Consider the following 286,237-nt stretch of genomic DNA (forward strand, 5'->3'; position numbering starts at 1 on the left):
TTTTTTTTTTTTTTTTTTTTTTTTTAGTCTGTATCTTCACTGTGTCCATGTTCCTCTGGCTAGGTCCTGGTTTTAGTGCTGGTACCACTGTTGTCTTCTGTCCTTGTCTGCCATCCTAAACTCTTCTGGTATAATCTTACATTCTTTCTTGGCATTTGTACATACATCCAAACATAAGACAAAGTTCTCTTCTCCCAGTGATTCCTCATAAAAGTCATTTTTTAATTACAATTTTTATGTTTTTATTACACAGCACAAAAATGGATATGTGAGAGACACACACAGAGACAGAGGCAGCGAGAGCTTTTTCGCATGCTGGCTCACTACCCACCGCCTGTGATAGGGTCTGGCCAAAGCTGGAAGCTGCAGACTCAACACAGGCTTCCCACTGGAGTGGAAGAAGCTTGGTTATCTAAGCCATCACTACTGCCTCGCAGGATCCACATTAGCAGGAAGTCAGAAGCCAGAGCTGGTAATCAAACCCAGGTACTCCGATGTGAGCTAAGGGATATCTTGACCACTAGACTAAGTACTTGCCCCACATCTTACATTTTGAAGCATAAACTGCCCTTCAAATGATTGGAGACTCTCAAATACTTTGAAGAAAAAAATGCTTTCTGTGAGAATATATGATTTTCCACTAAGAGGAAATGATCTAATTCAATGTTCATATAGAAGCTACTTGATAAAACTGGTAAGAAAGGGAACAAACCTAACATGGATTTAGAAAGTATTTTTAGGCAAATACTTTTACTTGCAAGTGTTGGATGGCCCTGGGGAAAAAACCTTCAAAACTCACTAAAAAAAGCAATATGGAACATGAATTTGGTTATAGGATGAATGCTGTGGTATGATTAGGTAATGTGTCTTGCAGTAAAATTCCCAGAATCAGCATCATATATACCAAAAACATAGGGGAAAATGAAGACGGTATGTCCTAGGAAATTGTGTAAGACTCAAAATGTGATGATACTGATAACAAAGACATGAAGAGCCTGAACAGAATGATTTAAAAAATTGCACTCATTATGTAAATTGCATAAGCATAAGTAACTCAATCCAATAATAGTACAAGTAGAGTTCTCATTATTTCACTATTACCTCTAAAAGTTTACAAAATTCAAATTGATCACAAAGTTTTATGGAGGGGGTTGATTGGAAAAACAAAGGCTCACTTTATATTCTAGGCACCTGATACTCACGCATAAACGGCAGACGCATAGGACTTTTCAAACCCCCATCGTCCTGCACAACTACCAACAGCTGAACAATTCTCTGCTATTTCTACCCCGATGTCTCAAAAATGTTTTAGATTCATCTTGCCCACTCCTATGGTCTCCCATCTGCTCCTCCTCATCCCCCTCTAGTGAGTGACATCATCTTCAGCAGCCCAAGCTGAAACCTGAGTCCCCCACATTCCCCTCTCCCACACACTCCTGCAGTTTCTATCTCCTGAATCTCTTATCTCTTCACTTCTCTTAATCCCTCTGCTTTATCCCAGGCCACCATCATGTTCTCTTCATCTACTGTAACCAAATTTGAGCTGTTTTTCTTGCCCTTGTCTCCTCCACATCTTCATGGCCCTAATGACTAGAATGCAAATCTGTAGTTTATTTCCCACTGTAGGTGCGGCTAGGCTAACCCCTATCTGTCTTCCAGTCTCAGCATAGATCAGTGGTTCTTTAATTCCCTGTCACCGCCCCCACTCCCCACCTCCACACACAATTTACTCAGGTTAGATGCTCTTACCTTGTTTTCCCACACTCCTTATCTTTCTTTACCATGGCAGTCTTCACACAGCTTTGTTGTTATATTCGTGTCTCTTCTCAGCTACACTGGGAAATTTGTCTGGCTCACTGGTTGCCTTCTCTTTAACATAGGGCAGAAATTGAGACACAGGAAGTGCTTTATAAATATCAAATGAATAAACTAAAAAGTTTGTTATACCAGCACCCAGCAAATAGCTGATAAAAAAGTTTCTCAATATTTGTTGAATGAGTACATTGCTATTGAACTAAACATATCTGACTAAGCAACACGTAACAAGCAAAATTAATATATGCAGGCTTTGTCCTTGAGGAGGGCACATCCTTCTTAATTAGGCTAATCAGAGATGGCTCTGCTGAACAGGTGTAGCTTTTGAACAGAAAGGGAGAAAAGTGTTACCTGGCTGAACCTAAGAGGCCGATGTAGAAATGATATCTTTGTAGAAAAAAACCCAGGTTCTTAAAACATGGACAAGTGCTGGTGGAAAGCTGCTATACTTAAAGAAACACTCTCTACTCTGGGACAGGGTTGATGGGGAGCTTTCTTTTTCCAGCCTTAGATACTGGGATTCAGCCAGGCCAACACTGCAGAATCCAATTACTGGCAGCAATTAAACACTGAACTACACCGCCTAATGCTGAGCAACAATCCTTTTACTACGGGGGATAAGAGCCCTACCAAGTTTTATATTTGTAGGCTTGAATTTTCATTTTATTTTTTATTATCAAAACACACTTAGAATGAATTTTACATGCATTTTTGGCCTAGTTATTTCTGGCTTGCACTGTGATTCTAACATACAATGGCTGCTCTGTTTTCTTTTCTCTAAAGTTTCTTTGTGTACTATGCCTTCAACATGGGTTTCATGTTCTAATTTTACTTAAGATGAAAAAAGTGTAAATTTCACCCAAGGTTTAGTATCTCTTCCTAGATAAATAGTGGAGACAGCATCAGTGTATGTTGCTCAGCTGTATGTGTGTGGACTGCAGTATTCATTGATCAACAAGACGCTTGAAAAGTACCTTCCTATGCCTTACTGGACAAAGCAGGGGTTAATAACTCCAAATGAATTTTAAAAGGCAACTCTGTAGCATTAGCAACATTGAAGCAAAGGATCTGAATTCAAGGGTATACCTGTTATTTTCCTCTTTAGAACTGTTACAATCTAACTTGTATCTGAAACTTCATCTGTTAGTGGTTTAGTGGAGAGGCTTTGATTAAAATTGTGGTTTAGTCACAAGCCAGAAATATATGATTTAGTCACCCTATTTTATAGAAAGCATTCTAACTGTTTTGATATAAACCTGACATACACAGTGGGCCGATTAATTCATGAGAATTCTCAGGGGTCATATATGAAAATCGATCTGATAATTACCCACAAAAATTTTTCAAAGCTTGGGATAAATACGAGCTTCACTGTCGACCTCATATTGCATATTACACAATTTAAATACAATGAAAATTTTCCAGACTTAGGAAAGATATCCGAAATCAACATTTGCATGGCAATTTAGTTTCCAAACAGCTTTTCTCACTAATTAACTCAGAAAACTGAATAATGATGTGATTATTAAAGGTTAATTAAGCAAATTCTTGGGAAGTAATTGGGATGTAATCTATTTCTAATTTAACAGGTCAATCAGGGGTATTTAGAAAATATTTTTGCTGGTTAACTACTCTAAGAAAAACAAAGATATTTAAATAGTTTCCTTAATGGAAAACAATAAGCGCCTTTGCTCTTCTATAGGAATTGTTTCAAAGATAAGGAATGAGGGTTCCTAATTTCACTGTTTTGATCATTCAAGAGATTTTGGGGAGGATTCAGAGCGCTTTCTTCTCAACGTTTATCTATGCCTCAGATGGTTAATTCTGGAATTTCGTAAAGAAATTGCTCAAGAAAATGGCCAGAAGGCCTGGAAGGACTGTCAAATGGCCATTTTCTTCTGGGAAGCAATCCTGCTTCCGACTACAGGGAAGAGGGAGTAAACCCTTTCTGAGGCCCCACACGGCTCTCGGCGCGCGACCCACAAAGGATCGGTCTCCAAAAATTTTCCACGGCCGCGGGTCATTCGACCGAGGGCCGGGCGGCTTCATCACACCCCGACCGCTCCCGGTATTGCAGGCGTTTCTCGGCGGGAGTCCGGAGCGCGCCAAGTGCCGGCGCCCTCAGGGCACAGGGCAACGCCGAGATTCCCGCCAGGAGCCGAGCCCCGGGCAGCCGCGGGCCCGCACGCCGGGGCCGTGACCGCGGACACCTTTGTCTCGGCGCTGCCCGCCCAGCGCGACCGGCCTCCCTTCCCGTGGGAGCCGTGCCAGATCGCAGCCGGGGCCGGGCGGGATCGCTATTGTTTTTGGCGACTACATAAATCCCCGCGCCGACCCTGTGCCTACCCAGGCTTCCTCCCGGAGGCCATTCGCTTTCCTCTCAGGCCCTATATAGGGACGCGCGGGCTCAGGTTGGGAGCAGAGGTGCGCGCTCGCGCTGCCGCCTCGCACGGACCAGCCCCGGCTGCGCTCGCCCTCAGGTCTCCGTCGCCTCAGGCGTGAGGAGCCGAAGGACAACGGGGTGGTGGTGGGGGAAGCCCTCCGACCCCGGGCCACAAGCCGGAGGCGGAGGCGCGGGACTGCGGCGGACAGGAGGAGGATCTGCATCCGCTTCTCCGGGGTTTCCCTGACGCCAGCAAGCGGCGGCGCCCGTCCGCGGCTCCGGCGAGGAGGAGGAGGAGAAGGCGGGGGAGAGGGAAGCGCGCCCGCCGCCCGAGAGGCGCAAGCCGGATTGGAGAGGGCCGACGAGTGCGCGCGGCGCGCGTGCGTGCCCAGAGTCCCGCCCCCGTTGGGCCGCCACGGTCTCCGCCCCCCTCGCACGGGTGTGTATGCGTGTGTGTGTGTGTGCGTGTGTGCGTGTGTGTGGTGTGGTGTGGTGTGGGGAGCTGGAGTCGGCGGCGGGTGGCGGCGCCTGGAACCTGGAGGCCGGCCCGCCCCCGGCCCGGAATGCACTGACGCCCCCTCTCTCCGCTCTCCTGCAGGAGGGAGGCGCCCCCGAGTCTCTCTCCTTGGCCGCGAGAAGGCCGGAGAGCAGCGGCGGCGGCCGTCGCCGCGGAGCCCGACTGCGGCGAGGAACCGGCTGCGCGGGAGCGAGGAGGCGAGGGCCCGGCGCTGTCGCTGCTGCCGCGGCCGCCGCCGCCGTCGCCGCCGCCGCCAGGGCGCGGGGAGAGATGGCGGCGGGGTGCGGAGCGCGGCGGCCCCGCGGCCCGCTGCTGCTGCTGCTGCTGCTGCTGCTGCTCGGACGCCCGGCCACCGCCGCGGGAGGCGGCCCCGCGCCGCAGTCCCCAGGTGAGCAGCTCTCGGGCCGGGGAGGCGGGAGGACGTTTTATTTTTTTGTTGTTGTTGTTGTTCGGGATCCGGGAGCCCTAGCGCCGCAACTTCTCGGCCGCGGCGGCCGAGGAGAAAAGGGTCGTGCGGGGCGAGCGCGCGGGTCCGGCTCGGCTTTGTACGGCCTCTCCCCACCCCCGCCGGCGCTGCCCACTTGTACGAGTGGGACATTCCTGTGCGCGCGCGAACACCGGCAGAGGCCACTGCACACCTCGCCCGACCGGCCGCCGATTGTGCCTTCTCCACGAACCGAGCACGGGGTGGCCGCGCTGCCCACACGCGAGCCAGGGAATGCCCGGCCTCCGAAGGCCCCGGCACGCGCGGGTTGTCCCGGGGGAGCCCTGACGCGCGCGGACGCCGGGGGTCCGAGCTATTCGTTTGACCCTGGCCGAGCCGGTGGGCCGCACCCCTGGGGCACTTGCTTTGGAGTTCCCGAGGCCAGAGCCGCTCCTGGCTGGGGTGGCAGTGGCCTTTACAGCCTGTTGGGCCACTCCAGCTAGGGAATTGGCCGAGCATTGGATTTTTCGAGTGACAGTGTTCAAAATTTAATGAACCTTGAGAAACCCTGTTTAGTGTTTTTGGTTATATTAATTTATTTTGCATATCTGAGCTGTCTGAAATCACTGCATTCCTGATTAATTTTAGGGGCCGCTTGGCACAAGTGGCAAGCGTACAAGTAGGGTTCTTAGTTAAGACACGGTTACTGCTGGCTCTTGAAGGTCCAGTTAGTGAGTATCAGTTAAAATTGTTTGACCGATATGATATTTCATACGACTTGACGAAACAGCTCGCTTTCTTGGGTGGCTTAAGTTTCTAGGTTTGAAAGTCATCTGCTGGTAGGCATGGGCAGACCAGTGCTTGCTTTGCCCCCCAGCTTGTGTGATAAAATAGTGCTGCGGTGTAACTTGGCTGATCAACTCCTAATTTTCTTGCAAGCTGTGCATATACATACATACGCCTATCCGTTTGACTCTTGGCTCCTGCCAGTGGCCAGCCTCTAACAGCTACATCAATTAAGTGTAAGTGTCCAATTAGCAGCACTTATGTCCGGGTGTGCTGTTGCATATTCAACCTGGAAGTGGTTTGCATCCCATATTTTGGTTCTGAAATGTAGGTTAACTGTGGCAGCTCCTCCTGGGGAAGGGCGAGCGAAATGTGACAGCCCTTGGCAAGCAGGTTCCTCTTACTTTTGTTCTGTTTTCTGTGTAGATGTATGTGCAGCTCATCACAGTATGTGCATTTGAGGTCATGTGTGGAGTTTAGATTTTGGTCGTTCATTCTGTAAGCAAGGGCTGGTGAGTCTTTAGGTTGCCCTGAGCATCTGTTTGAACATGAATTCTGTTCATGAGATTTTTGTTTGCTCCGGCGAGGTGCAAGGTGTGGGCTGTGTGCCTCCATGGAGTTTACACTCTGGTCTGTGGGTGGCCAGAGACAGCAGTTCTTGACTGCTCAAGACTTTATTGTGTGACACTGATGCACTGCAGAGGAGAAAGCTGTGGGCCTTGGGGTGCAGGGAGAAGGGAGACCCAAGGAGAGAAACAGGAGGGGCCCTCGGCTGAGAGGTGCAGGTGGGTGCAGAGCACCCGTCTTGGGATGCTGCACCCAAGTGCTCTCTGCACCCTGCCCCACCTCACTGCAGCAAGGAGAGAGAGGTCAGTTCTGTTGGAAGCCCAGGGTGAGAGGGAGAGACTGGAGCCCTAGGAGAGCAGCCGTTGGAACAGGCTGTTGGTCAGGGGGTCTGATTTTTGTTTCGGTTCTGTGTAGGCTCAGCCTCTTCCTCTGGGGGTGGTGAGAGGGGAGATGTAACAGGTGGAGACAGACAGAGGAGTGGCACTGAGGGTCATGCATGCTTTTGTCAGAGTGGACAGACTGGGGTCCACGCATGTTGAGGTGGAGGGCTGGTGACACAGCAGGTGGCCAGCACTGCTGGAGTGCTGGCACAAGGAGGCACACGTCTGCTCGTCTGCTCGAAGGAAGGGAGAGGCCAGCAGGGGCCTTGGGAGGATGATATGTCAGCAGCCCGTGCAGGGCAAGTCCCTCTTCAGTGACATCTGTCATCCAGGGCTCCGTAGCCACAGCCTCAGCAGTCAGTAAGCCAGCTTGCGATTTATTACCTCGAAGGCATTGGTTCTGATCTTGAGTAACTTGTCAGAAAACTGTGCTGTGTATTGTAAATATTACTATATATATATATAGTATATACTATATATATAGTATATACTATATATGTATATAAATATATATATATATATTTACCTTCTCCATCCTTCTTGAACTTTCCCCCTCATCCTTTATTTAAAAATGTTGTAAGCAGCAGAGATAGAGAGGGTTCCAGCCCCTGGTTCACTCCCCATATGCTTCCAACAGCTGAGGCTGGGCCAGGAGCAAGCCAACAACCAACAGCTCAGCCTGGGATTCCCATATGGGTGGCAGGGAGCTAATTACTTGGGCTGTTGCCTGCTGCCTCCCAGGGTCTGCACAAACAGGACACTGGAGTCAGGAGCCACAGCAAGAAATCACCCTCAGATACTCCCATGTGGCCTGTGGCCATCCCAACCGGAGTCTCAGTTGCTGGGCTAGACCCTTGCTGCTTTCTTCCTCCCCTCCTCCCTTCCTTGGTGCGGCGTTGCCTTGACTCCTGGCGCTTCTCTGATTCTTTTGTTTCTCAGGTTTTTCTTTCACGGGCTGTTGGTATCTGAAGTGTCTTGTTCTGTAGGCTCGGTTCCTGTTCACTTTCTCCCTGTGAGCAGTGTCTGCTCCCCACACTCTGCCTCACTCTGTAGCTTCACTGAATAGCAGCATCGCATTGCACAAGTGCAGAGGTCATCTGTTCTTTCCTCCCGCTTCCTTCAAGTAATAACAAGCCAATTCCTGGACTTGCTCTTCCTTCATCTGTGATTGTTCCTTCTGTGACTGTGGCTGTTGATCCACTTGTCCAGGTCAACCTTCAGAACACCCTTCTGCCCCTCGTCCCCAGAGCCCGTGGTTCTGTCTCACGATGACCTCCCAGATATCTCCTGAACCTGAATCTGTGTCTTCATCCTCAGCTGGACTAATGGGAGAGCTCCTTCATCTAATTAGCCTTTTTGTCGCCATGTTACTGTCCAGTCTCTCCTGCTACAATGAACATTCTAGAACATTTTTCTAAGCATCACCACTTTCCTACCTGAAGCCTCTTGTTAGGGTTCCTTGGCTTGCATGTTGCAGTCTGGCCTGTGAGGTCCTTCCTGCTGCTCCCCAGCTGCGGTTTAAAGTCACCTGCAGGATGTGTGCCTCACCTTCCACCGCTGCCAGCTGATTCACTGCAGAGCTTCTGTGCTGTTAGAGCCACTTCCCACCTTGTTCCCTTCTTTTTCAAAACATTGCTTCCTGTTTGAAAGGCAAAGAAGGTGTGAGCTGTCCTTTCTGCTGGTTTGCCCCCAGGGTGCTGACAGCTGCTTCGCAGGGTCTACACCAGTAGGCGAGAGCAAGGCAGAGTCAAGAGTCGAGCCAGAACCCAAAGCAGGTCACTGTGACGTGAGATGCTGCTGTCCCCAACAGTGTCTCAGCCGGATACCAGACGCCACCCTCCTGCTCGCCTGCCCTGAAACTTCTCAGGGCGTGTGGTTTCCCTCTGTGTTCCTAGAGCTTTCTCAGTGCCTGTGTTACTTTCCTGTCGCTGTCAGTGTTGGACTTCTCAGGGTTCATCCATTGTGCCTCCCCTCTGTATCCCTAGGGTGACAGCAGTTTCTGGCACAGAATAGATAATAACCAGTCAGTGTTTGTTGAATGCATGTTGAAATGCATTTGTTTAACTCTCAGCGTCACGCCACCCAGCACTCATCTGCTTCCGTTATGGCGTGTCTGACAGCAGAATTTGGGCGTGTATATAGCACGTGTAAGCTGCCTCCCACCTTCGCTGCCTTCGAAGTCAGCCATCCTGAGTCCCTTCACCCATTCTTCCCACGACTTAGTTTTCTGACCCTTTGGGAGCGTGCATGTCTGCCTGGACATGCTGCAGTTTTACTGTGTGTTGGTTTTGTTGCCTCTGGGAAGACCTGTCTTCCTAAATCGTCTGTTAAAAAAGGACTGATGCGCTCCTCTGTGTGTCAGAACGAGGTACAAAACAGCGTAGATTTCCCGGGTGAAAGTTCAGAGGAGATAAGAAATGGCAACAGCTTTCAGTGAGTTGTATGAAATGAATATGTGATGTAAGCAGTGAAAAAACTTAGACCTGGAGGTGTGGAGATCTCCAGACTCAGATACCTGCAGGTGGCGTACATACCTGTAGGCGAGCAAGAATCACACCATGTCTACCCAACTGACTTGCAAGTTGATTATGAACTATAAAGCACTGTACATGTGTTAGTGGTTTCCTTTTTTTAGTTGATGAACTGTAAAAAGTATGACATTATTTGAAATTGTGTCTGTTTCTTTTGGCTGAACTGCTCATTGCTGGCTTCTTGTTTATCAGCTTTTTCTCCGTCAGTGGAAGTCCTGGGGTAACGTTAGTGAATCTCACAATGTGCAGGCTGTGTTTAGTAATCTTTCCAAACCGTTATTTGTGGCTTCCATGTATTGGGAGGTAGTGACCATGGCCAGTGTTTGGGGTTCTGGATAAAATTTTATCACGAACTGGAGGGGCTGGAGAGGGGTTTGGTCATTGGCCTAGGGGTTAACGATGCTGCGTGCATCCCACATTGAGAGTACCTGGGTCAGATTCTCAGCTTCGGCTCCTGAGTCCAACTTCCTGCTCGTGCTCCCCCCTGCAGGCAGCAGGTGTGGCTCAAGTCCTGAGTGCCTGCGGCACACAGGACTCCTGGATTGAGATCCTGGCTCCTGCTTCAGCCTGTCCCCTCCAACCCAGCTGATGCAGATATTTGAGGAATGAACCAGCAAAACGGAAGCTCAAACTCCCCTGTCTCTCCATCTCTCAGATGAATAATCTTTTAAAAAGATTTACTTAATTGTTTTTTTTTTTTTTAATTTTGAAAGGCAGATTTACAGAAAGAGGAGAGACAGGGAGGACAAAATCTTCCATCGCTGCTTCACTCTTCAGATGGCCCCAACTGGGCTGCTTTTCCCAGGCCATTATCAGAGAGGTGAGTGACAAGTGGGGCAGCTGGGACACAAACCTGTTCCAGTGTAAGGTGCCAGCAGTGTGTTAGGTGGGGCCCTGGAGCTGGGCTGCTCTGACGCCACGAGCCTGGAGTTTTTTCCAGGTCTCCCACATAGATCTAAGGGGCCCTTGGGCTTGGGCCATCTTCTGCTGCTTTCCCAGGCACATTAGCAGGGAGCTGGATAGTATTCCTGGGAATAATGCTGTAGGAGTGAACAGGAAGTAGCATTTGGAGTGCAGCACCGAGTTTTTGGTGTTGTGCCGAACTTTATACCTGTGTTTAGTCTTTTCTTCAGCCGTGTGAAGAAGGTTGATATCCCTCTATTCTACAGATGAGAAGTCTGAGTTTGAATCAGTGCCTTGTCTCGGACATGCAGGCGTCATGTGACTCCAGGCTTCCCTCTGGAGCTTGTGTTTGTGATTCCGTATCCTGTATGTTGTTGACGTGTTTCTCACCATCTTGCTGTGATGGAGAAAGCTGTGATGAACATCTTCCTGCATGTGACCTTTCTCCTTTATGTATCCTGTAAAAACAGAAAATTTCAAAATCACTGTCTTTTTACTTATTTGAAAGGCAGATGGGTAACAGAGACCGACAAGCCAAGACAGATCTTCCCCTTTACTGGGTCACTTCCCAGATGCCTTCCACAGCTGGGATCAGGCCAGCCTGAGGCTAGGAGTCCCAGAGACTGCGTGCTTGACAGGATCCATTGCCTCCCAGGTTGCCCTTGAGCAGGCAGCTGAACTGGACCCACGTCCAGCTGGGACTTGGACCCAGGCGCCATGGTACGGGCTGTGGGTGATGGAAGAAGCTTCCGAATCACTGCCTGCCTCCTTGGTATTTTGGATTCCCTTGTATGGTATTGTAGGTGAGAAGATAATTTTTGTGGGTGTATGAGGGTCAAAGTTACTTTTTTTTTTTTGTAGAAGAGTAGAGATACTGTTAGGATGGATGCTGTACACTAATACCTGCATAATTTTTCAAGATATTTTCATACTTGGTTGTAAACTGCAACTTCTTTTTTTTTTTTTTTTTAAAGATTTATTCATTTTATTACAGCCAGACACACACAGAGGAGGAGAGACAGAGAGGAAGATCTTCCGTCCGATGATTCACTCCCCAAGTGAGCCGCAACGGGCTGATGCGCGCCGATCCGACGCCGGGAACCTGGAACCTCCTCCGGGTCTCCCACGCGGGCGCAGTGTCCCAAAGCATTGGGCCGCCCTCAACTGCTTTCCCAGGCCACAAGCAGGGAGCTGGATGGGAAGTGGAGCTGCCGGGACCAGAACCGGCGCCCATATGGGATTCTGGGGCTTTCAAGGCGAGGACTTTAGCCGCTAGACCACGCCGCCGGGCCCAAACTGCAACTTCTTAAGGCCATGATTAAATTTTAAAGATTTATTTATTTTGAAGGTCAGATTTACAGAGAGAGAGAAAGAGATGTTCTATCCTCTAATCACTCTGCAGGTGGTTCCCACAACCAGTCCTGGGTCAGGCGAAAGCCAGGAGCTCCATCTGAGTTTCCTATGAGTGGTAAGGGCCTAAACACTCAGGCCACCTTCACTGCTTTTCACAGGCCATTCACAGGGAGCCGCATCAGAAGTGGGAGCATCCAGGACATGAACTGGTGCCCATATGAGATGATGGCGTCATGAGCAGCTGCCTAAGCCACCACACCACAGTCCCAGCCCCCTGAAGCATGGGTAGCATGAATGCATGTATGCATTTAACAGGCAGAGTGATAGGGTGGGCATGGGGAATGGAGGAAGGACAGGGTCTTCTGTGTGCTGCTTCACTCCCCAGAGGACCGCAGTGACCTGGCCTGGGCAAGAGCAAAACCAGTAACTGGGAGCTCCGTCTTGGTCCTGCAAGTGCCTGGACACTTGGGTCATCTTCTGCTGCTTTTCCCAGGCCGTTATCAGAGAGATGAATGACAAGTGGGGCAACTGGGACACAAACCTGTGCCAGCATAGGGGTGCCAGCAGTGTGTTAGGTGACTGCTCTCTATGGTACAGTACTAGCGCCATTATTTTCAAATTTAGATTTCTTAGTTTCTGTGTCTAATCTGTCTACTGGATCGTCAAGCTGATAATTAGATAACCTCAAAGATGTTAGCGACTCCCTGAAATCATTAAAATTTAGTGGAAGGTGTGTCTCAGGTAAACAACCTGGAGTAAGTTCTTGTGTTTGAACATGGACCCTTTCAGTGTTTGGCTATAGGGCTTGTGTTATGTCATTCTTTAAAAAAAAAAAAGATTTATTTTCATTATAAAGTCAGATATACAGAGAGGAGAAGAGACAGAGAGGAAGAACTTCTGTCCGATGATTCACTCCCCAAGTGGCCAGAACAGCCAGAGCTGAGCCAATCCGGGGCCAGCAGCCAGGAATATCCTCCAGGTTTCCCACGCAGGTGCAGGGTCCCAAGGCTTTGGGCTGTCCTCGACTGCTTTCCCAGGCCACAAGCAGGGAGCTGGATGGGAAGCAGGGCTGCTGGGATTAAAACTGGGGCCCATATGGGATCCCAGCGCATGCAAGGTGAGGACTTTAGCCACTATGCCATGGTCCCGGGCCCGTATTATATCATTCTGTAAAGCTCAATTGATTTTTGCTTCCAAAAAGTAAGTTTGAGGGGAAAAATGGAACTGAAAGATATGTTTATTTCGATTCTCTTGAATTTTGAAACCTGTACGTATTTTTTTGTTATGATGTGCATTCTCCATGAACCTTGCGAAGACTCATTGTAAGTATGGATTCTGAATTTTTTTTTTTGCACCAAATTAAACATCTTTTAATCCTGGTTTCCAAGAACCTTTGAAGTACCCTTGTATATCCTTTTTTTTTTCTTCATGTAAAGTAGTATATGATTAGAAAGTGTTTTATGGTGCCTGTAAATGAGTGTGTATGATTTTATTTTATGTTTGTGAAAATAGCTTTAGGGCTGAGTTCATAGAATGTGGGGTCATTGTTGAAGCAATTGTGCGATATTTCCAAGTTGCAGATAACCAGGTTATAGTGCTGGCTGAAATGAGCAGGGTTTAACTTTCTTTTTTACTCCCTATGTAAAAGAGAGGCGGATAGACATGGTGATGGAGAAAGGGAGAAAGAGAAAGAGAAATATATAGAGAGAATGTGTGTGTACACTCACGCATGCATTTAACTGAAATCAGCACTGAATTCTTCTTTTTTTTTTTTCTTTTGTTTTTCCATTGTTTCCAAATTCTCTGTTTCTTCTTGGCTCAAAGGGAAGGAGGGAGAGATAAAGGAGGAAGCCACACCCAGTCTCCCAAATGTCCCAGTGCCCAGGGATGGGAACCACTCCCCATTATCAACCCAGGTTCTGCTGTGGTGCATGTGCTGAGGGTTCTGACCAAGTTGTTTGGATATTTCTGAAATGCTGTCAGTTTTGCTGATCCAAGGGTGAGGCAGCCCTCCCAGTGTCCATTGGCTGACATAGTCAACCTCAAGTCTCCATTCACTCAGATTTTTGCTGTCGTTGTTTCCTGGGGTAGTTGTCCAATTTGCTCTGTTCTTTCTCCTCTGCTATGGTACCCAGTGGGCTGTATGTGCTCCATATTCTATATGTGCTCCACCTTTTTTCGCTCGCCGGCAAGTCCAAGGACCTGGGCCAGGTGACCCGAGCCCTGCCAAGTTGCTTGCCTCTGGAACTTTTGAAACTGGCACCCACCTTATAGATTGGCATAGGGCTCAGGGCCAGGTGACCCAAGTCCTACTGTATCCTTCATGCCCAGGGCTTACAAACCTGGCACTCACCTCACAGGTGGGTCCCAGGACCTGAGCCAGGTGACCTGAGCCCTGCCAGATCCCCTGTCCCTGGTGCTCACGGAGCTGGTACCCAATCTCACAGGCAGGCCCTAGGACCTGGGCCAGACAACCTGAGTCTCACAGGCTCCCCAACGCTCGGGGCTCACAAACCTGGCACCCACCTCGTGGGCAGGCCACAGGATCTGGGCCAGGTGACCCAATTCTTTCCTGATTCCCTGCCCCAAGGACTCATGAACCTGGCACCCACTGACTTCAGGCTGGCATGGGCTCACCTCATCTCAGCATCCAGCATTGTATTGCACAGCCTGGCTCAATCCAGCTCCTGCTGGTATGTGCTGCAGTCTATCCCAGTACAGCCAGAAACCTGTCTTATCCCCAGTGTGAACTGGCTGGTGTTGTGGCCTAACCTGGCCCCTCCTGCACCCTCTCCTGGTTCTTAGATCTGCCAAGTGTATGTTATGAACTGGCCCAGCATGGTCTGACCCTAGACCTGAACCCACATATATGCTGGCGGGTGCTGTAACCTGGCAGGTTAGCACTGCTGCTTGACTCGGCTCTTGCGTTCACCTGCATGGACTGCATCCCTACAAAGGAATTCCCCAAGCTCTTCTGTCAGGTCTCCTCCAAGTGACAGATCTTGAGCACATCAGTGAGTTCTTGGCCCAGGTTGGCTTTGTCCACCTCCTGTCCTGGCAGGAACAGTGACCTTGCTCAACCAGCCCATACCCATTCTGGTTCTTACTGTTGGGTGTTGCAGCCCAGACACAGCTTTTGCGTGGTTCAGTGGAGTCAAGACCTGGCCCAGCCCAATCGACACCCACCCTGGTGCTCACAAGCACTGTGGGAAGCACTGGAATTCTTGATCAGGAGTTAGCAGTTGAGTAGTCTGTAAAGTTCAGTTTATACAGCTTTTCCTTTTTAATAGAACTACTGGAAGTAGCTTTCCTTAATTCTTTGATAGCAAGAATTACATTTTTAAAAAATGTATAAATTGAGAGGCAGAAAGTGTGTGTGTGTGTGTGTGTAAGAGAGGAATACACAAGCAGTCCTCTAATACTCGCAACAGCAGGACTGGGAGAGTTGAAGAAAGAGGCCAGAGGGGCCAGCTCTGAATGCTGGCTCAGCTGGCCAGTCCTCTCCCTCCAGGTGCTGGAATCCCATATGGGCTCTAAGTCGTGTCTTGGTGGCTCCACTTCCCGTCCAGCTCCCTGCTTGTGGCCTGAGAAAGCAGCGGAGGGTGGCCCAAAGCCTTGGGACCCTGAACCTGTTTGGAAGACCTGGAAGAGGCTCCTGGCTCCTGGCTTTGGATCACCTTAGCTCCAGTAGATGCAGCCAGTTGGGGATTGAACCTGTGGACAGAAGATCTTTCTCTTTGTTTCTTTTTCTCTCTGAAAATCTGCCTTTCCAATTAAAAGAAATAAATAGGTCTGGTATCTCAATCCAGGTCTCTCTTATGTGTATCAGGAAGGCCAGTTACTTGAATCATCATCTGCCTCCCTGGGTCCGCATTGGTGGGAATTGAGTCACAGGCCGGAACTGGTAATCAGTAGCACTCAGATGTGGGACACGAGTGTCTTACCTAGCAACTTAAATTCTCAATTAAATGCCTGCCCCTCAAGCCAGAAGTTTTAAATGTTTCAGTAAATCAGGTGGTTCTTCCGTGAAGGCTAAATACTTGGTGTGCACACTGCTATGCACCGTGGAGACACTGAGATAGCCTGAAGTGACTCCTGAAATGTGTGGTTGTCAGAATGCCCACAGTGGGACATTCTAGGGGCAGGTTACTCCCAAGTCATCTGGAAGTCTGGAGACCGAGTATGCTGGATGTGTTATTGATCACAAATAGTCAATAAAACTCCCTGGGGAGACTAGATCAGAGTGAATTTTAAAAATGATAATACCTAGAAATTGAGTCCAAATTGTTTGTTTTTTCAGTGGCTAGATAATGATTTTTTTAGATCAAGATGAATCTTTATAGATGAGGTCTAGTAAATAGTGTAGTTTCCATATTTGAGGATGGAACAGCCTGCAAGTGTCACTTATTTATTTTTTATTCATAAGATAGCATTTTAAAAAGATTTATTATTTTAAAAGATTTATTTTTATTAGAAAGACAGATTTATAGAGAAGGAGAGACACAAAGACCTTCCATCCGCTGGGTCACTTTCCAAGTGGCCACCACAGGAGAATCAAGATGGCGGAATAGGATAAGGACACATTTAAATGGATGGAGAAACATTCAGTCAGGATGAAGCAGAGGGGACACATTCCAGGAAATAGGAGAGGACAGAACAACAGCAGTGGGGTTCCTGGAGACTGACAGACACAGGAAAGCATCAGGCACAGCAGTGTGGTGTTGCAGTGACTGATACCCCAGTGGCATTCAGCTAATAGTGATCTGAACTCCACCAGCAGCCAGAACTCCACCAGCAACCAGGCGGGAAGGGACTTTCACTGGGAGCTTGGGAGGTGAACCCAGACAAAGAACTGTCCATCCTGCTTGTCCATTTGATTTGACCAGGAGCAGAGACAGAGCAGCAGATCCCACAGGGACAGTGCGAGAACTGGGTGGATTTCATAACCCAGTCTGTCCCCTAGAGCTGAATTGGGCACCATTTTGCTTAAGGAGGCAAAGGCAAGGGAAAGGACTGAGCATATGCTGAGCTGGGAGTGAACTCATTTCTGACTAGTGAACTGCATCAACGTGGCATTCTACAGGTTCCACCCAAGACAGGTCAGGGTAGCCCTCAGACCTGACGGCCAGCAGATCAAGAACTCTAGTAGTGATACATCAGGCGCCATTTTGTACAGTGTGGCAAAAGCTTTAGGACTGCAGGGGACAACAGTGAACTGCACATGTGCTGAGCTCACGAGAACTCACTGGACTCCATGGATTGCACTGGTCCTGCAGGAAAGTAATACCAACTGTGGCATCATATGGATCAAAATCGGTCTGTGTGGCACCCAGACCTAACATCCAACAGGTTCTGGCAAGATCAGCACCATCAACAACCTAGCTATATAGGACACCTGGTGTCTCTCTAATCCTGGGACCTGCTCCAACCAGAAGTGGGAGAAAGTTTGTACAGACAACAGTGCAGCCTCAACACAGTATCCCAAGTGGCCACAACAGCCAGAGTTGAACTGATGCAAAGCCAGGAGCCAGGAGCTTCTTGTGGGTCTCCCATACAGAAGCAGAGTCCCAAGGCTTTGAGCTGTCCTCTACAGCTTTCCCAGGCCACGATTAGGGAACTGGATAGGAAATGGAGCAGTCAGGACATGAACCAGTGGGCATATAGGATCCTGGAATATACAAGACAAGGATTTAGCCATTGGGCCAGCACACTGGGCTTGATTGATTTATTTTTATTGGAAAGGCAGATTTTCAGAGAGAAGGAGAGACAGAAAAATTTTCCATCTCCTGATTCACTCTCCAAATGGCTGCAGCAACTGGAGCCTCGCTGATCCAAAGCCAGGAGCCTCTTCTGGTTGTCCCATGTGGGTGCAGGGCCCTAAGGCCTTGGTCTATCCTCCACTGCTTTTCAGGCCATAAGCAGGGAGCTGGATTGGAAATGGAGCTGCCAGAGCATAAACTCATGCCCATATGAGATTCCTGCACTTGAAGGTAGACAATTAGCCTCTAAAGCCACTGTACTTGTCCCCATAATACAGCATTAAATATAGCAACTGAAATTTGAGAATATTTTTGGTTAATTTTTGAAGGTTTTGGCAGTTTGAGGTGAGGTTGTAAGCTATTTTAAGCATATTTAGTGTCCCCTGTGCAAGGGACTGAGTGCAGCAACTCTGAGTGCTTCTTGGGCCCAGTGTGGTAGCCTAGTGGCTAAAGTCCTCACCTTGTACACTCCAGGATCCCATATGGGCACTGGTTTTAATCCCAGCAGCGCTGTTTCCCATCCAGCTCCCTGCTTGTGGCCTGGGAAAACAGTCGAGGATGGCCCAAAGCCTTGGGACCCTGCACCCGCGTGGGAGACCTGAAAGAGGCTCCTGACTTCGAATCAGCTCAGCTCTGGCCGTTGCGGTCACTTGGGGAGTGAATTATCAGATGGAAGATCTTCCTCTCTGTCTCTCCTCCTCTCTGTATATCAGCCTTTTCAATAAAAATAAATAAATCTTAAAAAACAAAAAGGAGTGCTTCATTAACCCCTGTGGTATTCGTGCCTCCCCTGCATGGAGCTGCAGGGCAGAATTAAGGACTAGGGAATAGTTTTCCATTGTTGTACCAAAGTGAGTGGGTTTTTCAGAGACCCAGAGGCTCTTGTTCAGAGCACATCTCTGACTGAGGTGTGGTTCCAGCAGTTGGTAGGATCTGGTTTTTAAGTTCCCAGCTGATTGGGAGTGAGCGGGAAGACTGCCTTGGAATGCCCTCTGACCATGGGCTTGTGATACTTGGAAGGAAGGGGTCTTAAAGTAGCCAAAACACGGAGGTACTGCATGTACAGAACTCACTGGCTGGTTGAGGACAATTCTTTTCCCCTTCTTGTCACTGCTAAAGGATTTTGTCTTGCTTCGCACTGCACTGTGGGGCTCACTACTGTCTGGGAGCTGTGTCTTTCGCAGGGATCTCTGGAGTGTTCTATTGCCTCCTCTGGTTGATGCTGAGGTGTGAGGAGATAGAATGGGGATAGGAGGCGAGGAATGCAGGATAGGGCTGCTTGGGTACTGGTCCCCACTACCGCTCTGTCATCACATATGATGAGTGTATTATAATTTATGTAACCAACTCCCTTTGAGGTTCCCAGATTTCTTATGGCAAAGAAGTGATGCAGTGAAGTTAACTTCCACAGGGTCTTCATGCAGTTACTTCAAGGGGTACTGTTGAGTAAGTCTGTAGATTTGGGGTTGTTAGGCAAGAAGATGTGTGTATTAAAATTCTCGAAAGTTATTTCTAAAGTGTTCGTCAGACCGATTTACACTCCTGTTAGCCACAATTGAGAGTGCCTTTTTCCCCCATACCCTCGTCAGCATAGAAGCTATGGTCAGACTTGTTAGTTTTTACTGATTTGAAAATTCTCTCTTCAAACTTTTTATGAAGAATTTATGAATTATTTCATAGGGAGAAAAAGGGTGTGTTGTTTTCCATCTGCTCATTCATTCTCCAAGTGTCTGCAACAACCAGGGAACACCAACCAGTTCTCCCACACAGGTGGCAGGGGCCCCGGAGCGTGAGCCATCACCTGCTGCCTTCCCACGGGCATTAGCAGGAGGCAGTATCTGAAGCAGTATCTGAAGCCGGGATTCGAACCAGCAGTCCAATGTGGCGTGTGAGTATGTGTGAGTGTTGCAAGTTGTGTCTTAACATGCTGTGCCGTAACACTAGCCCCTCTTGAAATTTTGTATTTGAAAATCACTGGTGGAGTTGAACATCATTTCATTTAAAAAACAAAATAAAGAACCAGTGAAACAAACTCAGAAGATTTCCACCCAAACTCCTGTGGCTTCTCATGGCTTCCAGCTTGATAAGCACCCTGGCAAATCGAGGGATTCTGGTGGTCTGACTTCTGCTAAGTGCAGCTCATGTGCTGCTACGTGATATGGGTGGTGCTTGCTTTTTCATTACTACGTGAAGTACCTGAAACAAGCTGCTTACAAAAGGGGGAGGTTTGCTTTGGCTCAAGATGGGGGCCCCATTGTCTTGGCCTTTCGTGAGGCTGGAGGATGGCAGTGGAGGCTCACGTGAGCAGGAAGTGCAGGGAGAGTGGCGGGGCCCTGGTGACCTGAGGGCTCCCACTTTGACTCACCTCCTGGACACCATAATCAGATTCAGCTTCTGCCCCTGAGTACCATCTGTTTATGACTTTGGAATTTAACCAACTTCAAGAATTCAGGAAGCATAACTTGTCATCTCCAGTAGTTCCAAAGTCTTCCTTGGCCTGGCATCTAATTCAGAAGTCCAAAGTCTCATCTGAGTTTGCCTAGAGAGGCAAACTCCTTAACTTAAAAAAAAAAAGTTTGCAGGACAGATACAGGGTATAGCAGGCAAGTAAAAGATGAAATGGACCAAAGCAAGACTAAAAGCCACAGGACAAATATTCAATCCTAAAACCCCAAGCGTGGCATCCTGGGATACTGTAGTGGGCGAGCAGCCCCTAGGGGCTTAGACAGCCCCACTACTACAAATCTGCCGTGGCAGCCCATGCTTCAGCTGTTCACTCACTGGAGACTCGGCTCCGCATCTCCACCAGGTGTTGTTCTGGCAAAGACAGCGAGGCAGCTCTGACATCACATTTCCTGCTGGGCTTGTGCTACTAGAGGGGCTCCCTGCAGTGGCTGCACCCCTGTGCCAAGTGTCTGCTTGGGTGCTCAGGTTGTCCAGGCTTTCATAGAACTCTCTGAGGCTGTGTGCCCATGTCTATGGCTTTCCAAGACCTGCATAACAACCTTGTTGCTGCTTTCCCTGACAGGCGTTTTAGCTTGTCTGGGGTCCCCACATCAGTGTTTCTTGGCATTGTCCCATCAGGGACTCTACCTTCTAACCCTGTAATACGACTCTGCCTGATCTCATGGGTCTCCTGCTGAAATATTAATGGAAGCACAGTGACCCCACAACTGCATTCTGCACTGCTGCAGGACTTGTGTCACATGCATGCTGCCATTGTGAGACACTCCTGGGTCTGCTTGCACTACCGCTGTCATGGCCTCCGAGCACTTCACTAGCCACCTAGACTCTGGAGCTGGACTTGGTGAGCAGGGCAGCCCAGGGGGACTCTATTGAAAAGATCCGATCTCAGAAATTCCTTGAACATATCTGCACGTTGAGGTCCTTTGGGAAGGGCTGCCTCTAGACGGTGGAGTCTGTCTCCCGTTGGGCGTGTTAGTGTCTATGTGAGTTCCCTTTTACCTGTGCTGTATCTTTCTTCACTGCACACTCCACTCCTGAACACTTTTTCTTTGCCTCTCCTCTGACTAGGCAGTGAATTTTCCAACAGCTTTCCAGTCTCCTGGTTCTCACTGTAACATTCCCAAGCAGCAAATAGTCCGCTCATTTAAGTTCAGCCTCCCAGAAAGTCTCAGGACGTGAACACAATGAAGCCAGGCTCATTGCCACTTTGTAACAAGGGAGGCCTAGGTTCCAACCTCCCAGTAGTGAACCCTCATTTCCAACTGAAGCTGTTACCAGCATGGCTTGCGCTCCACGTTTGTTTCTGCAGCGCTCACCAGAATCCCACTGTGTTTACAGCATTGTTGGCTTTGAGCCTGTCCCTCCAGACTCTTCAGCCGGTTCCAAGGCTCCGGTACATCTTCAGATGCAGTTTCAATCACAATTCCAAGTCCTCTGTACCAGGTTTCTAGGTTAGAGTTGTGTTAGTGTAGCAAATCCTGGCAGAAGCTGCTCATGAACACAGAAGGGTTTATTTTGATTCTTGGTTTTGGGGGTCACAGTCTGGGACTGTGGATCTTGAGGTTCGATTTCCTGGTGAGGCTGGAGGATGGCAGTGGTGGAGGGTGTACAGATTATACAGAGAGCCAAGATGCAGAGGTGAGGTCCAACTTGGCTTTACAAGTAGCCCTCTCCCAAGAACTACCCTCTGAGGGCATGCCCCCAGTGGTGCCACCACCTCGACTTGGCACATCTCCTGGATGCTGTGATTGAATTAAGCCTCCATGCACTTAACAGCATCAGTTTATGGCTTTGAGATTTGCCATCTGTGTGTGAATTTGGAAGCCATGTCTTGTTTAGGCCATAGTTATGTGGATTCATAAGCTTTAGAACTGTGCTAGTTTGGAAGACTAGAACTTAAATATTTTATCCACTGACTTTAGTACCAAGTAGAAGAAACATGCTGTTGCGACCTTTTTTTTTTTTTTCTTTTTTTTTAAGGAAGGTTGAACAGTTTTTGGTTTAGAGTGGTTGAGTTCATCTTAATAGTGGAGTGTCAGTTTGGCTCATGCAATGGTTTGTGGTTGAAAATGAGTTAGGAGTGAAGCCGGAGGGGCCAGCGTTGTGACATAACATGTTAAGCTGCTGCCTGCAACCCTAGAATCCCTTATGGGTGTCATTTCAAGACCTGGTCACTTTACTTCCAATCCAACTCCTTGCTGATGTGCCCGGGATAGCAGCAGAAGATGGTCAAAGTCCTTGGGCACCTTCAACCCACATGGGAGACCCAGATGAGGCTCCCGGTTCCTTGCTTCAACTTGGCACACTTCTGGCTGTTGAGGCTATTTGGGGAGTGAACGAGTGAATTGCCTCTGTCTCTCTGTCTCTCAATCTACCTTTTGAATAAATAAAATAGATTTTATTTAAAAATGAATTAAGAGAAACATATTTGAGGGACCAGTTTTCCTCAGATTTCAGATTTGAGGGTTTCCATCTGGGATGCTTTGAACTTGAGGTGCTCCAGATGTTTCTGTAAAGGGGTTTAAGAACTGTTTTGGATAAGCAGTCTAGACTAGATGTGTAGATTCAGAATTCTGGGAGAGGTGCTAGTTCAAGCCACAAGAATTAGTGGTGCCACCTGAGGAAGGAGAAAGTAAGCCTGTGCTAAAATTAGGCGTTGCCCCATTGTGGGCTTTCCAAAGGAAGTGCTGCTTTGTTGGCAGGAGAGGATCCCTTTATTAAAGTTAGATAAGTGCCCAGAGTGAGAATTAGGCAAAGCAGATCATTTTGCCGACGATGAATTGTTAGGAAACTCTTCTGTGTCAGTCAGCGGGTTGAAGCTGACGTCATTTTTTTTTTTTTTTTTTTGCCTTTATCCTCACAGGCGTAGCATGGTCCCGAGTGAGAGAGCTGCCTTGGAGAGAAAAACTTAGACACTTCTGAACAATGCTCAGCTTCACCTGGCGTATATAGTAACTTAGCGCCCACTCTGCCAGGGAGAAACAGTGACTGGGTTCACTTGAGTCAGTGCTCAGAACAGAGCCTGGCTTGAGCTTCGTCATTAAGCATAAGCTGTTATTGTTGTTTTGGTTATTACCGTGTACTGGATAGAGAAACGTGCTCAGAAGCCACGAAAATTAGATAATGTATATGCAATTTGGTTTCTGGCTGCATACAATTAGATTGTTAAAAGACTGGACTTGGGGTTGAGGGGCCATACGGATTTGTTTAGTTTGAGAGATCTGGCTTAGTTTCTTAGAGCCTGAGCTGGTTTTGAAGCCAAGCGTTGGATTTTTAGTTGGGCATGGTTTTCTTGGCCAGGAGGGTAAAGGAAAAAGCTGTGTGAAGCCGAGAAAGGCAACAGCAGCAGAAATGTTCCTAATCAGACAGCTAGTTCTTAGAAAGTTTTTTTTTTTTTTGATTCTGAAGTTTATTAGTGGTTGTGTAATGGAGAGGTTTTAAGATGATGAAATCATAACCAGATATTCTTTAAAGACTGAAATCTAATGATGCTTGGAGGAAACTGGAGAGGGTGCATATTGCAGTTAAAACAAAACAAAAAATATTTCTGTGAGAGGCAGAGAGAGAGACATGCAGAGATCTGTGAGCTTTCCCAGTTATCGAGTCCCCAGATGCCCACATGGCTGAGGCTGGGCCAGGCCACGGCTGAGAGCCGGGAATTCACTCTGGGTATTCCAGGTGGCTGCTGGGGACCCTGTTACTTGCACCGTCATTCCTGCCTCCCAGGGTCTGCATTAGCAGGAAGCTGGAACCAGGGAACTGAGCTGGAATGGCGTGTAGTGCCTGCAGATTCGCTTTATCATTCTTTGTTTTGTTTTGAAGATTTCCTTTCCTTCCTTGAGGTGATATAGGCATCTTTAATGAAGTACTCATTTCTCAAATTAAGCCATAGTTTAACTCGTTGTGCCACAATGCCTGTCCCAACTTTTTTTCTTTTCAGAATAATCTGTTTCATTTGTCAGTCACAGCATTTGTAAGTAAAAATACTGTGTGTGCCATTGTGGTACTAACTTGATAGCTTCTCTTTGCTCCCACTTGGGTCTTTGGAATTGCCTTTTACGTTAGTCTTTCCTTTTTAGAATTCACTAGTCATTGTCTGCTAGGTACTTGATACCCACATTTACTTGTAGATTTGTTGTATGTGTGACTTGGGACTAGAAATTTCACCAGAATATGACTAAAATGTAAGTTTTATTTATTGATTTTTTTTTTAAGTGGAACAGAAGAGTTGTACTTTAGGGAAGCAGTAGCTTCCAATTCAGCAAGTTATGTGAAAATCATGCATTGTTGCAGTTCTATTAAAGGAGAAAAACTTAGGAGAACTTAAAGCTGCAAGCTGGTATTTTATCTCAGTAAGTTTGGCAGTTTCCCCTCCAGTGTTGGAACGGTTTGTTTCGTTGACTATCAGATGAAGGACAACTTAGCTGCGGTGTATTGAGATGTTCATCTGGTTAGCGGCTCCTGGAGCTGAGCTGAGCCGGGATAACAGGTTCACCTCTCAGGTTGCTCGCTCACACTGAATGGCAGCTGGGAGGCTTGTTGTGTGGACGTTACTTAACTCATGCTCCTCCATGTGAGTGAGTTGGTCTAACTTACAGTGGTTGTGTGATGTGACTTCTCTGTACTCAGGTACTTTTGTTCTGGATGTACACGTCTGTTACAAGGTGAGATAAGGCCCTTGTTTCTTTACTGTCTCTCCTCTTCCTCTGGAATACCAGCGTTCAGTTGAGTCTATTTGCTTTCTTGTCTTTGCCCTCCTTGGTCTTCTGTGTGCCAGTTTCTGTCTTTTATTTGGAGTCTGTATTACTCGATGCATGTAAATTTAGATAAGCTAACTTTTTTTTTTTTTTTAAGATTTATTTATTATTGGAATGCCGGATATACAGAGAGGAGGAGAGACAGAGAGGAAGATCTTCCATCCAATGATTCACTACCCAAGTGAGCCACAACGGGCCGGTGCTGTGCCAATCCGAAGCCGGGAACCAGGAACCTCTTCCAGGTCTCCCACACGGGTGCAGTGGCCCAAAGCCCTGGGCCGTCCTCAACTGCTCTCCCAGGCCACAAGCAGGGAGCTGGATGGGAAGTGGAGCTGCTGGGATTAGAACCGGCAGCCCATATGGGATCCTGGGGCATTCAAGGCGAGGACGTTAGCCGCTAGGCCACGCCGCCGGGTCCCCAAGCTAACCTTTTTGAGAAGGTTAGCTATTCTTCTGTCATTATCTACAGTAATGTTGCTTACCTGAAAGTCCAGTTTTTTGACATTGATATAGCTGTGTCAGCTAAATTTTCATTATTCTGTAAATTTGTTTTTGTTTTTATTTTTTATTTTTTTACTTTTTCTAGTTTTCTATAGTTTATATAATGTGGCTAAATTTTTTTGGTTTTGATCTAATAGTTTGTGTCTTTCCTGGAGCTTGTCTTTAAGTATGACAAGTGTGGATTTGGTTTTATATCTTCCATTTTTTGGTTCACCCGTTTGTCTCTTATTATGCTCCCCTTTGTCTTTGATTGTTTTCAGTTGCCTACCTCACCTTTTCCTACCATTGTCAGTGACCATTTTCTTTCACTGATCATTTAGTGGATCCTGAATGCATCTTTAATAAATACTTGAATCATTTTGGGGGGACAGCGCAAAGACTTGATAGTAGCTTAATTCCATGTGCCCCTCCCTTTAGTTGTATGTTACCATTGTATGTTTTAGTTCTTTTTATATTTCAGACTTACTGGACATTATGATTTTGACAGTTTTCAGTTAAGTTTTTTGCATGCATACTTTCTCCATTTCTTTTTGCTTGCTTCTCTGTCTCTGAGCTCCCATTTCTATAATTTCCATCTGCCTGGACAGTATCCATTATTATTTAGGTTAGGTCTGCTGGATACATGTGCTTTCAGCTCTTCTCTGTCTGAAAGCATTTGGACTAAATGCTCAGCTTGGGGAGGGAGGAATACTGGATGGACCTTCCTCCCTCTCCCTCCCAGACTCCGTGTAAATATATCTTTGTGTGGTTTTGCTGAATTCCTTCTTGTTTGGTGAGAAATCATCTGTTCATCTTAACTTTCACACTTTGATGGCAAGCGTGCTTCCTCTCTTTAGGATTTGCCATTTGCTGTGGTCGTCAGGGATCTGATTGTGATGTGTCACTTGTGGTTCTCTTTGTCTTGATCCAGTTTGTTGAGGGCTTGCATCAGTGGCGTAGTCACTTCTACCAATTTTGGTAAGTTCCTAGCTGTTACTTTCAGTGTCTCTGTCTTGGAATTTAGTTTACTTAGGGTTCTTGTGTCTTCCTGTCTCATGAATCCAGGGAAACTCTAGTATTGTGGCTTCTCTGTCCAGTTTTGGCTAGTTGGTTGTGTTAAGGCAACTGCAACAGGCTGTTGTGACTATGCCTCACTGGAGGCAGCACTTTCATGTAGTGAATTCTTAGTCTCACGTATTGAATTTTTCGATTTTAGAATTTCCATTCTGTTTCCCTTTATAGTTTTCACCTATCTGGTGCATTTCTCCATCTTGTAGTTCTTTTTACATTTGTTTAATATGCAGAGAGAGAGCAAACACATGAGAGAAAGAGAGACATGGAGGGAAAAAGAACTTCCGTCTGCTGGCTTACTGTATGTGGGCCCCTGGAGCTTCAGCCTGGAGCCTGGAACTCTGTTTAGGTCTCCCATGTGGGTGACAGTGACAATCATTGGAGCCATCACCGGGCCTCCTAGAGTATGCATTGGCCAAAAATTGCAGTCAGAAGCTGGAGCCAAGAGCTAAATTCAGGTCCTCTGATGTGGAATGTGGGTGTCTTAACTCTTGGCTCATATACCCACTCCTTCATATTATATTTTTATTCCTTGAACTCACTGCATTGTGTGCGTTCCCATGGGCATTTGCTTTGTGTCTATTTATCTAGATATTTGTTTTTTGTTTACTGTGCTTGTTTATGGTTGAAGGTCCTGTTTGGTATATGAAAAATCAGTCTACCTGGAAGATGGTGTGCTTGCCCAAAGAGGACTTGCCATTGGTTCTGGCCAGTAGGCTTGTTAGAGGTACTGAGAGCCTAGATCAGTCTGGTACATTGAGGGATGGAGATGATTGAAGCTTGGGCTAAGTGTCTGTAAGCTGAACAGTAACTGTTTTCAGGGTTTCCTTTGCTTCTGGAATGTGGCACAGTGAGGTCCTGACCCACACAGCCTGTGGGGTTTACCCTTGCTTCTCTTTGGCCCTCAGGGCTGGCTTCTTGCTCACTCCAGTCTCTTCAGCTGTAGCCTTTAAAGTCTGTTGATCCATTTAGGAGTTCCAACCAGCAGATGAGTCTCTGGATTTTGGAGCCTGGGTTGCCGTCACAGGAGTGTGTGTGGTGTCTTTGAAGATAAGCTCTACAGTAGAGCTTGCTTGCCGCAGCATTGACTGCAAGCCTCAATGAATGCCACATTCCATCTGCCTTCTGTTGCTTGCCATGGAGCAGTTGCACTTAGCAGTCGCCTCTGTTATTTCTGGAAGGTGAATTTTCTTACTGTCCTTTCATCCTCCTCTGTGTTCTAGAGGGAAAAATAAATTCAAGCTTTGTCTTTGGTTTTCATTATGTTCATTTGGCTTCTTTTTGCTTCCATTGTATTTCTTTGTAAAACCTTTCAGTTTTGTGGCTGAAAGCAATGCTTTCTGATTTGGTTGTTCTGTTATGTATACAGTGTGCTGTAAGGTTCCAGGTGGGATTTCTGCAGTTGAGAATTCTAAAGATACTCTAAAATGTGCTCTGTAAATTTTTCAGAAAGCTTTGATTCATAGAACAATCACTCCCTTAGCTTCTGAAGGCATCTGTTTAGAGGTGATCATGATGGATCATGTGGTTTCTGTATGTGCGTGGCATGGCCGATTGGGACAAACTTCTTTGAAGCTTGTGCATGTTTCCGGTCCATTATTTCAGGTGCAGAGAAAAATTCAGGTTTAAAACAGGGTTCCATTGTGTGATCACTGGTGTGGTGGCTTGCAGGGAGTAGGGGCAGGGTATATTGGAAAGAGCTGTGACACAGATGGTACTGCAAAACTATGCGTCTTCAGTTCTGAGCTCCAGAAATGGGAACTCCAGGGCCGGGGCTTGGTTATGGACATGGTGGTACAGCCTCTGTTCCTGTCCCATCCCTGTCCCGGTCTCTGTCCCTGTGTGGCCCTGTCCACAGCTGGCTGCTCTCCCAGCCATTTCGTCAGAGCAGCCCAGGTCCACACATGCTCCTCACGTTTCTGTGATTGGTTTCCTAGGTTTTTTTTTTTTTTTTTTTTTTTTTATTGATTTGAGTTGGTATTTTTGGTTTGGTTGTTCCTGTGGATATTGGATGGGAATTACTGGTTAAATGTAAAAGCGCTCCGTTTTGCCATCTTGAACTAATAATCCAGTGTTTTCTTCACTTGGTTTAGTGTGGTATTTGACGTAATTTGAAGGTCTGGTTTTATTGTTTTTACTTTTATGTACATATAGGTTGTAATTATGCAGTTGCTGAGGGACTCTGCCAGGCTGATTAACTCTTGCCTGATAGGAGCCCTTTGATGGAGGGCGGTGTTCTCTCTCAGCAGACATTTCTCCGAATGCAGGCTGTTTTCAGAGCTGGGCCCAGTTCTGGAATTACAGATGTTGGCAGGCACCTTCGCCTTAGTTCTTGGAGTCAGAGATACCATTCTTGGAGGCTTTTCTTTGGCAGAACTAGAGTACCAATGTTCATTTTAAAATGTTGGTTTTTAGGGCTGGATTGCTGAATATAAGTAAACATAAAGATGTTGATAGTGGTTTTTATGTGAATAATGTGTTCCAGTTAAAATCTTACTGACAGTTTTGGTTGAGTTACTCACTTGTTCTAACTAGCCATTTCCAGCCTATCCTCACACTAGGTGATCATTATCAATTAATAAGGGTTTATGTAATGTGTACAGTTGAGTTTGCTCATGTGCTGTGCAAACAGGGAAAGGCAGATAGCAAGGTTTTTATGGCCTTCCTAGTTTAAATTTTTTTTCAATGAGAGATTCAGAGTTTAGTAAAAAGGTGATAGGTAGCATTTGAAAATAGCAGTTATATGTTCATTTTACAACTTTTTTTCCCTGAAGAAGAATTAGGAATCTACTTCTGCCCTAGATCTGGAGTTTTCTAATTGGAAATAATGCTTTGGCAGTGGCTTGACAGATGGGATATAAGAGGAGGAATTAAGAAAATCAAGCGTCTGGTGCCAACTTGGATTGGAAGAGAACGGCTACTCTTGTGATGTTGTCATGGAAGAACAGGTTGTGTCTTTTAAAGACACAAAATGCTCTGTAAGGAAAGTTGACTGTCTTAATTTTGCATTCAGAATAGGCAAAGCTGTTAGAATGAATCTTCCAGGGGCCAGTGTTGTGTCTCAGTGGGTTAAGCTGTCACTTGGAACTCCTGCATCCTCTGTTGGCCTTTCAGTTTGTTCTGTTTTGTCTTAAAACTTTATTTTTGGTGGAAAGGCAGATCAGATTTACAGAGAGAAGGAGAGACAGAGAGAAAGATCTTTCATCTGCTGGTTCACTCCCCAAGGGGCTGTGACAGCCAGAGCCTGTCTGAGCCTATCTGAAGCCAGGAGCTAGAAGCTGCTTCTGGGTCTTCCACCTGGGTGTAGAGTTCGAAGACTTTGGGCCATCCTCTACTGCTTTCCCAGGTGCATTATGAGGGAGTTGTACCTAAAGTGGAGCAGCTGAGACTTGAACCAGTACTCATGTGTTATGCAGGCATTGCTTGTGCAAGCTTAACTCACTGTACTGTAGCATTGGTTCAGTAAGTAATCTTTTTTTAAAAAAGTCTTCCAAATGCACATTTTGTCATAATGTAATTTATTTTTCTTCGTATGTTGCTCATTCTAGGTTAAATATGTATTTTGTCTATATGAGGTGTAACTTGACTAGGTACTCTGATGCCAGGTTCATGGTGCACAACTTCACAAATGTGTTCAGGTGTTATCACATCTGGAAGTGGCATCATGCTTTATGGGACATTGTGTACTATGTCATCGATTGCGTTAAACAAATAAAATGCATGTTTTATGTGTAATATTTTCATCCACTTGAAAGAGAAGGGGTGGATGGGGAAGAAAGATACCTTCCATCTGCTGCTGTATTGCCCACAACACCAAGGACTGGGCCGGGCCAAAAGCAGGCGCCCAGAACTCAATGTAGGTATCCTGCAGGTGTGGCAGGGGCTCAGCACTTACGCCATCCTCTGCTGCCTGCCACAATGTGGCAGGACAGCCGGGACTTGAGCCAGCCTTCCAGCCAGCACTCCAGAGTGGAATATGGTGTTGACCATTGTGGTGACGCTGCCCCAAAATACAATTTCACTTAGTTGAGTGTGGTTCAGTTCAGTAGTTCAAGAATATTTAATGAACATTTGTTGTATATCATAAAAATAGAAAATTTTAAGGGAAAAGTGCATCAGAAGAGCTAGAAGAAGACAAAAATTAAGTTTCCTGATTTTCTGATATGTAAGTGGTGCATCTAATATCTGTGTGTTTAGATCTTTAATAGAGCTGGGTTGCTGTAGCCTATGATTGTATTCCTAAATGAGCTTTTTTCCCCTTTTTTTCATATTTATTTGCTTGAAAGACAGAGTTATGGGGGCATGGAGGAGGAGACACACAGAGACTCACACACAGCATGGGGAGAAAGGAAAGAAGAGGGAGGAGACAGACAGGGAGGGTGCAACCTCCACTGGTTCACTCTCCAAATGACTGTCACGGCTGAAGCTGGGCCAGCCCGAAGCCATGAGCCAGAAGCCTCTTCCAGGTTTCTTACTCCGGTGCAGGGGTCCAAGCACTTGGGCTATCCTCTGCTATGTTTCCAGGCCATAAGCAGGAAGCTGGATCAGAAAAGGAGTAGCCCAGACTTAAATTGGGATATAATATTTGTAGTGCAAGTCCCTGTCTCAGTGAACTGCTTTGGTTCTGAGATTTTGGAATCTATGCCTTCAAAAAAAAATGCTTATTGTTATTTGTTTGAAAGAGCAATTGAGAAAAAGAGAAAAGATCTGTTTCCACTCACTGGGTTCACTTTCCAAATGCCAGGGATGGCTGGGGATGGCCCAGGGTGAAGCCAGGAGCTCCTCCATGGGGGGACAGGTACCCAACTACCTGAGCCGTCTTCTACTACCTCCCAGGGTGCACATGAACAGGAATTAGGTTGGCTATCCAGTAGCCAGGACTTGACCCACTCTGATAAGGGATGTGGGACACAGGTGTCGTGAAGTGACAGTTTAACCAGTTGTGCCATAACACCCAACCCGAAAGTCTGTTTTGAAGGGTTGTTTATTCATCAAGGTTGAGAAACTTATTTTGATTGCTGACTGGAAAGAATAGACTGTTGCTTTTGAATTTAAAAGCGATGGTCCTTCAGAAAACAAATGCCCCATCCAAGGGCAAATACCCTTTACATGTGAAGGGACCATTGCTTTAACATTGGAAATATTGAACGAGTCATCATTTCTCTGAAAGTTTTTGCTTGTTTTTCCCTTGGAAATGCTGCTATTATGTGATGACTTTTAATGTGTTCCAGCATTAGCATTTGGGCTGTATTTCCTTTATGTAAAATCTGGAAATGAAAAGTTATTTTTTAAAGCTTTAGTTTTTCTGTATATGCTGCTTTGCTTTTTTGGAATCAGTCATATAAGTGAGAAATTAAACTGAAAATGTTAAGAATATAAACAGTGTTTGATTCTCTAAATCAAAGAGTGAGTTGAGATAATTAATTCTTTTTCTTTTTTGAAGAATTATTTATTTTTATTGTGAAGGCAGATCTGCAGAGAGAGGAGGAGAGACAGACAGGAAAATCTTCCATCCGATGATTCACTCCACAAGTGGCCGCAACGGATGTAGCTGAGCCAATCTGAAGCCAGGAGCCAGGAGTTTCTTCTGGGTCTCCCATGTGGGTGCAGTGTCCTAAAGCATTGGGCCGTCCTCAACTGCCTTCTCAGGCTACAAGCAGGGAACTGGATGGGAAGCAGGGCTGCCGGGACTAGAACTGGCTCCCATATGGGATTCCTGTGCTTTCAAGGAGAGTACTTTAACCGCTACGCTATTGCGCCGGGCCCAAGTTAATTCTTTAAATGTTTTTTGGGGATATGCTGCGTGTTAAGCTCTGCATTTGGGGCCATGAGAATGATCGAACTTCAACCTTCAGGTGGTTGTTTGGCCTGGTGGTTAAGTTGCCTACATCCCATATTGATAGTACCTGGGTTTGATACTTGGCTCCATTCCTGGACCAGCATCTTGCTAATACACTGTAGGAAGCACAAGCAATGGGCTCCTGCCAACCCATGTAGGAGACCTGAGCTGCGTTGGCCTAGGGAGTGGTCAAGTGACTGGAATTTCCCTCTCTGTCTTCCTTTGCTTCTCAAGTAATGTAAAAAGGAAATTTTTAAGATAATGGGGGGGGGGGCACCTTTCAATTTTGTGTTAGTAATGCATGTACTCTCTGGAAAAGAGATGAGGAAGGATATCCACAAAGGAACTTCAGATAATTCATGGAAAAGAAAATTTTAAGTTTAGATTTTGTGCCCAGAATTTTTGAAATCTGTACATAAAGTGATCTTCAAAGAGTTCTTGAAGAAAAAAGTATCATGCAAAAACTGTTACATAGATTTCAGAATTGTTTTTTTTAAAAGATTCATTTTTATTATTTTTATTGGAAAGTCAGATATACAGAGAAGAAGAAAGAGAGGAAGATCTTCCATTCATTGATTCACTCCCCAAGTGGCTGCAATGGCTGGAGCTGCGCCGATCCAAAGCCAGCAGCCAGGAGCTTCTTCTGGGTCTCCTACGCAGATGCAGGGTCCCATGGCTTTTGGCTGTCCTCGACTACCTTCCCAGGCCACAAGAAGGGAGCTGGATGGGAAGCGGGGCTGTTGGGATTAGAACTGGTGCCCTTATGGTATCCTAGTGTGTGCCTAGGCTAAAGTCCTGAATTGTTGTATTTTTTGTTTTTGGTAAAGAAAATATACCTCTTTTAATTCCCTTTTCTCCTTGAAATTTTTGTAGTATTGACATACACATGATTTGTGCTTTTACTATGTTGAAAAAACCTGAAACTCCAATGAGATGTGATTTAATCACTGGCCTGTGGGAGCCCCTGTCTTAAAGTGCACGTGGTTGTGAGATGGGATGGCAGGACTTGTGAGGGTGACATCTTCTACACTTTGACCATGGCAGTGACCCAAGCATCTGGAGTGATAGTCTGGTTTAGGAGGGTGAAATGAAGGTTACAAGAGAATGGAAGTATTTAGGTGAGAGAAGAATTTGTTTAGAGCATGTCGTGTGGTGATCACAGAGAAGTACCTGTGAAAGATTTTGCCAGCAGTTAGCTGAGTAGTTTCCGGTGTCTTTTATTAAGAAAGACCTGGGTTTGGGTGGCTGGCAGCGCATGAGTTTAGTTTTGGATGTCACGAAGTTGATCCACTTTGAGTCACCCCAGGGACAGTTGGTTGCAGTCTGGGATGTGGTGTGGATGTATAATGCAGCCTGGTGAGCCATCTGCTTGTCGGATGTTTGAGTTGGAAAGGACTGGCTCTACACAGACAAGTAGAGAGTGGAAGAGGAAGAACACCAGGAGAACTGGGAATCAGAGGAGCTAGTGAGGCAGAGAGCGTTTGTGCTGGCAGCTCAGTGGGGTGAGAAGTGGAGAATGTCTTTTGTATTGAGCCAGTATTGCCCTTATTGACAGTTGTAGGTGGCGTTTGGAAGCAGACTGAGGGACAAGTGGGAAAGGAGAAAAATGAAGATGAGAACATTGCAAAGATTCATCTCAGTTGTCAGGTCTCAGTGGTGTGGTTGCAGACTCCTGAGTATGATCCATGGGTGTACTTGTCTGATAGCCCAGACCCTTGCCTGTCCTTGATTTACGTTCTGTTGGAGCAGAGAGAATTCCACACTTGCACCACGAGAGAAAGAGCAGAGGACAGGCAAATAATTGTTTTTAAAAATACACTTCTCATTTATTTATCCGAGCGAGAGAGAGAGAATCGAAAAAGTTTCCATTCTCTGATTCACTGTGTAAATTCCTGTAACAGACAGTGCTGCTCCAAGCCAAAACCAGGAGTCTGGAACTCCATCCAGATCTCCCGTGTACTTGAGCCCACTTCTCACTGCCAGCCTGTGGGTTAGTAGGAAGCTGGAGCTGGAAGCAGAGCCAGGACTGGAAGCAAGCCCTCTGATGTGGGATGTGGTTGTCCCAGATGGCAGCTTAACTGCCTGTCTGCCTCCTTCACAACCCCTGGTCTCTAGTGAATATCCTTCATCAGGCAGTCAGCTCTTGTGCCGTGTGTAGTAAGCCACATAGAGTTTTCAAGGGAATTTGGGAGTTAGCTAGTAGGATTATTGGTGCCAGTGCCAATATGAGAGTACGCTATAGTAGGAGATTTTGCAAACTCATACATTCCACGGGCATAATGTTGCGATCTGTGTTTCTTTCCCTCTCGCTGGCCACAGGTCAATGAGCACATTGGAGATTGTAGATTCCCAGTAAATATTTACCTAAACTAGCATCTTGACTGAAAATTACATCAGCAGTTCCTACTCTTGGCTGACTTGAATGTGGTAGACTAATGGCAGAATTGGGGAGGGAGGGAGGCCTCCTGCAACAGTGCTTAATTCACCATCTCGACTAATCTCTCCCTGCAGCCTACTAAGCTTTTCGTTAATTAAGTACCTGATTTACACAGCAGATTTTTACTCATTTGAGGACCCAATCCGTGCCTAAGCAGATGAAAATAATGAAAAGCTAGGCATAGTTAAGAGACCACAGAATTTTATCTCAGGGCAATTCATTTCCTCTTAAAAATGTATAAGATTATTTATTTTTAAAGATTTACTTATTTATTTTACTTGAAATTCAGGGCTACGGAGAAAGAAAGGAGAGACAGATCTTGCATCCTCTGGTTGCACTCTTCAGATGGCTGTAATGGTCAGAACTGGGCCAGGCTGAAGCCGGGAGCCAGTAGCCTCCTCTGGGTCTCCCATGTGGGTGTGGGCCATCCTCTGCTGTTGTCCCAGCAGGGAGCTGAATGGGAAGTGGAACAGCCAGGACTCGAAGCTGTGCCTGTATGGGATGCCTCCACCACAGGTGGAAGCTTACCCTCCTATGCTATGGTGCTGCTTCCGAGGTAATTCATTTTTAGAATCCGCCTCTATAAACTTACAGTTTCTAAGAGCAGGGCCTTCTATAACCAGTTCCCCCTAATTCAGGAGCTACTTACATGAAGCAAGCTTTGTTTTTCACTCGCTTTAATCTTATCTCTCTTTGGCCCTTTTGTGGCTGTAGAAGTCTGAGTTAGATAAAGGGAAGAAAAACAGAGAAATCAATGGTTAAACTGAGGTGCTCCTCTGCATGTTGGTTTCCTTTACCGATGCTTTGATTCCGTGGCTCCTGGGGAGCTGTCAGAAGGGACAGCATCAGTGTGACACAGCAGGTCTGCATGTGTGAGGCCACCCTCGTGCTCTGCAGGTGATGGCAACAGTGTGCAGTTCCAGGCAGGGAGACTGCTTTCCTGTGTTTGAGGACGCATGGACTCATGGCTGCTCTATGTCCACCTTGATAACTCCCTTTTCGTGTCCACCCCTTTCTCATCAGTCCTGCCCGGACACCGGCCTCCGCATCTCAGCCCACACTGCCCCTGATGGCCACGGGGGCTGCAGCCTGGATCAAAAGATGCAGAGGAGACGTTGGGATTTACAGTCGATAGACTGTTGTCCTCTTGGCAGTAGCAGTGACCTTTATCTTTGTATCCTTGGGACCTAATTGTGCCTGACACATAGTGTGTTCCCAGAAATATTTTGTTTTTAAAGGAAAGACTATTTGAAAATTACAGTCATAGGAGGAAGCATGTATCTTTTGTGCCTGTAGATGAGAAAAGTGAGGTTTAGATTGGGTGGCAGGTATTTGAGTTCCTGTGATATGGCCTTTATTGTGCTTTGAACCATACAGAGGGGTAAGCAAACAGAACAGACAATCCCAGCCTTCTAGGATTCCCAAAGTAAATAGAGTCAGGCAGCCATTTATCCCGCAGGAATACATGGGAGGAGGAGGGAAGGTGTGGTGGCAGACTTTGTTTTTGCTTTTTGTTGCCTGTTTGCTGAATTGCCCTTGAGTAGACAGCATGTTTCAAAACAGTGTATGATTAAATGCCAGGTGAATGGCACTGATTTTTATTTTTTTAATATGCCCACTTTGTAAGGAGAAAACACAGCAGGTCTGCCTTCAGGAAGAAGTGCATTTTGGTTGCTGCCCTGGCTGGGGACAGGGTGAGGTTGGGGGAACCCTGTGTGGGAGCTATTGACTGATGATGCTTGTCCATTGAAAAAGACCGAAGAAGGTGTTTCTCCATGTGGACTGGTGTCCGTGTGGGGCTGGTATCCTGGTGTCCCATGATACTGTCCATGTTCTATGCTTAGGGATCTCCTCGTGAGGAGGTTATGGGGTACTGACCTCTGGCAAGATAATGTTCTCCGTGCGCTTGTGTGAGTTAGAATTTGTGAGTTCTCGAGGTGTTGTGAAGTGCAAGCGAGCCATGGGATCCCCTCTGTCAGCCCCTTCCTTTCCCTGGTCCAGAGAGGCTGCTGTTAAACTGGCCTGGGTCCGGCACCATGCTATGTTGCAATCCCACCCCCACTCCCACTTCTTTTCCTTTTTGCAAACTCTAGCACATCGTTCACTAGGTATTTGCACTAGTTGGGGAAATAGTTGAGTGCACAAGGAGAGGGTGAGAGTGCTGAGTGGTTTCATGGGGTTGTATAGAGTGGGGCTGCAGTTGCCGTATGGTATAGAAGCAGCAGAGTTCCTGCTTGGAGTGTCTGGAGAATCTGCTTTCAGAAGGCTTGCAGTCTGAGTGGCAGTTAGAGGCCCTAAAGCAGTTCGATAACAAAACCGTTTATCATTGTCCGAATGAATACTCCTGGCTCTTTCCTCCACTGCCCGTAGCAGTGCAAGGCATGGGTTGCTTCTGACCAAGCATGGATTGGAGTCCCGACAGCAGGTGTGGAAGGGCCTGGGAGGGCTGTGCCAGCTGGAGGCCTGGGAGCTCACCACCCAGTGCCAAGCTTTCATTTTGTCTGGTTTCAGATTTCCAGCTGCCCTGACTGCAGCATGGTCCCCACCGTGTCCCCGCCACATCCCCACCATGTCCCCAGCACGTCCTCAGACCCTGTAGCAGCCTTTAAGAGAACCGATCAGTTCCTCAGGGGCAAAGCTTGCTCTTGGGTTTGTCTGGTCTCTGCTTCTGCCCCTCCTTTTCTCTACCTTTGCTGTCTCCCTCTAGCATTTCTGCTTGTCTCCTAGGGCTCAGAGGGATCATGTTTTCATTTATAAGGCAACTAGTTTCTTGTTCCATGTTCAGGCAGTGTCATAAGATGTGAGCCGCTCTCTGGGAAAGAGCCGAGTTACCAGGCAAAGTTCAGGAACATCTTCCCTGGTTATCACAAGGAAACTGTAGGTTAAAGTGAAGTCATACAATAAAAGGGATTTTTAAGCTTCAGTTTTAGGTTGTCACAAGCACATTTTAATTGGTTGTGTGTTTTTTTTTTAGACACAAACTCAAGTAGTAGTTGTGCCCCCCTTGGGTGTTGGCAGCATAAAGGGCTGTTTCAGAGAGGAACATGTAAACAGGTAGGTACAAGGGGACCTGTGTGAGCGCCACTCTGCTCGGAGCCCAGTGGCTTTCTCAGATTTAAGATGGAGCTCTTGGCAAATTGAAGTAGCATGGGAAAAGTCTAGTCTGTTTAAGCGTATGTAGTAAAGAATTCAAAATGCTGCTTCAGTGGGAATAGCCTCTTGGATTTATTCATTCATTCAGGGAGCATTTGTTGGACTGCTACCATGTGCAAGGCATTGTGCATAGCAGTAGGAGACTGGAGACATAGGGGTTATTCTCATAAAGGGCTTATCATATATAAAAATAGTCACGATGCTGGACAGTAAACAATGTGTGACATGTAGTGTTACAGAGGAGGTTGTTTCAAACGGAGAGGTTAATTCCAGGCCAGGTAGCTGGTGCAAGCTTTGGGGATGACAGGGTTTGAGATGGATCCCGAGGCTGAAAATACGGTCTCATCAGTGAGGGGAAGGTGTGGAGACTGAATGATGGAGAAATCATTGAGGGTGAGCATCTCTAAGTAAGCTTGCTGCAGTGGTGTTGTGGGCCACATGCAAAGAGCAGTTTTCTCTGAGGTTTTAGTGGTGATGTGAAGTGGCACAAGGTCGAGGCTGGACAAGAAGGTACCTAGGACCCAGTGTGGTAGCCTAGCGGCTAAAGTCTGCACCTTGCACACAGCAGGATCCCATATGGTTGCTGGTTCTAAACCCAGCAGCCCCACTTCCCATCCAGCTCCCTGCTTGTGGCCTGGGAAAGCAGTCGGGAACGGCCCAAAGCCTTGGGACCCTGCATCCGCGTGGGAGACCTGGAAGAGGCTCCTGACTCCTGGCTTCAGCTGTTGCAACCACTTGGGGAGTGAATCATCAGACGGAAGATCTTCCTCTCTGTTTTTCATCTGCCTTTCCAATAAAAACAAATGAATCTTTAAAAAAAAAAAAAGGTGCCTAATCTGACCCTGGAGGAGGAGGTTGAGGCTGGGGGTTTTGTATCAAATTGATATTTCATGGACCATTGTTCTAGTGTTGAAGGAGTTAATATTCATAACATGGAAAAAATGTATTCTGTGCTCAAATAAATGAGACTCTTATGGGAGAAGGGGGGTGGGAATGACACGGAGATTTTACAGTGATTTCTATGACACATTGTATCGAGTTGTGTTAGATTAACCACAGTGATGTTTTGAGTGTTCTTTAGATGTTATCAGTTGAAACTTGTGGTTTTTCAAGGGGCTGTCTTGGCTGGCGACTGAAGAATGTGGAGTAGTTGATTGGTCACAGAAGACTCTGTGCAGTTCATGGGAGTACTTCTGGCCTTCTGAGATGCCCAGTGCAGTGCAAAGGGCTCTCAGAGGCTGAAGGGCCACTGGTGTGGGGTGTGACGGCCACGGGACAGCTGTGATGATGTGAGGATCCAGTGGCTGTTTTCTTTCTGTCCTGATGTGCTTCCTCTTGGCCTGCTCAGTGGCTGTGCCGGAACCTTCAGCCAATTGGTTAGTCTCTCTGTGCTGTAGTGTTCCGGCTGGAGAAGCACCTTGTGCCAGCTTTCCACCCTAAGTCTCTTTTTCTGTGACTGTAAACCTCCCAAGGAGCAAGTTGAGGCTGCCGCATCACAGCGTGGAAAACAGCGTGGGTCTGCCTTCCCGCAGGCACGCCCCACTCTACAGCACAGAAACTTCCGTCCCCTGTGCAGCAGGCAGACCTGCTTCTCTCCAAAGAGAAAGAAAGCTCCCTCCTTTGTGTTCAGGGGTGTCTGTGGCAGAGCACGCCCCAACAAGCCTTGTTTTGGAAACTCAGTTACTGATTGTTTACTGCCCTTAGTCCTAAGCTGAGATTTTACTGGAAAATGTTAACGTGTATTGTGGGTATAGTTGGCCCGAAACTGTGACCTGAGGAGTACAAACTGCATACTTTTAAAACCTTGGAGTTAAAATATACAAGGTATTTTCTATAAATCTTTTTGCTGAAAAGAGTACCCTTTTTTCTTATTAGCAGGTAAATCACACAGTCTTTACTCTTGAGTTTTAACTGTACTAATGCATTGGTAGTTAGATGAATGCCTTTGTTCTTTTTGAATTTTATTAGAGTTGGGAAATACTTTAAATAAACCTGCCCCTTTGTTTTCTGTATTTGTTCTGAGTGCCACGTGTGTATTTTCGGCTCATGTCTTCCCTCAGCTAGTGGTGGAGGGGAGCTTTCCTGTGATCCTCTGCTGGGCCTGAGTTGTTTCCTCTCAGCGGTGGACTGTTGGTGTTGGAGCCACACAGACTGAAGAGATTTCCTGGGCGGAAACGATAATAAAATATTCAGGAAGTTATTAGGAAATGAGAACTTGCACTCGCATTGAGGCAGATAAGTGGCTGAGCCCTTTGTGTATTTCAGATCATTTATGTCTGGGGGCCAGTGAGTGAGTGTGTGTCGGGAGTGGGTGAGTGCCTGGGTCTCCGCCTACCCCTTACCCCCATCCCCCATGCAGTTCTACCCACCGTCCCTCTCTATGTCTGCATGAGTCACCTGGGCTCTAGCTGTAGGCACCTTGATCTGAAGTTGACTGTGAATGCCGTATGTGTAAGCAGCTACTCAGAAACGGGAATTGACATTTTGTCTAGTAGAATGCCCTGAAGTTCAGAGGCTTGACTTCCCTCAACACGCGCCTGTAGCAGAGGCAGTTCACCCTAGCATAATGAGCTGTGGATCTTGTCACCAGCCAGGACCTTCTAGGACCTGGGAAACTAGTAATGTGGTCAGTAGTTACATATTTTATAAAATGTGCAAGATAGACATTTGCTTTCCTATTTTTTTTACTTCTTTATTATTAATATTATTATCATTTTATGATACAGTTCCACAGGTCCTGGGATTTCCCTTGCCCCCTTCCCAAATCCTCTCCTGCCTCCCCAGCCCACTGAGTTCCCCTATATTATTACTTTAGTATAGTTCTTCATAAACAATCACATGTCCATCACTGAAGGCATGGACAGTGGCAGAGAGTCCAGCATCCTATTGTCAAGGTATAGTTAATAGTTTTATTGAGAGCCCATCTTTGATCTGGAAGTAGAGATGCATACTGCATTGTATCCTCACATCTGGAGATGATAGTCTACATTACACAGTTACTATACATCCTCTTAAATGAAAAACCACAATACAAAATCAACAGCAGGAAGAAAAACAGAAATTTACAATGCCATGAAGTTAAATAACATGCTACTGGATGTGATAGTCTCTATTATATGGTTACTATACATCCCCATGAGTGAAAAGCCATATAACAAAATCAACAATAGAAAGAAAAAAGAAATTAAAAATGCCGTGAATTAAGCAACATGCTACTGAATGACTAATGTGTCGCTGAAGGAATGAATAAGAAAATCAAGAACCTTCTTGAAAATGATGCTGCTGTATGATCAGTGAAGAATTTAATCAGAGAGTGTTTTGAAAAGATGAAACTAAAAAAAAAATCAAAAACCATGAGATATAGTTTTCACTGATCTTTATTGATGAGATATGTCTCCTATAGGCAACAAATAGATGGGTTTTGTTTTTTGAAATCCAGTTTACTAATCTATGACATTTGAATAATGAGTTTAAGCCGTTTACATTCAGGGTTAATATGAATGGGTGGTAATTTGGTTGTCTTTTTGGCAATGGGTTGTTAGTTGATTTAGTCTTCTGTTATTTTACTGGGATGTTCTTGACATTTGCCTTTGGTTTTGGTGGGCACTATTTTTCTCTGTAAAGAGAACACCTTTAAGTATCATTTGTAGGGCAGGTTAGGAACAGGCATATTCTATTAACTTTTGTTTATTGTGGAAGAATTTTATTTCACTTTCAAAGACAAAAGAAAGCTTAGCTGGGTACGTTATCCTGGGCTGAAATTTTTTTCTGTTTGGAATCTGGAATATATCGCTCCATTCTCTTCTGGCCTGTAGAGTTTCCTGTGAGAGATCTCCTGTGAGTTTAATTGGCATTCCTTTATATGTCAGTTGATTTTTTTTTTTTTCACGAGCACATTTAAGGATCTTTTCCTTATGTTTGATTGAAGAGAGCTTAATGATCATGTGTTGTGGTGAAGATCGCTTTTGGTCAAGCCTGTTGGGAGTTCTGTGCCCCTCCTGGATGATGTTTCTCAATTCTTTATCTAGATTAGGGAAATTTTCCCTTATTATTTCATTAAATATATTTTTACTTTAAAGATTTACTTATTTTTATTACAAAGCCAGATATATATAGAGGAGGGATAGAGAGAAAGATCTCCCATCCGATGATTCACTCCCCGAGTGAACACAGTGGCCAGAGCTGAGCCGATCCAAAGCCAGCAACCAGGAACCTCCTCCAGGTTTCCCACACGGTTGCAGCATTCCAAAGCATTGGGCCGTCCTCGACTGCTTTCCCAGGCCACAAGCAAGGAGCTGGATGGGAAGTGGAGGTGCCGGGACTAGAACCGACATCCGTGTGGGATCCCGGCGTGCCCAAGGCAAGGACTTTAGCTGCTAGGCCACGGCGCTGGGCCCTTAATAGTGTCTTTAAAATCTTGAATACTTTTTTTTAGCTTGATCCAGCTTTGCTTCCAGCTTTTTGTTTGTTCCCCCTGGTGACAGAAAATATCTTCTAATTTTGAGATTCCTTCTTCTGCCTGCTTCATTCTCTTTTGGAGACTCTCCACTGTACTTTTAATTGCTCTACTGTATTCCTCATTTCTGATATATCAGCTTTCATTTGATTCATTTCCAGTGTGACATATTCCTTAAATTCCTTGAATGCCTGTTTTACGTGCTTTTTGTTGTTGACAAGAAGTTTTATAACAAGTGTTTTGAATTCTGTATCACTCATTTTCTCGATGTTTTCCTTAGTTAGCTCTGAGGTTGGCAAAGGGTTTTGCTCCTTTGGAGGGGAGTTTTCAGTAATATTCATTGTGCTTTTGTCTCTTCTTTTGCTCTTGGTCATTGTACTCTGGTTATTAGATTCTTCTCCTTGGGACAGGTTTCTAAGCTCTGTCACCCACAGGTCTACAGTTCCATTTAACTTGTTGCAGTTGGTACATGGCTATTTGTTTGCAGTCAGCTGTGCCACTTCTTCCAGCGAGTTCCAGGTCTCGGTTCTTATGTTCGACTTCCACCATGGTGTCCATAGCCCTAATTCCTGGCTCACCAGTTTCCACCTCATGTGACACTGTGCTGAGGCTGTACCGTTGTCTGTACAACCTTTCTCCCACTTCCGGTTGGAGCAGTTACCAGGATTAGGGAGGCACCAGGTGTCCTATATAGCTAGGTTATTGTTGGTGGTAATCTTGCAGGAACCTGTTGGCTGTTAGGTCTGAGGGCCACACAGACCTCTTTTGATTCGTACAGTGCGAAAGTCAGTATTATTTTTGATGTGGGGCCAGTGCAATGCACTGAGCTCAGTGAGTTCTCACTGAACTCAGCACATGCACTGCTCACTATTGTCCCTGCAGTCCTAAAACCCTGCCACACTATACAAAATGGCACCTGATGTGCCACTATTAGAGTTCTTGATCTATTGGCAATCAGGTCTGGGGCTACCGGGACCTATATTAGGAGGAATATGTATGATGCCACATTGGTGCAATTCAATAAGCCAAAAATGAGTTCACTCCCAGCTCAGTGCATGCTCAGTCCTATCCCATAGCCTTTGCCTTACTTCACAAAATGGCGCCCGATTTGGCTCTGGTGGGTGGACTGGGCTGTGAAATCCACCCTGTTCCTGCACTGTCAGTCTGGGACCTGCCATTCTGTCTCTACTCTTGGTCCAATCAAACAGACCAGCAGGATGGACAGTTCTTTGTTTTTTTTTTAAATAAATAATACATATTTCTTAAAAATTCAAATGCAGAAATAAAAGCACAATATCCCACCCAGTATACAGCCAGCCACATAAATCCCCTTCCCTCTAATCCCATTCCCCAGAGGTTATCACTGTGAGCAAGTTAAAGTATATCCTTTGAAACATTTTCCTTTGTATATACAAGTATATATAAACACACATAAATGCACTTTTGCCTTTTACAAAAATGAAATCATGTAAATGTACATATTAATCTTCAATTTCTATCTTCATTCATTCAATATACAGAAAATTCACAACAAATCTGATTATCAGTCCTCTTGGGTTCGTTTTCCATTATATAAAATTCATATTGAAGCATCAGTTACAAAACTCTTGATAATATACTTCCTGCCATCTTTGAGTCTCATCTCTAACCACTCCAGTATGAAAAGACTGGAACATAAATTACCTTAATTTCTTCCTGAAACAAAGGCAGTACAATCAAACAAACAAACAAACTAGGAACACACTCTGTCATTCCTAGATTTTGGCCTTTTCATTTTGTGTTACATTCTGCCTGGACTTTTCCATCTGGCAAGTCCCTAATTCTTCCAATAATCAGCTTAAAAATGATCTCTAGAAGACAAGACTTCCCAACTTTTTTCAAGACATAATCACTTCTCTATTTACTCCTATACTTTATAGCTAGCTTCTTAATTGTACTTATCTCACAGTACTGCAGTAATTCATTTACATGTTTTGAGTTACCTTTCCATCCAAAGGATCTGATGGAGTGTTTATCTTGGAGCAGGTACTCAGTAATTTAACTGTTGAGGAACCAATGCTTTAGGAACATTTGCTGAGTACCTACTATGCACAGAACCATATCCCAAGCATGAAAAGAAACTTACCATTTTGTCCTAAAGAACTTACCATTTTCCTATTATTTCCCCTGGGTGGATGGGGGAGGGACAGAACACATTTATTATAAGACCACATATTGCTTCTGACATATAGTTGGTTTCAAAAATCTGTAGTCATTTGCCTCAAATTTATTTAGGAACAAGGCATTGCATAATCAAATAAATCACAAAATAACGGGTAGTTTGTCCAGCAGGTCTGTTAAATGTGGCACAGAGCCTCCCAGATCCCAATTCTCTGTCCCAAACCATAGGAAGCCCATGGGAAACCATGGGAAAATGAAGAAAGCATGATGTCCTATGAGGGAGACGGTGGGGAGGCTTCCCATGGTTTGGGACAGTTCTTTGGGTTCACCTCCTGAGCTCTTGGTGAACACCCCTTCCCACCTTGTTGCTGGTGGAGTTCCAGCCACCAGTGCAGTTTAGATTGACACTCACTAAATGCCACTTATTGGTCACTGCAACACCACACCATTGTCTCTGTTGCTTTTCTGTGTCCATCAGTCTTCAGGTGCCCCTCTGCCTTTGGTCTGTCCTCTCCTATTTCCTGGAATGTGCCCTCTCTGTTTCACACTGGCCAATGCTTCTCCGTTTGTTTAAACGTGTCCTTACCCTATCCTGCTATCTTGATTCTCTTTACTATTTTTTCTGTAGGCAAATCTCCCAAATTATATATGCTTGAAGTTCTGTAAAACTCGAGTCAGCCCTGGCTCGTGATGAGGAAACTGGAGGATGGCTGGGGAAGCATTAGTTAGGAGTCTGTTGCACCAGGTTAAAAGATACACATGCGGTGTTCCCAGCGGCAGTTAACAGTGACTTGAGTCATCCCAGAACAGTGTTCTTGCACTTGAAGTTTAATAATACATTTTTAGAATTTCAGAATAATTTATTGAAAATTGTTTTTTAATTTGCTTGAGTTTAAAGTCTTCATCTTATTGCTTTAAAACATTATGGTAACTACAAGTTAAGCACACAGAAAAGAAAGTTCTTTTGTATTGCTGAAACTTTTAAAAATTTAATTGTTTGATAGGCCTGGGGAAGAGGGAGAGAAAGAGATGCCCCTTCTACTAGTTTACTCCCCCAGTGCCCACAGTGGCTGGTGCCAGGTGGGGTGAAAGCAGGAAGCTGAGAACTCAGTGTGGGCTCCCCAACTGCTTGAGCTATCGCTTGTGACCTCCTAGGTTCTGTGTTAGCAGAAGGAACCAGGGTCAGTTACCCAGCTTGGGAGCCCCAGAATGGGTGCCTTGACCGCTGGGGTGAATGTGCCTCCTCCCTCCTCCCCCCAGCTTAGGCTTTGCTAGCTTCCGGGCCTGGACGGTCCTTTCTACTGCTATCAGCTCTTGTCCTTTGTCTGTCTTTTCTTTTTTATCTTTTGTTCTCTCTGCCTTTGGATTTAAAGCTCTCACATACCTCTGAGGATTTAGAATGGCTGGACTATGGACAATCACATGTTAAGATTATATTTTAATGTGTTGTTCTCTTTAAAGATAATCAGGTGCTCTTGTGGCTCTGAGTCAGATTTATGGTGACATGAAAGTGTGATGTTCTGAGAATCAGTTTATCTAACCTGTGGTTATCTAGCTGACATTCAAAAATGCTTACTTCCTAACTTGTCCTAAAATTTCTTCTGATTGGACTAACTTCTCAGGGCTGCGTTTCTAGAAGGTTGTGTGGATCTGCCCCCTGGTGGTGAGATGTCCGCCATTGCCGACTTAGAATTCTAGCACGTGGAGGCATCTTAGATTTACAGTCCGCTCAGGCTTTTCAGGTACTCAGTATTTTCCTGCCCTAACTTACATTTATATGTATTTATTTTGGTTGCTGCTTAGAAGTAAGTAGATGAAGAAAATGTTACTTAGTTGTGGTAGAATAGGGGAATTTTGGCGCAGGAGTTTCTGCCTACTGCACTGTCAGGATTCTTCCTGGCTTACGGCATTTGTGAATTATCCAGCTAAAGTACATTGTGAGGACATTGAGAATGCACTCAAAATCTATAGGGCAGGGCCTGGCATAATAGCCTAGTGGCTAAATCCTCACCTTGTTTCTGCCAGGATCTCATATGGGTTCCAGTTCGTGGCCGGTACCCATCCACCTCCCTACCTGTGGCCTGGGAAAGCAGTAGAAGGTGGCACAAAACCTTGGGATCCTGCACCCCTATGGGAGACCTGAAAGAAGCTCCTTGCTTTAGAGCTCAGCTCTGGCTGTGGCAGCCACTTAAGGAGTGAACCAGCAGATGAAAGATCTTTCCCTGTATCTCCGCCTTCCCAATGAAACAATTTTTTAAAAAATAAACCTTTGAAAAATCTATAGGAGAGGGTCCAGCGTGATGGCTCAGTAGCTAAATCTTCCGCTTGCACCTGTCAGGATCAGTATGAGGGCTGGTTCATGTCTTGACTATTCTACTTCCTATCTAGCTCCCTGCTTGTGGCCTGGGAATTGAGGATGACTCTAGGCCTTGGGACCTTGCACCCGCATGGGAGACCCAGATCCTGGCTCCTGGCTTCAGCTAGACTCAACTCCAGGTGTTGGCACCACTTGGACTGATGGAAGGTCTTTCTCTGTAGATCTGCCTTTCTAATAAAAATAAATTTAAAAAAAATCTGTAGGACAAATTAAAAAAAAAAGAAACAAAATGTTTTTGTTTAAAGAAACAGCAATATACAGAAAAAAGGTTTTTGTTAAAAATATACTGACAATACTTTAAGGTCTTTCTAAATATATATAGGTGTTTGTTATATATACATATTACATTAGTTATAGCAGATAAAACATGGAGTCACAGAAACATTTTTTTATTGCTGTGGAATTTATAATCTAACTGGAGAAGCATGTGATAAGGTTCATCCAGGCTAGTGCTATGGAAACTTCCCTAAAGAAGCAACGTTCAGCAGAGAACTGACTGATCTTGGCTCAGTGTGAGTCTGAATGCCTCTGCAGTGGAGAGCAGAGGCGGCTGGCAGGTGGGAGGAAGGGAAGATGATCAGGTTCCTGGAGTGTGGGAAGGGAGAGGACTCCCAGTGTGAATGAGAGTAGAACAGGGGAGATGAGGCAGGAGTCAGTCCTTCCGGCCCTTGTGAAGTATTGTCCAGGACTTTGGAGCTCCCCAGGACTTTGCAGTGTATAGTGAGTGTGAACGTGAACTCAAAGCAGGGAAGAGCAGGAGAAGTTGGTTAGAGAGCCTCAGACTGCAGCGCACAGAAGAGCAAATGATGTTTTTGAGGTGGAACAGGCAAGACCTGGTGACCAGATGTGACGGAAGGGTTGAAGCAAAGGGGAATAGCCAGGATCGATCCAGATTTCATTCAGTCAATGTTAGAAATGTGTGTGTGTGTGTGTGTCATAATTTGGTCCCCAAGTGTGCAGAGCCATGGTGTCCCAGCCACAGCCCACTGTCCCTGGGAAGTTCCAGGTGTCTACCTTGCGGTCTTTCCTTCACTTTGATGTGCCACTGTCACTGTCCTGTCCTGTTTCTGCTGAGGCTGCTGCTAGAATGTGTGTGTTCCTGAGTGTGGGTCATGTACACCAATGGGAAATGCTGTTGGCCTTTGCCGTGTCATGCTGTCATGCTCACCTTTGGTTCCTGATTCATCAGCGACTAGCTGTATTACCACCGATGAGGTATTGCAACAGCCTCTCTCTTTCCTTATCTATGAAATGAGGATTATAGTACTTAGATGATGGAGTTCGTTTTTTGTAACATTTTTTTTTTTGCTCTTTGCTTTCTTTTAAATTTTTATTTATTTATTGTTGATTGAAAGAGGCACATGCAGGAACAAAGAGATAGTGGTCCGTCTGCCGCTTCACTTCCCAGATGCTCACGACAGCTGGGCTGGGCCAGGCTGAAGCTGAGAGCCTGGAGCTGGAATCGGGGGCAAAGCTGGGACTTGAATCCAAGCACTCTGCTGCTGATTTACCAATTGGGGCTTAACCTCTGTGCCAAATGCCCACCTGTGCTCTGGCCCCTCCTTTCGTTGTGGAGCTTCAAGGATGTATCCACACTGTTAGGCATGTGTCTGGCTAGTTGCCTCAATTATAGTATAACATTTCCTAGTATGCGTCCGTTACGTCTGACTTACGCACTTCCCACGTCGTGCACACATGGGTTTACTCTGGCTACACTAGCAGCAGCACAGCTGCAGTGGAAGTCCTTTGCCGTGACTGCCCATACTGACCTTTGTGTAAATTTACCTGCGACGTGAATCCCTGTAGTGGTATTGCTAGATCACAGGGCGAACATACAATTTCACTGGATGTGACCCAATGGCTGCGGTTTGTTTTAACTAGTGTAGGTATCCACCAGAAATCCATGCGAGTTACCAGCCTTCTGTATCCTTTTCAGGCTTTGCTGGACCATATCCTTCTATGTTTTTCTGCTTTAACACTGTCGTGACAAATTATTTCTGGTGACTGATGAGCCCTGCAGTGGCTGCAGCCATTTACCTGTCTGGGTTCTGTGTTCACCTTGGCACCAGGGTTTAGTCTGTCCTTTGGATTTGTGGCCCTTTGTGCATTCCTGACACCACTTGTGTGACTTTTAGATGTGGCACATCATATTTCTCTGTCATTTGTTTGCCTATGGTGTCCTTTGGACAGATATCCTTAATATTGTTGTGGTCAGATCCACTGATTTTTCTTTTTATTACTGAAAAATAAAAATTACATTTTATTTACCATATATATGGAAATATGTGTGCTTTATAGATTGGTTAAAGTGAATTCATTCACCTATATGCTACCTCACATGATTATTTTTTGTGAGAAGAATTTAAAGTTTCTCACGGATTTTCCAGAATGTAGTGCATTATTAACCCACCGGTGCCATGTTGTACAGCACATGACTTGACCCTGTTCTTCATGTCTAAATAAATTCCATGTCTGATCAACATCACCCAGATGGCTATAGCCTTTGGTCATCACTGTTCTGTTCTCTGCTTCTGTGAATTTCCCTTTTTTTAGGGCGTACACACACGTGAAATCATGAGGTGTTTGCCTTTCCATGCCTGGTTTACCTCCCTTAGTATAATGTCCTTTAAGTTCAGCCATGTTGTTGCAAGTGACAGGATTTCCTCCTTTTGAAAAAATGAATAGTATACCGCTGTGTGCCTGCACTAAATCTTTATCTGGTTATCTGGAACTGGACCCTGTAGTTGATTCTGACTCTAGCTGCAGTGGTCGTATGAGCCTGAGTGTCCCTTTGGCATACTGATTGCATTTCCCTTGGGATTGTTAGATCACGTGCTAGCTTTATTCTGAATTTTGTTGAAGAACCTCTGTATGGTTTTGACAATGATTGTTTTACCCATTATCTTTTTTTAAAAGGTTTATTTATTTTTATTGTAAAGGCAGATTCACAGAGAGAAGGAGAGACAGAAAAAGATCTTTCATCTGCTGGTTCACTGCCTAAATGGCCGTAATGGCTGGAACTGAGCTGATCTGAAGCCAGGAGCCAGAAGCCTCCTTTAGGACTCCTGTGAGTGTGCAGGGTCCCAAGGCTTTGATCCATCCTGTGCTGCTTTTCCTAGTCCATAAGCAGGGAGCTGGATCGAGTGGGGCAGCCAGAACACAAACCAGCACCTATATGGGATCCCCGTGCTTGTAGGGTGAGAATTAGCCAATTGAGTCGTCGTACTGACACCCCTTCTCATTATTTTCCCCCGACCATTACTTTTTAAATTTTTTCTTTGTGCTTTCTTTTTAAAACAATTAAAAATATATATTTATTTATTTCAAAGATTGTTATACACACAAAAAGAGAACAGAGGCTGTGGGTAGAGAAAGAAATCTTTCATCCACTGGCTATTTTCAGGTTGCTGCTGTGACCAGGGCTAGGTCAGGCTGAGGCCAGAGTTCCATCCGAGTGTTCCAGGTGGATGGCAGGGGACCCAGGACTTGGGCCATCCTCCAGTGCTCTCCAGGTACGTTTTCAGGGTGCTGGATTGGAACTATAATAGCTGGGTCTCCACCCAGTGCTCATGTGGGTACCGGAGTCTGATGGTGGCTTAACTTACTGTGCCACAATGCTTTCTGCTTCTCTGTGTGCTTTCTTGTGTACAGAGGCCCTAGGTCTCTTGTATTTTCTTCTCTTACGATTGTTTTAAGTTCATGTTAATTGTACCCATTATATCCTGGGCATTGGAGATAAAAGCAGATGGAGTCCTTAGCTGACCTGTGGAGCAGCAGAGTGACTGGATGGAGCTAGCTAATGTGGGTGATGAGCAGGTTTAGAGAGTAAAGATCATTCGTTCATGAAAAACTCTGGTGGTGAGTTCATTATACAGTTGACTATGTTGATAGTTCTGCAGAGTTTCATCTGTGTTGGTGGATTCTCTACATCAGCACCCTAAAACAGAACTGTTTGTGTCATGCTCCTCAATTCCCCACGCTGGTTCTTCGTGGCTACATCTTTCCTTCATCCCTAGCCCCAGCCACTGAGCTGTTTGCCATCCCTGCTGTTTCACACGAAGAGTCACACAGGTAGAATCACATAACACATAACCTTTTGAGGCTGGCTTCTTTCCCCAAGTGTAAAGTCTTTGAGGTCCAGGTGTGTTGCAGGTATGTGCAGGTATCCCCTCACCTAGTGTGGGATGCCTGGGTTTTCATCAGCTTGTGCAGCTCATGATGAAGCTGTTTTCAACATGTTATATGCTTTCATTTCTGTAGGTCAGATACCTCGGGGTGAGATTATCAGGTCACATGATGAGTATTTCACCTCATAAGAATCTACCAGACCATTCTCCAGAGTGGCTGCTTTTTGGAGCCCCTGGCAGCAGCATTTGGAGTTACTTGGTATCTTCACCAGTACTGTCGGTTTTGTTTTTGCTATGGCCAACCTGATATCTGTGTGGAAGTGCCTCATGGTGTTTTTAACTTGTGTTTGCGTGACAGATGATGATGCTGAACATCTTTTTCTGCCCTTTGCGATGTCATGTCTGTTCACATCTTTTTTCTCTGCTTACAAAACTAGTTGGGTGGTAATTTTCTTATTGTTGTTGAGCTTTGGCTTCTTTCTGTATTATCTATATGACTTCGCTTGTTAATTATTTGTGGATGGTTTCTTTGTCTCCTTTGTCTTTTCGTACTTTAAAGATTTTGCGGAACAGAAGTTTTAAATTTGGGGGTGACTTTCTTCTGCTTTTTCTTCTCAGAGCCAGAGCTGCCAGTGGTCCCGCTGTCCTCTATGAGCTCAGGGTCTGGGGACTCGCTCTGGGGATTGTCAGAGCAGGCCTGAGATCGTGCTCATGTTTTGGTCCCAAGGGTGATGGAGAGGGGGAGGGAAAAGCCCCAGCTAGCATGGTGTGTCCGTGGGCCATACCTGGGGCCTTGCACATACACTTGTGTGCCAGGTGAGTGGAGAGGAAGGTCCCACACCTGCACATGTGCTGGAGGACAGGGTCTGGGAAGCAGTCTATGATCTTGGGTCTCTGGTGGGCAGGCAGAACTCCCAACTAGTATGCTACCTCACCAGAAGGTTGGGCTTGGGAAGACTGACCTGGGGTGTCCAAATGTTCCTGTGCACAAGGATTGTGGATTACTCTGGGGAAGGGGTATGGGAATGTGAGGAACAGAGGACCGCTGAGGGAGTATGTTTCAGGTGAGGAATGACTTCTGGGGGATTTCTGCCAAGAAGGCCACTGTACTTACACGTAAACAAGGGGGCTGAGACTGAGCAATTTGGAGGGCAGAAGCCAGATGACCTTTCTGGGTCAGACTGATGCATCCGCCGAAGTGGGAATACTGAGTTAGGCTAGTTAGCATCTATTGCTGCCAACCACTAGCCATTGGGTAGCTAGGGCTGGGGGCGTGCCTGGCAAGGCTAGATCATAGTACCCACAATGAGTGTTGTAACAGGATATGGGGTCATGTTAGACAGGGTCATGTTAGACTGAGCCATGACACTAACCAGCATATGAGAGAACCAGATCTGGGGGCAGATTCTGTGGGGGCGATATGTGGGCCCACCCCTGTAGAACTGCAGTTACCACTGGTTTGCTTAAGAGCTGGGGGTAGGGATGGGCCGAGCTGGGCATGACAAGGGAAACCTCTAATACTCATGGGTACTGGGGTTGGGAACTGGCTGGGCTGGTCCAGGCTGTAGCACCCGCAGGCACAACCAAAAATAGGGTGTGGGGCGGGCCAGACTCATACAATGGCCGGGTCAGAGGGGACAGACTGTGTCAGGCAAAGTCCGTCAACACATGAGATCTGGGTCTGGGAGTGGGCCTGGTGGGGGAGCTTGAGAAACTCCCCTGGTGGGCCATAGTTTCTGCTGCTGAGCATGCGATTCAGGCCTGTCAGTTTGGTAGGCTGGGCAAGGTAGCTCCACCCATTATCAACTGTGTGGGTTAGTTCTGGAGGCTGTGGGCTGGGCAGGCAGGGCTGGGCTAACCCAGCCCATCCTACACCCTCCCTGGCTCCCATGAGCACCCGCGGGTGCTGGAGTCTAGCCCAGTCTAGCCCAGTCTGACACATCCCAGACACAGTCCACACCCTTGCCAAGGAACACTGCAGTCATGTCCAACCTAGATCGCAACCCCTATTCCAGCTCTTGCACTCACTAATGGGAACCACAACCCAGATGGAACCAGGATGGAATGTGGGTCATGCTGGACTAGACTATCACGCCTACCTGTTTGTATGAGCTAGGGATGGGGGCAGACTGGGCAGGGGTAGGCTGCAGTACCCACCAGTGAGAGTTGGGACTATGGGCAGGCTGGAACAAGTCAGGTTGCAGCATCTGGTGGGAAAGGCCAAGATGGGGGCTAGGCTATGCCAGTTTGGGTCAGAGCAACCACTGGCATGTGTGGGATCTGTGGCTGGGAACAGGCCTGGGCAGGGAGCTTAAGGTGATGCTCCACCTGGGTTGTGGTTCCCACTGGTGGGTGCAGGAGCTGGAATGGGGTGGCGATCTAGGCTGGACATGACTACAGTGTTCCTCAACATGGGTGTAGATTGTGTCTGGGATGTGCCAGACTGGACTAGACTCCAACACCTGCTGGTGCTCATGGGAGCCAGGGAGGGTGTAGGATGGACTGGGTTAGGTCTTTGCACCAGCTGAACCATGCTAGAGCTATGTCTGGGCATAGACCAGGTGTGGGCTGGTTGGATAAGGCCACTGTTCCTGCCAGGACAGGAAGTCAGCCTGGGTCAAGGACCCACTGGTGTGCACAAGATCTGCCATTGGGAGGAGACCTGATAAGAGGAGCTTGGGAACTCCTCTGTCAGAATGCTGTCCCTGCAGGTGAGCACAAAAACCAAGGCTGGGAGAAGCCCAGACCAGGCCATGTTGTGGCACCTGCTGGCATACATGTGGGTGAAGTTCATGGACCAGCCAGACTGGGCCAGTTTATAACATCCACTGGCACATCTGAGAACCAGGACAGGGTACAGGACAGTCTGGGTCAGGCCGCAAAACCAGCCAGTTCATATTAGGGCTGGGACTGGGAGCTGGCTGGGCTGTACTAATCTGTAGCACTTAACCAACATGAACTGGAACTGGGGGCAGACTGGCCGGGCCAGGCTGCAGTACCTGCAGGCAAATGCCAAGGTGTGGCAGGCCATGCCAGACTGAGCTGCAGCACCTGCCAGCACATGTGAGAACTGTGGAGAGGGGGTGAGCCCGGTAGGAGTGCTGCACTGAGCTACCCTGCTGGGCTCTGCTCCCACTGGCTAGTGTGATCAAGGGCAGTCGAGGCCAGTCAGGGCTGTAACATCAGAGTAAGAGCATATTGTCTGGGTTTTGCCACAACATCAGCTGGCCAGTGCTGGGGCTGCAGGCAAATCCTGTCAAACTAAACTGCAGAACCACCTGGAGAGTATGAGATCCACTACTGGGAGTGGGCCCAGTAGGGAAACTGGGCACCTCTCTGATGGGCTGCAGTTCCCACTAGAGAGCATGAGAACGAGGACTTGGGGCAAGCCTGGCTAGACAGATGGTGGCACTCACTGGCATGAGTGAACTGGATAGTGGGATCAGTTGGGATGAGCTAGGCTTCAATGCCCATTGATATGTATGAGAGTTGAATGGGATGTGGAACAAACTAGACCAGTCTGCTGCAGATACTGGGAAGCACAGGAACCAGGGGTTGGAGTGGGCCTGGTGGGGGCTTTTGGGAGTTGCTCTGACTAGGCAGCATCTCCTACTGTTGTTTGGGGGGGCCAAGCATGTGGTGGGCCAGGTTGGACTTGGCCACAACATTCTTTGGTTGATATTAGAGACCGGGCTGGAGTCAGAATTGACCCAGCAATTGCAATTGACCCAGTCCATGGGCTGATATGGGTGATAGACTGAGCCAGACCCCTCGTACTGGCAAGCACACACGAGTCAGGTCTGGGATCACTTTAGATGAGTTTTCTTCGGGGTTTCCCCTAACTGAACCACTGGACGAAGAACTCCAAACATGGGGAGAATTGCAGGATTTGTGGTCTGTCTGTGGAGTGCATGTATCAGAACTGAGCTTCCTCAGTGACTTAGACAGAGCAGTGGGCGGCACATGGAGGATATGGCAGTCTATTGGAGCTGGCACCATAGCAGAGGAAGAAGGGCAGAACAAATTGGTTAACTATGCCAGCCAAGTGTTGACAGTGAATAGCAGGGTGCATGGAGACTCTCAGGTGGAATATGTCAGCCAGTGGACCTTGGAAGGATTTCCTCATCCTCAGATTGGCAAGATCAACAGCATTTCAGTACTATTGAAACCACTTGAGCAGAACCCTCGAAACACGCTTCACATTGGGGACCCTAGAATGGCATTGGGAGGCTGAGTGTGCCTTCTCCCCTTATCTTCTCCTCTTTCCCCAGATACAGGAAGAAGGGAAAAAAGTTGGAAACCATGGCCTCACCCACTTTTCCCTAATCCTAAACCCTCCCACACTAATTAACTATGTAAACATCATCAAAAGTAAAACAAAAAAAGGTTGTTGTTTTTTTAAATTATTTTTCTTGGAAAGTCAGATTTACAGAGAGAAGCAAAGACAGAAAAATCTTCTGTCCACTGGTTCACTCCCCAAGTGGCCGCAGTGGCTGAAGCTGAGCTGACCCGAAATCAGGAGCCAGGAGCTTCTTCTGTGTCCCCTGTGTGGGTGCAGGGTCCCAAGGCTTTGGGCCATCTTCAACTGCTTTCCTCAGCCATGGGTGGGAGCTGGATAGGAAGTGTAACAGCTGGGATACGAACTGGTGCCCACGTGGGTTCCTGGCGCAAGCAAGGTGAGGACTTCAGCCACTAAGATTTCGTGCTGGTCCACAAAATAAAAAGTTTTTAATTTTGATTGCTTTACCAGTTTTTGTTGTTGTTGAACTTTCAATGTCCAAAGACTGCATTACCTCCTCCAGTATTTTTAAAATAAGATTTATTAGTTTATTTGAAAGTGTTACAGAGAACACTTTCATTCTCATATTGTCTCATATTGTCAGGGCTGGGCTTGGAACTCTGAGTCTCCAGTGTGAGTGCCAGGGACCCAGGCACTTGGGTCGTCTTTTGTTTCCTCGCTAGGGAGCTGGATCACGGTGGAGCTGCAGCTCCAAGCAGCTGCTCCCATGGGATACCAGCACTGCTGGCAGTGGTTCAGCCTGATGTGCTGCAGCCGTGGCCTCGTCCAACTCCCAAGTTTACAAAATTTGTCTTCTCTGATTACTTCTAGGAATTTTTTAGTCTTGTATCTGGAGTTTAGATTTGTCATCCATTTCGAGAGAGATTTTATGCATTTTTGTTTGTTTGTTTAGTTCTGTTTGCCTGTGGATGCCCAGATGTTCTGCCCTGTCTGTTGCACTCTGTTCTCCATTCACTTGCTGTTGAGCCTAAGTCAGAAAGGAGTTGACCATCACTCTCTGGGTCTATTTCTCGGGCTTATTGATCTGTGGAACTACCTTTTTTTTTTTTTTTTTTTTTTTTGCCAATCCCACATTGTCTCAATTACTGTAGTTTTAAAATTGGATAGTTTGAACCATTCAACTTTGTTTCTTATTTTCAGTTGTTTAGCTGTTCTGCTTTCTATGGCTTTTTGTGTCAGTTTTAGCCAGCCTGTCTTTATCCACAGTGATTCTGGTTTGGATTATGATTGGAACTTCATTAAATTCATAGACTGCATGAGAGTCTTGACTGTGTTGCACCTTCCAGTTCCTGCAGGCAGTATGTCTTTTTCTTTGTTTAAGTCATCTTTGATTTCTTTGATCAGTATTTTGTAATTTCCGGACGCCTGAGTATTTTGTGCTAGGGTAGCTGTTCTAAATGATTTTGTTTTTTCAATTTTGCTTTCCAGTTGTTGATTACTAACATACTGAAGTATGGCTGATTTCATGGTTTGTTGGCCTACAGCCCTGTTAGCGTTCTCATTTATAGAGGTTGTTTGTGACTCTTCAAAGTTGACAAACATCCTGACTATGAACAGCAAGGTTTTTTCCCTCCCTTTGTGATGAGTATGCGTTTTACTAATTTTCCCTGCTTGATGACCCTAGCCAGGAAGTCCAGGGCAGTACTGGACAGCGGCAGCAACTGTTGGCCTCTTTGCCTTGCTCCTGTTGTTAGCAAGGAAGTATCTGTCTCTTGCTGTTACATGTGGTCTTAGCTGTGCTTTTTTTAAAAATGCCCTTTATCAAGATAAAAAAGTTCCTTTTCATTCCTAGTTTTCTGAGTTTTCGTTATAAATGAGAATTGCCACGTTCTGCATTTTTCAATTAGGCTGCATTCTTTTGCTTTTTTTTCAGTCTATCTTTATAATGGTGGATCTTATTGATGGGTTGTGAGTGTTGACCAACCTTGAATTCCTGGGATAACTCCTCAGCTTGACCAGTATTTTTGGTATTCTTTCTATGTTACCAGATTTTATTTGCTAATAATGTATTGAAGCTGATCCCATCTGTGGTCTGTGGTTTTCCTGGATTGTCTCAGGTTTGAGTATCAGAGTGGTGTACAATCAGAGTGAGCTGTGACATTTTGTACTTTTTTCTTTCTGGAAGAGATTGTATAGAATGTTTCTTAAATATTTAGTAGAATTCAGTATTGAAGCAAAATAGATTTCTAGCAAGAAAACATTTTTATGATCAGGATAATAATATGGGAAACTTTCGGAAATATTGTTAAAAACTTAAAATTATAGAAATTAATAATAATCAGTATATTTATTTTCCAGCTCACATAATCATTCACTTGGGGATATTTTTCATTTTTCTTCTGCATATATACGTGTGTGTGTGTATGTTTTAGTTTTGTACTATATATACACATGTGCATTTTTGTAGTTGTTTTTGCTTACACATTTCGTTTGGATCTTAGGTTTAAATTCAAGTGGAAGTCCATAATTAATAGTAGCACCTTGCCTTACCAATAGCAGATTTATAAAATGCTGCGTTGGAAATCCAGTTACGGAGAAGCTTTGTCCTGGATCTGCAGACTCGAGTGAGTCTGGATACACAAAGCAGTGCATTCGTTGTTTCCCCTGTGGAGGGTTTAGGTGGCATTTGGGAGTGCACACACAGTTGTCATGGTTTAGAACCCTACTAAACTTGGACTCAATTGGACTGAATTGAAGCTGTCCTGTTCAGTACAGAATTCACTAATCACAGCTGAATCTGGTTCAGTCTGAGATTTCTTGTGAGTATGAAATATGCACTAGATTTCAAAGACTTAATATAAAAATGCAAAAATTATTGATCATATATTTAAATGAGATTTTAGATATTCTGGGTTAAGTGTAGTAACAGATATATTTGATTTCACCTGGGTTTGTTGGTATTTTTAAAATTTTCTTCTTTAGTGACTGCTGAAACATCTCAAAGTATGTGTGTGACCCCCGTTATGTTTCTCTTGAACGGCACTGACCTGAAAACTCTCCAGGATCTCGGAATTCTTCAGAAAGTGAAGTTTTGGACCTAGGCTCCCATTTTATATTGCCTATCACAAACTCTTAAGGCAGGAAGTGTAGTAAGGATTCATATCAGATTGAAATCGGAACTTTGAAACCATGAGAATATAAATTTACATTTTAAAAATTTAAGTTTATTTGGATGTAATTTTGTTGTGTGTAATTGGAAATGCCTTTAACCAAGTCACATGAATTTGAGTCACATTTTCTCAGTGAGTTTGTAAGCCTGGAGGCAGAGATCACAGTCTGCTTTTTTTTATTTTTAATTTATTTTGTAAGACAGAGTTACAGAGAAGGAGAGGCAGAGAGAGAGAAATCTTCCCACTGATTCAGTGCCCAAATAGCCACAATGTGCTGCAACAGCCAAGCCTGGGCCAAGCTGCAACCAGAAGCTTCATACGGGTCTCCCATGTGGCTGAGGAGCCCAGGCATGTAGGCCATCCTCTGCTACCTCATCAGGTGCATTAGTAGGCAGCTGGGCGGAAACTGGGGTAGCCAGGACTGGAACCAGTACTCATGTGGGTTGCCAGCATTGCAGGTGATTGCTGCACATACTAGGCCCCAGCACAAGACCCTGTGGTCTGCTTCTTGCAAGTTCCTGCTGGGTTTTCAACAAGAGAGCCCTAGTTGAAGTGAGGAAGTAAGGTCTCCCCCCCGCCCCCGCCACAGCAGGAATTTCTGGGCAGGACACTTATGACTACGCGGCTTGGCTAACATGTTGAAAAAATTTTGTCTTAGAAAAAGAGTTCATGTTGGTATGATGTATTTCAGCTTCTCTGGAGAGGCAGAGCCAGTAGGGGAACAGTAGAGCCGTGAGAAGGGATTTACTAGGGAAATTAGCTCATTTGATGATTATGGAGGCCGAGGGGCAGGCTGGAATTTGGGATGCTCCTAGTGTGGCTCAGAGTTCAGAAGCCTCAGAACCAGGGAAGCCTGTAGTGTGTGTCTCAGTTGGCTTGGGTGTCCCTGGTACAGGTCTCAGAGTCCAGGAGGTAGAAAATGTTGACCTCCAATGTCCAGGGGGCAGAAGAAGGGCATCCCATCCATGGAAAAGAGCAAGAATCCCTCCGCACAGCCCCCTTTCACTGCTCTGCCATTTTGTTCCACCCAGTCCCCCATCCGATTGGATGCTGCCTGCCCATATTGAGGGCAGATCTTCTGCACTCCGTTCATTGACTCACGGGCATTTTACCTCTGGAGACCCTCACAGACACAGCTGGGGCAGGCCAGTGATTTAACTCAAGCAAAATGTCCTGGATTTTCCCCTTTGAAGCTGCAGAGTGACAGGCTTGGTGCCCACTGGAGCGGTGAGACTAAATAACGCTTTACCAGCCATCTGAGCAGCCTAATCCAGCCATGTTGATCTCCAAGTCAGACATCATGCAAGATTGAAGTTCTCTGAATATCACCAAAGGTTTTAATCATAGTACTAAAGAAAAGAGCAATTCAGGAGATGGGGAAAAGTTCAGGCAGTGCAAGGCATAGGAAATGTTAGAAGTAAGTTAAGGCTTGAGCCTTGAGTCAGTCAGAGTCCAAAACTGACACCAATCGCACAAATGCAGAAGTTTCCATGAAAAGAATTGCAATTCAGGTAAAAGGTAGTTAACAACTGACAGCAATAAAAGGGAACTCTGAGATGGTCAGTCTTGGCAGAACCTTGACATTAAGCTAGACAACAAAGGAATCATGTAGTCTGATGATAGAGTTCAAGAGAAAAACACAGGGCAGGGAAGGGTGGGTTTACAGGGAGAGATAATAAATTATCCGCTGGATTTTCAGACATTGAGCATGGCGCTTTGGGAGTGTGGCTGGAATGTGAGGATGGTGCTGAAGCTGGTCTGTGTTCTTGGCTCCTCAGGACGTGGAGAATGAGCAGGAGGGCCCAGGAGAACCTGGTTTCAGTTAAGACAGGAGCAAGATTGGGCTGATCCACCGTGGAAGAAAGACCAGTACTGTCCAAAGTGGACAGTTGAATCATGCAAGTTTCTTCCATATCCAAGGAGCAGGGAGCAGGGGAAGAGAAGCAGGTTCGGGTGTGAGATGATTTTAATTTTGCATTTTATTTCTTGACCTTTGTTTTTAGGGAGGAGCTCAGAAATCATCCTCAGAGGTGATCATGATGATAGAAACCAGTAAATATATACAGTCAGAATAAAGAATAAGCCAAGAACTGATCCTGTGGAACAGTTGTATTTAAATGGCCATAGGAAAGTGTCCAGGTCATAGAAAGGGGGACAATAGCACATCAAGTGGCTGGCAGGATTAAAGGAGAGATGAAGGTTTTTCTTCTTTCTTTTTTCTTGACAAGTGGGGCATTTTGTAGGTCATGGCACAGATTGAGTGCAAAGGAAGAGAATGAACACCAGTGCTCGGGGCAAGAGAGCTGTTTGAGATGCTGAAATAAGTTCTGGATGAAACAGTAAGAAAAAAAGGATATCAAGGAAAGAAATAAGAGAAACAAAGGAACTGTGCTGCCTTTAGGTTCAACCTTATGAAATTGCTGTTTTACCTTTTAAAAAATGCACGTTAACAGAGTTTAACCATATCTTGTGGTAAAGAGGAGAGATGAAAAAGAAATTCGGACATGCGCAGGGGCCTAGGTTACAGCTGAGGGAGTGTGGTTTCTCAAGTAGGGCTCTTTTACTGGGATGAGGTGAGTGCAACACAGTGGAAAAGTTTGGGATGTGCAGACGTGTATGTGGAAGGTGAGGCTGGGGTCAGGTGGAGGTGTGTTGGAAGGTGTGGTTTGCTGGATCAGGCAGAGAAGGCGTGAGAGGCCTGGGCTGCAGGGGGGTTAGGAAAGAGAGGCCCGAGGCCTAGGGAAGGTGGGCGTGAGTCTCTTCTGGTAAGTAAGTCAGCTTTGGGCCTGAGACGGAGTGGTGATGGAGGAGGAAGTCTCCTGTTGGGAAGCCCGCCTCTGTCCGGGAGAAGGTGAATGGGTCCTGAGGAGGTTCAGAGAATAGGAGGGAGAAGTGATCCTTTGAGTTTGGGTGGTCCCAGGGTAAGCGGTTCTTTTTTAGTGTACCGTCTGTTAGAGTTCAGAGCGACAGCCCTAAGAAACAAATAAAAGCAAAAGGGCATTTAATTTTTATTGGTGAGTAATTTAACAGTGTCTCATTCTTTCAAACCACTTCTCTTTTTATGTCTGTTTCTTGATTATAATGATGAGTGGACGCTAGATTTAATCTCTGATTCAGACCAGTTCTTTTTTTCTCCCCCCCCCCCCTTATCTGAAGTAGTTTTTACCACGTTTGTAAGACTGGGCATAATTATGTCTGTCAAAGGAATGGGAATGGGAGGACAGTTTAAAATTAATTAGCTCAATGATTTGAAAATCTGTCATAAATTATTGTTATTTTCAGTATCTTAGAAAAAAAATCTGCTATTCAAGACAAGACTTTTTTTCTGCCTATAAATGAAAATGTTTGGAAATATGACATAGCACTGACTAGAGGGTATGGTGGGTACCTCTTCCTCTGTAGGAAGCAAAGACTGGAGAGCAAGAGCGATCACACTGTACACACACTTAGGACGTGAGGAGGAGTCTTATTAGCCCAGCTCCCTCTATGCTCCAGGAGCCACTGCCCCGTGTGGCTGAAGTCAGGTTTTTAAGCAAGCGCCTATCCAATCAACTCAGGTGGTACATTACAGATCATCCAATGAACTAGCAGGCGTATTTAAAGAAGCATATGACTGTAGTTAGCTGTGCTCAAAACTTAGTTAAGAAACTAAAATAGAGACACATCTGCCCACTGCTATTGGGGGGCTATCACCTGGTCACGCCTTGTCACATGGCAAGCAATCAAAAGTACACAGTGTGTGGAAACTAACATGTGTTAAGAAGGTACTCAACTTTTTGTGTTGAGGGATGTGCGCACTCCAACAATTTGGTACAATTTTTTGTTTGTTTACTTAATAAACATCTAAAAGCTGAGTGTTAACAAGGGTAAATGAAAAATCTCACACTATTGACAACTATACATTGAAATGTGGGTGTGTTTCTTAACACTTAAATTATGTGTTATTTTTGACTCAGTAATTCTTTTGGAAATCCATTATACCAGATAGATTATGGGTTCAGGTGTCAGACACAAAGATGCATACTAATCATTGTCTGTAATGGTAAAAATTGAAAAAGGCTTAAAAATGCTGTGAGGTCCAGTCCTGACAAGCAGAGTAATCAGATCTTCCAGTCCCCTTGGAGTGGGCCCAGTGTATACCTGGCTGCCCTTTCGGAAGTGTCCTGGTTTGAATGACACTTTATTTATAAATGGTTTATCTGTGTTGTGTATTTTAATCTCTCCTGAGGCGGTTTGTGCTCTCCACGCACAGGGAGCTGTGGACATCAGCACGCTTGCATATAGTTAATGGTCTAGTACTGTTGATCTTGCTGTTTGCAACATACGTTTCTGAAAAACGGTATGTATGGGATGCACAATCTTAGTTTCTTTTTTCCAGTTGCTTTATTTTTTAACAGATGTGTTCCTGTAGAAAACCAAATGCTTTTATTATTTAACAAAAATGAGCACCAAATCTCAGCACTGGATCTGGTGCCTTCAAAGCTTCTGCTTTTGTACGTCAGGAGCAGCATCCTTTCATGTGCCACCTGCGAGAAAAATTTTAAATGAACACTTAGCTTGCTTGTGATTTCTGAGTTAAAACATGCAGTGTTGAGCTTATCTGTTCAGGAGAGATTAGGTGGATAACACGCAAATCATTTGTTTATCTTTAGAGTGTGTAATTGGGCGTCTATTGAAACAGGATAAAATAGCAACTTCTGAGTCCATATAGAGAGGTCACATGTGTGATTCTGGGGGTTTTAGGTTGCTTTCCAACTTCTGTTCGCTGGATCAGGGATGGTCACTGCTTTCTTTTTTTAATCCCTGGGAGTATCCATTTGATAGAGGAATTTAAGTGCTAGACAAACCTCAGCTGCTGTAGTTAAGGCAGATAATTGGGAGCTGTGTTGTAAAGCTTGTTCATGGGTTTTTAGGTAGCTGTTAAAATGAGAGCAAATTGTGGTACGTAACAGGTGACTTTGAACACCCTTGCTTAATTATGACTACTTTTTGGTGGCACTTTTACGGATCTACTAATTTTGTGGTAAGTATAGCATTAGTTGGTGACAGGTTCATTGGAGATGTTAGTTATTTTATTTGTCATTAGTTACATAATGTGACTCCTGCACTTGATCCTTTTTAGCGTACATATTGTGTAAGCATCATAAAATCAGTCATGAAAATTTTCACACATAAAAGAAATGAAAAGTGAAAATAATGACCATGTCCTAAAATACCCTGATAGTATCCATATTTCCAATTAAATAAATGCCATAATTACTACTTTGATTTTTTTTTTTTAATCTGTGTATTCTTCATCTGTTGGTTCACTCCCCAAATACCTGCAACAGCCGGCGCTAGATCAGACTGAAGCCGGGAGCTTTCCCAGGTTCATTAGCAGGGAAACTAGCGTGGAAGTGGAGCAGCTGGGACTCAAACCGATGCACACGGGGATCCTGGTGTCACTGGTAGCGGCCTTACCTACTATGTCGCCACACGGGCCCCACCATGTTGGTATTCTAGAACTGTAGTTTGGGATAGGGTTGCGGGCACAGACTATGAGGGTAAATGCAGGTATCCTTCCGCTGGGTGGTGCGCCTCTTCCTTTTGAGTGCATGCCCTTCAGCCTGTTTTCTTATACTTTGCATACAGAATATGTTAAACATTTGGAACTTTGCCAATTTGATCCATGAGAAATAGTTATCTGAATGTGTTTTTCATTTGAATTTCTCTTTATTATGAGACTGAGCATCCTTTAAAAGCATTAAGGATCGTTTGCATTTCATTTTAGTAATTCTGCCTCTGGGTGCAAATGTTGTGCAGCAGTGTGGAGAGTCTTATTTTCCTACCAGAAAGGCATTTTTGATTGCCTGTGATTCTTCCAGAATCTGGTTGCATTGTGGATGCCTTAGGATTGGTGGCCTACCCTTCTGATAATGTGAGGATTAGCTTTTTTCCTAGAATTTAGAGTTTACCCATCTTTTCTCCTTTCCCCCAAGGTTGTATCACCTCCAAAGTGTGTTAAGAGATTAAGAACGCAGTGAATGAATGAATGAATTCGATGACTTAATATGAAACCTTCCCAATGTGAGATGAGCAGCTTTTGAATTCACTTTACTTGCATCTGTAAATATACGGTTGTATAGAAAAATTCTAGAATCTGATCTATAGTCCTGGCAAGAATGGCAGGATTTTTATGAAGCGTCTGTTCATTTTGTATGGAGAGCTTGTGCACACACAGCATTCTTTGCAGAAAGTCATGCAGGTATTACTAGGAGTGTTTGTGTTATTCTCTTTTGCATGCATTTAAGTTGCTAGATTACCTTTGTGATTTCATAAATAGTACTTCTGTTAGCAAGATTGCTGACAACAAACACTTTGAAGTAATTATCCATGTACTGTTTGTTTTCCATGCTCGAGAGTTATTGCATCTTTACTCAGAATTCTTTTTAGCTGAATGTGGTAACAATTTCTAGACCTGTGGTGGAGTACTGGGATAACAATTTGCTTGTTTTCTATTTGTGGGAAGTAATTTATTAGTGATAGAATAACATGAGCTCTGTAGAACATAGTTGATCACTGAAGGATAATGAAAAAGGAACTTTGAAATAGGCTGGATGATGACTGTTATAAAGCCTGCTGTTCTTTTAAGATGTGGGTCCCTGAGTGTTATCATTCTCTACTTCTCATATTTACTATCTGTTAGATTCGCCGCTTGCCAAATGTTAGATTCGCCATTGGCCAAAATGTTAGATTCGTCGCTCGCCAGGGAAAGAATAACTCAGCTGAATATATGGAAAGATTTTAGATGGCCTTTATTTCAGGGCGCCACAGTCACTGGCTTCCCTTCGCCGTGCAGCAGAAAGGACAGATGTGAAGGAGTGGGCTGCAGAGGGAGAAGAGCGGAAGAGACCGGGAAGGGGCTGTTTAAACTCTCCTTGACACGGAAGCCTAAGTGGGGGGGGGGTCGCGTCAGCCATTATTGGTGGGGGGATATGGATCTGTGCCCCTCATTGGTGCAACGGTGGTCTCACTGCCAGAGGGACCTGCCAGAATTCTGCCATCTGTTCCGGGTTTGGTTGGAGGCAATATCCGCCCTTCTCCGGTTACCGTGGCAGCCGTCACTATCGTCTGTGTGTTTTTTGCTGAGTTCTGTCGGGGTTCTCAGCTTATACCTGCACCATTTTTACTCATCCCAATTCACTTTGTTTCCTTCCCTATTTGCTTAGATCCCATAGACAACTCTTTCTTGCTGGTATTTCCAACTCTGTCACTTGTGTCAGTGGTAACACAGTGCCTAGGAAAATGTGGTTTGAAAAATTATTTGAGACTCAGGGACACACATCAGAGAGAGAACGAATTTCCATCCTTTGCTTCACTCCTCCAAATGCCCCCACTTGGTTTGTCCTGTAGGGCTAAGCAGGTGGGGATCCTGAGAATGCAAGTTAAGTCTTCCACATAAGTGGCAGATGCCCAGTTATCTGAGACAGCCCCACTACCTCTCAGGGTGTGCATTAGCAGGTAGCTGAAGTTGGGAGCCAGAGATTGAGCCTGAATACTCTGATGTTGTGTCCTCACCACCAGACCCAAATGCCTGCCCCCCAAAATTCAAGGTTAATACTCTATTTTTCCTTCCTTTCTGCTTTATAACGCTATGTCCTTGCATTCAGATACCTTGAAATACAGTCACCAGCCTCAGCTGGGCTCTCTGTGCAGCCTAGTAATCCTAATTTTTTTTGTAGTGTTCTCTGGTTCCTGCCATGCCTGTTTCAGGTGTTTGGCCCTTTGCACACACTGCCCCACTGCCCCTGTTGGCAACAGGTGGGCTTGTGTCACACTTCAGAGGCTTGTCTCTGCATGCCAGGGGCCATGGTTCCCATAACGAGCCCCAGCCTGCCCCTGATCATCTCTTTCCTTCCTTCAGTCCAGGTTAATCCTGCCTGTCTGCTGTTCTAAGCATTTTATGCTCAACACCCCACCTGTAAACATGACTTTAGTTGCATCATACACATTTTTCGAAATGCTGTGTTTTCTTTGTTATTAAGCTCAAATTACTTCCCGATTTTTCCTTGAATCTCTTTGTGGGTCATTGATGCATAGGTTGTTCAATGTTTTCCCACCTACCTGTTGCTGGTTTCCAGTTTAATTCCACTGTATTAGGAATTTCAGCCCTCTCACGTACACACAGGTGGTCACCCAGAGGCTTAAGGGTGACAAACTCTGGCACTCTGCTGGCAGCCCCTCCTCACCAGCGCCTGCCCTGTGAACAGTAGCCTCCATGGCGTCCTTGGCTGTCAACTCTCTGAGAGTTAGGAGCCTTCTCTAGTTTCCCCTTGGTTTTTCTGGGGCCTAGAAGTGATTGACAGGCTACTAGTGGAAGAACTTTAGGGCTTGCTTCATTTCTTTCCTTTCCCTTGAGAGGTGACAGTCCTGTCTGCCTGTGTGACTGACAAGCATTGTCCTGTCATTTTGTCCGGTTTTATGGTTGCCTAAGGCCAGCACACCTGCCATTCCTTTGGATGTATCCTGCTCATTGCTGGTGCTGCCCCCCTCACTTTCAGGTTTCACAGCATGCTGCAGGCCTGTCCTCCTTGACTGGCCAATCGGCCTCTGTCTGCACCTGGAACACAGACTGCCTTGAGTTTCTCCACTGTTCCATGATTGTGTGTGTGCGTGCATACATGCACACTGGGATTGCGTTGATGTGTCTCTTCCACCCCAAGTGCTCTCAGGGCAGCTTCTCAGTATCTTGTGGTCTTAAGTACTCTCTCTCTACCTAGCACCCCTGTGTGCCAGGCAAGATTCTGGCTGAAAGTGTATTGTGGGAATAGGGGTGGGTCAGAATAGAGCAAGAAACAGTAAGCAATGAGATACAAATATTTTCTTATACATAGTAGATTGCTGGTACTTTTTTGGAAAAAGTTTAATACATAAATTATTTTAAAGTTCCCTTCAAGTCTAGAGATCATTGTCATTGCTGTTACTGACTTTAACTCTTGAAACTCAGTTCTCTGGAAAACCAGTGTAGACTCTTTGATGTCGTGGCAAGGGTTATTGTTCGTAGCCTTTTCATCTGCTTAACCCTCAGTTTACCTTAGCTCAGCACAACTGTGTATTCAAGGGCTGTTAGCAGTAACAGTAGGAAGTGATCATTCATTTCAGAAATAGGAAAATAAAACTGTAGAATTGAATCACAGTGTGGTAGAATATTGTTCTTACTGAAGAAGAGTGTGTTGTATTCATTGGTTTTCATCAAGATTAAGACTTCAATCCTAAAATTTTAAGAATTTCTCTTCACAGTAGAATATTTAGTAGACTGTTTCAAATGCTTTTCTTAGAATGCTGTCACTCTATTAATTTTTAATCTGATATGAAAATGTGATGCTAGATTTGTTTTACAACTTCCGGGAACTCCAAAAAGGTTAAGAAAATGGCCCACGTGCCGAGACTTCTGCTCGCAGGAGAGATGCGGGTGGAGTTCCTGGTTTCAGCTTGACTCCATCCTGGCTGGCTGTCAGCAAGCATTTGGAGAGTGAACCAATGGACAGGCGATCTCGCTTTCCCTCCCTCTCCGTTAGTTTTTCAGTACTATTCATGACTAAGTGTGCTCAAACTCTGAAGTCACTGTGATATTCCCCAAGGTTGCCTGTAGCCAAGGCGCCAGAAAAGGTTTATTCATTGCATTTGCATGTGTGACATTAGTTTCTTTTCATCTAGACTAGTTGTCTTACTTTTGATTGTTTTTATCACATGGAATTTTTTAAAGTTTGGAGTGGTTGTCTTATAAAATGTTTAACTTTCTGAAAAAGTGTCATTTTTCCATGCTTATACTGCAGTTACACATGCTGGGAAGGAATATCACACACTGCTTAGGGTGCCCCATTGGGACAGAAAGTTATCTCCCGCTCTGTAGTCCCTCTGCCACGATGCTGGGCTGGATCTCTTAAACTAAGTTGGTGACTCCCACATCAGCCCATGGTGAACATGTAGTTCTCTGCAGTCCTGGTTAAGGAAGGAATTTGTGGCTGACACTTGGATTGTGTGGCCATTCTTTCTCCCTGAGTATCCAGGGGTACTGCAGCTCCTAATTACACACTTCTGAAAACCTAACTTCCGAGTGGGTAGGTGTTGCGTGCTGTGGGTGCTTCAGGTGCTTGGATTTTTACTGTCCATGTGGTAGACCAATGTTTTATATTTGACAGACAGGAGAGAGCTTTGTTTTGATCCCACACACATCTGTCACAATTCATATTGATCTTTTACTTCCTACAGCATTAATGTAACCAAATTTTCCTTTGGAGAACTTCATTGTGAAGGATAACACGATGCGGTACAGTGCTGTCCAACAGAAATAAAGGACAAGCCAAACAAGTAACTTTAAAGTTTCCAGATACCACACTGGGAAGAAGCAGATAGAATTAGCTTTAGTACTGTATTTTATATAAATAATTATATTCAAAACATTTCAGTAAGTATTCAGTGTAAAAATTATCCCTGAGATTCTATGGATGTGAAATCCTCTTAAGTCTGCTGTATGTCTTATACTACATCTGTATAAGTTCTGCTTCACATTCCTGGTAGCCATGTGTCACATGGTAAGCGCACTGGGTGGTGTGGACCCAGCAGCTACATTTGGTTGTGAGCACAGGAACCGAGATTCACGGGCCTCAGATCGGCCTTTGCCGCCAGTTTTGTGACTCTGGGAAAATTACTGTTTGGGGTTTAAGTTTCTCGTTAGCAAATGGAGATAGCAGTTTTTACCACTAGCTTTGGATAACTGAAAGAGTTCATCTAGTTGGAGCGCCTAAACAGTGTGTGGCACACAGTAAGTTCCTGGTAAGAGGTTTTACGTCTTGACCTCTAATTCCTATTCCAGCCTGGAAGTGTCCTTGTATTGGGTTAGGGCAATTGGCACTACATCTTTGTTTCCTTGGCTTTGTTTTTAGGTATTTCTTTATGTATTTGAGAGGCAGTAGTAAAAAAGAGAGCTGCTTTATGACCCACTGGCTTGCTGTCTGGGAGCTTACACGGACTAGGGATGGACCAGACAGACATCAGTGGCTCCCTCCAGGCTCCTGTATATGAGCCATTAGCTCCTGCCTCCTAGGGCAGTAGGAGAAAACTGGAGTTGATGGTGGAGCTCTACTTGAAGAGATGTGGACTTCCCAGCCTGGGCCTTAGCCACCAGACTAAATGCCTGCCCAGGCTCCTGCTTTGAATCGTGCTGTTGTTGCCCTCAGTTCCATTTAAAACTCTTCTATAGCAACTTCATAAACCAGTAAGATGTGAACTGTCTGTTCTAGGACAGTTTGAAGTTCAGATGTTCCCTCATTTACCATAATTCATTTAGATGTATGGGAAACCCAACACTTCTGCAAATGGTAGTGAGCTAATGGAGCAACTGATACAATTTAGGAAAAGAGCCTACAAATGAGCTCAGAAGGTGGAAAGTTGTTGCAGTGTACTGGTTTGTGGCTTCTCCCTTCCATGCAAGGCTGTGTCCCTGCAGCAGGAGGTTAAGACCAATAATGATGGAGTAGAAGTGACTCAGTTCAGAGTTATTTAGAGTGCGCTCCAAATCAGCCTGACTTTCCATTTTTATATTAGGTCAGAATTACTCCAGATGATTGGAAGAGTTTAAATGAAGGAGATGTCCTACTTAAAGCTGACTTGGCAGTTTGCTATGTTAAAACATTTGGCGCCCAGAATACTAGTACAGAACCATTGCTCACACTAGAAAAGCACAGTCCTGTTTAACAATCAGAAGAAGTGTTGCTTGAACCTGTTTATCATCTACTGAGTCAGGCGAGAATTTCCTAAGATGATGTTGCCGGAATGAGACTGTGGCTAAGTGAATATTATAGCGTTGAGCAGGATCATGATCCAGGTGACTAATTTGCATCTCCAAGTTAATTTTCACATTGCACTGTTCCTGTGACCATACCTTTATTAGCGTAGCCAAGGTGAAACTAAAGATGCTTTTTTAGAAGCTACACAGACTACACCTCAGGCATGCCTGAGTTTGCATCTGACCACTCATGGTAGAAAATGCTTAGGAGATGTTTGCAGGAATCATATGAAATACTAACTTTATGACATTTTAAAAAGTGATATGAAAACATTTTTACAAAAGATTTCAGACTATCAAAGATTTTTTGTTGTTACAGAATAGTAAGAACCCCTAATACTTAATTCTTTTATTAAACAATTCTATAGATTAGTCATTTTTTAAAGACTTAGTTATTTTTATTGGAAAGTCAGATACACAGAGAGGAGAGACAGAGAGAATTCCATCTGTTGATTCACTCCCCAAGTGGCCACAAAGGCTGGAGCTGAGCTGATCTGAAGCCAGGAGCCTCTTCTGGGTCTCCCGCACAGGTGCAGGGTCCCAAGGCTTTAACTACTTTCCCAGGCTGTAGACAGGGAGCTGGATGGGAAGCAGGGCTGGAAAAATACCAACTGGCACCCGTGTGGGATCCTGGCACAATTACACCATGCCCCCTTAAGTTAATTCTAACTTAGCCCAGGCACCTTTCCTACCTGTAAGGTCCAGGGGAAGGCAGTGGATGGGGGAACAAACAAACAAGCAAGCAAGCAACCAACCAAGAACAAATAGCAAGCCAGGGAGACACTGTAATACTCTTGAATTCTAGCCTCAAAAACAAACAGGCATTCTCATAGGCCGAGAACCTGAGGTCATCCATTTCCCTATCAACCCCCCTTCCCCCCCACGGGATGGAAGAAGCCCAGATCCTGCCTCACAGGATCTAATGTCATCGGAACAACAGCCCGGAGCCCTGAGCAGTCCTCAGAAACAGAACAGTAAACTTCCTATGGGACTCAGGAGAGGAGCTTTTTCTGATCCTTACTTAGTTCCAACTTTTGCTCCCCACCCTCTCTCTTTTTTTTTTTTAATTTTTTTTAACAGTGCTAATATTTATTGGTCTTAACAAGAACAGATATGGGGCCCGGCAAGGTGGCCTAGCGGCTAAAGTCCTCACCTTGAACGCGCTGGGATCCCATATGGGCGCCGGTTCTAATCCCGGCAGCTCCACTTCCCATCCAGCTCCCTGCTTGTGGCCTGGGAAAGCAGTCGAGGACGGCCCAAGACTTTGGGACCCTGCACCTGTGTGGGAGACCCTGAAGAGGTTCCAGGTTCCTGGCTTCGGATCGGCGCAGAACCGGCCATTGCAGCTCACTTGGGGAGTGAAACATCGGATGGAAGATCTTCCTCTCTGTCTCTTCTCCTGTCTGTATATCTGACTTTGTAATAAAAATAAATAAATCTTAAAAAAAAAAAAAGAAAGAACAGATATGGGGAATAGTTCACAAGAGCTCAAAAGTAGCCCAGGAGAGGGCTGAGGTCGATAAACAGTGTTGGGAGGAGGACCAAGCAGAAAGCAGAATGAAAATAAAACCCACAAGCAATCAGAAGACACTGCTAGCCTAAGGGACCCGTTAGCTCCTGAAAGTCAGTATGGAAATCCTAGAAGCTGATTACTCTTGCCTTCCTGAAAGTGTTCCTGGTGGGACCCTGGTGGGATCTGGGCCACCAGAGGGAAGAACTTTCCCATTGCATTGCATGGAGGATTCTTCTGTCTCGATGGCCGCAGTCGGAGCCCGGGCTTTGGACGCTGTGTCTCAGTATGTGCCTACCCTCTCTTGCAATAACCATCAGGGTTGCTCCAGAGGCTCCCCCCCCCCAAATTAGATCAGATAGAGACCTGTAAGGAAAGCTTAGGTCAGACAGGAAACCATCAGCTTGGACTCCCACATACCTTACTAGGTAGGACACAAAGATTAGTTATTCCTCACTAAGATATTGAAGATTTCTCTGCACACCCCTCCTAAAACTGTTCTGCGCCTCAATTGTTAACATATGGCATGTTTGAGTTACAAGCCTGTTTGGACTACCCTAAAATTCACCAAGTTCAGTAAAAATCATGCTTCAATACTATAAGCTGCTAAATATAAAAATGAAAATAGACACAAGACGGCTGAATAGTACCCTATAACCATTTTAAGGTGTATAGCAGCCGGTTGTGTATAAACTAAAATTGAAGTGTCAATGAAGTAGTCACAGGATGTGGTTAAGAACTTGCATTTTGTAACATATTGGTCACTCAGTACCATGTCAGTTAATTCCATAAGGTTGTAAACAATTGTTGAAGTTGTGTTGTGGTTTTTCATTGGAGGGGATGATATTCAGCCAGCTCTACTATCAGACCAGGGTTGGTCTCCCAATGAAACTATTGAATTTATCTGGACAATAAGATGCTGGACTCTCTGCATGGTCCATGCCCGCAATGAAGGAATCATGACTGGGCACGAACTGTACTACTGTAACAATATTTATAGCACCTATATTCCCAGCCATCCCTCCAACAGGTAAATATCTGAATTCATTGAGCAAACACTCTTCATAATAGAATCGTTTCCCTTTTCTTTAGTTTCATTCTTTCTCCTCACCCTGACGAAAAGTCACAGTGGAAAACAACTACAGGAAAGTTAATACAGAAATAATATTAATTTTGAACATATCTCTGCTATGCTGTTTAATTTTTTATGTCTAAAATTTACTCCCTCATCAGCTGTCCCTCCTGTGTAGATGGCAGGGACTCACAGTCTGTCCCTTGCATGCACTGAACATTCCTAAACAAAATGCTGGCATCTAGGCCTTTTTTTCACTGACCACATTTTAGAAGCTGCTACTCATAATATGGAGACCTTACGTTTAACTGTTAATCCCATTTTGACAACTGTTATGTATAACATAAAATCACCTTGAAACCCACATGTGTCCATCTCTATGGAAGTTGAATGTTCCTGTAGAAATCTCCCTGAACAAAAATTTTAGACCTGAGACCCATGTTGTGTCTCAGCAGGGTAGGCTGTTGCCTGCTGCACCATCGCATGTAAGCGTTGGTTCGTGCCCCAGCCTCTTCATTTCTGATCCAGTTCCCTGTTGATGTGCCTAGGACAACACTCAAAGACGATGCAGATGCTTGGGCCCCTGCCATCCAATGGGAGACCCAGATGGAGGTCTTGGCTTCTGGCTTTGACCTGTCCTATCCCTGGCCATTGCAGCTATTTGGGGAGTGAGCCAGCAGAGTGAAGATCCATCCTTTCCTCCCTTCCCCCCTCTCTCTCTTTGTAAGTCTTGCTTTCAAATAAATAAATAACCTGGACCCAGTTTTGATTACAGGTCAGTATACTATAAAGGTTTTCAAAATTGTGTATCAGACAATTAAAATAGGCGTTGTTAATTAATTACTTATTCTGTAGGAAAGGGGTTCTGCAAGGTTGGAGAACAGGGTAGATACTGGGTGGGAAGTGGACGCAGTCTTTGGACAGCCTGTGGAGCAAGGAAGCTGAGCTCTGGAGCCCGGAGCACGGATGGTTGTGCAGCCGAGCAAAGAGGGAAATAGCTCTGAAATGTTGCCTGCTCCTAACTGATAACAGAAATGTTTGTAGTTAAACTTCTTGAATGTTTGATTATTGTAACTTTCTAATATCTTATCATGTTAATTATAAATTGAGGACTTGAAGTGCGGAGATCCTGAACACAGAAGGAATCGGGAAGGATGGCATGTGAGCTTTAGAGACTGGATCCTGCATGGGAGAGCTGGATTCTTTCACCAGTGGTCCCAGCTTCTAGAATAGTCTTCACAGGGTGAAGAACATCTGTAGGTGGCTAAAGTGCTTACATATGTAGATGTCTCAAACACTCACAGATGTTGAACCTCTTAGTGCACAAAACAGATTCCATTTGATTGGTTTTCAGATACTGTGTGTTACTCCGTATGCAGTGGGTGCTTGTGGTTTGTCAGTAGTAATGGGGGGAAGGGAGCTAAAACTGAAAGAGGCTCCCTGTGGATATTTTCCTTTCATAGGACGCAATGCTATCACGAGGTGTGAAGTATTCTATCAAAAAGCGAGGAACACTCTATCAAGAAGTGAGAGCTATTCTATTAAGAAGTGAGAAATTTGCAGAGACTTGGAAACGAAGAAGACACCAGAAAGCATCATTAAGCCTGTTTCAAATTAATTTGTCCAGTGACTCTGGTCACAGTCAGCTAAAATTAAGCAAACAAGCACACAGGGACTAGGGATCCTGGTGGAAGATGGTTTCCACGCAAAGGCAGCAAAGCAGTGTGTGTCTGATAATGCATCCGCTGGAGCGAGCCAAAGTAGTCAAGGAGAATTGCCACAATATTAATAAAGGGCTCCCCATTCCCAGTAAACAGTTTTGTACCACCAAGCTGATTTTTTTTTGGTGAAATTATTTATGTACCTTTGATAGTGTCACCCCTCCTACAACCTGCACTCAGCCCTGCTCCCTGTAATCAATGGCTGTCATGTGGTATGCACTTGGCTGCCATCCTCCTTCTCAGATAATGCCTACAGTACACCTATACATTTGCACTCATCTGTGATGTTGTTTTCCCCAGACCTCCTTGAGAGAAGCCAAAATAATGCTCACTTGTGTTTGACTGGCTGGTATTCCACTGCAGACAGCAAAGAGCAGAGTCAGTAGATCCAGTTCATCTTGCCACTTGTCTTTATAAATGAAGTTCTGTTGAAACACAGGCTTTTCTTTGTGCGGACTGGTTTCACCTTCTGCATTTTTTAGCCTATTATTTGTGACACAATTTTCCATTCAATCCATTTTTTGTCTCTTACTTTTTTATTTTTCAATTTTTTATTTTAGATGATGCTCATAATTGACCAGGGTGAGAAGGACTGAGGGTGAGGGAAGGATGGTGTGATCATTGTTTCTAAGGTTTTCATTTCTTCTTCCTGCATCTGGGAGAAAGGAGGAGATCAGGGGAGAAGCCACACCTAGTGTCCAAACAGCCCTAGCACCTGGGAAACAGCCACCCAGTATCGACCCAGGGTCCTGGTGTGTACACACTGAGGGTTCTGCCCAGATGGTTTTAATACTTTTGAAATGTTTTTTTTTTTTTAAAAGATTTTATTATTATTGGAAAGCCGGATATACAGAGAGGAGGAGAGACAGAGAGGAAGATCTTCCATCCGATGATTCACTCCCCAAGTGAGCTGCAATGGCCGGTGCACGCTGATACAAAGCCGGGAACCCGGAACCTCTTCCGGGTCTCCCACATGGGTGCAGGATCCCAAAGCTTTGGGCCGTCCTCGACTGCTTTCCCAGGCCACAAGCAGGGAGCTGGATGGGAAGTGGAGCTGCCGGGATTAGAACCGGCGCCCATATGGGATCCTGGCGTGTTCAAGGCAAGGACTTTAGCCGCTAGGCCAACTTGCCGGGCCCTACTTTTGAAATGTTGTCAATTTCACCAATCCAAAGATGAAGGAACATTTTAATGTCCGTTGGCTGACAGTCTACCTTAGGGTCTCCTTTCATCCAGGTACATATTTGAGCTGGGATAGTTGTCCAATCTGGTCTGTTCTCCTTCTTCTGCTATGGTAACAGATGTCTTCTGGAGGCCCCACTGGGCTGCCATATCCTCCATGTATATCTGGACCAGCCGTCCACTACTCTGTCTTTTCCATGAGGATGACCAGTTATCACAGGTGAGTCCAAGGACCTGAGGCTGGCAATTATAATTTTTTTAAGACTTTTTTTATTGGAAAGGCAGATTTACAGAGAGAAGGAGAGACAAAAAGAGGAAGATCTTCCATCTGTTGGTTCACTCCCCAATATCTGCAATGGCTGGGGCTGAGCCAATCCAAAGCCAGATTCTAGGAGCTTCTTCTAGGTCTCCCATGCAGGTACAAGGTCCCAAGACTTTGGTCCATCTGCTGTTGCTTTCCCAGGCCATAGTCAGGAAGCTGGATTGGAAGTGAAGTAGCTAAGACAGAAACCAGCACCCATATGGGATCTTGGTGCTTGCAAAAGGAGGATTAGCTAATAGAGCCATTGTACCAAACCACTCCCCCTTCTAGGTAACTTTTCAATATTAAGTTTATTTATTGTAGCATTTTATTACACAGTTCCAAAAGCTCTGGGATTTTCCTTTCCCCACTCCCCAAGTTCCCATACCCCACTGATTTCCCTTTTGTCATTTTAGTAGCATAGTCCAATGTAACTTTTTAAAATCTTTTTAGAATTTTAAAAACTTGTTTGTCTTTAATTCCTGGTATATAAAATGAAACTAATTGGGCTGGTGCTGGACTGGAACTTGCAATCTCGTGGAAAATGGAAAGATGCTTATTGTGTGAAAAAATTTGAAATAGATGCGTAGGTTTTTCATAACATGTATTTTCCGTAAACTTAAAACAGTTATTTGTGTGAAAGTCAGAGATACAGACAGATGTATCCAGTAATGGTTTCCTTCCTTTGTGACTCCAGTGTCCAGGATGGACCAGGCCAAAGCCAAAAGCTGAACACTCAGTGTGGGGAACCCATGTACGTGGCTTCCCGGAAAGTGCATTGGCAGGAGCCTGGACTTAGGAGTGGAGCCAGGACCAAAACCCAGTCATTTCTCAGTGGGACGTGGGCCACTTCAGTCAGTGTGCCCTGACATGAACATTTTGAAGACCCTGTACCTGCCTGTATTTAAAATTGTTTGACTAAAATGAGTATCTTAATCCCATTCTCATGAACTTTGAAAAAGACTCATTTGTCTACTTTTGTGAAAGAGTGACAGGAAGAGATCTTACATCTGCTGGTTCACTCTCCAGATACCCACCGTACAACCAAGGCTCGCCTCGGCTAAGCTGAACCTGGATTTGTGCATTGCATCCTGGTCTCCCAAATACTTGGCAGCAACCCAAGTATTTTATACCATCACCTGATGTCTGCCAGATACATCGGCAGGAAAATGGGTTGGAAGCCACGGTGGGGTTCACAAGCGGTGGCTCAACCCACAGTGCCATAACACCCTCCTTGCCCTCATGTTTGTCATTCTTGCTCATTACAGAGCAAGATACCCCTGCCTGGGCAAGAGGCACAGACAGCACTTCTGAACTGGGAGGAAGACAGGGAGCAGCTGTGCCACTTGGTGATGCGACAAGGCAGAGCTGTGGGGACTGAGACGAAGGGAGGGGCTGCAACGGGTAGAGACCAAGTCCCACCGTGACTGACAAACAAGTCCACTTGAGAACTGCTTTGATTTTTATACAAAAGACGTTGGAGGGGTTTTCAGTACAGAATGTCTCGAGTTGCAGCCCTCGTACTAGTGTAGCAAATCACAAAGATGACAGGAAGTAGGTATTTTCGCAAAATTTTGAAGTACCTTCATTTCAACAGCATTTATGAATTTGCCAGTGAAAATTTTGTTCTCAATTTTTTGCATCCACATATGTGGGGAGCGGCCGACCCCACGTGTATGTTAGGGGCCGCAACATGGCGGCTGGCCGAGGGCCAGGAGGCAGAATTTGTGCCACCAGTAGGCAGGCAGGAAGTCACAAGGATAGTCTAATGTTCCCCTGCTGCGAATGCTGGCCTATCAGATAGCGCCCCGTGGACCCACGGGGAGAAGTGATTGGTGGAAAACTATGTAAGCAGCCCGCTTTCAGCAATAAACCTTTTCATTTGTCTCTCTCCTTCTCCTTCGGCTCATTCCCTTGCCTCTCTGTTTTCATTCATTCGTGTGCGTGTTTGTTCAGTATGTGTGTGCCGGTTGTGATGGCAGTTCCTGTTTTTTCCAGGCCCTTGAAATTCCTCGTCATTTTAGTGTCGCTGCAGGGTGGCGACACACATACATTTTCATTCAACTTGGTTGATATAGATGAGTCATTTTAAAGTGAAATAAAAACAAAAGCAAGGTAGAATGTTAAATGGTAAAGCATTTAAATTGGTGTAACTTTTTAATATTTTTTTAAACAACAAGAATTTCTTAGGTTGTAAATGTAATTGTTTATTTATACAATATATAATACAGTATCTTCAGTTGTTATTTTGCATGTTTGGACTACCAGTCTAACTCATTTGGTCTCTGTTAAGTTTCCAAGTTGCTTAAATTCAGGTTGTGTAATAGAGATTTCAGAGCGACACTGGAAGAGTAGAAGCATTTCTCTTTAGCTATCATTCTCGACCTCCCATTTGCTTACATTTTAATCTGCCTCACTACAGCACCATTAATCAGTACAGCATGACATTCTTGTAATAATAAAAATCCACTGCACATTATATTTAGTAATATCTAAAACTCATTTTTAACAGTTTTATGATTTGGAAGTGAGTTTCATGTTTATCAAATGGGACTAAGTTATGGAACTCTTTTCTGAGGTTTCCTCCTCCACAAAGAGTGCGTAGTTGGATTTAATCTGTTTATTGTCATCATTATTGGAAAACATTTTAAACAATTGAATATCACCATCTTCGCTCTAGCAGAGTGTTTCATATATATCTAGAACAGTCCAGTAGCTTATTTTATAATCTAGAAGAATATCATCCTTAAGTTCACAATATGAACAAATTATAATATATGGGTACATTTGAAGCACAGGTTTGGTTTGTGTGTTGAGCAGTCAGGTTCCCTGACTATTGACATGGAATAAATTGGAAAGGAAGGAAGGAGGGAGGGAAGGAAGAAAAAGAGAGAGAGAGAGAGAGAGAGACGAAGGAAGGAAGGAAGGAAGGAGGGAGGGAGGGAAGGAAGAAAGAGAAAGAAAGAAAAAAGAAAAGAAAAGAAAAGAAAAGAAAAGAAAAGAAAAGAAAGAAAGAAAGAAAGAAAGAAAGAAAGAAAGAAAGAAAAAGAAAGAAAAGCTCTGAGTTGGGAATCTTTCTGTGGCTGAGAATATAAAGTTTAGAGCAGATGTTTTCTCTCGGTTTTGTTCTTCCCGTGTTCAAAGCACTGACCAAGTGACTTAGAAAAACTAAGTGAGTCTCTCCTCTGTCCATGTCAGAATGAAGATGAAATGTAAACCGTGCAACCATAAAGGCGCCAGGGTGGAACAAAGTGAAGTCTTTTGAAATTGGGATAAAGAAGATTGTTCTAAAGAAAATGAAAATTAATTTTAGCATAGTTTAAATTTTGTTGTAACAGACATTACAAAGCCTCATGGTTGTGGCCAAAGATCGCCTGGGTATCAGTAGGATGAAGAATCCGCGGCAAGTGCACTGTGAACTCGTAGAGGGAGTAGACCGCCAGTAGACGTCGAAGCATGGTTAGCAGAGGCATTTCCACACCCTCTCTACTGTAGCAAATTTCACTTTACAGTAATTTTAGGTACTCACAAATCTCATTTTGTAAGGTTTGAAACAAAACTTCTCTTAGCTACTGCCGTCATGTATTATCTTGCTTCTCAGTAGAGGGCTTTTTCTTGGGTCAGGTTTTGATTTCCTGCTAACAGCTGGGCACGCGTAGTGAGAGGACTGGTGTTAAGCATCTTTGCCTTAGAATGAGACCATGTAGAGGTAATTTTTGCATCCATCCTCCGCATGTCTTGCGGAAGTGGTAGAGGAAAGCATCGCTCAGTGCCTTGGTCTTGTCTCCGTAGGAGCCGGCGTGCGGATGTTCACCCCATTTCATTTTCTCGTGGAGCCAGAGGACACGCTCTCTGTCAGAGGCTCTTCTGTCACACTGAACTGCTCAGCATATTCTGAACCGCCTCCAAAAATCGAATGGAAAAAAGACGGAACGTTTTTGAACTTAGTGTCTGATGACCGACGCCAGCTTCTCCCGGATGGATCTTTATTTATCAGCAACGTGGTGCATTCCAAGCACAACAAACCCGATGAAGGTTATTACCAGTGTGTGGCCACTGTCGAGAGCCTGGGAACCATTGTTAGCAGGACAGCCAAGCTCACGGTAGCAGGTAAGTTTTGTGAAGTGATTGGTTTGCATTTTCAGGTTTTTATAATGGGTAAATCTTTAAGAAAGCAGTATTTTCCTGAAATTTTCATTTAATTGTTAACAACAAACACACTCATGAATAAATGTCAGTTAGACATTTACTATGCAAATAGGACAATGCCAGAGCCTATTCAGTGCTTTATGGAATAAAACTGACACTTTTCCACTTGCTTGAAGCTTTAAGTTTTGTTCTTTTCTTTTGTTTGTTGTTTGTTTTTTTTCCCCCCATTTCTTTTCTACTTGGAAATGGCAGAGAAAATCATATAGGAAAACCGAATCACTTCCATGGTGAACTTTTACTCTCCCTAGCCTGTTTAATATTTCTGTGTCAAACTTGGAGTAAAGCCAGAATCCTAGTTATTTTGTGCCCTAACCCTAGGAAATGACATTTAATTAGCTTTTTTTTTTCTTACATGCAGAGAATATTTATTAAGATGGAGAGCAGGAAGTTATTAAGAGAGAAAGAGACTCGCTGTCAGAGTTTTCTTACTTGAATAATGATTGGGAGTAGAAGAGGAGTGGGAGGTGGTTGGGTTCCTCAGTGAGCCGTGTCTGTTTTGAAGCAGGCATCAGCACTTCTCAAGTGATCTCGGTCTCTCTGCTCTTTGTCAAGAGTTGTGTTACACAGAACTGTCATTTCCTTACGTCCTGTATTGGTGCTTACAGTGGTAAAATGCAGACGGAGTCAACAAAATGCGGACAGAATCAATGTAAACTGTTGTCTCTTCTCTTTCCTACTCCAGGGTTTGGTTTTGTTTCTTGCTCATTCCGTGGGATTATTTGTTCATTCATTCAGAATGAGGGCTCTTTTTCATCTTGGAACTGAATGTTCAAGGTTGAATTAGGTTAGGATGTAAACCCTCTATAATCACAGATCAAGGGTGGAATAACAAGAGGAGAACCCTGCATTTTAGCCATTTCCCTTTTCTCCCTTCCCCCCGTCCCCTCCTTCCCTGCTCTTTTGTTGTGGCCAGGCTTTCTTGCAACATGTTTCATAAACATATTAGCATCCTGATATGCTCTGCAATGTCATTTTGGCCAGCTTCTTTTTACCATGCATGTTCTCCTGCTGTCTCTTGTCTGGGGTTCATTTGTGACTCCTTCCTCTCAGCTGCCTCCTGCACCCTGTTGTTGGGTCCAGGGAGCTGGACTTCCTAATTTGTTTATACCTGATCCACTGCCATCTTGCCACATTGGCTTTGTGCCTGTTTTTGCCCCTGATTCTTTCCTTCCTGCAGTGCAGTCTTTGCAGGTTGGTCCCAGGGCTTCAAGTCAGTCTCTGAACTCTTAAGTAGCAAGAATGCTTGTTGTGTGTGCACATCTCCAGCCTTATTCCTCCCCCTCCCCCCGCTTTTTAAAGACAAGTTGCTTGTTGTTTGTTTGACAAAAATGAAAAGAGAGATCTCTCATGCACCAGTTTATTTCCTCAGTACCCACGCTGACCATGGCTGGACTGCACTCATGCACAACCAGGAATTCAATTCAGTTCTCCCATGAGGGGAGCAGAATTACAATTATTCAATCCACCCTTGTCCCTCCCAGGCCCTGCATTAGCAGGAAGCTTACATCAGGAGCTGAAGCCTGGCATCATACCCAGTTCCTCTAATGTGGGGCATGGGGGTCTGAACCAGCATCGTAACCACAAAGCCAAGTGCTGGCGCTGCCAGTTTCATATCTGAATGTTGCCCCTTTCCCGGCCCCATACCCTCGTCATGACTCCAGCACTGACAGTACTGAGTGATTTGAGTTCCCTCTTTGCTTTTCCCAATCCACTGACCCTGGCTCATGGCTCCTCCATTGTTAACTCTGTCCTCCTCTACGTATGTCTCGATCTTTTTCCTTAGCTCTCATGTTCCTTTAGGAAACACTTTTTGGGGTTCATCTAAATGCTGGTAGTTTCAGTACCAGGAGGAATGCTGTATGCTTACTGCAGACACAGTTCTGTTCACTCTTGGCCCAAGATATCGGGAGCAAATAGTATCTGAGCTGAGGGATATGTGAAAGTGCTTCTTAGTAGTTGCTTATTAACTATTGTGTACATATTCTCTTTAAGAACCCCCTTTGGATGAATAATTTCATGATTAAAATTACATGCATGCTACAAGCAATTCTGTAATAAACTGCTTTTTGCAAATTGTCACTCTAGAAAACATTACTAGAAGTAGGGTTGCTGGATCACAGGGTACCTTTTATTGTTGGTTTGTAGTGGGTTATCATCTCAAAAGGTTAACCATAAGGTTACCATATCACCCATCAGTTCAGTCCAGGTGTCTTCCCCAAGGGAAGTAAGAAGATTTATGTGTAAGTCTTCACACCCATATTATTCCTGAGAGTTAGGAAATGGAGAGAACTTGGTTTCCATCAAGGGTGAAGTGGACAATTAAAATGTAATTTATTCTTACAATGGAATATTTTCAGCAATTAAATTAGGAAATAAAACACTAATGCACAAATGTGCTGCAATGAAGGTGAATTGCAAAAACATTAACCTAAGTTAAAGAACCAGACACTAAAAACCACTAGAAACTACATGTCATATGGTCTTATTTTTAGGAGTGTCCAGTGTAGGCAAATCTATAGGGAAAGAAGGTAGATGGGTGGTTTTCTAGAACTAAGGACTGGGGGCTGAGGAGCTGAGGGTGCAGGGTTGTGGGGTTAGAGAGCAGGGAATAGGAGTGACTGCAAGCGAGTACAGGGTTTCTGTGGGTGTGACTAAAAGGTTCTGAAATTAGGTTCTAGCAGTGATAGTTGCACAGCTCTCTTCCTACACTAAGAAGCCCATTGTATGCTTACTGTCTTTTAGTCTCTCTGTCATTTACTGGGGATTTGGATGGTTGATTGGTTGGTTTGAGAGACTTCCCATCTTCTGGTTCACCTCCCCAGATACCTGCAACGGGCACAGGCTGGGCCATGGGCCATGCTGAAGCCAAGAGCTAGGAATTCAATCCTGGTCTCCCATGAGGGTGGCAAGGACCCAAGTCCTTGAGCCATCACATGCTGCCTGTCATTAGTAGAAAGCTTTAGTTGAGAACAGAGCTGGAACCTGAACCCAAGCACTCTGACATGCAACACAGTTGTCCCAAGCCAGCAGGTTCACTTACCATGCTAAATACCAGCCTCAAACTATGCAACTTTCACGGTGAACTTCATGGTACATGAATTATGTTAAAAGCTTCTGCAAAGCTTTTCCGATTGTAAGCAGTAGACACTTGGTTCTAGCCAGCTCAGACAAGCAAAGAGAATGTTGAAAGAATGCTAAGTGGAAAGCTCCTAGGATTAAACGTGAAGGATCTTTTTTTTTTTTTTTTTCATTTCTCCACAGCAGGTGTTTTTTTGTTTTTTTTTTGTTTTTTTTTTTTTAACCTGCTGGTGGAAGAATGAGGAAGCTTCAGGACAAACCTCAGGAGTCTCCTCATGTCAGCTCTGTGTCTCGCTGGTACTTGCTTCTACCTAGCCCTTCTCCAAAAGCTGTGGGCAACTGGCACTGTCCTGTGAGCCTGGGAGGCCTTGAGATGCCAGCTGTCTGCTCCTCCAACTGCTACCCCTGCTCAGAAACCTCTTGCCTGCCAGTTTCCCACATGCTGTTGTGGGCTTACATGTTTAAGAATTACTCAGAGTCATGAGACCTCAGCAGGGGAAATTTTTTTTACTTTTTAAAAATAGGAGTAGTTCTTGGTTTGTTTTATTAACATTCCCTCTGTTCCCCCCACTTCATCAGTGTTTGTCTTCGCTCGTTCCTTCTAATTTTCTGGTTTCTTAAAAAGAGGTATGTGGTTAATTGCGATATTTATTTCTTTGCTTCAGAAGTCTCTTTGAAATTAAAAAAAAAAAGCAAAAGTTTTGTAGCAAGACTGGAAAACCTGTGTGTTAATTATATTTGTAATTATTTCTCAGTAATTGTTTGCTAGTCTTTAAAGAAGCATGCTGTCCCTTTTTAAATTCTTTTATTTTCTTTTTAATAGTTTTTACATAGTTGAGAGGGATGCATGGCTACGTGGGTCTCTGATTAGGGTAGGGAGGGTGAGATATGGAGAAAGCTGGGTGAGGGACACAAATGTTTCAGGGGCTTTTTGTTATTGTTGTTCACAGTGGGGAAAGGGGAGGGACTGTGCCTTGCTGTCAGCACCCAGACAGGGGGATGGTCATTTGGTAACACCTTAGAGACCCAGATGTGGGGAAGAGTGTTCCAAGCATGTTACTTGAGTGGTTTTGATAGTTCTGAGATGTCATCCGCTTCATGATGCCAGGGTCCACAGTTGAAAAAAATCTTTCCAAGGTTTGTTGGTTGACAAAGTCCACATTAGCGCATCCACAGACTCAGGAACATGCTGCAAAGCTTGGCCAAGACAACTGTCCAACCTGCTTTGTTTTCCATCCTGTCACAAGGCAGTCCATATCTCTTGCTGGCCTGGAGGAGCTGGCTGTCACCTCCCTCATGTGCATCTGCCTCCGTTCTGCACTGCACAGACATCAGCATCCGAGGAGCCCACTCCTGATACATGCGCTCCAAGGTCAGACCACATCCTGTGATTTTTCCCTGTGGCTGGGGCCTGAGTCTAGCAGGCTAGTTGGAGAGTCCCCCAAGAAACCTCGCCTGGGTTTCTTGTGTGCACCAGCCAGCAGGTGCAGGATCAGGATTGATCTGTTATCACTCCCCAGCCAACACACATACTGATTGGTAAAGCTGCCCTAGTCAATTCTGCCCCAGCCTCATATCTCACATGAGCCAGTATGTGCTTCAGCCCACCACAGACCCAGTCTTCATGCATACCAGCAAGTGCTGTAGCCTAATTGGAACAATCCCCTGATAATCCCCACCAGGCCTGCTCCAAGCCCCAATTTTTATGTTTTCCAGCCTTTGCTGTGGCCTAGCTCAGCCCAGCCTGTGTCTCATCCAGCTCTCATGCATATCCATGGGTTCGGCAGTTTACCTCAGACTGACCCACCTCCAGACATACCAATAGGTGCTGCAGCCTTGAACAACCCAGCCTGTCCCCACCCCTGGTTCTTGTGCTCACCAACAATAAGTATGTCTGGGCCCGTCATGGTGGCCTAGAGGCTAGAGTCCCCACCTTGAACGCACAGGGGTCTCATATGGGCGCCAGTTCTAATCCTGGCAGCCCTGCTTCCCATCCAACTCCCTGCTTGTGGCCTGGGAAAGCAGTGGAGGACGGCCCAAAGTTTTGGAACCCTGCACCTGCGTGGGAGACGTGGAGGAAGTTCCTGGGTCCTGGCTGCAGATCGGCACAGCACCAACCATTGCTGTCACTTGGGGAGTGAATCATCGGACAGAAGGTCTTCTTCTCTGTCTCTCTCCTCTCTGTATATCTGACTTTGCAATAAAAATAAATATATAAAAACAATTGGTACATCCTAGCAGAGGAATGCCCACAGTTTCCCTGCCAAGCATGTCCCCGGTACCAGATCTTACAGCTATCAGGGAATACGACAGTCCAGACTGACATGGCTCACACCCAGTCATGGCACCCACAAGCTGGTGCTTTGGTCTAGCCCAGCTGGCCCACATTATTCTGGCTTTCATGCCAGCAGGTGCAACAGCCTATGCCATTCTGGCCCACCCTGAGACTGGCCCATCCCCAGTCTCAGCTGTCATGCCTACCAGTATAGAAGCAGCAGCCCAGCAAGAGGGTTCCCGGAGTTCCCCTCCAGGCCCTTTCTAGTAAAGGTTTGGCATGTGCCAGCTGGTATCTAGAGCCCAGTCAGAGATAGCCAACTCCCAGTCTTGGTAGCACACAGGTACTACGGCCTGGCTAAGGCCTGCCTGCTCTCAGTCCCAGTTATAGCTAGCAGATACAGGAGCCTAGCCCAGCCTGGCTGACCCCCAGCCTGAATTGGCAGGTGTTGTGGTCCAGCTAAGCCTAACCTTCACCCTCTCCTGGCTCTCACTAGTGCCAGTGTGTGCTGTGGATTGAACCTGCCAGGTCCACCCCCAGACCCGGCTCACACTTATGTCAAAGGTACTACGGCCCAGCCTAGACTAGTCTGCTCTGCTTTCAGCCCCAGCTCTATTTTTTTTTCCAACAGCCCTGGTTCTCACACTCACCAGCCAGAGCTGTGCCTAACAGGGGAATTCCTCAAGTTTCCCTACCAGGCCTACTCTCAGCAACTGATCTCACATGTGCTGGTGAATATTAGTCTGCTGCTACCCAGACTAACATGGCCAGCTCCTAGCCCTGGCACTCACCAGCAAGTATTACAGCCTAACCCAACTGACCTACACCCGTTCCAGCTCTCACTGACGGTGCTACAGCTGGACCTGGCTCTCATGGGACCTGGCAGGTTCCACCACCTAGCCTGGCCTGTCCCACACCCATTCTGGCTCTCATGATTGACGGTGAGTGCTGGATCCGCCCCCAGGCCAACCCACATGCATGTTAAATGTGCTGCAGCCTTGCCCAGACTGGTTTGCCCTCAACCCTCGTGCTCACATTCACCATTGGGAACTGCAGCCTAGCAGGGGTTGTCCCCAGAGTTCCCCATTCCCAGCCCTGGGTCTTGTATGTGCCGATGGGTGCTTCAGCCCAGCCTGGCATGGTCCACCCACAATCTCAGCTCTTACTGGCAGATGTTGCAACCTAGCTCAGTGAGGCTCAGTGGGGCTCAGTGGGGCATGGCCCATACTCTGATCTGGCTCTCGTGTTTGCCAGTGAGTGATGAAGTCTGACCCAGCCTGAACATTAAGAGTAAGAATAAGCGTGGCCTGTCCTCACTTCTGACCCACACAAACATTGATAAATGCTGCAGAATTGCCTGATCTGGCCCACCTCCAGCCCTGGCTCTTTTGCTCCCCAGCAGGAGCCATCGGATTTTCACTGGCTAGTGTTAGCATCCATAGCAAATTCTTTTTAGATTTACTTCTTTTCAAACTCGATTACAGAAACAGAGGGAGGGACAGGGAGAGGTCTTCCATCCATTGATTCACTCCCTAAATGGCCACAACTGTTAGTGCTAGGGCAGGCTGAAGCCAGGAGCTTTGTCTAGGTCTCCTACCTTCTGCTGCTTGTGCCAGACCATTAGCAACGGCTGGATCTGAAGTGGAATGGCTGGTCAGCGAACTAATACCCATGGGGACTTTACTTGACACACCACTGCCCCAACTTGAGCCACCAAGTAGAGCTTTTCCTTCTCCTGCAGGCTTTTGTTTCATTCACTCCATGGTTTATACTGCATGAACACCATCACCCCTCAGCCAAAGGAACCTCCCTTAGTCTGACTTCCATGTCCTTTGTGCACACAGTGCTTTTCTATGTCATGAAGTACTCCAGGTTCATGTACTACTCTACTTCACTGCTACAGTCAGCATTCCTCAAAGAAGCCCCAGTTCCTTGTAGTGGGATGACGTTTAGAAGTCAGTTACTCATGGATGCTGCAGTGAGTCTTCTGTGTGGGCAGGGCCAGGCAGACCAACCGTGTGCATGTGTAGATGGTGTGTTACTTAATGTGCACTCAAAGGCTGCTGGGCGTATACACATCTCACACACATACTGTTTAATCTACATGTGTTTACGTATCTTTAGTTAAAGAAGACAGACGACTGTGCTGACATCCTCATTCTGGACCCATGCTGTGGGATCTGTTTTGCCCTTCTCCTTTCCATGCATTCCCCCCTTTGAGGATTCTGACTACAGTTACCCTTGAGAAACTCAGTCACTAGCCAGTTTCCCACCACCCTCTCTCTTCTGCCACACTTTGTGACTGCGTAGGCTGACCTGCTCTTGACCCGTGTGATGTCGCTGTAAAATAATGTCTAGTTGCATTTAATTTCTTCTCCTTTACTGTCCAGGTCTTCCAAGATTTACCAGTCAACCAGAGCCCTCTTCTGTTTATGCTGGAAACAATGCGGTGCTGAATTGCGAAGTGAATGCAGATTTGGCCCCATTTGTGAGGTGGGAACAGAACAGACAGCCCCTTCTTCTGGATGACAGAGTCGTCAAGCTTCCGAGTGGGGCACTGGTCCTCAGCAACGTGACCGAGGGAGACGGAGGCCTTTACCGCTGCGTGATTGACAGTGGCGGGCCACCCAAGTACAGTGACGAGGCAGAACTGAAAGTTCTCCCAGGTATCAACTCAGCATCAGAACTGATCGGCTTGTCTGTTTATGGGTGACATTGTTCTGGGAGGACTGTTTTAATGAACATGTGTGGTGTGACACGTTACTACCTGCATAAGGGGTTTCTGTTTTTCATAGGAATAGAATGAGAATATTACAGAACCATCCATTCTGTATTGAACTTATTATTAAAAATTTCTCAAGTAAAGTATATGCAAAACCTAAGAATGTTCTTCACAAAGCGGTATTAACTTTGTCTTCTGTCCAGCCTCTTTCTGCTGTTCCCCACTTTAGTATGTTGTATAGTGAATGGTTTTTGCCTGTAGGCATTGGAAGCTCGCAGAAGCTCCTCCCCGAGGGGGTAGCGGTGGGAACTTGATATGGCAGCTTTAGAGAGTTCTTGCATCTTGGCAGTGCTCCACTTTTTTGTCACTGCGAAGCAGTCTCCTCCTTTCAGTGGTTGCTTTTGTCTTCTCATTCTGTCTGCTCCTGCTGGCCTTTGCTGTAATTGGTTTTGTATGTGAGAATACTTGGACACGTTCATAGAAAATGATGGAATTAAAATAAGGTACGGGGGGGTGGAAAGGCAGTGTCCCCCGGCTCGATCCTGACTGCTTCGTACATGGCACAGGCTTTGTTTGTTCTCTACACCGTGGGTACTGTTCAAGTGCGACTTCAGAATCTGATCCAGAAAAACAGGATTGACTGTTGTGACGGGGGCTGAGATCACTCCAGAAACGGAAGCAGAAACCAGCACCGTCTGTTTTGCTACCGCAGTAAGGCAGAGGCAGGCCTGTCAGTCACCTCAAAGATCTGTTTGTGTTAAGAGGCAGAGTGGATCACTATCATTTATAGTTTTGTGATTGGCTACAGAGATGAGACAGGTTAATGTCGGTCTTAGAAGCAAGTGACCATGCCATTGATGGGTTAGCTTTTAGCCTGAGCTGGTCACTTTTTGGTTTTCACACTCACTAACCTGTTAGATAGTGTCCACTTGTTGCCACAACTACAGAACTGTCATTAATTGATTAGGCAAGCTTATGGCATTTCTGGTGGTGACTGTCATTAGTGATTTTTTTTTTTTTAAGACTTGTTTCATTTTTTTTTGAAAGGCAAAGTTAGAGAAAGAGAAGCAGGAAGAGAGAGGTCTTCATCCACTGATGCGTTCCCTAGTTGGCCACAATAGCCAGGGCTGGGCCAAGCTGAAGCAAGGGAGCTTCATCCACTTCTTGAGTGAGCGTAGGGAGCTAAGCACTTGGGCCATCCTCTCCGGCCTTCCTAGGTGCATAAGCGGGGAACTGAATCCAAAGTGGAGCAGCAGAGCAGCATCCATATGGAGCATCGTCACTGCAGGCGGCAGCTTAACACATTATGCCATGGGGCCAGCCCCTGCTGCAACTTTTCCTGAGGGTATGGGGACAACAGTCACATTCTGCCTGAGAATTTTTTCTCTCAAAATTCAACATTAAGTTAATATCAACCTGTTAAGTGGACTCTGCTGCCCATGAGAGGCTAACCTTGTCCTGCGTCCGCAGGAGGACAGCTGTGTCCAGTGAGCGGCAGCCATTCATGTCTGAGTGAGACACACAGCTGTAGCAGCCATTGACAGTTGTTCCATTCAGTGGGTTACACTCTGTAAGCACACGAGCTGTGTGAAACTCAGAAAGATTCTCAGAAATGCCTGAGAAGCACAGGCCTTCCTTGTGCGAGAGGAGGGTGCCCAGGACCGTGAGCTTGCTCAGTCTCTTCCACCATTTTGTGCGGAATGATCTTTTTAAGTGATGAGGATTCTTGTCAGATCTCATACAGCTGTCCAGAAAGTGTGCTGAAGGCAGGCGTGTCACGCATCCATCCATCCAACCTCCAAAGAGCACAGCGCTCTGCGCGTGGAAATGTTGGCTGATGTAAACTGGAATTTTCTTGTGACTTTTGCGTAAAGTATTTTGTTATGTGAAACCAAAGTGAGTATGATCAGCATTTCCTCCCAGAGTGGTGACTTGTGTTACCTTTCTCTGTATCAATCATTTTCTCTTATTAATTTTAATTTGTAGAGCCTGAGGTGCCGTCAGACTTGGTATTCCTGAAGCAGCCCTCCTCCTTGGTCAAAGCTGTGGGTCAGAGCGTGGTGCTGCCTTGTGTTGCTTCAGGACTTCCTGCTCCCGTCATCAGATGGGTGAAGAATGAGGAGACACTCGACACAGACAGGTAATGCCACCTGCTGGAGAGCAGCCTTGGCACCGGGGCCTTAGTCGAATCATGCTTGGAACTGATGATGAATGACACTGGGTTGTCTACTTAATTTAAACACGTAATGTTCATATGTCATCCTGGAGATATATGCTATCTATGACCAGCTTGTTTATAAAAAAAAAGAGAAAAAGTGCTTTCAAAGCATTATGGGATACTTCCTTTGTTTCTTCTCCCTGGATCTACAGTGTGCTGGACCTGAGGCTTGACCTGAGGCTTCGGAATCTCCTTCCCTAAATTGTCGCAAGACCGTCTGAATCTTCTTTTTCACCCTTTTATGCATTTTGATGTTTTTTTTCCTCCTATATTCCTTATCTTCTTTTTGACTTGTAAAATCATACCAGCTTTCCACCAGGCTCAAAATCTTTCTCTTCCATGAAAGCCTCCTCTGTTTACAGCAAGCGCCCTACAGTCCCTCCCTAATGGGTGCTTTGCTCAGCCGTGCTGTCATACTGGGTAGCGGTGTGGTGTGTGTTGTTTCCAAAAGCAGGCCATCTTGTGTGTCTTGGGTTGTTCCTGGCCTCCCCAACCTCCACCCACCCGGGACATGCCGAGAGTGCTTCCAAGCTGTGACTGCCGACAGTGCTTCTTGTTCCGTGTTGCAGGCTAGCCCACGGGGCCACATCAGCCCCAACTGAGGACTACTGTTCCAAAGCAGTGTTGTCCAGTAGGCATAGATCATAAGCCGCATGTGCAGTTTAAATGTTTCAGGAGCAGTATGTGTGCACTACTGAGTGAAGTAGTGTGTCGTCATGTAATGAGGTATTAGCTAACAGGAAATCAGTTCTGTTAAAACAGTAGCAAAACAATAGCATATGTGGAAACTTCTGCATCCTGCACGTACATTTAAAATTGAGAGTTAAATAAAAGAGACTTTACTTCCTAACAGTAAAACTCAGTTTCTTAGTCATCCTAATCCCACTTCAACATTAATAGCCACACATGGCTAATGGCTGCTGATTTGAACAAACTGTCTGTAGAGCAGAGAATCTTGATGTGTGCCGTTCAATAGCCACGGAATGGAAAGAGACACCTGTGGAGTTGGCTGGGTGACAATTTCATTGACAGTAGGATGATGCCACACACCAGCCCATTTCCTCACGTGTCCCTTAAAAAGACAGGATCAGGGCCCATGCAGTTTCATGGCAGGCTAATTCTACTTTTGCAAGTGCTGGCATCCCATAGGGATGCTGGTTCATGTCCTGCTGCTCCACTTTTACTACAGCTCCCTGCTTATGGCCTGGGAAAGCTGCAGAGGATGGCTCAAGGCCTTGGAGTCCTATACCCATGTGGGAGACACAAAAGAAGCTTGTGACTCCTGGCTTTGGATTGGTTCTGCTCCAGCTCTTGTGGTCATTTGTGAAGTAAGCCAATAGATAAAAGATCTCTATCTCTTCTTCTCTCTAAATCTGCCTTTCAAATAAAAGTAAAATAAATATATTTTTTAAAAAGCTAGGTAACCACTCACAGGATAACCTGATTTCTTCCTTAACACCCCTTCATTTGCTAGATTCCTTTACCCATGTTTTGCTTCCTTCTTCCTACTCTTCCCAGTTCTGTATTGTGCAAACAATTTATAAGACTTGGGCCCGGGCGCAGTGACTCAGTGGCTAAATCCTCACCTTGTACACACCAGGATTCCACATGGGTGCCAGTTCATGTCCCGGCTCCTCCACTTTGCTGCTTGTAGCCTGGGAAAGCAGTAGAAGGTAGCCCAAAGCCTTTGGACCCTGCACCTGTGTGGGAGACCCAGAAAAAGCTCCTGGCTTCAGATTGTCTCAGCTACAGCCATTGTGGCCATTTGGGGAGTGAGCCAGCAGATGGAAGATCTTTCTGTATCTCCTTTTCTATGTAAATCTGCCTTTCCAAAATAAAGAAAAACATCTTAAAAAATTATAAGACTTAAAAACTATATATTTTTTTGCTTTTAATTTTTACTTCCAGATTTTACTGGAAAGGCAGAGTGGTGAACAGAGAGAGAGGTCTCCCAACCACTGCTTCACTCCCCAAATGCCTGCAGCAGCTGGAGCAGAGTCAGGCTGAAGCCAGGAGGCAGGCACTCAGTGCGGATCTCCCACGTGGGTAGCAGAAGTCAAAATACTTGAACAGTCACCTGCTGTTGCCCAGGTGCACCATAGCGAGAAGCTGGATTGTTAGTGGAAGATCCAAGACTATCATCAGGCCCTCTGATGTTGGATGTGGGTGTCCCAAGCAGCAACTTAAGTGCTGTACCAAAGGCACCCCACTTTCCACCCCTCTTCTGTGAACACACAGGGAATTTTTAAATGGAGGTTCAAGATCTCAAGCTCTTTGAGCAGATATTTTAACTGGCTCAATGTTGGAACAAGATCTTTATCAGATTTGCTGATGGTATGTTGGAGCTTTCAATTGACTGGGATGATACTCTGCTGGCTCTGTCATCAGACCAGAGAGGGTATACCTAAGAAGCCGTTGAACTTGACTGACAATAAGATGCTGGACTCTATGTTTGGTATACGCTTGCAATGGGGAAATCTCAACTGAACTTGAGCTGTGGTTATGCAACAAGGTGGAGGAATCCACCATGGTGGGAGGGTTTGGGGAGGGGTGGGGAGAACCCAAGTATCTATGTAATTGTGTCACATAATACAATGTAATTACTGAAGTTAAACAATAAATAATTAAAAAAAAAAGATCTTTATCAGAAGTGGAAAGTAGAAACAGATTAAGAATTTGCATATTTGATCATAAAACATTCTGGAGACACATCTATAAAAACACAAAGAATGACTTGATTTGTTCAGTAATTGCTCGAGGATTTCTTCAGCATTGTTAGCCACCATTGTGGGTCCTGGGGATAGAGCAGTGAGCCCGGCAGGTCTTCCTACAGAGCTTCCGTTCTAGAGGAAAGAATGAGAGAACAGTCAGGCACTACATGAGGCAGAAGGACAGTGTGCAGGCCCTGCAAAGGGGCTTAGTTCATACAGAGCACCAGAGGCTGCCTGGGAGAGCCATTCTTTGAGGGCTGAGTGCCTGTTGGTTCTGAGCTCGTGGGAGAGGCGGAACCTGTCTTCCTGGAGCAGGGAGTTACTCAGAGATACTTGTAGTTAAGTCAAATGTGGACATATGCTTGTTAATAATGATAGTCCTCTGAATGTTAACGATGTCTCAGGAGAAACTGAAGTTGAGTAACCACTCTAGTCTACCTGCAGTGCTCTGGTGCTTGCAGTTCAGTGTTGCTGTCTCCGTCTCAGGATGCCTTAGCAAGGTGCTCAAGCAGGATGGCGTTGGTGCCATCCCACTTGTCCCCTTCTGGACCTGGCACAGGGAAAGGAGTAGAAATGCTGGGGGGAGGGGTAAAGAATACTGACAATACAAAAAAAAAAAAAACAAAAACAAAACCAGAAAAATTTCTCCTGTCAATCTAGATACTCAAATCCTTAACAAACTTTTCAGTAGAACTCAGCACACTCTGAAAAGATTTGCATACCATGACCAAGAGTGGGGTTGATTCCAGGGATGCAAGATTAAGCGCCCCAAACTCAGTGGCTAAAATTCACAGTGTTGATAAAGGAAGAAAACATAGTAAAGGTATCATTCTCTTCACACTGATACTGGGTGAACTTGGTTCCTGTGAAAAGTCCAGTCAGACGTGTATGGCCTGCTCTGTCCTCATCTTTATTTTTGCTTATTTTCCTTTTTGTACCTTGCCACTGTGATCCTTTCCCCCTGGTGCCTTCGCAAGTGCCAGTCCTTTCTGAAATACCTTTGTCCACATTCGTTAGCTAACCAGCTCCCATTCCTTCACAGATCTCAACTTAAGAGTTAACTGACAGGAAAAGGACTTGCCTGGTTCCTGATCCTCTGGAAGCTTCCTTGGGTGCCCCGCTCTGTGGGATTGCCATCTCTGTGTCCGTCTTTCCAACTGAGTCCTGCCACACAGTAGTCGTGTTTTCTCTCCCTGCTCTGTCCGTTGCTGCTTTGGCCATAGGATGATGTCAGTAACTGGTTCTTCAATGAACCAATCTCTGTCCTCCACATTCCAACTTTTTAAGAAGAATAAGAATTGGTACTTCTTATTCTGCTTTTACCTTGCTTACTACCATGGTTATTCTTTTTTATTCTGGATCGTTTCAGTAACTCTGAACCACACTTTTACCTCAGGACTTGTTTTACCTCAGCCTTTACCTTTGGAAAAATAAAACAAAATCAAATCAAAGCTGAGTAGGTCCCCTTGGCACTCCAAGTTCTTGCACACCGACCCCCAAGCTTAGTAATAGTCACCTCTTACGTTCATCAAGCAACACTGAACTGAGTCGGGTCCCTCACTCACACGTACTTTTTCATATTGCTCCTGTTACCTGCATTTCTGAATTTTGGAGGACTTGAAAGGTTTGATTGTTGTCACTGCTAGCCGTGAACAGATTAATGTGAGTTCTGCCAAGCCAATGGACAGTCCCACTCCAGGCTGCTTTTAAAGAATGAAATCAACACCACGGTGAAAAATCGACTACTGGCATACTACTCATGGTATTCCCAAACACTATACATGGACGGATTATGAATACTGTCAGTGTGATTACTAGGCATAAATGACCATTATTCCATTATTTCACTTAAAAGATGATATAGCAAGCAACTAGTGTTTCAAATTAGACTCATCTGCTGGGTGTGGTAAGACTCCATTCCTGATTTCTCATTCATGGGCTGTTTTTCAGTCGCAAGACTTAGTAGCAGTTCTGTGCCAGTGTCAAGTGTAGGATTTTAATTTTTATGAATTTCTCGCATTTTGTAAGGCACCAAACAAAACTGTTTCCTGTATTGATTTTTCTCCCAGTCGTTTGTGCCTCGTAATCACATGGAGGTGGGATTTGGGACTGTAATTGAGATGTGTCAGACAGGAAGGCCACTTGATAGAGTTGACCTTCTAGGGCACTATTTCCCAGAGACATCACCAAGCCTGGTTCTGGTGTTCAGTTTTTTGTGTCCGGAAACTTAATCTTACTTGTCAGTCTCAGGAAGCTCAATTAGCCAGGCTTGCAGTGTGCTGAAATTTAAGCCAGAATAGCACTTTATTTACTTAGAGACTGGGTAGTTATTTCCTCTATGTTTTCTTCCACAAAAATTATATATGAAAAGCCACATGTTAACCAGAACTTTTTTTTTTGTTGAGCTTCAATATGGAATGCAAATGTTAGCAATATTAAGATTCGACAGACAAACCTAGCCTGTGAAATACAGTTTTAGACATAGAACTTCAAAAATAATTATCTGCACTTGTACATTTATTCTTGTGTCTGATGCTGTGTTTTGTGTGCAGGTCATCAATGGAAGTGGCTTTAGTGTCAGATTTAGTTTCCCTGAATTCATTGTATCCCTTGTCAGATTCAACTAACTTTGTGTGTTTGATTTAGTTTGTAATTCTTATTAAAAAGTTTGGTTGGCATGTTATTTGCTCCTCGTTCCTCAGTGTTAGGGCATTAATTGTTTCCCTGTAAATAGACGTAGATCACCGTATAGGGCTGACCAGGGTTCCCCAGCATCCCTGTTGGCAGTAGAGTGACTCACGCTGCGTCCTGGCCCAGGAAGCTGCTCTCTGGTGATTGCCCGCCTCCCCTTCCCTTTCCTAGCCAGTCCACCACAGGAGACTGGGCCGGCCCCATGACCCCGTGCCAGATCTGATGGTTTGCCCTCTTTGTTCTTCCCTCTGTTAGTCATCTCAGTGTGACATAGCAGTGTTGAAGTGACTCTCAGCTTAATGCAGACCTCAGAAATACGCAATCTGTGAAGACAAACCTGGACAGATTAGGGGACGGCCTGGGAGATAACTAGCAGCGTCAGAGATAACTCATTGAGATGTTTGATTTGTTTGTGACATTTGTGGATGCAAAATAGGAGTGAAGCAAATTGAACTAAATTGAACTCTGATAATTTTATGTTAGTCTATCTATAGCCATAAAGATAATAATACTGCTGAAGTCTTTTTGGTGTGAGTTTCTTGTGTATTTTCTTACTACTGTAATGTATCCATATGTATGTGTGTGTGTATATGTATGTGTATATATATATATTTTTTTTTTTTTTTAACAGCTCCGAAAGACTTGTCCTCCTGGCAGGGGGTAGCCTGGAGATCAGTGCTGTCACTGAGAATGATGCTGGGACGTATTCCTGTGTTGCTGACAGTGGCAATGAGACAATTGAGGCCCAAGCAGAGCTCACCGTGCAAGGTATGTGGATGATTTCCTGTGCACCATCTGGGTTAGCTGTGGTTGAACCTGGATGGGCAGCACAGTGTCAGACGAGACGGCTTAGGTTCCCATTCTGAATCTTGAATTTCCTACCCATGTGACTGTCAGGAAATTTGCCTAGCTTCTCAGAATCTCATTTTGTTCCTCCATGAAATAGAGTGCCTACCTCTTTGGGAGCATTTTGAGGATTAAAAAGAACTAATACTTGTAAAATTCCTGCATAGTGACCCTAATCCTTAGCATTGACCCTGACCTTAGCATTGTTGCCCCCTAATGTGGGTTGCACAGGTCACCCACAAGCAGCGGTGGGGGGCACCATGGCTCTCACTAAAGCTCAGGTCAGGGACTTGCTGTTTTAATTCTCCCAGGTCAGCCAATGCTGTAGTTGCTGTGGGGGTAACCGTTCCTCCTTTTTCTCCTCAGGTAGATCCAATAGAATTCTGCATTACAAAGAGGAGTGGGAAATAATCACTTCATGGGTTGGTGTGCTTGGAAGGCAGCAGTCAGTCCCCTTCTCCCCTGCAGGTGCTCTGACTTGGAAGTCACACAACACACACTGTCTCTTCCTTTTTCCCACACCCACCCCCGCCACTTGTTTGCTGAAAATACCCACAGAGACGTAGTTGCTGTTTTTCCTTGTTTTGCTTCACTCCCATTTCTCTGCTTTAGTTAAAACCCCTTAGGGTCTTCTGTCATTTCACAGAAATCCCCACACTGCTTGGATACCCAGTTGTCTACTGCCTTGGGATGGTCACTGTGCTCCACAGTGCACTGTATTTGGTGAAAAACTTAAGCGTCTGTGCTTTGGAGTTGTTGGGACCATTGAGTTTTCTTTGTGCATGAAAGCTTATTCTCTGGGTGCCCATTTTGGGTTTCAGAGTGGAAAGTTGAATGGCCACATTCTTTTCTCCAGAGGAAACAAAAGAGCAAGACTGTTGGGGATTCCATCTTGGTGAGCACAAAGAATGCCATACTTCCTGCAGTGTCACTGGGTAGACCATACACTCTGTCACAGAGTTCATGTAACCCATGATGTCTGTTGACCTTGGGAGTATGGGGACTCCCATTTCATTTGGCACCTGTGCCTGCCTCTGTCTTTCGTTTTAATCCAAGTCTTGCCTTCCTCCCTCTATGCCTCCATCTCCTCTGCCTGTGTCATGTGGTGATTGCTGGGGTCCTTATGAGTCACAGAGACCATCATGCTTGCTTGGTGACTGTTGCCCTCCCCTGTGTTCATTCCCAAGCTTGTCTGTCCATGAAGTGATTATTTCTCACACCTCTCTGTAGTGCTTCTACTGGATCTACTTGAGGTTCAAACTAAAATACTCAGAGGACAGCAAAACCAGAAGGTGGTTTTTTTATGAAGACAATGATGTTGACAACAGTGGTATCTTAAGCAGAGCCTGCCAAAATACACTTTGCAGGCTGAAACTTGCTTATTGCTTGTTTGTGCACAGCCTGTTAGTTAAAAATTATGTATATATCATTTTGTCATACAGTATTCTGTGATTCATTAGACTGATGAGATTCACTTGAAGTTTTATTGGCGCACAGCTACAGCCATTCGTTGCTGTAGCAGCCATGGCTACTTTCCTGCCACCACAAGCGAGTTGGGTGGTGACAGAGACCACATGGCATGAAATACTTATGTCTGATCCTTCACAAAGAAACTTTGCCAGCTCCCGTGTGACTCTGTAAAGACTTGCACAGATCACTTAGGTAAATAAAGCTAAAAACAGGAGACAATGGCAAATGATGATTACCAAATATTAGAAAGAAAGCCGTCAGTTGCAGTTTTAAGTACAGATTAAAAACAGTGAAGTCCCACTGCACTCCAGAATGGATATGGTTACAAAAGCTAACAGTACTAGTGTTGGTAGGATGAGGAAGACTGGCGACTCTGGTAGGAAGATAGAAATCACTTTAGAATAATGTTTGGTAGAATCTGTTAAAAGTACACAGAAGAAACACCCCAAGATGTAGTATTGTATTTCCAGGAATGTGTTAACCACAAACGCATAGATGCATACATCAAAAACCTGTGGAGTAGTAGTACTTGCCACCTGTGTTCATAGTAGATCAGAGCTGGGGATAATCGAGATGTCCGTCAAAATTCCAGCGTAGACTGAGTAAATAGTGTTCCAGTCATACAAAGTTACGTTATCAGCCATTAAAAGTATCTGACCACAGCTATATTGAGGCATGTAACCCTGACAAGTGGCTTTGGATGAAGGAGCCAGCCACAAAACAACAGGTAAGATGGATGCACATTGTTGGAAGCCCCCACAGCAGTCACTCTGGGGGAAGAACAGAGCAGAACGGGGACTGAATGTTGGGTAGCAGGCTTCCGTTGTATTCATGCTGTTATTAGCCTGGTGGAAGTTAGCACAGTCCAAGCCATACTATTCCTGTGTGCCACGTGGCGTTTTTATTATGTGCAGACAAGAGGCCATTGTGCGTGAAAACATATTTGGAAAATTTTGTTTTGAGCCTGATCCCAAATGAAAAACGATATTCGCAGGAGTGTGTGTGGGGGTAGTTCATGAGAACTAGCTGGAGATGTGTTTGAGTGCAGTTGTACCTGTCTGAGTTCTGTTGTTTTTAAAGAAATTATAGCTAAGGGAAATGCCATAGTGAGTGTTAATGTAGAAAAGGTCGTAAGTTCATTCTTCATCTGTTAAATATATCAAATTTATTGTCTTATTATATTAACTCATGGGATTCCTACAGCATGCTGTGACGTGAATTGGCCCATCATGAATTTCCTGTCATCTCAGGTTGTTGATAACACTTAAAATGGGTCATGAGTTTTTTTTTTTTTAAGGGGGATTTTTCCTTTTCTCTTAAAAAGTCACAGTAGTCTGCAACACACATTTCCCCTCCCCCCAAAAAAGAAATTTTTCCATCTGTGCTTTTTGGAAGCACACTGATGAGTTTTAAACTGGCCACACACACCACTACTTGTATTATCTGTTCCTGTACGGGTCTGCTGCTGAGATGTTGCACTCCCGCTCTCTCCTGAAGTTGCACCACTGTCCTGCGGGTCTTACTCTTGTACTCCTTTCTCCTCTCTAGCTACATGGAGACACTGGTCTCCCTTTTTTCCTCCTCACTGTCAGTACTGATTTAATTTAATTTTTAATATTGTTTATGTAGTTGAGAGGGATGCACCCATGTGGCCTCTGATTAGGGTAGGGAGAGTTAAGGCATGGAGGAATGAGAGTGAAACAAGTGTTTCAGTTCTTTTTATTCTCCTGGTCTGCTCAGGGGGTTGGGGAGAAGAGAACTGCCCCTTGCTGTCAAACTACATCCTCATCCAGGGATGGGGGACGGTCATTTGATAATGCCTGAGAGACCCCAGTGTGGGGAAGAGTGTTCCAAGGGTATTTCTTAAGTGGTTTTGATAGTTCTGAGTTGTTGTAGCTTTGTTGCAGCCGGGTCGAGAAAATATTTCCAAGGTCTATTGGCTGAGCAGGTGGACCTCAGTGTGTAGCCACAGACCCAGACATTTGCTGTAAAGCTTGACCCAGAGAGTTGTGTAACCATCCTCTGCTTTCCTTCCTCTGATAAGGCACTCAACATTCTCTGCTGGCCTAAATGAGGTGGCTGTCATGTCCCCCATGTGCATCTGGGCATGCTGTCCACTGCACAGGCATCAGTAACTGAAGAGGCCCAGTCCCAATACTCACTTTCCAAGGTTGAACCACATATTTTGATATTCCCTGTGGCCAAGATTTGAGTCCAGTGTTCTCGCTGAGGAGTCCTCAAGAAAATTCGCCTGAGATGACCCCAGACACCCAACTTCTCATGAGGGCCAGCCAGTGTAGCATTAGGTTTGGTTCATTTCCTGCATTAGCCAGTGCACATACTGGTGGATGCAGTTGCTTGGTTAGTTCTGCCCACAACCCCATCTCATGCAAACTGACTGGTGCTGTGGCCCAACCCAGTCCAGCCCAGCCCAGCCCACCTTACCTTAGGCCCAGTCTTCACACACACCAGCAGAGTGCCACAGCCTAGTTGGGTCAACCCCCAGTAGTCCTCACCATACCCAACCCAGCACTGTTTTTTTTTCCTGTGTTGGCTTATGCTACAATCTAGCCCTGTCCTTCTGGCACCCATCAGGCTTTCATTCATACCTATGGGTGCTGCGGATTAGCTTAACCCGCCTCACCACCATACCCAGCCCACACATTTGTCAATGGGTGCTGCTGCCTTGACCAACTTGTCCCATCCCCAGTCCTGGCACTAATGCTCACCAGAAGAAGCTACAACCCAGCAGGGGAGTGCCCACAGTTCTTCTACCAGGCCCATTCCCAGCAGATTTGGTGCATGCTGACAGGTGCTTTGATCCAGCCTGACATGGCCTGCCCACATAGACAGATATAGTCAGAGATCTTACACCTTCTGGTACATTCCCCAAATGTCTGCAACGTGTTGGACTGGGCCATGCTGAAGCCAGAAGCCAGAAGCTATCCATGTTTTGCATTTGAACGGCAGGAACCCAAGTACTTGAGCCACCTCCTGCTGCCTCCCTGGGTGTACATTAGCGGGAAACTGGAATGGGAAATTGACCTGGGACTTCAGTCCAAGCACCTGATACAGGGTGCCTGTATTACAAGTGGCATCTTCATGGTTGCACCACATGCCAGTCCCCTGGTTATATTCTTATGGTATAATATCAGTATTAACAGTATTCCAAAATTTCACTTTGCAACTTCGCATTTTTTACTTTCCTTTGTTGTAAACAAGCAAATTCTTCACAATTGTCTCTTAATCCTATTTTGGGACCTGAATCATTTTGAATTAGGTTTGCAGTTGTTAGATTTTTATTGCATCAGTGGTCATATTAAGCAGCTTTCAAATAAATTCCCACATTTTACAAGCTTGGAATAATTGCCTACTACTTGTGTAAATTTATTCTGAACCACAACCTTCATTCCCATGGTAACTAACCACGTTCAGGTATTCTAGAAAAGACGGATGTCCATGTGAGATAACATGAAGTATGATATAAAATTAAGCTCGGATCTGTGTGAGATATAGATGCAGGATTCCTGACCATAAACATGCTGCAGGACACCTAAAGACGTTGCCTGTTGTGGTGCTTGTGCGTCAGGTGGAACACAGCTAACAACTCGGCTCTCCCCTGATTCTTGTCACCAAGATGATCCTCATCAGGAAGAGGGGAGTCTGTTACAGACAGCAGCTCTAGCTGATGGGTCGAGTACTGGAAATTCTGCCAACCTCCACGGAGGGCTGCATGTGTGCCAGGTTTTGGCATAGTGCAGTCCTGGCTGTTCTAGGTGAACCAGTATATGGAATCTCTTTGTCCCTCTGCCTTTCAAAGAAAATGAAAAGAAGTGCTAAAAGATGAGGAAAAGAATGCAGTTGATGGAAAGATGTGGTTTCTGGAGGTATGACCCCGTTGCCTTAGTTAGTCTCTGGCTGTGTGATCCTGGCAAATGAAAGTCACTTGAGTTTCATTCTTATTTTTGAAATGGGGACGGAAGTCCCCTTGCAGTGGTGGTGTTGTGGGAAGGACAGATGGTACAGGGCCTGCGGGTTGTAGGCCTCAGCTGCTGTCCCTGAGGTGCAGTGTCTACTAACCGCTCTAAACTTGGTTCTGCTTTCTTTGTTTTCTTTTTTTGCCTATCTGGATTCTGCTTTATGCTTGACTCATTTGAGTTGACATCATAGATGATTTTATTGATTTTGTACCATGCCTCTAGCCATCACATGACCCTGGGCTCCATGTTTTGTAGTCTAAGCCAGGCCAGCCTCGCCCCGTTCCTCAGGCCATTCCGGCTTCTTAAATGACCCCCCTAGGTCAGGGTGTGCTGGACTCCTGCTTGTCTGAGACATACATCAAACAGAACAGTAGCAAATATACTTTGTGACTTAAAAAATCATAAACTTTGCCACAGGGGAGCAAGGTCAGGCCTCCTCTTTCCAGAAATGGTGAGAAGAGAAGGCTTGGACTATCATCCTTGTTGATGTTGCTTCTCAGATTGTCCGTCTTGACCTCGGAATTTGAAGCCTTCCTTAATCAGCCTTTTCTGGGCCCTCTGAGTCTTTAATGTAGCTCAAGTCTGTTACCTCTTTCAGCTTTATTGAGGTCATAGCTTCCAAACAGTATCTGCTGTCTTTCTGTTATTGAACAGTTTTTACTGTACTTCCTGGGCTGCTTTCAGATTCACTGGCTTTGATCAAGAGAGAGAGGCCAGGAAGAATTTCAGTGATTTTAATTACACTGTAAGTTTCTTGTATTAAATATACCAGGTCTCCTAAACTTCCCCTTCTCATCCTTTAGTTCCTTCCCTTGTTATTCAGTAAATATACATGAGATCAGGAAGAGGTTGGCAAGACAGCCTGGTGAAAAAAAAATCGTCCAGAATGAGGTTTTTTTTTTTTTAATATTTCTTCCCCACCCCCTACTGTTGAGTGTTCGTTGAGGGCAGTTTCAAGTACACACAGTTTACTGTCAGAGTGGGGTCTTCCCTGTCAGTTGTCAGTAGGGGTACTCTCCCCTTACACCAAATAGAGACCTGCATTCTGACGCTCACTGTTGAAACGCCACAGGAATCCTTGTAAAGATAACCGAAGGTGGCTGATTGTCCAGAGGAATCGCTTAAGCTGTTTCATGTCAGTGGTTTCCAGATTTTTAGGGTGCTTGAGACGGTCAAGGAAATATGAGCGAGGTCACACTTGGAAGCCAGATATTTAAAAGGGACAAGCGTGAAACTGCTTGGACAACATCTGGACAAGATGGTAGTTGCCACATCCTTGTCCCTTTGTTCCTTGTTTTGATATTTTTTTTTCCTCAGGGATTACAGTTTCACTGATTACCTTAAGAATGATAGCAAAGGCGTTTCTCAGATTGTATTTATTTGGTGCCTGCTGCAGTAGGCGGGAGAGAAAAAGACAGCAGCGCCAGAGAGAATGATGACAAATAGGCCCAGCCCTCATCTCCAAGGATGAGGTGGTGGTTGATGAGAGAAGTGACTCAGCACTTCCCACCCAGGTAGAAAGCTGCACTGTTCGATGTCAGCTCTGCCCTAAAGACACCAGTCCCACCAGCCTCCAGCGTGTGGAGAAGGCTGAAGGGACAAAATGACACTTGATCTTTTAAGCAGATAACATTATTCTCCAAGTTGACTGTCATAGTCTGAACATTTAAAAAATATTCAGGACAGGAATTTCGGTCCGTACGATGTAATTCAGTAGCGATCAGAAGCCTGCATTGTTTCCGTCTCCTGTGCAGATGGAGTCTGACTGCTGTGAAGTTGGCTGGGTCTCCTCTGCTGTCTCCAGCCCCCACCCTTGGTCAAGAGCCTGACCTCTTCCTTCCATTTCTGTTCTGTCTCATTGCTGGGTTTTTTTTGTAGTAGTGTTTTCCAAGTTGTGTTTAAAAGTCTTTATCCTAGTGATTTTCTGGTATTAGTAATGCAAAGGTAGTAAAGAATATTTTTCCCAAGTAAAAGACCTTTTCTAATTGTTGTCAGCAGTTTGGAATGTTAGAAGGTTTCCATCTAGAAAGATGAAAGAACGTTGCAGTAAACACTCATCACCTTGAGTCTTTAACTGATATTTCGCTATGATTGCTATATCAGATATCCACTCAAATTTTTCTAAATCTATCACTTAATTTTTATTTTAATTTCAAAGTAAGTTACAGATGTACCCAGACACATAATCCATTTGTATTGTCAGCTAAGATTTGATGCTTTGTTTGTAGGTTTTTTTTCTTTTGAGAAATTCATATATATAGTAAAATGCACCAGTCTTAATTGTGCTGTTTCAATGTTTCAACAGTTGTGCGTCCCTCTACAATCGAACCCTCCATAAAACAGTATTGATACTGTTGTGCCGGATTTTTTAGATCCCCAGAAAATCAGCGAGTCTGAAGTCTTGCTAAGGCATAAAGGACAGTTTATTCAGGTTAACCTTGGTCTCCCAGCCACCCCCTCCAGCAGGGCTGGAGGGGTAGGGGTCACTGCAGCCCAGGCTGCTGCAGGAACAGCAGGGCAGAAGAAGAGCCAGAGAGAGCCCAGGTTGAACAGCACAGGGTTCTTATATTTCAGGCTATTAATTATATAGTCATGGTTTAGCAGGCTTCTATTTTTGGGTTTGAAGCAAGCAACTTTCAAAAAGTACAAATCGATGAGCTATAGGGCAGTGAATCTTATCAAGCACCAGGGACCTCCTTCCTGAGGAGTGGTCTGCCTATGGGACCTGCCAGGTGTCCTGCCTGTCAGGCCTGGAGTTCACACAGCCCCAGCCAAGCAATTAAGGCAGAAATCACAAAGGCAGAGAACACTTAGGTTCTTCAGTACCATTGACAGATGCTCCCATTAAGCCCCCACTCAGGGAAAGTGTTCTACTTTCAGACACACAGAATACTGTGTTACCAGGTATCTGGGCACCCTGTGGTCCAACCAGGATGGATCCACTCAGCTGGATCTGATTACAGTGACTTGGAAAATCTGATAATGAAGTTTTTCCCTGCATTGACAAAATACCCTAACACCTGAAGAATTTTTATTTTCCATACTTGTGAGGTAAATTATTTGTGAACCTTTTTTCCTTCCTACAATTCAGCACCAGGAGAATACCACATGTAGGGTGTTTTCACACCAGGGCATGAAAGTGAGAAAATAATATATAAGCAAATTGTTGCTTTGGTTCCAGTCGTTGCCACCAACCTTTTTCACTGGGATCGTACAGGTTGATTTACAGAGATAATATAATGGAATTGTACTTCACATGGAAATATACTTTGTATTTTTGAAGCTTTGAAGAGATTTCTTAGATAAAATGCATGTTGCAGTACCTGATTTACTGCTAATAGTGGTTGTGATTAGTCATCAAGTGGTATAGGTACTGAAGGTGCCTGAATTACATTTTCCCCTTAAATTCTTTTCTTGGGTTGCTTGCCAAAAATAGTTGCTGCTGCTGCATTTTGGAAAATTGGAGCAGTTAGAATAGTAGAATTCTGAGCCGTTTTGACTTGCCAAGAAATGTTCATTACAGTAGAAATAGTATCATCTAATTTTTATTTTATTCTCAAGGTTTTACATTGTCACATTTTACATTATGTGAATGTACCTGCCAAGTTTTTTAAAGAATTTTTGTGTTAACAAAGTATTTTCACATATTACATCCTTTTAATGAAAATTGATTTCCCCAAGAACACAAAGCATACTTGAAAGCAAAGTCTAAATGAAAACCCCAGAACACCCAATTCCTAGTTTTATTCTCTTCTTACAGTGTCATGTCAACTGGTTAGTATCTTCAGCTCTTAGAAACAAATTAACTTGTACGATAAATAAAAAGTGCATGTTTATACTGTGTAATTCTGCCTGTCACTGAAGCAAGTCTCACAAAGCAAGGGCTACCTGTATTGGGAAGAGGGTTGGTTTGCCCTGTAAAACATCCGTATTTCAGCCTAGACCAAGTGCCAAGAGTCTATTTGCAGGAATATTTTATCACAGCCATTGTTTAGAATGCGGACACATTTTGAGAGTAAGAAGTAGACCCACTTTAAGTCAGTTTGGTTATTTTTCTTTTTTTTTTTTTTTTTTTTTTTTTAAATATTCATTTATTCATTAATTACATTGCATTACATGACACAATTTCATAGGTACTGGGATTCCCCCCCCCTTCACCCCAAACCCTTCCCCCATCATGAATTCCTTCACCTTGATGCATAACCACAGCTCAAGTTCCGTTGAGATTCCCTAATTAAAAGTTTACACCATACAGAGTCCAGCATCCCACTTGTCCAGTTCAAGTTCAACGGCCTCTTAGGGAGGCCCTCTCAGGTTTGTAGGCAGAGCCAGCAGAGCGTCACCTCGATCAATTAGAAGCACCAACATATCATCAGCAACAGTCCAGGTATGATGAGGCTGGTGCAGAGTCCACTGATTGACATAGTCCGTCTTAGGGTTTCCCCTTGTCCAGTTTTCCGCTGCAAGCATAAAGCTGAGGTGGTTGATTCATCTACTCCATTTTCCATCTTTTTTTGATTAATGCTTTGATTCCTCCATTTTGTTCAGGGGAATCCCCTTAAAAAAAACTTTGAGGCATTCCTAGTCCAGGCTCCTACATGTATTACTAGTAAGCACAGTGCCCGCCACAGTCCATCACTCCGATCAGCTGATGGTTTTAACCCCTGGGTTGGTTCTCTTCTGAGCCCCGACCTCTATTGGAACCAATGAGTATCGCATCTCTCCCCGGCTCTGCCCATCACACTCTTGTCCCTCACCTAAACCAGTGGGAGGAGTGCTGGTCGGGTGTTGCATTCCCTGCTAGCACAGGCCATTTCGCCTTGGCATTTTGTGTTTTGTACTGTTTTTTTTTTGTTTTTTTTTTTTTCGCAACCAAACACGGCCAGGCCCCCACACAGTTTCAGCACTTGGGCTTGCCAGTGGATGACGTGAACTGACTCAGCCTGGTCTGCCCCAACCCGAGCCAAGTGTATTCCAGTGGGTCACATTCCAAAGCCTCTTCTGGGTTATTTACCTCCATGCTTCTTGCGTTTATTTGTAGAGTCAGTGTCCTGTCAGAGGATCTGTTCAGGTTCCTCCCTCCGACTCCTTCATGGTGTCGGGCTTCACGCATTCCAGCAGGTCCTTCGGCCAGCTCCGCTCTTCAATCCATTCTGGTTCCTGCTGTTGAGAGTTTCAGCCCAGCCACGGCTCGTCCATACCCACGCATATCTCATATATGGCTCAGATGGGGTTGAGGCCTAGCCGAGCCCGTCCAACGTCTATCCTGGTCCTCCAGAGCACCAAACTGTGCTGTGGTCTAATCCGGCATGGTGCGTCAAAGCCGAATTGATATTTGTGCCAAGGGATTACAACTGTGACCCGACCAGAACTCAGCCTCCCTCCAGTTCCTGTGCCCCTTAGTAGTAGGCTCCACGCAGCCAAGGCCTCCACCGCGCTCTCCAACCAGGCCTGTTGCCAGCCAGTGTTAACTATGCCAGAGGTTGCTCTGGTCAGCCCAGAGCGTCCTATAGACTGTCATGCCTCCTGCATAGACTCCACCGGCCCTTCTAAACCGTCCGATGGGGTCAGAGTGTCAGGGCATTGTTCCACGTATGCCTTACACATTCTAGCCCCGAGTATGGTTCTTGAATGCCAGTCAGTGTCACAGTAATGCCTTCTGTGACCCCTCTGCTGATCCCTCATCCTATCAGGTAATGGGGCATCCTGCTGGAAAAGCCCGGAATTTTGCCTTTTAAGTGAGCTGATGTTGGCGATCGGCACTATAAAGTGACCACAGGTTCTTCAGAGGAAGATTAAATGCCTTTGAAAAGCTTAAGGACTAATACATATTCTCAGAGTACTGTGGGTTCAGCACGGAGCGTCTCATGCAGCATATCAGAGAAACCAAATTCCAGAACTTCCTGGCCGGGCGGCCAGCAGGCGAAGCCTGGCGCCAAATGGCGCACTGGCCGCCCGAGAGCCTCGCACCCCATGTACCTGCGCAGGTGGTGGAAAGCTTGGCTGTGTTAGGCTGGAATCGTGGCAGGGACCCTCGCACCCGGGCCGCATGGCGGCCCGGGGCCAAGCTGCTTGGGCCCCCGCCTGGATCGTGCTAGCTAGCTCCTCCCACACTCCAGCCCCTGGCATGGCGGCTCAGAGGCGTTCCCAACCCGCTTCTCAGGGTCCTGGGACAACCTTCCCGCCCAGAAGGAGGCCATCAGACCAGGACCCCGGCAAATCGGAAAGCTGCCCGAGAGCCTCGCACCCCATGTACCTGCGCAGGTGGTGGAAAGCTTGGCTGTGTTAGGCTGGAATCGTGGCAGGGACCCTCGCACCCGGGCCGCATGGCGGCCCGGGGCCAAGCTGCTTGGGCCCCCGCCTGGATCGTGCTAGCTAGCTCCTCCCACACTCCAGCCCCTGGCATGGCGGCTCAGAGGCGTTCCCAACCCGCTTCTCAGGGTCCTGGGACAACCTTCCCGCCCAGAAGGAGGCCATCAGACCAGGACCCCGGCAAATCGGAAAGCTGCCCGAGAGCCTCGCACCCCATGTACCTGCGCAGGTGGTGGAAAGCTTGGCTGTGTTAGGCTGGAATCGTGGCAGGGACCCTCGCACCCGGGCCGCATGGCGGCCCGGGGCCAAGCTGCTTGGGCCCCCGCCTGGATCGTGCTAGCTAGCTCCTCCCACACTCCAGCCCCTGGCATGGCGGCTCAGAGGCGTTCCCAACCCGCTTCTCAGGGTCCTGGGACAACCTTCCCGCCCAGAAGGAGGCCATCAGACCAGGACCCCGGCAAATCGGAAAGCTGCCCGAGAGCTGCTTAGTTTGGTTATTTTTCAAACCCTACAGATAACATGTATCTGTAATGTGACAGATAATGTCACCTTTCAGAATTGGGCACACTTACTGGGCTGCCCTTGGTATGTTTGGTATGCTGCTTGGTCATCCATCTGAAAAACATAAAAACTCTGTCTTTTGATAAGCTGAAATCTGATGATGTGCTGAACATCCCAGAATGAAATGTTCATTTTTAGCTACTATGTGGAATTTTCAAAAGTACACACTTCAGTTTGCATTTGGAAAATGTATACAAAGATTTTTCTTTGCAGGGCCAACTTGGAGAATTTTCCTGAGTGTTAAGGAGTGAAAAATAGATATGCCAGTGGCAGTTTGAGAAACAGAGCATGTGTAAGATTAAGCTTTTCATCTTTGGAGAGGAGAAGTTAGTTCAAAAGCAGCTTAATGATGATCTACTAATTTGATCAGATTATTGTTAAAGAATTACATTGTGCAGCCATTCAAGGGTTTCTAATGAGATTATGAAACTGCTCCTCTAGACTATAATACAAAAATAACCATTTTGTTGCCTTTTGTGATCATTGGTTAAATATTTAGCCCCACAAAAGCAAACAGAAAAGTATAAAGTTATGTCATTTATAAGATCACCACACAGAGATAATATCAGTAATTTATCCTTTTCAGACTATTGTGTAAACAAGTGTTTTTTGTTATTTGTCATGGTTGCCTCTTTATGTTACAGCTACAGATTTATTTTACATATAGTGGCCTTATGGCACAGTCAGCAAACTTTCTTTTCTTCCAACTTTGTTTTAAAACAGACAGTACATTTTTCAGTCTCCACAGCCAGCTACTCAGTTCCTCCCTATGGCAGAAAAGCAGTTGTAGACCATCTTAAACCAATGCACATAGCTGCATTCCAGGCAAGTTTTCTTTGTGGAAATGTATCGTGATTTGCTGGCGCCTGCTGCATACTGTTCCAATGTTTGTGATTTCTAGTGTTCCGTGTGTACATACACATTTGTGCACCTGTTTCACTACCTTTTTGTGATCATTCCAAGGACTGCTGCTTCTAAAAATAGAAGGTGTCCAGGGCTAGTGACTGACATGTCTTGCTGAGTTCTGCTTCAGAAAGGTGGTAATACTTTGTGTACCCAGCATCCCCACTCTTAGGATCAAGATCAAGATTATAGTCTGTAAATGCAATGGGAAATGATTGGTTTTATTTTGCTTTTTAGTTCACATTTGATGGAGAGGTATTAGTTAACATCTTTTCAAGTTTTTATATACTTAAAAAAATGTTTTTAAGATTTATTTATTTATTTGAAATTTAGAAAGAGAGGTAGCGAAAAAGAGAAAATCTTCCATAAGCTGATTTACTCAGATGGCTGCAGCAGCCCAGTCTGGCCAGGTTGAAGCCAGGAGCCTGGAGCTGCTTCTGCATCTTTTCACCAGGCCCTGAGCAGGGAAGTGCATTACAGCTGGAGCACAGTGGGACACCATCAGGCGAGCCCGTTTGGGTTGCTGGCAGCCCAGGCAGCACCTTTACCCGCTATGCCACAGCACTGCTTCCTGTTCTTTTTGCTTTAGTTTTAACTCTTCTTACTTGATGATTTTTGAGTTGTCTTTTATCACCTTGTAGAGTTTTGTTTTTGATGTTTTCTGAATGTATCGGTTCTTAGGCACAGGAATTGCACGGAATTTATGGAGCTGCTTGGCACAACTTTTTTAGCAGCTTTTTTTGAGGTATAATAAAGATACATACAATTGGTATTATATACTGATATTTACAGTGTACCATTTAATAGGTTTTATATATGAATATACCCGTGATTCACAATTAAGATAATTAACATGTATTTTTACTTCTAAAAGTTTTCTAAATTCCTCTGACCAATCCTCCCATCTACCTGTCGCCCTCCCTGCCTTGGGGTAGCCACTACATCTGCTTCCTGTCACTGATTAGTGTGCACTTTCTGGTATTTTATGTACTTGGAATTTCACAGTGTGTTCTCACCCAGAGTCTCTTGAGGGAGGGAGCCTGACTTCTGTCAGACTGTGTATGTGTTTTGGAGATTTATTGAGTTAAAAGGTGGAGACAGAAAGAGAATCTTCACTCCTGAAATAGACTCATTGGCTGAGGCTCCCTGTGGGTCTCCCACGTGTGTGACAGTTACCCAAGGACTTGAGCTATCATACATTACTTTCCCAGGCACATTAGCAGAAAGCTGGTGAAAATGGAGCAGCCAGGACTCAAACCAGCATACCAATATGGGATGCCATCAGATATAGATGCCCATGTCACATTAGCTCCCAGGTAGAAGCAACCCTGGTATCTGATGAGATGATAAATAAGCAAAATATGGCGTACACATATGCTGTCAGGACATCGGACAAAGATTAATTTTATCTTAAGAAGGCTCGAATTTATTAAAGGTTTTGATGAATTTTTCAAAATCAGAAATAATGCATAGAGTTCAGTTCTTCAAATTTAAGAGCTTTAGCCCCTGTAACTTTGAGGAACACTACTTAAGAAAAAATAAGTTCTGTGATCACAGAGTGAATTTGCTGAGATTACAGTTTTAAGATTTTACATGATCACTAGCCGTTAAGACTGGGAACAGCTGTGAGTAGCCTTATCCAGTCATGGTGGCATAAAGCACTGACTTCTTGAACAACATGGCGGTCCTTGAGAAAGAATCTTATCCAGGACAGACCATTAATTCTCTGAGTGATGCTGATTGATGGGGTTTTGAGACTCCAGATTAACATTTATTGATGAGAATGCCCTGCGCACCCATTATGGTTTAGACCCGCATGAGTTTCCATGGTGAGTTAGGCAGTGATGGGCTAGGATCGGGCAGGAGGAGGGGCTCTGGGTCAGGAAAAGCTTCTTGAGGGAAATGCTTTTAAAGGGAGATCTGCAAAATGGATCCTTGTGAGCCCAGTTGCGATCAGGCAAGAAAAAACAAGTGTGATTGGAGCTGGGGGGTGTGGGAATAGCGGGAGAGAAACATGGTCTCTCAGGAGGGCAGCTCTGTCCCAGTGTCTCCTTGCCTCACACAGACTTTCCGAACGGCCTGGAGGGTGAGGGGGTTGTAATTTTTTTTTTTTAAGAACCAGGACATACATTTGTGAATTATGGCAGAGATGCTTATAAAAAGAATAAAAATGAACAAAATTTATGTAACATAAGAATTTCAGACCAGACAACAGAAATAACCAGCATTTCCAAGCTGATACCAATGATAACAGTTATCTTCCACATCCCATCATAGTGGAGCAACCTTCAAGGGCTCTGTTGGAATTGAGTGGCAATTCCAGCATTATGTAACAGTGCAGAATCAAGTGGTGTTTTCTAATGAAAGAATTTTGCAAGTATAATGTGTCTTATTATTAAATTCTACTTGTACATTTAGCAATTAAAATTATTCCTCTGATGATAATGGCGTAAGAGGGGATAGGAAGCTGTCAACGAGGATTTGAAGCTTAATTATCTCTTGGTAACGGAATGCATAATCTTCCATTACAACACCTATTTTCTTGTGGTAATTGACTCATTTGTTTCCCAGTTATCAATTTAACTTCCCCACCACAAACATCTGCTCTTACGTTGTGTGTAATTGGTGTGAACACTACATACAGCGGAGCTAGTGCCCAGAGAGCGTTTTAAGGGCATTGTTTCGTGATTTGTGAAAGGGGAACATAAATGAACAGTGTGATTTTTTTTTTTCTAGTCGAAGTCTGTTTTCAAAAAAAAAAAATCTGAAAATTGTATCAATTTTATTTTTAAGAGAATTTTCTGTGTCTCCCAGAATTAATTACTGTGCCTTTGGGGGAATACCTTTGATTCGTTTAAACTCTAGGAATATGTAGTTCTTGGAAATGTAAGACCACAGTAATTAGAATTCAGGCTTTGAAGGTAGAAAAATAGTTCAATGTGTAATTGTTTCTCATCTCAAGACAAATTATGTGTTTGTGTTTGATTGTAATTTTTAGAGATAGAAATGTTGTGGGAAACAGGATCCCCAGCAAAGTTTATTTCAAGGTCTTGAAGGAAGTGAGAAAATTCAGGACAGACATAGATAAAATTGCAGGAAGAAAAGATTTATTTAAAAAAACAGTAGATTCGGGCCTGGCATGGTGGCCTAACAGCTAACGTCCTCGCCTTGAAAGCGCCAGGATCCCATATGGGCACTGGTTCTAATCCCGGCAGCAATACTTCCCATCCAGCTCCCTGCTTGTGGCCTGGGAAAGCAGTCGAGGATGGCCCAATGCATTGGGACCCTGCACCCGCGTGAGAGACCTGGAGGAAGTTCATGGCTCCTGGCTTTGGATTGGTGCAGCACTGGCTGTTGCAGCCGCTTGGGGAGTGAATCATCGGATGGAAGATCTTCCTCTTTGTCTCTCCTCTGTGTATATCCGCCTTTCCAATAAAAATAAAATAAATCTTACCAAAAAAAAGCAGTAGATTCATGGGCCTACCACGAAGGCTCATGTTAACAAAATGTCCTGCGGGAGAACTAGGACTTGGCTGTGGTTTCTGACAGCTGCTTACATTCAGTTGTTACTGAGGAGTATCCCAGAGTGAAGAGACAAAATTCCAACCAAGCAAGTTAGACGTTTGTCCGTGACTTACAAATCAGGCAGTGTCTCATCTGTCTCAGTCGTAAGCACCACACTGGGCATGGCTGTCAGGTTGGTAAGGTGGCTTGAGCAGGGATGTCTCCATGGCATCCTGTAGAAGCAGGCTGCTTTGGATCATGCTACTTTCCTTGTAGGGGGAGGTTCCAGGCAGAGGGGTCCCCCTTATGTGACTAAAATGGGGTTTTTTGAAAGGTCAGGAAGCAGCTTAGTTTTGTGACCAGAGTGTGTTTTGGGGAGGAGGGAGTGGGTAGAGTTGACTTTGTTGGCTTGGTCCAAATCAGTTGTATTTAATACAGTTTAAGTAATCTGGTTGTGACTTGGGAAGACTCAGGATTGCAAACACTAGAGCGTGTAAGAAAATTCACGTGAAAATGGAATTAAAGCATGAATTTATCTTGGTGCAAAAAGTGTTCATAATGCATGCATAGCTTTCCCATAATACACATTTCCATAAACTTTTTGAAGATCCCTTGTTTGCATAGATTTTTAAAATGTTTGCACCAAAATAATCTCATCTTCTAATTTTCCTTTCCACAAATTTTTTCAGTACCCTCATAAATTTGTCTTTCTTTCTTTGTCTTTTGCATTTAAACTGAAAACTCCCAAGTTGTGCTTGTTTGTTTTGAGACAGAATAGTAAAACATAAAATAAGCCGAGTTTTGATTGTGAGGGATCTGTAAATACATATTGGGCAAAGTTTAAGAAGATAAAGGAACAAAGAAGGGTATTTGTTCTGTCAGTATTGCCAGTGTAGGCAGAATAATTGTGTGGCTTTGGCTGATGAATACAGTAATCAATGAAATCAGTATCAGGAAATAAACTTTTATTTATAAAATGTTGAAGAATTTATAAAATGCATTTTAAAAAAATATCAAAAATTGTATAATTTTATCTTTTATTATATATTTTTATATTTACACATATAAATATGCAAAATTTTTAAATTTATAAAATTTATTAAAGTTTTATTTATAAAATTTTAATGCTACCACTTTGAAATTATTTATTTTTATTGTGACTACTGACCTTGTCATTTAAAAAGAGAAGGAAAAAATGGGCCTGGCAAGGTGGCCTAGCAGCTAAAGTCCTCATCTTGCACGTGCTGGGATCCCATATGGGTGCCGATTCTAATCCCGGCAGCAATACTTCCCATCCAGCTCCCTGCTTGTGGCCTGGGAAAGCAGTCGAGGATGGCCCAAAACCTTGGGACCCTGCACCTGTGTGGGAGACCTGGAAGAGGCTCCTGGCTTCAGATCAGCTCAGCTCCAGGTGTTGTAGCCGCTTGGGGAGTGAATCAGCAGATGGACGATCTTCCTCTCTGTCTCTTCTGAATATATCTTTCCAATAAAAGCAAATAAATCTTCAAAAAAGAGAGCATTGAGCCGGATGCCTAGTAGGTTTAGATTGTTTGATAAACTGGAAAAAAAGGTGCATGAACGTGGTTGCAGAGTGGAAAGACGGAATACCTTTGAAGGATAATGAAATAGATACCAGTATGGAGCAAACTGGTAAGCCTACCGCATAAAAAGTTTAAACTTTTGTGCAGCAGTCAGTCCCTCAAGTTAGACAGAATACTGGTAGCAAGTAGGTGAAGGGGGACAACAGTTTACTGTATCAGTCAAGGTCCTGAAGCCACACTGAAATGTGTTTACAGAGGATAATTCATGGTCTGAAGAACCCAGAACTGGCAGCTGTAAGGATTAGCTGCTGTTGCCCCTTGAGTCAGGGAGGAGAATCCAGAAAAGGTGCAAACGTGGAAAAAAACCTCCCCGACCCAGGACTGCTGCTCAGAGCTTCCTGTGGCTCCACCAGGGCCACTGCTGCGCCACCAAGCAGCACATCATGTGACCTGCTGGTGCGCTGTGAACCTGACTGGTGACTAGCAGGCAGTTGCCCACAGGTGTGCTGTGAGCTGGTGCCAACGTCCAACAGCCACCTGCTGCAGTCAGGCGGTGGTCCTTGGGCCTAGCAGCCACCCCACAGCAAAGGAAGAACACACCCCAGGTGTGAAAGGTAAGCCCTCCACGGTGCTGTGGTGTGTGCGCTATTAACAAAGTGCCGGGTAGCTACTGTCAACATCCATTACGGGGAGCCGGGAAAGGGAGGTGGAACTGAAAGGCCGTAAATTGATAGTTCTTGTAGAAGAAAATCTTAGATGCGGAATTTGTGGACGCTGTAGGTGAGAAAGTATCAACCAGTAAGAAAGTATATCACATTCACTGAAATCGGTCGCCCGGTTTCATGCCAATGTACAGAATTAAGTTCCGTGGATCTTCTCTCAATGGGAATGTTGCTTCTTAAAATTATATGTCATTTCCCTTCTTGGGGGAGGTTCTACCTGCTGTCTGTCCTCTTACCTTTGTTTGCTAGCTACTTGACTCCTGCAGTGCAGGAAGAAGAAAGAAAACTGTTTAAAGGAAAAGCAGATTGGAATTGGAGAAATTAAGCATTTCTGTTCACAGAGAACATGATTGTATGGAGAATCCCAAGTATCTGTACAGAAGCTAATAGAGTTAATGAGTGAGTTTAGCATGGTCACAGGGCAAAATGTTGATACACTTGAATCAGTAAATCTCCACAGGCCAGCCCAGAGCAATCAGAAATCAAAAGAATTTTTGAAGTGCCACCTAACAGTGGTGCCAATGTAAAATGAAATTCCTAGGAGACATACTTAGCAAAGTTTAAAAGGGATTTCTGCACTGAGATATATAAAATATTAATGAAAGAAATCCAAGACCTAAATAGATAGAACTATGTTTATAGAAATGATATGCCTGTCACTAACAGGTCAGGTTGCTACAGATTCCCTATACCCTCAGCAGGCTGAGCACGGGCAGCTCTGCTCAAGTACAGCCTGCTGCTGCCGGCACGTGGGAGAACTGGCCTGCCATGGGCTCGTAGCTGGGTGAGATGGGCTCCTCTCCATGTGAAGTCATCCAGCACTCAGCAGGAAATTGGACCTAGCGATCAAATCTTGGAATTAAAACATCTTGCAAATCTCTTATTTCCAAGTTAGCAGTTTACATCTTTTGAAGCCATAATGATGGAGGATATTAGAATCTGGCCTTTCCAAATATGCTCATCTTTCTCCCCAAAGATCCTGTCACTCTCTCTGTCATCTTTAACTACTGTTTCATGTAATGAGGGGAGAGCGTGTTATATGAGTGAGATTCTGCAGTGACAGTTGTTGGACTTGCTGTTGTTGTTACTCATCAGCTTGACTGGAAATGAAGGCCATGTCAGGCTTTCCAGTTCCTTGTTTAATTATGGCTGTGCTAATAAAATAGTTTAACTTCTAGGGGAATAGTTTTTACTGTTTATTCTTATTCAGCTTGCAATGTGTGTATTTTCACTCTTTACAGTTTTTAAAGATAATGTGTTCCTAACATTTGTTTCTATGATATGTGGTTTTGTAACAATATGTGCAAGTTTCAAATAAGTAAAAATTTCTTTTCTTTATGATTAAAAGCCATTGAAATACGAAGAGCAGTCTGTTTTGCCTTTCATTACTAACCTGGTTTTCTCTTGCTTTCAGCTCACCCTGAGTTCTTGAAGCGGCCTGCTAGTCTGTATGCTCACGAGTCTATGGATATCGTGTTTGAGTGTGAAGTGACTGGGAAACCAGCTCCAACTGTAAAGTGGGTCAAAAATGGGGATATGGTGATCCCAAGTGACTACTTTAAGATTGTAGTAAGTATACCCTTTGTTTCTGAAACATTGAGATGCTCTGAAATACAATCACTGAGACACCGGTTATCATCTACCACCGCTTCTGTTCTGCACGTGAAGACAGGAAAATCCATGTAGATTGTGCTCCCTGCAGTGGCTGACGGGAAGCATTTGGACAGCATGTGGAAGACCTCATGGAGTCCAGCAGCAGACTAGCCGTGCCCTGGCACTCCTTAGTACAGTGCTGTGAGTGCACACCCCACTTGTCTTTAGAGCTGTGTGGTCAGGAAGAAGAAATGATACACACACACACACGCACGCGCACACACACACACACTTGCCCCAAAGTATGTAAAGGTGATCCTTTTGAAGAAGCCACATCAACTGAGAGTGCAACCGACTGTTCAGAACTCCATGTCCAGATGGCCCGGACCCTTCAGAATGAGATAGCTCAGTGTCGGACGGTTACTGACACAGCTGCGTCCTGTCGTATTGGGTCTGTCTGCCGAGATGATCATCGTTATCTCACATCCTCATAGCCGAATTATCTCATCCTTATTAATGATAAGGATTAATGATATACTTAAGATCTCTGTATGACTTGGCATTTCGTAAAAAATGATTAAAAGTAATCATTTTTGTCAGAAACATACTGTCTCATTACAGAGTTGCCATCTGAGTAATTCATTTTCGTAGAAATGTTTTTTCTGCTTCTGAGATGCATAATCTTATGTCACAGAATAATTTACAAGCATTTAACAAGAGAAGACAGTCTGTCGTGATTAAGTTGACATTCTGTATTGCTGTGTGCATGCTGTTTTCTGTGGTTTGAAACCCTATTTTACATAGGTAGCTATATTTGGCATTCATATAGGACTTCAGAGTTTAAGGAAAGCTCGTATGTAAATGACTTCATTTAACTTATTAAAGTGTAATCTAAAGAATGGTATTCCTTAGAATCTTAAGAAGATAATACCATAAATTCACAAATTCACAATACTATGTGACTTCTACTACAGTCACATAGTATTGCTTGCCAGATATTTTTCCAAGGGAGGCAACGAATCTGTGACTTTCCACAAGTGTTGAAGTTCTCATTGCTAATTACAAGATCTACTGTCCTTGCCAGCCAAATAAAGCACTTACAAGTGCTTTAACATAAAATTGAATTAATGGGCACATGAGCAAATACTCTATGGTTGAGTCATAATGTTTTGAGGGTTTTTTTTTTTCTTTCCTCCCCAAAAGAGAAAGGTATCCTTGAGAGTTTGAACTAACATTTATCAGCTGAATCATGAAACTTTATTTATGTTTTCTTCTCAGAAGGAACACAACCTTCAAGTTTTAGGTCTGGTGAAGTCAGATGAAGGGTTCTATCAGTGCATTGCTGAGAACGATGTTGGGAACGCACAGGCTGGAGCCCAGCTCATCATCCTGGAACATGGTAAGGGGTGGAAGCCGCAGGACAGCAGCGGCTGACTCTGATGGAGGTGCTGGTGCCTGTCACCCTGGAGGGCCTCAGCATGGGTGCCTTGCTGTCTCACTAAGAGAACAAGAAGAGCAGTCGGAGTCATGTTTTTAACACTTAAGACTGGTATTTTAAAAAGCTGAACCAGTACAGACTTTTTACATAGGTGAATGCTTTTCAGAATTCAGTCTCACAAATACATTATACCCTGCAAGGAAACGAACTGTAAGATTTATTTATGTACTTGGAAGGCATAGTTTAGAAAAGAGACGGGGAGAGAAGATCATTCATGTACTGGGCCTGTGCCAGGCTGAGGCTGGGAGCCTGAACCTCCATCTGGGCCTCCCCTGTGGGTGGCAGGGCCCAGGCACACAGAGCATCTTCTGCTGCTTTCCCAGGTGCATTAGCAGGAAACTGGACTGGCGTATGAGATGCCAACATCAGAGGCAGAGGTCACAGAAAAACTTAGGATGGTATTTATTTTACATTGAATTTTTCTTCAGTTTTCCCTAAGTAAGTGTGAAGAGTCTTTTATAAGAAGTCCAGACAAGATTGAAAAGTATAAGCCGGCTGTAGCATCAGAGTTAAATCAGGGGGGACCATATGTACTTGGAGCAGGAAAGCCTTATCGTGATGAGGTATTAGCAGTGATGATGGCATGGGGTCATCTGGGAGGAATCAAGGAACTCTAAAGACTGAGTGGCAAGTAGAAGGCCTGGTGATAAGCACTGGTCTGAGAGCCCTTCCTAGAGCTGGAATCAGTCCTTGTTGGAGTGAGTACGGCTGTGCTTTACTGGCAGCACTGGAGTTGATATGGTGCTGGACTATCACTCAGAATCCTTTCTCAGAGGTGCCAGGGAGAGTCTGTAGCAGAGAAGCATGTCTCCAGAGGTATTCTACTGTAACACTAGCTGCAGGATTGGGTACTGGAAACTGCTGAATGGCTATGGGAGCCTGCCCAGGCAGCATGCTTAAACCAGGCAGGCCTCACCTGAGTTCAGTTGTATCTCCACTGAAAAGTTTAGCATAGATATCTTCGTTGGCTAAAGGAAAAGTAGATGAGGGCCCAGCCCCAAATCTGCAGAACACACAGTGAAATCTGAATTTGGAATCATGAGGAAATAGTATGTGGCACATTCTCCAAATCCAAACACCTAGGGATACTTGATAGGTGCACACATGGATGTATATATGTTTTTGGACCCTCTGTTTTCTTGTAGCAGCATACTATATATCATCAAGTATACACCTTGATGTATACTACACATCTCCATATCATCAAGTATAGCTTGACATCAACCAGTGTTCATTGCTCAATAGTCATGTACATTTTGTTTTAAATGGTTTCCTATTCATTAACATCTAAGCTTTTTTTTTTTCCATTGTAAATAATTCTGCATTGGGCTTTTTTGAAAGGCAGAGGGAAAGACCTGGTCTTCTTCTGATTCACTCTCAGCTGCCCACAGTGAATGGGGCCTTGCTAGGCCACAGCTTGGAGCTAGGAGCCCATTCATGAGTGGCAGCACCTAACTACCTGAGCCAGCTCCCAAAAAGCTGGACTCAGAAATGAATCGGGGCACAAGTCTAGATCCTCCACCATGGGATCCAGGCATTTCCACCAGGCTTACCCACCAGGCCAGATGCCTATCCCTTGAACTGTTTTGGTTGATTATTTTCTCATGCAAAATTACTTTAAAAAATGTTTGTTGGAATATGGTTTGCATTGATTAGGGTATCTCTTGAGTACATTATTAGTTTTAACAACTAGAAGCATTTTTCATGATGAGCATTTCTCAAGATGTCATGACTAAGAAACCTCTTTACACCTCTGCGCTGTTTTATCCAAGTCAGATGGGTCAGGTACCAGCTTAGATCAAATCCATCTGACTGACCAGGAAAGCATCAAATGGTGTGTTGAGGTTTTATGTGCTGTTTCAAAGAATAGGTGTTACTGCTGAATTCTGCTATAAAAAAGGTATAAGGTAGAGTGCTTTTGTTCTTTGATGTTTGTGTGGTTATATCCTTCCATATTTGTTAGAAGTGATTTCTCTAAAACTTGTCACCTACTTGGAAAAATGACTCAACAGAGTTAGTTACCAGATAGGGATGAGGGTCCTGTGCTTGGTTTACATGGAACTCAACATAGAGACCTAAGTGATGCTTGTGTTTGGAATTACTTTTATAAATCAAACTCTGACAGTGTAGGTGGTCGGCTGTGTCTGCAGGTCCCTAAGCTCCTCCTGACTGAGCTGCACTCTGTAAACCCCAGCATGGTATAGCAGTTAGAATGTTTGGGTTTTGTATGCTTCCTCTCTCTGAGAACCACTTCTTAGGAACTGGCAGAAATTTTTAGTGTCCCTTTGGGGAATACCTTGAGGATGCATGGATTTTTAAAATGGAAAGTGTGTGTCATATTATTCATGTTTCCTGTTTTGCTGTTTAATTTGTAAGTTAAATATTTATATGGAGAAGCCAGAAGAAGGAATGCAACCGTTTATAAGACCTGACCTCTGCCTCTCTGGAGTTTACAGTATAGTAAAGGCTATAAGAGATGTACACAGCATAGTACCAGTCAAGATTAGGGTTATTTTTGTGGAACTAATAATGCAGCCCATGATTCAGAAGACAGGAATTCTGTCTTTGTAACCATGGCATTATTTTTTCATGTAAGATCTGCCATTTCTGATAAGAGTTAAAAGATAATGCTTCTAGATATTCATTAAAAATGTGGTCTGGATTAGCATGGAAACCACGTGGAGAACCTGTCCCAATGGGAACGTGGGCTGTGATGGCAGGATGGGACTAACGGTGCTGTAGTAAGACAGCCTGGTGGTAAACTCAGGATTAATTAGGGGAAAGTAGAATGCACAATAATCTTCTAGATTATAGAGATGAAGAGAATGAATCTTAAGAATTATTAGTGATGGGTCTGATTTGCAGCTGTCAGCTGATTGGATAGTCAGAGTGGAAAGGGCTTTCTGCTTGTACTCAGGATGCAAAGAGTGTGTAAGAAACAGCCCACTCGCAGGAGCAGAAGCTTGGTAATCTGTGACATCATAGCCTCCCTTGGGCCGCTTGGAGAGCTGGGCTTGCACAGCAGCCAACCCATCCACATTCCTGATAGGACCAGTGTCCACCCACTGCCCACACATTTGAACAGTTTCACCTGATTGTTAAAGACCAAATGTGGGCAGGGTTGGACTACCTGGAGGTCTTGGTTACAGACACAGTTCAGACTTACTTGTTAACCCTTTGCTCCAAAGGGTATTCCTAGTCAAGATAGGCAGCTCAGGAAACTAAAGGAGGCCGTCTTGGTCTGAATATGAGGGAGGAGGTCTGCCCTGCAGGAGGATGGTCACAGAGGCCTTTCTGTTGACTTGAATGCTTCTCCTTTAAGCCTCCAGGCAGTGCAGGGGGAGCAGGACACCTTATTTATAAGTATCTGGGGAGAGATAGCGAAATGCCTCTGCTTCTGAGGGAGAAACCTTCTGGCCCCTGAGACCCATTGTGGCTAGAAAAGGGTGGAAGAGAAAGTACTGTCTTCTGTAGAGATACAGAAAGTCAGTGTGGACCCCAGGATGCTACACCATTACCAGGAGAGGGGGAGGAACAGGAAATTGCAACATGTGCCCAACATACATACTAAGAGCCACAGGAACTTACTGAAGACTGAAATTGGGTCATGATAGTGGAAAGTCCCACCCGCCCTGTCCGTGGAACCTGGCAGCAAAGCTTCCTACTGATTAGAAGAGGTTGAGAAAGGATGGTAATCCCTGTGATATTGATATAGGTGGAATGAAGAGGCAGGAAAGCAGGCACAATAGAAAACATTGGGCAGTGGAAGAAAACTTATCTATTCATTAATTTTGACACTCAGGAGAGCCTCAAGTAAGCTAAAACAATGAAGTCCATACCAAGCTCAGTTTCTAACTGGGCGGACTAGTTCCCCCCACGCCCCAGAATCCACCCACCCACCCATCCGTGGCTTTACAGGATAGGTGTGGTGGTTTCCAGGTGTGAATTGGCCTCACTGCTTTTGTGCATGCCATGTTCAATACCCAGACTCCAGTTAACCAACTCAGCAAAGCAGAGGCCTACCTGTGCGGAGAGAGCAGGTGACCAGACCCAGGTTAGCCTGTGTGACCTCTGTACAGAGGCAGCAGAAGCGCATTCTTGGTAACTGTATCGTCCACATCCCATTCTTTACGTATCTCTCTTCTAAAAATTTCTTGTAGGTGTGTAAGATTAAACAAAACCATGAACTGAGAAACAAAAGAAAATTAACATATCACCCAGCAGTCACACTCCCTGCCTTCACCTGTATTTGCAAAAGCAGATGACAGGGTACCCTTGGCTTTTTCCAAAGCAAAACAAAAGTGATTTATAATATAATACCAAGGATATAACAAGATAGCATATATTGTATAAAGCGGGACTTGTTTGAAAATACTTATGAAATTTCTACACAACACATATCACATAACACTGTTTGAAATGACCATAGTTTGAAGGTGCTTGTTATAACTCTAGAGAAACCACGGAGCACGTTGAAACCTTAAAAACTGCTCAGGAGAGTAATTGTGGGAGTTGAATAAGTGGGACAAAGGAAAAACAACTAGTAAGATACACTAAGTTTAAATCTGTTCTTATCAATTGCTACATTAACTACAAATGGGTCTAAGGTAGAGGACAAGGACTTAAGTCATAGAAGGAATGTTCTTTGACCTCAGTGACATTAAAGTAGAAATTAGTAACAGCTATTTAGAAAACTTCCAGCTATTTGGAAGTTAAGCACACATTTAAATGACACCCATTTAGATGACTTTCCAAGGAAGTCATCTAGAAAATTACAAAATATTTTAAACTGAGTGATCATGAAAATACAACTCGTCAAAGTTTGTGGGGTATATTCTTCTGAGAGGGAATTTGAAAACTAAGTAGAAATGGGCAAATTGAGTCTAAAGCAACCAGAGGGTCATGAGCAGCAGTAACAAAAAGGAAAATGGGGAAATGGAAAAAAATCAATGAAATCAAGATCTGTGTCTTTAAGGAAATTGATACAATTTAAATGCATTGAATCATATCACAGAAGACAGAAACACAAGGGAATCCAGCAAGTCATTCAAATGACCTTGGACAACTTGGTGCCAGTGAGGAGGACAGCAGAGCTGGTGTGTGCGTTTAACCCAGGAAGTTTTCAGCTCTGCAAGCATTTCGACAATGTAGTTAAATCAGAGTTACCAAACGTGGTATATTTACTACTCCATTTGAGCCTTGGTACGTATTTTATAAGTAGGACCATGGACATAACAGACATATGTACTGAGTTTGGATTTGAGCATAAATCATTAACAGTATCTAGAGGCATCAGTCCATTTCAGAAGCTCAGGGAAGAAACTGAAAAAGGAAATAACTGCTTTGGTTTTGCTAGATTTCAAGTCTGTTTAAGTGACATTTTGCTGTGAGTTAAGACAGTTGCATACTGTTGTTCCTTATTTGTATTCTGGCATTCTGTACACCTTGGAAAGCTGCAATCCCTTGATGTTCTCTGAAGATGTCATTGAAGAACTCTGTGGGGTTATTAAGTCTTGGTCCGTGGAAATCCCCCCTTAGATGTACTCTAGAAAAGCCCAGTAGATACCACCATAGTATTTTGGCAAACTGTCAATGTACTTCCCACCTCCCTTCCACACCCGCTCTTAATGGTCAGAAAAAGGCGTTCTTAGTTCTGCCTTAAACTATTAGTATTTTCTGTGGATTTACACTTCAGTACCGTATTTTACCTGAGGACAACACCTTTTCCTTCTTAGTAAGTTTAGTGATTTAAATTATTTCTGATAGAACCTGTCCTGTCATGGTTTTTGTTGCTGTTGTCTTTGTGTTCTGTCTCGTGTGCATCACTGTGGTGGCCTAAAAGAAGCATGTGCAGCAGAAGTAACCATTTCTGGATGTATGATTTTAAGAAATCTGAAATCAATATGTACTGGGAGGAGTTTACATTACATAGTATACAGATCGTTGGTGATTTGGAAAAAAAAATATTTTGTGTCAGAATATGGAAAATTTACAAGAAAAATGAAAGGATGAAAGAATTTGTGGTTGTCTGCTTTCCTAAATGTGAGAAAAGATGTGATTTAAAAATACCTTAACCAAATTAAAAAGGAGACAAGCTAGAGAGGAGGTTCATAACAGAGAAGTGTAATCTTCTGAACAGCAACACAGGCAAATGAAGATGATACAGTCAGTAATGTAGACACACAGCTCACAGTAGAGCAGACAGTGTCTGTAAACCGGTCACAAAGATGAAAAAAATCAATAAAATGTCTTTTGTCGATTAATGGGGATTTTATGTTTTTTGGTGAACATTGCTGCCTGGGGTGTGGTTAGGTTTTTATCTTTCTCCCAGTCTTGGTGAAAATGTCAATTGTTAACGTCATTCACTAAAACCATTTTGACAATCACATCTTAAAAGAAACTGACTCAACCTCCACGAGTTGTTCTTTTAGGAATTTCCTGAACAAGAGTCAGAGATTTGGACAGATCAGTATTAGTAACTTGAAAGAAAAGTAGTGGTAGGAATGATGAGAAAAATAAGAGGAAATGACTTAAATGTCCCAAATAGAGGAAGTAGTTAAAATAATTTTAGTACGTTAGGATGGAAACTTTATTGGGCTATTAAAAATTAGCCTTTGAACATGCTAACAGTATTAGGAAAATCTCAGGATATAATACCCAGTAGAAAAGAAGGATTCAAAGCTTATATATACCTCTTCTAAATTTGAATTTAAAGTAATGGTACTCATGCAGGCATTCTCATACTAAACTGTTAGCATTGTTTGCCTCCAGAGAGGGTCATTCCCTCCATGTTCTGAAGTAACCGAATATCCCTTTCCTATAATCAGTAAAGGCCTCCCTCCTCCCTCTCCTTTGTGCTAACCTCACCTGACATCAGTGCTGACGTATGGAAAAGGCACTAGTTGTGACACTGGTGACTTTTTGCCGGTGATGTCATAGCTTCCAGAGGATTCCTTTCCCAGGAGCGTTGGGTTGTGTGGGCCATAAACAGGACAGATGCTGCTGCACTTCACTGCTGCCTCTTGATTTTGTAGGACCAAGGCCGAGGTCTGACCCATTTTGAGTCCCTTTCCCTTTGTGTTCTTTTCTGTTGTGACTCTCCAAGGGTACAATATCATTGTGGGTATGTGTAGCATTGACCGTGAAGTAGCCTCTTTGGTCATCCTCTAGTAGACCCATTGTTATCTTAAAGGGCATGGTTTGGAGAAACATTGGTGTGAGAATATTTTTGGAGAAGGGTAGACCAGATTGAGGTTGACAGACCATGCCACACAGGCAAAATCCAGCCTGCTTTCTGGATTTGTAAATATTGGAACACTACACACGTTCATTTGCAAGTTGTCCATTGTCCCATCTATGGTAGTTTGCACCATAATGAAATAGTGATGAGCAATAATGGCAGATAAGCGATTTAAACAGAGTGTCCTCTGTGCCTGGAATATTTACTCTCTGACCTTTTACCGATAGATTTTCAAGCTCTTGACTGTATGATTGATATATATATATATTAGCACACCTTTTAGCTCTGATGGTTTATGATTCCAAATTCTTTCTGGTAAGAGTAAGTCTGTTTATTTTAATGCTTATTAAATGAAAACGAGAAAAGACAGGGAGTAAGAGTGTGAAGAATGTAATGGTATTCAAGAAGCTGGATTGGAAGTGAAGTTACCTGGAACTTGAACTAGGAACTTGTACACGGGACGTGGGTGTCCTAAGCAGTGGTACAACTGTTGCACCACCCCAGATTCGACCTGTGAATAACAAGGAGGAAATGTGCCTAATGACTCCAAGGAGAGGCTGTTACAGGGAGAACCATTGGAAGAAGAAAGAAATCCATTACAATGGTGCTTCTCTTTATCTGCCCTGTGTCTCAAACAAAAAAAGCCAGTCAATATTTTCTTTCAAAAATAATCTCTGAGTGTCTCTGTAAGAGGCCTTCTCCTCATGCTGTCCTCTTCCACCTCACAGTTGGCTGGGGATACTAATGTTCAACCTGCTGACTGGCTACTGACCTGGTCAGGCAGGATTTGCAGCACCTGCACAGCCTGATCACTAGTGACCACTTTTGAACATCGAGTGACATTTTACAGCTGTGGTCAGAACATGCAGAATGTTATATACAGCACTGCCAAAAACAGGATTTCTATCTACATTAAGAATTAGGATTTCAATTTATTTCCAAACATCGTTTCTTAAAACATCTAAAATATATAATTTTTGATATTATATAAAATTTAACTTTGGAATAGCAGTTCTTTTGATGTTTAGATTTGGTCTTTTTAAATATTTAACTATCGAACAGTCTCATCTGAAGGGCAGACAGACACACAGACAAAAATTTTCCCATGTGCTGATCCACTCCTCACATGTCCCCAGTAGCAGAGCTGGGCCAGGCTGAAGAAGGACCCAGAACTCAGTCTAGTTCTGTCATGGAGATGGCACGGATGCAGCTGCTGCCTCCCAGGATGCACACCATCAGAAAGCTGGTGTTGGGAGCAGAGCCAGGGCTGAACTCCTCATCTCAAGTGCCAGATGCCTGCCCCAGAAAACAAGCAGGACTGAAAATTAATACTGCCTTATGTTTTATTCTAAAGTCCTTTCATTTTTTAATATCATCTATTGAATGATAGTTTAAAAAAACAAGCATTGGCATGTACATGAAAGTAGTGAGAGTAAGGATCTTTTGTGTCCATTGCATTTTTATGGCCTTTTCTTTCTGTCACTTTGGATTTTAAAATAGATTCCAGAGTGGTTGTGTGAGACTGGGGTGTAAAAACAATCCCAAGCTCTTTCCGTGTGTGTCCTTTGATGCCACCTGTGATCACGGGCAGTGTTTCCGTTCCCGAAGGGAAGAGGGCTGGTGAAAAGGGAGTCGCGTGAACTTGTTTTCAGTAAAGGAAATTCACATTTCACCAACTCATTAGATGACTTCTAGGATATTATGGACATAGGAGATAAGATTACATAGTGAGCATCCTTTTTTTTTTTCTGTGACAAAAACATTTGTAAAAAATTCCATACAGTGTCTGAGGTTAACACTGAATAATAAGAGTTTAGGGATGAGTGACTAACGGCCTGGTGTGAGTAAACATTAGCTAGATGGCAGACATTGGCAATCATTAATGGAATATTTTAAGTCTAAACTACTAGGATGTATAATAATTGGTACTGGTATTAAAGGATAAATTCTAATAAATTATTTTGCTGCATTGTGGCAGCAGTTACAGCTGTAGGAAAAAGTTCTATTTATGATATTTGATTCTTAATCATGAAGTCTGCATCTAGGAACTTCATGGTGTTGGAACTACTCTGATGTCAGTGCCTGGGTTCTGGTTCATATCTCCTGGTACCTTGCATTGCTGAGTGATTGGATCAGGCCCTGAATTGATTCATTGATCTGTTAGGTTGTCTTATCATTGCAAATGCCAGGTGAGTGCAGTTGTTTGTGCATTCAATGTAAGATGTGTTTCAGTGCTTTTGCAGGCAGATCAAGAGATTCCTATTGAATGATTTCATGTTACCAGCCATAATAGCATGTACAGTGAAGCAACCTTGTGCTAACAGTTGAGATTGCTGGGTTCCTATCCCAGCCCCACTGTGAATGCAGTGGTTAACCTGAGTGTCAGTTTTCTTACCTATGGGTCTAGACTCATCTCTGTAAAGCACACCTCTGAGGAGCAGATCAGGTAACGTGTTTTCTAAGCTGTTCGTACTCCATGGCTGTGAGGCTATAGTAGTTTGAAAGACCCTACGAAGGCCGAGCACCCACTGGAATTCAGTAGGCAGCTTTAAACTAGATGCAATGAAGATGGTGTCTAAGTTGGCTGGTCCTCATGTAAGAGTGCCTGAGTTGAATGCCTGGCCCTGGCCCTGACCCCTCTTCTTAGTTTTCAGCCAGTCCTTTCTCATACCACCTGCTTTCTGGAATACAGCAGGTGATGGTTTAAGTCAGGGGTGGGGAATCTATCGACCAAAGGCCACTTGGATATTTATAACACTCATGAACCATACAGAGTTACTGACTTCAAAATTAGCCTGCTATAGACTTACTGAATTTTCTGTGCCGACTGCAGTTGTCTTGGCATAGCTAGACCAAATGATTTTGTGAGACATTCCTGAACCCTAACTTAAGTGATTGGATCCCTGCTGCTAATGTGGGACACGTGCATTGTGTTCCCAGCTCCCCACTTTTTTTTTTTAAAGATTTATTTATTTTTATTGGAAAGGCGGATATACAGAGAGGAGGAGAGACAGAGAGGAAGATCTTCCATCCGATGATTCACTCCCCGAGTGAGCCGCAACGGCCAGTGCTGCACCAATCCGAAGCCAGGAACCTGGAACCTCCTCCAGGTCTCCCACACGGGTGCAGGGTCCCAATGCATTGGGCCGTCCTCAACTGCTTTCCCAGGCCACAAGCAGGGAGCTGGATGGGAAGTGGAGCAGCCATGCTTAGAACCAGTGCCCATATGGGATCCCGGCGCGTTCAGGGCGAGGACTTTAGCCGCTAGGCCATGCCACCAGGCCCCCAGCCCCCCACTTTTGCCCTGCCCAATCCTGGACATTGTAGGTAGTGGGAGGAAAGTCAGCCCCTCTCTTTTTTTCTGTCTTCCTACCTGTCAAATATGACGATTATTACTTTAGAATAAAGATAAAACAAAAGTTGATTAGGTGAAGCAAAGTTTGAGGAATTTTTTTTAAGATTTGTTTTATTTTTATCGCCAATCACAAATACAGAGAGGATGAGAGACAGAAAGATCTTCCATCCGATGATTAATTCCCAAGCGGCTGCAACGGCCAGTGCTGCGCTGATCTGAAGCCAGGAGCCAGGAACTTCTTCCAGGTCTCCCACACAGGTGCAGGGCCCCAAGGCTTTGGGCCATCCTCGACTGCTTTCCCAGGCCACAAGCAGGGAGCTGGATGGGAAACAGCGCTTCCGGGCTTAGAACCAGCACCTATATGGGATCCTGGCGCTTTCAAGGCAAGGACTTTAGCCACTAGGCCACCTTGCCGGGCCCAAGGATTTTTTTAAAATCCATTAAACATTCAGGTCAGTCATTTACATTTGCAAAACAAGAAAGTAATCTCTTATGACCAGATTGCAAGGAGTCTAAAATGGTCTGGTTAAAACTAAGTTTGCACCAAAATAAACGTAACACATGTTCATTGTCAAAAATAAGAATACGTAAAGGAAATGAAAGCAAATTCATTTTTAACCCCTTCATTCACCTTACTTTCTAGAGAAAGCTCTTGTTCACATCGTGTTTGTGTTTACTTGCTCAGTAGGTATTGGTGTGCCGCAGAAAATCAGTATTCTGTGCTGAGTGGCGGGGTCGGAGCAGCAGGCGTTGCCCTCCTCTGGCTTGGAGTTAGTGGATAGAGGATAAGCAACTAAATGAACACGCAGGATAATTACAGCTATATGTCCACTTCAAAGAGAAAGAGTGCTCCGGTAGAGATACTGCAGGAAGAGTGGGAGTGACTTCAAATCGGGTACCCAGGGCGTCTCTCTGAAGCGCCGGTGCTTAGGTTGAGACACACCGGCCTAAACCAGCCTGTGTGTGTGTGTGTCCTGCTCTTACACACACATGCAAAAGGGAATCCTACGTTTCTGCGGCTTTGAGTAGTGCGTGAGCATGTCAGCACTTAGAGATTTGTCTTTATCTTGTTTTAGCTTATTACTTGTTTTGACAGGGTGACAGTGAAAGGGAGAAAGTTCCCATCTGCTGGTTTACTGCCCAGTGCCCGCGGAGTCTTTGGAGGGGCAGGCTAGGCTAGGAGCCAGGAACTCAATCCAGGTCTCCCCTGTGGGTGGCAGGAACCCAGCTACTGTAGCAGCCATCACTGCTGCCTCCCAGGCTCTGCATTAAAAGGGACTTGGAGTCAGAGCTGGGAATCCAGCCTGGAGTATTTGGCATCTTTCTTGCAGATTTTTTTATAACAATTATTTTCTTGTTGAAAGGTGAGTCATCGTACACACGCTAGTCATATTTATTAAAATAATGAGAGCAATTTTATTTAACCATGTATTTTAGGAAGCACGTGCACTGTGTGAATAGAAATTCACAATTATCTGGCCACCCTGGGATGAGCTATCAGCAGAGCTGATGTAAACCACAGCCTATCTAGAATATACCCTGGAGAGCCGACCGTTGTATTAAGTTCAGCTGAAGACTTAAGTAACTGCCCTAAAGCTAGGTAGCATCCAAGTCAGGACCAACTATTGGGGTTTCAGTTTCCACATACATTGTGCCACTTCAGCTTTAGTGTTTTCAAGACTTGGTTTTATCATCTGTTTCCATTTATGTTATGTTTAGCTCAAATTCGATGTTTTAAAAGTCAGTGTGGTCACATGTGCCGTTTTGCTAAGATGAACATGCAGCCAGTGTGTCTGAAGCCATCTTGGTTGATGTGTGTCATCCCAGCATAATTACTTGCAAATGCCTTTCTTTTTCCTTCGTGATTTCTGAGTGAGGGCAGCATTTCCTGTGATCACCCCAACTATTTGCAATTTTTCGAATCTGAAAGTTTCTGCACAGTGCCAGGGTAGAGGTTTTAGGTTATGAATCCAATTAATTATAATGCAGACTGTCCTGAATGCCAAAGTGCTAGTGTGCTTCTAAGTGGGGAGGAATCGCTTCTTGTAGGTTTGGTAGATAAGGCTTCTTGAGGAAAGTGGCAAATCCTCTGAGCCTAGGACAGGAAGATGGAAAAAGCCTGTCATTTCAGATGTCTGAACAAGGAGGCCGAGAGTGCATTGCAGAATAGCAGGCAGCTCCGGTTACCAGTGCTAATGAGTGAGAGTTTAGGGCTGATCGTCTGGAGAGAGGGATATGGACCAGAAAGCCCTTCACAGCAAGTCAGAGGGTGGAACTTATAGAACCATTTGGAAATCTCACTAGTCCTCAATACCTGAGGATACAAATAGCACTTGTAGAAGACTAATGTTCTGTTGAGTGGTTCAGAGAGGAACACGTAGAGCCTGTGGCGCCATGAGATGGGGCGTAGATGGCCCTCGGCTAAGTGGTGCCAATAGAGAAACTTTGTGTTTATACCCTAAAGGCTTATGTCTGACAAACATATAGCAAGATTTGTGACTTACTTGAAGATTATTTAAGGGCAAGGGAAAAGATTGGAGTTTTCATGCTAAGTAGAAGTGGAGGGATCCTTTATGTAAATCTTAAACATAACAGTTTGTAGTCTACTTAGGTTAAGAAAGTTTGTTCCAGTTACTGTTGAGTTGTGCTATAATGAATAATCTGTTTTAAGATAATTTTAGAGAGGGACATATAATTGAAGTATGAATAGCTTGGTGTTGAGCATCAATTTCATCTTTGCCAGAAGTCATGAATCCTCAGACTGCAGCTTGTGAGGTCTGGGTAAGAATTTGGTGTCTGATAGTTTTTCATTTGTTTGGTTTTTGTTTTTTACTTTTTTGGTTGTTTTTAATTTTATTATTTGACAATTAAATGAGTGTCCTGCATATGACATTCCTGGGCACAAAAAAAAAGTGTTCAGAAGCTATCAGAACACAAGTTTAAATTTAAGTGTGAGGCTATTATTTTGTTATGAAGAAAGAAACTATTATGCAGTGCTAAGACACCAGAAGGAGTCTAGGATTCTTTTAATTGGTGCTTATATTTAAAAGATGCTCAATTATACAATAATGTCATAGTTGGCAGAGTATCATTTGATTCTGAAAGATGTCACCGACAGTCTGGCTGCAAGTAGAGTTGATTTCCTGTAGCATCAGTGCTGTGTGTGGACTTGATCCTGTGTTGCTGTCAGTGCTGTGTGTGGACCTGATCTCATGTTGCTGTAAGTGCTGTGTGTGGACTTGATCCTGTGTCGCTGTCAGTGCTGTGTGTGGACCTGATCTCATGTTGCTGTAAGTGCTGTGTGTGGACTTGATCCTGTGTCGCTGTCAGTGCTGTGTGTGGACTTTGATCTCATGTTGTCGTAAGTGCTGTGTGTGGACTTGGTTGCGTGTTTCCATGCTGCATTGGTGTGCTCTTTCATGCTACAGTAGTGTTTGCATTGGGACCATGTCCCATTTCTGCATACTTCATGGGACCCCAGAAATGAAAAGCAGAATGTAATTTGATTCACGTTTCAGAAAGTATTTTTCTTTTGAGTTGTTGTACCCAGAAATCATCAGGAGCCTGAAGTCGATACACAGCAGAAGGGCGGTTTATTCAGGCTAGCCTAGGTTCCCAGCCATCACCCAGACCAGCAGGACTGGGGAGTAGCGGCAGCAGCAGTAGCAGTAGTGGCAGCGACAGAAGAAGAAGGAGAAAAAAGGGCCGGAGTTGGACAACACAGGGTGTTTATGCATTTCAGGCCAGTTCCACATAATTCCACAGTCACGATTGGTCAGTTTAACTGTAAACTTTTGAAAAGAGCAAGTTGACAGGCTTCTGTTGGTGGGTTTGAAGCAAGCAAGTTTCAAATAGTACAGACTGGTGGGCTGTAGGGTAGTGAGCAAGTCTTCTCTAACAGCAAGGCTTTTCCAACACCAGGGGCCTCCTTGCTGAGGAATGCTCTGCCTGTGTGACCTGCCAGGTGTCACATTTACTGTCAGGCCTGGAGTTCACACAGCTCCCCAGCCAAGCAAGCAAGGCAGAAATTGCAAAAGCAGAAAACACTCAGGTTCCTCAGAGTTAACTACACTAATGTTGTTCTTATGTTTTAGCTTTGTGCATATGTTTTGAGAACAACCCTTGTTTTCTGCCAGTATTGGTCAAATTTTCCCTTACAATGTCTATACATACTTGAGTGTGGTGGACTCCCATGTTACCAATGTGGGATTTTTTTATTTGAATTCTGGTCTGGTGATTATTTTGCTACTCATCTTCTTGCAATTCCTCTTCAGTCTTACTCTTACAAATCTGAGTAGTTGTAGTGGATTTTAAAGTAGTTTTATTAAAGATCTTAACAACTCTTCAAGTTCCATTGATTTTTACACAATCTAGGGAAATAAAACCAGCTGGAATTTGATCTGAATCCAGATTTTAAAAAAAAAATACTTATTTTGCTCTTTCAGCTGCTTCTTGGAAGACTGAGATTAAAGTCAATATCAATCACTAAACACATTGAGATAAAATCAGTGTTTCCTTTCTCTTGGCCTGACTGGGTAAAGAGCAGAAATGCCCTTGTGTGCTCTGGTTTCTTCCTCTCCTTTGCAGTGGTGGAACCTCCCTATGACAGCAGCGTGAGGTTTAGGATAGAGAGGGAGAGGCGTGTTCCTTCCTGGCTCACTGCTGATGGTGCTGCGTCACTGGCATCTGGCACAGCTGTTTTAATGAGCGTTTTTGATGTCAGGAAAAAAAAGTCAGATGACTTCCCTAAAATGAAAGCCACACAAGAATGGGAGGAGTGTTCTGTGTTCATTTTATTTTATAATTTCCTTTGATTGTTTATACGAGTGTTTTGTGTTAAACCAGAAGTTACTGGCAGTGTGATCATCAGAACACACAGATAATAAAACTCCCCAGTAAGAGTGTATTGCTGGGGCACCAAAGGAGCTGTGTCCTCCACCCTTCGAAGTTAGTCCGTAGAGTCAGAGTGCTTCCTCCACTTGTGACTTCTCTCCACACAGCAGGATATCCCTTGCCAGTCTCCTGCCAGGTCAGCAAGCTGGGCCAAGGGGTGCTCCAGGTGTTAAAACCTATGCTTTTAATCCCCAGGATCCCATAACTTTTTTTTATGGTGTTTTCTTGTTTCATGGTATTCTGACATTTTAGATCTGGTAGAAGTTTTCCCATTTCCTTATTTTTTTTTAATTTTGAATTATGTGGTACATTTTTGTATAGACTTGGATTCCCCCCAAACTTCCACCCCCATCAGATTTTTCCCATTTTACTACAATAGTGTAGTCCTTCATAAGGAATCATAATTCTGTCAGTCTCTTATTTAAGTGTACCCCGACATTGTTGGTACAGACAGTGTCAGACAGTCCAGCATCCCTTTGTCTACAGATGTCCAACAGTTTCATTGGGAATCCATCTTTCGTCTGGATGCAGGGATGCATGTTCCTTTATACCCCCACATCTGTATATGATAGACCCCGGTACTCCATCACTATACATTACCATAAGTGAGAAGCCGTGAAACAAGGTCAACAACTGGTATGAGTTAGAACAGCCACATCAACAACAATAGCATCAACAAATTATAGCACCTTGAAAAAATAACGTGCCACTGAGTAACCAACACATGAGTGACAAAAAGGAAATACAGAAGTCTCTTGGGAAAAATGATGCCATTGTATAATTCATGAGCACGTGATGAGTTCGACTAGAGATAAGAGATTATTTGGAAGGAACCAAACTGAAATAAAAACATCAAAACACATAGGATACAGTCAAAAAAAGCAATCAATAAATAAAAAAAGAAACAGTATGGATTGGACTATTGGAGTTACACTTTCCATGTTGGAGAAGAAAGTGTTTTGAAGAGATGAAACTAACAGAAAACATCAAATCCCATGTGATATAGTTTCCGCTGATTTTTGTTGGTGAAATGTGTCTCTTCTAGACAACAAACAGATGGGTTTTGTTTTTTAATCCATTCTGATCTATGACGTTTGATTGAGCTTAAGCCATTTACATTCAGGGTTAATATGAATGGGTAGTACTTTGCTCCTGTCATTTTAGGAATGGGTTGTTCATTGGTTTAGTCTTCTGTTGTCATTTTACTGGGATGTTCTTCCCATTTGCCTTTAGTTTTGTTTGGTGCTATTCCTCTTCTCTGTCAAGAGAACATCTTGAAGTATCATGTGTAGGGCAAGTTTGGAAGAGGCAAATTCTTTTAACTTTTCTTTACTGTGGAAGAATTTTATTTCATTTTCAAAGACAAAAGAAAGCTTTGCTGGATATGTTATCCTGGGCGGACAATTTTTTTCTTTTAGAATCTGGAATATGTCACTCCATTCCCTTCTTGCCTGTAGAGTTTCCTGTGAGAGGTCAGCTGTGAGTTTAATTGGCATTCCTTTATATGTCAGTTCATTTTTTTCATGTGCACATTTAAGGATCTTTACCTTATGTTCAGTTGAAGAGAGCTTGATGATCATGTGTTGTGGTGAAGATCACTTTTGGTCAAGCCTGTTGGGAGTTCTGTGCCCCTCCTGGATGTTGTTTCCCAATTCTTTATCTAGATCAGGGAAATTTTCCTTTATGGTTTCATTAAATATATTTGTGAAACCAGTTTCTCTTTCTGCACCTTCTGGGACTCCCATAACTCTTATATTAGGCCTCTTAATAGTGTCTTTCAATTCTTGAATATTTTTTTTGGCCTGATCCAGCTCTGCTTCCAGCTTTTTGTTTGCTTCCCCCTGATGACAGGAAATATCTTCCAATTCCGAGATTCTTTCTTCTGCTTGCTTCATTCTATTTTGGAGACTCTCCACTGTACTTTTAATTTGCTCTACTGTGTTCTTAATTTCTGACATATCAGCCTTTATTTGCTTTATTGCTGCTGTTTGTGCAAAATATTCCTAAATTCTTTGAACTCTTGTATGTGCTTCTCATTGTTGATCAGAAGCCTTAAAATGAGTTTTCTGAGTTTTGTCTCCCCCATTTTCTCGATGTCTTCCTCAGTTAACTCTCAGGTTGGCAATGGGTTTTGCTCCTTTGCAGGGGCTTTTTCAGTAATATTCATTGTGCCTTTGTTTCTTCTTTTGCTCTTGGTCATTGTACTTCTGGTTGGCAGAGTCTTCTCCTTGGGGCAGGTTTCTAAGCTGTGTCACCCACATGTCTACAGTTCGATTTTACTTCACAACTCTTTGCTTGCAGCCAATTGTGCAATTCCCTCCAGCGAGTTCCAGGTCTGGATTTTTATGTTAGATTTCTACCAAGAACTCCTTAGCGCCAACTCCTGGCTCATCAATCTCCACTTCCTGTGATACTGTGTTGAGGCTGCACTGTTGTCTGTACAAACTTTCTCCCACTTCCGGTTGGAGCAGGTCCCAGGATTAGAGAGACACCAGGTGTCCTATATAGCTAAGCTGTTGGTGGTGCTGATCTTGCCAGAACCTGTTGGACATTAGGTCTGGGTGCCACACAGGCCTATTTTGACCCATATGATGCCACAGTTGGTATTATTTTCCTGCAGGACCAGTGCAATCCACTGAACTCAGTGATTTCTCATGAGCTCAGTACATGCGGAGTTCACTGTTGTCCCTGCAGTCCTAAAGCTTTTGCCACACTGTACAAAATGGCACCTGAGGTACCACTACTAGAGTTCTTGATCTGCTGGCCGTCAGGTCTGAGGGCTACCCACACCCGTCTTGGATGGAACCTGTAGAATGCCACGTTGATGCAGTTCACTAGTTAGAAATGAGTTCATTCCCAGCTCAGTGTATGCTCAGTCCTTTCCCTTGCCTTTGCCTCCTTAAGCAAAATGGCGCCCAATTCAGCTCTAGGGGGCTGACTGGGCTGTGAAATCCACTCTGTTCTCGCACTGTCCCTGTGGGATCTGCTGCTCTGTCTCTGCTCCTGGTCAAATCAATGGACCAGCAGGACGGATAGTTCTTTGTCTGGGTTCACTTCCCAAGCTCCCAGTGAAAGTCCCTTCCCGCCTGGTTGCTGGTGGATTCCAGCTGCTGGTGGAGTTCAGATCACTGTTAGCTGAATGCCACTGGGGTATCAGTCACTGCAACACCTCACCATTGTGTCCGCTGCTTTCCTGTGTCTGTCAGTCTCCAGGTACCCCTCTGCTGTTGTTCTGTCCTCTCCTATTTCCTGGAATGTGTCCTCTCTGCTTCATCCTGATTAAATGTTTCTCCATCCGTTTAAATGTGTCCTTACCCTATTCTGCCATCTTGATTCTCCAAGCATTGGTTTTCTCTCCCATTTCCTTCTTGATGATTCCTCCTTCTGGGGTGTGTGTGTGTGTTATGTGTGTGTGTTATGTGTGTTGTGTTGTTTTGAGAGACAGAACAAGGCAATCTGCCGCTCTTCGGATGCCTGCAATAGCTGGGGTTAGGCCAGGCTGAAGCTGGGAACTTGGAACTCAGTGTGGGTGTCCCACATAGGAGGCAGGAGCCGTCACCTCTGCCTTCCCAGGGTGTGCCTTATCAGAAAGCTGGTGTCGTGAGTGGAACATGTTCATGACTAGACCAGATGGCCCCTTCCTGTTGGATTTTATACTTCTGCTGTATTTTTTAATTAAGTTTTAGTTATGCGAAAGGCAGAGAGAGCAAGTGAGACAAAGAAATGTTCTGTTCATTGTTTACTCCCCAGATGGCCGTAACAGCCAACTGTCAGCTAAGCCAAAGCCAGGAGATGTAAGCTCCATCTAGATGTTCCACTTGGATGGAGGGGACCATTTGCTAGGCCAACTTCTGATGCCTTCCTGGGGCCACTATCAGGGAGCTAGATCAGCTCAGGGCAGCCAGTCTTCTGACAGTCCTATGTGAGATGCTGGCATCACAAGTGGCTGCTTAAGATGCTACACCACAACACTGACCTCTTGTCCTTCTCTTTCATTATGTTGATGCTCCATGGCCCAACTTTCTATGTATATTTGCCTTTGATTGTTTCTGTTTACCTGTGGTTGACCTATGAAATGTCTGTTCTGAGTCCAAAAGTCTATTAAGGTTTTATCCCAAGAGTACAACTGGAGCAAAAAGTGGTTCAGGATGAGCCAAAGAGGTACTATTCTCTAGATTAAGCACTCCCAAAGCAGTGCTTCATTTAATTACCTGGGTGTTTTCTCATGTCCTTTGTTCTGTAGAACAACTCTGGTCTTGTTCTTTTCTGCTCATTTGAAGGCTCTTTTTGTCCTGCCATTTTTGCCTACATATTTTCTCTGTTCCATTGTTGTTAGGAAACTAGTTTCTGTTGTTGTTGTTGTTGTTGTTGTTGTTAAGACTTTGTTTTTATTGAAAATGCAGATTACGGAGAGAAGATACAGAGTAGGCTTTCCATCTGCTGGCTTCCTCCTCAAATGGCTTCACCAGCCAGGGCTGAGCCAAATGGAAGCCAGAAACTAAGAGCTTCTTCCAGGTCTCCCCTGTGGGTGCAGGGAGCCAAGGACTTGAGCCAAACTTACTGCTTTCCCAGGCTATCCACAGGGAGCTGGATTGGAGACGGAGCAGCCATTACATGAGCCAGTGCCTGTGTGGGATGCTGGCACTTGCAGGTAGAAGACTGACCTGTTGACCAATGTACCATCCCCCAGTTTCTATCATTTAAGGATTGAGCATTATGCTCTTTAGGATGACATCCTTTCGAGTTCAAGTAACTTTCTATAATATCAAGATTTGGGGGAGGGGACAGGTGTTCGGTGAAGCAAAGAGTTACTGTGTGTGATCCCAAATCAGAGTACCTGGTTTGAGTACCAGCTACTAAACTTCCCGTGCAGCTCCATGCTGGGAGCCATGCCAATGGGTCAAGTGCTTGTGTCCCTGCCACCCACGTGGGAGACTCCAGTTGAGTTCCAGGCTGCTGGCTTCAGCCTTATCCAGCATATGAAAGATCTCCGTATGTCTTTCCTTTCTGTTACTCTGCCTTTGAAATAAAATTAAAATAAATAAAAACTTAACAGGTATTTCGGATGGGAGGTGAAAACCATGCCTCCTCTAGCTTCCATCCCACTCCGTTCTCAACAATGAGCAGGATTCTTTTAAGAACACTAAGTTCATCATAGCTGATCACTTGCTCTGTGCCGGAAAACATGCTAAGTGCTTTCAGTATAGCCTCTCTTTTGGTTTTTACGTCAGCTCAGTAACGTAATACTTAGCGCCTGCTCAGGATTACGCAGCTGGAGCTGAGATCTCAACAGGTGGAATTACGCTATGCATCCTGGAGACAGTTAGGCTCTACCCGGACACACTCAGCTTCAGTTGCTTCCTCTCCTACACTGTTACTTCACTGTATGTTGCTTTGCTACATATGACACAGCCTTTTCCACCAGGACTCAGTCAGCACCTTTGTAGCATTATTTTCTTTCTCCTGTTTTCTCTAAATCAGTAGCATTGTATTTTAAATGTGGAAACAGTGGTACGTTTCATTAGTTGGGGAGGGAGAAGAAGTATATGTCTTTGCTTCTTGCTTGTGACCCTCCGTGAAACGTGACTGCATTCTTGAGAGGCACCAGTGGGAACAGCGCGGTTGCAGCCTGGCCCCACGGTGACAACCACGTGTTTGTCAATGCCTCCTTCATAGGATGGATAACTCTCAGGAGCCAGCCCTGCCCAGCTCCTCTCACAGTGTTTCGTTTTTAATAAAGTGATGTGATTAATAACCTCCTGTAATTGTTATTTCCCCTTGGGTGTGCATGCTTCCTTTCAGTATCTTTAATCTAAAAAAAAAAAAAAAAAACAGTTGTTTTATTGGACTCTAATTGGTGTGTATGCTTCTCAGAGGTTTTTTTGGTTGTGTTTTTTATTGCTTTCTTTGAGCTGTTTGTGATAGGACTGGCAGGGTTGAGGGGAGGGAAGGCTGATACAAACTGCTATTTCGGAATCATGGAATAGGGACCCTGTAGACAAACTTGGAGAATGAACAAGATCCTGGAACATTCATATGTAGTTACTAAATTATAATTCCAGAATGGGACAAGCACATGGGCCAATTCTGATTGGCATGCCTGTGGCAGTTCTAAGAGTAGCTTGTCTCTGGTCCACTGTTACTACAGAGACCTTGCCTTACGGATACTGTCTCACACGCCACAGGGCTGACACTAAGACTGCCTTCCCCTTTTAGGGCTGTGGGTGCGGGAATGTTGAAAAGCCGATGAGATGAATAAGGAAACGCTACTGAAAAGCTGAGAAATTGTGAACTGAGTTTCTGCAGGACACGGTGCCCCACTTACTGTAAAGAGCTCTTGATTGTTGCCCTTGAAGCCTTGCCACTCCTTTATCCACCCTGGCTGTATTCAAAGAAACCACATGATTGAGTTGGTTTTTTTTTTTCCAGCAGTAGAAACATTTTTTGAGTTGTGATAGTTGAACATTTCCATATAAAGCAATCAAACACGGTCAGAAAGGGTACAAAAGACTCGAATAACCAACAACAGCTCCAAATAGAGATTCTCCCCAAGCACGTACAGAGCAGCATCCAGGACAACAGACAATAGGGTAGGACAGCAAGCAAGAACATTGAGGCCACAATCAGATGTCCACAACAAGCCCACTCTTGGTCTGGGGCCATATTTCCCCAGCTGTGAACGTCTCGAGCCAGGCTCAGTCCAGTAGCAGACACTGTACACGCAGGCATCCATCTGGGCCCTTTGCAAGTTGCTTCCATGGGACTCAGGGACCCAAAGAACTGACAAACAAATAAGAGTTGCCAGCTGCTGCCAGCACCCTGGGTGATCAAGTTTGTCTATGGTACAGGACTACTTTCTGCTAGTACCTGGGAACCTGTCATGGGCTACCTTAGCTTGTGAGTGAGATCAGCTGTGACTCAGAGCCCATAGGGTTTCTATAGATGTTTTTAGTTCTTAGAATCTATCATAGGAATAGATTTAAAATCTTTGTCAGCTGCAACATATGAAGGACCTGAGACCTCTGTGTTGACTGCTCTTCCCACCACGCTCAGCATGCATCATGCTTTCTTATTCCTTGCATGTCTGCTCAGAGTGGTGTATTTCCCAACATCTTTGCTGCTGAGACAGCTCTTGGGTCTGTTTTGCTTGTTTTTGTCTTTTGTGTCTTGTTTTCTTTTGTTTCGCTTTGCAGAAGTCTGGGTTTGTTTCTCAGCACAGCCCCTGTGCTAATAGAGATTCAAGTTGAGCCAAGGGTTGGTCAGAAGTTATGTTCATGTACCTCAAACCATTAAGCCAGCCACTTCGACCTGGTGGATCTTAGCGCTTTAAGAGGTACATTCAAAATTTGGGTTATTTTTCAGCTTGTCCTGGTTTGTGCTTTGTGCAAATCACTCATACTTACTTGTTTTACAAGTGTACACACACACACACACACACACACACACACGGTTCCTTTGGCCAGGGGCATTTTGGTCCCTGGGGCATACCCATGGCTCCCAGTTACTCTGGATGTGTGGAGGCTTATCAGGACTTCTTACCACTCCACCCAGGGAAACATCTTGTTCCTGTTGCCCACTTCCAGGTTGCTACTATCAGTGAAGATACTTTACATGCCCGCACTATCACAGCCCCACAGCTTTTAAAACTCCCTGGTTTAACAGCCCCTGCAGCAGACCAGGGCAGTGCCATGGAGTCTCTTTCCTGGAAATGCAGTCATTTCCATAAAAATGAACCTCTGAGCTCATTGTGTGCCTTTGGTTGCTTTCCAGTCTTTGCTAATTTTTTTTTTTTCTGGCTTTGTGTTTGCTTTTTGGAAGGAATACGTGTCCACCTCCTGAAACCTTCACGTCCAAAGTCCAGCATCCCAACTGTTCCATCTTGCCTTTGATTGTGACGTGAGGCCTGTTTGGGCACCTGTGGTCACACAGCCGTCTTAGCGGCTCAGCCACAGCAGAACTAAGCTAGGAAGGAACTCGGCGGTAGGGGGAGCTATGGTGGGAGTGCGTCTTCCCCATGGATAATTCGGAATGTGTTGTGATCTAGCTGTATCTACACTTTCAGCCAGATAATTAATGCAACACATTTTCTTTGCAGATGGTGTGCCAACTTACAATGTAATGTGTGTATACTGTGTATCTGTTGAAGAGATTAAAATACTGCCTTAGATGAGATTCTAGAAACATCCATCTCTATTGCAGTCACATTCTTCCTGAATTTCCTACTATTTATAAATTAAATAAGTACATACTAATTGGTTGTCTAAAGTGTACAGTGGCACCATGGGTGATTCTGTAATGAAGCATATGCATGTTTTGCCCCCAGGAGCAAAAATGTGAGTGACAGGGCCTGAATGCAAGGTGGTGCAGCTGCTGCCAGAACACCACAGATGTGTGCTGGAGGAGCTGATGGGGCATTTGCATGCCCGCCTCGGGCTGGTTCCCCTGTTACCTGGCTCTCCTCTGCCTTCCCTCTGTCACTGCCTTTCTCCTGGAGTACTGTTCAGGCTGTGACTAAAGCAGTGTGTTCCCATGCACGTTCCTTATTTGGTGCTCATCTCATTCCTGTCAGCCTGGGACCTGGAGAGGGAGGTCACTGTAGTGTGTAAAGAGACAGAGTGACTTGCCAGCCTGACTTTGGAGGAAGCAGCCGAGCCATGTTTTGAACGTAGGCCTTTGTACTAGAAACCCTGGGCTCTTTCAGATAGACTTGTTGCCTCCCCGGTAGCAGACTTCTTCCTCTTCTTCCTGCAGTGTGGCAAGTCAGGTCAGACTTGGAGCAGCTTAATGCACTTCTAGACAGACAGAAAAATAGCAAAGCAAGGTGGCGTGGAGGCGCCTCCTGCACCCGTCTCATCACTGAGATCCCCAATTCCAACTGCTTGCTACACGTTTCTTCCATAGGTGCTAGGTGGTTAACTTAGATGACCTGTGCATCTCCTTTCTGGTCTCCCACTATCACCTTTAATAGTCCCCTTCTCCTAATGGTGCCTCCAACCACGCAGGCTCCTAAGCCTGAAGCTTCCAAGTTCTTGGTTCTTTCCTAACCGTCATCCCACCATCTACTGCTGTCGTTTCCACCCTGCCACCATGGAGTTACTGTGCGAATAAACAAAGGAGATGCGCAGGCAAATGCAGCTCTGGGGACTGCGAGTGAGCAGGGCTTGTTTCCCGTGAGACACACGCAGCAAGCACAAGGTCGCAGAGGCCTTTCAGGCGGAACGGTTTTATGCTCCTGACCTTTGTTCCAGAGGAGTGTGTACTTTGCATCTGGGTTGAAACTTAATAATCTGACATTTCAGTAGCAGCCGGCTCTCGGCAGCATCACTTGGACAGGGCGGGGAGAGGGGCTGGGAGGGAATAAGTGACAGTTTGTGAGCATAAGCAGCACAGCCAGGGCTGGAGCTGGAGTTGACAGCGTCCTGGCCTGGCGGCTGCAGCCACAGGCCCCCGAGGGTTTTGGTACCTTTTGTTAGCCGTGAGCTAGGGCAAGTGCCCGAGGGCTTCTGTGTGTCAGTCACTTCCCAGTGGGAGAGAGGGACAGTGCCTGTTTCCTAGAGCTGCTCTGAGGATCAGACGATGCCAAGAGATTACAGGCCTGGTGGAAAACATTTGGGGAAATGGTCACTGTTGGCCTACTCTCCCCTTGCCCACCCTCTCGGACCCTGCAGGTGGACCTTCTTTTGCTCTGTCCTGGTGGGAAAATCAGTGTCATCTGGCACAGTTAGACCACATCACTTGAAGATTTTCTTGCACTCTATTTAGACATTTCCAGAAAATTGTTGCCGTACCACCTCATTCAACGTAGGCTCTGCAGTTTTCATCTTCCTCTCTGCCTTGTTCCTGCCAATCTTCCCCATTAAGGTTAGGACACAATTTTCTAATGAATTCCTAGAGTCCAAAGTGGTGAGATTAGGAGTGGGAGTTTGGCCTCGTATTCAAGATGCTGATTGAGACGTCAAATTCCTGCTAATGCAAACCTGGGGAAGCAGCAGTTGAGCAGCTCCAGTGAGTTAGAGCCTCTTCCACCCCACCTGTGTAGACGGGAATGGACTTTCTGGCTGCTGGCTCTGGCCCAGCCCAGTCCCAGCCCTGGCAGGCATCTGGAGAGTGAACCACTCTGAGGTTCTCTGCACTTCTGTAATAGTAAAAAATAAAGCTTATGCACAATCAAAAGTGTGAGATTAAACAGGTTTTTCTGACCGTCATGTGAATTCTGGTTCATTGTGAGGAATGTAATACATTTTGAAAATCAGCTGTCCCACAGTGGGCGGGTTTTAGCTTGGGAGGTCAGGTTAACTGGGCTGGGGGCAGTTATTTGACACAGTGATTGAAATGCCACTCGGAATGCCCACAGCCCATGTCCAGTGCAATTCAGCTTCCTGCTAGCACACACCCTGGGAGGCAGCAGTTGATGGCTCAACAACCTCCCACCCATGTGGGAAACAGTTCTGGGCTCTGGGCTCCTGCCTGGCCAGGTGCAAATTGGTACAGGCATTTCGGAAATGAACCCGTAGGTGGAAGATCTCCTCTCTCTCCACTGCTGCCTCTCTTTGTACCTTTCAAATAAAATAATTTGTCAGAAGTTACCTGGAGCTACGGGTGTCTAGCTTTACAACAGACACTGAGCCATCAGAACCCTCAGTGTGGGGCTGTGTCACCTCCCCCTTGAGGTTCCTGAGGTCTGCAAATTATTTTCGCATGAGGGTTGTAACAGATAAACCTATTGAAATGCTGTGGCTTTGGAGTCTTTGATTTGGGATTTTACACTGTCCAAGTTCAGTGCACTGACAGGATGGGGAAGGTAGTATGACTTAGCAACACGAAGGGATAGCCAGAGAGAGAGACAGGGTTTCCTGTCAAGATGAAGGCTGAAGGTGCAGTCTGAGAGTCGGCCGTGAGGTCATCGCCCAGAATCCCTGCTGACTGCCAGGGGACTTGTCCAGATTGCACACAGAAGTGCAAGAGTAGCAGAGAGCATTGCTGTCTCGTATATGCCAGTGACAGATGCAGAGTTGGACGGATAGCACTGCTTTCAAAACTCAGGAAGTCGCCTGGGAACTGCCGTGTCCTTCTGTGAGATGTCTCGTTCTCACCTGTCACCTCCTTGCCCACGGCCATTTTAGTGACCAGGAAGCCTGCTTGCTCTACAGCCATGTCCCCGTTAGTGCCAGTAGTGACCTTTGCATGTTAGCCTTCAGTTTAATGACCTTTTTTATGTTCATTCATCTTATTTTGTTTCCCATCGTGGTTTTGTTTATTTCTTTTTTTGTGTTTTGTTTTTTCTGTTCTCTTTTAAAAAAAAAACCGTCGTGGTTTGCCCTTCATGTTCCCCAATGTTTGCACATGACAAGATGTTGCCATCCCAACATTACCTCCCACTTCACTGACCAGTGCCACTACTGACCATCTAGCACCAGCTACAACGGGACCACTGCCCTCAGCTCCCCGGGATGTCGTGGCCTCCCTGGTCTCGACCCGCTTCATCAAGCTAACGTGGCGGACGCCCGCGTCAGACCCTCAGGGAGACAGCCTCACCTACTCTGTGTTCTACACCAAGGAAGGGACTGCCAGGTAAGTAGCCGTGTGCCTGAGCTCTGGTGGCTGCACCTTGGTCACCCCTCCTCCGCACCTCCAGCCAGGCTCTGTGTGCCTGGGGTCGGATGGCCACACCAGAGGCCCCCTCCACCACACCTCCAGCCAGGCTCTGTGTGCCTGGGGTCGGATGGCCGCACCAGGGGCCCCCTCCACCACACCTCCAGCCAGGCTCTGTGTCCCTGGGGTCGGATGGCCACACCAGAGGCCCCCTCCACCACACCTCCAGCCAGGCTCTGAGTGCTGTAGCATCTGTCCCAGCTCCCAGTGCTGAATGTGGCCACTGAACTGTGTCTCTGTTGCTGAAGGCCAGTCATTAAAGATAGTCCAGGGGCTCGGCGGCGTGGCCTAGTGGCTAAGGCCCTTGCCTTGATCCCATATGGCCGCTGGTTCTAATCCCGGCAGCTCCACTTCCTCTCTATCTCTCCTTCTCTCAGTATATCTGACTTTGTAATAAAAATAAAATAAATCTTTAAAAAAAAAAAAAAAAAAAAAAGATAGTCCAAACTGATATCTTACCTCTCTGGGATAGATTGAGAAACAGGCAGTCTTGAGTGGAACCAGGGCCACTCTCCACTCCTCAGCTTCAGTGAGCAGTGGCCTAATTTTTCTAAGTGATTGGAAGCAAGCATCTGCCTGCCTGTCAAGTATCGTGGGCTGCTGAGCTCAAGGAAATCTCCTTGATGGTGCAGGAGAGGTTGGGGGCAGGGTTTGAATGTGGAATTTCACATCCAAGTTCTTCTCCATCTCCCTTCTCCGGCACTGACGGACCATCCAGGCTGCCTCGCTCTCGATGTGTCCAACCTCACTGATGTAAAATGACAGCCTTGTTCCTGCCGTTGTGGCCTTTGGTCCCAGGCTCCTCAGGCACTCCCCCTAGTCCCTCTCTCTGCTGAAACCGAGCTGTGTTCTACCTTGTTGGCTCAATTTAAGCCTCATGAAACCCTTTGCTCACCTTTCCCAGTACTGTCATCGGGTAATGTTCATCTGAACACTGCCCTGGGCATTTGGAGCTTTACAAAGATAAGGAAGCGTAGTTCTGTTCACAGAAAGATGCAGTACTTGCCTCGGAAGCAGCACACACATAAGTGTTGGTTTCAGGGCATCTCCCAGGGACTTTGAGATCTCACCACAGGTCTTAGAATCCACAGGGGACAGCGGAAAACCTTGAGCCATTCCTGCACGCCACAGGCTGCTTGCCCATGTCTCTGCCCTGGTCGTGCCTTCCACCCAAACACGTTCCCTCACCGGTGGCTGTGTCTGTTTTGTTGTGTGCCACTTTCACACAACGTCTGTCAAGCTCTCCCTGGATGCTCGCCCTAGCCATACCACCAGCTCACCGCGTGTGTCACAGCCAGGTCTTTGTCAAATGTTGAGCAAACTCTGCAGACCTGTTGCTGACATGACTGGCCAGCTCACACACAGGCCTGGTGGGAGTGTTTCCAGGGCAGAGGCTGCCAAGCAGATTTGATTGTGAAGACAATCAACAGCGTCACTGGGCTCTTGTTGGGCTTCGGGGGTGATTTGTTTGCTTTGGTTCTTTTTGAGCTTATTTTTTTTCTCAGAGCTCACCAGCCTCTGAATGCCCCTTTTACCAGCTCACTCCTGTGTCTGCCCTGTTCGGATGGGTATGTCCGACATGGGTGCCAGAAGAGCCTGGCATTCCGCAGCACTAAGGAAGTGTCCGCTACGGAAATGAGCTAATTTTATCCAGTGGAGAAATAATCAATGTTTGAGAAGTCATTTTGAGATAACTTTCCATTTGGTTTAAAGAAATAGAGATTATATCTCTGTCTTACATTGCAATAACAGCAAACTAGAACTAATTAGTAGGTAAACATTTTTAGGATCTATAAACAGATGGAAATGCGGAAATTATTTTTAACATTGAGGAAATGCCTTGCAAAGGAAGATAGGATGTGCGGAAGTTGTGACAGGAAAGGCTGGCAGAACTGACCGTGTTACAGTGTAAAATTCCATGTGGTAAGCATCATCAACAAGATGAACATACCGAATGACAAACTGGCAGGAGATTTTTGTAGCATTTCTAGAGGGTTATATTCATACCCAGTTGCAATAAGGAGCTCCCGCTATTGCTGAGTGTAACACTCTCCCAGAACGCAGACTCAGACAGCAATTAGTCCACATACATTGGTGAAAAGCCCATTGCAGTTACAAACCATCAGAGGCAACCTTCAAAGCACAAAATGAAGTTACCTTTTGTTTTTCACCTATACTGCTGCCAGTTTTATGTTGATGATGTCCAATGGCAAGTGAGTTGCAGGCTGAAAAAAAATCTGGTCTGGGTTTTGAGGAGCAGAGTATATTAGAATCATTTTTAAAGGTGACTTGGCAGATTTTTTTTTTAAAGATTTATTTTATTTCCATTACAAAGTCAGACATACTGAGAGGAGGAGAGACAGAGAGGAAGTGGAGCTGCCGGGATTAGAACCAGCGGCCATATGGGATCGAGGCGAGGACCTTAGCCACCAGGCCACACTGCCGAGCCCGACTTGGCAGATTTTTAAAATTCTGTGTTGCACGTAGCATTCAGTACAGCAATCACGCTTCTAGGTGTCTGGCTTACACAGATATGAAAGGCAGGAGGACAACACAAAGCAGGCCTGTTACAAGAAAAGGAAGTGATACATGTCCAGTGAGAGGATACTGGGCACATAAGTGCCTGCAGCAGTGAGTTCTGAGCCAGCCACAGCCCCTGGTCCTGCAGGGCCATGTCTGATGGCATCTTTGATCAGAGTGCAGGGGCTGCTCGCTGGCATCTGGTAGGTAGAGGCCAGGGTGCTGGTGGGCATGCTGCAGTGTACTGGGCAGCCCCCTGATGGCAAAGAACTGTCCTGTCCAGTGTCTCAACAGTGCCCAGGCTGAGGAGATCCCACGTTAACATACTTCACAGGCAGGTCTCAGAGTAGGACAGATTGGGAGGAAGAGTGGAGACTTTTGGTCTAATCCCAGTAGAAAGGATGCTTTATCAGTGAAGTTGGAATTGCAAGAAAGGTGGGAGTTAAACTGGCAGAGAAAGTGGACCAGCCAAACGTCAGGGAAGACTGTGGCTCCAGCTCTGGGTCTGGTGTGAGGCAGGTGGGAAGGCAAGGAGGCTGGCCTGGTTGGCCCAGAGTTTGAGCTGGCAGTTAGCAAGGGATCAGAGTGAATGCAAGCTTGGAGCGAGTTGTTGGAATGCCCCGTAAGAATTTGAGCGCAAGCAGGTAAGGAATGGGGGCCGGTTTTACATGTTTTACATTCCTGAGCAAGTGTATGCGGTGAGTCAGCTGTATTAGCAGTACATGGGAGCACTACCCACAGCTAGCGGGAAGGCGCAGTGGGGTAGTGATGCAATGCGGAGCTGTGGTGATTGATGGCCTGGGTGGTGGTCAATGACCAGAAGCAGTGGGTGGCACGCATTTAGTGACTTCTTTCCTATGCAATTTCTAAATGGAGGCAATGAAGGAGTTATACAGACATCTTTACAGAGGTCTGTTTGACAAGCAGGACTTATTTATCCTTTCTAAACTTGAATCTTCCTGTCTTAAGGAACAGGAAATGTGTTTACTTTCCCAATTTATACTAAGAATTTGATGTGGGCGTCTATGCCTCTGCTGCGTTTGGCCATTTTCTCCAGTCCCTGCATCTAAGAGCTCGGCCAGCAGATGGCGCTCTTGTCCTGGTTCTGGTCTGCCATTCTGTCCAGTACCTGAATTGCCTGTTTCCCCAGGGTCCTTCCTCTGATTTTTCTGCTATGTGATTCTCATGCTGCAAAAGAAAAATTACCCTTACTTGAAAACAGCAGCCCTTTCCGGGTGTTAGCTGTAAAACGGAAAGAGTATATTATTCCTGATACTGACAGGAATCAGAGACAGATTTGCCCATCTAGTCCAGAAGTTGGCACACCAGGCACAGTGGGCCAGAACACAGCTGTTACTTTGGTGGTCCAGGAGCTCAGAATAGCTTTTAGTCAAAGTAGCTACCTGATACTCCCCTTTGTGCCCCTTATCCTCTCTGTATTCACTATCAGGCCCGTTAGGAAAAGGTCTGCTCCCTACATTCTTTCTTTCACATCAGTAACTGCCACAAGCCCCTGGCAAGCTGGTAGCCCTGCCAGTACAAGAACTGCCCCCCACCGAGTCCTAGTCCTGCAATGTCCAGTACACAGTGCACCTCTGGGTCCTTTCTAGACCCTTGGTCATCGCCTTCCAGCACATCGACTTGGACTTATATTTTCCCTGGCACCCTGGCTCTTGTCCCAGAGTTAGGTTTTTGTTTGTTTGTTTTTTCCAGTATATTTGTTTGGCACTAGCTTGATTCTGAGAGTTCTGACCACTCTGGGGTCAGAAGCTTCTCGGTTGCTGAGTGTCCCATCCTTGAGAAAATCGGGCTCTGTGGCTTAGTTCTTGGCACTGTGGTCCCTCCACAGAAATTCATTTTAGGTTTTACCATCTTCATTTCTCCTGGTCTTTCCTTTTCATGTAGGAACAGGTTTCCTTTCCTTCAGTGTTTGTTTGATGCTGCTCCCGCACCCCAGCAGAGCACAATTGCAATATGTGGACACACACGCAAGACACTGTGGCGTAAACTAAAAACATCCCAGTGGGCGGGAGCTTGAGAAACCCTCAGGTGCAGGATGAGCAAAAGACAGCGAGTCTGCAGTCTGCCACGGAGTGATCATCGTGGCAAGCACAAGTGTGCGAGCCAAGCAGCAGAAAACCGCAGGCTGCGAGAAACCGGCCAAATCCTGTGGTTCAGGGGTTTTAAGAGAACGAACTCCAGAAAAAGCAGAAAAATATCTATCTCTGAAATGCAGGTTGTTCACGGGCATTAAGACACACTGGCAGGTGGTCATGGAGACCTCAGCAGATTTTCATCAGCAGTTCCAAGACAAGTCATTGATGGTTTTCAAGTTAAGAACCTTCATTGCAGAGATAAAGTCTTCTAGAATAATTTCTTCAGCGCAATGGTTTGGGGCTTGTGTGTTTGTCAAAATAATGGCAGCTCCTTCTTGCCATAAATGGCAGTTCTAAAAGCCAACAGTTTGAAACGAATGCCTTCGTAGTATTTGTTGTAGACCCTTTGTAATAGGATCCAATTTTCATTACATGCACAGGACAGTCAGTGTCTCTGTGGGCTCCCATCAGACACACAGCACCCAAAACAAAACCTGGCGCTACTTTTCCCATACTGTCTGCTGATCCCAGGCCATTGGACTTGTTTGTGATCGGACACACTACCTTTCAAACCACTTTGAAATTCATTCAGAAACAAACAAACAAAAAAAACAGTGTCATTACCAGCTTAGGATTAACTGAAAGGTTTAAAGTTTTTCTTCACCGAAAAAGTGTTAACCTCTAAACTTTCTTTATACTCGGAGTCTCTTACCCGAAGTATATGCAGCCTTCCTTGTGATTTTTTATGAAAATCAAGCCGTGCCTAAAACCACGTCTTGTCAGTTTCCCCAAGAACCACTCCTTGAGGTTCTGTGTGGTTGAGGCCACTGTCCCCGAGGGAGTGGTGTGCAGGGCATCCCAGTGTTCACCGAGAGTGGGCCCAGATGGGCAGCATCGAGAGCATGAAGCGAGACCTCGGGGCCCGTCCAAAAAGTGTAGCCTTGCTCTTCCGTTTTGTGCATGGTTCTACCCCCAGAAGTTTCACGACCTTTTTTGGTATGGAATGGTGAGGGGGGAGAAAAGTGCCCATTCTGAATTTACTCCTAATTGATTCCTCTTTTCTTTCCAAATCCTGTGCCCAAAGAGAACGTGTTGAAAATACGAGTCGCCCAGGAGAAATGCAAGTGACCATTCAGAACCTAATGCCGGCAACTGTGTACATCTTCAGAGTCACGGCTCAAAATAAGCACGGCTCCGGCGAGAGCTCGTCTCCGCTGCGAGTAGAAACGCAGCCTGAAGGTAAGTCCTCCACCGCCTGGTGGCCCACCACACAGGAGCCTGCGAGATGCTCTGCTCCCGTGCCCGGCGGCCTGCACAGCACAGCCACTCCGCATTCGGGGCCTCGGGAGCACGGGCACAAGCAGGGTCTATGTCGGACCGTCCATGTGTTCCTGTTAACACTGCTTAGAGACTTTAGCTCCCGGACATTCTAGGCTCTTCCCCCTGAGCGTAAGACTGTAGTCCCCTGATTTTAAAATGCACCATCACTTTCTTCCTTCAATTATGATTATGTATGGTATCTGCTTATATCTATATGCTTATTTTATGGCAGAGACAAGGCCTTTGCCATCTTTGCGCTTCCTGTCATGTCTGACGCAGTGCCTCGTTCACGACATAGGGGCTACTTTCCTTTATCTTCCTACTGGACTTTTCAGGCCTTTGGTCTCTTGTGCTAGTCCTTTTTCTAATTAGATTCCTAAGATTATCTGTGACTGAGAGCAGTTTCAGCTTGATTTATTTTGTAAAAGTCTTAGCTAAGTTTTGATTGTAAACTCTAAGCCTGAAACAGTAAGAAGCAATCAGATCATAATAGCTGCTCTCCCCCACTTGAGGCTTTATTCTGTTTTGTTTTTTTTTTTTTAAAGATTTATTTTATTTCCATTACAAAGTCACATATACTGAGAGGAGGAGAGATAGAGAGGAAGTGGAGCTGCCCGGATCAGAACCAGCGGCCATATGGGATCAAGGCGAGGACCTTAGCCACTAGGCCACGCCGCCGAGCCCCGAGGCTTTATTCTGAACCTGCCTTGTCTTTTCTTTCCTTTTTTTCTTTTTTCTTTTCCCAAGATTTATTTGAAAGAGTGACAGAAATCTGCAGCCTGCTGGTTCATTCCCCACATGACCGCAGCAACCAGGCCTGGACCAGACTGAAGCCAAGAGCTTCATCTGAGGTCTCCCATGCACGTGTCAAGGGCCCAAGCACTTTTGGGCCATCTGCTGCTGCTTTTCACAAGCCTTTCCCAGGGAGTTAGATCAGAAGCCAGAGATCCAGGACACAAACTGGCACCACTGTGTGTGGGATACAAGTGTCGCAGGCAGCAGCTTTACCTGCTCACACCACAAATGCCAGCACCTAAACTTGTCGCCTTTTAACACAAGACACAGTTTTTCCTTAGAGCTTTGTCCCACCTCTACATACTAAGTTTTTGATTTCTTCACATACTGTTAATTGCACCCATTTTTCCGTGTTAACCACCCTGCAGTAATGGAGGTGTTACTCCAGTTAAAGAGCATGTGAGATGTGTAAGTGGAAGCTGCTGGGCCGGGGGCAAAGCCAGTGAAATGACCTGCGCGTGGAGCCATGCCTTTACCGGTAGAGAGGAGCCAGGAAGCCGTGGCACTTACCCTGCTAATACAGCAGCGGACCCGTCCCCATCAGCATGTGTCAGGTCCCTTCCGTGCCAGGCCCTGCACGAGATTCCAGAGGTACAGGGAGAGCCTGCTGGGCTGAACGGGCACGATAGGAGATTAGCAGTCAGGAATCAAGCCTGAGCAAGAATGGGAGGGTCATGAAGGAGTCAGGAAAGTCCGTGTGCTTAGGACAGTGAGGATGTCTACGGTCACAGTTGTGCACATTCAGACAGGTGCAGGAGTACTGCACTAAATTTCCAGCTCGATGGCCGTCATTAGGTCTAACGTTCAGTTACCACGCACCAGACCTACCGGGACACAGCACCGAGCCGTGCCAGTGAAGACGGGAGTGCCAAACGCGGAGGTCGTCACGAAGCGTTAGGGTTAGAACAAGTGCTCTTGTGGAAGCCACCGCCCCCGCCCCAGTCCCAGATATAGGATCAGACAGGGCACGTGCATGGTGAGTCACAAGGAAGATGTGTGACCCTGGGCAGGGGTCCCATTGCAGGCGGTGAGCCTTCTGAAAGAGAACAGAGAACAGAGGTGTGTGTGCAGCCTCAGACTTCCCTCATTGCCATCTCAGAGCTTGTGAGTCAGACCGGTAAGCGCCACTGAGGTGTAGGAGCCACTGTAAGATTGAGAGATGAGAGGACAGCCATGAAGCAGAATGGGTTTATTGAGTGTCTACCCTGGGCTAGTGACTGAGACACGTTATCAGGATGGAGAACCTGATGTGTAAGACAAGGAGCTTAGAACTGCAGGGACAGGCGAGTGAGGACAGTGATGTTATACGCTGGCAGCCCAGCCATTTGTTAAAAGAGAGTCATTAAGTAAGAATCGTGGTGGGAGGGGAGGAATGTTCTGATGAGAGTCTTAGGGATGGAGGGACAGGGTCACATGTTTTGACAAAAGGGAAGTAGTTACTAGAGAGAGGTTTGCATTTTGTATAGAGCTGCTCTGCTTGTATGGGGGACGCACAGATGTTGGAGTCAGCTTTGGAAAATATTTCACATATTTAGCTTCATAAACCAACTTAAAACGCTTCCCACGTAACACCACCATACAGCTGAAATAGAAGAGTTGATCAGCACACTCTTTTAGGCCAATAATTTGTATCTTGAAAGCAACTTCAATGTAATTTTTTTTAAAGATTTATTTATTTTTATTGGAAAGTCAGATATACAGAGAAGAGGAGAGACAGGAAGATCTTCCGTCCGATGATTCACTCCCCAAGTGAGCCGCAACGGGCCGATGCGCGCCAATCCGATGCCGGGAACCTGGAACCTCTTCCGGGTCTCCCACGTGGGTGCAGTGTCCCAATGCATTGGGCCGTCCTCAACTGCTTTCCCAGGCCACAAGCAGGGAGCTGGATGGGAAGTGGAGCTGCTGGGATTAGAACCGGCGCCCATATGGGATCCCGGGGCATTCAAGGCGAGGACTTTAGCCGCTAGGCCACGCCACCGGGCCCCAACTTCAAGATAATTTTGGGACTGTTAGAGGAAAGTTTTCAGTGGCAGCAAAAGTGACAAATCCCACCTGCCAGATCATACGAAATTTTCCCTTAACATCAAGTGAGTAACATGCTTTGTGACTAAATCAAGCCAACAGTTCTTACAGTAACCTTATTCAGGTTTCTCTACTGGCATAGCGGAACAGTGATGCTGTTAAGAAAGCCACTTTGCTTAATCTTTTGTTCAGTTATTTTTTTTCCTTTTTCCTTTCCCAGCTCTTAGCTCTAATGAGTAGCTATTAAAAAAAAAAGTGCTAGTGCCAGAGAAATTGTTTCCAAATACAAACATCTGTCAAAGTGCAGGACGTAGGCAGCTGCCCAGGAATTCTGTATATACTGCCACTGAGACCTGTCAGTCAAACAGGAGTGTTCACTGAAAGGGGCGGTGTGTGTGAACTGTTGCGGGAGTTAGAACTGCCTGCGCTGGCAGGTGGGACGGCGGGTCAGTCAGCTGGGGATGCTGTGATCTTGTCCTGCTGGTCTTTGGGAACACATGTTTTAGAGTCATGACACGCTCAAGACCTGACCTCAAAACCTCGACTGTAAGCGGGGGTGGTACCAGCAGGAAGGCTGAACGAGAAAACACACTTACGGCCGCCCTGCTTGGCCAGGCGTTCAGTACAGGGTCGCTGCTTCTGACGTGTTTGCTGCTGTTTCACCTGGTCTTGTTCCTTGACTTTTTCCCTTCCTTGCGTGTGTGTTCAAATGGAGACCTCATTACATCCTGCCCTGGTGGGACATCTCCAGTAACTAGAGGAAACCCAGAGTCCTAGAGGTTCTTCCACGTCGGGCTCGGGTCCCCCTTCTCAGTATGCCCTGTGCTCATCCCCACTTAACACCAGCTCAGCTTTCACAGGTCCTCCCTGTCTCCCCGCCGCCTCACAGACTGCACTCATTTCTGCTTGGTTTCTGAGGGAGCCATTCCCAACTCCAGGAAGTCTCCCTCAAGGCTGCTTTTCTCTACCCAACCCTTCCCAAGGCACAGTTATGTACTGCCTTCCTTCGGTAAACAGAGTGTCGCTGCAGCTGTGTGTATCTGACTCTCTTCTGAGGCTGGGAGCATGCTCTGTGGGCCAAGGGTCCCTGGGCCCCTGCAGGATCCGGCCAAAGCAGGCTGAAGGTGGTCGCCTTTATTTTTGCCACATAGCCCCCACTCTACACTAAAAGTTTTGTAAACCACAGAAAGAGTCCTGTGGTATCCGTTTTTTCCCTTATTTTGAATACATTGAAGCTAGAATTTTTGGTTTTTGCTTTAGGTCACAAGAAGGAAAATGTATTTATCTATCACCCTTGAAGCTGCTGCAGTCCGATCAGTTCATGCCCTAAATCTGAACTATTTTTAAAATACAGCCACTAAGATGGGGTTGCCAAGAATGGTTATTGATGAGTTGGTCATTTTCAATGATTTCTTTCCCTCTCAAAATTTTTTTCCTTTGCAGTCCAGCTCCCTGGCCCAGCACCTAACATCCGGGCATACACAACGTCCCCCACGTCCATCACTGTCACGTGGGAGAAACCAGTGTCTGGCAATGGAGAGATTCAGAACTACAAGTTGTACTACATGGAAAAGGGGACCGACAAGGAGCAGGTAGGGCTGACTGTTCACAGGGATAGCAGAGTTGAGGCGTGCTTTCCAAAACTTGGAAACCTGAGGGGCAGGAACGGTCATACAGGACATGGGAAGGTGACAAAGTCTGCTTGTTTGTACCAAGATATGTTCTGTATTTGTTACCAGCCAGGATCACTAAGCATCAGATCGTGGTCACTGGTTCTGATCAGTGTAAGAGGAATGGAAATCTGCTCCATAGCAATAGGATATGTACAGAGGCTGCTTTGTCAAGTAACATTTCTTTTGCCCAAGTTGTGTATATCTGTAATATTTTATCCCATTCAAGGATGTTGATGTTTCAAGTCACTCCTACACCATTAACGGGTTGAAAAAATACACCGAGTACACATTCCGCGTGGTGGCCTACAATAAGCATGGTCCCGGGGTGTCCACACAAGATGTCGCCATCCGAACGCTGTCAGACGGTGAGTTTGTGTTTCTGTGGAGCAGAATGTCATACAGGGCACCCAGGTCCCAGTTCTGCACCTCTGTGTAGTGTGACCTCACACAAGCCATTTCGTACTTCAGAGTGTGTTTCTCCCCATATGCAGTCTGAGTAATACCAGTGTGGTTGTGGAGACTCGGTGAGAAAGTGCAGAATGCACAGAACCTGGTATTCTGCTGGCTCTGATGTTTCTACTTTTAGCAGGGCCTGTGCATGTCAGATTCAGTGGGCGTTCCCAGCACAGAGGACTCCAGGTCTGTGAAAGGTTAGCCTTCCTCTGCTTGCTGGTTTTATGCCACGTTGGTCTTTTTAATTCCTTAGTATCTCGTGTGACAGTTTGAGTTCTTGCCTGCGACTGACCTGAGTCACATGTGTGTGCCCGTGACCCAGAGCAGTGTTTTTCAAACCGCAAGCTGCCAAAGAGATTAAGGTAGTCAGGAGCAGCATTTTTAGATTAGAACAGAAATATCAAGGGTCAGTGCCCTTTGAAGATGCATATCAGCATCTTACTGAGAATGTCTGAAACCGTGTCTGTGGATAGCCCTTATGTCTGCAAGTACATGTGCTGTGGAAACTGCAGTTTGACTGCCTCAAGGAACTGGTGGAAGTTAGCAACACGCACAGCGGGGCAGGCTGACTGCCGACACGCACTTCCTCCTGAGGTGAGGCGTGGACGGAGACACTGCTGGGAACGCTGAATTTGAAGCAGATTGTGCTGAAACAGACGTGTCTAGATTGAGACAAGTTCTGTCCCCCACCCACCCCTTCCCCACTCCGCAGTTAATAGCTGAGGAGTCATTGTGGACTCTAGATTAAAGAAGAATGAAGACACACACAAAAGAACAAAATATATATGATTATTAACTGGGTCTTGGATCTGCAGATGAAACACAACTATAAAAGACGCTGTTGGCCCAGTGACTACTGTTACTGTGAATATTATTAGGGAATGCTAAATAGTCACTGTATTGTTGGGTATATCAGGTGGAGTTTTGCACTTAATGTCCTGAATGGGGTGATTGAAGAGTATCCCTGTGCTAGGACACATAGGTGCCTTGCAGCATTTAGGAGTCCAGTCTCATGATGTCCACAGTTGTCTCATTAACTCAGAAACTTTGTGTAGATAGAGAACTCCATGTGTGTGCATTCGTAGTACAATAAAGCAGAATATAATTGGTAGATGCAGGGAAAGAATAGACATAGTGTTCACCCTACTATTTTTCATTCTCCCCCTGTGGACTTGACATTTTTCAAGTTTAAAACGCTGGGGAGAAGAAAGTATAGTTTGACACAAGAAAGTTGGTCATGATTTGGGGGGAGGGGAAGGGCGTGTGTGCCTACATATGAATGTGCCATTACAGGATCAGCATGCAGGCCTCAGTGACAGCGGGAACAGGGTGCTGCCTGACAAGGTGGCTGAGGGCAGCACTGCCCAGTGTGGCAGACCCAGGCCAGCTGGGGTGAGGGCAGAGGCACCTGCTAGGGTCAACGCTGTCCCAGACGCGTTCTCTGCCTCAGTAGCGTTAGTGTGGTTGAGTGCTAAGTTCATCTGGCCACCAGGTGTAGAGGAAGCAAAGGTTTCTTGGTGGAGTAGGCTAGGAGGCCGGAGTCAGCATTGTGTGGGTGGAGATGTACCCAGCAAGGCTTATCGAAGTTTTCTTTGCTGGCAGCCACCACTGTGAAGGGAGATGTTGGCAGGTATGGAGCCATAAAGGTTGAGATTCCTGTGTGAGAAACTAAAAACTGTGCGGTGGTTTGTTCAGCCAACAGTTCCAGACTTGTGCTTCTAAGCGAGTGTTCCCGGGTGCATAGCTGCCTTGCGAAGCCAGATAGGACATAAAACAGAAGCTGCTGCTTACGAGCCTCTGCAAGGCTCGCTTTGGAGCCCCTGATGTGTGTGCATCTCATTTTCATCCACCATGTCATTCCCCAGCTCGGTCACTCATCGTGTTCAGTAGACTCAGTTCCAGAAAACGTGCGAATGCAGTCCAGGATGGGGGGTGCTATCTCTAGACATATGCGGAATATTCTCAGGGTTTCGAAAACTTGAATGTCTAGAACTAGAGATGAGAGCCACTCCACATGGCCGCACCCCATCTACACAGCAGACCTGGCTTCCTCATCAGCACCGGGAACATGCGTTTGTATCAAGTGCCACAATGGGTCATGTAAAACTTTTTTTTTCTCTCTTTTTGCCTTCCAGTTCCCAGTGCTGCTCCTCAGAATCTGTCCTTAGAAGTGAGAAATTCCAAGGTAAAACTTGCCAGTGCCATTGTTCCTTTTTACTGCTGGGAACCGTAGAGCCTCGGGAGCTTCCGGCAGGGGAGGTGGCGGCATAAGAAAGCATCAGAAGAAACAGAGGCCCCTGGCATCACAGAACCCACAAGAACTCACATGGGCTTGTACAGAAAAAAGATGGTGAAGAGACTGCTCACCAGTGAGCATTCTAGAGTTCAGACCTGGGCAGGTTGAAGTCACTGTGACAGCCTGGTCCCGGTGTGTGTGAATGAGAGACAGATGCGCCCAGGTGCTCGTGTCTGCCCCAGCCCCCTATGTGCTGCCAGGTCTGCCTGTTAGAGGCTTGCGTGAATGACTGACTGAGACACTTGGTGCTTTCGGAAAGCCTCCCTGGAGAAACAGCCCGCTGTTGCTTGGTGATCCTCTTCCCTGAGAGTTCAGACAGAAGCTGTTCATACTGGAACACAGGGACCAATCTTTGTCCCTCACGGTAGCCTGCTGCCTCGTCCATATTTTCCTTCTAGAAACTTCTGCCCAGCATTTTAATTCTGACAGAACCTCCAGGAGACCAAGGGTCCGGAGTGTACTGCTCTAATAGTCTTCCCCCAGTTGATCACCTTGGGCTTTAAAATCAAAGCGACTTCCAAGTAATTAGTAAACAACTGAAAGCGAGCGCCCTGCCACCTCTGCCTTTGTCTTCGCGCAGATCAGATCATGATGCAGTAAGCGGTGAGGACCAACCTTCCGGAATGTTCACTCTTTTCCCCATAACCTTATCTTTCCCAGAGTATCCTGGTTCACTGGCAGCCCCCTCCCCCCACCACGCAAAATGGGGTGATTTCTGGCTACAAGATTCGCTATCGGAAAGCCTCCAGAAAGAGTGATGTCACTGAGACCCTGGTAGCGGGGACGCAGCTGTCCCAACTGATTGAAGGTAGGCTGGGATCTTTTTCTGCACTGAGTTACGCTAGTCCAAGATGGCTCAGGTACAATGCCTCACACACGGATTAAATGTCAGACATTTTGAATGGCTCAGCCTACTGCTGACTCGATAAAAGTTAGTGGAAACCACTCATCTCAGAGTGGTAAAATTACGTACTTCTTACTGCCTCAGCAGGGAAGCCCACCTGGGCTGCAGCTAAGCGTCTCCTTCAAGGTCGTTGATCACAAGGGCTTCAAAGTCAGATTCTGGTTATACTCCACAGTCGGATAAATACCATTTTCCCAGCCATGAAGCTTCTGTTTTGAATATTTCGTGGTGGAGGTTGATTATACACAAGGCCCTGTTCTTACTGCCAGCTTAATAAAATTCAGTCTCTGCCCACAAGGAGACAGCTCATGCTCCTGGGGAAACATCAGATTTGTAAGCAAAATGTAAGTCTTAAGGTAAAGATAATTTTGTTTACAAAAAAAAAAATCTTGCATTTAAGTCCTACCTAGTGCCATAGGTTTCGTGAGCTTTAGTTAGTGTGTGCTGGCTCCAAGTATAAAACGGCAAGGGAAAACAGAGCCTTGTTGTCTAGGAGCCTGATAAACACCCAGGGACTGTGTCAATTACCAAGCTCCTGTGCTGAACCATAATTTCGGTGATGAAGTGTTAGCACTGTCTTTACAGTACGCATCATCAGCTACACAAAGAGGAGCTCTCTGCCCCCCTGGGCACACACCTTTGTACTTTCTCACTCCCCCATACACCTGACTTCTCAAAGGCCAGGGCTGGAGACTTCATTGTCAGCGTCTCCTAGGACTCAGTGGAGATGTGTGCCGCTGGTCCAGTTATACACACAGGTGCAGCTCACCTGCGCTTTCTGCTTCTGTGCGTGCAGAGGCACTGCAGTGGATAAACCTACTTGGACCCAGCCTTTTTGCTGCTTGCTTTCTTGTAGGCAGACAGGTTCCTGTTCCTGGTGGACCTTTGGAAACAGAACCTACTGTCTGTTCCCAACGCCAGGTGACATGGCTAGCTCACTAAGCCAGGGCATATTTTGCATCCTTGTCAAGTTACTCACATTCTCATCATCCCTTTGATTGAACTTCCTAAACTCTGCTATTTACCAAACACCCCAGCGTTTGAATTTAGGGCTATTGAATAATTTTCAACACCTTTACAAGACCTACCACAGTGTCTGATATTTAAGTGCTCTGTCTCAAAATGGATGCCTGGTTGTGTGGATCACTGGCCACTCCACTGACCATTGCCAGGTCCAATAGGGAGTACTTTCATATGTGGATCTTATTTCTTTTCTCGTCTTTGAAAGCTTGCGTGACAGAAAGATTTGGGGTGCTTTCCTCTTTTGCTTACTGTGAATACTAATTGGTCAATGAGAAATGCATTTCTAGGCTGTATTTGATGTATGAAACTCTGCGTGGCCATGGGGCAGCTCAGCAGCAGTAGCCTGACAGTGTACCTTTCTGCTTCTCTGGGTTTGGGTATCGCTGAGACAGCCTGCCTTTGTTGCTCTGTTAGAGCCCTTTGATTATCTCTGGCCTGTTATGGCCTTGGCTTCCTTTGTAGCAAAATGAAGGGAGGGGGTTAAGTGATCCCTGAAGCACCTTCAGGTTCTAAAACAAAGTCTGTAGCCCCCTGCTTTGGGCATGGCGCTTCTCCGGGGCTGGCTGGCATTGAGCCCTTGCTGTAGAGCTGATAGCCACTGTATTCATCTTGTGCGTGCCACATGCCAGCTCCAGCTCCAGCTGAAGCCTCACCAAGCCACGGACTGAGTTAGCAGATAAGATGCTTATGCTTTCCTGAGTCATTTGTCTTCTGTTTTTCCAAAGTTCTTGTCTTCAGCTTGTCTGTTTTGTCCTCTGGGTGTCAGGTCTTGATCGGGGGACTGAGTACAACTTCCGAGTGGCTGCTCTGACCGTCAATGGCACGGGCCCGGCGACCGACTGGCTGTCGGCTGAGACCTTTGAAAGTGACTTGGATGGTAAGAAGGGTGGAAGGCGTGTTGATTCAGAGAGTGAATACACATAGGTGTGTGCGTGTAGCACCTTTGTCAGTGACAGGTGCCAGAGTGCTTCTTCCGTCTCAGTTTACAGATTTTTAAAGGACAGTCATGGTTTATGCCTTGAAATAATGTGTGTGAAGAGACTGTAAACTGTCACCTTTTTAAGCCTCTTAGTTTGCTACCAATTGAATCCATTAAAGGTCTAAGATTTCATGTTTTTTGACTTATCCTGTTACTCAGTGGAATAACCATTGGGTATTGTTGCTGTGAATGATGTTTGATCACCTGTTCATTGCAAGCTTCTGATTACTCTGTGTTACGCCCTTCTCTTTTCACCTGCCAAAGTTTGGGAGTAGAACATGGAACTGAGAAGAATGAACAACTATTGAAAGACTGTTTTTATGCAGTGGGCAAAGGTTCAGAAATCTCTGTGCCTGCTTCCAAAGTAACATTGCAGTGTCTCGCATTAAGGACCCTGTGGGACGATCTTCTTCTTAGAAGACAATGAAAGCATCAACTCTGCTCCCCTGTATGGAAAGATTCTCTCTACACTCTAGGACAAGAGATTGAACACTGTTCCCCCATCAGTGGTGAAATAGTCTAAGGGATTGTGGATCTCAATTTGCTCTTCTACTTTCCTTCCCAGAAACTCGTGTCCCAGATGTGCCAAGCTCTCTTCATGTCCGTCCCCTGGTCACTAGCATTGTCGTGAGCTGGACACCCCCTGAGAATCAGAACATTGTGGTCAGAGGCTATGCCATCGGGTACGGCATCGGCAGCCCTCACGCCCAGACCATCAAGGTGGACTATAAACAACGCTATTACACCATTGAAAACCTCGGTACGTTTGCCAACAGAGGAAGTAATGGTGTGGGAGTGATTTCCCAATATTACTATTGTATAATAACCTCACAGGAAAAAAATCGTACAAGAATGGTACAAAAAAGTCGTGTTCTTGATGCACATTTCTCGGAGGCTGACATTTAACCACATTTGCTCTGTCATTCTCCGTGTGTGTGTTTCTCAACCCTGACTTACTTGATATTGAGTTGTAGGCATGGTGATCCCCCTGTTGGTACTTTAATGTACAGCTCCTACAAACACCATTTTGCTAACGCAAGCACCGCTGTCAAATCAAAAGCATAAGCATAAGACACTGTCTGAACATTTTAGATCTATCTTGCCAATTTTTTCACTAATATCCTTTAGGAGGAAAGGAAAATATTATTTTCTGGATGAAATCACATGACACATTGAGTTATCTCATTAGTTTTCCTTGGTAAGAAACATTTTCCCCATGTTTTCCCCGACTTTCACAAGAACAGACCATTTGTATTTTGTTGAAGGTCCCTCAGTTCAGACTTGTCTGCTGTTTCCTCATCACATTCAAGTTACACGTCTCTGGGAGGTGTAGCAGTAATGTGCTGGATTCCTACCAGGGTGTCACATCAGAAAACACACTGTGGCCTGTTGACCATGATGTTAGCTTGAACCTCTTGGTCCAGATATTTCCCCCACCGTAGAGTTATCTGTTCATTTGTAAGAGGTATCTTGTGAAAGCGATACCTTGAGTCTTGGTGAATATCCTATTGTTTGTCATATTTTTACTATTGCAGTTTTAACATCTAAAGTAAAGCTGTTACTATGATGTTTCCCTCATTAAACATCTATTACACTTCTTTAGCAAGGAAAAAACTTTTAGAGAATGGCCAGTGGGAGACTCTGTAACTGTCCTCCTGTCCGTGTCACATCACCTGTCTGTCTTCAGAACTTTCCTCCTTGTAGCACAGGCGCCCCAGCTCCATCTGATATTTTCTAAACCTCAGGCCTGCTCCAAGGAACCTTGGTTTATTTTATGAAAAGTGGTAATTTTAAAAACTTTTGATTTGTTTTCATAATTTTTCAAAGGCAATCAGACAGATTCCCCATCTACTGATTCACTGCCCAAGTGCCCACAACAGCCAGGATAAGCCAGCCAAAGCCAAGATCATGAAACTCAGCCGAGGTCTTGGATGTGCGTGGCAGGGACATGAGGGCTTGAGCCTCCCAGGGTACACCTCAGCAAGAAGCAGATCAGTATCCAACCAGACCCTCCCAGATTAAGTGCTGTGTTAACACACACCTCAGAAGTGGGGTTTAAAAGCAATTAGCTGAACACTGTACATGGTTGTTACTGGTGGAGAGCATCTCAAGCAGTCTACAAAAGGCCTACTAAGTTATAAATGAGTTTAGCTAGGTTGCAAGATACAGATCCAGTATGTAACATCAGTTATATCTCCATTTACTAACAATAAGCAGTTAAAATATGAATTAAAATAAGAATGCAAGTTACAGTATCATAAAAAATATATGAAATACCGATGAATAAATCTATAAACATGTACAAGATCTATGTACCAAAAACAGGGAAAATCGTTGCTGAGAGCAGTTAAAGAGAGCTTGAGCAAGTTTCATGTTCTTTGTTGACTGGAGGACAGATTCTAACCAGCCCGTGCAATCACAAGTAAAATCTCCATGGTTTGTGTTTGGTTTTTAATAAACTCTAAAATGTGTTTGAAAGAGAAAAGAAACTAGAGTCACCAAAAAAAGGTTTAAAAAGAATAATTGATAAAGGACTCATACCCCTGATGTCATGACTTCTGAAACTACAGGAATCGAGACAATGTGGTGGTATTGGTGTAAAGATAGTAGATATAGAACAATAGGAGTCCGGAAATAGACCTGTGCACCCACAATCTATTTTTGCCAGAGATCCTGAGATAATTCAGTGAAGAAAGGACAGCCTCTTTCACAAAAGGTGTAGGTATTACTAGAAATCTCTTTGAAAAGAAAGAAAACTTGACTGATTTTTTAAGTTTATTTAATTAAAAAACCAAGAAACAGATGAAGAAAGAAACAGAATTTCCCATCTTCTAGTTCCCTTTCCCAAACGCCTGCAACAGCTGAACCTGGGCCAGCTGTTTAATTTTTAATTAAATACAAATTAAAGCCATAATGAAATACCATGGTATTCCCACTGAAACTGCTAAAGTTGAATAGACCAACGATACCAAAGATAGCAAGGACACAGAACTGGACCCCTCAGACTTTTTGTGGGAATGTCTGATGTTTGTAATTACTGAGGAAGACAGTCTAAATGAAGAAGATAGTCTAAAAGTTTCCTGCAACGTTGAGCGTGCCACTCAGCAATCCTGCTCGTAGATGTGTAACCAAGAGAAATGAAAACACCCGCCCATGTGAACATGTCGGCATGGATGTTTATACTGATGCTATAGTAGCCCCAAAGGAGGAATCTGAACCTATTTCTGTCCGTAGGAAAGCAGCAGCTCCATAGAACGGAGCACTACTCAGTGATTGAAAAATAAAAAAAAGGCCATTGATACACAGAGCAAAATGAACCTCATAGACACTTGGGCAAAAGCAGTTAGGAGAGCATGTGTTGTGTTACCTTGTTTTCATGGAAACCCAGCACAGGCAGACTTGCCTTTGGTGACAAAGCCACATGAGTGTTGCATGGAGCTGGGAATGATAGAATTTGATTTGGAAGGCACAGGGGACCACTTGGAGTATTGATAATGTCCTTCATCGTGATTTTGGAGGTTATGATACAGGTATATGTGTTTGTCAGAACTTAATCGTGTACTGTAGTGAGTAAATACTCTATGGAAAATACGGCTCGGTTGATCCTCAAGAGAGAATTTCAGCAATGTTATTGTTTTGTAGTAGAAAGTGAAATTGAGTTAGTTGTAATTACTTTTAGATTATCATTTAGATCTTTTCTGCAAAAGACTTCTCTTCATTCAAAATACTCTCTGGAAAAAAATTTTCTTCAAATCATTGCTTTATGAGCATCTTTCCTAGGAAGAATTTCAAGTGTCTAACAGATGACTTGCCCTGTGTGGTTTCTGATAGAAGTGAAACTGCAGTTTAAGTCTGTATGAATAAACAGCAGAGCCATTCTCTGAGAGGCAGCAGCACTCCCATCCCCAGGGAACGGTCATGTCCGTCAGTCATTGCAGAGCAGGGCAACGCTCTGCTGGTAGGATGCAAACGTTGCTGTGGTGACCAGTAACTGCCTCTTCCCTCTGCCATGTGAGCAGAGACAGTCCTTGGCGTTGTTCACAGGACTTGGCCCTTGCCCTTCAGAGGCCTTCTGTCTGACAGAAGAAAGGTAAAACACAAGTAACAATGGGGTGAGTTGGAATACATTCAGAGAAGAGAGGGCAGGCGAGACACAGTTAGAAAGTCCGGGAGAAAACTCACCCAGGGCTTCCAAGATCGACTCGGAGTAGTCACAGAGGTGAGAGGAAGCACCACTTAGGCTGACTCTGTGAGGGAAAAGGGCATGTGAAACACTGCAAGGGATGGTCATTTCAGAGTGAACAGATTCGCTGGGTCACTCCCTGGGACACCTGAGTCTGAGTCCTGGACCCTCTTCCAAGCTTGCTTCCTGCTGCTGCTCACCATCATAGGCAACAGATGAAGGCTCAAGTTGCTGTGTCCCTAGTGTTTCATGGGAGGCCCAGGTGGAGTTTCTGTCTCCTGTCTTCAGCCTAGCCTGCCCCAGCCCCAGGCCCGCCTCCACCTGTCGTGGGCCTTTGGAATGAACTAGCAAATGGAGGACTGAACTAGCAAATGGAGGACCTGTGTCTGTCTCTCTTCATCTGTGTCTACAAATAAATGAAGACACATGCTGTGTCAAGTGAGAGACAAGTCAGAGGTGAAGTACAGCATCTGCCTACAGAATATATGCGTCATCCATTTGGTCCCAGACCTGTCGCTCAGTCAGCAGCTGTTTAACGAGCAGAGAATCAGATGGGTATGGGTTGCAATTCTTAGGGCTAATGTACCTTAAGAATGACTGAAGTTACTCACATTGCTGAGGAAGAGGGGAGGAGCTGTTGCAGACTGGCTAATCCAGGGTGGAGTCAGGTCTTTCAGGGGAAGAGGACAGACGTGTCCCCCGCATGGGCAGCAGCAGAGGAAGAAAGCACAAGGTGCTGAAAGGTGACCAAGAAACAGCGTGGGGGCCAGTCAGGCTCAGAGACAGTAGGCTGCGTACACAGAACATCGACATGGTCACCCGTCCTGAGGGAACGGGAGGGAAGAAGGTTTCTCACCTGGGTGGCAGGATTGGCAGGAGTGCCATATGCTCAACCAAGGGTGCTTTGGTTTGCACCAAATGAGAAGGAAAGAGAAGAGGGAAAGATTTGAGGCCTCCAGTGGAGGGGAAGGCACACATGAAGTACAGCCCAGATGTCCAGTGCTCAGAAAGAAGCTGTGAACTAGGTGAGAGCTTGCAGTGTGAACATGCTCATCAGAGCTGAGGGGACCAAGGCAGGGGGCTTGGGGCTGGGTCAAGCCTTGCGAGTCACCTCTGCTCCACCCTCTGCCCCGTTTCTGAAACATCTCCACCGTGTTGCCCAGACTACCTTGTGTTCCAGTCAGCCAATAGGTCCCTCTGCTTCTGTTGGTCCTCAGTTCTGTCTTACGTGGAAGCTCCAAGCACCTCTCTGGTTTGCCAGTAGTACCTGGAGGCGAGCGGGCCTCCCAGCAAGCAACTCTTGTAAGTTGTTTTCCAGTGTGCCCAGCATTCCCAGAAGCAAGTGACACAGGTCAGCTCACCTGGGAACACTTGCAAGGACCCCAGACTTCATTTCTAAGGTCTGGACTTCATGTACCCTGAATCTCCTCACCTGGCTGAGGCGTGTGATGGGTTAGTGGCTTCAGCAGTCAGAGCGGACTCCCTTCCCCTCCCCGAGGCTCCCCTTCCTGAGGAGTCCAGCCAGCAGGGTTTCACTAATTCTCAGAGGCAGTCAGTGCCTCTCTGTCTTGTGCCTCAGCCTCGCCTCCATGCCAGTTCAATCCTGGGACACTCCTTGTCCTGCTGAGCGGGCAGTGTGACAGCTGAAGGTCAGGCACTGCTGGGTTGGGAGGCCCCCGTGAGTTTATGGACACTCAGCACTTCCTGAGTCAGCAGCTTCCTTCTCTCCACTGGCCTCTTTAAGAAAGGAAAAGGTTGGTTTGCCTCCAGCACAGCAGGGACCCCCTCCCTCCCTCTCAGTCATGCCCTGCACCGTGCCCTGAGCACCACCAAACACCGCGGAGGCCAGGAAGGGCCCACACTCAGCCAGTCTCCTTGCCTCATCTCCCCACTCCCCAGGGCAGCCCTACTTACAGGATTTTAAACGTTTCTCTTAAATTCCTCTGCAGTTAAGATGATGCGTAGTCACCCCCAAATGTAGAAAATTCCACAGTATTCAATTTCTAAAAGTGTGTGTGTGTTTTTTCTCTCCACCAGATCCGAACTCCCACTACGTGATTACACTGAAAGCCTTTAACCACGTGGGCGAAGGCATCCCTCTATACGAGAGCGCCGTGACCAGGCCCCACACAGGTACAGCAGTCTCTCTGTCACTGCCCTCTGCCTGAGAGCAGAGGGCCACGTCCATGGAGGTCAAGGCTGCGGGCTAGCAGTGGGAAAGTGGGCCAGCAGCGGGGAAAGGGCCTGATTTGCCATTTGCAGGATGCTGATCCCATCTCGGGAGTCATTCTGTGTGTTAGGATCTAGAAAGGGTACTTGGGAGAGGATCGGTAGTGACCTCCCATCTTCCGAGCTGTGTGCATTATCACCAGAGTCGATCAGCATACACAAGGCCCTGCATGTGTCCCGGGCCATGTTAATGAGTGGATATAGAGGGTAAAGCTAGCGGGTGGAGCAGATGTGCTATCTGTCTAATCAGCGACACACTTAACCTGAGACCTGTGAAAACAGTTTTACAGTTAACACACGTTTAATGTGACGTTCCTAGAAGTCTATGAAACAGCTGGTTTTGATCGCAGAAAGTTTATGGAAGTAAATAATATCACAGTGTAAAGTTCTGCAGAGAGTGCTAGAAAACTCACAACAAATCAGAACCGCTCCCTTCCGTTTGCGTCCCAGAAATCTGGATGTGCAGTCTTCCAGGTGCTTGGTATGGCAGTGTAGACACAGCAAGGCTCTCTCTAAGATAACTCTGTTCCGCTGCATGGAAGCTTCTGCTCAGACCTGTGCTGCCGTGTCGTCCGGGGGGTTCTGTCTGCTGCTCCTGTGTGCTCAGAATTTGTTTAGAAACAGCATTAGTATTCCAGAAAGAAAAAAAAAGAAACAAGGTCAAAAAGAGAATATTTAAATAAGTAGTCTGCTACCTTCTTAAATTAGCTTGTAATAGGAGGAAAAGCAATTTGAAGTGATTTTCTTTCATCCACCTTAAAAATAGCCTGCTGCTAGGAATGTTCACACACACACAAAAAAATGTTCCTAAGTCATGGAACCCCGCCATCTTGCCCAAGAGCTGATCCTTACAGAAAAATGTTCCCCGAGTATTCCAGTGATTTCTGCCCCAAGGGTGTGTTTTCTGCAGCCGATCTGCATGTGTTCTGACAGCCTTGGAACAAAGCCATGGATTCCAGCCTGGGGTGCTGCTGGTGTTTCTTGTCCTCACTGAGCAGGAAGTACACAAACAGAGACTATCACTTGAGCTTGACAGTTCTCCATAAACAAAACCTGTACCATTTCAGGTTTTAAGTTAGAAGGACTAGCGCCTATCACCATGTGGTAAGGCCTGAATTTAGTCAGCCTGTGTGCACTTTGAAAGGCCTAGGGGCACCTAACTATGCTGCCCCGGGCCACTGACCCTTGGTGCTTCTTTGCTCATTGTGACTCTGTGGGCCGGTGTAGGAGAAGTACCTGAGTTCAGGAAACCTGTGCCACTTGTCATCTCCAGGTGAGTCCCATCCCTCATGGGCGGCAGCTCACCTGGCTTGAGGATGGGTGGTACCCGGTGCTTCCTTCTGTTAACCTGAGACCCAGGACACACAGATAGGAAGCCCTCTTACCCCTGCTACCAGGTTGGGACTCAGCCCCAAGAGTGAGATCCTAGGCCTTCAGTGGTAGGCACTAACAGATGGGCTCCCAGAACTTGAGCCACACTTGCCGAAGTCCCACAACAGACCAGGAGCTTTCTAGGCTTTTTCGGAAATGACAGCCTTAATGTAGGAGCAGCTTTTGTCTTTCCATGATCCTTTGGGGAGAGGAGGTAGGATCTTTAAGTGATTTTTAGGAGAATTCAAGTGTGAGTAATCCCGTATAATCACTGGATTATCACACTTCAGAACGGCACAGTAGATGGAGAATGTGACTAATTACCCTCCTCTCAGTGTCTTCCTGGAAATTTTCCCTGAGAGATCACAAGTGGAAATTCGCTTTCATGTGGATAATGTTTATCAATTAACTCTGGATTTTCTCTCTTTTTCTCCATTTCTCACCTTTCATTCCATTATATTACCCCTGCATTTCCCTTTTACTTTTGTTTTCATTAAAATGCCACTTCCCTTTTTAAATTCCCCTCTACCCAGACACTTCTGAGGTTGATTTATTTGTTATTAATGCTCCATACACCCCAGTGCCAGATCCCACCCCCATGATGCCACCCGTGGGAGTTCAGGCTTCCATCCTGAGTCACGACACCATCAGGGTCACCTGGGCGGACAACTCGCTGCCCAAACACCAGAAGATCACAGACTCCCGCTACTACACGATCCGGTGGAAAACCAACATCCCAGCCAACACCAAGTATAAGGTACTTGCACATCCCTTCTGGTGAAGAAAGGGAACCACCAGTGCCCTCTCTTCTTAAATCCCTTGATTTCATGGGGTCGTTGTTTTTTTTTTCCCCCTCCAGAATGCAAATGCAACAACCCTGAGTTACTTGGTGACTGGTTTAAAGCCAAATACTCTCTATGAATTCTCTGTGATGGTGACCAAAGGTCGAAGGTCAAGCACGTGGAGTATGACAGCCCACGGAACCACTTTTGAGTTGGGTAAGTGTTCCTGGTCATGGCTCCTCTTCCTCACAAGATCAGAAAGGCAGGGCAGGCTGCAAGTGTTGTGGTGCATTCCAAGTCACACGTTCTCTGGGCAGCTGCCTTTACCAAGGGAGGACCTGAGTGTGTGCATGAAAATGGGTGTGATTACAGGACAGCGTGAACCACTGCCTTGGGAGTACAGTAGTTGCTGCTGTTGTTTCAGTCCCTGTTCACAAACACGAGCAAAAGGAGACTTGAGTGCAGCCCAGGTCAGCCAGAGGTACCCACTGTGTGGCCGTGAGCAGATTGTCCACCCACTCTGATCTCAGCTTCTTCCTCCCTAACCGAGGGGAATAATCCCTGCCTTTTGTGCTCCGTAGAGTTCTGTGAGCAGCTGAGAGAGCACAGAGTAAACTGTCTGCCCAAGCATGTGTAAGGGACTGACATGAACCCAGACTGCTGCTCAACGGAGACAGTGGTGAAGTGCCTGTCGGCGACCAAGCAGTTGTCGGTTCCATACCTGCTAGAGCTACCTTGCAGCTTCCCTAAGAAACAGCAAGTGACTTTTCAGCTCTCCCATTGAGATGTTCTGGGTTGTCTACTTGTGAGTAGACATGAGAGGGAAATTAAAATGAGAGCAGCTACTAGGGTTGCATATCCCCATGGCAATATGCCTACTTCTAAACCCATCCTTCTGCCTCCTCTGGGGCATTCCTCGCTTGGGAAATCTCTGTGTAGCCTAGCCTCCTGTTTCCCTTTGTTTTGTATATGAATAATAAAGACATGGAACTATGCATTCTCCCGCACGAGAAGTTGAACAGACTTGAATTTGCTTTCCTTGCTGGTATTTTAAGAATGGCTTTTACTTTCCTCCTAGCCCATTAGCTGACACCCGAGGTTATATTTCCTGTTGGGATGTTTGCATTTCATGAGGCTTCCTTGCAGTGTTGAGCAAAACAGGGACATTTTGAGAATGTACTTGATCTTCTCAACCTTAACGTGAAATCACTAGAAATGCACCACTGTTCTGATCTCATTGGGTTTTCTGTCATATGAATAAGCTTTACTTTACAGTGATAGCGTCAATACTTGGCAGTATGTTTTGGTTTTCGGGGGGTTGTTGGGACACCGTAGTTCAACTACCTCTTGGAACACACACATCCCGTTTCAGAGTGTCTGATTCAAGTCCCAGCTCCTCCACTTCATTTCAGCATCCTCATCCTACACACCTGGAAGACAGCAGGTGATGGCACAAGTGCCTGACCTGAATCCCTCCCACCCACAGGAATCCCAAATGGAATTCCAGGCTCAACCCTGTCTGTTGCAGGCATTTAAGAAGTAAACCAATCATGAGATGAAAATTGTCTCTCCCTCCCTCCCTTTGCTTCCCTCTCTCTTTTTCTTTCTCCCCAACCATCCTGTAACTCTTCCTTTCAAAAGTAAGCCTCTAAAATAACGATAATGGGCGTGACGCGTGTAGCCTAGCAGCTAAAATCCTTGCCTTGCATGCACCAGGATCCCATATGGGCACCAGTTCATGTCCCAGTGGCCCCGTTTCCCATCCAGCTCCCTGCTTGTGGCCTGGGACAGCAGTCGAGGACGGCCCAAAGCCTTGGGACCCTGCACCCATGTGGGAGACCAGAAGAGGCTCCAGGTTCCTGGCTTCAGATAAGCGCAGCTCCACCCATTGTGGCCACTTGGAGGAGTGAGTCAGTGGACGGAAGATCTTCCTCTCTGTCTCCTTGTCTCTGTATATCGTGACTTTCCAATAAAAATAAATTTTTAAAAAAAATAATAATAAGTCCTGTTTGGCTGAGAGAGCCAACCATAAATGAGAGGAAAAACCACTGCTTTGCCCTTGAAAGTGTTCCAACCAGATCATGCCTCCAGTACCTAGTTCTTGTGTCCTGGTATGTGATCAGGGTGGTGCTGCTGCCTCAGTCAAGGAGGCACTGTCGGTACTATGCCTGCCTAACCACATACCCAGACGCCCAGCCCAACCGCCAGTCTGTGTCCTTAGAGTGATTTTTTTTTCACTTTGTATTAAACGTGTTGTTTAATACATGCTTAATACAAAATCAGGGAGCTGATTTTAAACCAACTGAGTCCTCTGAGACAGGAGGCCTCCCTTTCTACCCCTTTGTTGTAGCTTACAGATGGAAAGGGTGAGGAAATGATGAATTAAATTGCAATGGACAGGGATTGCTGAAAGTGCTGTTATTTTGTAGTTCCTACTTCCCCGCCAAAGGACGTGACAGTCGTGAGTAAGGAGGGAAAACCCAGAACCATAATCGTGAACTGGCAGCCTCCTTCTGAAGCCAATGGCAAAATTACAGGTAAGAGATCTTGGTTTGGATGTCGCTCGGTGCCCTGTTCCCACCTGGCAGAAGCATTCCAGGAGAGCATGGTACTGTTGGGAGCTGTGGGAATTGAAGGCTGACTCAGTCATTCTGCGAGCAGTGTGGGTTGTGACCGGCATCAGGATTGGAGCAGGGTTGTGCCCTTTGCCCGCAGCAGGCATGAGCACAGCCATGCTTGTACCACCTGTGGGACTGATGCCAGTGGGATGCAGCAGACAGCCTTTGGCTCCCCTGGGACTTGACAGATGAGTTTATTTTCCCTGGGCAAAAACATTCCTTTCTTTCTTTGCCCAAATGACCAGCTCTGGAGTCATATCTCCATGCTGCCTTCTTCAGCATAATAGGCAGCAAGTACACACATGGATTCTACTGTTTGACCCTGAATCTAGTGAGTCTTTCAAAAAACCACATTAGATTTTTAATTCCTTGGTCCCCTGCTTTAGGATCCCATGTCCCCACGTGCTTATCAGAAAAGTGAAAGGTGGGAAATGGCCAAAGCCCCTGCAGGGAGCTGGGATTTTTCCTGGGATTAAAGAGGACCTCCCACAGTGAAGAGGACACTGGCCTTCTGGGCACATCAGCAACCAGCCATTCTCAGAGCCCAGCTCTCCTCCGTGTTGGAGTCCCTCTGTGTGGACGAGGTGGCTTCAGCAAGTGAAGAGTTCCCTAGCAGTGTGCTGCTTTGAGCTTCTGTGAGAACCCCTTTCCATAGACACTGGCCTCCCCCTGTAAAATAATCACAGGTCATTTGGTCTGGGCTAGACTCCAGAACCCTTACCTTTCAGAACCCACAGTGGAATGACATGTCTAGGAGGTGGGCTTCCTGCCTCTGCGGTGGGGAGGGATTGCCCCCTGGTGAGAATATCAGGTGACTGTTGCCCCAGGCATCCCGCACCCAAGTCTGGGGAGCCTGACCTGCTGCTGCTGTCATGGGAACTCACTTGGTGAGTGCTAGCACAGCAGGGTGGCCATTGTTGATTTTCAGAACCAGTAATTTACACTAATGTAATCTTAGACCCTAGAGGGTACCTGATTCCAGCATCCTGCTGTGATATGTAAATAATGTGTTAGACACACACAGACTCACTCATTGCAAGAAGAAAACCAGAAATGAAGTGTTGGCCTGTTCACTCTTCTGTACAGGTTACATCATCTATTACAGCACGGATGTGAACGCCGAGATACATGACTGGGTCATTGAACCTGTCGTGGGAAACAGGCTGACTCACCAAATCCAGGAGCTGACTCTAGACACACCATACTACTTCAAGATCCAGGCCCGCAACTCCAAGGGCATGGGGCCCATGTCTGAAGCCGTCCAGTTCAGGACACCCAAAGGTAACACTCAGACTGAGTCTCCTCCAAGTTTCTAGTAAGGGCTGCTCTGATGCAGCTCAGCTCTGCAAGCAGAGGCCATGGAAGACATGCAGGTGCCTGAGAGGAACCTGTGAGCCACCATGTGCAGATGGACCCTACCCACTGCTGACCGCCAGCGCTCCCCAGGTCGCAGCCTGGCCGTGTCCTTCACAAGGGTCCTTTGGCTATAGGCCACAGGCAGCAGATAAACCACAGCAATCAGCAAGATGTGGCTGTCCTGGCTGCCATGCAGGGTGACCAGCACACTAGAATGATGGGTGTTCCCCTCTCGACACATGCAGGTTCTTGATCCAGAAGGCTGATGTGTGTGCCTCTATAGAGAGAGGTTGAAAAACTCCAGATAAATAAGTGAAGATTAAGTTTTAACTCACCAAGCGACCTTAGGCCAGTAAAATTCAGTTGGGAGCTGAAACTCTGGAAACACCGAAACCCTAATTTCTTTTCTGTTAGCATTAAAAGCAAGAGTTGGTTTGTTTGGAGGTGTTGGGGGTTTAAGTTTTTTCCTTTGAATATTCTGCTGTCCCACCTTCAAGCTTGTGATCCGTGCTCTTGTTTTTTCTTCCCTGTGCTTGGCCTGTTAGCGGACTCCTCTGATAAAATGCCCAATGACCAAGGTAAATGTGTAGACGGCCTCTTTCCTTTTCTCTCTTTTGTGACCTAGTCTTAGCTTTTTATGCTTTTTTTTAATTATTCATGAAAACAATGCCATGTTTAAAAAAAAAAAAAACATGTATTTGTTGGCCCAAAGTGGAGTCGGGTCCATGTTTGTGGTACTTGGGATATGTGGAAAGCCAGTGAGTTCCTTGGGAGCCTGCAGCCTGAGGGAAGCGGCGTTGATGAGGGTCGGGTTGTCCTCACATCCTGTGACAGTGGTATGTGTTGAGTAGAGACAAGGGCAGTCATGCCTGGCTTTTCCTGTTCATGGCATGTGGAGTCTTCCTACTGTCCCTGGATGAAGAGTTGTAATCAGAGTATGTGAACTCCCCATCTTCCTCTCCCTATACAAACCAGCCCTGTATCTATATACATTGTGTGACTTCCCATGGCTGTCTGTAACCAAATTTATTTTTGGTTTTTTTTGTCACCAGAAGCTTAATTCAGAGCAGCTCATTTTCCATTTCTTCCCTTCAGTACCCATATACTAGGTTATTATAAAAAAAGTATAAAAATTATTTAAAATGGAATTTTGGGCAGCATGGGAACTCGGTGTCACCGATCTTGAAGCCCTCCATCCGTGACCTGTTCCCTGGGGCAACTACAGTCAGTCCAGCTCTCCTTCGTGAAGCTGGTGTTCACCGAGAAGGAGCACCAGGAGTAGATATGACACTTGCTCTCATGGATTCAGACGGTGTTGGGAATGCAGCACATTGGGGTGTTGTCCAAGGGCAAGAAGTCAGAACCTGAACTATTGAGTTTGTTTTCAGTGAGTCATTACAAATGTACATGTATGAATATCCCAGTACTCCACGGGCATGTCACAGAACCTGAGTGTACTCACTGTCCTCTCACCAACCAGTATCATTCTTGGGTAAACCCCAAGGTTTGAGTTGCTGGTTAGGATTGCTGGTGCGAGGCCCCTCCTTGGGGTTTGGTGCTTACAGTTTATAATACAGGAATACAAAGCAGCCCATGTGCAAACAGTGTGTGTTCTGTATGACTTGTTCACACAGTACACTTCCGTGGGTAGATTGGCTCAAGTGTAGATTGTCTGATAGCACCACACCCTTCAATGCCAAGAGCCTCACAAGTGCTTCCATCTTGGCAGCTGGACCTCATCACACTGAAATGCCAGTGACAAGTCAACTTTAGCTAAGTCCCTGGGGAGAGGCATTGGCTCAAGTGTGGTCAGTGGAAAGGTTGGACTCTCTGAGATAACTTCCAGAAGGGGCCCTGCAGGATCCATCGTGCTCTTTCCCTCTGTCCAGGGTGGGAGTGGGTATTCACCCCTGGAGACTCACCATCGTGTACACTGGACACTGGCTATGCATAAGGCAGTATTCAAGACGCGCTATGCTATTGTTTCCATTTAAGCCCCACAACAGTTTCATGAGGAAGGTGCAATTGTTATCCCTGTTTGACCAGGGGAACTGAGCCCCAAAGGAGTGCTTAAGTCTCTTGCCCTTGGACAGATGGACGTAGGTGCTGGAGCCGGTCCTCACCTGCAGTTCAAACACTGCAGGCTAATCGTGCTGGGCAGTTTTTACATTGCAATTCTTTCAGCCGTCTTTTCAAGACAAATACTGTACTGCTTTCTGGCTGCCAGGCTTGGATTGAGGGTTATGTTTACTTTGTTGGGAAAGAGTTCCTTGTATTTGCTTCATACAGAAGTTCTTTGTATAAATGTGGAAAAGTTCAAGAGCAGAATGGGAGAGCAGGTGTTTGTCCTCACGATTCAGATGCCCAGATCCCACATCTCAAGTGCCTGGGTTCAATGCCTGCCCTCCCCCAACTCAGGCAAAAGATCTGTGGACTGCTGAGTTTCTTCCAGCTTCGGTCCCAGCACAGCCAAAGCCTCTGCAGTCACGTGGGAAGTGAAAAACGTATGAGTGAGTGTGCTAGTCAGTCTATCTCAACTCGAAACAAATAAAAAACAACCAAAAATAACAAATGTTGGCAAGTGTTGAGGGCTGCTTCAGGGTGACCCTAAGACTGAATGAGATCAGCAGCCCCACTCACAAGAGTGGGCGACGGTGTGCTCTGGGAACCACTGGAGGGAGGCCTGTTTCTCTCCTTTGGCTGTTTGCTGGCTGAGCAGGAACCAAGAGCCTGGGTTGCGCCACCACTCAGAGCAGCTTCGTATTGCAGAGGCACCTGGAACATGGTGGGTGACACCTGCAGGCCGGAGCAGCCAGGCCCGGTTCCTTGGAAGGGAGCCATTCCTGAGTGCGGACGTTCACCTGCCTGGTTCCCTTAAACCCTTTCCCCAGCAAAACGACTTCTGCCCCAAAGCCTCCTAGCAGGCCTTCAGGAACAGCTTCGTGGGCTGCGTTGTCACCCCGGAACAGCAGAGTGGCAGAGCCATGGTGCAAGCCATCAGCCCTTCAGATCCCTCACTGCACAGAAGGCATGCCTCCCTCGCTTCCCGTCCCTTGTGTGCTGCTCCATTTTCTCAAAGGCAGAGTAGACTGCGTGCTTTCAGGTGAAGAACGCACGGAGCTGGCAGTACGCTGCTCACCTGTTGTCCTCTGCTTCAGCCTCAGGGTCTGCAGGAAAAGGAAGCCGGCTGCCGGACCTGGGATCCGACTACAAACCTCCAATGAGCGGTAAAGGCCTTCTCGTGGCTTTTTTTGTCCTCCTGGGGATGTGAGACAGTTTGGCTGAAATCTAGGTGTCTGATGTCTGCCAGCATGTTGACCTGTTTCCTTTTGTTCAGTACATCTACCGTTAAGTGTTTTCTGGCACATTTGCTGAGTTTCCAGGAACTCGTTCATTAAGGATCCGTAAATAAAATCGGTTTCCCCAAATATACCTGGCCAGAGATGAGGTTAGCTCCCTGCAGATGATGATTCTTGTCCCCCACTGCCTCCAGAAAAGAGTTAGCATTTTGTTTTCAAAAATAAACTAAGCGGCATTCGCCATCGCACAAAACAAGCCAGGAAAATACTTGGCAATCTTCAGGTTCTCCCAGCACTGCTCAACATTTTGTTTGTTTTTTTAAACTTTGGAGATTCTAGGACGTTCTTTCCAGTGTCCTAGCCATCGTAAGAGTTGGCTTCTTCCAGACTGGTAAGGACCCCACCTTCTGTAAGGATACCATCATTGGTAGGCTTTGTTCTGCACAAAGTCACATTGGACGCTCCTGTCCCAGCGACAGGAAGGAGGGGAGCCAAAAAGGTGGAACAGAGCCAGTCTGTGACAAGCCGAGACCAGTGCTGAGTAAGGGAGTGTCACCATGAGTGACAGGGCAACTTCTCAATGAAGAAGGAGTGGGAGGCTGAGAGCATGAAGCCTGGAAGGAGTGCCTGTGGAAAGCTGAGAACGAGCCCGGCCATGGTGACCTCGATAGCCTGAGAAGGAAGCTTTTGTCCAGCTCCAGTGTCAAGAGTCTAGGACAGTTGGGTAAAAACTTGCCACCCGCTACAGCAAGCGGTGCCTGGCCTGCCACGTCCCCCGCACCCCTGGTTCAGCCCCGCTGATGACTGCAGAACCGTCCTGAAACGGGACACCAGGACATGCTTTCCGTTTTGTTTGGCTCCAGCTCTGATTTTAGCGAAGGTTACTGTGCACAGCTGAGGTTTCTTGCTGTGGACCTTGTTCTCAGAACTAGAGAGAAAAGCAGTTGAACCAAAAGGTGGAAGAGTAAGCCCTTAAACCCTGCTAAATCAGCTCCAGCTTCAGCGCAGGGTAGCCTGTAAGATGGCTGCGTCAGCGTTGGAGGACAGCTGATCCAACCTCAGGCCGCGGGCTCCTGCAGTGAACATGATTTGGCTCAGCTGGGCCATGTGTGGGAGTCATTTGAGTCTTTCAGGAACATAGACCCCCAGCGCAGCCTCCCTGACAGGAGCCCCCTCCCCAGTGCCAGCTGGTCACACAGTTCAAGTCACCACCATGTTATGTAACTCCGGTGGGCAGCTGGGGAAGACACCACATGTTTATGGCAGATCAGTCTGTGTGGCAGAGTTTACCATGTTTTATGTTAGCAGCATGTGTGACTTAAATAATGAGAAGTAAATGATGAGGAAAGCAAAAGTCCCCGATTAAAAAAAAAAACCTGTATCTCAACTCATTAGTTAATAATCTATGCCTTTATTGTTTGTTCTGCCCCCAGCATGCACGTCTTTGCTATCCACCACTGCACCCATAGTGCCTGGAGAGGTGGTTGGTCCCAAGTACCACTTAGTGAGCTCCTGCAAGTTAGCACACATGGTCAGGCCTTGCAGCCGAGGCAGTTACCACTATGTTTCCATGAGTACAGATTGTATTTCTCAAGTGATTCTTTTCTATATAAAATCTCAGACACCTGCATATTGCGGAAAACCATGCCTTGCTTCATGAATGTACATTTTAATAATGGTTTTGAGTCACGTGGGCGCCAGTGGGGCAGAGCCCTTTGTCCGCATCTGACATTCTTTGGTCATCCCTGGCCGTTAGGCACCTCACCCACCCTCGTCCCCAAGCACCCACTCGGGGCAGACTCAGCTCCGGTCTGCTGTCTGTGCTGTCATGCCAAGACCAGGCCCAGGGAGGAGCGCCACAGGCTCTGCTCTGCTCTGTGGCAGACCCTCCTGCTGCCGCTCCATCTGTTCTCCAGGTTCACTGTGTCCCGTTCTCCCCGTGCAGGCAGCAATAGCCCTCACGGGAGCCCCACATCCCCGCTGGACAGCAACGTGCTGCTGGTGCTCATCATCTCCGTGGGCGTCATCACCATCGTGGCCGTCGTCATCATTGCCGTCTTCTGCACCCGGCGCACCACCTCTCACCAGAAGAAGTAAGGACTCGGGTGTCTTTGTGACTTCCATCTTAGCAGTGGCACAGAGCTGAAGCGTGCAGGACGTGAGAAGCAGTTTTATGTGTCTTCAGTGGCCTCTCTGGGGACCTGGCTCCCTCAGAAACAGTTCCAAAGGGACCGTGTACCAGGTCAAAGCTAGAGGTTGGGGAAGCGAGGCAGAGGTGGTCAAGGCCTTGCATCCTCCCCCAGAGGTCTGAAGGGACAAGGAGAATGGTATGGTCAGAGGACTGAGGTGATAGAAAGCAGGAACCGATGGCAGCAAGAGTAACGGAGCTTTTGCCAACACCCACTATCACACTGATGCAATAGATGGGGTCCACGTAGCTCATCCTCAACTCACAGAACCAGGCAGAGAAGATGTGTAGTTAGGAGAGCAGAGACCCCTATGCCACCATGAACCGGACAGGTCCCAGGCAGAGGTGGTCCCTATGCCATTGTGAACCTGACAGGTACCAGGCAGAGCAGAGGTGGCCCCTATGCCACCGTGAGCCTGACAGGTCCCTGGCTGAGGTGGCCCCTGTGCCACCGTGAGCCTGACAGGTCCCTGGCTGAGGTGGCCCCTGTGCCACTGTGAGCCTGACAAATACCAGGCACAGGTGGCCCCTGTGCCACCATGAGCCTGAGGGTATAGAGTGCCCAGGTTCCAATCTCCCCCCACTCCCAGTCCCAGCTTCCTGCTGATGTGCATTCTAGGAGACAACCGATATTGTGTATAATATATAGGTTTTTGCCACCCATGTGAGAGAACCTAGACTGAGTTTTCAGCTCCTGGGTTTAGCCTTGGTTCAACCCTTGCTGTTATAGGCATCTGGGAGTCAACCAGTGAATGGAGTGTGTCTCTGTCTGTCTCTGTCTCTCTCTCTTCCCGCCCCCAAATAAATGAAGTAAAAATTTAAATATATATGTATTTTTTAAGCTTTATTTTTATTGGAAAGGCAGGTAAGATTTCCAGAGAGAAGGACAGAGAGAAAGATCTTCTATCCTCCGGTTCACTCTCCAAATGGCTGCAATGGCCAGAGCTGAGCTGATCCAAAGTCAGGTGCCAGGAGTCTCTTCCAGGTCTCCCATACAGGTGCAAGGTCCCAAGGTTTTAGGCCATCCTCGACTGCTTTTCCAGGCCACAAGCAGGGGGCTGGATGGGAAATGGAGCAGCCAGGACATGAACTAGCACTCATATGGGATTCTGGAGGAAGCAAGATGAGGATTTAACCATTAAACCATCATAATGGGCCCAAAATATGAATATAATTTTAAGGAAGTGGTCCCAAGTAGGAGTGGGATCGTGTTATTGAACAAGAAAGGATTATCATCAGTGTAACAGTCTTCCGAAGAGATCAAATGGCTGAAGTCTCCTGGAATATCAAAGTTTGTGGCTCAAGTGCTGCAAGAGCAGATAGCAGTTCCTTTCTGCTATATGCCTGTGCTTGGTGCAATCTTTCCACTGCCAAGTGTGAGAGAGTCCCTGACCCCGAGTCTCATTCAGCTCACAGATCTCATTTGACCTACCGACCCAGGTCAGAGCTTGTATCTGTCCTGACCACATAATGAAGAAGGAGATTTCCAAGTTACTCCTAAAAGCAGAAACACAATGTGACTAGTAAAGGCAACTTGAGCTATAGTATCAAAAAAAAAAAAAAATGAGGGTGTTACTTTATAAAGGAGAGAAATTCACAGCTTTGAGCTTTACGGTCCATTCAAACTTTGGTCCACACCAAGCAAGCACACCATGTGTTCACTAGTGATGGATTTATTGTCAGTGTACAGGGCAGGTATAAGAGTCTCTAATTGCTTGAAATGACTTATTATTTTCTTGTGTTATGGTTGAAATGTTTCTTCCTTTTATTAGATAGATTGATTTGGATGGCAGAGCAGCTGAGTGAGAGGGAGAGATAGAGAGAGATCTTCATCCACTGATTCACTTCCCAAATGCCTGCCCCAGCCCTGCGTTAGCCACATGAGTGACAGAAACCCAAGCCCTTGACCATCATCCACTGCCTTCCACTTGCACTATCTAGTGCTGGAGAAGTTGGGAGTAAAGGTCTCTGTTGTATCAATAAGAGCTTTTTGGTTTCTTGTAAAGGGGATTGTTTCATGTCATCTGACACTCCCAATTTGCTTTTCAGTGCTGAAAATTTCTCTGAAAAACCTCAAGGACTATGGTTTTTCTGCCCTAGAACTTCTCTGCCAGCTTGTTTGCTTGCCATTTCACATTTGTCCATCTTGGTGAATTTAACTGTATCTGCTCTTAGGAATGTCTCAAGGTTTTTATTTTAAAAAGAATCGAGGGCCCGGCGTGATAGCATAGTGGTTAAAATCCTCGCTTTGCATGCGCCGGGATCCCATATGGGCACCAGTTCTAATCCCGGTGGCCCTGCTTCGCATCCAGCTCCCTGCTTGTGGGCCTGGGAAAGCAGTTGAGGACAGCCCAAAGCCTTGGGACCCTGCACCTGCATTGGAGACCCGGAAAAAGCTCCTGGCTCCTGGCTTCAGATTAGCTCAGCTCCAGCCGTTGCGACCGCCTGGGGAGTAAATCATCGGACAGAAGATCTTTCTCTCTGTCTCTCCTCCTCTCTGTATGTCTGCCTTTCCAATAAAAGTAAATAAATCTTTTTTTAAAAAATCTTAAAAACCAAAGTAACAGAATTCCCTTAGTGTCTTGAGAGCTTTCAAATTCAACATAGATTTTAAAAATGAAGCGCTGAGCCTTTAGGAAGATGAGTTGGGAAGAACCCCTCTACTCCGCATTTCAGTCTGCAGGTGGTACAAATTTGGGTAGCTCTGTTCAGATCACTGTGAAGGGGCCGATATTCAGCCTAGTGACACAGATGCCCATCCCCTCGCGCTGGAGCCTCTGAGTTAGAGCCCCAGCTGCTGACTGCAGCTTCCTCACAGGCTGAGAGCTTGGGAGCAGTGGTGATGGCTTAAGTGATTGGGCCCCTGCCATCTGGGTGGGGACCCAGACTGAGTTTCCGACTCCCAGCTTTAGCCTGGTGCGCGCGCACACACACACACACACACAGTATCAGGCTTCTTCACACAGATGCAGTATCAGGAGACACACACACACACACACTCACTCACTCAAGCTTCTACCCTAAAGAATCTCAGCCTTGGAATCAGTAGAGCGTGGGTATCCTCTGCGTCCTGCTGTCGGTGACAGAATCACGGACTAGCTGAGCTGGCTGGAGGGGAGATCTCTTCTTGCTCGTGGTCTGGAGATATAGGACCTAGCAGACACATCTATGGTGGCTTGTTGCCGGCAGAGTCCCAAGGCAGCAGAGGACATTGCATAGGGACCACCTGTATCTCTTCCCATCCTGTCCTGAAAATATTCTTTCTGTCTGTCTGTCTTTGGCAGAAAGGACGAGCAAGAGAGTGCCGGGGTTAGTCTAGGCCAAAGGTGGGAGCTAGGAACTCAGTCCAGTTCTCCCATGTGAGTGACGGGAGCCCAGTTACTTGAGCCATCACCTGCTTCCTCCCAAAGTGCGCATTTGCAGGAGGCAGAAATCAAAAGGATAGGTACTTGGACAGTAGGTAAACCCTGCCGAATGTCTACCTGAGCTCACAGGTGACCTCCGTATTCGTCCCCCCGGTCTCCCATCAGTGTAAACGGAGCCAACCCTGTGCTGCTTTCTAACGTATTCTCTTCTCTCACATCCCGGGCTCATGTGTTGCCTTTCACAGCCCCTGCTGCCCTCCCCCTCTCAGACACGGACATTTGTGGCCTGCCCTCCCCCTGTGCTTGGCCTTCCACTAGCCGTCGTCCAGCACCTCCCGCATGCCTGTCTCTAGCCACAGCCTGTCCTGCCGAGTGTTACACTGTGCACCCCGTGGCCTCTCCCACAGCCCTTGAATATTTTAGGGGCACTTCAAACTCCAGATGTCCAAAACCAGGACTCTTAGCTTCTTGGACAAACTTACCTCTGCCCCATTCTTGCCAGAATTAGATAGTGGCTTAAATCAAAAACCTTGCTTTTTCTTTCACCCCACACCCCACTCCGCATCCATTGATTCTCTTAGTTCTGTCATGTCTACCCCTGCTTCCATCTCCACCACCCACAACCCATCGGTCCTGGTTGATTTACCACCGTGGCATTCTAGCTCTTTGTCCTGTCATACACTTTTTAAATATATTTTATTCATTTATTTGAAAGAGTTAGAGAAAAGGATAAATACAGCTAGAGATTTTTCATCTCTGGTTTATTTCCCAAATGGCTGCAATGGTTAGGGCTGGGCCAGGCCAAAGCCAGAAGCGTGGAACTCCCATGGGGTCACAGGGGCCCAAAGCATTTAGGCTGTCTTTCACTGCATTCCCAGGTGCGTTAGCTGGGAATTGGACTGCAAGTAGAATAGCCAGGACTCAAAGCAGTACCCCAAGGGGCAGCTTAACCAGCCACAGCACAGTGTTGGCCCCTGCTGGGCACTTTGGATCCAGAGTTGGCCACCTTACTCTCCTGCCTGCATCTGTCCCATGGCTTCTCATTGTGCACAGGAAAGTACCGGCTGCTGGCGTTATTCCAAAGCCCTGTTTTCCCTGGCCTCTGACCTGCTCCCCACATTATCTCCCACAGTATCCTCTGGGTTCACTCTGCCCCGCCTCACCGCCACGAGTCCCCATAACGTACCAGGCTGTTGCCTCTGTGTTTCTTAAGGCTTTGACTAGAGCCAGTCCTGGCACTTGGAGCATGCTCCGTGTCTTCTTTAGGTCCTGGCTGAAATGTCACTGCTTCTCCTAGACCTTTCCTGTCCATCTTTGAGAGGTATCTGAACACACAACTGGTGACCATGAAGCTCAGAGCATTTTAAGATCATCAGTCAGTGTCTTCTACATCAAACAATAGCCTAACATACTTGGTGAGTGGGTGAATAGCAGGTGCTGCCGTCGCCCCCGACTGCCCAGCTGAGGTCCTGGTTAGGTCACCTAGAAGTCAAATTCCTCCTTTCTCCTGCCCGCTCCTCCTCCTCAAGCCCCAAGCTATACCTCGGCCCCAGGGCTGTGTTTCCACTAAATTCACCTTCTCTCTGCTAATGTGGGAAACTTCTACGGAACCTTTCGCTGCAGGGATTGACTTTAAAGAGCCATCTTCACTTCTTTACACTCGAAGGTGTCACAGAGCTGTGTTTGGATGTACCCTGGCACAGGCTCCTCACATGGCGCTGGCAGAGGAGAGCTCTGTGTGCTCTTCCCAGCAGGGAATTTCTTGCCTGTCGTTTCTGGTTTTGGGTGTGTGTGTGTGTGTGTTTTCTACCTTTGCTTTGAGCATCTTCCAGCAAGGCAGTTTTACTCCATTGACCCTTTTTGACCAAGGTGTTCAGAAAAGTTAAGTCAAAAAGGAAAAATCTTGGGCCCGGCATGGTAGCCTAGCAGCTAAAGTCCTTGCCTTGCACGCGCAGGAATCCCATATGGGGGCTGGTTCTAATCCCAGCAACCCCGGTTCCCATCCAGCTCCCTACTTGTGGCCTGGGAAGGCAATCAAAGATGGCCCAAAGCCTTAGGACCCTGCACCCACGTGGGAGACCTGGAAAATGCTCCGGGCTCCTGGCTTCGGATCAGCTCAGCTCCAGCTGTTGTGATCGCTTGGGGAGTGAATCAACGGACGGAAGATCTTCCTCTTTGTCTCTCCTCCTCTCTCTATATCTGAATCTCCAATAAAAATAAATAAATCTTTTTTTAAAAAAAAATTTTTAGAAAGGAAAAAAAATCTCTTCCTCTCATTCCCAGGAAACGTGCCGCCTGCAAGTCAGTGAACGGCTCCCACAAGTACAAAGGGAACTCGAAGGACGTGAAGCCCCCAGACCTGTGGATCCATCACGAGAGGCTGGAGCTGAAGCCCATCGCCAAGTCTCCAGACCCCAACCCCATCATGACGGACACCCCGATTCCTCGCCACTCTCAAGACACCACCCCCGTGGGCACCTCCTCGGACGGCAGCACCCACCAGAGGCGGAATTCCTACAGAGGTATTCTGAGAGCGAACACGCTCCCCCAGGAGCACTGGGTCACTCCAGTCAGAGGTCATGTCTCATCAGGCCTCAGCCTGGCACAGCCCACATCTGTGCATTTCCCTCCGTCCCTGTTGCTGGGCCCCTGCTGTTGTGTATTGCCGAGAATGCTCTTGCTTTGGGCATCCCCGCTTACAGACATTGTGCTGAGGCGTGGTATGGGTAGCCTGTGTCATCCTCATCGTGGTGTTTATGGGTCCCGAGTCCCCCAGGAGAGGCTGTAGCTGAGCTGCAGAGTGGCTGACCTCCGTATTTCCTGTCTTAGGACATGAATCAGAAGATAGCATGTCTACACTGGCTGGCAGGCGGGGCATGAGACCGAAAATGATGATGCCCTTTGATTCTCAGCCACCCCAGCGTAAGTACAAGCTTCACTCTGAGCCCGAGTGCCAGCTTCCCACCATGCTGGGAAGCAGCTGGGAATGATCTCTGGGACTCTGCTGGGTCCCAGTACAGTTGCTGTGTTTTGCATTGGTGTTCTCGTTCAGTGGCTGAGAAGAGGAAAGCCCGTTTCCCCAGTCTCACTCCAAGGCCCAGTGTCCCTGGAAGAGGGGGCTGAGGGACACAGGTGGGCGTCCAGGCCCATGAGGTCAGCAGTATGGAATCCTCAAAACAACATGCGCCAGCTCTCACTGACCCAGGCATCACTTTGGCAAACATGCAGATTGCTGAGCTCCCTGTAATAGTCCAAGTTCAAAATGAGTTAACTAACTAGAAACCAGAAGCCCTGGGACAAACCTGTTGTTTTTCATCAACTACTGTGTCACTGCCACTGTGTCTCCATCGACAAAGGAAGATGTTTTAAATGGCCGGGATGCCCCAGTGATGGGGAAGACACAAGAGCACCCTGTGCTTGGAAAAGTCCTCTTGTGCCCCTTTTGGGGGTGCCTCCCAGCATGTGGGTGTCTCCTATGCTCCCTCATACACATAGATACATAACATGTAAGCCACACAGACACAGACACATAAGCCACACACACCCGCCCCCTACTCACAGACACACAACCAAGAAAGTGCCAGATTACAAAGCTCAGCTTGCAGAGTGAAGCCCTGTGTGTTAACAGGCGCTTTCTGTGTAACTGACTTGCATGTGGGGTCTGTGGGGTGAGAAAGGCCTTGGCCCAGAGCCACAAATGCAGGAGTGAGGTAATCCACCCCAGTCGCTTTACATTTGTAACAAAATGGGAGCTTTGCTGCTTGATTTTTTTTGTTGTTGTTGTTGGTGGTGGTGTTTTTGTTTTTGTTTTTGTTTTGATACAGCTTCAATTCCTGCCTCAATCTACTTGTTTTTGAATTGTGTAGAATTTGACTTCTCTCCAGTTCCAAATTTATTACTTTCAAATAGGTTAAGGAAAAAAGGTGTTATACTAGTTTATCTTATTCCTTTTTTTTTTTTTTTTTTTTTTGATGATAATGGAGAAGAACTTCATGAGTCTATGAAATAATTTCATTTGCACCTTGCAGGTGGATGAGGAATAAAATTTTTTAACCCAAAATCTGAGACCTAGTACCCAGATAATGCTTATGGTCACAAAATCTGGGTCTGTGCCTGCTGCTGCATGCCAGCTAGATTTTGAGACCTTCTTTCCAAAACCCAGAAAATCCAGGAGCCCCTGTGTTCTGGGTCCTGGTAGGACACTGGAACCTGGCACCCAGCATGCACTCACCCTGGTCTGGGATGGCTGAGGAAGGGCTTGTGGGCCTCAGGTGAGGTACCCCAAGGGTCATGTTCAGAGTCCATTAATAACTGCTGTGTCCTCCTGTGTGGGCAGGCTAATGTTTTCATTTTCTATTCAGTTATTCAGAAAGACTGAAATGTAAAAAGAGTTAGTTTAATTTTCCTTTTGTGAGAGGTTCTGTGTACCTAGAATACTTTGAAACTGCTTCCTGAGTAAAACAGGAAAGCAGGAAAGGCTTTCTCCCTCTCTCCAGACTGGATTTTGAAAAATGCTGGTTCTGAAGCACTGCCTGTAGCAAAGCCCCGACTTTTCCCAGAAAAAATGTAGATGCCCCAAGGACCCAGGGACCGTTCTCACCAGCCATGGGCCAGCTGGGGCCTGTGGCGTCAGAGCTGGGGCCTGTTTCGCTCATCGGGCCCTGGACAGATGAGTCCTGGATGAACGTCTTCCTGCATTGCACAAGGCCAGGGCAGAAAAGCAGGACAGCCATTTTCCAGACTGGGATCTCCCTTCACGCAGTGCTGTTGGCAGGTGTCCCTGGAGACAGGGCATTCCGGGGCTGCACAGGACTCAGGGAGTCGTAGCATAATGCTTGCAGAGAACTTGCTCAAAGACACTCCCCCATGTTCCTGGTCAGGCTGGCCTGTTTACCTGTCTGGGGAATTTAAATCCTCAGTCCCACAGCAGCCCCAGGATGCTGGGCTTATTTTGTTTTCATCCCTGGGATGAACAGGGGCACGTCATGAAGGAGGTGCTTCATATTCCCAGAAAGTTGCATGTAGAATTAGTGTGTGGAAATGTGGATTCTACAGTAAATACAGTGAATTGAACCACTCCACCCTTTTTTTTTTTTTTTTGTAAGAGAGAGATGTCCTGTCCCCTGGTTTACTGCCCAGATGTCCTCAACAGCAAATGGAACTGCTTCTGGATCTGCCACGTAGGAGGCAGGGGTCCAGCTACCTGAGCGGTCATTACCTGCTGCCCCCAGGGCGTACGGCAGCAGAAGGCTCAGATGGAGAGTCTGTCCTAGGCACTCCAGCATGGAATGCGGGTATCCCAGTGACCTCACTACTGTGCCACATGCCTGCCCCAACGCATTTAAAAATGCAGCTGGGCGTGGCTGAGTCCCAGACAGAAAGCAGTGAGAGCAGTTCATTTTTTTCGGCACTAGGTTGGGACTCGTCTGTCTTCCTTGGAGATATGAAACCCAATTTAAATAGCTACTGAATTATTTGGCATAAGTACCCATAACATGACTCTTTCAGCAAAAAAAAAGGTTGACTGGACTAGGAATCATGTTCCCTGGGCCAGGATGTGATGAGGGAAGGGGGAAGTACTTATATCACTTGAGCAGCACAAAGAAAGTAGAACTCTAAGCCATTATGTGTTTGTTTATGGGTTTATATTCAAGCAGCTATTCTTAATAACTCAGGTAATCTGTGTTTATAATAGAAGAATTGCAAATATAGATAAGCCAAAAGAAAAACAATATTCTAATCCTGATTGCTGTTCCAGCAGAATAATGTTAGCATTTTTGAAAATGTGCATGGTCCTGTGACCTTTTTTTTTCCCAGCACATATGTAGACATATGCATAGGGTGGGGGGCTGTTCATTTTGTTTGTTTGTTTGTTTCTAAAATCAACATAAAACTGATGGCTGCTTGTTCGGATCCAGCAACCAGCACAGCCATGGTTGGGCGGTGGGAGGGGGAGGTGCAGCTTTGCTGTTAAACTGTGAATTGTGTGTGTCTGTGCAAGTGTGTTAAGCCTCTCTCTGTCTTGTGTTCATTCACAGCTGTGATTAGTGCCCATCCCATCCATTCCCTCGATAACCCTCACCATCATTTCCACTCCAGCAGCCTCGCTTCTCCAGCCCGCAGCCATCTCTACCACCCGGGCAGCCCATGGCCCGTGGGCACGTCCATGTCCCTTTCAGACAGGGCCAATTCCACAGGTGAGAGATGAGGGTCGAGCCAGGTGGCAACGCCTTCCACAGGAGTTGGCAAGTGGACGTGGGAAGGGCCTGCCCTCCTTAGAAGAGGGGTCTGGAACTTTGCTCAGTGTGACTGATTGATCATGCATTGATGTGCCTTTGTGAAATCCACAGGTTTTTCCTCCCAGAGTAGAGTGCTCAGTGCAGATGCCATGCTAGTGGATGGCAATAGCGAACCCCTTCTGCATCTTGATGAACTCATTGTATCTCCAGCAACTTTATTTCTTTCAGTCCTCCAACATAAAAAGGAAACTTGCCCTGGGTGATCTTCAGGCACCAACAGTGGTGACCTGTGCCCTGTAGGTGCCCTGGCAGTGGGAGGAGTCGCTAGGAAGGCTGTTGGGCATAAATCCCTTCTACCGTGGGAGGAGCAGAGGGTGTGAGGGAGTTGGTGCACGTGGCTGACTGGTTGCTTGTGCACCAGAATTAGGAAGAGCACACATGGATAGGAAGTCAGTATTTAAAGAAACTGAAGGCACTCAGAGCCCATTGCTCATGTTAGAAAACAGCACTGTCACAGTCTAACAACGTGGGGGGATGGGAGTGGGTGGGAGGGTCAGGGGACAGTAAATAGAATCAATGTGTTTGATCAACAGTAGTTGAAAATTAATCCACATTCTGGCTTTCAGTCACTTAAAACTGCCTGTTGGCAGTTATTCTGTCACCCTAGAGCTAGGTTTGGGGATTCTGGGAAATTAAACAATTTCAGGTGAGTTCCATTTGTTTTTAAGATTTATTTATTTTTATTGTAAAATCAGATACACAGAGAGGAGAGACAGAGGAAGATCTTCCATCCATTGATTCACTCCCCAAGTGGCCACGATGTCTGGGGCTGCACCAATCCAAAGCCAGGAGCCTCTTCCAGGTCTCCCACACAGGTGCAGGGTCCCAAGGCTTTGGGCCGTCCTCGACTGCTTTCCCAGGCCACAGGCAGGGAGCTGGATGGGAAGCAGGGCTGCCGGGATTAAAACTGGCGCCCTTATGGGATCCTGGTGCATGCAAAGTGAGGACTTTAGTCACTAGGCTACAACACCAGGCCCAAGTTCCATTTTTAAAAACCTCAAAAACTATGCTAGAGGTTTGGGTTACTGGTAACATCCCCCTCATTAAATTTCTTTCTTTCTTTCTTTTTCTTTTTCTTTTTCTTTTTAGTGTCTATATCTCATCTGCTTATAAGACAGGGAGAGAAAATTTTTCCATCTGCTAGGTCATTCCACAAATGCCAGCAACAGCCAGAGCTGGGCTGGGCCAAAGCCAGGAGCCAGGAACTCTATCCAGTCTCCCAGACGGGTGACAGGGGCCCAGGTACTTGGCCATCAGGCCATCATCCATTGCCTCCAGGCACATTAGCAGGAAGCTATATGAGAAGCAGAGTCACTGGAACTTAAAGAACCAGCACTGAGATATTGAGATGCCGGAGTCTCAAGGGGCAACTCGACCTGCTGTATCACAATGCCCACCAGTTGTTTCTCCATTTTTAAGGCTGAGGGGTCCCCTCGCGTGGTGGGTGGCCAGCTTTTCTGAGTGGATCAGTCTGTCATTTCAGCTCCCCATGACTGGGCTGAGGTGAAAGAGAGCGCCCACCAAGTCCTTGCCCATGCAGTCTGGTGTTCATAGATATCCCCTCTCCTACACAAAGAGCAGAGGAGGGGAAAGTTCATGGCTTACAATGTAAAAAGACTTCCTCTTTAATGACTAGAGGGGATTAAAGAAGGTAAATCTTCAAGGATTGACTGACTGAAGAACCATGTTTGAAAGGGTAGAGCAGGGGTCTGGATCTAGCCCCAAGTTTCTGCTGTGGTGTTTCCCAAGTCCTTGTGACCTGGAGCTGCCAGGGTGGCCCCTTCCCTGGGGGCATCAACTGTGTTGTCCCTGCCTGGTCAGGAGGAGCGCTTCCCAGGGGGTATGCATTTGGCCACTGAAGCTTGAATGTCTTCACGCTCAAGAGGTCAGTCAGGGAACAGGCCAAGTTGCTGAGTAGACCAGTGGTGATAGCCAGCACCGAAAGTTCCCTCACTGACAGTGCCACGTGCTGGATGCCCTCAGCGCTGTGCCACCCACACGCCCTGCTCTGCAGCTGCCGGCCTGGGCTCTGGCTTGTGAAGGCAGCCTCTCCCCTACTTAGCTCACCTTTCTGGTCATCTCCCAGGCCCTCAGGTGTTTACACTCAAGATGAAGGCAGATGAGGCAGCCCAGGTAGGCAGTGCCCAGCACTAACCTTGCATTTCTACCATTACTGGCTGAATGATCAGCACTTGAGCCACCTTTTGTTGCTCACTGGCCCAGAATCACTCAAGGACCAGCAGCAGATCCCTACCCATAGTGAAGGATTTAGCAAGCCTGAGAAGTAGGGTTGTCAGCAGCAGCGGCATCTTGAGACAGCTAGAAGTGATGGGCCTGCTTGGCCTAGCATAGCCAGCCACCCTTGGGAAGTGCAGAAGGTCTCATCCCAGGGACCCAGCCTCCAGCAGAGGAAGTGTCCTTCAAAGCCAGCATGGCTGTCTCAAGCATGAAGATGTGGAAGGAAGCGAACACCTGCACAACACCTAGAACCTTCCAGCCCCACTGCTGGGCTACCTGCAGGGTGGAGACATTAGGGTGCAGCAGCCAATGTCCACAGAGCCCTCCTCTGTCCTCCTGGCTAGCGTGCTGCCTCTGCCCACAGCATGTAGGGTAGCATTGAGCATGAACAGACCATGGAGCTGCCAGTGACTCAGAGCCTGTGCACGGGAGCCTGAGTGCCCCAACACAGGTTCTGTCCACTGGTTCCATGGGGGTGGGCAGACTGCTTATCCTCCTGGTGCATGCTAGGTCGCCCTGAGGACCGCAGGAGCTGAGACGCTAAAGTTTGCAGCAGCCGTGCGTCCTCCACAGAACTGCATCCATCATGCTGCACTGCACGCTGCTCTTTCACGGCCCGTTGAATCCTCGGGCGATTAGGTTACATTTTCACGGTTTCGTAGACACAGTGAAGATATGGAGACTCAGAGATGTGATTTTGCCAGATCTACCCGCTGGTCTGCCAGCGTTGGAGCCAGGTCTGTCCAATGCCAAGGCCAGGGTTTTTCTTACTCTACCATTCTGCCCTCCGACTACTCTGACCTCTTCTCATAACTGACGTCATGTTCTCCCTGAGTCTCCCTGCTCCGAGTTAATCTACCCTGTGCTTTTGGTTTGTCTGCTTGTTTTTAATTTTTTTAAAAAGATTTATTTATTCTTATTAGAAAGGCAAATTTACAGAGAGAAGGATCTTCCAGCTGCTGGTCCGCTCCGCAAATGGCCACAGTGGCCAGAGCTGAGCCAGTCTGAAACCAGGAGCCTCTTCTGGGTCTCCCATGCGTTTGCAGGGTCCCAAAGCTTTGAGCTGTCCTCGACTGCTTTCCCAAGCCCCAGGCAGGAAGCTGGATCGGAAGTAGAGCATCAGGGATATGAACCAGCACCCATATGGGATGTCAGTGGTTTAAAGTAGGGGATTAGCCAGTTGAGCCATTACACCCCGATTTGCCTCTTTATTTCTCTGTACCAAAGTGTCCTGAGCTGTATGCAGACTTCACTGTCCCTGCTATACAGGGAGCACCCGCAGGGCCCGTAGCACTGCTGTGTTGCAATTGCCACCAGGCCTTGATGGCAGAGCTGGCTCCTATCGGGTCTGCAGCCCCTGGTGACCAGATGTGGTTGTCCATGGGAGACTGGTCTCTAAGCTTTTCAGTTAGGAGTGAGAATTTATATTTTCTTGTATTCTCATTCATATTTTAGCAGACTGTAGTAATCTGAAGATCTTTGTGCTTGTTCTACAGTAAGCACTGAGCAAAACTTTAAATCAGGTGAGAAGACGGGAGCAGCTGGGTGAGGACAGAACTGGGACTCTGAGATTGGTCCATTCTTAGCCCTGGCCATGGTGCCTGTCCACGCGCCCCTGTGCTGACTGAGCTGGCTCAGGGGCCCCTAGCGGTAGCCAGCCCTGCCTCCATGAGGTGTAGAGAAACGCTGACTTTGGCCCCTTCTGCTGCAGAGTCTGTGCGCAACACACCCAGCACCGACACCATGCCAGCCTCCTCGTCCCAGACGTGCTGTGCCGACCACCAGGATCCAGAAGGTGCCACCAGCTCCTCCTACTTGGCCAGTTCTCAAGAGGAGGACTCAGGCCAGGGCCTTCCCACGGCCCACGTCCGCCCTTCGCACCCACTGAAGAGCTTCGCGGTGCCAGCAGTTCCACCGCCAAGGCCCCCCACCTATGATCCCGCATTGCCAAGCACACCATTACTGTCTCAGCAAGGTGAGTGATGGAAGGCCCCATGCCAGTGAGTAACAGTGTGGCATTGCGCTGCACCAGAGTGGCGTGGGCTCCTGTCACACAGAAGGGAGGACTTGCCTGGGAGCAGAGGCAGCATCAAATTGCACTGTCCATGCAGGACTCTTGTCAGGTGGACTGCAAGGTCTGCGTGAGGGCTCCAGATGTGTTCCATCACCCAGCCACCATGCCGTGCAGATCCTGCAGGCTAGAAAGGGACCAGTCAGGAGAGACCCAAAGTAACCTCATCCAGGGCAAGGCACCTCCCTGCGGCGGGGCAGGCTCTCGCCCAGGTCCAGGCAGCCCCAGCCTCATGGTGCTTTTATTGTCGTCCTCTCTATGATGGCCTCCTACTGATGGTTTGCCTCAGAGTCAGTCAGTGATCTTCAAACTGTGGTCCCAGGGGCCCCAAGATGTGAAAACACAAACGAGCTTCTCCCATGAGTCTGTTGGCCACTGAAGCTAAACCTAAGACCGGGAGGAGAAACTAGCTTACACAGGGATCATTGAAAAAAAGGAAAAAAATTTAATCTTTCTAGATTTTTTTTCTTTTTAGGAGGCACAGACAGACATGGAAAGATCCACTGTCCACTACTTCATTCATCAAGTGCCCTCAACAGCCAGGGCCGGGCCAGGGCCAAGTGCTAAGAACTCAGTCCAAGTGGCAAATGCCCAAGTGCTTGAACCATTGCCACTGCCTGCCAGTGTCTGCAGGGTCAGTGATCCAGTGTGGAGTCGGGGAGAGTGGACCGAGGTGTCCCCTGTAACCTCTGTAAATGATTGCAGATATTCTTTGACATGACACTGAACTCCTAGAATTCGTTTCCTGAAGGTCTTTTTGTTACATGCAATCTGAAAACATAAACATGAACCATGTCCACTGGGTCCCTCTCCATGTTGAGTGCAGAACATTCAGATGTCTCATATTGATCATTTGGAAAATATTGGAGCAGCTGGTGTGGCACAACAGGCTAAGCTGCTGTGCACATCACAGGTGTCCTGTGATGGAGTGTTGTTTCCAATCCCAACTGCTTCACTTCTGGGCCTGCTCCCTGCTGATCCACCTAGAAAAGCAATGGGCTCCTGCCACCCACATGGGAGACTCAGATGGAGTTTCTGGCTCCTGGCTTCAACCTGACCCAGCTTCCATACCCCCCACGAAAGGACAAGTAACATCCTTAATGTTCTTAGAAAAGGTGCTCGGAGTTCCCAAGATATACAACCAGGGGTCGCAGGAGCTCCACGCTCCCAGAAGTGCAGGGAGCTGAGCCGTCAGTCCTCCCAAGCTGCGCCCTACACCCTGGCCTCGTGAATGTCTAGGTACCCCTCCTGGCTCAGGAACTGTTCAGAGCAGAACCCCTGCTCTCTGCGTGCCCCCCAACTCAAAGGAGCCAGCCTCTGGACGTGGGGTGCCTCGCTGAGGTCTGGCTGGGGAGGACGAGGCCACACAGCTGATCATGCCCTTTGCTCTGCCCACTCCCCCAGCTCTGAACCACCATCTTCACGCAGTGAAGACAGCCTCCATCGGGACTCTGGGAAGGAGCCGGCCTCCTATGCCCGTGATTGTTCCCAGTGCCCCCGAAGTGCAGGAGACCACCAGGATGCTGGAAGACTCCGAGAGTGTGAGTACCCCCAGGCCACCCCCACATGTGAAGCCCAAACCCTCCCCTCCACACCTGTAACCCAGCAACTGTGCCCAGAAACCCACCCTGCTGTGGTTTAATTGAGCATCATGGACCAGCCAGCAGCCCACCCTGCCTGCTGTCCTCAGTCTGGCCCTCTTTTACCCAGTCTGAACCCATCCACCTCTTCTTCCACCCCCAAGGCACTTGTGACCCTTCCTTAAGCAGGAGGCTGGAGGACAGGGTGTCAGGGCAGAGGTCACAGGCACTCCCTAACCTTTCCCTCTCACGTCCCAGTTAACACATCTGTCTCCACACTCCCAGGCACAGGATTCTCTGGAGGAAAGCTCGGGGCACAGATGCCAGAGACTCCCCAGCAGTGCCAGCACTGGCACGGACCTACAAGAGCAACAGGGACATCTTGCTCGGGAGGATGTTGTGACCCCCAGGGAGTGTGTTGGGAGAAAAGGATTGTGTATCGTCAGAAATGAGTCTTAGTGACATGGGTATATCCTGTGTCCCCATGGTCCAGTCACCTGGGGAAGCCCACTGGGCCCTCGGGCCTCCCTCCTGGAGGACAACTCCTCAGAGCATGCCCACTCTGCTCTCTCATCCACAGAGCTACGAACCAGATGAGCTGACCAAAGAGATGGCCCACCTGGAGGGACTGATGAAGGACCTGAATGCCATCACGACCGCATGACAGCCCTCCCCAGGCTGGGGCTCGGAGCCGGAGTCAGACAGGTCGTGGACTTAGCCTGGAGTAAGGACTTGTACAGAGCACGAGGGGACAGCACTGGAGCATGCAGCCTCTGCCCCACACACTCGGGGGCCGGTTCCACGCCTGGCCACTGCCTTCCCCTGGTCAGCCTGGAGGAAGCCTTCCCTCTGCCTGCTGATACCAGCAGGACTGGGCACCATGGGCCAAAATTCTGCATCCAGGGAAAAGGCGGCAAGCTTTGTGGTCAGGCTGCATCTTGGTGCTGCAACCACGTCACCCGTGTGGAGTATAGACATTGGCGTTGATGTATGATTTTTATTTTATTTTACCTTCAAGAAGAGAGAAGTGATCCACAAACCCAAGGACATCCGTGGAGTTCTCTGCAAGTGGTTGGCGTTTGACGGCTTGTTCCAGTTCCATAGGAAAGTCATTCACCATGGGGTTGTTCCAGGGGTTCGCTTGTTTTCTGGTTAAACTGAGTCAGCGCATCCTCCATCAGTTGTTCCCCCATCCCTTGGAGGGGCAGAAATGTTGCATTACTGTTGGTAAGCTGTTTTATTATTTTTTTATCCTAATTATTAAAGGCCTGCCTTCCTCCTCCAACACTGTGAGGCCGCAGAGCTATCGAGCGAAATGTAACTCCCAAGAAGGCTTGTTCTTTACTTCTGTGCAGTTTCATGATGAGGGTGGGGCGGGAGGGGAGGGGGCGGAGGCAGCTGAGGTGCCAGGTGTCCACCACCGTGCCATCTCCCGGGAGCCCACAGAGAGTGGACAGGTCCTGCCTGACCTTCCTGGCTAGTCACTGCGACACCAAGCGCAGTCTCGTTTCCATCTGGTTTAAAGTCCTTCCATGCAATAAGTGGCTCGAGGTTTAACCAGCTTCAGAGCAAAGCGCAAGGGAGACCCTTTTTGGCTGCCTCCACGTGTTCCCCTGTAGGAAAGCTGAAGGCTGAGGAAGGAGCCACCCTGCCTCTCCGGGCTGGCCCCCCAGCAGCACCCCTCAGGAGCATGAGCAAGGCCATGGAGGGGAGGGCTCCCGTGTCCTTGAGAGCCTCGCTTATTCATGTAGGCAGCCAGGACAGGGGGCAGCAGGCGGCTCCACGCCAGCACTCCGCTGAGCCCCTCAGCTCCCAGTCCCTGCCTTCAAGGACATTGCTCAGGAGGCTTGCTGGCCTCCAGCACATCCCCGGGGGTCTCAGCACGCCTTCACTTTTCTGCAAGAGGCACTCTGTGTTCATTATTTCAAGGCAATGAGGTGCGATGCCAGCTTCCCCCTTGCACGGCCTCCCACCCCAGCGTCCCAGGGTCCCAGGGTGGCACCCCGAAGCTCCTGGGGACCCTGTGTGATGCAGCTCACCCTGGAACTAAAGACAGCCAGTCCAGGGCAGGGTGGGGGCTGCATCCCTGACACCCATCTCACCTCTGCCCGAACACGACACTCAGTATTTGGGGCGTTCCCTCCCGTGACCCCTGTCACTGTGTTACCTCAGGGCCTCGGTACCTGGATACTGCCGCAGAATTGGGGTGGGAGGCGGGGAACCTATTTTTAAAAAAACTGTTCAAAGTTGGGGATTTTTTTTAAAAAAAGAAAACTAAGAAAAAGGAAACCTATTCTGTACGGCACCTTTTCGTGATTGAATACATTTTCTTACATTTTCCTGTGACTTTTGGAACTGAACCATCGCGTGTCTTGTGCTGTCCCAGCTGAGCTGCCTCAGCCGCCCCCCTCGGGGACATGGGGTCCTTGCCTTGCTGCTTGTCGGAGGAGCTGTGGGGGGACGGGAGGCGGTTTGCTGGGACACATTTCTATACACACTTATTTGGCCTTTTCTGTAGTTGATGCTGTAAACTCTATGGCTTTTAAAAAAATTTTCTCATGTTTTTATTTAGTATTGGAAACCCAATACACTTTTTTAATCCAATCAAGCTGTGGACTGGTCAGAGTCATTTTCCCTTCTTCCAACCTTTGGTCTCTCCGGGTGATGCCCACCCCACCGTGGCCCTGCACACTAAATTGAGGAATTCCAAGGAAGAACGTAAGAGGGGTCTCAGGTGAACCTCATTGACCCTCCCCCCTCACCACCACCCCCGAGGAATCCGGACCACTCCTGACACTGCCGCAGGGGTCTGCAAGCAAGGTGTGCCGCCCTCCTCTGTGGAAGATTCCCCAGGTGGCCGTGACCTCTGCAGCTGCAGATCCTGTCCACACACGCATGCGCTCGTACGGTGAGGCTGCCATGCTCTCTGCTGCAGGACAGGAAAATCGAAGTCCCACCCTCCTGTGGCAGCAGGAAGAAGGCCAAACCCCAGGGCTGGCGCAGCCCCCTCCTTGCGCCCAGCACAGAGGCCAGTGCTGCCCCTCCATGTCCCTAGGTGGAGCCCTCAGCTCATTTCTCAGCCTCTGCTGAGTTCTGCCTTCGCCCTCCCTCCCCTCCTTGCCCCCACTCCCCAGGCTGGGGTCTGTGGGCTCCAGGACAAGGCAGCATCTTTCAGTGCCCAGAGTTGCAGCTTGTCTCCTGGATGAATGGAGGAAATGTGCCCCTTCCCCAAGGACAGGTGCCTCTAGCTAGCAGAAGACATCCCAGTCCCCCACAAGTCCCCCCCCCATGTGACGGTGCCCACCGTCAGCCCACTTGAAGGATGGTCCCTGGTCACAGCTCATCTGCCAGATGGTCACAGAATTGTAAGAAACAGCACCACCACAATAGCCACTGTGACACCAGAAACGAAGGCCAGGGCGGTCCCTCAGTGACCAAAGGGGAAGCAGATGCCTGCCACGGAGGGTCGCATGGGTTGACAGGAGCCACGGGAGGGCAGGAAGTGATGACCATGAGGGCAACAGGGGTCAGGCCAGCAGGGAGCTGGGAGGCCACCCTTGCATGCAGAAACCTGGGAGGGGCTGGGAAACAGCGGCTGAGGGAAGTGGTCCTGTGCCTTCAGCCCCAGGACCCTTTGCGCAAGTAAGGACTTGGTGGGGTTTGAACATTGTAAAGGGGCTCAGGGTCAGTTTCAGGAAGGGGTACAGGGCATACCTACTGCTCTGCTGAGAAGTGTCAAGAACTGCCTAAAATAATGCTGATGGTGGGACCGGTGCTAACACTACCACCAGGATGGTGAGAGGAGGGGAGGCAGTCAACGGAGAAAGCCCCTGGTAGAGAGGGGTTGGGCTTGCTGGAGGACGCCCCTCCCACCCACAGGAGCACTGGCAGCCCCTGGAGTCTGCACAGATGGGGAGAGTATATCCCAAGCACATGCACCTAGCTGCCAGGCAGCTGCCCCTGGCTAACAGGTCTCCCCGGTGGACATCTGGGAGCTGCTGTCCACTTCCTCCTTCAGTGACACCATACAGTGCTCGGCCAGGGTCCCTAGAGTAGACTCCTGTGGCTGAAGCCTCCTGCTGCTGAGCGTCCTGGCTGTAGCCCCTCTCCAGGAGTCCAGGGCATCCCCACCATGCTTAGCCCTTCCTGTGGGCAGTGGGAGCCCAGCAGTAGCCAGAGTCTGACCTCAGATGTTCATTCAGGCTGTGGGGCTCTGTGTTGCTGGCAAGTGCCGCTTCCTCTCTAAGGACCAGGCTTGGAAAAGTTCAAAGAAAATGCCCATTAGAGAAAAACAACAACAGAAAACCTACATGGATTTCAAAGTCTGTAAGTTTGCCTTTTCCCTACAATTTTCCATGAATTCCACAGTCTATTTCTGCCTCTTCTGCTGCACTGTGACCTCCCTACAGACAAGCAGCAGGCTGGCTGGAGCCCAGCACCCTGCAGAGCATCACTCAGCACACCTGCATGGTGGGATGTGGCTGAGCCTAAGTCCCTCTTTTCAGAGCAGCGTCCTCTGAAAAGCTCTGTGGGGCCAGGGTGGGTGACTGCTGGAGTGTACTCAGAAGCTACCTCGTGTGGTTTAGTGTTCCAGAAGGACAGATCCCAGCGCCCCGCCTTTCCCCAGGTCTCCCGTGGTGGGATCAAGTGTGGGATCCCAGCAGAGCCAAGGCGAAGATGAAGTCTGTTGTGCTCCCCGGGATCCCTGGCCTATGCTAGGTGAGAACCTGCAGCTGCAGTGACAGGCACAGGAGCTGCTTTCTGTCAGCTCAAAGCACACACATGGTCCCTGGGTGTGACCATGGCAGAGCCCTGTCCCCTCCCTCAGAGAAGACTGACATCTTAAGGGATGTCAGAAAACGCGTTGGAAGAACATTCTAGACTAATGCCCAAGGGTGGGAAGACTGCAGCTGATGCCAAAAGAGAGCTTGAGGTAGGAAGTGGGTGGGTGGGGACGAGGGACACGCAGCCCATTCAGAAACTCCCCTGCTCCCCCAGAAGCCAAGAGTCAGTCTTGGTTTCCATGAGTTTTCCTTAAAAAAAAAAAAAAAAATTTTTTTAAAGGTGAATTTACAGAGAATGTAATACAAAGAACTTCTGTCTGCTTGAATCAATGACCAAAACTGAGCTGATCCGAAGCCAGGAGCCAGGAGCTTCCTTTAGGTCTCCATGCAGATGCAGGACCCCAAGACTCTGGGCCATCCTCTACTGCTTTCCCAGGCCACACGCAGGGAGCTGGATGGGAATCAGGGCTGCCGGGGTATGATCAGGCACCCATGTGGGATCCTGACATGTGCAAGGTGAGGATTTAGCTACTAGGGTATCACACCAGGCCTGGTTTCCATGAGTTTTCTTGAGGGCCTCCTCTGTGTGCTGGTTCCCCAGGGAAGCAAGATGAGGAGTAAAGAAAGCGCCCCCCCACCGTTGGGGTCCCCAACAGCCGTGTGTGGAAGTGCCAGAAGGAGCCACTGAAGGTGACGCCAGAGTCCACCAACCAAAGGAAACAGGGCTGCTCACCCAGCTCTGCTTGATCAGATCAAAAGAACAGAGGAAGTGAAGACATTGGAGTAACCACCACAGAAAGACTTGCTCAAACAAAAGTATGGGGTGCACTCAGAGGACCAGAAAACTGAGTAGCCTAGCAACTAAGATACCCCTGGGATTGCCTGTATCCCACACTGGCATGCCTGGGTTCAAGTTCCAGGTCTGACACTGGTTGTAGCTTCCTGCTAACGGGCAGGCTGGGAGGCAGCAGGGATGGGAGACCTGGATTGAGGTCCATGTTCCTGGCTCCAGCAACTTCAGCCCATTATGGCAGACATCTGGGGAGTGTATCAGCACATGCCCTGTTTGTAAAGTTTAGAACTGTGCTAAAACTAAAACCTGATCTGATTTTGAATTTGCAAAGACAGGCTTTTACTTGCTGGTTCCTTCTCCTTGAATGTCCACACCAGCTGGGGCTGGGCCACAAGCCGGAAGCCAGAAACTCGATCCTGCCTCCTATGTGGCTATGTGGGTGCCAGGAAAGCAAGTACTTGGGCCTTTCTCCACTGGTTTCCCAGGGTGCATAAATAGCAAGCCACTAGATCAGAAGTGAAACTGAGCCGCAAATCAAGGTACTCCAAATGACATCCCATCGGTGTTGTGACAACTGCACCAAATGACTCTCCCGGATTCTACTGTCACCACCTATCAGCAAACTTGTCCACTTTTTTTTTTTTTAAGATTGATTTATTTATTTGCAAAGTCAGAGACGCAGAGGAGAAACAGAGGAAAGATCTTCTGTCTACTCATTCACTCCCCAAGTGGCCACAATGGCTAGAGCTGCGCCAATCTGAAGCCAGGAGCTTCTTCCAGGTCTCCCATATGGGTGCAGGGTCCCAAGGCTTTGGGCCATCCTCAGCTGCTTTCCCAGGCCACAGGCAGGGAGATGGGAAGCAGGGCCACGGGGACACGAACTGGTGCCTGTATGGGATCCCGACTCATGCAAGGTAAGGACTTTAGCCGCTAGGTCACCACTTCCCACCCCAGCCCCTCACCTTACACATCTGTATGTATGGTTTAGGAGTGTTTGTTTCTAACAGTGGCTTGAACAGTAACACAACGATGAAGTCAAATTGTGTTTTAAATTTTATTCACCCAATAGCATCTGCTTAGGTGAGTGTAAAATATTCTACTTTCAAAAGAAAGAATGGAGAGGAGACAACATCAGCAAGAAAGTGGGTGCAGAGGACAGGGCCCCACAGCACAAGGCGCCGGCTGCACCCGCAAGGAGTGAAAAGGGCAGAGGTTGCAACGCAGCAGGTGAGGTTGCTGCTTGAGAAGCTGGCATCCCCTATCAGCGCCAACTGGCGCCCCAGCTGCTCTGCTTCTAGTGTGACTGCCTGCTAACATTCCTGGAACAGCAGCCACAGACAATGGCCGAGGCACTGCCACCACAGAGACGAGATTACAGGCTGTCATGGGGAGGGACCCAGTGGCTGGAAGAGCTTGCTCTGGGTCTTTTTGTGTAACTGTGCCTTTCACAATGTTTAAATAAATAAAGGGTCCAGGCTAAGGAGCCAGCCGAGGCTCAGCAGGTGTGTGGTTCAACGGAGAGAAAACCTGGGAAGCTTTAGGCCCAGGCAGGGACACCTGGTGGCCACGATCATGGGCATGGTCTGTCCAGGTGGTGGCACAGAAGAGAGGTCCAAGTGAGAGATTAGCAAGAATGTGGGGAGAAGCTGAGCCTCTTAGAGTTGAGGATGACCAGAAAGTGGGGAAGTCAGGTCCTGGCCCTGGGTGGTCCTGCCCTGTTGAGAGAGAAGGTGAACTGCAGGGTCCGGAGTTGCCGCCAGGGAGAGGTGGGGGTGCAGGCAAGGGGTTTCCTCCTGAAGTATCCCACTGGGTTAGTCTTGGGAAGGCAGAGAGGTGTTCTTATCTCCTCCCAGCCCACCTTCCATGGCAAATGTCCTCTGGCCTTAGATGTGGGAAAGAAACTCTGGAGGGGGCGGGGCAGTCATCACAGGGTTTTTCTAAATCTACAGGTCACAGAGGATCCCTTCTGCACCCACGGAGGTCCCAGAGATGGCGCATCTGCCCCCCAACATCCCCACCCCAGTTCTCCTGGAGAAGCAACCTCAAGGTCCACCCCTCCCCACATCCCTGCTGCCCCCACAGCGATATGGGCACCACAGGGTGGAGGGTGAGATGCAGGCGCCGACTCGGGGACCCTCTAAGAAGGGGGAAGTTGAGAGCAGCTACAGGCAGCGGCTGTGGGGGGCAGCACTGGGTCTCCAAGAGCCCACCATCACACAAGCCTGGGAAGCAGGCAGTTGCCATGGTGATGCATGACCTGGGGAACACTGGGAAGCCCCGGCAAGTTGCTATGGAAACGACCAGCAGCAACTGCAAGGAAGGATTCCGAGGACTCCCTTGCACAATGTGGGAGAGGGGAACTCCCAGGCACTGTGGAAGGCCCTGTTCTGCGGGAGGGGCACCGCAGAGGCTGTAGTGTGTGTCTCAGGGGATACCAGACTTGCTGGCAGAGAGCTTGGCTCAGAGCCTTCAGAATGAGGTGCTCACAGGCCCTATGGGGGACCCCTAGGAGGTCCTGTGACTGCAGACCCTGGACCAGGTGAGCCCTCTCTGGTCATGGCAGGCCCCACAGTCCCTTCCTCTCCCCTTCACACCCTCGCAGGCCTTACCAACTTGGTCATCTGTGTCCGCAGCTACCTTCCCGCTGCTAAGGCCTCTGGCTGAAGAGCCAGACAGTATGCACATACTCATTGCTGCTGCTTCCTGTCCACAGGCCCTCATCACCCTATTCAGCGGTGCTCACCAATCCATCAGCGGACACACACCTGTACCCGCAGCCAGGCCACACACTCACACAGCTGACATGACTCACGCTGTGGAGGCGCAGGCTCTTACACGGGTGGCTCCATGTGCTCCCAAGAGGCTGACACTACCCCCCCCCCCCCCCCACAATGATCCCTGGAAGAAGGCAGCCTCTGCTAGAATTTTTGTTTTTATTTAAATAAAATATACAACACGGCGCAGTTGCCGTTTTCTGTTTTTAAAAGTGGAAGATTTGAAAATTGATTGTGGGGCTGGGGAAAGGGAAGCGCCTAGGGTTGGGAGAACCCAATGAGGGGTGAGGCTGGGTCAGGGCTCCTATAAAATGTGTGTGTGTGCCTAGAGTAGGGGGGGTGGCGGGGAGGGTTGGGGGATGCTCAGTGGCCCCTGACCCCTGCCAGGACTTAGCAGGTAGGTCTGGGCCAAGCCCTGCCACCTTCCACACAGGGAGAGGGGTGTGAAATCACTCCCATCCTGATAACTCCTTGTTGCTAAAGAGCTTCTGTGGTCCCAAGACCTCCATCTCTCCCCCCTCCAACTGTGCCCCCTCTGTGGAGTGACGGGACCGATGCACATCCCAGGACAGCTGCCAGCCAAGCCCGGACCCTGTCATCACTGGCTCAGGGGTCTGGAGGGACAAGATAGGACCAACCTCCACCTCCTCCCCCACGTCATTTTCTAGGTCTTGCAGTCAAAACTGTTCCTGCCCTGTGGAGGGGCAGAAAGGAACCTGCTAGAAGTGGACAGCACCTCAAGAGGCTTTGGGGCTGTCCACACCCTGGAACTTCCTGTGGCTCCTAGTTGCCTCCATAAACTTGCCTCAGACTCCAAGGACTGTGAACTCTGATCCTACCTTAGCTCCATGTCTACCCCCAAAAATCCCCCCCCCACTGCCCCACCTCCCGCCTCCAGGCTTGGCCCAAGTCCACCCTGGTCACACACTTTCCTCGGGTGCTTGAGGAGGCCCAGTCACTTCCCGAGTCCTGAGGTTTTAAGTCTTGGTGTTTTGGCCAAAGCTCCCTGGAGCAAGGGGCTGGTGCATGTGACCAGAGCAGACGTGGGGGACTGTAGTAAGCACCTACTATGTGCTCCAGGTGCTCCTCTTCCCTGGGCCTCACAGGTCCTTGGGAAGAGGTACCACTGTCCCTTTATAGATGAGGTAAGACTCAGAAAACGTTGGTGAGCTTGTCCAAGGTCACACAGCTAAGCAATTGGCAGGCTGGGATTTGGACCCAGGCCTGGGATTACCCAAACCTGACCTCTCCTCCACTCCACTGCATGCATAGGGACCACCTTACTCAAATCCCTGCCAACACTTTCAGGACACAAGGGATACAGCCCTTCTTCCCTTCCCTTGCCAGCCTTCAGGCAAGCATGGATTCAAATCCCAGCTCTGCCACTCCTGGTCTCCTAATTGTGTGAAAATCATCCCCAATCAACTTCATCTAGAAAATGGGCCCTCAAGGAATCCAGGGCTTTCATGCATGAGAAGTGGGAAGCCAGGGCCAGGCAGACCCAATCCACATAAGTCACCTCCACCCTCAACGCCACAGACAGGAAATGGGGAACCCCCACGGAGATGGAGTAAGGCCCTGACAAGGCCCAGAGGCTCCTACTTCCATGTGCTGAGAGCTGAACCCAGAGATGCAACCAGGGAGGGGAGTCCTGCCACAAGGCTTCGGGGACCCCTTCCCTGAGGACTGAAGCTAGATCTCTCCCCAGGGCCTGCAGGGTCCGTCACAGGGGGCCAGGCAAGGGGGGAGGGCAGTGGGATGGAAGTCAGGGGACCTGGGAATGCTGGCAACGTGGGGTCGACTAGATGGCACACACATTGTGTGCACATGTGGGTTGCTATCTACATGGCTCTGCAGAGCGCTACATAGCTATACATATACACATCTTACATACATGTACGGCTACTATTCATATACAGCTCTCGCTATCATTGCAGTAGAAAAACACGGGGTCCTTGGGCCCAGGACCCCTCCCCAAGGCTCACCAGTGCTGGGGGAGGGGCACAGATGACCCCAGTCCGAGTGGGGTTTCAAGTTCACAGATCTGGGGCTGGTAGAAGCCGCTGCCCTAACATGGTAACAACCCCACCCTGCTCTGGGACCCGCACGCCAGGGACCCCATCTGCCTTCCTCTGGCTTTGGTCTGCTCCCCCCACCCCCACCCCCTTGCCCTCCTTCCCCAAGTGCTGAGTATTAAAATAGTCTATAAAAGCAAGTGACCAAAAATCTATAGCTCTAAGAATACCTGGTTATTTCTGGCTGTCTTGGGTTTCCTGTGGGTGTGAGTGTGTGTGTGTGTGTGTGTGTGTGTGTGTGTGTGTGTTTGCATGATTAAGGATTATTGTTATTGGTGTTATCTCCTAATCACAGTTAAACCTGAAGGAAGAAAGAAAAAAAAGAGAGAGAGGGGAGAGCGAGGGAGGCCTGGCTCATAGGTTGGACGGCAGTTTGGAGCGCACTGGCTCGGACCGGGGCCCAGGTTCCATCTGGGGTACAGCAGTCAGCTGGGGTCCCCCAGAAGAGGCGGCTCTGGGCCCGAACAAAGACAGAGGGGGCGGCAGAGAACCTGAGGATGTCTTCCGAGGCAGAGTGACAGTGACATGCTGCCCGGGGGGCCTCCCGGGGGCGCCGGCCCTGGGCAAGGGCGGGAAGGCAGCGACAGACTCGCCCGAGGACGAGTGCGGGGAGGCTCTGCGGAGAGTCTGCGCCCCGTCCTGGGGCAGCGCCGGCTGCGAGGCCGAGATGACCTTGAGGTCCTGCGAGAGGCGGCCGGGGGCCAGCGGGGGCGTGACGCGGCGCTGCGGGGCGGGCGGCGGGGGCTGCTGCGGCGGCGGGCTGGAAGCGGGCGGCAGGAGCAGGGAGCCGTGCGAGCCCGAGGCCCGGGGCGGTGCGCTGGGGAAAGTTCTCGGGGGTCCCGGGCTGTGGCCAGGGGGGCTGGGGCCTCCTCGGGGGCTGAAGGCCGCGGGGGAAACCCCCCCAGAGACCCCTGCCGCGAAGGGCAGTCGCTCGGGCTGCTGCCGCGGAGGCGTCTCTGGCGAGACCGGGGGCCCGGAGGCCAGCTCCCCCGGAGGCTGGCCCAGCTGCCCGGGGCTGGACGTGGTCGGGGAGCGGGCTGGGGGCGGCAGAAAGTGCTCCAGGAGGCCGAGGCCCGCTGGGGCCCCAGGTGGCGGCGGCGGAGGCGGCGGTGGCGGTGGAGGGGCGGCCTGCGGAGAGCGGGCGCCGGGCTGCAGCGGGGTGAGCAGGGGCGAGTCGGACGAGGACAAGGAGCCGCCCAGCGCCCGGTGGAAATGGCCGAAGCCGGTGGCGGTGGCAGCAGCGGCGGCGGCGGCGGCGTGGGGTGTGGAGGCCGGGGGCGATCCGGCCGTGGGCAGGAGGGTGCCTGCGGAGCAGCCGGGCAGCGGCTGGACGTGCAGGGAGGCGGAGGACGGCGTGTCCGGCTGCGATGGGCTGCTGGCAGGCGATGCGGGGCTGGGCGCCGAGGGCACCAGGGACTGCAGCCTCCGCAGGTGCCTGGGCGTCTGCCCCGCCCCCAGCGAGCCCAGCGCGGGCCCAGGCGGAGGCCGGAAGATGGCAGCAGGCAGGCGAGGATGGTGGGTAAGCGCGATGGCCACCGAGGTAGTGGCCGCGGCGGCCTGCAGCGGTGCCTGAATCAGCGGCGTCCAGATGGCGGGCGCCACGACAGGCGTGCCAGCCTGGGCGTGGCGGGCACAGTGTGCCATCTCCCGATCGTGCTGCACGATCTGTTGCACTATGGCGTTCTCCTGGTAGTTGGAGACCCCGGAGCTGAGGTCGTGTTGCACCTTGTGCAGGAGGATCGAGTTTTTCTTGCCTGGGAAGGACAGAGTGAAGGGTTCAGGCGCAGAGGCTCAGGCCATCCCGCTCCCACCCACCCGTGCCTGTGCCCATGCCCTCACCAATGCGATCCAGCCGGTCGAGTGCCACTGTCTCAAAGGCCCGCCGCATCATGGGATATTCCTCCAGTACCTCGTTGAAGTTGTCCACGCTCAGCGAGTAGAGGCGGCAGTAGGTATCAGCGCGCACACTGGCAGTGCGCCGGCCCCGAGTCAGCAAGCAGATCTCTGTCAGAAGGAGGTGGGGTGCGGGGTGCGGCCTGACTGCGTGGGTCCCCCTGGTGCTCCGCACAGGGGCAGGGCAGGCTTCTCAAGGGCCCATGGTTAAGCCATGACCACCATGGGTGGCGCCCCCTCCTACAGTAAGAGCCTAAGGGTGCTGTGTGCCCCCTTTCTTGGGGAAAGCGGTGGGAGGGACCTGAACTTACACATGACCTTAACACCCTACACTCCCAGCTACGGCAACTGAGGGACCCTCAGGAACGGGATTACATCCCAAATGGAGATGCTGGTGTGCAAGTCCCAGCTCCTAGCTTCCTGCTCATGCGCCCAGAGTGGGGACAGCAGCAGGCGAAGGGCTCAAGCGCTTTGGTCCCTGGCACCTGCAGGGGACACCAGATGGAGTCATCCATCCCCCGCCTACTGGACTTCTGACTCTACCCTGGCCCACGCCCAGGTGCTGAGGCCATTCGAGGCTTGAACCAGGCATAGGAACTCTGTGCTGTTTCTGAATTTCAAGTAAAATGGCCAGAGAATTGGCCTGCTCTACCTGACACCTCCCCACCCTTTTGGGACAAGGCCAAGGGGGACCCAGAATAAACCGTCGGGCTGGCCCCCGTGGACTCAGAGCTCAGCTTGCAGAGCTGCTCTAGGGGTCTGAAACAGCGGCCCCGGCCTCTGTCTTCCCTGCTGTCTGTCTGTCTGTCTCCTGCTCACTCCCTCCCTGGCCTGCGCCGCCCACCTCACCTCCAAAGTAGGAGCCGTCGGCCAGCTTGGTCTCCTTGTTGCCCTTGGTGAGCACGCTGACCACCCCATGCTGGATGAAGTACATCTTCTTGCCAATGGTGCCCTCACGGATGATGTAGTCCCCGGGCTGGAAGACCTCGAAGCGCAGCTTGGTCAGCATGGACGTCACAAAGTTGGGGTCCGCGTTGGCAAACAAGGGCATGGAGGCCACCAGCTTCCGGCAGTTGAAGTTGATGATCTCCTGTTCCCCGGGAAGGATGGAGGGGGATGGGAAACAGGGTGACAGTGAGAGAGCTCCCCAGCAGCAAGGCCTCCGCCCCCATCCCTCCGCCGGCTGTGCCCCCCAGCACCCACCTCCCGCAGCGGCTCGCTCAGCTCCCCCAGGATGCTCTCCTCGTCGAACATCTTGCCCTGGTAGCGGTGTTCGTAGTAATCATGGATGCGCTGCCGGGTGTCCGGCGGGAGCTTGTGGAAGGACATGTACTGCTCCACCTGCTTATACTGAGACCCAGGGAGAGAAGGAAGCAGCGTCACTTCCGGCCGCTGCTCCTGCGCATGCCCCCTCCTTCCCCGCAATTGCCAGAGCAGCATCAGCCACACACAGTTCCTTGAGATCTGAGGTCCTCAGTGTGCGAGGTACATGGAGACTATACCACTGTGTGGTCCTCTCTGAGTGCCCAGTGTTATAGAGATGGCAGGGCAGTGGGGACCAACCAGGGACGCATATCAGCAACCCAGGAGGGTGGTCCCCAGACCATCCTCAGTGTCTTTTGTGCTACACTGGGGGTGGAGAGACCTCACGCACAGGCTCTGGAAGCAAGTGCCATTGTACCAAGCTGGCAGGACTGGGCTGGCTACAGGGCAGGAGCAAAGCTTGCGTACAAGAGATCAAGCAGAATGGGGTAGCATTAGTCTTCCTTCGGTGTTGCCCTCCTGCTATGCACTGGGGACAGGGCCAGCACAGGCAGACCACCCAGTGTGGGTTACCCACTTCCCAGGGGCAGACCCGTCTCACAGAGAGGGCGGGCACTGACAAAAAGGGCAGCCCAGGCTCACACAACTTGACTGTGAAGGGGCTGAGGTCAGAGGCCAGGGCTACAGCTGTCAGTCAAGAAGCTGGGCAGTGGCCTCAGGGGAGTGTGAGAAGCCAGCCACAAGGAGGCCAGCCAACTGGGCTGAACCGAAGGCAGCCTGTGGGGGGTGGGCAGTAACGGATGGCGCCTGGCTCCTGGCCTTGGTGTTAGCTCCTGCGGCTGCTAAGCAGATAGGGGGATGTGGAGGTAGAAAGCCAGGGCCGGGCACAACGTGCCGTGACCATGAACACCATGAGGCTGCTGTGTCCAGACAGGTCATCAGATGGCCAGTGTGTGGTAGGTGGGGAACCATGCTCTTTCCTGCTGAGATGGACCCAGAGCCCTGGAGCTGGGGGGTGGTTTAAAAGAGAAACACCAGCAAAACGGGACAAGAAAGGATTGGCGAGTTCAGGCCTCCCACCAGGAATCCCAGTGCGATGACCACAAGGAGAAGCCAACGAGGCACAGTGAGGGCAGCCGGGGTGGTGGGGCATGGCGGAGGGAGGATAAGTGGGAAACCATACTGGGAGGGAGGGGAAAGCAGCGGGGCCAGGCAGGATGAGGGCCCGACAGAACCCACCAGATCCAGCCCCAAAGAGAGGTCCAGTCACCATGGGGGCACAGGTGTCAGAAGGGGCGGCAGAGCTGTTCTGTACCCACTATGGTCTCTCCTCCCACCTCGCAGGCCCAGGACCCTCCCGGGCAGGTCCCTCGCCACCCCGAGAAAGCCAACCAATCCAAGCAGCAGCCCACAGGGCTCTGCGCCAACCTACCTTTTCCTGGTACTGGCGCCGGGAGGAATCTAGGGACTGGATGAGGGCAGTGGCGTGGCCGATGAACATGGCATAGCAGGTGGCACCCACGATCATGCTGAGCATGGTGAGCCACACGTCGGACATGCCCATGGGCGCCTGTCGCCCGTAACCGATGCACAGCATGTGGCTCATGGCCTTGAAGAGGGCATAGGAGTACTGCTTCCCCCAGGAGTTGTTCTGTGGACAGGGGAGTACCAGGTGGGGGCAGGAAGACAGCCAGGTGCCCGCCCCTTCCTCCGCTGGCCTCCCCGCCAAGCGCTTTCTCTGATCACTGAGAACCCCCACTTGAACCCCCTCTGGTTGTGGGATACAGGGTTCAGGGAAGGGCTTGGAGCCAGCCCAGCTCTGACCCCTCCTTGCAGCCTGGAGCCTCACAGCTTCAGCCACTCTTCCCCCACTGCAACCACCCTCCCCCCAAACAGCTGACTAGTGAAGCCCATTTCCCCACTGACCTCAATTATGAGACCAAGCGAGGCATCCCCTCAGGGGGATGGAGCTCTGGCGGCTGGCTGAGCTGAAGTGCCGCCCTCAGTTAGGATGAACAGAGCACAAGCCACTAACCGTGTCCCGCACACAGGCTTGTGCACACGCACTCGCCCATCCGCCCGTCCGTCCAGGTCTACAGGCCGCTGCTTCCAGCCCTCTGCCCACCCCTCTCCCCCGACCGTGCAGGTTCTGGAATACACATTATGGCAAGGAGGGAGCTCCCTGGTTGGTTTTGTCTCCAGCGCAGGTGGTTGAAGAAGCAGTGGGGTCAGAGACGCCCTTTCTTGAATCCTGCGCATGTGCAAGGACGTTGAGGAGAAATTCTCTTAATGAGAGGGTGCCAGGTGGGCAGTGCTGGCAGCGCCCCCTTCTACTTCCCAGCATCTCCCTGCTCACAGGAGTATAAAGCACCTGCTCAGAGCCCCCAGGGACCCAGGCCAGCACCAGCAGCGCCCAAGAGGAAGCACAGGCCCCGTTCAAGGTCACCGAGAGGACCGTGCTGCTAGAGCTGAGCTAGTTCCTGGGGTCCAGAGGCTGTCCTGTCCTGTCTAGGGTGGGAGAAGTGGGGCCATTCCCGCTGCCTCCAGCCAGCTTGGCTGCATCTCTGGGGGGGGGGGGACTCTGACCCAGGTGACACTGAGCTCAAAGAAGACTCACGGTCTGTTTGAACTTTGTCTTCTCAGAGGCGTGCCTCGGGCTTGGGGAAGGTAGGGGGTTGGGTGCAGCCCACAGGTCCTGAGCCCACCCTGTCCAGAGCAGGTGTGTATATGTGTGGGATGGGGTGGCAAGGCCAGGGAGACTCTGCCCTATTGTTCTGCAGCTCCTCACTCCACTGGGTCCACGGTGCTCTGTGGCTGGCAGCACCAGATGCTGACTGGCTGCACGCTGGGCTTCTGGAGGGGAGCAGCTGCCAGTCCAGCTTGGCCACACCTGCTGCTACAGACCCAGGGGTGCCCAGTGTTCCATCTCCTTGTGGAGGGAGGGAGGGATGGAAAGATGAAGGCTGAACTCCCAGGTTCTGAACCACAGTGGAGGCTGTCTGACAGTGGCAGCCACGGGCGGGGCTGTGGGATGCGTGTGTGTGCATGTGTGTGCGTGCGCAGCCACTCACCACCATGTTGTTGAGGGACACCCAGCAGTCGTCAGGGAAGTCCTGCAGCATGGGCACCAGGAACTGCAGGCAGCCGTCCCAGTGGCACAGCAGCAGCATCATGCCGATGAGGTTCACAATGCGCACGACGGCGCTCGCCAGGTCGTAGGTCATGTGGAAGATCTGCAGTGGTATGGATGGATTTGCTGACCGTAAGGTGGCTGGCCAGCAGGGGCCACGGGCCCTTCCCAGCCACCAAGACCCACCCACACCACCACACATCCCCACTCTCTACACAGTATCTGCCTGGCATACGTGGGAAGAGATCAGGGCCAGGCCACAGGAGAGAGGCCTTCCGGCTGCAGGGTCCCAGGGGGATAGATGGGGGCCTCAGATCTGGAGCACCAAGCAGCCTGGGAGTGGGCAGAGGTGCACCTCATCCACTGGGAGATGGGGTGGCAGGAGGCAGGAGAATGGCCAGCCAAGCCTGGCGTCCTCCCCAAGCCTGTCACCAGGACCCAGCAGGACAATTATGGGGCTACAGAGGGCGAGCCATGCAAGCCACAGGCTTCGTGAGTTCAAGCCCCAGGTCTGCTTCCCATCCCACTGTTCACTGTGCAACCTTGAGATAACTCCTGAACCCCTCTGATCACGCTTTCTCATTTGGAGTGATCAAAAAACTCCTCCCTGAGTGGGCTGCCTTTTTCCAAAGGCTTAAATTATACAAAGTGCTTAGTACTGGGTGTAGAAGCGTTCAAGAAATGGCAAGCCATGATTAATTGATACATTGCTATGAATCATTAATCTTGCAGGATTGGTTCATATGCATTGATAGCAATGATCTTACTACAGTAACACCTAGCACCCTCAGCCCAGGAGAGAGGTCCTGGCAAAAGCCCGTCACTCCTTCCAAAGTCGCCAGGACCGGAAGGAAAGGGCAGGAGAGGGATGGAGAAGCAGGTGTAGGAGCAGGTCTGCCTTCAGCCCAGGTCAGGGGGAGGGCGGGTCAGGCTTTGGACTCTCCCTGCCCCTAAACCCCAGTTCTGATCCTTCCTCGTGTTTCCTCAGGAAGAGGGCTTTTGGATGCCAGCTACAGGCTTGTCAAATCAAATGCCACAAACATCCCCACCCCAGACAGGGAAGGGAGAGGAGTCCCCTTCAGCAGGGAAGGTAAGATCCAAAGAGACAGACCCTAGATGGTTCACGTGAGGAGTGACTCCAACATCAGCCCTGAAGCACCCCCCGGCCCCCGCCCCAGCTATTTTGTACTGAGTGCTGTTTTAAATGCCCGCTTCCTAGGTCGGCTATTCACACACCCTTCAGGTTCAAATTTGCTGTCTGCCAATCTTCTGTAACTTTGTAACCCTGTTCCCGCTAATCTGCTGTAACCTCAAGGCACCATACTGAGGGACTGAGGGACTCCCCACTAACCCCTTGTGGCCCCTCCCATTAGTCCCCAGCTCACCTCCTAATCCCCCGTGGTCCCGACAATCCTATCCAGCAATCCCTCATGGCCCTGTGACGCCCGCCTCTGGCCACTAAAAATGACATACTCAGGCGAGTATCTCTCTTCCCTTGGCGCGCTGTCCCTTCCCCTGCCGGGCCCTTCCCCTGTCCTCCTTGCCCCACCTCTTGTCTTCCCTTGCAGCCCCTCCCTGCCACCATGCCAGGAGATGGCCCCCTCTCCCCTCTCCCTCGGCCTCCGCTCCCGTCCCTACCCTGCTGGAATAAAAGACCTCCTGATGTCTTGCTGCATCTGGTATTCTGGTTTAATGTGGCAAACTTATCCCAAAGTTGCGCGAAAGCATGAACAGTTCAACCCCCTGCTCAGCCGTCCTCCAGTTACAGCCCCGCGGTCAGGAGCAGGAGGTGACCCCAGGCGTCTGAGACGGCTACAGCCTGGGTCTAGGTTCTAGAACCAGAAACAAATGCTACTGCACTCCACCCCCCTCAACACCGCCTAGTCCCACCCTGCTACGGAAGCACAGAGTCATGCCCACACCTGAGCCTGCTCCCACCCCCGACCCCTGCGAAGGCCTCGGGTCTTTCCACTGAGCTGAAGCTGAGCTTGTCCACCCTTGTCCCAGAAGCTTGCCGCGGGAGCGTTGGCGGCACCACCGTGCCTACGGGGCAGACCGCCTGCATTTCTCTTGGATCCACAGCCGCCGGGAGTCTAATTCACACCATGGCTTTAGAGCTGCTCAGAGCCCCCCCCGATTGCTCACTGAGGGAGGAGAGTTGGAGAGGGGAACCCTCCAGACTTTGTTCTCCCATGACCATCCCCAAGTTCCTGGCAGAACAGCCTGCGTGGGAGGAAGAGCTTGAGCACTTGCCTTGACCCCCACCCCCAAGATGTCTCTCAAGACATGAAAAAACCTGCCACCATTACCACTGCCCAACCCACCAGCCAGGTGCGGCATCCCAGGCCTGGCCCTGCCCTTCGGGCCTCAGTGACTGGATGCAGCTGGGGTGCCGCACTGGGCCTGCTGGTCCACCTGCCCGGGTCCCCACCTCTCATCACTCCCGGCTCTAATGCCACTCGCACATGGAGTCCCCTGCTGCCCTCCCCAGCCCTGCGTGGCCCACGCACATGGCCTCATGCATAGGATCTTCCCTTCTGTGTCTCCACACCTAGCCAGGCTCTGCCTAAGGATTTGCTTGAATGCACGCACACAGGCATGCATGATGGACACCACAGGAAACCACAGGCACCATCTAGAAGCCCCCCAGCTGGCCACAGCCACTGCTCTGTCTGCGCACGTTCGGGAGTCTGAGGCCAGAGCCAGGTCTACGTGATGTCCTAGTGTTCTCAGGTCCTGGCACCTGCCTTTCCTCTTTCTTCACAGAGAATTTCCTTCCAGGACCGAGTCTTTGTCTATCTTTTGCCTTGATCCTGTTCTCCATGGCATGGAACACGTGGCAAGGGCTGAGGACTTGATGAAAAGCCACAGGTGACAATGACCCTGCTGAAGCTGGTGGCCAGCAGGGCTCCTGTCAGATTATCCTGGGGGCAGCCCTCGGCCATGGAACACTTCCTGTGCCTTAGAGGAGAGGACAGGGACGCTGCTTCCTCCTCCGGGATGCTGTACAGAGCGAGTCAGGGAGCTAGCGGGTGCGCCAGGAGGACAGACAATGGATCGTACAGCTTGGTCTGATCTCCCCAGGGAAGCATGTGGCAGGGGGCACCGCCATGCAGGCTGGGAGGGCACCCTGGACTCCGTGCACAATACTCGGACCCCATGTCAGCATCCAAGAGTGCCAGTTCAGGGCTGCAGAGACCAAAGCTGGTTGCTGATGTGCCCGCACTGGGCACTGGGCAAGCACTCGCCATGCTTTCTAGGTGTTATCAAAACCCAAGTTTATCAAGGGGGTGCAGAAGGGGGCACACCCCAAGCCTCACAGTACACCTGCAGCTCTCACTCAGCCTGGAAGCCCCACGCCCAATCCTCCTGCGGGTTCTCTCAGCTGCAGTGACAGCACAGAGTGAGCCACCTGCTCTCCACCTGAGAACTGCCCTGAAACTCAGCCTCCCCACCGGGTCTGCACCTGCCAGCTCCCAGAGCCACGCTGGGGACTGAGTGCATTAACAAAGGCCAGCAACCAGCCCACAGTAGGTCCTCGCCTCAGGGCACCCTTCCCTTCCTGCTCTTCTTCCTCTGCCCTGCAACCCCCAAGCCTGGGTTTCTGACTCCCAAGGGGCAAGTTCTACACACCCGGCCAAGTCCTTTCTCCTTTCCACATCTTGGGGACAAGTGCCCACATGTGCTGAGGATGGCAAGCCCAGGCCTGCCAGAGCGCCTGATGCACCGTGTGTGCGGGGGCACAGCCTGGTTGGGAGCCGCCAGACTGATGCTCCTGCTGGGCACCGTGCTGGGGCCAGGTCTGACCCGGGGATCCTCCTTTCTGTCATTGCAGGTTCTCACAGGCGTCAGGCGCTGCATTCTGAGACTGGTGGGGTGGGGAGGGGCAGAGGGAGACAAAGGCCTGTGGGACAGTGGCCCTGGGCCCCCCCGCAGGAGACCATCTGAAGGGGCCAGGCTGGTTTCTAACAATAGCCTCCGTGCCTATAACAAGCTCACACCTCCCGGCAGGCAGGGACGGGCTCGGCTGGGAGAGGCCAGGCAAGAGGGACAAGACTGACCTAGATTGCCTGGAAGCCAGGGAGGGAGGTGGAGTCTACATCCCCTGAGGCAGCTGCCTACACCTGCCCCAGACCACCCAACACTTCCGGAAAGCTCCTCTCCCCATGCCCCTGTCCGGGCGTGGCTGGGGCTAAACTCCCCTGGGAGGAGCCAGGCAGGCTCAGGTCCCTTGAGGGAGGCAGAACCCTTGGCCTCTCCAAGCTGGGCCCAGTGGCTTGGATCCGGGCACATGGTGAAGCCAAGGCAAGCAGAAGCCCTGGCTGCAGGACATGGAGATGGGGAGCCCCAGCCAATCCCAGGGGTCCAGTGGGAGTCCTTAGCCGGGCACCGTGCCCAGCAGAGGCCAGCTCCAGGCAATTTCCTCCACAGCTGCTAGGAGAGATAAGGTGAGGCAGGTGGGAGCCATCCATCTGGTCTCCTGGGATCCCCGACCCCCTCCCCCCGTCCTCCTGCCTCTGAGCAGCTGGTTCAGAGGCCTGACCAAAGGCCTCCTGGGGCCTCTGCCTCCCCCAAGGAAAGGCTGGGGACCACAGCCTGCCTCAGCAGCTATGGATAATCAGGCAGAGTGGCTGGACCAAGCCGCTAACCACTCTGCCTGATTCCCAGCAGGCACCAGGGCCTCCCAGACCCACACCCTCGAGAGAACAGCAGGGTTACCCGCCTCTCCGGGCTTCCTGCCAGCAACATTTGTTTGAGAAGAAAGGCCAATGCATCAGCCTTTGGCGACATCCTCACAGCGGGCCAGGCATGGAGGCAGGGGTGCTGCTCAGAGTCCCAGAACATCCACCTGGGCCTGCATTTCTACCTGGGGCAGGACCCAGGAGACTGGCCTGCCACCATGTGCCCAGGAAGCAGCCTATCTCCTCGTCTCCCCGCCACCCAACCCAACCCCAAGGGCTGTCACCCCTCCAGGGCCTGAACCCAGACTCACAAAGCTAATCTTCTCTGCCCGAAGACTTCCCAAAGGAGTCCCCACTCAGCCCATCACTCCCAACATCCCCCACTCCACTCCATCTGCCTTCTCATTTGCAACTGGGATTGCCTCAGCCATCTGGCCCCCAGAGCATGTCCCCATGGGCAGAGCATGGGCAGGATTTTAACTCGGGTCCAAGGGGGAGCCTGTGCACCTGTTCCACCGTGTCAGGCTGGGAACCTATCACGCAGCGAAGAGCCCCAAAGAGTAGCCGACTGGATCCCACCCCAGTTCTGCCAGAGGGCCGTTGCCGTGTGACCTTGGGCAAGGCTCCATCCAGTCCCAGCACCACCACCGACTGTCAGCAGGAATAACGCAGATTTTCCAAGGCAGGCAGAATTTCTCTGCGGGGTGGTTCTGCTGCATGGGTACAGGCATTCTTCCCCGGACATGTGCACTCACCACGCCTCTGACCTGAATCTGCCAGTGTGCCCCAACTGTCGGCCCTGGTGTTGCTGGCCGGGGTCCAGGCTGCTGGGGTGGGAGTAGGGAGAGAGTGGCACTTCCGTTCACTGGTATGGGGGAGACAAAGGACCAGGAGACCAATAGTACAGCCACAATGCATCAGAAACAAAGCCTGAGGGCTGGCACAATGGCTCAACTGGCTAGTCTACCTCTAAGCGCCAGCATCCCATAGGGGCGCCAGTTCACTTCCTGGCTGCTCCACTTCCCATCCAGCTCCCTGCTTATGAACTTGGAAAGCGTTAGAGGATGTCCCAAAGCCTTGGGACCCTGCACCCATGTGGGAGACCAGGATGAAGCCTGTGGCTCCTGGCTCTGGATAGCCGTTGCAGCTACTTCAGGAGTGAACCAGTGGATGGAAGATCTTCCTCTCTGTATGTCTTCCTCTGTCTTTCCTTCTCTCTGTAAATGTGCCTTTCCAATAAAGTAATAAATCTTTTTTGAGAAAAGGAAAATAAATCTGAAAAAAAAATTAAAGAATCCTGGACGCATGGTCCCCACCCTCACCCTCAGCCACAGTTCCCTGAGTTCAAAGAGGGTTGTCCCAGGGACACCTCTCAACCTCGGGTCCCCTGCTGCTGGCCACTGCCACCCAACTGTGTAACCTGGGCAGAAGGCAGACACAGACCCAAGTGTCCAGCAGAACGCTCGCTTGTCTCAGCCCCGGGCGTGGCCCCGTGTCTGTCCTCCAGTTGCTACATCCCAGGACAAGTCCGGCATGCCCAGCTTGTGCCAGCCCCCTGCGTGGGGACAGAGGCCCACGACTTGGTGCGTCGTTCCTGTGGCTCAGAGATCCAAGATCCCTGGCGCTTTCTGCCAGGCTCTTAGCACCGCGTGGCCAGGCAGCCGTCAGCCTCCACCTGCATGCACAAGCTACTCCTACAGCGGACTTCAAGCTGCGAGTGCCCTCAGCCACAGACTGACAGGCAATGGGACATAAAGATGCCAACCCTATGGCCCTAGCTGGGACAACTCCAAGGCGTGGCATGCAAAGCCAGAGTCACCCCAGAGGACACGGCTGGACAGCCCACCTGTGCCGTTTCCCTCCCCTGCCTGGATTTTTCTGAGAGTGTGTCTCACCCATCACTGACCCGCTTCCCCCCAAAAAAAGAAAAAAACACTACTTTCCTGCAGATCCTTATCACGCTTTCTGCTCCAGAAAAACTCAACCCAGGACAATTGCCAACAGAAACCAGATTGCTGCTCTTCATGAAGAATCTGTAGACTGAGCAATAACCCTTGGCTCACTCCCACTTGACAGTACCTGGCTGCGCCTGAGCAGGGACTGCCTGGTAATATTGAAATATCTTCTCAGGGCAGGTTAAGCCTGTGCTGCCAGCATCTCACGTGGGCACCAGTTTGAGTCCTGGTAGCTCCCCTTCCCATCCAGCTCCCTGCTTGTGGCTTGAGAAAGCAGTTGAGGACGGCCCAAAGCTTTGGAACCCTGCACCCGTGTGGGAGACCTGGAAGAGGCTCCTGGCTCATAGCTTCAGTTGCAGCTACTTGTAGAGTAAATCAGGAGAAACAAGATTCCCTCTCTAACACTGCCTTTCAAATACAAATAAATTAATTTAAAAAAATACATATCTTCTCCACTTCTTGTAAGTCCACCATATACTTCCTACTGCCCCCTTCCCCCCGCCCCTGCCTTCCCCAACCAGCCCCTTCGTCCTATTTATGCTCCCTGCCCAGCCTCAGCAGGCTGGGTGTCAGCACCCCCACAAAGCCCAGCAGTAAAACACGGGAAGGCTCTGGGGGCACCTGGCTGCACAGTCCACCTGTTACCTGGCAAGGCTCAGTCTTTCTGTCTCTGACACCTCCGCAGTTATCACACACATCCATGGGCGCCTCGTGGAAGGCTCCCCGTGCAACCTCTAGCCCACAGGAGTTGAAGAAATGGCTACTGCGTGTCCTCTCAGAGCAGGTGTGCCCTCTACAACCCTAAAGCCCGCAGCATGAAGCTCTCCGAGATGACTCGGCGGGAAGCCAGGCCTGATGGCTCACCTCCTCCCACTGGTGGATGTAGCGGATGAGCCGCGAGAGGCGCAGCAGGCGCAAGAGGCTGAGGATCTTGGTGAAACGGACGATGCGCAGGGCGCGGGCTGTCTTGTAGACCTCGGAGTCGATGCGCGTCTCCACGATGAGGAAGATGTAGTCCACGGGGATGGAGGAGATGAAGTCCACCACAAACCAGCTCTTCAGGTACTTCATCTTGATGCGCTGCGGGTCCAGGATGATGTCCGTGTTGTCCTCCACCACGATGCCCGTGCGGAAGTTGAGGACCAGGTCGACGAGGAAGAAGGTGTCCGACACCACATTGAAGACGATCCAGGGCGTGGTGTTCTCGTCCTTGAAGAAGGTGATACCCACGGGGATGATGATCAGGTTTCCCACCATCAGCAGCAGCATGGTCAGGTCCCAGTAGAACCTGCCGGAGACACAGCGGCGAGGATGGAAGGGGCTCAGTTGCAGGGAAGCGGTGGCATGGGCTACGGGGAGGGCCGCCAGTGTGTGTGGAGGGGTATGGGGATGACAGGGGCGGCTGGGACACTCAGGGAACAGGGTGAGAGGCATGGAGGCATGGGATGGCAGAACAAGATCACTCATTAGGAACCCCTCTGCCTGGCCCCTCCTCAAGCCCCCTCCTCTCCATACACCCACCGTTAGTCTTCCCTGAGCATCAGCTGGGGCCTGACTCAGCCTCCAAGGCTGATAAAGTGATGGTCACAGGGAGCCAGAAATCTGGCAAGGGGGGTGATGGGTGCAGACGCAGCAGGTGCCCTGGGAGGCAGGAGGTCCAGGCTGCACCCTGATTCTATCCCTGCCCTTCATGCTCTGGATTTTAATACCCCAGCTGTGTCCACCTCCCTCCCCAGAGGTTGGTCCCATAACAGGTGTGTGGACGGCAAGCACAGCATTAGATGCATGGAGTGTTAATGGAAGGGGCTGTGGTGGGTAACTCAATGTAGTGGAGGGAGACCAGCCTCAGGCTGCCAGCATCCGTTCCTTTAAGGCCTCCAATCACCTACAAGTCCTTCCAAAGACAAGCCAGAGTGAGCTGCAAAGCTGAGCTCCTGGGAGGTCAGCCTCCTCCCACCATGGGGGTGCATGGAGTCAACACACAGGTCTAGCAGGAGAATTGTAGAGTAAGGAGAGAGCAAAGGGGGACATAGGCCACCACCACCACCACACACCCCCCCCCCCAGCAGGTATGGCCAGTCATTGCCAGGGTCTCATACTGGCATCTTAGGGCCAACCTCTTCCCCCAAGAGCAGCTTGGAACTACAGCCTCACAGCCATGTTGAGCCGGCTACTACACGAGGCCAGCAGGAGGGAAGTGGGCAGAGAGGGACAAGCTCCCTACAGTGCCCCTGCCTGGAAGGTGGGCCATGAGATCACTCCCTGAGGGTGGGGAGTTCTCAGCCAGGCACAGAATGTGGCTAAGGAGGGGGCCCACCCCACTCAGGGTGGCCCACCCCCTCTCAGGCGGCAGACCTACAGCACAGGGGCCGGGGGGGGGAGGGGGTGGGTAGCTTCCAGCAGCTCCTTGGAGAATCAAGTCCATCAGGTCATTGAGCTGGGACCTGATGGGGGGTGAGACCTCCTATTCTAAGACAGACACTGAGAGTTCACTCCAGCACCTTCTCTGTCCCAACAACTCCATGCCAGCTGGGAGACCCCAACCAAGGTGTGAGGACTCCCTAATATCCCATGCCAGCTTGGGGACCCCAACCACTGCTGCCTTAACAGTCCTCCACCAAACACACAGCCTGTCTGTGGTAGCACTGCAGCCTTCCTGGGCTGCTCTCAAGCCATGCCCCTTCTCCTCCTGCCACAGGCAGATGCACACACTGAAATACCATGTCAGTAGATCCCCACCCACACAGACACGGCAGCTACTCATTCCCATTGAGACTCGTGGAACAGACAAAAGCCAGTGGCCTAGGCACAGGGCCGGGTGTGCATGGAGCTGACAACACACTCAGGCCAGAAGAGCTTCTCCAAGGAACAGCGTGGGCGCAGGTGGCAGAGAACGCTGACTCCGGTAGGCCTGCTACTCCAGCGGGGTCCTCCATACCCGCTGGCTCTAGCTCCCTCAATTACAGACCAAATTCAAGATGATAATTAACAGGAGAATGTTCGCATTTAGTGGTCTTCATAAAATCAAATTACACAAGGCAAAAACACCCATTTCCATGCAGCCTTTCTGGAGGCTCGAGGGTTCTCGTGGTGTTCTTGTGCCTGGGCTGGGCTGGGTTGGGCTGGGCTGGGGTTAGCACATTGGCCTTCCCCCAGCCATCCCTATCCCAGAGCCTTCCAGGGTGATGTGGAGGACAGTAGAGCCCTGGGGGAGGGAGCAAGGGAGTAGGGGCTCTGGGGCCAAGCTGGTCTGTTATTTGCTAGAGTCCCTTCCTTCAGCCAGTCCAGTCTCAGAGGATGTCTGGCCTCTGCCTCAGCTGTTGTAAATAGAAATCACCCAAAGCTACATGTCTGCAGACAGAAGAAAAAGGGGATTGTCAGAACTCCCAGCAAAAAAGCCACAGCTGGGAGGGGTAGCAGGAGGGGGAAAGGAGCCTTCACAGACCCAGGAGGGGGCCCACAATGCCCTCACTGGGGCAGAACCTGTTTTCCTCAGTGGACACTCTGAGCACAGAACTCATGTCTGTTCAGAGGACGAGTATAGGATGCAAGGACAGGCCGATCAGAAAGCATACCAGGAAGCTCCCATACAAGTGGGCTCCCAGGCAGGGGTGACAAGTACGAATGCCAGGAAGGTGCCTGAGAGATGGGTGAAGCAGGACTTCAGCAATGAGCGAGGTCGGCAAAGCTGCATTCAGCACCACGGACAGCACCCACTGCTGCCACCAGCCAGGCTCACGGGACCCACAACCACCCCTTATGGTTGCCGGCCCCAGCAGTGGGGGTTCTCCCATGACTGAAAAAAAAAGCCCTGGCACCTCAGGACCACAAACACTTGGCATTCTAAGTGACCCCTTTGTGCAGTCCATACTGCAGTTATTTGGGCCTCAGGCTGGTGCTGACCACACTGCTGTCACTGCTGTTTCCCGGTGGTGACCTGCAGGCTCAGCGAGAGGCAATAGCCAAGGCCACATAACTTGCAGGGGAGGAGTGTGGGGCTCCTGAGTCTAGCTCTTGGGGTTTTTTTGAAGCTCAGTGGGGTGCAAGACAGACTAGCCTCTCTCTGCACATTTAGTCCACAGTGGGGTGGGGAGTCTTCCTCTACCACCCAGGGACAAGAGCAGATAGGCTTCAAGGGGACTCATGGGGGAGCATTCCCCGGAGGCAGGGGCCTTCTGAGACTCCAGTGAGCTGGATTTCCATTGGAAATCTGCCCCTCAGCGGTCAGCCAGGCACGGCTCACCCATCCCACAGAAGGGAAGCCAAGCCTACATCCTGCCCCAGCCCCCCAAGTAGCATCTGCAATACCTCAAGCCAATGCCCTCTGCTTCCCTAGCACCTCATGGGCCCTGGAATCCATCGAGGGCAAATTCCAGCATGCAGGTTGCACCTGCCAGTGGAACCACTGGGCTGCCATACTCCCCATAGCCTCTCCAACCAGCCAGGGGCCCTTCCCTTGTCCATCCTGGGGCTTTCTATGTTAATGGCGTGTCCTGGTTGGCAAGAGGACCCTACCAAGGGCCCCGGGCCTGTCTCCATCCACCCATCCCAATACGGAATGGTGTTTCCTATCTTCCCCCCATGGCAGCCCTCCTAGCCTCCAGGCTGAGGGACTGTCCACGGAGGAAGGGCAGCCTCCAGAACAGCACATCGCTCACCTGCTCCTGCGGCACCCAGCTCTCACTCGGGGTGCTACTTCTGGGCCCCTGGGCCTGCTCTCCACATGCTTGTGAAATGTGCCACCTGGAAGGCCATTGTCCTTGACATCTAAATGTTACTTGGCAATGTCCCTTCTAACGCTGAGTGGCGTGGTCGGCATTTCAACCTCCCCCTTCCCTGGGGTGAGGTGGGCAGGAGGAGCTTAACCCTTCCTGGTCACTTTACTGCCCTGTCCTCCCTCCCTCCCACTCCTGCAGACCCCTCAACCATTGCCAGGTCTCTAGGACACCTTTAGAATCTGCTGTGCCTCCCTACTTCTCACTGGTCCCTGGCCTTCAACCCTTCCATTTCACATGGTCTTCCCATGAAGCCATGCTTTCCCTGTACCCTCACAGTGGCCTCCCTTCTCCTTCTCCATCACAGCAGCCAGCTAGACACCCAGCCCTCAACCCACACATGACCTGGGTCCTCCCCCTAAGAAGCAGTGCCCTTTGCAATCCTTTCCCTGGTCTGCCACCTGGTTCAAGGTTGCCGACCAGTCTGTGCCCTTGCCTCTATCTATGAATGGAGGTCACATGTGGTCCCTTTTTTTAGGTGCCACCTTGTTCTCCTCCCAGCACCCTCTCCCTGCCAACAAACCAAATAGCTTCAGAGTGCTCAGAGAAAGAGGAGGGAAGCCGGAGTTTTCACTCCACTCCTGATTCATCCCTCGGTTGCTGGGTCTAGCAGGGGAGGACCCGGAAGGGGGACGGGCAGCAGCTGACGTCTGCCAGGAGTCTGAGCATCTCACACTGATGTTCACAGGAGCCCTATGTGGTGGACACTCTGGACTGCGCCCATTCTTGCAGCAGAGGAAGGAAAACTGAGGCATGAGAAGTTGAGAGTTTTGCGGGCTTCCCTTGATCAAGAATGTCAACCCAAACAACCTGATATTGCCCCCCAGAGCCTGCTCTCTAAGCACCCCACAGAGTGGGGTGGGGGAGGGGAGTCCCTTACACACACCCCAGCTTTCCCCTCTCCCACTCTCCTCCACAGAACCACATCAACAACCTCATCGGTTCCCTGGCCTTGCCACCCCTCCCCACAAGAGTGTGCTTCTCCCCAGCCTTCAAACCTGCAGGCCAGGGGCAATGGCACCCTCTCCACCGCCTACCCCATTGCCGCCACCACCTGTCTCCTGGGTCCTCTAGGCATCCTTCACCTGGCAGCCCTCCTCCCAGGCGCCTCTGCTGCTGGCCCTCAGGGACCTAGCTGATTGTGGCACTATTCCACTCCAAGCCCTGACTTCTTCCAGCTGGCTTCCATCACCCAAGGCAACAGCTGGCCCTTCGGGTGTCCTTGCTCCCCTCTGCCTCTCCTCTCCCTCCCCCATGGGCCCCTCTCGCCATTACGTCCTCTGGGCCTCCTCTTGCCTCTCCAGCTTCTCATCTCCCAGGTGACTCACCACACTCCCGGGGCTGCGTGACTCTGCCCACTTGGAAACCACACCTGACTCCTGTCCACCTGCCACCACCGCCGCATTTCTGGCCCCAGTGTCCCATAGCAACCTGGGCCTTGACGTATCTGGACACCCAGCTTAACAGCTTCCTCCTGAACCCTGTGCTCCCAGAGCACAGCAGTCCTGATGGGAGCCCCTCCATTCTCCTCTTGACCAATCAGGGGAGAGTCATAAGTACTAAGGCCCAATCAGGGGAGAGCTGCAAGCACTACGGACCAATCAGGGACTCCACATGAGCACCCACGCACCTCTCATCATAATTCGTGACAAGCTTTTTGGACTTCTAACCCCTTGGGCAGCCCTGGCATGAGAGGACACCTGCCAGTTCCTCGCTCTGAGCTTTGTAATTCAAACTTCCTTTCTTCTACCTCCAGGGGTCTGCGATACACCTGCTGTAGTGAGTTCACGAGTGGAGATGTAGGTTCTGGGATTTCTAAAACAAACTGGAATCCCATCAGGTCACTGTGTGTGTAACCCTAACAGCATCCCATTGGGCTTCTGGTCCCGTCAGCTCTTTACATTCCTTGGAGTCAGGGCTGGCTCACCATGCTCTCTCCAGGATCAAAGCCCATCCGCCATGCTCCCGAACCCAAGTCCATGACCATCAAACACAAGAACTGGACTCAGCCTCTTTCTCCCTGGTCCTCCCCCACCATTCACCTCACACACTCTGCTCCAGGTTCAGCGACCCATCATGCCCTGGGCTCCCGCCCTTGCTGTTCCCCAACAACCCCCAATCCAGCCTGCACCTCTGCTCCCCATTAGCCCTACTATGTCACCTTTCCCACAGCAACGCCTCCTTTGCATCCTAGTAGAACTGGTCAGCTGCTCCTCACAGGGCCATCCCCACATCGCTATGGTCACTCGACTCTGAACTTGGAATGGTGCCTTTGACCATGGGAGGGACTAATAAATATGTGAATAGGTAGAAATAGAGGAATGAGCAGCTGGGTGATAACAGTCCATGTTTGCTGCATGGTGGGAGCCCAGTGGCAGCACACACCTGTTCCCCCAGCCCCAGGGCAGCCCCAGCCTCTCCCCACTGGGTGGTCAGAGGTTTCTGACAATCAGGGAGAGGTCTTGGCTTCCAAAACCCCAACGGAAGCTACCATAGAGCCCTAGTGCAGAGATCCCCGAGGCCCTGGGGGAAGGAAGCAGCCACACTTCTCCCCCACAAATCCCTCCAACCCCCCATCATACAGACCCAGGCTGCCTCATCTCACCAGCCTGGCTGTGTGCTGCCCTAGCTACAAATCATTTCCTTTTCCAAGACACAGAGCTGGACTGCGGCAGGAGTGGGGGCAGTAAAATAATTTGTTAAATGGAAGGACTGGATGGGTGGGTCAACGGTGGGCATGGGAGAATAGATGGATATATGAGTGCGTAGATGGATGGGTAGATGGATGGACAGCTAGACAAATGAAGGCATGGGCAGATAGCTGGATAGAGTATGTGGATAAATGGGTGAATGAGTGGGTGGATGGGTGAATGATGTAATCACTGATATCGGGAGAAAACAATTAGAAAAAAACCAACACAATAAAAAGTCAACAATGGTTATCACCAAGTGGGGGGATCTGGGGCAATTTTTTTGTTCTCTGTTACACTTCTCTAGGTTCCCCTCAAGTGGGAAATGCAGCCTTCAAAATCAGATAGATCAATGTACCTTTAAGCAGTGAGCAGTGCCCCATGCTCACGGCAGTGAACAGTCCCCTAAACAAGTCAGGGAGGAGGTACAGTCCTGGGGTCCAAGTAAATACAGGGAAGTCAGCTCCGAGGAGGGCAACGACGCAGGGGAGCTGCTGGCAGCCATGTGAAGGGTATGTGAGCGGGCCTAAGGAGGCCAGTGCACTTCACAGGCGGGCAAGCTCATGACAAATACACGTGGCACACATCCACGGGGCCACCTTCCTCACTGCCCCCTTCACACCAGCCCCCAACACCATCAACTCAACCCACCAGCCCACTTCCTGTTAGTAACTACTGCCGGCAGAGCTGCTGCACACTCCTAGGAGGGGAGGAGCCGTCTCCTGCCATGGCTCCGGCACCTGCAGCTCAGTGTCCCCCCTCCCAGCCCTGTAGGGCTGGGTCAGCTGCTTCCCACAGCTTTCTGGGGCCAGGGCTGGGCCACCCAGAGGAAATGCCTCTCTCACTGCCACCTCCTCACTCAGCTTCCCCAAGCTGACCCCAGGGTCTCCCCACCCCAGGCAGTGACAGCGCTGTCCCCCTCTGCTCCCTCCTGGCCACCAGGGCTCTATTTATAATGCACCTCAGACCTCTGACTAATGCTCACAGGGCTCCCAGGTTAGAGCGGCTCCCTGGCTGCCTGTGAGCTGCTAGGCAAAACGATTCAGACTCAAAGCCAAGGGCATCCAGGGCCGGCTGGAGGGGTGTGGTTTCTGAACATCGCTTCTTAATTTTTTCTACGAGGGTGATTCTCAGTCATGCTCTTCTGAGAAGGAGACGTGGGGAGGAGGGATCTCTCATCTGCTGTTTCTCTTCCCTTCCTCTCCCCCACCCCCAATGCCTACAACAGCCAGACACCGGGAATTCCATCTGGGTCTCCCACGTGGGTGACAGGGGCCCAAACTACTGCAATCATCAGATGCTGTCTCCCAGGGGGAGCGTGAGCGGGAAGCCCAAGTCGGGAGCCAGAGCTGGCTATGGAACCCGGGCACTCCAATACAGAATGCCAAAGTCCAAACTGCTCATTTGCTGTAAGATTCCCAAATGATACCTTTACCACAGCTCTTTGGGGGTCCCTCCTGGCCTGAGCTGAAAGCCCTGGACTGCCCCAGGGAGAGGTCAGCTGAGAATCTGGGAGCTGGGACCCTCTCCCCTTCCCACCACCGTCTGACCCACTCAGCACAGTGCCTCCCCACCCTCCCAACTGCACCTGTGCACAAACTACCCAGGAGCTTCTGGACAGGTGTGGGCGGGCCTGCCATCAGTTCCCAGGTGACAGCAGCTGGGGTTCTGGCATGGGTGGCAGAGAGGCACCCTGGTGTCTGACTGCCCAGCTGCATGACCATGAATGAATCACAGGACTCTCAGAGAACTGAAGCAGGTGATGTTTATGATCTGCTGTGTAGTGGAAACACTCAGCACCTCATCATCATCATCAAGATCACCATCATCACCATCGTCACCTCCCTCATCACCACCATCACTTCCATCATCACCATCACCTCCGTCATGATCACCACCATCATCATCATCATCATCACATGACCACTGGTCTGCAGGCTGTGGGGACCCTGACAGGTGTGGGCTGTGCCCATTCAAGGAACCCTGAGCCAGGGGGATGGAAGGACTCATCCTACAGCAGGGTGGTAGCACTATAACACTTGAGCCTGGCATTGGCTGGTTCCTCAGCCCCATAAGCCACAGGGAAAATCTATCAGGTTTGAACATGTAGGTACGAGTGTGGGACAACAGAGCTGTTGAGTCCCAGACTCCTGAAGCACAGGCAGGAAGGTAGGAGCCTGGAGCTTCTGAAAAGGGACCCAAGGAAGCCAGAGGTACCTTGAATAAGCCCTGCCTTTCTCCGGCCCTTCTTGGTTTCCCCGTGGGCCCAAAAGGCTGACTTGGGGTGAGGTCGGCCATGGGCACCTGCAGGTAGAGCACCCAGTCGCAGCAGGTCTGGGGTTTGGATGGCAGGTGCTGAAGGCCAGGCAGAGGCAGGACTTTTGTGGGGCCACAGAGAGCCCGGCAGGTTGTAGAGCAGGCCAGCAGCCTAACCTCTCTGTACCCCACCCAGCTGGGAAAAGGAAGGGGCGGAGGGGGGTTGATGAGGATTTGGAGAACGTGGTAGCCCAGTTTACAGAAATCAAAAGACTCCAACAGGACGCCCAGAAACCTTCTGCCTTAACCACTCAGGAGAAGGAAACGAAAATAGCACATTGTTGTGGAAGAGCATGTGAGCCCAGCCCCAGGGGAAATCAGGCGGGAGAGAGAGCTCCCCAGCTCCTGGCTCACGTGGCAGGCACGCAGGGGCGGGCCAGATATGGGACAGAGTTACCCCCGGTCACCAAGGGTCAAAATACAGGGCAGATCTGCACAGCCCCTCTGTGCTGGGGTGGTGCTGGGAAAGCGAGCAGGATCCCCGCGGAAGACACAGGGTCTAATGAGGAAACTGAGCAAGGTCCAGGCTCCCTGAGGGTCCCTCCCAGCCACACCACATTTTGTGATTCTGATCTCCTCCTCCCACGCCTGGAAGGACAGGCAGAAGGGCTTCCTGGAGGAGAAGGTCATCACCAAAGGCCTCTGGGGTGGGAGTAGGGACACACCCAAGCGTGAGCGTGACCACGTCCCGAACAGACCCTCCTGGGAGCCTGGCCAAAGTACACCTACCTGGCCTCACCCTGGGGGGCAGCCCTGGGCATCTCTGATGGCACACAGCTCCCAGGTGACTCAGCACTTTGCCACCTTGCTAAGACCTGAGCTGTCTCCGGTCTGAGGAGCAAGGTGGGGTGGGGTGGGGGTGTCACAGAGGCCAGGACCTGGCCCAGACCCGCTCCATCCCCACACCTCCCTCCCCCCTCCCCCGCGCTCGGTCCCTCAGTTCCTTCTCCTGTGGGACAATGACCCCTGAGGGCCACAGGGCGGAATGGACTGCTCTTTCCATACCCTTCCCCTAGCTCTGAGCTATCCGAGGCCAGGCAGAGCCACCCACGAGCCATGCCATGCCACACAGCATTCCAGGGAGACCTGTTTGGCGCTGGTACCCAGTAGGCAGGACCGGCAGGCAGGGCTGCTGGGCCTCAGCAGAAGAGGCCAGGAGAGTGTCCATGAGCTGTGCCAGTCAGCAGTGGCCAGCTCAATTTGCGCTAATGGGGTCAGGGCCAGCGGGTTCAATACCTATTTGGCCAATTAGCTCTGCTCTTTTCTCAAACTGAGCTCCAACCCTGACACCCAGAGAGAGAGGAGAGGAGGTGGCTGCGGCCAGGCAGCAAGCACCATGAGGGGAGTTGTGGGGCGGGGTTGGCTGACTGCAGCTCTCAGCACCCAGGGACGCTCAGGCGAGGCCGACCCAAAGCCCAAGCAGAATCCCGTATCCTCACAAAGAGTGGCACTGCAAAAACCTGTGGGTCTTCGGGTGTTTCCTGCTCCCCTCAGGAAGGACACAGGGGGCCCCAGAAAGGTCTGGGAGCAGCCCCAAACTGGCAGGGGCCTCCAGTGACTGCATGTTAATCATTGACAGGGGCTGGCTCTCTCGCCTTCAGCCGCCACTGCAGGGTAATTGCTTCTGGGCTCCGGGCCACACGCTCAGAGACCTCCGGGATGTGACAGCCCCGTGCTAGCACCTGCCTTCTGAGCCTGGCTGGGAGGAGGAATCTTCTCCTAGGCTGTGCAACTAGGAGAACAGTGCTGGGCTCCAAGGACCAGGGTGCCCTGAGCAAGCAGGGTCAGTAAGAGAGGCGAGGCTCACCCAGCCAGGGGTGCCTGTCAGCACCCATTCCTGTCAGCTGGAGCTCTTTCTAGTGTCTGCTTCCGAGGGTACCTGCAGAATGATGTCTCCTTCCTTCAGCCCTGCTTCCTCTAAGAGGCCATCCCTGACCACCAATCCACAAGGGTCTATGTGCTTGTCCACACCTCCCCCAGGCCACAGCCAAAGGCCCTGAGAGGTGCTGGAACCTCAGGTGGGTGATGACCCCCGTGCCATGATCAAGAAAGGCCAGTCCTGCAGTACACTCTGCCATCTGTCCCCTGCAGGCATACTGGGTGTGACATCCTTGGCACACCCCTGCCCGTGCCCAGAAGACAATGCCGCAGGCAGTCCGTCAGGGTACTAATTTCTGAGAGCCTCCTGCATGCAGAGGCAACACGGCTGCCCACACGGGGAACTGCTTAGACAGACACAAAACCAACAGCCACCAATCAGTCCGCCCCACCACTGCTGTCACCAGACCTACACAGTAATTGGTGGTGACCCAGAGCTGGGGTGCAGGGAGTCCCCTGACAGCACCAGGACTTGTTTCTACATCCAGGCCAGAGCCCCAGACCTGCAGGAGCTCCCTAAGAGTGAGAACACAGCGGCTGACTGGGTGGCCCTGGCCAAGGCAGAGGTAGCACCGTTGTCTATTATAGTTTGGGCTTCTGCTCTCCGAGGGGACTAGAGGTGCTGGCTCAGATGCTAAGGAGGAGAGGTAGAGTTCATGGGGCTCAGATAAGGAGAGAAGCCCAGGGCAGGGGGGCTGATGTCTTGGGGATCACCCAGAGATGGGCTCAAAGCCCAGAGATGTACTTTGGGACTCCAGTCTGGATCCCAGATGAAGCCGTTGGGTGGATCCCAGATGAAGCCGTTGGGTGGATCACACACTAAGCCCTGGCCCTGGCCTGAGTCCTAAGGCTAGACACAGATTGAGCCCTGATCCTCATTCTAAGCTGATCCCTGATCCTCGGCGTGCCAGCCTGAGTCCTGGGCACAGACCCGTTGCACTTCTTCATTTCACCGCAGGACATGACAGCGCGTGTGACTGTGTCCTCTGGTCAGACAGAACAGGATACCACTGGCCCACTTGTCCCCTTCCCCCCCTGAGCACCAATCACCTTCCTTCAAGGAGCAGGGACATGAATGGCACTGGATATGGCTGCAATGACCCCAGGCTCTCCACGGCACCCAGGCCCCGGCCAGGAAGAAAGAAACATCTTGGGCAGGAGGCCCAGCCAGCTTCACTGAGAGATGAGGCTGTGACGGCACGGTCCAGCCTTGACTATGCACAGGCTCCCTACTCCCACCCTGACCTGTGTCATAACAGAACGCTGGAAACACCCAAAACCCTAGACAGACAGGTACAGGGTGGGGGTGGCAGGAAGCTCTGAGGGACCAGGCCATTCAGGAAAAAAAGAACTTCACTGGCTGTGAGGCAACCGATACAGCGCCTCTGGTTTCACCTTCAATGCAGCCTTCCTCTGTGACCTTGGGCTGGCCATGGCAGCTCTCCACTCCCACCAATACAACAGGGGTGCCAGTCACCAACCCCCTCATCCGGACCCTGAGATCTCCATTTCCTGTTGACCCACCTTCGCCACCCCCAACACTGCCTTACTCCCTCATGGAGCCCCTCCTCAGCATCAGAACTCTCAGGATACCCACTCTCTGCAACTACTTTTGTGGTTCAGTCTTTTAAAGCAACCAAAAATAAATCAATACATGAAAAGAAGAGAGCAGACAGACAGACCTGGAGGGGCATGCAGGAAGTGAGTCCTGGAGAGCAGGGTTGAGTCCAGACCTAACGTATGGCTACGTAATTGGGGAGTTGGGTGGTAAACGCATGACCCCTCTCAGGGCCCACCAGGAACGGCAACCCCATTCTCTATCACTTACAATTAAGGAGAAACACGCTCTCATTCAGGTTGCCCCTGAAGAGCGAACACAATGAGATATAACCATGCTCCCCACCCAGGCCACATGCCTGCAAGGCAGTCCTCCCTGGCCGGGGACTCCCTGGCATCACCCTGTACACAGTGCTGAGCCAGGGGGCAGTGAAGCTCAGACGCCAGCACAAGATCGGGCACCAACTGGCAGGAAGGACGTGGCTGGCTGCAAAACAGTGACGTTAGGGGGACCTGGGAACTTTGGGCAAGGAAAAGCTGTTTTAAGGTTGTGGTGTGGCGTGAGGGCAATCTCTGGGCTCCCTGGAACACAGAGCCAGAACTGCCAGGGTCCCTTCTTATCCTCTGTTTTTTTTTTTTTTTTAAAGATTTGTTTATTTTACTACAAAGTCAGATATACAGAGAGGAGGAGAGACAGAGAGGAAGATCTTCCGTCCGATGATTCACTCCCCAAGTGAGCCGCAACGGCCTGTGCGCGCCGATCCGATGCCGGGAACCAGGAACCTCCTCCAGGTCTCCCACACCGGTGCAGGGTCCCAAAGCTTTGGGCCATCCTCGACTGCTTTCCCAGGCCACAAGCAGGGAGCTGGATGGGAAGTGGAGCTGCCGGGATTAGAACCAGCGCCCATATGGGATCCCGGGGCTTTCAAGGCGGGGACTTTAGCCGCTAGGCCACGCCGCCGGGCCCCCTTCTTATCCTCTTTAACACAGCAGAACCAGCTGCACCTGGGCACACAGGGCTGGCCCAACAGGCCACTTCCAGGTGCCACCCTTTCTCCACGGGATGGTGCCCAGTCTCCTCTGACCCAGGTCATCCTACTGGATCTCATTCCGAACACCCACTGCCATAGGGAGCTCAGCCTCTGTCCATGCTTCCTCCCCCTCTTCCTGCCTGGGCAGCCGCTGACTGCAGAAGTCCCCGGCACGGTTTTCTCAGTCGGCAGCCTGACTGGCAACAAACAATCCAGCCAGCGCCAAGTCGGTGCCCTGCCCCGCTGGCCCTCTCTGGCTGGGAACCGCAGATTCCTCAGCATCCCCTGGGCCCAGGCAGGGCTGCCTGGCCCAGCCCCCGTAGCCCTTCTATTAATTAGCACTGGCAGCAAGCAGCAGCTTGCTGAGCGCCCTCGAGCCAAGCCAGCGAGTGTGTGTGCTGGAGCCACGGCCGGCTGCCTTCATTGTGCCACAAGCCCACATGGATGTGGGCAGGACCTTGTGCTCTGAGAGGACTCCAGTGTGGCCAGCGTGGTGGCAAGCACGAGGGAGGGTCAGGGAGAAGAGACAGGCCTGGTCCCCCATGGGGAGGCTGCTGGGCACAGACCTGCAGCTCTAAGCAGCTGCTTTGTCCTCTTCCTTCCAGCTGGCCATGGCCAGTGCCACTGCGTGCCCTCGCCCTGCTGTCTCCTCCAGACTCCTTGACATCTATGCCTTTTGGAACTCTTCCTACAACACAGCAGTCACTTCACACACCAGCCCTTCTCCCTGCTCCTCTGGCCCTTTGGAGGGGCTGAGAGGGTCAGGAGTACCCCTAGTAGCCAGCAAGCACTTCGGGCCAGCAGGATCCCAATAGCGGGGTAGAGGGGGAGGAATCATGGTGGAACAGGACTCTGACATGCCCGAGAGTCTGCAAGCATAACTCCGTGGCTTGGCTTGGTCCCTGTCACAGAATGCACCTGCTCTGTGAAGCCAGGGCTCCCAGGCCAAACGGAGAAGACAGGCTCTCCTTGGGGAACTCAGGGTGAGCGCAGAGCAAGCACATGACCTGTACCCGCCGGGCACTGGGAGCATTGGTTGCACTGGAGCTCCTGCAGGCTCAGACCCCACAGGAGATTCACGGAGGCAGACCATGTTCTAGCAAGGACCCCTGGGTGAGTAGCTGGGTGGGTGGGATGGCAAAGTCTGAGCCAGCGATGCTGGGCCTTGGAGAACAGCAGGAGTGGACAGGTGGACAGGCAGGCAGATCAAGCCTGACCTGGCTGTCCCCAAAGCACATGGTCTGTGGCACCAAGAGAACTGAAGGAAGGGCCAAGGCTGTCTCCCGTCTCACCTTAAGGCCAGAGAACCGGGACCTCGCAGAGGGCAGCTGCAGGGTCCTGCGCTTCTCTGCATCCTGGTATCTGAGAACACCTTGGCCCTGACCTCCCAGCCCAGCCTCATGGGCAAGGGGGTAGGGCGGCAATCTCCCTACTGGAGCTTGGAATCCCAACTGCACCAGGTGTCCCTTCCCTCCCCGAGGCCTCACAGCTATAGCTCACACTGTTAGCACCAGGCCTACATACCACCACGCCCCACTGCTAGGAAAACCCACACAGCATGGGCTACAAGAACCCCAACATGAAACTGGCTACCACTGTCCTCCTCCTCACCTCCTACCTGAACACAGCCAGTAGGACAGGGTGGGCCTGAGAAGTCATTACAGCTCTCGTTCTCCAGGGTCCCCACTCCAGGTCCCAACTACAGTGTGATGCCCCTGCAACTCCTTATAGAGCCCCAGGGAAGGCTAGCATCCTGTCTTGCACCAGGCCCGCGTCTTCTTCTGGAAAGGCCAGAGCAGAGTTCACAACTCCACTGGGGTACACTCACAGACATGGGAGGGGGGGTGCAATGCCCCCCGCAGCAGGTTCTCAGATTCAGAAGCTCCAGTCTGAGCCCGCTGGACAGAGGCCACCAGGTGAAGATGAAGAGGTTGTAACACATGAGGTACATTTTAAGGTGGACAGAAGGCAGCTGTATGTAAACTAAAATTGAAATGTCAATGAAGTAGTCACAGGATGTGGTTAAGAACCTGCATTTTTTTTTAACATATTGGTTATTCAATACCATGTCAATTAACTCCATAATGTTGTAAATTGTTGTTGATGTTATGTTGGGGCTTTTAGGTGGTCGGGATGATATTCTGCCAGCTCAGTCTTCAGACCAGAGATGGTCTCCCCAAGAAACCGTTGAATGTATCTGGACAATAAGATGCTGAACTCTATGCTTGGTATATGCCTACAATGAAAGAATCTTGACTGGATTTGAACTGTAATATTGCAACAAGGTGGAGGAATCCACCATGGGGGGAGAACACGGGGAGGGGTTAGGGGAATCCCAGAGCCTATAAAACTGTAACAAAATGAAATGTAATCAATTAAAAAACACACACACACACACACACACACACACACACACACGGTGGCCATGGAGGTGCCATAGCTTCCCATTGGAGCTCCAAGGTAGCTCAGCACCAAGCAGTACTGGTTCCAGGATTGGTCTGGGAAGGCAGGCAGCAGGGCACCAGCAGTGACCGAATGCCAGCAACCGGCCAGCAGGGAGTCACTGAGCAGGTACATCTGTGCTTGCCCGAGCAAAGGCCACGTTAAGACCCTCCCTCCCTCTTTTGCCATCCCCGCAACCTCAGAAGGCACAGGTTTCTACCTTCACTCTCAAAGCTGAGCTCACCCCTGGGGCACCACAGTGGCCCTAGAAGTGACACCCCTACACATAATCTTGCCTGCTTACCCCCAAGATAGTAAGCCATAATGGTCAATGTGTGGGGGCAAAATCAGCTCCATCTGCACCTTCTTTGCTCTCCTCTTGGAACACAGGACAAAGCCCATCATGCCTAGGTGGCCACAATTATGCCTGTCCCTTGGAGCAAGGCCCTGGTCACCTCTCAGCCTCCGCCCACCCCTTTCCCCACCACCACCACCACCACCAGGAACAGGAAATGTCAGAATTCAGCAGTCACAGACAGCCCTGAACTCCAAACCACAAACTCCATCGATCACGGATGGCTGGCGATCCTTTATTAAACCAATTCTGCTTGGATCAATGCTTCCTGCCCATCAAAATGATAGATACATCTTCCACCAGCCCAAGGAATGCTGCAGCCAGAGGTGGGCTAGATGGAGGGCGGCTGGGCCTCACAACTGCAGGTTTAAGGCTAGCGGGGGTTCCTACGCTGAGCAGCCAGGCCCTTGTCCCTCTGACCTTTGAAAAACGAGCTGAGCTATTACAGATTAGAAGCAGGAGATGCATGACCAGGGGCCCTACACATACACAGACACACACACATACCCATGCACACAGATACACACACAAGCCATCCCATCCCTCCTGGCTTTGCTCCCTTGTACCGCACCCACCTGGCCCCGCAGGGGACAATAAGGGGGTGGGGGATGTATGTGCATGCACTTCCAGTTGCCAGCCCCTGCTGCTGTGTTGATGGCACAAACCCAAATCTGAAGGCTTCTCTTCCTGCTGCCCTTACCCACCATGTCCCCACCCCTGTCTCCCACATCCTGGGCAGCCTGCAGGGGCCCTGCGGGCACACACGTCACAGCCGGGTGGAGGGACGCACAGGACGAGGAAGGCTCCCATCTGATGCGCTCATGTTAGCCCTTCACCAGCCAGGCAGGCAGGGCAGGGCGCAGCCACTGGAAGGCCCTCCATCAGAACTTGTCATTGATTGGCAGACACTGGGCTCACCTGGGCTGGCCCTTGGCGGGTGCCCACCCATAAACCCCCATCAACGGGCTCGATGCTAAGAACTCGGATCCAAGCTCTGCTGAGCTAAGCCAGGGAAGAAGTCCTCCTCAAACAATCTCAAGTGGCTGGCCCAGGCTAGCCTGTTTGCCACCATCAGGAGGACTTGGGTGGTGGGGGGCAAGGGCACCTCCTGACCTACCCACTGATCGACCAACTGGCCACTGCTCCCTTGCCCACCCTGGGCTCTCTCAGCCGGAGGCAGAGGATCCCACCTTAGCTTGTAGCCTTTGACCATGACTGTGGCTCTCTCTGCCTGTCCAGCAGCCACCGCTGGACCCTGGAATTCAGGCTGAGAAAGAGCGGTCCCAGAAAAGGATTAAGCGAGGGAGTGCTACCTGACTGGCCACTCCCAGCCCGAGAAATCCCTCTCATTGGATGGAAAATGGCTTTGCTCTCATTACAAACCAGCTTCCCAGAGCTGGTGAAGGATGGCCGGCTCTGGGGCTGGCCAGCGGCTCCCTGCACAGGCAGGATGGCCGGCTAGCTGGCCAGGGAGGTAGGCAGACAGGAAGAGGAGCTGGGATGGTAAGGGAGAGCCCGGGGAGGCAGGGGCAGGGTCCAAAGGCCCAGAAAGAAACTCAGCCCCAAGCAGGGAGGGGAGGGTGTGAAAAGATATTCCAGATGTCAGAGAAATTCAGGGAGACCCCAGAACCTTCGCTATGGTGAGGCATCCCTGAACCCAGCCGATTTTTTGCACCCAGCTGCCCAGAAGGCCAACGTAGTGTCGGCCAAGCTGTGGCATCTTTCCCAGGTGATGAAAGAGAGGCAGGGTCTCCTCTCTCTCTCTTCTCTCTCTGACTCTTGTCATTGAGGTGGGCCAGGGGGCTGGGGGGATACAGGACAGCTGGCCATCAGACAGGACATCAGAGCTGGTCACTGAGCCCTATGGGAGAGCAAGGTCACTGTCCCGCTAGGCGGACAGAAGTCAGCTTGCCCCGGCTGCCTGCTCCTGGGCCGGCCCTGCAGGTGAGGGCCCAAGGTTAAGGTGGGCTAAAGCACAGGTATGGCAGTGCCCTGTATTCCCCACCTCTCCCCAGCCCCTCACCTCAGGCTCACCAGGAGCCAGCAGCAGAAGCCTACGGCCAGCAGCCCCAGGAGTTGGCCAGTGCAGGGCGGTCTTTCAACCACGCTTGGCCCAGCTCTGCAGGTCAGCCTGACTGTGCAGCCTTGAGGTGCTGCCACATTCAAGACACCTTTCCAACCTTTCCAAACCCTTCCAACCCTTTCCAACCTGGAGAAGCACCCAGGGCATGGAGCCCCAAGGAGGAAAGTTAGGTAAGGTTAGGTGCCCTGCAGGGAGGAGTTCGCACCCCACCCCACTTCCCACCCCCCAATCTGATCCCCCACTCCGAGCTCCCTGCAGAGGAAGGAAAGTTAACTCCAGGCTGCTCAGCGGCCAAGCCCCTTACCTGAAGTCGCTATAGGGGTGGATGATCCAGAAGCCGGCTGACTTCACCCGCTCCTGCTCGCGCTCCACCGCCTTCTGGCTGCCGAACATCCGCAGCGAGAATTTGTTGACCCCCGGCTGGAGCATGGCCCCGAACTGGCGCTGCATGAAGCCTGCCTGGCCCAGGCGCGCCTCGGCCTCCGGCAGGATCTGATCGGCAGCGGCCGCGCCTCCCTCCACTTTGACAGCCGAGTCCGCCGGGCGCTGCTCGGAGCAGCAGGAGGAGGAGGGGGCCAGCGGCGGTGGCGGTGTGGCTGCGGGTGGCGCCGGGGCGCAGGGGCGCTCAGGCTCGGCCGCCAGGCCTGGGGGCGTCCTGTCCTCACCCGGGGACACGTCGCCCTCGGCGATGAGCCGCCGTTCTTCTGCGGACTCGTGTAGGTGCCCCTGGCTGCCACTACCTCCGCCGATGCTACCGCCACCGCCCCGGCTGCCCAGCGAGGCCAGGCTCCCGCGGAAGCGCCTGCAGTCGCCGTTCGTGCTGGACTTGGCCGCCGCGCCACGGGCCGGCCCCTCGCCGTCCGCCGCCCCGAGGGCCGCGCCCCGGGACTCGGTGCTGCCAGCCGCCGCCGCTGCCGCGGAGGGCGAGGGCGAGGGCAGTGGCCGCAGCCGGATGCTCCGGCGGCTAGGGTCCTGGCGGCCCCCTGCGCCCTCCTCCTCGGCATCCTCCTCCTCGTCCATGATCCACGCCTTGGCCCCCACCTGCTGCGGGAGGCTGTACAGCCGCTTGCGCATGGACGGCGGCAGCTTGTCCATGGCGCCGGGGCCGCACGGCCGGCCCGCTCCAGCTCCGCCCGCCGGTCCGCCTGCCCGGCCACGCGTCCTTCGCCGCCCGCGCACCAGCCGCCTCACGCGCCCATGCTCCGAGGCCGCGCGCCGCCGAGGGGAAGGTCCCGGCCCCGCTCGGCGCCGCGGGGCTCGCCGCGCTGCGCCTCCCCGTGGGCCGGGCTGGGCGCGGGGACCCCGCGGGCCCCTCCCTCGGCGCCTCGCTCCCTCTCGCGTCCAGGGGCGCGGCGCGCGGCCGGCTCCGGTGCCCCGCCCCCGCGGGGAACAATGGGCGCGGGCAGCGGCGGCGCGGCAGCCGCTCCGGAGCGCAGAGCTCACGGCCGGCGCGTCTCCCGGGCGTGGGTCCCTCGGGAGGGACGGAGGGCGCCGACCGGCCCGTCCCGCCGCAGCGCGGCCGGTGCAGAGCAGCGGGGACCCCACCCCCTGCCGCGAGCCCGCCTGGCCTCGTCGGAGCCGTGCGGCTGCCGAGCGTAGCCCGCGGCTGCGGGGCTTACATCAGCCGCCGCCTCACCGGAGCGCCCTCCGGCCGCGCAAGGGCTCCCGCGCCCTGGCAGGTTCGGCAGCGGCGCAGCGCGCGGGTTGCCATAGGAGCCGCGCCCGCAGCTTGCCTGCCCACCTGGGCTTCTTAAAGGGGCAGCGGCGCGCACGCCAGGGCCGGGCCGGGGGCGGGGCGGCCCAGCGGGGGCGCGGGGCGCGGGGCACGGGGCGGGAGGCGGCCTAGCTCCCGCGCCCTCGGGTCGCTCTCTGCGGACCCGGGCTGGGAGAGCCGTCCAGCCTGGGACTCGGGCTTCCGCAGTGATTTCCCCACCCCACGATGGGCAGGGGGGCGGGGTTTCCCAGCCGCCGGCTCCGCGCGCTCCGGCCTCGCTGTCCCCGCGTGTCAGCTAGGGCGTGGGGCTCCGACCCTCCTCGGGGCGCGCGCACGGAGCCAGCTGCCCCGCAGCTCCCGGGAGACAGGGGAGAGTCCGGGACCGCGCCGCTCTGGGGCTCCCCTAGGATCTTTCTGCAGAGCAGACGTAGAGGCAGTCCCGCGTGGGGTCTTCCCCCCCCCCCCAGAAGCCTCCCAGCGACCCAGCGAGAAGGGTGTGGGGGACTCGGGAGGCCGCCAGAGCAGAACAGTGTGGGGGAGACCCGGCCCTTCGAGGTAAGACTTCGAGGAAATGCGCCTGCGGCAACCTCCCGCATAAAATCCGAACGCGCGATCCCGCGCGCGCCTCTCCGGGGCCCTGAGGGGCTCCCGCACGGTGGCCGGCGGAGACGGAGCGGGAGGTCCCTGCACCCAATCTCTGGGTTCCCATGCAACTGGGGCACCTGAGGTGAGCGCCAACGCTAGGGGCATCCCTGCGCCACTCAGAGCCGTCCCACCCCAACAGCTGCAGGGTCCCCCTGCCCAGGAGCTGGCGGTCCCCTTCCCAGACTGGCAGAAGATCCATCCAGCTCTGTGTGTGCGCGGTGCCATTTGAGGTACACCCTGACACCCAGATTAGCCCAGAAATGGGGGTGGGATCCGGGTGGAGGGGCAGAGTGGGCATTTAGAAGGAAGAGCTTAACCAGCGAAGGGCTTGCTATGCCACCAACGAGGAGGAAAAACAGCAAGTTTTCTTTCCAATGATTTCCTGGTCCTCATTGTTAGCTCGCTTCCATCCCATGAAGGAGGAATTGTGGAGGCAGGCTGGGGGGCATTGCGCAGGCTGGTAGGATTTCCCCGCCACCCCCTCACCCACGTCCACTGGACCACAGGGTCCGGATTGGGGAGGGAGCGCCGCGGTGATGGTGTGGTCTGAAGCTGGTTTCTACTTGGAGCAGTTCTGAGCTGACACGTCTGGGCACAGGTACCAGAGGCCTCCTCTCTGCGTGCCCTTGGATCTCCTTGACAGTGTTCTCAGCCTGTGAGGCGTACCCGCCCCATGCACCAGCCGGGGTGGGATGAGAGGACTCGGTTCCTCAGCTCCCTTCGCCGGGCTTCTTTGCAGCCCAGCAGCCAGTGTGTGGTAAGCCAGCCTCAGGAAGTGAGCCCACACAGGCTTCCCAGAGACCGGTGGAGATGGGCGTGTCCTGACTTCTAGGAACCCCTTCCTGATCCTACCTCTTCCCCCGCCCCGCCCCGTCCGCCCCTGCCAAAGAATCCTGGACTTTTCAAGGGTACTGCATAGGCAAAACCTCACAGGGACACACAAGCTGGCTGGGGGTGGTGGTGGTGGGGGGTGGCACTGAGTTCCACGTTGCAGGGAGAACTCTGCTCAGGAGTAACAGACAAAATGCCAAAACAAGAGATTTAAGCACCTGGTAAACTGTGGCCGCAGAGTGTGAGAGGTGTGGGACAGGGAGACCACACTGAGCTTGGGGTACTCAGGGAGGACTTCCTGTTGGAGGAGGACAGGTGGTGTTGAGAACTGCATATCTGCCCTCCTTACACCCCATTTGCTGGCGCACAGAAAATTGTCGTTTTCCTAGGAGCTTGGTTTGTCCAGTTTCACATGGTTCACCCTGAGATTCTTACTTCTGTTTGTGAGCAGTTTGCCCAGTATTTCCTCCACAAACACACTCATGCGCGCGTGCACACACCCACAGAGCAAGAGCCTGGTGGAGCTGGGACTCCACCTTTTTGCCCTGCTGGCTCAGACAGGTGGGCCAGGGGCAAGCATAAGTGTGTGAGGGTCAAGCTGATCTGATCCTGGCACTGCCACAGAAGAGAGGGAAGAATGGGATGAGGAAAGGAGGCCCCTGTAGCCTTGTATTCTAAAAGGGTCTGGAGTCTGTTCTGATTCTGGCATAGCCAGGACCTGGGCACCCCAGTGAGGATCAGGCCCTGCCTCATCAGGACTCGGATAGAGACCAGACCAATGGAGCAACTGCCAAGAAGGCCTGGGTGCTCCTGGCAGACAGGCCTGGGGCAGAACTAGCTGAGCGGGAGAGGAGAAGGGGCTGGGACTCCAGGAGGGAGGGAGCTATCAGTGAGATGTGGAAGGCATGCTGGGGGCAGGCCCAAGCTGATTGTATATTCCAGACCTTATTTGGCAGGGACCTGGATGGACAGAATGGCATGGGAAATTCCAGAAGTGTGTTTGCTGATGGGTGGAGGGCAGCGCAGTGGCTCGCAGACCCAGCTTAGCCAAGGGTAAGTTGCAGCGGGGAAGTGGAGAGAGGCAGGGACAGAGAGAATCAACGCAACGCCAGGAGACTCCTTTCTTCGAAGGCTGTCTTTATTCTAAGATTATATCTTTGTTGCACTTACTGTGTTAAAATGTCCTTTTGTGAAATCATGGTGTTGGGAGAGGTTTTTTTTTTCTCCTTTATTCTCAGTTAAATAAAAAGTTGCCATAGGATTCTCTGTCCTTGCCCCCTCCCCCCGCTCCAAATCATTTAAAAATATTATTGGTCTGTAAACTCTGAAAGTCTGGGAAGCCCGGCTGGAGCAAGCCCAGTGAAGCATGATGCTGGCAGACAGCAACTGCCACCTTGTGTGCCCCTCTGCCACCTGCTGTCTGCGTGTGCCTTCAGCCTCCCCAGGGGTGCAGTGGGTTTAAGGCTGTTTACCTCCCACGGCACTGCCGAAGCCAACTGAGGACTCAAATGTACCTGTCACTGTGTCCCGTTTGTGATCGGTTCTCAGGGAACCCTGTGTGATGAGATGACTGAAGGCCACACCTGTGTTCTAGAACCCACTTTAGGTGAGATAGCCTCCTTAATGAGGAGGGAGCAGCTACCCATGGAACACATTGGAGTGCCAGCTGTTTCTGAGTCCAGCTTAATGTGCCCGCTGCTGAGTGGCAGTGGATGTGCCTGCTACCCAACTGGAACAGCCACATGAAGCTCCCTACTTCAGCTTATCTGTGCCCTGGCTGTAGGGGAAGTGAACCAGCAGGTGGGAAACCCATCTCTGTCTTTGTCTCCTCCTTCCCTCCCGCCCTCTGCACACCTGGCCTGGAGCTCCCGCAGGCTGACTTTGCGCTCTGCGTTCTGTGTAGCCAGCCAGACTCTAAAGGGTACAGACAGAGGGTATGCCTGGTAGGCAACCTCTGAGAAAGGACACTCTCCCCAGGGCTGGGAGCTCAGCAGGCAGGGAGATGCCCGCTCGACCTGAGGCAGCAAAGCCCGATCTGCAAGGTGTGTAACCAGTCAGCGGGGTCGTGGGGCTCAGAGCAGCAGTAGTTCTGCTCGGCCAGGTCCAAGTGAGCTTCCCAGAGGAGGACAGGGAGTTGGGGTTTCCAGGCAGTGGTTCCTGTGTGCGTGTTCACAACAGCAGAGGCGGTGGACTGGCTTCTCTCAGGGGTGCTAACAGGATGGAAAGCCAGGCACAGGTGTCTGACTTAGGGGCCCAGGAAGCTGTGGACCTGAGCTGGCTCACCTGGCCCCCGTGCCCACCATCCTGCCACCTGCAGTAAAGGTGTGAGTGCCTGCGCAAGGATGCCCCTTGCAGGCTCAGTGCTCACCAGGCTTGCCATCTGCATCCCTGCTCATTCAGCTCCATGTCTTCATGATTTAGGAGCAGCAGCCATCCCACTGTTTCCCACACTGGCCACTGGTCAGCAACCCCCAGCCCAAACTTCGCTGTCCTTGATCTCTCACCCCTCTCCCATCCTGGCACCTTGGTTGTTCTCTGGGGCCTCAGCCAGGGGGCCCTGGTGGAACCTCCTGCCTGGCCCCTTCTTCCTCCCTCCCTCCACCATCCCCACCAATCCCACACTGGGACAGGGCTGCAGAAGGATGTGCTGCTGACAGCTGCACCAGGCCTGCACTCTATCAGCATGTCCTCCCTGGGCTCCAGCACGTCTGGGCCACCTGGACTCAGAGCCAGGCCACAGAGGGGGGACGCCTAGGAGGGGAGGCCCCCCGAGGTGCCAGCTGAGCCATGCTGCCAGGAGCTAAGTACCAGAGACTTCTCTGACCCAGGTCTGGAATTCATGATCTGTCAAGGGCCCTGGATCCTGGGCTGGAAGAGGAGTGGGGAGGGTAGGGGGGGTATGGGGAGAGACAAGTGGCTGGGGCATTGCTGGGGACCCCAGGGAGTGGACTTGGCCCACAGCCCAATGTTGACGCCAGGCTCTGCCTGCCAGCTCCTCCAGCCTCTCTGGGACTTCTAAACATTTTCTTCTGCTTCCAGCGTGTTGATCCTGACCTTCACCCGACGGACTCTGCATGCTAGATGCCAGTGTAGATGTGCAGGAGTCCTGGGTCCTCTCACCTCCTCCCATCCCCTCACCAGCCACCTTGTTCAGGAGGAGACAGAGGCACACAGCCAGAGAAAAAGCACAGGTGAAGTGCATGAGTGGCCAAAGCCCAAAGAAGGGCAGGAAGCAGTCAGCTCTAGGCACATGGCCGGTCTTGGAAAATGGCAAGTGAGATATGGGGAACTGGAGGCAGAGAAGTGGGAACCAGCCCAGAGAAAGGAGCCAAGGGGGCCAAGACATAACTCTGGTAGTCCAGGAACAGAGACACAGGTGGGCTGGCCTGCAGACGACATGGACTTGGTGTGGGGGCACAGATGTTGCATAAGGTGGCCGGGGATGGGGAAGGGTCCCTGGAAGCCAACCTTTGCTCAGCCGTGGCAATGAGTAGAGGGGAAAGAATCCCACGCAGGCCGGCCCCTCACACTCCCTATGGGGCTAAGCCAGTTGTGCAGCCTAGACCCCTGGGCACGCAGAGAACTCCAGCCAAGCTGGAGGTGCTTGGGAGCACCTGTGTCTTTCCACTCCCTGAGCACGAAGCTCGCTTGGCTTTTGCTCAGGCCCCATCTCTGCCAGCCCTGCGGGGCAGGGTAACCTGCTGTCCACCAGAGCCTGCCTGCCGGACACCAGGCACCTGGGACCCGCACTGTACAGGCCAGAGCATGGGCAGGGCCAGCAGAGGGCTGCGACTTGGGTGGTGAGTGAGTCAGGTTCCAAGGGGGCTGTCACGGGAACTCGGAGGGGACTGGGTAGGGTACAGGCTGGGACAGGGATGGTGACAGGGAAGAGACAGGGACTGTGACATGGTTTGTCAGCTCTGAAGGGGTTGTGACAGAGACTTTTGACAGAGGCTGTGACCAGCTTGACAGAGACAGTGAAAAAGGGCTGTGACGGGGGAAGTGACAGGGACTGTGACAGAAATGGTGAGGGGGAAGCGGCAGGGGATATGACATGGTTGTCAGCTCTGAAGAGGCTGTGATGGGGAAGTGACAGGGACTGTGGTATGGTGAATCAGCTCTGAAGAGGTTGTGACAGAGGCTGTGATGGGAAGTGACAGAGGAAGTCACAGAGACTGTAGCATGGTGGGTCAGCTGTGAGGAGGCTGTGACGGGCTGTGAGAGAGGCTGTGACAGGCTGTGATGGGTTGTGACAGGAGCTGTGGCAGTGGTTGTGATAAGGGATGTGACAAAGAGAAGTGGCAGACTGTAGCAGGGGCCTGTCAGAGGCTGTGGCGTGGGCTGTGAGTGAAGTTGTGATTGGAGCTGTGACCGGTGTATGCCCAGCACTGTGACAGCTGCTGTTGGAGCGGCTGTGCCATGGCCCGAGACAGGAATGTGACTAAATGCGGAAGCACAATGGGAGTTGAGACAACAGTTCCCAGAGCCCAGGCCCACGCTCCCACAGCCGATGGAGCCGTTGGCGGTGACAGTAGCAACACAGTCAGCCTGAGGCCCAGGCATGCCCAGGCGCTGCAGAGTCACCCGGGCAGGCAGCAAAAAGGAGCATGAGGCTGGCTCCCTAGCCTCAACTGGCATCCCTTGACCATGGGTAGGAAAATGCCGACCCTTCCAGCTTGGTCTCCTTAGTAACAGCTATTCCAGGGGAACAGGGAGAGAGATGGGTGCCCACATGGACCGACAGAGTATCCCTGAGATGGCCACAGCCCTGCTGGGCTCCTGTGTCTTCCTGCACAGCTGCCGTGTGAGGTTGTCATGCCCCTCCCATCAACACCAACCCAGATCCCCCTAGCAGGTGCGCCTGGGAAAGATCACAGGCAAACTTCCCTTTCTGCCAAGTGGCCTCATGGTCAGGGTGACAACCCATGTTCCCAGAGCACCAGCTCAGTGCTATGCACTGCTTGGGTCGGCCTCACTGGAACCTGTCAGCTCAGTGGCGTTGTCCAGGGCTGACAGAGGCTGGCTGTCTTTCCTCTGATCTGCTCTCTGCTGCTGCTTGCCTAGCCTGAGCAGCCCGGGAGGCAGGGTAAGCCAGGCAGCACTCTCTTCCCCAAGAGTGCCCAGTACAACTTCCCTAATTCACACTCTCTCCTTGCGAAGAGGCCCCCCACAGTACCTTTTTTCAATGGCCAGCACTGAGCTGATCTGAAGTCAGGAGCCAGGAGCTTCCTGTAGGTCTCCCATGTGGGTGCAGGGGCCGAAGGACTTGGGCCATGCTCTACTGCTTTCCCACGTGAATTATTAGGAAGCTGGATGTGAAGTGGGGAAGCCGAGACACAAACCAGCACCCACATGGAATCCCAACGCTACAGGTCAAAGGTTAGCCTGATGGCTTCACACCGGCCCCTCCCCCACGTGACTCTTGGCCCTTCTCTTCACCTCTAGCCCCCCACTCCCACGACCTCAACTTAGTCATACTCTTCCTCTTAACTCCAAGATCCAGGTTCCCCAACCTCTGCTCCCTCCTCAACTCCCCGAACCCTCCTCACCCCTGCTCCGCAAGGACGTAATGAGAGAGCTGTGAGCATCCAGGGCTTGTTGCACCTACCTGCTCAGAGACGCTAAACCTACACCAGGAAGCTGCTCAGCGCCCCCACAAAGGACCATGCCTATCCAAGTAAGTTCCCGTCCAGGATGCCCAGGCCTCCCAATGTCCCAGTTGTCCCAGTTGACACCTGTGTCCTCAGTCCTGGTAGGAGGATGGGAGCCTTGGCAGGACAGACCGAATGATGTCACAGGCCGTAGGCGCTCCTGGATCCTTCCTGACCAGATCTCTGCCATCCAGAGAAGGCCCTCCTGGTACCCCTGTGCCCTTCTGCGCTCTCATGACGTCGGGACTGCTCCGTGGAGCAGGAGCTTCTTCTGCCTTCCTCTCAGCTCCCACTGACTCCTCAGTCCTTGGCATTCTGTCTTCAGTCCCAGGAGCCAAACACCTCTCCTTCCTTCCTTGGTGACTAGTCACGTGACCCTGAGTGGCTCAGAAGTGGCACAGCTGGGACTCGAATTGGTGCTTGCCCATATGGGATGCTGGTGCTTCAGGTGGCAGCTTAGCCTACCCTGCAACAATGCCAGCCCTTCCCCTTCCAACTCCCACACTGTCTCGGTCAGCTCTTAGGTTACTAGAACAAAGCACCTGAGGCAGCTACCTCTAGAGAGGGAAAAAACTTTCTGAGCTCCCAGGCTGGGAGGTACAAGTGAGGTTTGGCCTCTGAGGCAAGCAGTGGGGGCAGGACAGGGCAGGGAGGGCCAACTTATAAAGGGAGAGTGGTCTGGCAAGACTGGAGGCACACAGAGACCTTAATTACAATTCTCTCCTGAAAACTCGTTTCCTACAGGAGGTTCCCCATAGAGACTAAAGACTTCCCACTCAGGCCGTTCCTGGAGCTGTCCCATCCCCACTCCAGTGGCGTCAGCCTGAGAGCCAACCTTGTCACCCAGGGGCCTCACGGGGATGCCTGGACCAGCAGACAGGAAGCCTCCCCCTCCACACAGTCCACCCTGCCTGTGAACCTACAGGCCATCTGCATGTGGGGGGCCCAGTGCCTATGGCGCTCCGTGTCCATGGTGGTGGCTATGGAGACTTGCTGGTGTTGCCGGTGGTAACTTGGAAATTCTGCCCACCACATTTTAGGGCGGTGTTGGGAGGCAGACTTCCTGAGTGAGGTTTGCGGTTGCGGGGGGTGATCCTATTTTGCCCGTCCATCTCAGGCCTGCCCCCTTTCTCTCCCACAACATGGAGAGTCAGGACCCCCTGGCCAGGGCCAGGGCCACTGCCACATGGCCTCTTTGCCTTGAGCCGTGTTCATCTCTTCTCAGCCCTTAGTGGAGCTTGGCAGTGGTGACAGCGGTGGCGGAGGCTGTGACAATGTGGACATTCGACATGGAAAGGGATGTGGGCAGAGGCCAGGTGATTGGTGCCAGTCCCACGCCCCCATCTTTGCTGCTACTTCCTTAGTGATGGACTGACGGGCTGCTGTAGCCTGCTCCCACTCTCCCCGCACACCCAGGGTGTGGAGGTCTGGCCTGCAGCACAGGGCACTGAGCCAGAAGGCAAAGGGTTGGGGGTGCGGAGAAGGCATCTGCTTCCTCTGGTTGGCTGGTTTGGTGGTCCTGAAGGGTAAGCCTGGGGGCCTGGCAGTGCCCCTGTGTGACACAAGAGGCTGAGGCCCCTGAGGTGGGGGTGTCTCCTGGATGGTGTGCTGGGGCCCTCTGGGAAGTCACTGCACGGTCACAGACAGGCAGCACAGGGAGATGAACCCAGACGCTTGCTGCTTCTTGCTGCCTCTGAAGAAGCAGAAAGCGACCCCAGCCCAGCCCAGCGCTGTGGAGGAGCGCAGCCAGGAGCAGGAATGAGGTTCTCTCCCTGAGCCTCAGGCAGAGTGTAGCGTACCCCCATGACAGCCCTCTGACCTCTGACCCCGCGTCTGTGAGCCCATAACCATGGCTCCATTCAGCCACCAACTCTGCAGAGTTCAGCCACAGCAGCCCCCACACCACAAATGCAGTCCCCTTCCACCCACCTTCCTGAGCTGTGCTGAGCAGGGGGCACGGCTGGGAGGGCTTCATTTCCTGGCCTCTCCCTGTGTCCCAGGGACACAGCCCAGGGGGCCACCTCCTAGGAGCAGCAGTCACACATGGTCACCATCAGGGCGACATGTTCTGGCTACTTACGCAGAAGGAGGACAGGAGAATGATAGAGCAGCCATATGGAGCGGTGGCGGGCAGGGTGGCGCCTCCGCCTGGGTGTGTGTCCCTTTATGGAACTCCCAGGAATACTGAGGCCGAGGAGGAAGAGGGCAAAGGCCCCGGTGGTGCGAGAAGAGACACGGGGAGCCCTAGGCTCAGGGTGGGCACACACAGGGTGGGTCCAGGCGAGGGACATGAATGGCGGGTATGCCTGGGGACAGTCACAGCATCAGAGTGTCACAGTGCTGGCATCGTCGCCCTCCATTCGTCCCCTGAACCGGCTGGAGAAGCGATCTCCAACCCAAACTCTTGGCCTTCCTCTCCCTCTCACCACTTTCTTTTTCCTTCCAAACTGAAGGGGAAGTTTCCATGTGGGAAGGAGTATTTTTTTTTCCCCTCTGTCATGTATGGCTACAAATACTCACTGCCGACCCAGTTTGTGATTTTCATTTCAAGCCTTTAAAATAAATTATATGGGGCCCGGCGGGGTGGCCTAGTGGCTAGAGTCCTCACCTTGAAAGCCCCGGGATCCCATATGGGCACCGGTTCTAATCCCGGCAGCTCCACTTCCCATCCAGCTCCCTGCTTGTGGCCTGGGAAAGCAGTTGAGGACGGCCCAATGCATTGGGACCCTGCACCCGCGTGGGAGACCCGGAAGAGGTTCCAGTTTCCCAGCTTCGGATCGGCGTGCACCGGCCCGTTGCGGCTCACTTGGGGAGTGAATCATCGGACGGAAGATCTTCCTCTCTGTCTCTCCTCCTCTGTGTATATCTGGCTGTAATAAAATGAATAAGTCTTTTTTTAAAAAAAAAATAAATTATATGAAAGGCAGAGTTAGAGAGACAGGGAAAGGGAGAGAGAGAGAGATCTTCACCGACTGGTTCACCCCCCTAATGGCCACATTTGGGACTCATTTGGGTCTCCCACATGGGTGGCAGAGTCCCAAACACTTAAACCATCGCCTTCCGCCTCCCGAGAGCGTTAGCAAGAAGCTAGCTCAGAAAGTAGAACAGCTGAGACTCGAACACTGCTCTCAGGGGGTGCCAGCATTGCAGTGGGTGGCCTAACCCACTGTGCTGCAATGGCAGCCGCCTTTTGTCAAGCCTTTCTATGAGTGCCTCATTCTCACTTCCCCCTAGCGAGGTGTGTCAGTCTTTCCTTTTATGTCTCTGACCCAGACATCCCCTGCAAAAAACTTCTCTCCAGCTGAAGAAATCCACAGATTTTTCTATAAATCGAATTTCATACACATCTATGATCTGTTTCTCCCAACCCCAGTAATTGTCAGTGCCTGCTTTCCCAGACAGTAAATGTATGTACGTACGTGTGTGTGTTTGAATATTTTGCCTATTCTTGTGAGTTGCTTCCCAGTTTCTATTCATATGCCATCACCACCCCTCAAATTACTGTCACATAAGATGGTGGGGCTGGAGTTGCGGCACAGTTAGTTAGACTGTCACTTGCAGCATTAGCATCATGTATTGGGGTGCTGGCTCGCATCCCAGCTGCCCCACATCCAGCCAAGCTTCACACTGAGCCTGGAACTTGGGCCCTTGCCACCCACCAGATAGGTGTCCAGGCTCCTGGCTTCAGGCTGGCGCAGCCACTGCTGTTGAAGCAGTGGAAGGAAAGAAGGTCCTCCCCTTGTGCTCTTCTTTTGAAGCAGATAAAACTAAATACACATTGGGCCCTGTGCAGTAGCCTAGTGGCTGAAGTACTTGCCTTGCACATGCCAGCATCCCATACGGGCATCAGTTCATGTTCCAGAGGTCCTGCTTCCCATCCAGCTCCCTGCTTGTGGCCTGGGAAAGCACTTGAGGACGGCCCAAAGCCTTGGGACCCTGCACCCGTGTGGGAGACCCAGAAGAGGCTTCTGGTTGCTGGCTTCAGATTGGCTCAGTTCCAGCCATTGCTGCCACCTGGGGAGTGAACCAGTGAATGGAAAATCTTCCTCTCTGTTTTTTCTCCTCTCTGTATATCTGACATTCCAATAAAAATACATCTTGAAAACAACCTAAATACACATTACAAAATAATAAGCTGATTTGATCATGTTAAAATCATGTCAGTAGTTTGGCTGGGATTGTCGCGAATCTGCAGATTCTTCAGGGACAAGGAGAAGACAGCTCAGTGTCTATTTGGGGGCCTCCCTTGCGTCTGGGGTGCTTGTGCCTTGCCTAGGGCGCAGCCTCCTCCCTCTGCTTTGTTTCGTTTTTGTTCACTGCTGTCAAGCTTGGGGAGGCTAAGTTTTGTAAACCTGCATTTAAGCCACCCGGAGGATTCGCAGAAGTCTCTGGATTTGCAGGGAACCGAGGGAGGAGGCGGGCTGACGAGTTGAGACAATGGGTGTGGGTGAAAGCCAGAAGTGCTTCCATTTAAAGGCCACCCACTGCTGGGAGAGGTGAGCCAGTGGGACGGGGTCGACGAGGGCAGGGGCGGGGAAGGGGCTAGAGCTGCAGAGCAGGCAGGGGGCAGGGCAGACAGGGTGGGATCTGAAAGGACTGTGACAGAGCCAGGGCCCAGGGTGGTGGCTGATTCACAGCGGGTGAGGTTCAATCATCTCCTATTGACTCTAGGACACTTGAACAAACAAACCGCTCTGGGGAAATCGGTTCACCAGGACTGATCCTGAAAAGCAGGACGTTGGTGCCCACCAGTGGTGACCCCACCGTGGAGGGGAGTCCAGGTTGTTCCTTTTTATTCTTTCTAAAGACACACCTGTTTATCTAAAAATCAGAGTTACAGGGAGAATAACAGAAAGAGGGCGTGACAAAGATCTTCCATCTGTTGGTTCACTCTTTGAATGGCTACAAGGGGCTGGAGCCGGGTCAGGCTGGAGTCAGGAGCCCAGAGCTTCTTCCAGGTCTCCCACATGGATGGTAGGGGCCCAAGCACTTGAACCATCCTCCGCTGCTTTTCCTGGTGCATGAGCAGGGAGCCAGAATTGGAAGGGGGGCAGCCAGGTCTTGACCCAGTGCCCATACAGGATCTCCAGGGCACAGGTAGGTGGCTGATTAACCCATCAGATTTGCCACGGTGCAAGTCCCTGGGTTGTTTCAGTAGGTTTTGTTGTTTGTTGTTTGTTTTTTGTTTTTCCTGTTAGAGGTTTGGCCAGAAAGGTAAAGTGAAGGAGGTGTTACAAGTGGCAGGGAATTGTGGTTTATTGCCTGTTTTCTGCACTTGAAAGCTTGACTCTGTGGGGAGGGAGAGCCTTAGAGGGGATAATTAACACAGAGAGGAGCTCCAGGAGGCCTGCAGGGAACAGGTCCTGCTGGGGGAAGCCCCGAACCTGGGCTGGTATTGTAACACAGCCCAAGGAGTCACTGCTTTCATCGCCAGCATCCTATAGCAGAGTGCTGATCCCAGTCCTGGCAGCTCCACTTCCCATCCGGCTCCCTGCCTGTGGCCTGGGAAAGCAGCAGAGGATGGCCCAAAGCCTTGGGACCCTGCACCTGCGTGTGAGTTCAGATGGAATTCCTGGTACTTAGCTTCTGCCTAACCCAGCCCTGGCCGTGGCAGCCACTTGAAGAGTGAACAAGCAGAAATAAGACCTGTCTCTCTCCCTTCTCTCTGTCACGTTGCCTTTGAAATAAATGCATGTTTTTGTCTATGGCCATACCACCCTGAACGTGCCCGATCTTGTCTGAAATAAATGCATATTTTTAAAATGTATTTCTTTTTATTTCATTTTATATTTATTTTTATTTTAAATCTGAAAGGCAGATTCATAAAGAGAAAAAGAGGCAGAGAGGGAAAGATCTTCCATCTGCTGGTTCACTCCCCAAATGGCCACAGTGGTTGGAGCTGAGCTGATCAGGAGCCAGGAGCCTCCTCCTCTAGCTTTCCTATGTGTGTGCAGGGTCCCAAGGACTTGGGCCATCCTCTGCTGCTTTCCCAGGCCAAAAGCAAAGAGCTGGATTGGAAATGGAGCAGCTGGGACACAAACTGGGACCTATACGGGCTGCTGGAGCTTGAAGGTAGAGGATTAACCTATTGAGCTATGGTAATCTTCTAAAAAAAATAAAAGGCAGGAAGGAAAGGAGGCAGGGAGGAAGTGTGCCAAAGGAAAGACAAGGCAACATGAGTCAGCTATCACCTTTCCAAGAACCATTGCAAGAAGGAGGAGGCAGGTTATTTGAGTAGAATGGTCTTCAAAACAGAGGGATAGAAATTCTTGATCCTCTTCCCACATGGTTAGACCCCTGCTGATGGATTCCAATGAGTCCGTGGGGAATCTCCAGATACAGAGGGGCCTCACTGGACCTCCACAACAGGTGCCAGCTGACAGGTGTGGCATGGAAGCCTCTCCCGCCTGGGCATATTGGCACATTGGTGTCTTGCTCTGTTAGAGATCTGCACAGTGAGGACACCACTGCTTTGTCCAATGAAAGACAGTGCAGGACCGGGTAACCTAGTGACATTGGAAGTCGCAGCTGACCAGCGGTAGCAGTGCCCTCACCTCCTGGCCCTGGGGGCTCCTGAGTGTTTTGTTCAGCTTGGGGAGGAGGAAGACCCCAAGAGAGAAATGCTGGTTTGGTTGGTAGCTGCATGGGCTGGATAGGTTGACATGGCTAGTTTTTGTTTCTTGTTTTTTTTTTTTTTTAAGATTTATTTATCTTTTGGTCCAGATCCAAAAGATAAATAAATCTTTTAAAAAAGATTTATTTATTTATTTATTTATTTTTCTTGGAAAGGCAGAGTTACAGAGAGAAGGAGAAACAGAGAGAAAGATCTTCCATTTGCTAGTTCACTCCCCAAATGGCCACAACAGCCTGCAGCCAATCCGAGCTGAAACCAGGAGCCAGGAGCTTCTTTCAGGTCTCCCACACCACACGGATACAGGGTCCCAAGGCCTTGGGCCATCCTCTATTGCTTTCCTAGGCCACAAGCAGGGAGCTGGAAGGGAAGTGGAATAGCTGGGACACGAACTGGTGCCCATATGGGATTCTGGCGCATGCAAGGCGAGGATTTAGCCACTAGGTCATGGTGCTGGGCCCACCTTTATTTTCTGATATGGTACTGGTATTGCTTTTCTAGCTAGTTAAACAACAAAGTTATTTTTAAAAAGGGGGGGAGGGTATTGCTGAGCTGTCATGGGGCCCCCAGCTGAGCCTGGAGAGGAGGAGGATCTTTTCCTGGGGTGAAGTCTCTCCAGCTGTGCTCAGCAGGTACAGCTCCCGGCTGTGTAAACCAAAGCGGGAGGCAACCTGGCCAAATTTAGCAACTGCACTCAGCCCAGAACAGCTCGGAGGTCACCCACGGGACACAGCCAGGGGAAAGATGCCCTACACTCCCCGTCTGGGGTTGTGGAGATCAAGGTAGGAGGACTTGGGTGAGATTTCCACCGCCTTCTATGAATCTCACACACCACTGTCACCAGGACCACCTCAGAGATGGGTTTCAGGAGGCTGAGAGCAGCCCAGGGCTAGCTGGGTGCAGTGGCTGGACTCAGAGCTGCGGCTGTAGCAGCAGGCCTTGGGGGAGAGGAGTGAGGACAAGGCTGGGGAAAGGGCATGCGGCCAGAATCAGAGCCCGGCGCACAGCGGGAAGGCTGGAGTCCTGTCTGCTCCTGGACTGCAGCCAGCCCACGGGCTGGGTGGCCGGCATGCTCAGGCTGCCCTTGTGGTGGTCAAGGAGGCTGACTGGGCCCAAGCCCTGGGGGAGGGAGGTGCACCTGCTAGGCTCAAAGGACTCACTTGGGCTTTGGCTCTGGTTCCGGAGTCTCTGGCTGGAGAGGGTACTTGTGGATGTGAACGGGTACTTGTGGATGTGAACGGGTCTTCACAGGGCCATATTGGAGGGCCCAGGCCCAGCCCCGTTTTCTGCTCTCTCCAGATCCCTGTGTTTGATGCTTGAATCACTTGGCACCGGCTGTCCCCTGGGAGCCCTGAGAGCCAGCCAGACTTCTGTGCTCAGCATAACCAGCCCATCTGCCTCCCAAGAGTTCAGTTCTGATGAGCAGCAGGAGAGTGAGGCAGGGGCAGGTGAGAAGGGAGGGAATCTTCTTGGACCATCCCCCAGGCCACGTGAAGATGCCAGACCACCCCTGGTAGCTCCCAGCAAAGACCGAGAAGGAACGGCAATCTGTCTCTGCATCGTGGCAGGCGTTCCGGGAATAGCTGTGGGATGATCCAACTAGTGACTGAGTTTAGTGATTCCTGAAAGCCTGTGAACGCAGAGGCCTTCCTCGGCCAGTTGAGGAGACAGGCTCCTTGCAGACCAGGCATCTGTAGGCAAAAATCCCCAGGGTGTCCAGCCGGGAGTGAAGAAGGAAGCTGGGGTGGCCAGGGTTTGTGACTTTGAGTCAGAATTGCTGTGCATGGGAAGATGGAATTAAAAGATGTTTATGGTAACTCATTTCAAAGAATGTTGAAATCCGTGCCTGAGTAGCTCTTTCATGAAATGTATTTTCCAACTTTTTTTTCGACCTTAAAAGGTTGTACCAAAGTCCCTATCTTTTAATTCCATTTTCCATGAACTTTTAAAAAGTTTATTTATTCGAAAGGCGGAGTCAGTAAGAAGAGAGAGAGAAATGGGTGTCTTTCATATGTTGGTTCACTCTCCCAAATGCCTGGGGTTCAGCCTGGCTGAAGCCAAGAGCCAGGAACTCCATCCAGTCTCCAACGTGTGTGGCAGGGGCCCCAGGACGTGGGCCATCACTGCTGGCCCCCAGAGCGTGCATTGGCAGGAAGGTGGAGGAGGGATGGAGGCTGGAATCCACCCTAGGCATTGCAGCACAAGACGCAGCCCGCACTACAAAACCACCCCTGCACAGGAGTCCCCTCGTATGCTACCCAAAGAACCACAGGTCATCAACTCCAGGACAATCCAAGTGTCCGATGAGAAAACCGTGGGGCCCAGAGACAGAAGGCAGTGGCGGAGCAGGACGAGTTGTCTAAGTAAATACAGTGTGGGCACCCACTGGAGGAAGTCAGTTGCTAGGCATTGGTGACATCATCCCAGCCTGCCCCAGCCTGACAGGGCAGAGGTCAGGCAATTCAACAAGCATGTCCAGTAGGGAGAGTGCCTCTCACTTTAGGAGCCTGGAAGAGGGAAGCCTAGCCCAGATTTGGGGTGTAGGGGCAGATGAAGGCCGAGGTAGAAGTGATACCTCACGGTCTCTCAGAGCCATTCCAACGGAGTCCCGCAATCCCCGACCCCCCAGCCACTCACCTCCTAGCACTCAGGCCGTCTGTCCCCTACTATCTCTGAATGTCTGGCTCCAGACAACACCCCCCAACCCCCAGCACTCTAGATAAAAGTCACAGTCGGAGGCCAAAGGGACAGGCACACTGGAGTGGCTATCTAGATGGAGGTGGGGTCAGGCTCCAGAGCGAGGGAAGGAACTGTTGGGATGGTGGTAGGTGGGTGGTCCTTGTTGCAAGAGAAGTCTGGACCGCAGGGCCTCCTCCCTGAGGCAGCCATCTCGGATTCACTCCCTCAGCCCCAAATCTTCCTCTCTTCTGGAAGCTGAAGCATCTCCCTTCTCACTTCCTGCCTGCTCCTCTTCCTCTCCCTGGTGCCAGCAGCCAGGCTGACCTCGCCAAGCAGCCTCTGCTTCCATCTGGGGCCTTGCATGCGGCGCAGCACAACACTGGGGAACCCTATGGGGCAGAGACAGGAGACCAATGCTCTGGCTTGGCCCATTGCCTTGCCCAGCTCAACTTGATGGACCCGGGGGTGGGGTGGGGTTGGGTCTCCACTTAGGTACTTCTCATGCTTGATGCAGGGGCTACTGGTGTATGTGGGGGAGGTCTTTGGAGCTCCCTCAAAGTGTGTGCAAACCAGAGTGTGTTGGTTGTGTGTGCTGTTTCCAGGAGCAGGTCCACATCTTCTGTCAGAACTCAGGCCATGAAAGCACGATCCCTCAGCTCCTCCCCCTCTCCTTGGAGGTCTCTTCCTTCCTCTGGGTTCCTTCCATTCTGCTCACCTGGGCACTATGGGGGCCCCATCAAGTGCCCTATTTAGGAGCAGCTGTGCTGGTTGCAGAAATAAGATCTGCCTAGGTGTCTCTTCCAGAGGTTTCCAGGCTTCCAGGCATGGGTGGGCAGAGGGCCCTTGAGCACCTGGCCTTGCAAAGGGTGAGCCCTGGAGTCCAGACAGCTGGGGTCTTTTTGTCTGCAGCAAGTTCACAAGCCCCGCTGAGGAGGAGAGACTCTGTTACCTCATCTACAACACGGGGGCAACTATGAGCTTGTCCCCACATCCCCCACCTGGGGTGTTGATGATAAAATGCCAGGTGCTTGAGCACGCCTGAGGCCAAATGCTTCTGCTGCAATGCCCCTGGCAGGAGGACACGGCTCCTCCAGCCCCCACGAGGGCCGCTCCAACTGTGAGAAAGTTCCAAACGTCAGTCATCAGCCGGGAACACTGAGTGGAAGTGACAGAAATCAACTCACTGGCCCCGCAATTAAAAGGTAATTTATCGGCCCAAGAAACTGGCAAGGGCACTGCTGGAACTGACTGCAAGGGCTCCAGAGCCCCAAACAGCACTGCCAGGTCTTCCCTCCTCTGTTGCTGGAAACTGTGGATTTGTGTCTCTACATAAGACTCCATGAACCAAGGCAGCCATGATTCCTGTGTGGACCAGAAGGGAAAGCTTTGTTCTCCCTAGTGGTTACAGCATATCTTCCAGGGAAGGAGAGTGATTGGCTGGGCTCAGGTACCGTGACCACTCCTGGGCCAATCACTGTGGGCCAGGAGCTACAGGCATTCTTGATGGGCAGGGCCTCATCACATGACAGGAATGGAGCACGCTGAGGGGCAGCCATGTTGGTGCCAGATGGAGAGTGGGCTGGTATATTTCCTCAGACAGCCTCAAACCTGAGCCAAATCAGAAAATGATCATTGCTCTTCTCATGCTCTGGGCCTGATGCTCTGTTCTTTGAGCAGCTGTCAGTTCAGCACTGGTCATAGCTCTGTCCTTCCTGTGATTGGTCAGTGGCCAGGGCAGGTGTTCCAGGCTCCAGCCTGTTTAATTGGAAATGAAACAAGTGTTGCTTTCTGGGATGAACCTCTGGGTCTACAGCTCTCAGAGTAGGGCTGGCATTTGGGTCTTTCATCTGCCGTATGGACACTGGGGCCCCCTAAAATGGACATCAAAGGTACTTGGGTAAAGGGCCAGCTTCACTATGACTCCCTTCACCCATCCTTTTTTTCTGTAAGTTAAATCCTTTCACTTCTCCTTGCTTGCACACCCTCCCCACCCCTGCCTCCTCCACTCTTGGACCCCAGCAGTGTGACTGGAAGTTGGAATGGAGCTGACTTGAGAATTATCCATTGGGTGCTATAGAATATAGTGGGGAGGGGGTGGACATAGTGTCCCCTCCTTCCAGGTGCTCACCTGTTGCTCCTTGCAGCCTCAAGTAGGGATTGACTGGTGGGGTGCAGGGGGGAGGACAAGGAACAGAGCAGTGCAGCGTGGGGGTAGGTGAAAGGGGGGTGGGGAAGGAGGCAGTGTGCAGAGCTGAGGGAGAAGGGGAGAGGGATCAGCTCAGGCTACACAAGCTGTCACACCGTGTGCAGTGGGGGCAGAGGGGCTCATGCCACAGTCCTTGCCCCACACCCACACCTGGTGGCAACTGTGGCTTTGCTCGTCGCAGTTCTGAGGGCTGGGCAGTATCAGACCAGGGGACCAGCGGCATGATCAGAACCCCGCCCTGCTCTGGTTTGCAGATCTGCCGCCATCCAACTGTGTCATCCCGGTAGGGGACCCTCCTTTGGATGGTAAAGATTGCCTTATTCATTTATGTGAAGGGCACAGTGATAGGGAGAGACAGGGATGTCACAGGAAGTGACCTACAGAGGCCAGCATCGCAGGGGGTGAGAGAATTCACAGGAGCAGCGGAGCAGGATTTCCTGGACACACTTGGGCTGGAAAGAGGGCTGTGAGTAAAGGGGGGTGTGGGCAGGACAGCTAATGGCTGCGTGGGACCTTGCAGGCTGTGACCCCAGAACTAACACCTGGAAGGGTAGCCTCCTCTTTGCCTTTCTGGCTGAGCTGACAAATTTTTTTTGCTGTTACCTCAAAATTTCCCTACCCACAGGTGCCACGAGTGGACTGCTGTGTGTCTGAGGGAGAGAGATGGCCCATCTGCATTGGTTGACTTCCCCAAATCCCTGTAATAATCAGGGCTAGACCAGCCAGAAGCCAGGAGTCAGGAACTCCAACTGGGTCAGTCTCCCCCATGAGTGACAGGGACCTAAATACTTGGCCCATCATTCACTGATGGGCAGATGCAGTAGCAGGAAGCTGGATGAGAAGTGCCCAGCAGCCAGGACTCTAACTGGTGTTCTGATGTGGGCCTATAGGTATCCCAGGCTCTGTCTTAACTCTCTGTGCCACCATGGCCCCTTTGAGGAAGGCAAGAGGTCCCCCTGCAAAGCTTCCCGCCCCCTTAACGCCATCCGCATGTGACCATAGGAGCCTGAGCACTGAGTATAGCAGTCACTTCCTGGAGGAGAAGGCTTGGAAGGAGGAAGATGGGCAAAGCAGGAGCTAGGACCCTGCGAGAAATATCAAACCATCTCTGATTGTCCCATGGGAAATCAGGGGGCTTCTCTCCCTCCTGTCCTTCCTTTTGCAGTTGGGGTGGTGGTCTGCCAGGGTCACCTCTAGGCTAATGAGGAAACTTTCTGAAGTTTGAAACCAATTAAGCAACAAATGGCTCTATGAGTTGTTTCCCTTGATATGAATTCTAATGAGCAACTTCTCCTTTCCCCTCCTTGCCTCTTGAGTCCTCAAGTGTCTGGGACAGCAGGGCAGGGGCTCGACACAGCTTCCTAATCCATAGTTAGCTCTGCCCATTCGCTTGCATTTCTCCCAGAGTGCCACTGCATCCCTAAGGCTGGGGAGGGGGCTCACTCTGCGGGGAGACGAAACTGACAGAGCCTGAGGCCTCTGCCAGCTGCATCAGCAGAGAGGCTGGCATGGAACATACAAGGTTAGGCCAGGGACTGGCCTTCGGCATGGTGTCCAGGTGCCTGGTTTGCATCCTGGCTGCTCCAGTCCTAACTCCAGCTGCCCCCTGGGAGGCAGAAGGTGGTGTTCCCTCTTCCTTCTCTGTGCTCCCCACGGTCTCTTCCTTCCCCTGGAATGTCTGGCCCAGAGCTCCCGAGGGGCCTACCAGGCCCTGGATTTTCCTAGCATTTCCCTGAGTTGTACGCAGGCATCCTGGTGATGACACATTTAGAACCCTGCGGAAGGACGCAAGTGCCCACTGGTGACAGTGGCGCCAGGTGGAGAGGAATTGGAACCCCCGCTGTGGGATGCAGAGCCCTGGGCAAAAGCCAACCTTCAGGGCCAGGCTGGCATCCAGGGCCCTCCGCAGAAGCCAAAGCGGTTGTATTTGGGGTGGCTGCCTCAACAGGGCTGATCCTGGATGGATTTCTGCCAGGACAGTGTTTCGTTGAGTCCTCTGCATGGCTCCTGGACGTGGACATGCGTATTGCCTTTCACAGATGTGGGATTGGATGCAACAAGTTATGCACTTGTTCAAGACTCCCCCTATCTATTCTGATGCTTCCCGCTAATCCACAACAGGACCCGGCATCCCCTCCCCACTTGTTTATTTTAGGCAGATTCACAGAGAGAAGGGGAGACAGGGAGAAAGATCTTCCATCTGCTGGTTCACTCTCCAAGTGGCCCCAGTGTTCAGAGCTGAATTGATCTGAAGCCAGGAGCCAGGAACTTCTTCTGGGTCTCCCATGTGGATGCAGGGTCCCAAGGCTTTGGGCCGTCCTCGACTGCTTTCCCAGGCCACAAGCAGGGAGCTGGATGGGAAGTAGAACAGCCAGGGCACAAACCAGTGCCTGAATGGGATGCCAACATTTACAGGAAGAAGACTAACCAGTTGAACTGTTGCATGCCAGCCCCAGGAATAGCCGTCTTCACACAGCACCTGTCTCCCCACACATCCTAACAAAACAACGCTGCTCATCATTAGAGCCCTGAGCCTCAGTGGCAGCTCGCAGGACCAAGGAGACACAAGGTAAACAGCATTGCACTCAAAAAACTTGGAGATCCTTGGGTGCTGGGGACTGCTTTCTCCTCCCCACATCGCTGGCCAACATCTGTGGCCTCACGTCCATCCCAGGGATCTGCGCAGAGTACTCCAGGGAAACCTACTGTCTGAAGCTTGGAAAGAGGTACACCTCTCCAGATGTATCTGGTTCCAAAGACCCCATGAACTTGGCTTCACAGGCAGGTGCCTGGTTTTGATGAGGCGCCTCCCCAGGACTTCCCGGTCCCCCAACACTGCAAGAGCAGTTCATTGGAAATGCATCCTCCCTGCAATGCTCTGTCACCCAGCCACCCTATCCCTTGGAACCCTGGGCTACCCCTCAGCTGCCTGCTTCCTGGGCTCCTCCATACTGCTTCCCCTGGCTCACAATGCCCCCTCTTCCAAGAATGGTCTCCCCTGGGTAATTGGACCCTCAGGCCATTGACATTTAAAGAAATGTTCTTGACCTTTTCAGTGGTTCCATAAAATCACAAAAGAGACTCTAAATATTACTGCAGGCTCCTCCCTGCCCTCTCCAGGCCCTGGTGGAGACTTATTTTCCAGGCTGGTTCAAGACAGGGAAAAAAATGCTGGGAAAAGACTGCGCTCAATAGCTCCCTTTGAGTAATGGCTCCACAGGGACCTGCCTCAGGACTGGGGGTCCAGCATCACTGTCCTCCCAGCTGCACCACCTGCGTCACAGGCCTTACGTAAAACGTGGAGGAGGAGTGCTGGGTACCCAGGGCAGGAGAGCCACGGGGCGTCCCAGATCTGACCTGGCCGCGCCAGGTCCCCTGCCTCACCCCTGGTGTGGAACTAGTTGCCACCCTGAATGGAGGAGCCACCCACGCCAGGATGCCACTCTTACTGGAGGGAGATTGACATCTTAAGAGGTGTTTGGAGAAGAATGAAGCAAATTTGCAAGGTCCAACTTCTTCCAGTTTAATAGAGTAGATATTAAAATAATTGCTCCCATGTTTCCCCAAGCAGTTTGGTCACCTTCAACAGGAGTTGGCCAACTCCAGCCTGGAGGTCAAACCCAGCCGTCAGCTGTTTCTGTGTGTCCCTTGAGTTGAAAATTTCATTTTTTCATGTAAGAAATAACTCTATCAAGTTGGCACTCACATATAATGACATTCACTGAAGTGTATAACTCGGAACTTTTTTTTCTCTTTTTCAATTTTGGAATAGTCAGTAGGCTTGTGCAAGTGTCACCACAGTCCGCATCTGCCACCAGCAGTCACTGTTCACTTCTCTGTACCCCCAGCCTCAGAAAACCAGGAATCTGCTTTTGGTCTCTCTATGAGTTTGCTTTTCCTGGACAGGTCATAGAAACAGGACCCTATCACATGTGCCTTGTGTTACTGGAATTCTTTTACCTGGCATCATGTTTTCAAGGACTTGTCATGTCTGTCGTATGCAAGTGACCGTCCACAGGAGGCCTATCCGTTGGGGTGCTTTGTGATGACACTTCTGACGCCTGGCACAGGTAAGTTTTTCATGCGAATAGCTCCCAAGCACTGTATCATCCAGCTCCTGCTAAAGAAAGAGGATGGGTTTTGGGGGGTTGCCTGCTTGTCCACATCACGATCACTCAGGAACTCCCCCAGGGTCTTATGTGCCTGGAACTGAGGATGAAAAATAAGCGGATTATTAAAATCATACTGCAACATACCGCAGTGAATGGACAGTTGGGACAGCTGCTGTCTGGGACTGCTACAAGAAGTGTTGCTGTGGGCCTGGCGGCGTGGTCTAGCAGCTAAAGTCCTCACCTTGAACGTGCTGGGATCCCATATGGGCGCTGGTTCTAATCCCGGCAGCCCCTCTTCCCATTCAGCTCCCTGTCTCTGGCCTGGGAATGCAGTTGAGGACCCTGCACCTGCGTGGGAGACCTGGAAGAGGTTCCTGGTTCCTGCCTTCGGATCAGTGCAGCACCCGCCATTGCGGTCACTTGGGGAGTGAATCATCGGACGGAAGATCTTCCTCTCTGTATATCTGACTTTAATCTTAAAAAAAAAAAAAAAAAGAAATACAAGAAGCGTTGCTATGAACGTACAGGGTCTCCTGTGGGTATGAGCTTTAGTGCTTGCTGGCGTCCTTCTGGGAATGGAATGACTGGGTCATACTCTTTGCTTTTTGAGGAGCTGTTACTGTCTTCTACAGAGGCCGCACCTTTTACTTTCCCACCAGCAATATGCCCTTCTTTCCGTTTCTCCACACCTTGTCAACACTTGTTGTCCTTTTTCCTATTCTGTCTACCCTCAGGGCAACGGAGGCTCATCTCATTGTGGTCGGCACTTGTATTTTTAAAGACAGGACAGAGGGCAGAGACGACAGACTGTCGGAGGCCTGTCAGACCTCTGTATAAATAAACTTTGTCAGTCCTTGTGCTGCAATATTCTAAATTATTTATTGGATGAAAAGGCAACATACAAACAATAACAGGTGAACAGCAAGTGTTCTAAGTCCAAATTGTCAAACTGGAACGGAAGCTGACATTTTTATTCCTATTATTAAATGACGTTTACTGTGGGCCTTCAGCCCCATCATGAACAAGCCAGTTGGGAAGCCCGTCTCCCATGTCAGAGGGCCAGTGTGGCATCCATGGCTCCCAAATCCTGCTCCTGTGCATGCTGGGAGTTAGCAGGTGATGTTCTTTTCTCCTCGCTCATGCCAAGCATCTGAGGAATGACCTAGCTCCACTCACTCTGTCTCAGTCCCTTCTTTCTCCTTGCCTCTCAAATGAAAGTTCTGAATAAATACATTTGTATGGGAAGCATTTCTATTAAAAAAAAAAAAAAAAAAGGATCGCCCTGTCAGCATTTATTGCTTAGCTACAGAATCGCCAAGTGTCAACAATCGACATTTGTACTTTGAGGTTACGTGACTACTTCATGAATTTCATGGGGAAAAAATGGAATTAAGAAATAAATTTATTTTGGGGACCCCCATTCTAAAGCCATGCGTAAGTTTTTTTTTTCCATAATACACATTTTCCATGAGCTTTTTGAAAACCTTGTGTGAGAAGCAAATGGATTGTTCATTCGTGTTCAAAGTGAGATGTTTAACTGTGAGTAGACAGCTAACTAGCGTAACAGCCACTTTACATGCACTGAGTATTCTTAGGCAACTAGGAGGTTATTGACCGATACAACTTACACAAATACTAGAAGGGTTGTCACCCCAGCGCTAAGCAGCCTATGAGGGTCTGCAGGGCCTAGGGGAGGGACGTGTACACCAGCAGACAGTTTGCTGTAAACCGTCAGGTACCCATCTGGTCTTACAAATCATTAGGAAAGTCTCGCTTCAGCTCTGCTTCCCTGGTCTGACCCCATCCTTCGAGTGGACAGGGGAGGTTCCTTCTCGCATTGCATATTTTTTTTAAAGATTTATTCATTTTATTACAGCCAGATATACACAGAGGAGGAGAGACAGAGAGGAAGATCTTCCGTCCGATGTTTCACTCCCCAAGTGAGCCGCAACGGGCCGATGCGCACCGATCCGATGCCGGGAACCTGGAACCTCTTCCGACCCTCCCACGCGGGTACAGGGTCCCAATGCATTGGGCCGTCCTCAACTGCTTTCCCAGGCCACAAGCACGGAGCTGGATGGGAAGTGGAGCTGCCGGGATTAGAACCAGCGCCCATATGGGATCCTGGGGCTTTCAAGGCAAGGACTTTAACTGCTAGGCAATGCCGCCGGGCCCTCTCGTGTTGCATATTACGTCTAGACTCAGCATAAGCAAACCTAAGAGAAACACAAGCGGCTCAATTTCATCAAATGGTGTTCAGTCACCATGGGCCCCTGTGGCAAATGCCTTGACCAATTCATGAGCTAGAAAATGAAAAGAAGCAAGAAAGCCATCTCTGGGTGCTGCTGGAACAGACTCGCATTTCAGGCTTTCCAAGAGGAAGGATAAGACACAATAAACTAGCTCATGTTCCTCCCTCCTATAGGGCTTTGGCTAAACTCCGCAGGCTCCGGGCAGCCACCCCATCTCCAGCCTCTGGAGCTGTCCAATATCCAACCTGATGCAGACCTAAAGGAATGGGGGTGGAGTGGCCATTCCCAAGCCCTGAATGGTGTCGGTCACAGAACAGATATCAGGGCTCGAGAACAGGGTTTGTATCAGGCCTGAAAGCGATACTGTATTATTGCGTTAGACAATTCGGAGGAATGACTATTAATTTGATTAGGTGTGATAATGGTATTATGATAATTTTCCAAGTCCTCTGTTAGCACCAAGGCATTTATGGAGGACATGAAGTTGTGTCTGGGATTTGCTATGCAACACTGGGTGACTATGAAGTGAGATTGGCAGGTATTAACAGTAAGTGTTGAAACCGGATGATACTGTAGAAGGCTTCAGATGTCTGATAGGAAACGCAGGACGACAGAGGGATGATGAGAGAGGGAGGAGAGGCAGTGAAGGAATGAGGGGGTGGGCCCGGAGAAGGGGTTTCCCATCTCCATGCTGGGAGAGCAGCCAAGAAGGGAGGAAGGCAGGTTGGCTTTTCCTCACTGCAAGGAAACACCTGGGCAAACTGATGTCGTGCCAAAGGACGGGTTCTCTTTTACAGCTCTGGAGAGTCAAGTTCAAGGCCCTGGTGCTTTGTCCTCCGATGAGTGTGGCACTGGAAGCATGGGAGGGAGGGTGGAGGGAGGAGCACATGGTGGACCAGGAAGGAGAGAGACACAGAGAGAGGTTAGTCCCCAAACTCAGGGGAGAATCATCTCCTTGGGGTAGACCCCCCCCCCCAAGACCTGAACGCTGTAGCCGAATCAGGATCCAACACTGCTGGTCTCATGAGGTTATGGAGGATTAAATGGCTGCCTGAGTTAAGAAGCCAAATCCTGTCCATCCCTAGCTGCCGGGGACTCCCATGGAGGACCTGTGTGAGCGCTGCACAAAAACAGACGGGGACCTGTGACCTGAACAGGGTAAAGGGTGACACCCTCTCCAGGCTCAGGCTCCTCCTCAGCAGGGCTATTGACTGCTCCCCCTTCCCCTGGCATCCCCCATGGAGGAATTCCCATGTCACTTTTAACGAAAGAGTTCTTTATTTCTTGAAAGTCAGACTTAGCAATAAAGATAGATCTTTCATCTGCTGTTTCACTCCCCAGATGCCTGTAATGACCAGTACCAGGCCAAGGCCAAACCCAAGAGCCAGGAGTTAGTAGCTTCATTCAGGTCTCCCTTCTGGGTGGCACAGGCCGGGACACTTGAGCTACCGTTCTTATTCTACCTTTCTTATTCTTACAATACACGGTCCTGTGGTCTTGTTGCCATTGCCCCACTGCAGACCCTCACCCTTGGTCTCAGGCTTTTGCCCGTTCACAGACTGTTGCCAGCAGAGTTTGACCTTGGACTCTGGCACCAGCGTCTGTGAACTCAAGATTCCAGACACAGCCTGCCTTGCTCTTCCTTATCAAGTCACACTGTTATGTCTTACAATCTGCCCGCTGCAGCGGCCCAGCCTCAGTCTGTGCAGACATTTGGGAAGCGAAACACTGGGTGGGAGTGCTCTCAATTTCACTCTCTCTGCCTCTCAAGTAAATTTAAAATAATTGAAAAAATAGTTTAACATCCAGGTACCCGCCTCTTGGCTTGTCAGATCTTAATAGTGCTTTGCTGTCATTGCTTCAGACTTCCTCCTGATTGAAAAGGACTGGAAATAAGAGGTTTCAGACCCCAAAAGGATTCTACAAATGCCCACAGTTCCTTACCCTGCCTCCCGAGAGGGAGGCCCGGTTTGGCCTGGTGCTCATCATTCCTACCTGGCAACCAGCGTGATAGAAAGAACTGTAGGGGCTGGTGCGATGGCTCGATTGGCTAATCCTCTGCCTGCAAGAGCTGGCCTCCTATATGGGTACATTTTGTGTCCTGGCTGCTCTGCTTCCAATCCAGACAAAGCACTGGGACTCTGCACCCACGTGGGAGACTTGGAGGAAGTTCCTGGCTCCTGGATTCAAATCAGCTCAGTTCTGATCTTTGAAGCATTTTGAGTGTGAGCCAGTGGATGGAAGATCTTTCTTCTTCTGCTTGCTTTCTCTCTGTAAAATCTGACATTCCAATTAAAATAAACAAACCTCTAAGAAAAGAAGAACTAATTGTACTAAGTATTTGAGACAGAGGCTTGCCTGGCCTCAGAACAGCAGTTGGAAGACAGGATCACTGAGATGGTAGACCAGTAACCCACCGTGCTGTTTGGCTCAGGAATGCGTGGAGGAAGCTGGTAGTTCGGCAGTGGAGAAATGCAGGAAGGACCGTGCTGGTCACCCAGGGCTGGGGACCATGTCCTGATTGACCTCAGGATGAGTGGTCAGTCTGGGGACAGTCAGAGCAGACACTGATCTGCCCTGACCTTGGAGCTCCAGCGGAACACACGCACAATCCACAGCAGAGTGCCTGGGTTCGCTCCCCAGCCCCGGCTCCTGATGGAAGCTTCTTGCTCCTGCAAGCCCTGAGAAACAGCAGGTAATACCTCAAGTTGTTGGGTCCTTGCCATTCATGTGGCGGACCTGGTCTGGGTTCCCAGATCCCAGCCTAGTTGTTAGGGTGTGTTTGAGGAGTGACCCTCTTTCTCTCTCCTCCCCACCCACACCTTTCTCTCTGCCTCTCAAAAAATGCACAAAAATAAACTTAAACAGTCCCATGAAATCTCTGCTTTTCCAACATCGGTACTCTCACCCACACCTATCTGGGTGTGGTATTTATTTCCGTTTTCCCACCTAGATCATAACCTGTTGTATTAAAGCCATTCTTCCTATCTGCTGTTTAAGCCAACGAGTGCTCACTGACCTCAGAATGGGAGCTATGGGCCCTGGCACATGAGGAGGCAAGGGTTGCAAAGTTGCTGTGTGAAGGCATATGTCACAGCCACAGCTGTGGCAGACAGGGTCTCCCTGACCAAGCCTGGGTGACAAGCAGCTCCAGCCTGGCTCCACCTCCCCAGCCTTCCCGAACACATTCACCAGGGCACCAGGGAGCCAGACCCCAGGAAGGCACCAGGAGCTGTGCGTTGGCAAAGGCAGCTTTCCCTGCCGGAGTCCAGCTTCAGAGTTCGGAGCTCGAGAAGGGTGCGTGGAGTCAGCGATAAAGAAAGACAGACACTGTCACTTGGAGCGTTCTCACAACAGCTCAAGAAAAAGCTGTCCTTTTTATTTACTCAGACACCTCACAATCTTCTACACAAGCAACTAATTGTTCTATTTTTTTACTTCAAGACTAAGGGGGATATACAGACATCTGGTCATTCCGTCTGCACTTCAGGGCTAAGCAGGTGTCCCTAAAGATAATTCTGCAAAATACTGTATTCATATTCTTCAAAGCAAGTCATTATTCATTCTTCAACAGTAGCCATGGAATGACAGCCAGGACTCCAAGGCCAAGGCACGTGCGATTACCTGCTAATCAGTAGTACATTCCCACCACATTTCTATTTCTACACTTTACCCATTATTTAATGGGAAAATAGGTTACAAGGGGGAAAATGTAAAATCTAAAACAAAAGTTTCAAATATTAAATCCCCCTACAACTATAGACTCTACAACCCCATAAACAGTGAAACAATAATCAAAAGCATTTTTCTTTAATAAAAGCATCCTTAATTCCTCTAGCTAAAAATTATGAAAGCGGCTAAAACAGTTACATTGTCTATGCTCCAAAAAGTTGCAAAGACAGGCTAGCCTTTGAGATAACAATAACTATATTTATCGCCATAGCAGTTTCAGCTCTTACTCCCATCACTTGCATTAATATTTAGGATGTTTTCAAGCCCCTTCCCAGAAGCAGTGCTACATGTCTGGGCCAAATTCTGACGCAATGGTTAAGTACCCAATAAGGTGTCCAAAAATGGCATGGGCTTAATTGTGCTCCTGTGTGTAAATTGTCAAAGGCCCACTCACCAATACATTATCAGAAACATTAACTCTCAAGCTCACATCAGTTGCAAAAACCATCTCAATAATACCTCAATAGATTACAGAATTCTTAGCGGGGTGCTTGAGTGTCCATGCAAACGGGGGTGAGACTGTCAAGGTGGTCAGAGAGACGTCCGCCGGGCCCTGCCATGCAACTGGAAGCTCCCCTGGCCCTGCCAAACAGGGGAGCTGTTCTCTTCACACCTTCATGTCATCCACACCTACTGCACGGACCCCAGCATTCCCCACTCACCCTTGTCCACCTCTATCTCATGGACAGCATAAGACCCACATGTACATGCGGCCGGTCTCCCTCCTTCCCTGGGAGCTGCCAGCTCTCCTGCCGGGGTTGATTATACATGCTCAGGAAATGCTGCGGTCAGTCTCTTCGTCGCCAATTGCAGCAAAGCATCATTGCCCACATTCCTGTCCTTGCAATTCCGGTTCCCTCTCCCGTCTCTCCAGGTCCCTGCTACAAAGACTGGCCTTCCAACAGCCATTCTACCTTCTAGTTGGGTGGGCTGAACAGCTGAACTCTAGGACTCTCAGGTGCCATTGCGGGCAGGTCCTAGACTCAGGGTAGCTTTGAGATATGGGCAAAGGACCACTGAGGAGCACGGCCTTGGGGCTGTGACAGCCTCTGGCCTCTGAGCTCAAACTGTGCAGTCCATGGGTTGAGGAGTAGCTAAGTCAGGCTGAGACTGGGAGTCAGAAACTCAGCCAGGCCTCCCAAATGGGTGATAAGGACCCAAGATTTGTTTTTTAAATGTTTATTTATCTGAAAGAGTTACAGACAGAGAAAAGAGACAAAGAGATCTTCTGACATGTTAGTTCACTCCCTCAATGGCCATAATGGTCAGGACTGGACCAGGTTGGAGCCAAGAGGTAGAAGCTTCTTCCAGGTCTCCCGCATGTAGAGCAGTTTCCCCAAGCACTTGCACCGCCTCCCGCTTTTCCCAGACGCACAAGCAGCTGGACATAAACCAGCACCACAAAAGGATGCCGACATAGCAGGTGGCAATGTTACTCGCTGTGCTGCAATGCCAGTCCCAGCGGCCCAAGCTTTTTGGGCTATCCCATTGGCTTGAAGCAGAGCTGGGACTTGAACCAGCAGCAGTCCTTAGCAGTGTCCTAACTATTGTGCCACAAGTCAACTCCCTGGCTGCCCTTTGGACCAGCTGATTCTCCTGCCTTACTGTACTGTGGAGGGAGAAGGAGAAGGCTGTGATACAACAGAGCTCTAGGGAAGGGACTGCAGAGCAGGAAGGCCCTCATGGAAGCCTTCTTTGGCAAAATGAAGAGGCAGAGCCTGACAGGCAGAGGCTCCTGAATTTTGTGTCTGTCTTTTTGCCTCTCTTAATCTCCCTTCTTCTTCTTGAGATGCTGATGGGATGTCTGGAGGTATAGCAGCCACTTTGTGTAAGGTGGCAAACCCCACCTGTCAGTGAGGAGGGCAGGTGAGGGAGCCATTTTCTTCATAATGACCTCAAGCAGATATTTCCATGTGACTGGGTATTCATTCCTTTCCATTCAAGGTCCTAACCTCAGCATGAGAAAAGTAACCCCTTGTTCAAGGAAGCAGTAGTGTTCTTTGCAGCTGCTGACCGAGAGAATGTCTCCAGGGATATGGTAGAACAGCATTCGTGTTGAGTCCCAGTGGGCCTTGAACTTGGTTGTTGCCAAGGAAGTAGCTGTGAACCCATCTGTGGTTTGCCCAAGCTCATGCAGGAGCTGTGGGCCACACTGCACAGCAGCCTGGCTCTACAGAGCAACCTACAGTGGTTGCCCTATATGTGTGTGTTTGAGCGAAGGGGCTTTTGTTCCAGACTTCTTGGCCTCAGTGCCTCTTGCAGGCATCCCCAGACTTCAGACAGAGCCTTTGCTATCACCAAGCCTGAGCATGTGGTGGTGGTGGTGGTGGGGGGTCATTCTGGAGCTGGTGTCCTACCATTGGGATGCACAGGCCACAGCGAGAACAAACCTGAGGCAAGTTGTGACAAGTGCTGTCGCCTACTCATCAAGGCCACTGCCATGGATTTCATGTGGGCCAAGCAGGAAGCTTTACTCCAATGGGAAAGGTAGGCATTTGAAGGAACTTTAGCAAGACAAACAAAAGGGTAAGGAGCGGGCCCAGCGCAGTAACCTAGTGGCTGAAGTCCTTATCTTGCACTCACTGGGATCCCATATGGGAGCTAGTTCTAATCCTGGCAGCCCCCACTTCCCATCCAGCTTCCTGCTTGTGGCCTGAGAAAGCAGTCAAGGATGACTCAAAGCTATGGGACCCTGCACCTGTATGGGAGACCCAGAAGAGGCTCCTGATTCCTGGGTTCAAATTGGCTCAGTTCCAGCCGTTGTGGCCACTTGGGGAGTGAAACATCAGATGGAAGATCTTCCTCTCTGTCTCTCCTCCTCTCTGTATATCTGACTTTCCAATAATAAAAAAATAAATCTTCTAAAAAATAATGGTAAGTAATTTGGAAAGTTAGAGGTGAACGAGTTGTCATTATACTCATTGGGCTGGCTTAAGTTTGAGGGAAGAGAGGTACTATGGATGAAGGGTGACCTGGAGGCACCAGAGAAAATGCTGAGATGGTCCCAAGGACAGTGGCTGCAGTGCGCGGTCTCTTGACAAAACCTCAGTGAAGATAATGATAAAATGTTAAAGCACTTAAAGGCTTAGATAAATGGAATGTATACCATGCTCATGGATTGGGGGCCAATATAAACATGTAAAATTTTCTTGAATGGAGCAGTAGGCTCAGTACAAGTTAAATCACAAGGTTCTTTATGAGATAGTTTGAACTGATTCTTGAGTTTAAGAGGCCAAGCTTAGCCAGGACACCCTTATAAAACAACAAGATAAGTGTACTTTTTTTCCAGCAGATATGTAGATTGTGATATCTATCTATGAGGAAGCTGAAGTTGTAGCACAGGGAGTTAAGCCACTGCTTGCATGACTAGCATCCCCTGTCATGGTGCTTGTTTGAAAACGTTATTGACCCAGTTCCCTGGTAATGCACGCAGGAGAACAATGGAAAGTGGTTTGAGTACTTCGATTCCTGACAGACCTGGATGAAATTCCATGCTCTTGGTTCAGCCTGGCCCCATCCTGGATGCTGAGGTCCTTGGGGAAGTGAACCATGCCATGGAATGAGAAGTCTCATATTTTCTCTCTCTCTCTCTCTCTCTCCCTCTCTCTCTCTCTCTCTCTCTCTTTCTAACTCTGCCTTTCAAATGAATAAAAACATAAGACAGGATGGCACTGATGTCAATACAGAAAGTAGAATCAATGGAATAGAGAACCTTGACATAGGTTATAAGTAACAGACACCTGCAATATGATGAAGATAGCAGTGCAGAACATGGCAGGTGGAGGGGGTGGGAAGATTGCTTTTCCAAAAGAAGATGTCTGTGTGAAAACTGACCCTCAGCCCAACATCATCTGCAAACAATTGGACTAGAACACTCTCAGCAGACTGGAGTCCTTAAAGTGACCAAGGAAGGCTTTGAGCACCATCTTGAACTTAGGGTCAGGAAAGATTTCCTAACTGTAAAAGGGACCTCTGTTTATCAAAAAACACTGGTAAGGGAGCAAAAGGGTAAGCCTGCAATGGGGTGAGAGATAGCTACACATAACACTGACCAGAAAACAGTGCCTAGGCAGCAATACAAAAATAGCGCAATTTGTCTTATGTCAGTGAGACACACCGAGGGAGCCTTACCGTCTGGTTTACTCCTCAGATGTCTGCAGTAGTTTGGGGGGAGGTGGAGAAGAGATTGAGTCCAGGAGTTGGGACCTCAATGCATGTCTACCACAAAGCTGGTAGGGACCCAAAAACTGGAGCCACCGTCTGTTATCTCCCAGGGTCTACATTAGCAGGAAGCTGGAGCCAGGAGCTGGGGATTGAACCCAGGGCCTCGGACATGGGACCAAGGTGTTCTAACTACTGTGCCTAACACCCTAACTAAAACAACGTAACTTTTTAAGCTAGGAACATCCTCTAGGGGACACACCACAAAAAGGACCCCTAAGTGGTGAACGGGATTCTTTTTTTAAAAAAATTTTCAACCAAGGAAAAGTCACAGGGAGGTTGTCTCCAACACCCCTTGTATGGGTACAAAGATTTCGCAGCCTGGCAGCACAGGGTGTAGCAGGAGGAACCCTCCTCCCCTGCTGAAGCGAAGTGATGGAAAATGAGTATTGACAAGTAATGTTACAAATATACATGCCCCCACCGGACACAGAAAGCCTTGTGGAAGAATCTACACCTGGGCAGGAATGTCCACAGCACCCTGGCCTGCCCTGATCTCAGACTAGAAGCAGTGCACTTGTGAATTGGCTGCAGAACAGGGGTGTGTACTGTGTGACAGCAGCCTAGTTGGCCTGTGTGTGTGTGAGAGCTTCACAACATTTATGGGGGCAAGTGCTGGACCAGGCGGTTAGGATGCTGCTGGGAAGGCCTGTATCCGTATCTGAGTGCCAGGGTGCAGGTCCTGGCACCATGCATCCTGGGAAGCTCAAATGGAACTCGCGACTCCCATCGCTGGCCTGATCTGGTCCAGCCGTTGTGGGCATTTGAGGAGGGAAGCAGTGCATGACAGATCTATCTGGCTCTTTTTTTTTTTAAGATTTATTTTATATTTCATATTTTTTATATTTTGTATTTATCAGATTTACAGAGAGAAGGAGAGATAGAGAAAAAGATCTTCAATCTGCCAATTCACTCCCCAAATGGCTGCAAAGGCTGGAGCTGAGCTGATCCAAACCCAGGAGCCAGGAGCTTCTTCGGGGTCTCCCGTATGGGTGCAGGGTCCCAAAGCTTTGGGCCGTCCATGACTGCTTTCCCAGGCCACACAGCAGGGAGCTGAAGGGGAAAAGAAGTCGCCAGGACACGAACCAGTGCCCATGTGGAATCCTGGCATGCGCAAGGCAATGACTTTAGCTACTAGGCTACTGTGCCAGGCCCATGAGTAAAATTTTAAAAGACAAAACAAAACAAATGAACAAAAACCTTAACTCATAGAGAAATGGACTTAAAAGACAATGTAAATTTCCTCTGAATTTTTAAAGTTCCTTCATGCAGCAACATCAGTGAACCCAGTGCACACAGCAATGTGAATGAATCGCGTACAATTTTGATCCCTGGGAGCCATGGAGGAAAGAACAAACAGCAGGTGATTTCATTTGTACGACATTTTAAAACAGCAAACTAGCCGACCTCGTCTAGGCTGGCATTCCCAGGTGAGATATGGCTGCCTACGTACCAAGACTGCTCTGTCTCAGGGGAGGAAGTGGGCTGGGGTCTACAATGATTACCAGGGCGGTCCATGGGTGAGAATGACTGAGCTCTAAATTCATTAAAAATAAAGTTTTTTTTTTTAAATATTTATTTACTTGTAGGACAAGGTGTCAGAAAGAAGCAGACAGAGAAAAGAGAGAGAGAAAAATCTTCCATCTACAAATGGCTGCAATGGCTGAGACTGTGTTAGGCTGAAATCAGGAGCCAGGAGCCTCCCACGTGTGTGGCAGGAGCCCAAGCATTTGGGCCATCCTCCACTGCTTTCCCAGGCACATTACCAGAGAGCTGGGTTGGAAGCTGAGCAGCTGGGACTGCGACAGGCAAATGCTGGTGTCACTGGTGGTGGCCTTGCTCCGAGTCTCAAACGACAAACAGGAATGGCAGATATTTCATCAGGGCCATTGGCAGTGACGAGAGTAGACGCCAGGCCAGCTGAAGGGGCAGGGATTCCATTTGATCTGCGTGAGTGGGAGTTGTGAGGGTCCCGCTCAGAGGCTTCAGACGTTCTGAGGTCTGGGAAGCCATCGCCTGTCACAGCGGGGGTCCCTCCCCGATGGGTGGCCCCTCCCCCAGGGGCACAGTCCAGAGCTGAGCTCAGCGCCTGACCCCCCAGCAATGTCCTTGCCCCGCCCACCCAGGCTGCAGGTGGCTTCCCAGGCGTCCTACTTTGCATTTTTTGCAGACTGAGGACCATTAGTCCCCGCTTCCCCCACCGGGCTGTCCCGCAGCCCTGGTCCTTGAGTGTTTTCTCTCTTTCCCCACAGCACCCCATATTTTCAGCCACCGATGTAATTAATGTACTGGCTAATGTGTTTTCCTGGAACTGTGATTACGGCTCAAGGTATCTCAAAGCCTTTTACAGTAATTACTGGGAGCAGGCTAGGAGGGTATAACTGCGCGCTGAGCTGCCGTTTGTCGCTCCTGGACGCTCAGATAGCAACATCTCTCCGGCGGTCTCTGCCTTCATTTGCATTTCCAAATTTTTCAGGTTGGAGGGCCTTTCAGCTGATTGAATAATGGGTTAATGGAAGCCTATCGCTAATTGCATCCCGATTGTGTCTTTATGAAAAGTTCCTACTTGACAGTCTCTCTCTCCCTGCATCAGTTTAATTGCATTCTGGGAGAAGCCACTGCGGTGGCTAAGGGTTGATGTGGCAGGATGGGGAGTAGCCAGCTCAGGACCGCTCAGAGACCACCCGGGCCCTGTCCTGGTGAGAGCAGGAGCCCACCATGTTCCCTGAACAAGAATTACGAGTGAGTGGTGAGTGAATGGTCTGCCATGGGCTGCCATACTGACCACTCAATGGGACCATCGAGTGTGTCACTTGGATACAGTCTATCACCAAATTTTTATTTTTTCTTTAAAATGTTTATTTAAAAAACAGGAGTTACAGAAGGGATGATGCTATGATGGAGCTGCCACCTGCTAACATCCCTCATGGACACCAGTTGGAGTCCTGGCTGCTCCACTTCTGCTGCAGCTCCCTCCGGATCCTCCTGGGAAAGCAGTAGAAGATGGCTCAAGTACTTGGGCCCCTGTACCCATGTGGGAGGTCGGGAAGAAGCTCTCGCCTTCGGTCTGGCCCAGCCCTGGCTATTGTAGCTGTTTGGGGAACAAACAGGCAGATAGAAGATCTCTCTCTCTCTTTCTCTCCCCCTACCCTTCTCTCCCCATCTCTGACTCAGCCCTTTAAATAAATAAAATATATATTCTTCTTCTTTTTTTAAGTTACAAAGAAAAAGAAAGAGGAAGAGATCTTCCCACTCACCGGTTTGCTTTCTTAGCTGTAGACACAGAGAGTGATCCAGAAGAGCCTTTGGGATCTGAGTAACTGTTCCTTAAAGAACTTCCCAGAAACTCCAAAACAGCCCCCTCCTCAAAGATAACCGCACAAGGCCATTGATTTGCTGAGTGACAGAAGCTAGCGTCGTGGTCCTACAGGTTAAGCCAACGCCGGAAACACTGGCATCCCGTATGGGTGCTAGTTGGAGTCCTGGCTGCTCCACTGCACACCTGGCTCTCCACTAACGCATCCAGGAAAAGCAGCAGATAATGACTCAGTAATTGGGCCCCTGATCCCCCTGAGGGGGGTTGGGAGCTGGATGGAATAGCAGGCTCCTGACTGTAGCTTGGCCCTGCCCTGGCAGTGCCGTTTGCAAAGTGACCCAGTGGATGGAAGACCTCTCTCTCGCTCCTGTTTTCTCCAGAAACTGCATTTCAAATAAATCTTTTCTAAAAAAGAGGAAAGTAACAGCCTTTATGTGTCACATCCATGGGTTGCACAGGGTTCCTACGCATACTGTGTGCTGCCTCCAAAATCCAAACAGACCTTCCAAGTGCTGTGGCCCTGTTAGAGCTTGGGGATAAGAGGTGCAATCGCTTCCCCTTGAGGGACCTGAAAAATCCCAGGTGTGGGAGGCTGCATGGGGTTATGACCCCCTGCAGGCAGGCAGGCAGGCAGGTGGTGCCTTGCCAGGTCCTTGGGGATACACACCCCTGCATCCTTGCCAATCTGATGGATAGGGCTTCTTCCACACAGGGGGGCCAGTGTGACGTAGGGTAACAGAGAGCTGAAAGGTTCATGTAACACTGGGCAAGGCTGGTAGGGTGTGCTACAGTTCCGTTCCCCATGTTACCTGCAAATATGAGCTGCTCTCTCGTATCTCAGACAGGAAAAATCTGCATGTGCACTGGGAGGGCCGGCACAGGGAGTAGTTTATTGCTGCCAAGAAGGAGACCCACGGGGAATCACAAAATGATCTCCCCAAATGGTTACAATGTCAGGAGTTAGCCCACACCAAAGCCAGGAGCCAGGAGCTTCTTCCAGATCTCCCACCTGCATGGCAGAGTTCCAAGGAGCTGGATCAAAAGTGGAACAGTCAGCTTCCAAACTAGCACCAATAAGAAATGTCGGTGCTGCAGGCAGCATCTTTCCCTGCTATGGCATAGGAGCGCCGTGCAGTGGCCTAGCAGCCAAAGTCCCTGCTATGCCACAGCACCGTCTCCAATATATTTTTATTGGAAAGGCAGATATACAGAGAGGAGGAGAGATGAGCAGGAAGATCTTCTGTCTGATGGTTCACTCCCCAAGTGAGTGCAACGGCTGGAGCTGAGCCAATCCGAAGCCAGGAGCCAGGAGCTCTTCTGGGTCTCCTACGCAGGTGCAGGTTCCTAAGGATTTGGGCTCTCCTCAACTGCTGTCCCAGGCCACAAGCAGGAAACTGAATGGGAAGTAGGGCCACCTGGATTAGAACCAGTAACCATATGGGATCCCTGCGCATGCAAGGTGAGGACTTTAACCACTACGCTATCGTGCCGGGCCCGATGTGTGTTTTTCAATCTCACCCATCTACAAAAGTTTTAATGGCAAAAAATGATAATTGTTTTAGAAAGATAGGGAAAAAAACAAAATTGTGCTGATTTTTATCCCATCTCTTTGTATGTACATATATTGAAAAAGTGAGAGAGAGCTCCATAGTAGAAAGAAGACTTAAAATGCTCACAAGACTGGTTGCTAGAATTATAAGTTATTTCTTTGCTTTTACAATTAATTTCAATAACATTTAGGATCCTGTAAGAAGAAAACCTCATTCAAACCAGCTTAAACATTAGAGGGCTTTTAATGTTTATTTCAGCCACCCAAGTCCAGAGATGCAGTATCAGGCCTGATTTGGCTCAGAGTCCCAGAAAGATCATAGAGGATCCATTTCCCTTCCTCCTCTTTCTGCCCTGCCTTGCGTGGCTAGGTTTTACGCCAAGGCTGGCTGACTCCATGGTGCCCAGGCTGACTGCTGTGAGTGCCAGGCAGGGCTCCCAGCCACTGGGATGTCCCAGTGAGAAGGGCCCCTCTCCTGTGAGCCCCAGATATTGTCTGGATTAATCCCAGCTCCACCAGAGTCCGCTGAACACAGAAAGTCTGACAAAAACGAGTGAAGGTGTGGAGGCTGCCGCATAAATGTTTCTAAGTATACACCACCAGTTGATAATGAACTTGGGTTTCTTCAGAAAGTTGAGAGGACTTAATTGTAAAAATGCTGTTCTGTAGTCAGAATGATGTCCTTTGTGTAGGAAAAGTGACGGCCTGTCTTTCCTAGCCTCTGGCATGGTGGTGTAGTGAGGCCAACATCCTGAGTGAGCCCATTATTTGGGGAATGAGTCAGTGGATGGAAGATTTTCCATTTATCTTTGCCTTTCACATTAAATTTTTTAAAAATATATTTGTTTTCATTCAAAAGGCAGATTTACAGAGAGGAGAGACAGAAAGATCTTCTGCCTGATGGTTCACTCCATAAGTAGCCACAATGGGTGGAAATGAGTTGACCCAAAGCCAGAAGCCAGGAGCTTTAGGCTTTAGGTCTCCCATGTGGGTACTGGGTCTCCAGGCTTTGCACCATACTCGACTGTTTTCCAAGGCCACAAGCAGGGAGTTGGATGGGAAGTGGAGCAGCTGGCACACAAACCAGTGCCCGTATGCGATCTCGGAACATGTAAAGTGAGGATTTAACAACGCTGGATCTTCAAATTAAGTATTTTTTAAAAGGCTATGTTTTTTTTTAAATTGCCATTTTAACAAGGGTGTTTTAGACAAGATTGCTGAGCTTAAATGTTCCCATCTGTGAATGAGTGACCCAGGAACTACTTCCACGATCTGGGGGAGCAGAGAGAGCCAACATGAAGAAGTGAGAGTGAGGTGGACAGCTCAGGGCGTGGCTGCTAGGAGAGGTAAGTTGGTGATGGGTATCCATCCCTTTTTGCCATCTCCAGAGGCTGGCTGGAAAACCGTGGCTGACGGAGCACCCTGCAGATGCTCCTCCAGGGAGGTGGTGCCTGGGAGCCTCTGCCTCATTCCACCCCCGCTGTGGACATGAAGCGTCCATTCATCCACACTGCCCCCATCGCTATAAATAACGGACTGACAGCTCCTGGTGCTGGGAACAGCTCTTTCGGAGCTGGGACTTCTGACAGCTCAGCCTGCACAAGCTGTTACTGAGTTATTTCGAGGGACATTTTGCTGTCAATCTCTTTGCCCCCGGGAGTGGACCGCACAAGCCTGTCATACCCCTGGGGACCATGAGAAGGCCAGAGCCACATTTGCGCCATAGAAATTGACACATCGGTTCCTGACCCATAAAAGGAAGCTAAGAAAAGGATGCAAGACTCAGTGGCAAAAAGAAACCACTCATATCGAGAACCACATATTTCTTTTTATTTTTGCTTGAAGGCAAAGTTACAGAGAGAGACGGAGAAACAGAAGAGATAGCAAGAGAGACTTTCATTCTCCCCACCCCCAAATGGCCACATGGCTGTAACTTCTTCTAGATCTCCTACATGAGTGCAGGGACCCAAGTGCATCAGCAGGTACCTGGATCAGAAGTGGAGCAGCTGAACTCAACGTGGATCCCATATGAGATGTCAGTACTGCAGGTGGAGACTTAGTGCACTATGCGATGGCACCAGCCCCAATCACCTCTGTATTTCAACCACTGTCCCACCTCACTGAAGCCTCAGAACTTAAAGAAGCAGGATGCGGACTTGCAATTTACAGGTGAGAAAACTTCGGCTGCTATGTTAACTTGTCTGAGCTGGTGAGGGGATCTCAGACTGCAAAGACATCCAATGTCAGAGCAGGACTGCGGGGAGGATGGGGGTCAGGGCGCAGAGGAGAGAGCAGGTAAATGTTGAGGGTAGAAGAGACTCTAGATGTGCCTTCGGATGCTGTCATCTAGCATGGAAATAACATTGTGAGTCTCAGGATGCATTCCCATGTCAGGGCGTTCCCCGGAGCGTGCACAAGAGCGCCCAGATCCAAGGCCCCAGGTGCCCCTACTTCTCCATCCCACCCCTGCATTCCATCAGTCTCAGGTTCTGTCACTCCCTTTTCCCCCTCCTGCCCTCTGTCCTGCTGCCCTGCTCTACCCCTGTGTTTCTCCTATCCTTCTGCAGCAGCCCTGCCTCCAGCCAAGACACCCCCACCCCCCACAGTTGGCTCTGCACCTGACTCTGCCAGCCCGGATCTCCTAAAAAGCAAATCGCTGAACCACCTCTGCCTCTAGGCGCTTCTGTGACCACGCTGCCTGTGGCTGTTTGAGCAGGGAGTTCCCTATCTAAATGAAATCTTGAAACAGACGTGCAGTAATGTAAAGCAAGCAAAAAGCAGACCTGCTCCGGAGAGTCACACAGACTCCTTGGCAAGGCGCACGCCGTCTTGCACAGTCTGGCCCCTGACTTTCTCTAAGCAGCATCTGCTGCTCTGCAGAGGCATGTGCCTTTTGGGTGAGTTTGAAGAAACTGCCTGTGTTCAGCTCCTTGGCTTCTCAGTGACTCACTGTGCAAATGTGTACCCACAGTTTTACCCTCATGAGGTTGATCAGTTCATAGGGGAGGGCCTTTAAAAGGTTCATGGAATACATGTGTTATAAAAAAAAAATCTATTAGTGGGGGTCGTGCAATGCCAAGATTTCATACAGATACCAGTTTGAGTCTTGAGATACAAGATTTTCTCTCCTTCTGTCTTCCCCTATCGCTTTGCCTTTCAAGCAAATTTTGATTTATAAGTCAGAAGAAGAGACAAAGTGATCTTCCATCTGCTGGTTCAATCCTCAAGTGATCACAATGGCTGGAGCTGAGCCCATCCAAGGCTGGGAGCCAGCAGCTTCTTGCACATCTCTCACAGTGAAGTGGAAGGCCTTAGCTCTGGCCATTGTGGCCATCTGGGGAGTGAACCAGCAGAGGGAAGCTCTTTCTTGCTGTCTCTTCTCTCTGTAAATCTGATTGACCTTTCCAACAAAAATAAATAAATTTAAAAAAAGAAGAAGAAGAAGAGGCCTGGCACAATAGCCTAGTGGCCAAAGTCCTAGCCTTGCGCACATGGGGAATCCCATATGGGCACTGGTTTGTGTCCCAGCAGCCCCGCTTCCCTTCAGCTCCCTGCTTGTGGCCTGGGAAAGCAGTCGAGGACGGCCCAAAGCCTTGGGACCCTACCCCATGTGAGAGACCCTGAAGAAGCTCCTGGCTCCTGGCTTTGGACTGGCTCAGCTCCAGCTGTTTTGACCATTTGGGGAGTGAACCACTGGATGGACGATCTTTCTCTGTGCATACCCTTCTTTCTGTGTATCTGCCTTTCCAAGAAAAATAATACAGATCTTTAAAATTTTTTTTTAAAAAGAAGTGATTCTTGAGACACCAAAAAAAATCACAATAATAAAATGAGCATGGAATTTCTTATATTAATATTAACATAGAAAAGTACTGTAGGCAGATTTAGAAGACAAGTAAAACTTAGGGGGAAATTACAGCATACTTAAAACATAAAGGATTGGTATTTAGAATACATTATAGTTGGTGCTGTGGATTAGCAAGTAAGGCTAAATTGCTTGCAAAGCTGGCCTCCCATATGGGCACCAGTTCAAGACCCAGTTGTCCCACTTCTAGTCCAGCTCCCTACTGGTGCTCCTGGGATGGCACTTAAGAGAATGGCTTAAGTGCTTGGGCCTCTGCACCCATGTGGGAGGCAGACGAGGCTTCTGGCTCCTTCCTCACGCAGCCCTGGCCATTGTCACCAATGGCAAGTGATCTAGCAGACGAAAACTCTCTCTCCTTCTCTCTTTGTCACTCTGCCTTTCAGATGAAAAAATACATAAATAAGCAGTCAGGTAACATCAATATGAAAGAGACTTTGTGAGCCATATGGTCAGCAATGCAAGTTGATGAACTGCGTGGGAAAAATAGCATTTTTGAGGAGGATTTAAAACGGACGCATGATGTGACTCAGCAGCTCTACTTGTGGGAAGACAACCTGGAGAGCAATCACACGTGATCAGAGGGACACGTCTAGAAGAACAGAACTGAGCAAAACACCATGGGACCTTTTGTGGCTCAGCTTAGATCTCCACTAAGACCAAGGGAGGATCTTGTGTTGCAAGTAGCTCACACTGAGAAGTGGTCCCAGGAAAAAGGAACGTATTTCCAAGGCTGTGTGTCCAGCAGGCCACATCCTTGGCAACTCTGCCTCCCAGCAGAGACCCCACGGGAGACTACTTTGCTGTGGTGGCAGCACCTGCTCTGAGATACAGGTGACATCATTCCTGCGTGACCTTCCAGCTTCCAGGGTTCAGGGACTGCCCTAGAGACCATGAGCTCCCTCCAGATGCTCCAGTGTCCAACCATCCAAGCAGGATCCCTCGGAGTTCCCAGGCTCTTCCGCTTCTCGCGCAATCTCTTGGTTTCTTGCTGTCCTTCAGCTTTCCTTGCCATTGCTTCTGCTTTCTTTTATGTGTCCAGCATAGTTTTACATTTCTAAGAACACGCTCTTACTTCTGCTTTCTGTAATAACTATTCTTATTTTGTAAATGTTATAGCTCCCCGTAACCCACTGAAGACTTTGTTAATCTTTTTTTTTCCTCCTCTTCTCTTTTTTGTGCTCTAGAGCCATTGATCCTTTCTTCCCTTATTTTTTTGGAAGATTTCTTACAGAGAGAAAGAGATCTTTCATTCACTATCACTCCCTAAATGGCCACAACAGCCAGACTAATAATCTGAAGCCAAGAGCTTCCTCCAGTTCTCCCGTGTGGCTGCAGGGGCCCAAGGCCTTGGGCCATCCTCTGCTGCCTTCTCAGGGCATAAGCAGGGAGCAGGATCAGCAGTACAGCAACCAGGACTCAAAACAGTACTCTTACAGGATAGCAGCAGTGCAGATAGAAGCTTAGCCTACTATGTCATGGAGCCAGACCCCTCTTCTCTGTTTTATTGTTTTTTTTGGTGGAGATGGTTTATTGATTTATTGTTGGTTCTCACTTAGCAGCAGGGCAGCAAAAGGGCCCCTGGAGCTACGGCACAAGGAGGGGCTTGAACATCCTGTGAACTTAGTTCAGCTTATCAGATGGGAGGTGGGTTTCGATTCTGAGTGATCATAATTGGCTAAGTGGAAGTTGCTCCGATTCTCTGTGGAACAACTTCCTCTCGGGCAGGGCCATCGTGTGGCAAGCAACGGGCAGCCAATGCGGAGAGCACATCCTTTGCCGAGGTGTCTGCAGTCCTTTGGCTCACTCCCACTCGGGGTGCCCACGGGCCAGCTCTGCTGTCTCGAGCCACCGTGACTCCTGTGACACCCCAGACTCTGGCCTCCCTGTCCTCCTCCCTCAGCGACCCTTTTATTTTTCATGGAGTTCTCCTAGGGGCTCCTAAAAGTCCCTCTTCCACTTTGTGTTTGGTGTTTTAGCTAAGTCACTTACATCTATTAATAGGATAATACATTTGGCTTTTCCAGGTATTCCTTTGTTTTCCATATTTCTTTTTTTTTTTGTTTTTTGGCTATTTTATTGATTTGGTGGTTCCATTCATAATTTGTGATTACTTTTCAGGGATAGGGATACTTACAGGTAATGTTTGCATCCAGAAACCAGGATGTGCTATGATCTGTTGTCTTTCTAGTTGATGGTGTTATAAATCTAGCTTCATATAATTCTAGTTTGATTAAAAAATATTTATTTACTTGAAAGGTAGAATTAAGGGGTGTGTGTGTGTGTGTGTGTGTGTGTGTGAGAGAGAGAAATCTTCCATTCACTAGTTCACTCCCAAATGGTTGCACTGCCCAGACAGAAGTCAGGACGTGCCTGGCGGTCCATTCAGGTCTCCCGTGTGTGGTGGAGTCCAACGCACGTGGCCATCCTGTGGTGCCTTCCCAGGAGCATTAGAACAGAGATGGATTGAGAAGTACGACAGCCAGGACTCAAATTGGAGTTTATGTGAGATGCCGCTGTCCCATATATCAGTTTAACATGCTGAGCCACAAGATCAGCCCCATCCAGAGCCAGACTTTAAAAATCCAGTATGGTAGGTTTATGTTTATAAAAGGTAAAATCACAGGCCGGTGTGCAGGCCTACTGGCTAAAGTCCCTGCTTTGCATGTGTCAGGATCCCATGTGGGCGCTGGTTTGTGTCCTGGTGGCCCCACTTCCCATCCAGCTCCCTGCCTGTGGCCTGGGAAAGCAGTGGAGGACGGCCCAAAGCCTTGGGACCCTGCACCCGCGTGGCAACTCAGAAGAAGCTCTGGCTCCTGGCTTCGGATCGGTTCATCTCTGGCTGTTGCGATCACTTGGGGGAGTGAACCAATGGACAGAAGATCTTCTCTGTCTCTCTTGCTCTCTGTGTATCTGGCTTTCCAATAAAAATAAACACATCTTTTTTTTTCTAAAAAGATAAAATCACTTATTTACCATTTTTCAACCAGCAAATATTTGAAATTCATCATCAACTTATGCATGATTTCTGTGTACTCTTAATTTTTATTTTCATTTTACTTGAAAGGAATAGAAGCAGAAGGGGAGAAAGAGAGAGAGAGAGAGATCCCATTTCATAATGTAGTCCCCCCAGCTGTTTTCAACTGGGCAAGGTGAAAGCCAGGAGGCAGGAACTCCATCTGGGACTCCCACCTGGATGGCGGGTCTCATGTACCGGAGCCATTACTTACAATGCAGGATGCGGGGGTCCTAGGCGGTGATGACACCTGTGCCAAAGGCCCAGCCCACTGCCAAGCAGTCTTATGAGGCAGTTGTCTGTGTTTTGTCTCCACATCTTTACAGGCCTGTATCTGTTCTTGTTGATTTTGCTTTCCTAGCACCATATTTCCTCATGTGTTCTGAACTTAAACTTTGGGGTCATTTTCAACAGGAAGTTTCTTGCTTCTCTTGATCTCTGCCTGCTTTCTAACAGTGGGCAACACCTGATGCCTTGCCAACCCTAGCCCAGCCCAGAACTGTCTCCCAGTGGCAATTCTGCCATCACATTGGGAACGTTCCTCCCTGCAGGAGCATGGGGTCTGCCCATCCCTGCCACCTCCTCAGCCTGTTTCTTCATTCTATACCAGGCTTCATGGTGGCAGCGTGCACAGGAACTCCCTGCCCCAGCTCCTGGCTTCATAAAGGGAGCCTGGCTCTCCTCCAGGCCTTGTATGGAGTCATTTGGCTCCTGTTTCCTGCTGGGTTGCTCCCCTGCCACTGTGTCTGGTGCAGACCTGGAGCCCAGCAGGCTGCTGGCCAGTCCTCCCTCATTGCTCCCAGGGTCTGATCCCAGAGACACTCACCTTGTCTTTGATCATGGCTACCTCCTTGTCCTCCTTGCCTCAGATATGTGGCCTGTCACTGCCAAGGGTTCTGAGATGGAGAAAGACAGGGCCACATGCTTGGGCCCCTGCCACCCACACGGGAAACTTGGAGGAAGCTCCTGGTTCTTGGCTTCAGCTTGGTCCAGCCCTGGCTACTATGGCTATCTAAGGAGTAAACCAGAGGATGGAAGATCACTGTCTCTCTCTGTCCCCCCTCTCTCTGTAAATCTGACTTTAAAATACATAAATAAATATTTTAAGAACATTCTGGAACTGAATAGTGGCAATAAATATCAGCACACCATTGTAAATGCACTAAATGCATAATACGTGAGTTGTGTATTCTTTTTTTTTTTTAAAGATTTATTCATTTTTATTACAGCCAGATATACACAGAGGAGGAGAGACAGAGAGGAAGATCTTCCATCCGATGATTCACTCCCCAGGTGAGTCGCAACGGGCCGGTACGCGCCGATCCGAAGCAGGGAACCTGAAACTTCTTCCAGGTCTCCCACGCGGGTGCAGGGTCCCAATGCATTGGGCCGTCCTCAACTGCTTTTCCAGACCACAAGCAGGGAGCTGGATGGGAAGTGGAGCTGCCGGGATTAGAACCGGCACCCATATGGGATCCCAGGGCTTTCAAGGCGAGGACTTTAGCCGCTAGGCCACGCCGCCGGGCCTGAGTTGTGTATTCTAACATGAGTTTTGTGTTCTAGGGTTTTATCAGAGGAAACACAAGGAGTTCATTTCCATGTGCATCTGCCTGAGCCAGGTGGAGCTGCGCTACTCCTCCTTGACATCAGGCACCCAGCCACCTCCTGACTTTTATTTATTTAAGAGAGACAGGCAGATGGACAGACCTACAGAGCTTCCATCCATTTGTTCATTCCCCAGATGCTTGAAATGGTCAGGGCTAGGCTTGGCCACAGCCAGGACAGGAACTCCTTCCAAGTCTCCCACATGGGTGGCAGGGACCCAAGGACTTAAGCCACCACCTGCTGCCTCCCAGGGTAAGAATTGGCAGGAAGTGGATGGTGGGACCAGAGCCAGAAATGGAAGCCAGGTCCTCCCACATGGGATTCAGGTTCAGTCACAGCAG

The 286,237-nt window shown here is 48.9% G+C and overlaps 2 protein-coding genes across 8 annotated transcripts; one reads left to right on the top strand and one right to left on the bottom strand.

Moving 5' to 3' along the window:
- Positions 1-4,935: 4,935 nt before the first annotated feature.
- On the top strand, positions 4,936-197,152 carry NEO1 (neogenin 1). 7 transcript variants are annotated; one of them, XM_058665446.1, is made up of 29 exons: positions 4,937-5,103; positions 79,557-79,874; positions 87,717-87,992; positions 90,035-90,188; positions 96,300-96,436; positions 116,922-117,076; positions 118,379-118,499; positions 145,438-145,657; positions 151,439-151,593; positions 155,935-156,083; positions 156,391-156,529; positions 158,753-158,802; positions 159,574-159,721; positions 161,607-161,717; positions 162,385-162,579; positions 168,040-168,135; positions 170,184-170,359; positions 170,462-170,600; positions 172,814-172,921; positions 174,089-174,283; positions 174,904-174,936; positions 177,517-177,585; positions 179,603-179,750; positions 185,494-185,732; positions 186,040-186,132; positions 189,249-189,407; positions 193,459-193,722; positions 195,223-195,359; positions 195,979-197,152. In XM_058665446.1, the coding sequence occupies exons 1-29, from the start codon at positions 4,986-4,988 to the stop codon at positions 196,060-196,062; spliced, it is 4,386 nt and encodes a 1,461-aa protein (XP_058521429.1). In that variant the 5' UTR covers positions 4,937-4,985; the 3' UTR covers positions 196,063-197,152. The 7 variants fall into 7 exon arrangements, with proteins under 7 accessions (XP_058521433.1, XP_058521435.1, XP_058521434.1 ...); XM_058665448.1 differs by having other exon boundaries at positions 145,498-145,657; XM_058665450.1 differs by lacking the exon at positions 189,249-189,407 and having other exon boundaries at positions 4,936-5,103.
- An 8,907-nt stretch (positions 197,153-206,059) lies between these two features.
- HCN4 (hyperpolarization activated cyclic nucleotide gated potassium channel 4) lies at positions 206,060-239,116 on the bottom strand. The gene is made up of 8 exons (XM_004594711.2): positions 238,179-239,116; positions 219,612-220,035; positions 212,052-212,213; positions 210,413-210,631; positions 208,921-209,067; positions 208,567-208,807; positions 207,664-207,828; positions 206,060-207,578 (listed from the first exon to the last, which is right to left on the bottom strand). The coding sequence occupies exons 1-8, from the start codon at positions 238,967-238,969 to the stop codon at positions 206,179-206,181; spliced, it is 3,549 nt and encodes a 1,182-aa protein (XP_004594768.2). The 5' UTR covers positions 238,970-239,116; the 3' UTR covers positions 206,060-206,178.
- Between the last annotated feature and the right edge of the window lie 47,121 nt (positions 239,117-286,237).

This window comes from Ochotona princeps, chromosome 6, assembly GCF_030435755.1.
Source record: "Ochotona princeps isolate mOchPri1 chromosome 6, mOchPri1.hap1, whole genome shotgun sequence".
Classification (NCBI taxonomy): domain Eukaryota; kingdom Metazoa; phylum Chordata; class Mammalia; order Lagomorpha; family Ochotonidae; genus Ochotona; species Ochotona princeps.

Bases quoted from the DNA above. Each gene is read 5' to 3' on its own strand.
- HCN4 (XM_004594711.2), bottom strand. From the start codon at position 238,969: ATGGACAAGCTGCCGCCGTCCATGCGCAAGCGGCTGTACAGCCTCCCG. The intron at 220,036-238,178 runs GTAAGGGGCTTG...TGTCTCCGGCAG, and splicing joins CACCCCTATAGCGACTTCAG to GTTCTACTGGGACCTGACCA. The intron at 210,632-212,051 runs GTGAGTGGCTGC...CCCTGTCCACAG, and splicing joins TGTCCCTCAACAACATGGTG to AACAACTCCTGGGGGAAGCA.
- NEO1 (XM_058665446.1), top strand. From the start codon at position 4,986: ATGGCGGCGGGGTGCGGAGCGCGGCGGCCCCGCGGCCCGCTGCTGCTG. The intron at 117,077-118,378 runs GTAAGTATACCC...TTTTCTTCTCAG, and splicing joins GTGACTACTTTAAGATTGTA to AAGGAACACAACCTTCAAGT. The intron at 145,658-151,438 runs GTAAGTAGCCGT...CTGTGCCCAAAG, and splicing joins ACCAAGGAAGGGACTGCCAG to AGAACGTGTTGAAAATACGA.